This window comes from Polypterus senegalus, chromosome 12, assembly GCF_016835505.1.
Source record: "Polypterus senegalus isolate Bchr_013 chromosome 12, ASM1683550v1, whole genome shotgun sequence".
Taxonomy (NCBI): domain Eukaryota; kingdom Metazoa; phylum Chordata; class Cladistia; order Polypteriformes; family Polypteridae; genus Polypterus; species Polypterus senegalus.
Window position 1 is genome coordinate 69,501,853 of NC_053165.1, and position 216,546 is coordinate 69,718,398.

General features: G+C 38.7%; 8 protein-coding genes across 16 annotated transcripts; 7 read left to right on the forward strand and 1 right to left on the reverse strand.

Moving 5' to 3' along the window:
* Window positions 1-5,262: 5,262 nt before the first annotated feature.
* On the forward strand, window positions 5,263-15,732 carry LOC120540928 (derlin-2-like). The gene is made up of 7 exons (XM_039772113.1): window positions 5,263-5,572; window positions 7,865-7,930; window positions 9,082-9,155; window positions 10,272-10,365; window positions 10,870-11,065; window positions 13,061-13,151; window positions 15,379-15,732. The coding sequence occupies exons 1-7, from the start codon at window positions 5,300-5,302 to the stop codon at window positions 15,542-15,544; spliced, it is 960 nt and encodes a 319-aa protein (XP_039628047.1). The 5' UTR covers window positions 5,263-5,299; the 3' UTR covers window positions 15,545-15,732.
* A 2,006-nt stretch (window positions 15,733-17,738) lies between these two features.
* LOC120540927 (SWI/SNF-related matrix-associated actin-dependent regulator of chromatin subfamily B member 1) lies at window positions 17,739-30,899 on the reverse strand. Its single transcript, XM_039772112.1, has 9 exons — window positions 30,777-30,899; window positions 25,350-25,461; window positions 24,861-24,990; window positions 24,569-24,706; window positions 23,485-23,612; window positions 23,053-23,219; window positions 22,587-22,777; window positions 18,246-18,377; window positions 17,739-17,855 (listed from the first exon to the last, which is right to left on the reverse strand). Exons 1-9 carry the CDS (start codon window positions 30,858-30,860, stop codon window positions 17,816-17,818), a joined length of 1,122 nt encoding a protein of 373 aa, XP_039628046.1. The 5' UTR covers window positions 30,861-30,899; the 3' UTR covers window positions 17,739-17,815.
* Window positions 30,900-41,165: 10,266 nt separating this feature from the next.
* Window positions 41,166-60,536, forward strand: slc2a11a (solute carrier family 2 member 11a). 2 transcript variants are annotated; one of them, XM_039772115.1, is made up of 12 exons: window positions 41,166-41,235; window positions 44,856-44,954; window positions 46,280-46,440; window positions 47,261-47,385; window positions 48,225-48,354; window positions 49,068-49,216; window positions 50,313-50,500; window positions 51,848-51,958; window positions 54,651-54,752; window positions 56,460-56,535; window positions 56,646-56,773; window positions 58,465-60,536. In XM_039772115.1, exons 1-12 carry the CDS (start codon window positions 41,224-41,226, stop codon window positions 58,666-58,668), a joined length of 1,485 nt encoding a protein of 494 aa, XP_039628049.1. In that variant the 5' UTR covers window positions 41,166-41,223; the 3' UTR covers window positions 58,669-60,536. The 2 variants fall into 2 exon arrangements, with proteins under 2 accessions (XP_039628049.1, XP_039628048.1); XM_039772114.1 differs by lacking the exon at window positions 41,166-41,235 and adding an exon at window positions 41,829-42,223.
* Window positions 60,537-64,311: 3,775 nt separating this feature from the next.
* Window positions 64,312-90,962, forward strand: ddx51 (DEAD (Asp-Glu-Ala-Asp) box polypeptide 51). Its single transcript, XM_039772117.1, has 16 exons — window positions 64,312-64,661; window positions 65,635-66,023; window positions 66,423-66,688; window positions 69,375-69,525; window positions 69,874-70,019; window positions 71,363-71,434; window positions 75,258-75,364; window positions 77,184-77,292; window positions 79,833-79,978; window positions 80,603-80,813; window positions 84,835-84,950; window positions 86,795-86,911; window positions 88,702-88,803; window positions 89,952-90,015; window positions 90,472-90,606; window positions 90,764-90,962. The coding sequence occupies exons 1-16, from the start codon at window positions 64,639-64,641 to the stop codon at window positions 90,788-90,790; spliced, it is 2,181 nt and encodes a 726-aa protein (XP_039628051.1). The 5' UTR covers window positions 64,312-64,638; the 3' UTR covers window positions 90,791-90,962.
* Window positions 90,963-91,646: 684 nt separating this feature from the next.
* Window positions 91,647-107,355, forward strand: LOC120541258 (glutathione S-transferase theta-1-like). Its single transcript, XM_039772731.1, has 6 exons — window positions 91,647-91,708; window positions 93,919-94,115; window positions 98,759-98,846; window positions 101,183-101,333; window positions 105,053-105,229; window positions 106,520-107,355. The coding sequence occupies exons 2-6, from the start codon at window positions 94,004-94,006 to the stop codon at window positions 106,718-106,720; spliced, it is 729 nt and encodes a 242-aa protein (XP_039628665.1). The 5' UTR covers window positions 91,647-91,708; window positions 93,919-94,003; the 3' UTR covers window positions 106,721-107,355.
* Window positions 107,356-128,171: 20,816 nt separating this feature from the next.
* LOC120540932 (glutathione S-transferase theta-3-like) lies at window positions 128,172-147,473 on the forward strand. Its single transcript, XM_039772119.1, has 5 exons — window positions 128,172-128,661; window positions 136,870-136,957; window positions 142,690-142,840; window positions 143,014-143,190; window positions 146,694-147,473. Exons 1-5 carry the CDS (start codon window positions 128,550-128,552, stop codon window positions 146,892-146,894), a joined length of 729 nt encoding a protein of 242 aa, XP_039628053.1. The 5' UTR covers window positions 128,172-128,549; the 3' UTR covers window positions 146,895-147,473.
* A 10,268-nt stretch (window positions 147,474-157,741) lies between these two features.
* Window positions 157,742-184,148, forward strand: p2rx7 (purinergic receptor P2X, ligand-gated ion channel, 7). Its single transcript, XM_039772120.1, has 13 exons — window positions 157,742-158,417; window positions 164,406-164,553; window positions 167,388-167,459; window positions 169,272-169,347; window positions 170,628-170,724; window positions 172,866-172,946; window positions 174,514-174,655; window positions 174,934-175,070; window positions 175,721-175,811; window positions 175,961-176,026; window positions 179,173-179,289; window positions 181,809-181,916; window positions 183,233-184,148. Exons 1-13 carry the CDS (start codon window positions 158,293-158,295, stop codon window positions 183,695-183,697), a joined length of 1,725 nt encoding a protein of 574 aa, XP_039628054.1. The 5' UTR covers window positions 157,742-158,292; the 3' UTR covers window positions 183,698-184,148.
* Window positions 184,149-185,729: 1,581 nt separating this feature from the next.
* p2rx4b (purinergic receptor P2X, ligand-gated ion channel, 4b) lies at window positions 185,730-202,361 on the forward strand. Of its 8 annotated transcripts, none has more exons than XM_039772123.1 (13): window positions 185,731-186,081; window positions 188,654-188,798; window positions 191,824-191,895; window positions 193,364-193,436; window positions 196,277-196,373; window positions 197,542-197,622; window positions 199,266-199,407; window positions 199,502-199,638; window positions 199,752-199,845; window positions 200,127-200,192; window positions 200,824-200,897; window positions 201,725-201,797; window positions 202,024-202,361. In XM_039772123.1, exons 1-13 carry the CDS (start codon window positions 185,930-185,932, stop codon window positions 202,057-202,059), a joined length of 1,242 nt encoding a protein of 413 aa, XP_039628057.1. In that variant the 5' UTR covers window positions 185,731-185,929; the 3' UTR covers window positions 202,060-202,361. The 8 variants fall into 8 exon arrangements, with proteins under 8 accessions (XP_039628056.1, XP_039628057.1, XP_039628055.1 ...); XM_039772128.1 differs by having other exon boundaries at window positions 185,732-186,081; window positions 200,824-200,919; XM_039772122.1 differs by having other exon boundaries at window positions 185,730-186,081; window positions 200,136-200,192; window positions 201,725-202,361.
* The last annotated feature ends 14,185 nt before the right edge of the window (window positions 202,362-216,546 follow it).

Genomic DNA, 216,546 nt, shown 5'->3' on the forward strand with positions numbered 1-216,546 from the left:
AGAGAATGAGCTTAACACGGTTCTTACACAATTACCCAACGACACTAATGAGATGCCTTTGGCAATTGTGGTTTTATGATATTCTACTTGGTGAATTTCAAGCCTTTATTTTAAACAAAACTGATTTCACCCAGAAGCTGATGACAAGTGAAACAAAAGCAGGGACCTGATCACATGTAAAAATGGCCACTAATGTAGACACAATGAACTGTACAAGTACAAGTACAAGTCAGTTTTTTACTCTGAATCTCAAGACACCATGTCTTTTAATTTTCTTCTTTTGTTGCAGTTGAAGTCTACAATCTTTAAATCCATCAATCGCAGTAAAAATGTATTTGGAGTTTAACTTTGTTTGAACTTTACTCACTTGCAAAACATTCTGTTTTTAAAACCTGCACTAAATCATATGCAAATGTGTGAGAGAAGATTTGATTTCTTTTCATAAAATGCAAAGAACATGACACTGCTAAAGGATGATTAATCATGAAATTAATTCATTTAAATTTCATCTCTCATATTTAAACAAATTATATTTTAATTATTTTTTCTGTCACCTCCGTTTCTGCAGTAGTTCCATTTAGAACAAGCATGCAGCCCAGTCTACACCTCACTTTCTTTTAATGGGTTAGTGGTCAATCCTTTTGACACTGGCTGCTCAACACATAGACATATGAAGATATAGGCAGCTGTTGGAACAAAATACTCACATTTTCATCTTTGACAAATTCTCAGATGTAATGGAAACCATCAATCAGTATATAAGAAACAGATTCTGATAATATATTGCATATTAAGAAACAACATACTCTAGCCTGGGTGTCACAATGGTTGTACTCTACTACCTCACCTCTTAGGTACTCCCCATTTCTTCACTCTTCCTAAATTAAAAAAGGTAAGTTGATTGGCATTGCATGATGCCCCATAATGAGCCATCATCCTATATAAGGTTGGCAATTACTTTTTGCAAAATGCGGCCATTTCAGGCACTGTAATAAAATAAATTAGTAACAAAAAAAGTAGCAGCACCAATCTGACCACACAGCCAGGTGAGGGGGATTTAACACATTGAATGCTTGATCACTCCCATCTGCACTTAATGGACATGTTGATGAAGGGAACAGAGGAGACGAGGAGGTAATGGGTAGGTACGGTATCAAGGAGAGGAATGAAGAAGGTCAGATGATAGTGGATTTTGCAAAAAGGATGGACATGGCTGTGGTGAATACGTATTTTAAGAAGAGGGAGGAACATAGGGTGATGTACAAGTGTGGAGAAAGATGCCCACAAGTAGATTATATCCTATGCAGAAGAGTCAATCTGGAGAAGATTGAAGACTGCAAAGTGGTGGCAGGGGAAAGTGTAGTTAAGCAAGTACTGTAGTTATGGTGGTCTGTAGGATGACGTTGGAGATCAAGAAGAGGAAGAGAGTGAGGGGAGAGCCAAGGATCAAATGGTGAAAGTTGAAAAAGGAAGGCTACAATGTTGATTTTAGGGAGGAGGTGAGACAGGCACTGGGTGGTAGTGTAGAGTTACCAGGCAGCTGGGCAATTACGGCAGAAGTAGTAAGGGTGACAGCAAGAAAGGTGCTTGGCGTGACATCTGGACAGAGGAAGGAGGAAAAGGAAACGTGGTGGTGAAATGGCAAAGTACACAAGAGTATACAGAGGGAGATGTTGGTGAAGAAGAAGTAGGATAATCAGAGAGATGAAGAAAGTAGACAAGAGTACAAGGAGATAAGGTGCAAAGTGAAGAGAGAGGTGGCAATGGCTAAAGAAAAGGCAAATGGTGAGTTGTATGAGAGGTTGGACAATAAGGTGGGAGAAAAGAACCTGTACAGATTGGCTGAACAGAGGGACCGAGCTGGGAAAGATGTGCAGAAGGTTAGGATGGTAAAGGATAAAGATGGAAACGTACTCACAAGAGAGGAGGATGTGTTGAGCAAATGGAAAGAGTACTTTGAGAGGCACACTGAAAAAAAGTGTGATGATTCACACTTAATATTTTCAATCTGAACCAATGTCATTCTTTTTAGCTTATTGATCCCACAATTTTTAAGTTGAGGCAAATCATTTAGAGTGATTGGGTGCAATTCACTTGTTTTTTTTACTGAAGTAAATCTATTTTTTAAGTTGTTCTTCTTTTTTGGCAGTTGGAAAGCCATCAAACTGGAAAGTTCGACCGAAAGAATATAAAAACGGCCCCACAAACACAGCACATGAACAACCTAAAATATTAAGTTAAATGAAATAGGATTTTTACGTTTATTCCCTCCACCATAACTTAATTTGGTACAAACAAATTTGATTGAGATCTGAAACCAAATATTTCAAGCTGCAACACTAAATGACTAATCTTAAGTTGCTTGAAAGAGAAAATGTACGTTAAATGAACAACATCAATGTTATACTTTTTTCAGTGCATATGAATGAAGAGAATGAGAGAGAAGGTTGGATGATGTGGAGATAGTGAATCAGGAAGTGCAACGGATTAGCAAGGAGGAAGTAAGGACAGGTATAGAGCGGATGAAAAATGGAAAGGCCGTTGGTCCAGATGACATACCTGTGGAAGCATGGAGGTATTTAGGAGAGATGGCAGTGGAGTTTTTCACCAGATTGTTTAATGCAATCTTGAAAAGTGAAAGGATGTCTGAGAAGTGGAGAAGAAGTGTACTGGTGCCGATATTTAGGAATAAGGGGGATGTGCAGAGCTGTAGTAACTACAGGGGGATGAAATTGATGAGCCACAGCATGAGGTTATGGGAATGAGTAGTGGAAGCTATGTTAAAAAGTGAGGTGATGATTAGTGAGCAGCAATATGGTTTCATGCCAAGAATAAGCACCACAGAAGTGACATTTGCTCTGAGGGTGTTGATGGAGAAGTATAGAGAAGGCCAGAATGAGCTGCATTGTGTCTTTGTGAACCTGGAGAAAACGAAAAGAGCTCTGGTATTGTATAAGGAAGTCTGTAGTGGCAGAGAAGTATGTAAGAGTTCTACAGGATATGTACGAGGGAAGCGTGACAGTGGTGAGGTCTGCCGTAGGAGTGACGGATGCATTGAACGTGGAGCTTTATGATTATATTGTGATCTGTAGCAATAGTAAGGAGCTGGTTGAGGAGACCCTTGAGAGATGGACATATGCTCTAGAGAGGAGAGGAATAAAGGTCTGTAGGAACAAGACAGAATACATGTGTATAAATGAGAGGGAGGTGAGTGGAATAGTGAGGATGCAGGGAGTAGAGGAGTTGGCGAAGGTGGATGATTTTAAATACTTAAGATTAACAGTACAGAGTAATGGGGAGTGTGTAAGAGAGGTGAAAAAGAGAGGGCAGGCAGGGTGTAATGGGTAGAGAAGAGTGTCAGGAATAATTTGTGACAGACGGTTATCAGCAAGAGTGAAAGGGAAGATCTACAGGACGGTAGTGAGATCAGCTTTTATTATATGGGTTGGAGACGGTGGCACTGACCAGAAAGCAGGAGACAGAGCTGGAGGTGGCAGAATTAAAGACGGTAAGATTTGCATTGGGTATGTCGAAGTAGAAGGTCAGGTTCAGGTTAGACGTTTGGTTGACAATATCCGAGAGGCGAGATTGCTTTGGTTTGGACATGTGCAGAGGAGAGATGCTAGATATATTGGGAAAAAGATATTAAAGACAGAGCTGCCAGGCAAGAGGAATAGAGGAAGGCCTAAGAGAAGATTTATGCATGTGGTGAGAGAGGACATGCAAGTGATGGGTGTAAGTGAGCAAGATGCAGAGGACAGGAAGATATGGAACAAGATGATCTGCTGAGGCAATCCCTAACGGGGAGGAGCGGAAAGAAGAAGTAGACCAGGCTGACATTCTCTTGGATGACCGCTATATACAGTATAGAGTATATATAGTATATAATATATGCACACACAGTGTATATTATACCAAAGATGGATAAATAAACAGATATTTTATTAATGCTGAAGGAAACTGCAAGGTTACACCAACAGACGAAAAAATGCACAAACATATACAGGGTGACCCATATTTACGTATATGACGTTTCACAGGTTGTAGCATTTAAACTACTGTGCGAAAAGTATCGTAAATTGCATCACTATGTAGCCTGAGAATGGGACTAGCCATGACCGGACATTGATGATCTGTTGTGGCAGCAAGATGGGGCACCGTCACACTACGCCTTACCAGTACGGAAGTGGTTTAACGAAACATTCCCGCAACGCTGGATCGACCGATGAATGTCCGGCTCGGTCTCAGGATTTGACCCCACCAGACCTTTTCCTGTGGGGTTACCTAAAAGACAAGGTGTATCAACATCGCATCCAATCTGTGGCTGAGCTATTCCATAAGAATTTGAGAGGATACCAGTACAGATGTGCCAAGCCGCCTGTGACAACGTCGCTCTTCGTCTTCAGGCGTGTGTCGATCTGGATGCGCATTGGCGTACCACGCCACGGAGAACGAGATGAACAAATATTTAAGGGTCTTAATGTTTATGTTCCGTTATTTTACTTGATAATAAAATAGGTAGTTTCCTGACAATAATGCCTTTTCAAACATATACATAAATAAGGACCAGCCTGTATATGAATATATATTAAAGGTAACGTGATTAGAATTGCACGTGCTTAAAGTGGTGTTTAAAAATGCACCAAAAGTAAATTTAATATTTTAAGAAATAAACGACCTAAACCTCGAATGTGATTCTCGGCCTTTTCTTTTTTTACATCTATGCAATTTAAAAGAACCCCAACTTATTACAACACATATACAAAAACATGACTATAGCTTTACACATAATTTAGGTTATACTGTATACATAATCTTCGTTTTTATTATAGTTTAAACAGAACGCAAAGTAACATTTTGACGTTTGTTTAAAAAATGGCCCTAATAGTTAATGATTTGAACATATTCAGCTTCTCACTCACGACATCTCCAGCCAACTGGCAGACACTGACACAGTCTTCTGTCACCCATTTGGTTGCCGGCTTGCACTCAAATCCACGTGGAGGCCGAACATGTCTAAGTGCCTGTTGATTTGTTCTTTCACCGATTCATCATTATTTTCTATCTATGATTGGCTACAATTGTATATGCGGCCTGCCGCCTTATTTCATTTAGCCGCCCTTTTGGCGTTGGCTTTTGTCGGTTAAAGTGATTGGCTATCGCTAGAACTAAAGCGTTGCCGCCCTTTTCTTTTACATTTGTGGATAAACGTGATTGGTTATTATTAAGACGGTGGTGTTTCTGATTGGTTGATCTTTTGCTGTGTCACACCTCCTCGTTGAACTTCGACGTGGCTTCTATGTGTGATTGTTATTATTTTTTTTGGGTTTGTCGCTCTAGATACACTGTCATTGTTGTGCGTCTGCTTTTCTTTAAAGGCGACGCGACACTGCACGAAGTATATGGATGGAAAAGACAGAAGACACTCAACAACAGGAGAGAAAGAAAAACCCGTTCAGTTGTTGAGAAGAAGTATTTGATTATGGCACACAGCTTCACTCAGGAATATCTGCAGATTCCCCCGGTCACTAGGGCTTACACAACGGCCTGCGTGCTGACCACTGCAGCCGTGGTAAGTACGAGTACTGCATGGTTTTATGAACTGATTATGAAGTATAAACTTGTACGTTTCGTGGCAGTTGTTGAATGTATTGGTAGGAAATGTTGGGTTTATAACTGCAGACGTAAAGCTGCCTCCCTGCTGTGAGGAATAATTGAAGTCTATATTGTTGTCTCCAGTAAACAAAAGATGGCCCAGATGTGTTCCGTTAGGGGATCGGGAATAATGCATTATAGCGTAGCATCTATAGGAAGGGCATCCTTGAGTTTTGATTTCTGAAGGCTAGCACTAATGGCGAAATGTCATTCAGCAACGTGCTGCTTTAGGCACCTTAGCTGTCAATGTTAGTTCCGCTTTCTGTAACTGCTGCAATTTTTATATACTGTACGATGTTTAAATCTCTTCATTGAAAACGACCTGCATGATGTTTTTAGAACGTTTTTAAATATGTTCCAGAATATTCTAGCATTTTTAAAATAATATTCTGTGATGTAGTCTTTTACCGTTTTACAGACCATTAATGAAAACTGAGCATGAGTAAATATCAGGAGTTCTTTTAATTGTAGTGTGTCCTCTCCATTTATACAATGTCAGACCCATTTAAACTCCAGCCCCAACAACCCTAAGATGTAGTATTTTGGCAGCAGAGCTGCACGTGCAACCCCCTACACTTTAAATAGACTGCCAATCTGTTTTACAGTACCAGGTAAAAAAATCCACACAGATGGTGCTGTTGTATTTTTTTTTATTCCCAGAATTACACAGAAATTTAGCAGTTTGGTCTGATCCCATAAACATTTGGTTTAACCCCAGAACCTCCCACCAACTAGGAGGCCACACTGCCTTTGGGAAATTAAAGTAAATCAATCTAAACCAATTGTCTATTATAATGAGCTCTGCAGGATAAGTGTCTTTTTGGATCCACAAAGTAAAGAACTACTGGAGATAAAAAGACCAGTCTGGTGATGATTTTTGCTTCTGACAGATGACTACACAAGTTGCTTTATCACCTTGTACCACCTTTAATTTCAGGGATATTCTGTCTTAATAGTGATTTGTCAAACTGTTTAAAGAGCCATAGATATTTCAAAACAAAAACGTTTATAGTTTTTGCCTATAACTAATCAACCTTCTAATCATTCTGCACATATGAGTATAAGGAAGCCATGTGGCTGTTTGAAAAGCAGCTATACTTTCTGGTTACTGGCTAAAATGTAGTTTTGGCATTGAAGTTGTATATTTGTTTGTCTTTGAGCACATAAATAAAAATACAATATGCTTTTGCATTTGCTTAGTACGGTTTGTAGTAGGGTTATGACTGGACTTATCTAGTAAGTATTAGAACTGGTTCCTGCCTTGCATATTTCTCCCACTTTCCATAATTTTGATTATTAATATTTAGAGCTCTTTTGGTATGATACATTGAAATTAACAGCAGTAATTGCTGTCATAATAATGCTTTGAACAGAACCATTTTAACAGAAGGTACATTTACTGTCACAGCAGTTCAGTGAGACAGTCATTAATTGAGCTGTAAAAATGAAAAGTAATATAAATATTGTCATGTCTTCTTGTTTGTTTCTGTACAGAAATATTAATACATCATACATTTGTACAAATTGTCTTATTCCACTATACGGGTTGTGACAGAAAATGAGCGTATTTCAGATGCACATGGGCCAAGAAACCATCACTCTCAATTCCAGAATTGATAATCTGTTAAATATCAGCCAACTAGCATATTTTTGGAATGGGGAAGAAAACTAAAATTGTATGTGTTTGGAAAAACCTACATATGTACGCACACAAACACAGAAAATGTGTAACACGTGCAGGTCATGAGTAGGGATTTGAACCCTGGGCATTGAGCATATGAGCATCTGAGAAGTACAGTGTCTTCATTAAACATTAATAATCCTATTACACTGAATTTTTTATTAAACATTTTCAAATGTATTTAAAATACTTTCAATGGGTATTTTGTTTTTTAGATTTAAAAAAACAAATGTGCATATTTTGTAAATCACCTGGCCTTCAGTGATATTTGATTATGAATCTTAACACTGTCCCCTAATCCCATCTCGGTGATAAACAGAACTTATTCAGTGACTCAAGAATGTAAATTAAAACAAAATTATTTATAACTTCTGTATTCTTACATATATGAATATTTTTGCCGTTTAATTAGAATTTCCTCTTCTTTCCAAAAATGCCAAACTGTTGCCTTAGTCAGATGTTTAAAGTGATTAATTGTAATTACATAAGTGTCGCACTGTTTTTAATGTTTATTTTTCAATATTTCAGCAGTTGGAATTCATCACTCCATTTCAGCTGTACTTCAACCCTGACCTAATTGTAAAGCGATACCAGGTATGGTGGTAGTGGGGAATTAAGGTACCATTTTTAGAATTGTATTCGATTTTAAATGTTCATTGCTATAAATGTGTTTAGAATGTTTTTTTTTTTATTCTTAACCAAATGTAGCTAATTATTTAATAAGTTGATATATCTATTTGAGGTATTGTTCATCTCTCCAAGGCCACTGTTATCTGGGAATACTGTAATCCATTATGTAACAGAAAAAAATTAGTAACTGTATAACAAGATTTACATGTTTTAAAAATATGGAAATGGGTTAATATTTTTGTAAGTTTTGCATAGATACATCAACATAAATCTATGTTGAGAAAGTTTGGGGGAAGGTTGGTTATCTTGCGAAAAGATCTCAAATTATAAGGTGTTAAATGTTTTGTGAAGTCACTCAAATTTCTAAAACATCAAGACTATTTTTTGTTACTACACACTTAGAAGTGACACTAGTTCAAAATTGGGGTATGTGTAAACCATTTTTCATTAATAAGAATATTAGTGCTCACTTTACATTTGTCCAAGATGAATCTTGAAATTTCTGATGTAATGTTCATTGCAGAGATAAGCCAAGAGGAAGTGTTTTTGATAATTTAGTATACATTGGATCATAAGAAAATGTAATGTATTGTGTTGGCTTGGTTTTTATGGATTCCGCTCTGTAGTGTAGGGTTTTATAGCAGGATGTAATGAGGTCTGTCCAAGAATATTCTTTAAACATACTGTAGGTCTAAACACCACTGAGGACATACAGAGATCAGTGTATGCTTAAATCCCATTTATTCAGAGGAGATGATGTAGTTCTATACCAAGGAGTTACCCAAAATTCCTCAACAGTGTTGTGAGACACTTAATAAATAACTGTAAGACATGTCTGGTGGTGGTACTGCAGCAAAAAGTGGTGTTAACAGTTATTAAGCCTAATTAGACTAATTTGGCATTGCACAACTTTCTTTAGTGCTATGTTTTGAGTAAAATAATAAATGTGGGGAATGATAAATTGTGTTTTACGCTGGTGTCAGTGCAAGTGTGCTATTTTATTTTGAGGGATCTATAAAACCTTTAAAATATATAAAGCTCATTTCATTACCACATATGGACCAAACCCCTGCTGTTCACAGTATTATTAATCTTTTCCTTCCTTCTTTTAACAGTTATGGCGGCTCATTACGAATTTTCTCTTTTTTGGTCCTCTTGGGTTCAGCTTCCTCTTCAACATGATTTTTCTGTATCCTTTGTCTTATTAGTTCCATGATTAGGCCTATAGAATATCATGTACTTGTCAGGAGAACAGTAACAATCAGTCAATCAAGCAACATTTATTTATATAGCACATTTTCATACAAAAAAAATGTAGCTCAAAGTGCTTTACAAAATGAATAGAAAAATAGAAGACACAATAAAAAATAAACATAACAGTAAAGTTAGAGAATTTGTGTGTGGTTTTTTTTTTTTTTCCTCGTCGGTTCACTTTACTACCTAGAAATGAAAAGAGTAACTTCGGTTAGTTTCTACTTATTTTTCAGTCTTACTCTTTCCATTTTTGGTTAGTGCAGTGGAAGCAATAAATAAATGCAAAGTAATTGTAGGAGAGACAAAGTCCTTGCTTGAAAAATATACTTTCTGTATTATCACTTTACAGTATAGTGGCTTCTGTCAGTCACAGATTAGAGCCATAGTATCAAATAAAAGCGGTAGTTGTTGTAGGTGCAAAGCTTTTCATGTGACATACTTACTTTGCGTTGCATACTGTGCTGTGCTATATAATAGAGAATTAAGATGTGGAGTATTAGGGATACTGAATGCTCCATTTGACAATAGAGAGGGTGTTTGACAAGCAATGTAAAGAACAATGCCTCTGTCCCCTTGATAAATATTCATTATACTGTCTCTTCAGATTTTATTTGGTTTCAAAAAAATGAAAGCATTAATAAATGTTTGCAGGTTTGGATCCAAAGAAGGCGTCTTAAGCTGAAGGAGTTTAATGTGAAGGTTGTAGTGTGTGTTTTTAGTATTGTTTTAACATATTATGATGTAAAGCGAGGCCATTTGAATGTATTTTGCAAGTAATGTTTGAAATCTATTCTTTGTCTTTTTAAAATTTATTCATCTGGAACACATAACAGTTACAAGGTAGCAGTTTCTGTTTCACTTCTTGATTTCCAGCTGCATATGTAAAATGTGAACTTAAAGGCAGTGTCATGGCTTATTTTTAGATTTCTATTTAGCAAAAGGATCAATATGATTTGTATATTTTGACCTTTTTTGTCAAGATGTTTAAGTATCTGGACTCTCTTTGCTTTATTATTTTTTTTTTTTTTTTCCTTTATCTGGCATTGTCTAGATATCGTTATTGCCGCATGCTTGAAGAAGGCTCCTTCAGGGGCAGGACTGCTGACTTTGTGTTCATGTTCCTCTTTGGGGGAATCCTTATGACAGTATCCTTTTCTGTGTCCTTTGCTTTAGGGAGAAAAGAAATTCGATAATGTTTTCCTGTTTAAGTTGAAATTGCTTTTCTGTGGTTCTGCTAACAAATCGTCTTACATACTATAAATGAATGCAAGTAAAACCTGTATGATTTCTGTTGGTATGTAAGAATTTTGCTTAACTAGTGCAAATTAAAAACCCACTTCATTATTCCTTTGAATGCTTTAACAGCATGCTGAGAATCTACTGAATAATCAGCTTTTTTCCTTCTTGTCCTTTTTATATATACCTTACAAAAGTATTACTTTAAACAGTGCATTCTTTGCATTGAAACTTTATGAAACATGATGATTTGTGTCATCTTAAAACACAAGTCTACCGTCTGATACTCTATAAGTTGGCATTAACTAATGGGTTAGTGCATTTTGTTTTTATATATTTATTTTTTTTAATAACTCAAGAACTGTTGAGTTTTTTCTGCATAAATGTTTGACCTTGACTTATTTAATTTTCAGCTTTTTGGCCTCTTTGCCAGTCTGTTTTTCCTGGGTCAGGCCTTCACTATAATGCTGGTATACATCTGGAGTCGTAGGAACCCTTATGTTCGCATGAATTTTTTTGGGCTGCTTAACTTCCAGGCACCCTTTCTACCATGGGTTCTAATGGGATTTTCCTTGTTGCTGGGCAACTCCATTGTCATTGATCTCCTTGGTATATCCTCTAAATATTCATGCTACTTTGGATTGAATTTTCAAAATGACTCCTGTCAAAGTCTATATATAGGACGTTTATATTTTTATTTAATACATACATACATACATACAGGGGGTCCTCGGGTTATGTCACAGTTCCGTTCCTACAACAGTGATGTAAGTCGAAACACACCCTAGCCTAATTCACTTACCTCTCCTAACACATTTGCAAAATTATAATCTAGAACATAAAAACACAACTAAGCCACGGAAAAAGGAAAAGGAAATAAATATACTGTACTGTACACTATAATGTAGTAACAGAAAAAATAAGTGTAAAAAAAATCCTTAACTTTATTCATTCTCACAACTTAATTTTTTAAAGTTTTTATGGGAGTGAACGTTGTAAACTCGAAACGTCATATGTCGAGATGTTATAACCCGAGGACCCCCTGCGTGTATGTCTGTTTGTGTATATGTGTGTGTGTATATATGTGTATATACTTTTGAAAGCTGTAATATAGCAACTGAAGTGAGAGGAACACGGTGAAAACTTACATGACATGTATTTGAATGGTTTGGAAGCAAATCAGCTGATTTATCCAGTGTAGAATAATGTTTGCAGGTACAGTCTGTATAGTTGAATGTGTAATTCTGGATGTTGAAAACAGATCAAAGGCAGTTTCAGAAGATACTGAAATATTAAATTAATTTTCAGCTGTCAAGTTTAATTTCAGAGAAGCAGCCTTAATTTTGGGACAAATGTAAAAAAATAAAAAAATGGGGAGGGTGGTTGTGACATGAAATTTAAAGACATTGAACTTGTCAATTTAAAATATTACTCGTCAGGAAGTGTTATTAACCAGCTAAGCTGATTTGAAAGATGGATCTTTACAAATGCTGTTTTAAAGTGTAAATTAATGTGTTCAGGATGTCTTCAAATTCAGTTATTCATGTGGCACTGATATAATGTTTGCAATTTGATTATTTAGCTTTGATTTGGCCCATTAATTTTTCAGTTTGAGAACAAAAAATGTTGGCAGATTAATTTAGTATATGCAGAAGGTAAAAGAACCAAGGTAGCCCATATCAGTTTAATGCTAAAATCCCGAAAAGCCTATAAAATCACCCCCATATTTGTTGTTATTTTTTTGTTGGGCAGTATCCCCATCACTTATTGACTGCCTATAATTTTGTAGATTTAGTAATGGATGGGTCTTTTCTCTTGTATTTTGTCAATAAAATAGTCATAGAAGAATTTTGCCTTGGCAAAGGAGAAAAAATGGTGTCTGTTTGTTCAAAGCAGAAACAATGCTTTTTTCCACAAAAAAAATTTTGGCAGCATCCTGTGCTAATATCTAAATGACCTGGAGCACAGTGCCTCAGTTGATAGCAGCAACGTTTCAGGTTCACTGTTAATGGTTTACTGCAGCTGGGTCATCCGATTGCTCACTTTGTTGGTCAGCAGAGTCTCATGACTCAACCCCTATTCAATTGTCCCACTTAACGATCATTTCCTTTGCCTCTGGGCTTCATGTTTCTCATGTAGTGCTTTGTTCTGTACCACCTGGCATTTTGCTTTAAAAGACGGCAAGGCTGGGGAGTGATAGAAATTTTGAAAGGAAAGTTAAAATGTGTTTAATACTGCAAAGATAAAGCTGTAAGATCAAAAATTAAAAAAAAAAAAAAAAAAGTTTAAGAAAGAATATTTTTATTTCTGGTTTGAATATTTAGTGATTTGCATAATTATAACAAACCAACTTAATTCATGTTGCAATTTTATATTTATTTCAACCTCTTTTTTTAAATCTGGGATTGCCGTGTTTTCCACAATGTGCAAATTCCCTCCTCGGGGTTCAGTATTAATTTAATGTTATTGTAATAGGAAATATTTTTAGAATGTTTCTAGTTATGGAGTTGTATATATCGTGATGTTTGTGTGCTTTTCGTAACAGGCATGGATTTCTGTAATTTGTTTTCTGTTTATATATATATATATACATATCTTACTAAGGAATTGGAGTTGGCCACGTTTACTACTTTTTGGAAGATGTATTTCCCAACCAGCCTGGAGGGAGGAAATTACTGGTGACACCTAGCCTTATGTAAGGATGCTTTTACATTTAATTTTGCCCACAGTGGTGTTAGGCTCAAGGCTGATGTATTTGTCTTTTGCTTACATTTCAGTTCTGTTATTTCCAAGGTGGATAATCCATAGCAGTAGAGTGTTGTACCGAAGGGGCCTTAGCTGCCTCAAAAGCTTGCATTTGTAATCTATTTAGTTACCCAATAAAAATTGTCATTTCACCCTATTTTCTCCTGTATCAAGTTGGATAAAGGATTAAATCATTTTGTCCAGAAAAGCGAAAATTACATGGTGACTTAATAAACATGGTTCTAGAGAATTCTTTCAGTTAAATAGTGAACCACTTTTGTAAAAATTCAGAAAAAGCCGCCTAAATAGTTTCCTCACTTATTTTAATATATTTAAACAGATCTGTTATTGTCATTTATAACCTAAGCAGGTCCGTCTAGCCATTACCCCACCCGTTTCATTCAGTTTCTAGTGGTGGGGGACAAAAGAATATATACAGTAGCATTTGAAGGAAGGCAGGAACCTAACCCAAGATGCATATCTTTGGGATGTAAAACCAGAGTACGTAGATGGAGATCTACACCGACACTGGGAAAATTTGCAAACTGTACATTAAGAGTGCCTGGGCTGGGATTTAAATGCCATGCTTATGGACCTGGAGGGCTGCCACATGAACCACTTCTTGGTTGCAATTGTCCATTTTAAATTTCCATAGAAAAACTATTAAAAAAAAAAAATACAAGTCATAGTGTAGTGTACTACATTTACACATTTTTATAGGACACTCCATCAAGCCTTCAGTAACTTTAAAAGATTTTTATATTTCCATAACCTCCCTCGGGTGGCGCAGTGGGTAGCACTGCTGCCTCGCAGTTAGGAGACCTGGGTTTGCTTCCCGGGTCCTCCCTGCGTGCAGTTTGCATGTTCTCCCCGTGTCTGCGTGGGTTTCCTCCCACAGTCCAAAGACATGCCGGTTAGGTGGATTGGCGATTCTAAATTGGCCCTAGTGCTTGGTGTGTTTGTGTGTGTCCTGCGGTGGGTTGGTGCCCTGCCCAGGATTGGTTCCTGACTTGCGCCCTGTGTTGGCTGGGATTGACTCCAGCAGACCCCCGTGACCCTGTGTTCGGATTCAGCAGGTTGGAAAATGGATGAATGGGCATAACCTCCCTCTGTTGCCTGTCGTCTTATAGGTGTACAACAGATGCCACTACATGCTGCCATGTAGTAGGATGGTAAAAAATGGTAAATGGCCTGTATTTGATATAGCGCCTAACTAGAGTTCAAGAACCCCCCTAGGCGCCTTACAACACAACAGTCATTCACCCATTCACACACACATTCATACGCTGGTGATGATAAGCTACTATGTAGCCACAGCTGCCCTGGGGCACACTGACAGAAGTGAGGCTGCCGAACACTGGCGCCACCAATCCTTCCGACCACCACCAGGAGGCAAGGTAGGTTAAGTGTCTTGCCCAAGGACAACAGCTGAATTCTCATGCCAGGAGCCAGGATCGAACCTGCGACCCTCCGATTGCTGGACAACCCGTTCTACCGACTGAGCTACTGCTGGATGGAGGGTAATGACTAGCAGTCTTCCCATCCTTGCCCTACGAAGGGCAGTACTGTTGCAGCATTTAAGATCTTTGCCAACCTCATTTAAACTGTTCTGACATTTTGCCTAACCTGCCCAGCTTCTCATCTCTAATCACCAGTAAAAAAAATTGTAACAAAAACTATACATGCAGGGTCTGCTTCTCTTTTGTTAGAGCCTCTTTAACATACTAAAGATGCAACTCCCACGGAGTCCATGCATGACTGTGCTCTATCTTGTGTATCCTCAGATCTCAAAAGCCTCTCGGTAACCCCTAGCTATAGTAGGCACATTACAGGAAACCACCTCTTTAAAAGGCACATTTGTGCACATGTTCTCTTCCTTGTCCAATTTGTAGAGTTCAGGTAGATAGTTTTGTGTGTTTAGGGCATAGGAAGAAAATTAGAGTACCAGGAAACAAATGTAGTGGAGCCCTGTGGTCTCTGGTGAGGAGATGCACACTGTATACAGTGACTAATCAAGGTTTCTAATTTTATTGCTAACCGCAACAGAATGAATTGAAACACTTTGCTTAATTTATTTTTTAAATAAGGTGTTAGCAAATGTCTTTCAAAGCTGAAGTTTACTTTCTCCTGATTATCCAAATTTGGGATTAAATATATTTATTTTACTTATTTTTAAGGAAATTTATATTTGATGTCCCTGAAGAGGACCCGAATTATAACCCATTACCTGAGGACCAGCCCGGTGATGTCTCATGGAGAACAGAAGAAATGCAAAGGCCAGGCAATGCTGGGACAGAAGAACCACCTCAAGATGCACCAGATCATGATGCCCAAGAACGATAATAGGAACCACTGTCTGTAACTTATTTGTGCCAGAACAAGATGCAGCAGGCGTCTGTAGATAAGTTGGGTTGTCACTGCACTGTTAAAAGCAGTGAAAGCTAAAGATGTTTTGCTGAAGTAAGTCATCATGCTGTCTTTGAGGTAACGGAGTGAAAAGCAACCTGGCAAAAAAAAACAAAAAAAAAAAACTGCTGTATGATGGATGTGCTATGCTTGAAGTGGATTGTGTTTGTAATGGGAGGCCAGTTCAAAGTACTGTGGTGACATTCACCAAGGACATGACTGAAGAAAGAAAGAGGGGAAATAAAAAAACTATAGCAAAATGAATCAAGAACAGAACTCTTTCACGCGCTCAACATTGAGCATTCATTTTTTTAAATACACTTGAGAATCTGCAAGCTTTTTTTTTTTTTATAATTTATAAAACAAAACCAAATCAATGCTATTAAACTTGCTATTTATGGACATACAGTATTAAGACCAAAATGATGATTGTCTTTTTTTTGCATTTATTTTTATAATTGAGGAAATCCATTTTTCAAAAACTACTACACTGCTTGCACATTTGACATATGTAATTTTTTTTTTTTTTTTTAAACTAAACGTTATTCTCATTGTTTTACTTAGTGGTCAGTTTGAAGTTATATCAAGGTTTTATTTTGCTAGAAACCTGTTATTAAAGGCAGTAAACATGCTTTACAACATGAAATGTCTGCAGGAATATAATTTCATTACATTAATCTCAATCAACTAGTTCACTCAACGGTCAGATACTGCATATCTGAAAATAAGGTAATTGCATTTGAAACAACTTTAATAACTGTATGGTTGAAGACTTGAACTACAAGTTTCTCTGTTGGCAGAAAACTCTTACTTTACAATGCAGACACGATTTTATTTTGAGTGCAGCTGTGCTCATTACTCACAGCCTCTGTATTTTAATGGGAAACATTACACTTAAATCATCCACTGTGGAATTGTTTCAGGGAAGACTGCTCACAGCTTGTTCCTGCTATTCAGCCACCCTTCATCCTTTACTGAAAACGGCCTGTTGAGAAAACGAAGGAAGCAAAGCACCAGTCCACTGCAGGGCACAAACACCTACTCATGCTGGCCTAAGTCACCCCAATCAGTATATCTGGACAACAGAAGTATGGTCGGTGTGGAGGATGCAAATTTTTCCTGGCTCTGAACAGTGCCTGAAGCAGATAGTGTTTGTTATTTCCTTATGCTTAATCTGAGTGGCAAAAGGCCAGCATTTAAGTGGGCTTGAGAGTGACGTTGCATTATTCAGTATAATGCATATATTTTGGATTACACCGAGAGAGCCTATATGGTCGCTAGGAAACATAAAAAGCCACACATTCGGTATCTGAGTTAAGATGGCAGCATATGAGGAAGCACTGCAATTCCGCTTGATAAATCTATTTAGTGATTATCAACTACAGCCTCATGTTACAGTTTAACACTGTAGGTGATTAGACAAAACACCTTACCATAGTCAATTACCTGCACACTACATTTATTTTATATCCATCTGTATGTTTTGATATGTTAAGGGCAATTGCATTTTTTTTTCTGCTGCTTCTACCCAATAGGAGTTTCAAAAGAAGATGATCCAGAAAGATTGTGGAGAGATTCAGGGACTCGCTCCTTGTCACACAGTTACTCAGTGGTTAGGACTAGTAATAAAGTGATTCATACACCAGTAACTAGTAACAACCACTAGTCTCTTTTTGCAAAACAAACCTATGCACAGCAGTTGCAGATAAAAAATGAAAGTTAGAGAATAAATGGGAAATGTCAGAAGCAGATTATGAAGTCTTTTCCAGCATGTTACACTTGTTCTATCTTTAAAATGTGCTGATGCAAAAAAGCTATACAGTATATTTTTTCTGCAAAAGCCAAGACTTTTAACTAAGGTCAGAAAAAGGAAAGACATGATGTCTTAGTGAGCATTCCTTTTTATTAAAAAAAAAAAAAAGTTTACTAAAAGGGCCAAGCAACTTTACAAAACCATTTCAACATCACATTACTGAAACACGTCTCCACGTTGGCAAGTGTTGTTGTACCAACTGGTCCGGTCCATTGAAGACACTGAACAAGAGTATCAGTCTTTACACTTACAGCACTACGGGGGGAAAGGCTGGAACAAGTCATGACTGGTTCAGAACTGGAATGTCTCCGTATTTTAGACCAGTCGGCTCTTAATACTACTCTCCGTACAATTGCTTGTAAATATGATTCCAACAGTTTCCCTGATAAAGAATTTCACCAAGCTGGAGCAGTGTTGGCAAGTCTTCGCATCCGCCTAAAATTAACAAGAGCCAAGTGTTAGAGATTGTTTTTTTTTTTTAAACAGGGAAAAAAATGTGTGTGTAGTCAACAATCAGACTGATAATTCTGATGCAACATAAAAGTCTGGATTCTTCCAAAGCAGATAAAAGAATGCTATAAGGAGAAAGGACAAATTGTTTCTATTCATACCCTCACAAGAACTCCAGTCTAATTCCTTTTAGTAGTATGAAAAACAACCTGTTTTTACAGCAAAGAACTTTAATACTTAAAGCAAAGATCAATCTAATAGACATAGGAAAGTAAAAACAACATGCTGAATGATGAAATTCTTATTACACAAATACTCTCAAGTAAGCTAGTAAATAATAGAAGATTAATTTTGTTTTTCCAGCTGAACTTGTACCTTGTGTTTCTGTCTTGGTCTCTGATCTTTTTCTCCATCTCAGCATCTGTCAACGTCTCAAGAAGTGGACACCACTGGTCAGCATCTCCCGTATTTCGAATAGCAATCTCTACAGTTGGAAGTGGATTTTCACTGTACACATGAAAAGAAAATATGGTAATTACATGCCAAAATTGTTTTACTGACAAAAGTCAAGAGTAAAAATTGTAAATAGTACAGTACATAATATGTGCTTTGATAGCTGCACCATGGTCTACAAGTAAGAAAGATATGCATGTTTCTTTGTTGCTGTAGAATAAATATTTCACTATTGAGGCAGATATAACACAGAAAGACAAAAAATGTAAACATGATTCTGTTACAAAATCTACTAGAGTATACTGCTGGATATGGAATTTGAAGGAAGAAAGAAAAAACTAATTTAGGATAGCCATGTACATTTTAGTGGACTTGACGTCTGTCTCCCAGGTTAAAGTATTAGACTTTCTGGCACCGTACATTCTTGCTGCATGAAGAGCAATGTAAATGACGTTCACAAACAAGGAGACTCTACTGGCGCCAAAGGAAACAGACGTGGGGGGTTTGGTGGGCTTTAGTTACAAACTTTTTTTTTTTTCGTCTAATGGCAAATTCAGCTCTAAAATGTATAGAATATAGCTTGATCAAACTAAATTTAAAAATATGCCCACATTCATATTACCATCATTTATATATCTTAACAAAAACAAAAAGGGTAAACTGGCCCATCAGGCTTGCTCTATTGTAAAGACTAGCAGCACCACCACACTTCTTCAGTCTGATTTATTGTATTATTTTCTATATTTGAAAGATTATAAAAGCTTAATGTTCCAGCAAGCATACAAAGCATCAAGGATCAATGATAGCATACAAAAAGTATGTGTATCAGAATGTAATCAGAAGGACTGAACCAGAAACAGCAAGTGAACATAGCTGATAAAATAATTTTAAAAAACTTAAACCGACAGACAATGGCTCTTATACCATCCCGAGATAACCGCCTTTAAAAGAGAATACAATATCTCCCTAAAATGAATGGCTGCATTTTATTTCTCGGGTTACAATAACACAATTTTAGTGTTACACAAACCGAGAAAAAATATTAACATTAGTCGCTGCAGCTTCATTTGAATACTGCACACTGTAAACTGTTGTACTATTCAAGCCAATCAAGATGACCTGGTAAACTAAACAAAACAAAAAAGCATGGTCAAACATGCTTTTAATTCCTGCAGGTTTGAAGATGGATTGTTAGCAAAAGAAGGGATTAATTTCAAAAAGGTTAAAAAAAAAAAAAAAACAAGAAGTCTATTAAACTATATCACAAAGTTTTGCCTTTCCATGCATTCTTTCAGATGTTTTTGTTCTCTCCATTTCCAGTAACTTAGTGGGTTGATGGAATTCATTTAAGTGAAAAGCAGCTGGTCAAAATACTTAACAAAATAATATGAAGAAAAAAAATCTGACAATTGGTGGTATAAACAGGATACAGAGTAATTATGTGTGTGGTTTAAGTAAATCTTTATCTTTGTTCAAGAGACCCTCTATATGAGTCAGAGGACTTCAGAGTTGTTTTGTCTAAGCTGCAAATATCCACCCCCCTCCCCACTAAGGTTTCTTGCGTGTCATGTAAATTATTTTGCTCCTCGGCAAAAGCTAAGCTGTTTATATTTTTCTGTATGGGAAAGCAAGCAAACATACTTGTTCAGCTCAAACACACTTCTTACAAGTTTTCTTTTAATTCATGTCTACACAAAGAGATGCTCTTAAAAAACAAATGTCTCTATTATGGTGTTATTACTAAAATGTTAACATGGAAGTGCAAATGATGAAACCAGCCTAATTACACTCCTTACATAATTCACTGATGATAAACATCAAAGCATTTCATTAATTGTGTCTTGTATCTCTAAAACATTTACAATTCTTCATTATATATATATATATATATATATATATATATATATATATATATATATATATATATATATATATATATATAGAGCAAACCATTACCTTGTGAAGGAATAATATGCATCACCAAAGACACCACTGTAAAAAATGTCCCTTTAGCTTGGCAGGTTAATGCTGGTGCTGGTGTGTTGGGTAAGCCAAAAGTATAGTTACAGTATTTACAAAAGTGTTATTATTGTTTTTATATTGGGTTTTGCTTAGTCTATTTATTTGTTTTATAATATTAGGGGGCGTCGCGGCTGAGCCGCTTGAAGGGCGTCAGGGTGCCCCTCTGTTAGAGAAAGCGATTGTATTGAAAGAGTTGGTATATGGAAGAGTATGTGGGGTGCGTGAGGAAGAGAGTTTGGTCCTTAGTTATTATAGACAGAAAATCAGTTACTTGAGTATGTCACTACAATGGTCTGTTTTAAATACCAATGAATTATAAAACGTAGAAAAAAGTAAAAAAAAAAAAAATTACATTAACGATTTGTCAAAAATAATATTATGAATTACTTGATCCTCTAACTTACATTCTATAAAACGTGGCTTTTTTGCATTTCTGTTTGGGATATTTTTTCTCTCTCTCATTTAATGGACAATTCTCTTTGTTCTTGAGTTTTATTATATGCAGCTCTTTTTTGTTCATTTTTTTTCCATGTTCATTATCAACTCTTATCACCGTTTGTCTATACCAATCAAAAATTCGACATGCTGAAACAAATCATTTGTTTTTCTGCCTAGCTATTATAACCAACTGTGTAGAAGGGTGAGTTTGCAGCACAGAGAGTGTCGCAGGGTGGAATGGAGAGAGGATGTGCACAGCAAGAGTAATGATTGGAGTGAGCAGTGTGGAAGGGAGTGGTCAAGGCTAAATAACATGGACACAACGGAAAACTTTAATAGAGAGAAAAGTGGATTGGCCTATTGATAGGAACTTAACCCAGCTTAAACAGAGAAAATTACTTTCCTTAGATTTTATGTACAATATGTTCATGATTTTGATACAAGGGCTTTTATAAGATAAGTTTAAAGTTAACTAGCACCACTAAATTGGCTCCATAGGAGTCAGTGTGCCTTTTGACAAGCTGATGTCCCATCGTTGGTTAACTGCTGCTGGGACAGGCTCTAGTTCTTGTGACTAAGGACTGATTAAATGGATTCAGTACATTAAACAGATGGAATATGGATGGGTAAATGGACTCTGATCTGTTTGGAATATTAACTCAAAAGGTAAATGGTAGTATGGTTGGACTTATGAACCAAGCTCAAAAACATGTTTTGTGAAAATGTTTTTTGTCCCCCCACCCTCCCAGACTTGTATAAGTAATTTACTACTTACTATGATGACATGTAACTAATTTATACACAGAACATTGTCAATGATCATCTTACTTCTGACTGCTTTCAAGTACCCCTTTGTGATAATAATTGTTGACTAGAAGCAAAAAATAATTGAAAAAATAATAAATAAATACATTTTATTTTTTAAGTCTGAATTTTGAAGCAGGAAGAAACATAGCAGCTTCAAGAAACCAAAGACTTCTCCAACACTTAGTAAAGCTATGTACCCTGTATCAGTCCTTGGGCATAACAGTGAGCTGTTAAATATGTTAGTTTCAAAAGGCTCTGAACATAAATTGAGAGAGACCATCGCATAACTGGATGATGCACAATTTGTAATGAACACAAGCTATTTGAACGATTTTCTGTAAAATCCATCAAAGCAGGTAACATAACTGGTTATTAATAAGGTGATATAATTGGATTTCTGATTTAGAAAATGGCTCTTGGAAAATGTTTTATGTTTATACTAGCTGCATGTGGTCTTTGGGACAAAAAAAACAACCCAAAGACTCCCTAGCAGTTTTACTACATTCATGAACTTGTAGAGGCATCATCCAGCTTTTAAGAATTACTCAGTGTAGCAGACGTGGACCAACCTGTGCTTGTTGCCACACTGGCTTGGCGATACCATATCTTAGCCTTATCACTGGCATATGGGTCCTATTAATTTTTGTCTTCAAACCTTGCCCTCTGTTGTTGAGGTGTTTCACATGCACGTTGTTGAGTCACGGCATTTGATTTATTTTGATATGATGTCTCTTCAACTATGTCATTAACACAACATCGTTGTTGCATGGCAGCATTTGCTGCACAGAGGTCTTTTGTAGTGAGAAGTGAGGTGTATGCAAGCGCTGAAAAAAATGTAAAAGTGTGTGCATGCGCCATCTAGTGGCTGTGGTTGAGTGTGAGCAAAGTGAACTACTCCATACACACATGGGTCTTTCATTTATTTTTGTCTAATAGGGAATTTATATCAACAATGCTACCTTCACAGGAAAGCAGAAGTACAAAACTAAAGCATACCTAAAAGCGTAGGTTCTTTGATGCCAACTAAGTTGTCCGCGGATGCTATAGGCAATGGTGGTGACAAATTCCCCTCCTAAACCTAGTTCTGAGCATAGCTTTAGAGCAAATTTCTCTGGTGAATTCTCCTTTTCAGACATGTCCCACTCAAACTGGTCCACCAAAGATATGTTTCCAACGTGGATATTTAACTGCAAATGAAAAAGGAGACAACAAAAATCTGTTAAACATTTGGAATAAAATAACCTTTTAAAACATATGTACAAAATAACTGATAATTGTGTATTAATTAAAAACACACACATTTATGCAGTACACATTTAGCTACTTTATAGCTAAAATGGTAGACGTCTAAATGATAGCATGAAACCAGATACGGTGCTACTCACATTTAACTGTCTTACAGGAAAAACTATGATTCATGCGCTTTTTCTCAACAGAACATTGAGGCATTGTCTAGCTATACCTTGATAATGACCCTCTGATCCGTCTGCTCATCCAGGATACTGTCTGTGGGGTAGGATTCAATTTGTTGCCTAATTGCAGAAGCAATGGCAGGGACAAATGCCAAAGGATTCAAATCGAGGTCATCACATAAAATTTCAGCAAACATTTCTGGTGTCATTAGTTTTTCTGTGAAATGGAAAAGCATTCATTAAATTTCAAAATTAAGGAAATAAATTTAACTTTTCACAAATGCATACTCCTTTTAAAAGAATAAGTAACAGCAAATGAAAACACCCTAGATATTTATACATTATATATACATTCCCTTTGTACAGGTAATGCCCCCAAGTTATTAAAAGGGGAAACGAGTATTTATCCTCAATATTTTCTGATACAATTATTATATGGGAAAACATTCCTCAGAATTAAAACATGATTTAGCAGCAGTTACCATTCATGTTCCATGTGAAAGCATCCCTGAGTTTCTGTCCATCAATCTCCATATCCAATCTGATAGGGACCAGTATTTCAGTTTGGGAGGCATTCTCGTGTATCACTGCAGGGTCATGATCATCAAAACTAAGAAATGAATATTACATGAGTTCCAAAAAATTTCCCCTCCTTTAAAGTCTTTAAAAATTTGGCATAAAGCTAAAATTGTGGTATTAATTTAAATAACATATAGATTTTGAGCAAAGTTAACTGAAAAAATCCTGCCAAAATTTTTCCACATTTTGCCCAGTGAAATTAAGAGGAGCACTCCCTGCTACATTTTGTGTTAACCTTGCGAGTACAGGACAAGAACTCAACTTTAATTCTGGACTGTTTATTACATTGTTCTTTACTGCCACATTAATTTTGATAAATTGGTGGATACGTTGCCACTGAAGCCCTTTCTCCCTGACCATAGAGGAAGAACCTAGTGCGTCGTTCTTCTGTTGTAGTCTGCACACTTGGAAGACATTCAAAGATGCCATTTGCAATGATGTGCAGAATTGCTTTTACTTCAATATACGGTATGTGACTCTTTAGTATGCTTGAATGAGGCTGACCATTCTCCACTGACCTCTGTCATTAACGCGGTGTTTTCACTTGCAGAAATGTCACTCACTGGAGGTTTTTTGTTTATTTCGGCTTTTTAAGGCAATAGTTTCGGAAATGTTGGAAACAAAACTGCCACAAACAATCATATGATAGGTAAGGTTCCAAAGGTCATGTTTCATGGCCATTTTAATGTTTAATCAAATGACAACTGAATTTTTTTTAATTAAGTTTCAGCTATGTGATTAAAAGTAGGATATTTGGATAATGTAGAAAGTGTACCTAATAAACTGCCCACCACATTTGTGTATGTGTCTATATTATAATTTTCTGTATATAAATAATGTTTTATGCACTAGTTGGATTCTTAAACTGTCTAAATTTAGGTAAAGAAAAAAAAAGCCATTAACAGTTCGGTTTTGTACCCCCTAACTTTAGTCTTTAATGCTAAATAAATGTAAAAGAATTTAAATAGGAGTACAGTAGTAACTTACCAGAGTGGAAATGTCCTTTTCTTATCACGACCCATACGGTTGCGATTTATCGTGGTTGAGCATGGTACAGCATCCAGGTGATGGGAGCTGTTTGGCAGAGTGGGAACCCATTGGCTATTTCGCTTTGCCTTCTGTTCCCTATAAAAGTTCAAAAGGCAATTAAATCTGATGAGAAAATCCTTAATATTAGACCTTTTCTGTTCCCTTAAATGTGATCTACACAACTTTTCACAGAATTACAACCCTATGCCCCTGTAGTAACACAGTAAATAAGAATAAGGACTGCCTGTACCTGAGGTAGGCTGGTGGCTCAGTACTTATAGAAACAGCTTTGTACTTTTCATCATTTCCTTCTAAAATCTCCTCGACTTCTGCAGCTTTCAGAAGAGTAACACTAGTTGCCAAAGTTGTATAACCGTGATCTGTTGAAAGAAAACAGGTCATTGACATCAAAAACCACTTTAGCTGTTTTGTCTGCATTATGCTGAACTGCTGACCTTTTCCGAATCATCATCACCATTATATTAAGTTTGTACTTCTGATGTCAAACAACCTATAAGGTGTACACAGTAACTTGACGGACATGGATGAAGTGCTATAGCAAATTTGTATAGATTTAAGATCAAATGATCTAATATGCCCCAAATACAAATGTTCACCAGTGCTTGCTTTCAAGGTTTCAAGGGACCGGGCCTGTTCAAGCAGCTTTGGGTGCAAAGAATGAACCTGCATGTCCAACTCAAAAACAAAGATACTTCCTACTCAGAGGAGTGAAACCTACCATGTGAAGAAGCAACAATTTTCTTTCTTTCTTCAACTGATGCCAATCTCCTCCACAAAGATGGGTACCTTTTGTACAAGGAACCTCTAAACATACGCAAGTAGTTGCCTACCTGTAAAATAAGCACAAAATAGAACTATAATGTAAAAAATTCAGACGTGAGCTTCAGTAGGCGCCCTAGGAACCAAGTTATCCAAATAATTCTGTAACATTTCAGTAATTATTGCTCTGATGTTGACCTTTCTGATCATAAAATGGGTCACTACGATAGCAATTGATGAGAAGAATTCAAAATTAAATTGAAGAATTAGGGTTTCTTTAGAGTGCCTCTTTATCATGTACAGTTTGGCTCAACAACTACTCAGTAAATCATCTCATAACGGCCTTAAGTTTCAAGTTTGCTATTTTTCAGTCCAGCCATTTTAGCTCTAGACCGTCCTCAAGAAACTGTGACACACAGACACCCATCATCGTGATATCGCTGTTTTCGGTATCAGAGGACCCTAAAATGTCAAGATTTGTTGAAACAAGGAAATAAAACAATTTGACAATGCTAAAGCTTTTGCTCCTTCCCCATAAGTTTGGTGGTTATGGTGGTGGAGGGTGCCAAGCAAAAATTAAAGGACTTTCTTGGGAAAGGTTTAGGGTAATAACAGTCTAAAGGCCCATATGTTCATCAATAAAATTATCATTGCATAAGGCCAATTGACATTATCAACAAGTGCAGCGCAACACATCATTCACACAGTAAAGCACAAAAAAAAAAAAGATAAGACTATCAGCTTAAAAATACTTTGGTGAACTGAAATTAAATGATTTTAATATGGTTACATTGCAATTTATTTCATTCAGAAACGAGAAGATAAAGAGACTTGCTTTGGTTTAAAAACTTAAAAAAAAGGCCTTCCTCAAGAGACGTTGGCTGACCGTCTGATGCTGCACTGAGTGGGTCCTCATTTTTGATTTACTTTTCAGCTTCACTTCTGTTCATTCTATTACAATATTTAAAATAAGGTATCAAACCAGATTTTTTGTATAACTTTTTTTATATTTTGAAAGAGATTATTGAACTACACAATTCCAATTCTTTGGCAGAAGGGTACATCACCATTGCCAATCCATGCAACAAGGAAACTGTACATTTTTGCTGCCCGGCATTGTTATTTTACCAGACTGTGTGAAGATCAAGAAAAAATGTGATCAATTGGGTGACTGTTCACTAGAGAATGAGTCCTCCAGAAAAATGTGGCATTGCTTCTGTGAACCAAGCAGAAGCTTATTCTGTTTATGTTCAAAACTCTCATAACTAAGAACATTTAACAGCAAAGTGACTAACTACCCCCAATTACTAAATGAATAGAGTTGAGGAGGACTTCATACTAAAATAAACTTGTGCTGTAACTGCAGGTTTCCGTTTCATGTAGTTTCATAATTAGAAGCCGGACCCAGCAGATAATGAAGTCAAGTCAAGTCGGGGAGCATGCACTGGTACAGCGCGTTGCCGCACCCACTACACGATGAAACAACTCAGGATCCCTGTTTGCAACCCCCTAGGCAGACACGTGGTCCAGTCCCACCCTTCGGAAATGACCCTCTATCTGCCACAGCCAGGTATTACATGGACAACCCCTTGGCCTGGTCCAGCCACTCGGGTCCCCAGCAATGAGGATCCTGTAAGCCTGATCACCCTCTGCGAAATGCACCACATGGCCGTAGTGCTGTAACTGATGCTCCCTCACCATGCAGTAATGTGCCTCTTTCAGGACTCCATCAGCAACCGCTCATTCGACACAAAGTCAAACCAACGGTACCCAAGGATTTTCCGGAGAGACACAATACAAAAGGAGTCCACTCTTTGTCCATGTCTCGCAACCATCTAGCAAGACAGGAAGCAACAGGAGTCTAAAGACTTGGACCTTCGTCATTTGCATAGATATCGGGAGCGCCACACACCCCTTTCCAGTGACCTCCTGAACCCCCCATGCTCTCCCAATCCGTCTACTGACTTCATAGGAAGAGTCACCAGAGACATGAAAGTCACTGCCGAGGTCAGTAAACCTCTCAACAAGGTCGACACTCCCTCCACAAACAGACACACTGCTGATGGCCGTGGCTAAGAGGTCATTAAAGGCCTGGATGTTGGTTTTTATCAAGGACAGTCGCAAGCCCAGACACTCCTCGCTCAGTCTCTTGAGCGCCCCAATCAGAGCTTCCATTGACTCCATGAAGATCACAGCATCATTAGCAAAGTCAAGATCAGTAAATCTTTCTTCACCAACAGATGCCCGACAGCCACTGGACCCTACGACTTTGCCCAACACCCAGTCCATACAAGCATTGAACAGAGTAGAAGCAAGATAATGAAACTTGCCATTTAATTACATGGCACGTCAATGCTATCATTCTTCCAAAACAAATCCAAATCACAATCTAGATTTTTTGTTTTCCGTATGTCTTGTGATCTGGGACAAATTTGTACCTCTTGGTCCTCTACTTTATTTTAAAACATTGCATTAACACAGATACTTCACTTCCTGATGCATATACATACAGGTTTAAATGGAAGCAAGTTAGCTGGAGGTTCCTTTACCACCACACGATTAACTGATGGCTGGTTAAGAAAAAAGACAATTAAAATCTTAAAGCAACTATTTACAACAAAAATAGGCAGTTAAGGGTTCTGAATCGTAACAAATGAGGTAATGAATGCGAAGCCCCAAAAAACAGAATACTGCCTTAGTAGTAAATAAGTGGGTTCTAATTAAACATTTGGTTAAAGTAAAAACATGCAGCCACTGCAGACTTCATGGACCAGAGGCAAGTACCCCTGCTATGGACATCTTGGCTGAAACAGACTACAATAAATGATTTAAGATATTGTGAACAAACAAACTGTTGCAAATTAATATACAGGCCAAATCTGCAAACCATACTCCTAATATCACAAGGATGTATTTTATACTACATAACCCAATACATCCTTTAATTGCTTTTCAATGCCTTTTGCATGTGGTTGGAGAACACTCTTTCTTCTGTATGCATCTTTACAATCAACTCTTTTGAAGTGTCTTATTTTATAGAGTACTCTAAATGATGATCATCATTAGTTTCTATTAGATATTTCAGTACAAGGTACTTTATAAAGACATTCTATAAAAACAAAGTTGTGTCATGCACAGTCTATTAATCCCCCAGCTCATCTGGGTCTGCTGTTCTCTGTAGGGGTGAAACTGGAAATATCTAGGAGACCTGATTGCTGTTTCAATGTAAATTGCATCCAGTTTGAAATTTTAATAAAAGTAACCCTTTATTTCAGATATCTAAAAGACACAGTGATCAGTATCACAGGGTAAGCCATTCTAAAATGGTTGTAAAGATGAGAATCAAATAAAGCAAACTGGTAAAACAATGCAAAAATCTGTCAGGAAAAAAGAAAATCCCCATTATGAATATAATGGAAATTTGTTGGAGGGATAGCATATTGCAAGATAACAAGATACTTTGACCCAGAGCCAAATTCATTAAAGCATTCACTAAAGGAAAAAAAGGTTAAAACTGTTGCCCTGTCTGTCTGTTTGGAATGTACAGGCAGTGTCCTCCATTATGTTTGGGGGAAAAAGACATATTTTGCATTGATTTCCCAATGTGCTCCACAGTTTAAAGTTACAAATCAAACAATTAACACGGGATTTAAGTGCACATGTGCATTCATTTCAGTCACTGCATGCAGAAATTGCAAAACCTTTCCTACATAACAAACCCCCCATCCCCAATCACGGCACCATATTGTTAGGAATGATTTGCGTCACAGGTGTTCGTGATCACTCAAGTGTGTTTCACTGCTTCATGAGTGCAGCCATGAGGCATACCTTGGCTTGCTTTTACCTACAGATTACCTCTGGAGTTTGTAGTCACCATTGTTCAACATGAGGATGGGAGCTGTGCCAATGAAACTCCAAAGAAGCCATTACAGAACGTCCCTCCTCTTGCTAGACAAGTCAAGCCTGGACAATGTTTCTCCGTTCTTGTTCCAAAACTGAGGAAAGACTTCCCTTTGTCTCTTTGAATTTTTAGGCATCTTTTGAAAGCACACTTTTTTCATTTAACACTTTGGATCTTCTCTAACAGTTGCTGTTGTACTGACAAAGAGTCAGGGATACTGATATTCGTCTTAGTCAGGTTGCTGCAATTATTATGTTTTAAGCTCAACTCCCTTGGGTTCACTTTTTTTATCTTGCACTCTGATGCCTTCATGCTTGCACTATCATTTTTGTATGTATTATAACTTGCTTTGCAATTTTCCTTGGATAAAGGCAACTTCTAAATTAATAATACTAACAACTGGCTGACAGCATTACCACAATGCTGTTCTTGGAATTACATTTAAATAAAACCAAATCGATTGGCGAAGCTAAACAATCCCTAGTGTGTGATGAACTGGCACCTTGTCCAAGGAATGTTCCTGCTTTGAGCCCTATAGCTGTTGGGATGGTCTCCAGCTTGCCCACGACCCTGCTCACAAAAGGGTAAATTAATTAAAAACATCCTGATATGTAATAAAAGATGGACCTGAGAAATAAAGTTCTAATCAAATGTGAACCTAACTGGACGACTAATAATTTAAGTAAATCACCATGATAAAAAATACTGATCCGCCTGATCACACAGAGAATAACGTTAAACTTCTCTTGATTGACAAATTCCAAAATGTTTACGCTAACTAACACATCGTTTTAACCAAAATATTACTGATGAGCGCGGTTATATTTAACAACTTTAAGTTCAGTTAAAAGCTATCAGAATCCAGGCTGTGAACGCTAATCTATATAATAAAGTCCGATGTACAATGGGCTGGTGCTTCTTTCAATAACTTCCTTATCTTGCACCCGTGGATGCCCAAAGGACTCAGTCCTTCACAACCCAAACAACACTTTAGAGCAGAGACTGGTTTGTGAGAGCACAGCACTTAAGACATGACATAAACCCAGCAGTTGAGATAAGGTCAGACAAGTTTTAACACAAAAGTTATAAACACAACTATTCTGAATACCTTAACATGTGCCGTACAAGCAGTTTAGTGTACGAGTATCTCCGTTTACGTACGGTGTAATCAAATATTCATCCAGCGTCAAGGGCTGTCATCAATTCTCAGCCAAGCCAATCAATTTGTACAAAAGCAGTTTTCATAATAAACGTTCCCTTTATTGGACTCATGAGTCGAATAATAACCACAATATTATCCTTCAGTTCTAAGCAAACAAACCACGATTAACTGCAGAATTAAGTCTGGTGATAATTCATTCAGTTCACACAACAATGAAGGACTGTCCTGCTTGTTCAGCCGCTAGCTTACTCATAATGGATACACAGTAGCAGCCAGAAACGTGTACGGATTAATAAAAAGATTCTGTACTTTATGACACTCACCTCAGAACCAATCATGAAAAATTCTCCATCTTCTTCTAACTGAAATTTGACCGGTTTCTGACCAAATGTTTTACTTAACGCCATCTTGGCTGTAACAAAGCACCCAAGCAGGCATGCGCAAATTGTTGTGCCTTGCCATTCGACACGCCCCTAACCCGGAAATGACCTGCCACTTCCTGAGCGCGCCACGCTTTGGCCAGACCTCTACTCGTGCTCGCTGCTGGATTTGTAGTTCGCAGTCGTAGTTTGTTGGGGTCGTGTCTATTTGTACGTCATGGAAAGCAGGCTATTTACCAAAGTATTAATAGTATGCAGACTAACCAGAATGAAAGGTATATATCATGCGTAAGGATACCCCTGTGTATTTGTGTTAAAGTTGTTTTTGGAACAGAACCAGCTAGAAAAGTAAGCAACGTACACCACATAAGTCGTTCTCACGTTAAAGAAAAATATGTAAGGGGATTTAAAAGCGATAGATACTAACTATCCAAAACAAACTTTTAAAAGATGTTTTCACTTTCGTATTTTTTTTTTTTTGTAAATGGAAACCTTATTAGCAAAAAGTCCATTAACGCTTTTTTAAATGTTTTAGACAAACTTAGTAAGTCAGTTACTCATGCTCCGTAGTAAAATTATACAGAGCAACAATATCGAAGATATATTTTTTTAACAAATTTAATTCTAATTCTGCAATGAGAGGAGGCTGCCCTGGTGTGGTTGGGCTAAAGCAGAAACCAGCCTTGGATGAAATGCCAGTCCTTTGTAGGAGTTAAAAGTAACTACCATACAAACGTAACATTCAATACAAATGCTTAGGACCGCTATACTCATACTAGGTAGGGCCTTCAAAAACAGCCTGAATTGAATCTTCCAGGCATCGATTTCACATGATGTTAAAAACATGTTGTTGAGATTCTGACTCAGATCAACATATTATAGTATGCAGTTTTTGCAGATTTGTTCACTGAAAAGTCATGTTGTGAACCTCAGGTTCTACTACATTACCAAGGTGGTTTGTTGGCTTCAGATCCAATGACTGTGATTTGATTACATAAACTTTATTAACCCCAAAGGGGAATTTAGATGCATGCAGCTGCATAAACATCAAAAAGACGCACAGAACAAATAATACAATCAACAGCTTGATACCTAAAAGTATATTGTACAGAAATTGCAAAATGAACTTGAAGAGTAGAAGCATTTAGTTTGAGACTTTGGGAAGAAGCTTTGAATTACAGAAATCCCCAGAGGGCCATCTTGGCGGAATAAACTTGTAGCTAAAGTTGCCCTCCCAGAGGGCATTCTTCCTGATTGTGTCCAATTTTGCAAACATTCTCTTTTCCACCACATCTTCCAGTGTGTCCAAGGTTAAGCCAGTGATGGAGCAAGCTTTTCAGGCATTATGTGTCTTTTGAGCTAACATTGCTTTCCCAAGAGACCATAGCACAGAACAGTAAAGACCACTGAAGAACACTGGACTCATATCATGTTCATGAAACTAGTTTGAGACTTGATGCATTACCGTGCTGGAAGTAGCGCTTAGAAGGCGGGTAAACTGTGGCCATGATGGTATGCACGTGGTCAGCAACGATATCCAAATAGGCCATTGTATTTAATGACTGATTGACATATGCCAAAAAACATACCCCCACATTATTGCATCACCACCAGCCAAAAATCTCACCCTTTCGTCTGTGGGCCTCAGAAATCAAGAGTCTTCAGGCTAAGATGTCCAGTTTTGGTGAGTCTGTGCCCACTGCAGCCTTATCTTTCTTTTCTTAGTTGACAGGAGTGGAACCCTACAGGTCTTCTGCTGTTGTAGCCCATCTGCTGCACAGTTTGTATTGTGCATTCTGAAATGCTTTTTTTCTGACTCAAAATGTAGTGACATTTTTATATTAAGTAGGACAGCAGGGCGTAGCTATGCCCAGCTTCAGTCTTTGTAATAAAGTACTAGCATTTTCTGTGCTTGCTTTACTTACATAAGAATATGGTTGCCCTTTCTGCATGTTAGAAAAAAACTAGAAAGTTGAGAGACTGGTTGGATGTAATAATGGCTCTTCATGGCAAGAGTAAAACATTTTTTTTTATTAAAATATGCCAAACATCCTAGAACAGCTTTCTTTTTCCTAATCAATTGAAATTAGTAAAACATTATCAGTTTAAGATCGGAAGGTCACAAATATGTTAATCTTTGCTTACACTTCTTGGTAACTTGATCCATTTATTTACAGTTTTCTATCTAAAGAGAGTTATTTAGATTTGTGTTAAAAGTACCCTTTGCATGCATGTTCTTGTTCAAGATGCTTATTTAAGGTGGTGGCTTGCAGCCACCTTTTCCATTCAATATTTCAAACACTTGTTTTCATACAGACATAAGATAAGGCAGGAGTCAAAATGGTCCCCGGCCCATTACAGAGCATGCATACACAAACTCACATTACCTCTTAATTACTGTTTTCTTAAACTGAAAAGATTCAGTTTGATTGATCTTGCTTTATAGTTAATATAAAAAACTGGACTCTTTGTCCACAAAGAGATGCATAAAATCATTTACTTTATTACAAGGACTATATAGAACAAACCCAAACTAACAATTGCACTCAGTTAATTTCTTGTAATAAAGGTAACACCAAGTCTTTGTTTTCATTACTTAATGTTACACAACCTCCTGACTCTTTACCATCTTGCCTTTACTTGACTGCTTTCTGTAATTCTCTTATGTCCTTTTTTAATGAGAAAATCCAGAGGATACATCAGCACCTCGGTCCAGATTGTCCCTGTATTTCTTTTGAACTACACTCACCTATTCACTCTTTTTCTTCTTTCCAGCTTCCCACCCCCAGAAATCTCAGATCTCATCTGTAAATCGAAGTCATCTACTTGTTAGCTGGATCCCCTTCCCACAGTTCTAGTTAATGCCTGCCTCCCCTCTTTGGTCCCTCTCACTTCTGCCATAATTCACTCTTCTCTCACTACTGGTACTGTTCCTTCTTCTTTTAAAACTGCTGCAATAACTCCAATACTGAAAAAACCTGGTGCTGATCCTACTAACTTCAATAATTTTCGCCATATTTCTGATTTGCCCTTTATCTCCAAAATTCTTGAAAAAATAGTAGCTATCCAACTTCACTCCCACTTATCTCATAATAATCTATATGAAAAGTTCCAGTCTGGTTTTCTCCCCCTTCACAGTACAGAAACGGCAATTGTTAAAATTGCCAAAGACCTTGTTATGGCTGCTAACTCCGGTTTAATTTCTATTCTCATCCTCCTTGTTCTCAGTGCGGCCTTTGATACTATTTGTCATACCACTCTCCTTAATAGATTATCTTTGACTGGCATTACCCACACTCCACTTGATTGGTTCAGATCCTACCTCTCAGCCCGCACTCAGTTCATTCAGCTTAAAACTTTCACATCCCAACCCACCGCTGTTACCTCAGGTGTGCCCCAGGGCTCTATCCTGGGACCTCTTCTTTTTATTATTTACCTTCTTCCCCTTGGCAATATCTTTCATAAATATAAATTAATTTTCACTGTTATGGTGATGACACCCAGTTCTACCTTGCTAGTAAACTCACCTCTTCCTTTCCACCATCTTCTTTTATTGACTGCATTGCTGAAATTAAATCCTGGTTTTCTTCAAATTTTCTTAAACAGTGACAAAACTGAGGTTCTCCTCGATGGCTCAAAATCATCATTATCCCAAGCCAATAATCTTTCTCTTGTAATTGATAACTCTGTTGTTTCCCCATCACCTCAGGTCAAGAGTCTGGGTGTCATCCTTGACAGTAGTCTATCTTTCCAATCTCACATTAATACCATCATCTGGTCTGCTTACTTCCACCTACGTAATATTAATCACATCTGCCCCTCCCTCACTACCCATACCATTGCCATTCTTGTTCACAGTCTTGTTACTTCTTGTCTGGACTATTGCAATTCACTCCTCATTGGTCTCTCTAATAAATCTCTCCATAAGCTTCAGCTAGTCCAGAATTCTGCAGCTCGCATCATTACGCAAACCTCATCAATTCACCATATTACTCCGGTCTTGCAGCAGCTTCATTGGCTCCCGATTAAGTTTTAAACTGATATTAAAATTCTGCCATTAACATTTAAGGACATTCTTAACCTCGCCCCTCCATATCTGTCCAACCTTCTTCATGTTGCCATTCCCTCCCATAACCTTAGATCCTCTTCCTCCATCCACCTGACCGTCCCTCTTGCCTGTCTAACCTTCAGCTGTTCTGCTCCCAAGCTCTGGAATTCATTACCTGCTGAGCTTAGAAATATCAAATCATATTCATCCTTCAAATGTAAACTTAAAACGCATCTGTTTAAAATGTCTTTGATTACAGTAGCTTTGTTTGGTTTTAATTTTTATATATTCTGTATTTTCTGATGTTTTAATGTGTCTTTTTATTTATTTATTTATTGTTTGTTCGGTGTCCTTGGGTTCTCAGAAAGGTGCCTTGTATAAATAAAATTTATTATTATTATTATTATTATTATTATACATTATTAATATCGCAGACTCCTGGAATAAATTGTGGAGCTGTTAAATTGTTTACCACTTTTATGTTATTTCTATAGTCTAGAGACCAAACCTGTCTTTGGGAAGACTTGAACGTTTCATACAGATTAAAACCTAAAGCCTGGTTCAGCACTATAGGGACCTCTGCTGGCCATAGTCAATTAGTCTGTTTTACTGTAAAGTGTTATTTAAATAGTCTTATTATTTTACTAATTCATAATTATAGTGGTATTGTAATTAGTTTTATACTAAGTTGATTAGATATACTGAAAGCAAAGATGGCATGGTCTTGCATTAGTGAGTAATGCTCATTCAGCATGTTATGTTCAAATTCTGCACTTGTTTGTTCTTTATATGAATTTACATATTCTCCCTGTGGCTGGGTGAGATTTTTTTTTTCCTTTCTAAATGCTATCCGTTTCCTCCCACATTCCAAAGACATGCATGTTTAATTGTTATTTATAAATTGGCTTATATATGAATGTTCAGGGCTGGTCTGTACTTTTCACTCAGCGTTGCAGGGAAAGGCCAAATGAATAAAACAACATAAAATTTTAAAATGGTACTGAAAATACAAGAAACAACATAATTACTGAAATAGAAGGTTAAACATTTAGACATTTAATCCCAACATATATCATAGGAGATAGAATGTCAGGTTTCTTAAAATAAAGTCTCAAGCAGTGGAGCTTTAGTCCTCTTTGTTAGCTCTACATGGCAGTCAGAGGTTCTGAGAGAGGGAGGCTATTTCAGTTTACATTACCAAGACTTGCCGTATAGCTGGCTAAAGTAAATGCAAAAAACCCTATCATTTGTTTTTCTCATGTGAGAGCACCAGGGAAGACTCCTTTGTAAACTGTAAGAAAGAATGAATTTGAATGTTATTTACATGGTCTTATTCTTTTATTTTTCTTGATATTTTGTTAAAATAAACATGAGTTCAGGAATGTAATCAAAGGCCTTAAATGCCCCTTAAACTGTTATTCAACAAGTTCTTCAGTCTGGGTTTTGGCTTAATGTGTTACTCCATTTTTTAGCATTATTTCAGACTTTGACTGCATTTAATGAAAGAGTGCAGTTTTCAAAGAGATTTTTTTATATTAAAAGGTTAACCTGCAACCTTTCAAATACCAAAGTCTTCTGGAAAGGAAGTAACTGTTCTAATTTATCAAATTGTAAGTCTGCAGATATTTTTTTAACATAGCCCAACCTTGATGTCATAAATCTTCATAGTTGTATTCACTTTTGTATTTCCTGTCTAAATCCAAAACCTTTAACTGACTGTAATAAACACAGGAAATCAGCACTGGGGATATTATCATAGGGTGGCAATGACAGTATCCAGACAATGGGAATTAGAACATTCATTTGGTATTTTTCAGTTAAATGGTACCTTATATCCTGTTACAGTCTCCAGGCAAATCACTTCCACTCTGCAAATTATTTTTTTGTCCTGTGTTTAACCAATATAATGCAACTAACTCAAATGCATTAATGTGTAATGTTACTTGGCTTCTCTTTGTAATTTTATAATTCCCAATACTTACTGAGCTGTCAGGAAGGCAGTCTTATATTCCCATTTGCAAGACACTGTAAAACACCACTGTCAACACATATGGGGTAGTGTTCAGTGTATTAAGAATTAAGAAGTGTTAGAGGTTAGAGCTTCCTCTATTATTTCTATCATTTCTTTTCAGTAAAGTTGACATTTTATGAGGCCCACTTCCCAGGATGAGTGAACAAAGAAGCTGAAAAGACTATTTAGAGGTAAGATGAATGCACGGTAAATCATTAATATCTGTGTGATTTGTAATTTATTTACAGACAGACTCAAAGATATACCTTATATGAATCAGGTGATATGGGAAGGGAATGAGTTTCTTAGTCTAATAAATGGGGTACAAGGAAGCCATCACCAACTTGGGCTCAAGACATCACTGTGTTACAGGACATAGAGTCATCGGTCAACCTAATATATTTATAATGTCATTACATAGTCTAGCAAAATTCTGACAGGAACGTGTTAACCCATGTGAAACACGTCACCGTGATTAGTGAATACAATGATGTGTCTGTCTTCCTTACCTCACGAAACTGTCTTACCTTGAAACATCTGTTTTCCTTACATGAAAAACTTTAAGAGAGTCACGACTGAGTCTGTGTTTCTTTTGTCTGTGTTGCTTCGTCAACCTTCTTTGTCACTATATCATTTGCTGGGAGGGTTGTTTTACAATCTCACAGCTATTTCTGTCTCAGGAGAAGATGAGACAAATAGTGATATAATCTAGGTTAATCTAGAGGAAGGTTGAGTGTTATAGGAACAAGGCTCAGAGACAGCAACCACTGTTGCATAAATGACATCCTTACAAATTGAAGCACAATTAGCTGTTGAGCCAAATAACTTCTAGTTTAGCAGAACTAGTTTCTGACTCAGAGATCCAGAGTTCATGGCAAGCCTGTCCATGTGAGGATATACAATAAAAATTCATATCTTTCAGAGGTGTAAAATCATGACTATGTTTTTTTCTAATGCAGTACATCTGAAGACACATCTGTTTTTTTTGTAATATATTTTTCAATGATTACAAGTCTTTCTGGTCCATTGACATACCCACCCACCCCCAAAAACTGTTATACCTCATGTATGTTTATAGAATTGCAGGCAAAAATTACCTACCAGCCAAAGAAAACAGTCACTATTATTAACAGATACATATAATATACAGACATAATAAATCTATTTTGTCAGCCAATTTTTTGACATGTCTGTTCCGGCTTTGGTGGGTATGAGGTAAGAGCCGGTCTCAAATGGGACACCAGTCAGTTGCAGGGCAAGTTATCACCTCTGTCTTCCTGTGTAACCCCAAGAAAGAAACTGGCCTGCCTGTGCTCAAACTGGAAAAAGTTATCTGTAAATAGTTGTATTCTGATTGTGTAAAGTAGAATCAATAAATGAATGATTAATTAAGTGGAAACAAAATGAAACAATAAAACATATAAATGATGATATAGGTGAAATAATAAGTAATTTAATAATTAAAATAGGAAGTAATTTTATAATTAAGTGAATGTCCTGTGTTGTTGCCGTATGTACATGCATTGTCAATATATGTTTATGCACCAGTGAGAGAATTAACAAATACTTCTCATTGTACCTAAAGTACGATGAAAATAAATTGAATTGAACTGAAATATGTTCTATTATGTTGTTACAGAACAACACAGGGAAAACAAAGAATACACTACACTTACAAGTTAAAAAGATTAAAATGTATCTAATTAGCCTACTTAAGCATGCTTTGAATGATTCCAGTAGTTGAACTTGACAAACAGACTTGGGAAGAAAGGGAGCAGGACGCAAAAGTTAAAAATGAATATTCATCCTGAAATGGAAAAAAATTAGTCTTTGTAATGCTTAGAAGGCTGGTATTGTAGGATCTTGGTGGTCTTGCAAAGCTGTATGATTTAAGCAAGGATGCTGGATAATCTGGCTTGTTCAAATCAATCAATCACAAGAACAAAAATATCACCCTATGGATAAAATCATTGCTATTCTATTAGCCTCTGTTGTGTTGAAATAAGACATTTCAAAATAACTGAAGATTGAAAAGAGTAGAAAAGTAAATCAGAGAGTTTGGGTCTCCATCTGGAGAGGTACAGCCTTCAGAGGAATTCTCTGTCAGATTTAGGTATCTGAATAAAGAATGTAATAAAGTAATGGTGCACAGGGCAGCTAGCTCATCAAAATACCAGCGTTTGTGAGAGAAGCAAATAATGAAGCATGATAATCTCCAGACCCAAATGAAGTTTGCTAGAAAGTGAAATATGTACCAGTTGACTTGATAAAGGGTATTGTGGGGCAAACCAACACCACCATTGCCAAACTGAATCCCTTCAGTGAATTATGGTGGTGGCAGCATTATAATGTGGGTCAGAGCAACTGTTTAGAATGAAAGCAGAAATAGATGGAGCATGGTGCTGTAAAAATATTGAAAGGAGTTTGATTCAGTCAAATAAGAAGATAAGCTTAAGGAAGATTTTAACTGTTTGCAAGATCCCAAGACCAAAGCAGCAATGGTGAGAAAAAAGAATCTGTAGCACAAAATAAATTTGGAGCAAATCTGCCAAAGAGGGATGGCCAAACCCAACAAGCAGGTAGAACACTGATGGCAAAAGCCGGACAGCTGTTATGATGACAAAAGGCAACGTATCCAGATTTGTGTAGGGGACTGAAAACTTACATACTTATAACTTTACAAAAAATCTGCTGACTAAAAAATATCCCTTGCAGTTTATATTTTTTAGTATGTGGGTTTGAAAAAATAAAGAATGGAACAAGATGTGTAAATATTTGGAATCCAGCAATAATTAAAAACTGTTCAATACTCTGGACAAGAGCTGTGATAGATAGACACAAACTATTTAGTACTTTAAGCTGATTACAAAAAAATGTTCAGAAGTATTAAAGGGTTGTTTATATTTCATTAATAAATTACAGTATATAACTGGTTTCTTTTTTCCCGATATGTAGTCTTTTCAAACTTTAAAGCTTGCTTTTCATTTTGTCTTAATGACACCAGCCTTTGCAGTGAGTACATTGCTTTAAAATGTGAACCTAAAAATCCCTTAATGTTTAAGCCAAATGCAACTTAAGCAAGTAATGTATTAATTTTTTCTCACTACTCAAAGCGCTCTCCTCACAGGAAGCAAACCTACAGCCTCCTTACTGCAAAGCAGCAGCACTACCACTGCAACGCCTGTGTATTATGCTGATAAACATCTTATGACGCAAGCTGAATGTCCCTAAAGTACATCAGATACTGGTAATCATCAGACCGTAGTTAACTGATTTTTGCCAGCCCTGGGACAAGACCATGGCACATGACTTGAAACTCACATTGGTTATGTGGTGTCCCAGTTAATTCACCTACTTTATAATAAGATCTGTCTATATGGACTTTGCACATTATCCCATTTTTTCTGCATGGTTTTCTTCTGAACACTCTGTTTTCTTTAACATCACAACAACGTGTTAGGTTAAAATCTGTGTAAATTGGTGCCATGTTAGTGTGGTTATGTGAGTAAGTGGGCTATGTAATGGATGGGCACATCATTGGGGTTACATCAGGAGGTATTTTACATAGTACTTTGAACAGGCTTGAGTAAAACAGTGGATGGTTATTAGTGTAAGACCATATGAATATTTGAATACAAATTAACAGGCGGAGTTTAGGGTCTCGAGACTGAGGTACTTAGCTAAAACCATCAGGTTACAAAAAGTTGCTTTAAACATCTATCATTCTGCTGAAAATAAGGTCCAAAAAAATGTCCCAAGCTGGAAATCATTGAGAGACTAAATGCTGTAAGGGTCAGTTAGTCATCTTGCAACCCGCTATATCCTAACTACAGGGTCACGGGGGTCTGCTGGAGCCAATCCCAGCCAACACGGGGCGCAAGGCAGGAAACAAACCCCAAGCAGGATGCCAGCCCACTGCAGGGCACACACACACACACACTAGGGACAATTTAGGACAGCCAATGCACCTAACCTGTATGTGTTTGGACTGTGGGAGGAAACTGGAGCACCCGGAGGAAACCCACACAGACATGGGGAGAACACGCAGGGAGGACCCGGGAAGTGAATCCAGGTCTCACTGTAAGGGTTTTCATTTGATTTTTGTATACAGTATTTTTTAATGTAATGAAAAGAAAATTGTTAAATGATAACATACAAAAAAAAAAAACCCTCATGGCTATAGTGAAATAAATTGGGTTAATGAGTTTTTTTTTCTTTCCTGAACATTGTTGCTCTTGTGTAATTCCTAAGAACTGAATTACTGATTGACTTGCACATTTCCTAATACACTTGAGGCACAGAAGTGAAGAGAGTTTTGGTGGACTGCAAACATGAAGCATATGGTACGAGTCTCTTTTTAATTATTCTCAATTATCAGCTAACTGAATAATACATTTAATATGTGTTTACTCTCTCATATTTTTAAAGAACTGTGGTAAATGTATAGATTAAATAGTAATAGAAATAATTATTTGTACACTGTAGTTCAGTCAACATATAATGAGTCAATGCTCCTATGTAATCCTTCACTGCAACTTTAACTGCTAAGTCAGATGTTTTCTTTATTTTTATTCATTCTGGGGTAGATGATTTTTTGTTAGTCATAATACTATAATTTGTTTCTTGGGCTTCTGTAAAAAAAAACAAATATCCGCCAGGGACAAATGAAGTTCTGTCTATCAATTATATTTTAAGATTGTATTCTTTGGATTAAAATTATCATACATAAATTGATCGTATTTTCGCAATATAAATACAATAATTTCACGCTATAGTGTTCCAAGTTCTCCGTGTCTGCCGAATTTCTTAGTGAATATTTCTGCGGTTCAAAGATAGTGTATATTGTAGGGGGAATATGTGACAAAATATACTAGACGGTAGTGAGCGTAAGTGCACAGAGGAGTGTGATTTTTGGTGAGCTGTTGGAGTTTCTGTGGATCTTTATGAGCTGGTTTGAAATACCTTGATACATACTCGAGCACGCTTACACATCCACTTGCTCCGACTAGCGCGCAGAGGTGGCGCTGCTCTCTCGTGCATTACTGCTGCGGCGTCCAATTTCAGTGCCAAGGACATCGAAAGCAGGCATAGATACACTCAGTGGAGGCCGAATGGAAAATGGATATTCGCATTCCAGAAATATAAAGCCGCGACTATTTATGAATACAGTGCCGGTCCAAAGACGTGCGTCATATTCGTACCCCAAGTTCCAAAGATGCAATGAGGTCTCTTTTTATAAGTGGTGTACACAGATATGGAGAGCTTCGCACGTTCTAAAGCACGATGGAAGACATTGAAGATAACTGGACGGACAACGTACCGAATTCAGAGGTACAGGGGAAAAGACCGAGGATGTACCCTCCGTACTTTTAACATACATTTTAAAACATTGTTTTTTTTGTGTGTGTATGTTTCCTAGAATGTCCATATCTAGAAATATTTAAGTTAAAGTCTACAACAGTCGAAGGTAGAGACTTCGCTCGCATTATATACAGTACCAGTATTTATCAGTATCATCTCGCTCGATCTCCAATATACTTCACTGTCATGGCTAGGCAGTGCTATGACGTCACTGCTAAAGATGCGGATATTTTCTTTAACCCTTTTATTGCCACTACTCTAAGTCAAGATCTATGGGAGACTGGTCATTTTTATTAAGTAGTATCTGTTAAATTGAATTCTTAAACATCCGTATACATAATAAGGTAATATATCCTGTTAAATACTTTAAAAGGGGTGGTGAAGTGGGTAGCTACTTAGGAGCTCCGGGTTCGCTTCCCGGGCCAACCCAGCGTGGAGTTTGCATGTTCTCCCCGTGTTTGCTGGTGTTTCCTCCGGGTGCTCCGGTTTCCTCCCACAGTCCAAAGGCATGCAGGTTAGGTGCACGGTCGATTCTAAATTGTCCTTGGTGTGTGCTTTGTGTGTGTGTGTGCCCGCGCCCTGTGGTGGGCATTCCTGCCTTCCGCCCTATGTTGGCTGCGGTTGGCTCCAGCAGACACCCGTGACCCTGTAATTAGGATATGGCGGGTTGGATGATGGATGGATACAGTACTTTAAAATGTTTATGACTAAAGTAAGTATTCCTGCTTAAAATGCACTGTATGCTTCACGTTCCTTTCGAAAACAACATACACTGATTTATCTGTAAATCTTTAACAATAATTGCACCTGTGATTTGTTTATAAAGTTACAAGATTAACAAATTCTTCCGGCATATTGATGACATAAGACCATAAAACTCATGACAAATGAGAGGAGACCATTCACTTCATCAAGCTTGTTTGTTTAGCTAATAGCTAAGCAGCCCCAATTTTGTGAAAGGTTTCTGCTTCAGTTCTATGTCTCAGTTGTTTGTTCCAGAGTTCCACAACTCTTGTGTAAAGAAGTGTTTCTAGTTTCAGTCTTAATAGCACTTCCCTTTAATTTCCACTAGTGTCCTTCATGATTCATCCCTAAACTGAAAGAATTCTTTTGAATCTATTTTATGAATTCCTATGAGGATTTTGAAGTCCTGGATTAAGTCCCCTCGCCTTCTCCACGGCTTCATACTAAGCAGGTTTAACTCCCTGAGTCTTTTAGAGTACAACATGTACTTGAGTCCCATGATGCATCTGGCTGCTGTTCTCTGCTATGCCTTTCTCGAAGCACAGTGACCAGAACAGCAGACAGTCCTCCAGATGTGGTCTTACTAGTTTATTATGTAGTTTAACAATAATATAGCTCAATTTATTTTCTGCAGTTTTTGCCGTATAACCTAACATTTTGCCTTTTAATTGCTTCAGCACATTGGTTACATATTCAGAAGTTTTTATCCACATAAACCACTAAATCCTTTTCAGCATTTGCTTCCTGTAGTACATTGTCTCCCATCTTCTATTGATAACTATCATTCCTGTTGCCTGTACAGATCTTTTGATTTCTTTTGTCCGATTCCTGCTCAGTGTCTGCTATTCCTTCAATTTTCCTCCAATATTTGTGCCTTTTACTAACAGTAATGTGCACTGTTCCAAAAGTGGCCTATATCCAAAAATGAAACGAAAGTAAAGATTTTTACATACATCATAATGGTGTTATTCTCACTCTACGATTAGTAACCTCAGTATATTGGCCAACTGCTTTATATGTACAAATGGGGTCTCCCAGTATTTTAAAGAAGTCTGATTTTTTTAAACATACAATTATAAAAACTAACAAGTACATATATTTTTTTTGCAAAATTTAGTTTCTGCTTTGTAAGCCTTTCTTTACTTGGTTTTAAATTGTGTTTCTATACTTAATATTCCAGTAAAGGATAACATAAGTGTGATACCCACATTCTGTGTATATGTGTGTGTTAACACTCAATAAACCTGGAGACTGGGTCATTCAAATATCACCTCAGAGGTGCCTGGAAGTTTTATATTTACTCCTTTCATCTTCACAAATATAAAATTCTCCCTCTTTATATGTCTGTCCCTAATTAGTGCATTCTTTTATATGCAATAAATAGCCATGAGCAGCCTGTCTGGCAGAATTTGGTTACTTGTGGTCACTGTAGGCAAAATACCCCCATGTCTTTTCTATCCCATTTTATTTTGTCAAGACCCTAGAAAAGTCAGATTTCTGTCTCTCTCTGTAATTCTCAATGTTGAGCCTCCTCTGGTTGAAGTGCCCCCCTGGTTCGTTCAGAGACCTTCCTGAGACTGCCTAACCTAAATCCAACCTGTAAAAGGTGCTAAAATGTCCAAAGTGTAAGAACCGGTGACTTAAAAAAGGCACATTTCTGAAAAACTACATTTTAACCAACAAGAATGAATGTATGGAACAGCAGCTCACATAGCAAGCTATTTCTCATCTTCAGTGTTAGAAGCTTTTTTTACCATTCAAGTGAAATTCAAAAGGTAGCGATTAAGTCTGTTTTTTGCACATGTTTTTATTTGTTGCATTCATCTAACTCTAGATCAACTTCTTCTTTGTTTAACAGTTTCAAGGTAAAATCCTCATCTTTATCATCTTTGCTGCAGGAATTGGTGGGACATTCCAGTATGGCTACAGCCTTTCGACTATCAATGCACCAACCACTGTAAGACAAAAATAATGCTGTTCTCGTAATGTGTATCATGACTCTAATAGACAGTGAGATAACAAAAGATCAATGAAGTGCATTATTACTCTATATTTCCATCTTGCGATTTTACAGAAGAAAACCCTTTTATTCATGGCTCTGCATAAATTTAAATGAAATAAAGTTTATTTTTTTTTGTTTGAACATTTAGTTTAAGTTTTTAACAGATGGTTCGTCCATCCTTGTGGACTAGGACAGTATATTATGGCATCAGCATGTTTCTGTATCACCATAAATTTACCTTAAATCTTTACTGCCAGTAATACATTTTCTGACTTCTGTCTCATTTTTTTAAATAAATCCTCTATGTGTTTACACACAACTTGGTAAATATTTGTAATGTATGTCTCATGGCGGCATGGTGGCGCAGTGGGTAACCTAAATTGTCCCTAGTGTGTGCTTGGTGTGTGTGTGTGCTTGTGCCCTGCGGTGGGCTGGCGCCCTGCCTGGGGTTTGTTTCATGCCTTGCGCCCTGTGTTGACTGGGATTGGCTCCAGCAGACCCTTGTGACCATGTAGTTAGGATGTAGCTGGTTGGATAATGGATGGATGGATATCTCACATGCATTGGTCACCTTTACAGTCTTGTAAAGTATACATTATGTAAATAATACAAGGCTAGAATATAATACTGTAAGATAAGATATTTCAACACTTGCAAGCATTACACATTTTATATTTTTCATTTGGCTTTAATTATTGGTATAGCTTATTTCTTTAATAACAGGTTATATACATGTTTTACATTTTGTATAGTATACGGTCTACAACTATGCTGCAGCCTATTCTGCTATAAGGGATGTTTGGGTAATCCTGCCTGTTTGTTTTATTTTAATTTCTTTGGTCCATATATTCTATAAGTAAACAGATTTGTATCCCAATCATAAAAATAATTGATCTGCTAAAATGACCCATCTCCCATGGCTTCTTTCCATGTGCCCAGTGTTGCTGGGATATGCTTACACTATAAACAGGATTTATTTTTGGTTTCAGCTTGTGAGAGGGCTCCATTCTGTTGTAGGGCTGAAGTACAGTATGTTATTATTCAAAATTATTATCAAGTATGTTATAATATTAGTCAGGAGTGCTAAGACTGCTGTACCAATCCCATGGTATTGCAGTCCTTGAACTACTAAGCTTCCTGTAAGTTAGCACCATTGCAGTGAGTCCATTATTCCTATTTGTACACCTATTCCTATACCTGTGGTAGTAAGAGAGAAAATAAAAGATGAATTGAATTAAATTATTTTCCATGCTTAATTTTTCTTTCTCTTTCTGTGACAGTATATTCAGACATTTATTAATGAAACGTGGCTTGAGCGCTGGGGCACTCCACTGGAAAGCCCCTTGATTCTGATGATTTGGTCCTTCATTGTGTCAATATATTCCTTGGGAGGTCTCTTAGGCGCACTGATTGCTGGGCCAATGGCAGTTCAGTTTGGAAGGTAGGTATGCTTGTATCCATGATGATAATGAAGTGTAAACATAAGATCCAGACTTATAAGTTCAGCACACTCCAAAGAAACGCTTTTGCATTTGCCAACGCGAGTGTAATGTTCAAAATGATTCTGCACTAAAGTAAGAAGACTGTGCTTTAAGCCAGTGTGAGAATGTTGCGTCACGTAAAGCAGAACAAATGGAATGAAGCCAGATGGCCGAGTTAAATACTATTTATAAGTGAAGAAAACTTTGAGTGGCAAACCAAAAAAATGTTTTCTACTCTTCATTATTAAATTGTCCTCTGTAATGTTTTTGGACAGCATGGTGATGCAGTGGTTAGCAGTGCTGTCTCACACCTCTTGCATCATGGTTTCAGTCTTACATTAGTGACTGTTTCTGGGCAGTATGCACATTCACCCTGCTCTGTACAGGTTTTTCTCTGACTGCATGCTAGGCTAATAGCCAGATAAGCCATCCTGCTGAATTTCTTTGTGAATGTGCCTTATGATGGACAGGCGCCCCCACCCAGGGTTTGTTCAAGTGTTGTGAATAGTGTTGTTATGACCATCTGTGAATTGATTCAGTAAATTAGAAAATGAATTAGTGGGTGAATGGACGTTAATTTTGTTCAAAATATATTTACCTTTATCCAAGTTAAAGTGCTGTGCTGTTTTTACTAAATTAAGTATTATTTGAACCTGGAAATCCCTGTATTATTTTCATTAAGTAGTAGTATTCTTTATGTCATCATGTTAGTCCATAATGAAGAAATAACACTGATCCCTTCTTAAAATACATTTGACTTTTTTGTTTTGTATATTTCAGGAAAAAATCACTCCTAGTCAACAACGTGTTTATAATCATTTCAGCTTCACTGGTGATTATGAGCAAGGAAGCACAATCATTTGAAATGATCATGATTTCCAGACTCTTTGGTGGAATCAATGCAGGTACTGTAGGAGACACGCGTCTCATTTTTGTATCCCAAATTGTGTGTCTCATGACTAAACTTACCCATGATCCATTCTTGAATATTTGTGCATGATTTGAAAATAAAGATTTTAAAGTATAGATATTCTGTAGAGAAAATGTAATTGTCTTAATCTATGAGATCAGTACAGAGTAATGGGGATTGTGGAAGAGAGATGAAAAAGATAGTGCAGGCAGGATGGAATGTGTGGAGAAGAGTGTCAGGAGTGATTTGTGACAGACAGGTATCAGCAAGAGTGAAAGGGAAAGTCTACAGGATGGTAGTTATATGGGTTGGAGATGTTGGCACTGACCAGAAAGCAGGAGACAGAGCTGGAGGTGGCAGAGTTAAAGATGCTAAGATTTGCATTGGGTGTGATGAGGATGGACAGGATTAGAAATGAGGACATTAGAGGGTCAGCTGAAGTTGGATGGTTGGGAGACAAAGTCAGACAGGTGAGATTTCGTTGGTCTGGACATGTGCAGAGGAGAGATGCTGGGTATATTGGGAGGAGGATGCCATGGATAGAGCTGTCAGGCAAGAGGAGAAGAGGAAGGCCTAAGCGAAGGTTTATGGATGTGGTGAGAGAGGACATGCAGGTGATGGGTGTAACAGAACAAGATGCAGAGGACAGAAAGATATGGAAGAAGATGATCCGCTGTAGCAACCCCTAACGGGAACAGCCGAAAGAAGAAGAAGAAGAATCTATAAGGTTTAATCCCTTCATAACTAGAAAAATGTAGATTTTTTTTGTATTTTGTAAATGTTTCTTTTTTATTGATATGGAATCTTATTTTAAAACCCATTTTCCCCATTTAGGTGTTGGTATGAATATTCAGCCCATGTATCTGGGTGAAAGTGCACCAATGAAGCTGCGTGGTGCTGCAGCTTTGTCATCTGCTCCATTTGCTGCTTTAGGCATCTTGTTAGGACAGATCATTGGGCTTAGGTAAAAGATCGATATCTTCATGCATATCCTTCAGTGCCATTCCGCAAAAGAAATTAAAAAACATATTCTGTCTAGCATGTAAACATTTACTGGAGAATAGGACTTGAAATACTAGCTTAAGACGCAAGGATATTAGGATCGTCTTATTTCTGCTCTCTCAGCATTTACTATTTTAATTGACTTTATTCAGTATGGAATAAGGACCATTGTAAAGGTTAATTTATTGTTAACATATTTTCTGGATTTTTAGGAAGCTGTTAACATGATTTGATAAATGAAGAATCTTTTGTATGTGTGGAATATTATGCCAATATGTCATGGCTTTTACAGAGACTAATCAATATACTGTGCGTATAACAATGCATAAAAAGATCTTCTGTTTAATTTATTATATCAAGCGTTTATCTATAAGTTACAAATCATAAGTATATTTTACATGGAATCACTCTGTGAGTGATGGGTACCGAATTGGTGAACTTTTTACTTTGCAGTTCAACACGTTATCCATTACTCTGGATTTAATTTCCAGATGACATCAGTGCTTGCTCTTTAATAGAAAATAACGTGCTTGTCATTTGAAGATAATTTTACTCATTTTTTTCTGTTAAATTGAAATGAATGCTATGCATGTTAGTACTAAGGTAGAACACATCCTTAAGAGAATCACTGCAGATTTGTTACATTTGCACTCATTTATTTTTTCTCTCTTTCAGGGAGATCCTAGGAAGTGAAGCCTGTTGGCCTTTCCTGCTTTCTAGTAATGTAATTCCAGCCTTGCTTCAGCTTGCCACATTGCCTTGGCTACCTGAAAGTCCTCGTTACCTTCTCATTGACAAAGGTGACAAACATTCATGCAGAAAAGGTGAGATTAAGACAAACAAGGGTCTATTCGCATCCATTTTACAGTAACCACTTCCTGCATATTCAAATTCTATAATGCAAGCCCCTCTAGCTATCTTCATGTTGTAGAATACGGTAGAACAAGAAACCATCATATTCTTATGCCTACTTAATCCAATGCAGGGTCATGAAGGGCCAGAGCCTACACTGGGAGCTTTGGATGCATTGCAGGAAGCAAATATGGGTTGTCCATTCATAGCAGAGTCTATTCTCACAAAAGTGAAAATTTCAAGAAGTAATCTAATAACACACACATTTTTGGGAATATAGAAGATAAACCCACGTAGTCATGGAAGGAAAGGGCCTACTCTGAACAGACAGGTACAGGACTTAGACCAAGGATCATTGAAGTAGTAGTGCTAACAACTGCACAAAAAGAAGGACATACAGTGAGCAGAATATTTGACTTTGAGTTGAAAAATTGGGGTTAATTGCAGCTTTTAATTTCCTTAGCTAGTTTCTTGAGGTTAACTCATCAATAACTCTAACTTGCATGTCTGTGATGAGGAAGCATCAGGGCCTATAGTAATTGTAAACAGACTGTAGAATATGAAATGCATCTGCCCAATGCATTAGGTGGCAGGGTGCCAAATGAAATTTAATGATCCTTCTTACTGCCCACTAGTGTACTAGTAAAGAAGCAGAACTCTCACCACCCTCTAATGCCTTTCTTATGTTACTGCCTTGATTACTTGGTCATGGTTATAGCAGTTATTGTAAGTGGAGTCATTAAGTGGGTGATTTCTACCTGACTCCTACCCAAAACTCTTTGTCAATACCTGCATTTCCAAACGTGTTGGGTTGTCATCCACACCAGTTATAAGTGATGAATATTCAAGTATTTGTGGCATGAGTGGAAATTTGCTTTTCACAGATATAGTCCCACTGGCCAATTATGAGAAGAACAAGCAGATAATGGCATACAATATTTAAAGATAGCAAGGAATTACCCTAAAGGAATTCTGCCAGTGGTTGTGTGAAGTGAAAATTGCATGAGATGGTTAAATATTGCATTTCCATTGTTTTCTGATTTTGGCAAACTCAGATTCTTTCTGTAGCCCTACAGATGCTGAGAGGTACAAATGACATAGACAAGGAGATGGAAGAGATGCAACAAGAGCAGGCTGCTATTACAGTTGAGCGGGCTATGAGGCCATGGGAGCTGTTCAGAGACCGCACCGTTCGCTATCAGCTCATTACAGTGATTGTGATCAGCAGTGCCATGCAGCTCTGTGGCAATGATTCTGTGAGTTTCTCTAATAAAGTGATGGTGGGAGCACATTTTGATTTTCTGTTTCTCTTTTTTCTTATATTAGAGCCTTGTTTGGTGTCCCTCCACACCCATAACAATGACAAAGAACATCCAAACCAAAACATGCTAGTAGGGATGAATAAAGTATTAAACGAGAGCAAACAGTAATAAAGAAACAAGACAGAAGAGAATCAAAATCATGTTTTCTTTCTAGGCTTTCATTACACTGGCTATTGTCTTTTCTGGTGGGATGGCCTCTCCATTGTACCCCTTCCAAAAACTGTACTTTATTTCACCTCTGAATTCTCTGGCTTTCCTTCTGCTGCTGCTGAGCCTAAAGTAATCTTACCTCCCGGCTCTAAAGTCAATATTCCAATGGCTGAGGCAAATTTAAAACCTCATCCCATGATTCATTTTGGGCTAAATCCACTTGAGTCATTTAATGGATTAAGTGTGCTTTATATAATTTCTATATTTGGTTTCTTGTTTACAGCAATTCGTGGAAGGTGGTTGGAAACTTTCACCTTCCAGTTGTCTGTCTCTTTCCATTTGTTAACCTGAAGAAGTTGTACTTGCCTTCTGCTGTTCCTCTGTAACACGAGGACTATGCCAAGGGGTAAGAATGCTCCATGTGGATTAGTTTGTCTAGCCTCTTGTATCTTGGTGGCATATTACACATTTCCTTCCATAGTACCTTGACCCAACTCTCTTATGATTGCTTTTGCAAGATACCATCCTACATTCACAGGGTCTGCCATTTCTTGTTTGTTGACAATGACACAAAGAATAATAATATTTGCTAGTATATATTTTCATTTCTTTTGTATACTCGTTAGGCCATATCCAACTCCCAGCAGCGTCACACTCTCTAAACCTGCTATGCGAGTTTGCTTGTTCCTCACATTTTAAGTTAACAACAAGCTTTTAAATTTTCATTCTGATTTTTATTTTTGTATTTTTTTTTTTGTTTCTTTGTTTAATCTTTAATGATTACGTGTTCTTCCCCTTAAAAGTTGCTCACTCATAACTCTGCAGGCATTATTTGCTGCTGGAAAAGTTGCATGACTATATGGCCAGTTATATGGATGCATTCATGTATAATCCATCCTGATAACTTAATCTTTTTAAATTACCATTGTATGTGCAGGGACAACAGTAACTCTTAAGTATTTCATGAATAAACTCATAATTTTTCTTATTTTGCATGACATACAGTATTTTTGACAGTGTCTTTAAAAAGCTACACAAAGGACAATAAGGATGATGATTAAAACTCTTGCTTTGTCGATTGTTTTTTTAGTTTATAAAATTTGAGAAATAAGCTGAACATTTGTTTTTCAGATGTACTTCTATGCATCCTATGTATTCCAGAAAGCAGGAATACCCAGCGACAAGATTCAGTATTACATCTTGATTACTGGAGGCTGTGAGCTCTTCATGGCAGTCACCGCGGTAAGAGCTTTAAGCTGATCCCTTAACCTGTGCTCCTTTATATTCATGCTAGATATTATATATTGTTCTAAAAGTATATATTCAATCATAAAAAGCAAATATTTCATATATTTAAACTTCCTTAAACCAGTTTTTATTTGTAGAAATACCTTTACTGTTTCTTAGAAATGTATGCAAATACAAAAACATGAACTGTTTTGTGATTCAGGCTTGGCACTACCTGACACTATGTACCATTTGCCTCCAATAAAGTCCTTCAATGTCTGTGTATGAGAGCCTGAGAAACACAAATCATGGACAACTTACCTGCACTTCAGAAAATGTGAACAAAAAAAAGAGTGATTTATACTTGTAAAAGTAGCCATGGGGAAAAAAAAAAGTTGTAAGATTGAAATCCCGCTGAAAATGTGCTTAGAAGAAGGAAGAAGTTACCTGCAGTAGCAAATGGAAACCAAAAGCAAAAGTCAAAAATCTAAACTGTCTTCTATGCCCAAATCAACAGAACAAATGCAAGAGCCCTGACATAGAGGTTCTCCCTGCTTTAAATGTACATGCCCAGCAAGTCATGCAACTGCTTGATAAATGAAATACAAAGTAAGGCAGAAGACATGTGAAAAGTATGCATAGAAGCATGTAGCATTTGAGAGACAGATCCCAGAGACAATTCTGACAATAAAATTTAGGATGTTTGTTTTGTAACCCAACCAAATAGATGATTTTTTGCCTTAAAGCAAATTTACACATCTGCGGTGGGCTGGCGCCCTGCCCAGGGATTTGTTCCTGCCTTGCGCCCTGTGTTGGCTGGGATTGGCTCCAGCAGACCCCTGTGATCCCGTGTTAGGATATAGCAGGTTGGAGAATGACTGACTGGCTGATATACTCACAGAAAACAGCCCATGAGAGCTGTTTCAATCCCAGCATCATTTGCCATTTGCAGAGCCTTAGGTGCCGATTTTGCATTCTCTGTTACTCGTGTGGATTTCCTCTCAAAGTCCAAAGTGATGCTGTCATGTTAATTTGTAGATCTAAGTCATCTCACAGTGAGTGTGCCTTGCAGTAGATAGACGTTCTGTCCAGTGTTGGTTTCTGTTGTGGGGAAGAAGAAAAGATTGATTGATGATAATTAACAAATTATTATCTTTGTTTTTAGCAATGTCAGTAATTTAGTAAGGCATATTGACTAGGCTTCCACTTTTTATTCTCCCTTCCATTTATCTTTTTCTATACATGAAATTTTCTGGCTCTTGGACCTACTGCATATCAAGTTAAGTGACCCACACCATTGGAAATAATAGAGTAATAAGGTGTATTGATAAACGCAGACCATTGATTAATACAAGAAATACAGATATGGAATAATTGTATAGTGACATAAAACATGGGATGCAAGAAATATGAAACAGATGGGTAAAACACAAAAGAGGCTGCTATAAGTTTATTTAGAGATATTATGGAGTTTCTTGTTTTTATAAGATTTTTCTTTTTCTGTTGTCTCTCTAGCTATGTTAATATGATCTCACTGTGGGCTCTCCTTTGCACTAGTTTTTAGCCTTGAGGAAGAGGCAACTTATTTTGCTCTGAGACTCAGTGCTTTTTTATTTCCTTTTTAGTCAAAAGCCTGTAAAAGCTAGAAGTTTACTTGCCATAGTAACAATAAAACAAGAAAACGTAGGTCTTTGGCCAGATGTTGAATAGCCAAACATTATAATAATTTATAATACCAAGTCATTAAGATGTCCAATGCTGCGCAGACCTGCCTTGTTGTTGTACTGAGTTCAGGTGAAGAATTTAACTTGTACTGGAATTTAGCTTGCACTAGGCTTTTTTCTCTGTCCATGGAGTGGTTTAACGACTCTTTCTGGCACAAAAGCTTAGGCACTGAGATTTCCTTTTTTCTCTCCCAATTCAGCCAGTGACACAAAGCCTGCCTTAAAAGAATGAATTTTAGAGTTAGTGATTGTCTAGGGTGTTTAAGGGATTCCAGTGTATCCAGCTTCCAGTCCCAAAGAGCTTTTACAAACTAAATAGATATTAGGGAGCTATAGCCTCCACTGTTTGGATCAAAATCCACTTTCAGGTTTATGTTCATGCATGTTTTAGGTACATTAGTGTGTCCATCAGAGAAAGTAAAAGTTATAAGCTTAAAACATGTGTCCTTCCAGTTACCTCTTCGTCCGGCAAAAGTCTGTAGAGATTTTATCTCATCTTTGATCAGTATCTTTGGTTATAAGTTGGAATTCAGAAACATAGCTGACCTAATGTTGTCTACTAGTAGACATGAAGAACATAGCAGCTGGTCAAATAAGTGTCTTATTTTAGTGCAGATGGTGAAGGGGCTCCTGATTTTCTGTATCTCTTTTAGCAGAAAAAAAAAGCCTTGTGTGCCATTGTAACCCTGTGAAAATTGGTAATGCCCACCTTCTTCTACACTGTATTGGGGCAGCTGCCATTAGGATAGGATCTGGCTTGTGACTCTGTACTAAGGGGAGCAAATTCAAACAACAGGACAGTGGTTAAACAAAAAATGCCCATTAGTGTTCTGTAATAAGTGCTGAGGTTTTGACTCTTTTCTGATTGTCTTTTGCTTTCCATTTTGCAATTAAATCTTTTTTTTTATACAGTATATAAATGCTGTGTTTACCATTAAGAAATAAAGGCTTCACATTTAATTTTGTTGCTCTTCCTCTTTCAGAACTTGTTTATTGAGAGACTTGGACGTCGTCTGCTGATGCTTTTAGGATATATTATGATGACAGTATGGGCAGTTATTTTTACAGTTGCTCTCTCACTCCAGGTGTGTGTTTCAAAAGTTTTTGTCTGTAATCCTTGTTGTGTATGTGAGATCTCTGCTTCACCTTTCAGTCAGGTCACCAGGACTATGAAAAAATCTGTGCTATTTATGAAATTTCAACATAAAAAAAACTTCATTTTCTGTGTATGTGGTTTTGATATTATAATAGGCTATTTTTCAACAATTAACCCAAACTTAACTTGTATAGGAATAATAGAAGAGGGGTATAGGTAAGTATATACAATGTAGGGCAATAACAAACAACACAAAACATAAATCTAGGCCAGTTTAGTCTGATCTTTACTTTCTTATGGAAAATGGCACATAACTTATGAATTCTATTACCTAAATTCTTACCTAAAGAATTTCCCAGGGAACCTAATTTGTTTCCGTATGAGCTTCAAATTAAGACCTAATTATGGTCTTACAGTCATTTAAATTGATAAGTTCTTAGCTGCTTATAAAATTTCTAGTGCCTGCACAATGACGGTGGCATTGAGTTCTTCACAGCTAGTCTGCACTGGTTAACCCTCTACACACAGCTCTTCTGTGGTGTAAACTTGCCTAATGAATTTAAAAAGAGAAACTTGTATCCTTCACAGAGGTTATTACTTTTCAGTTACGGTAATACCAATAACCAGAATACATTAGCTAACTCTAAATACCAAGTTGCAATTAATTATTCTTTGAATCAAAGTAGGTATATGTATGGTTTGTCTCTTGTTGATTGCACGTATAGGCAGTGCTTTGTTTCAGTTCTTTCAGTTTTTGGCCTTCTGTGACACACATGGAAGGATTTTCGATGTGCTTTTTCTTCCTTGGTTCAGAAGCTATTCTCCTTTCCTTTTGTCACACCTTATGGATGCGGGCAGTACTGCAGTTTGTCTTCAAGGTTTCACACAAAGTGGGCCTTTTTTTGCTAGCATTGCTGCGCTGTCGATAATCAGTCAACTACTGTCTTCACCAAGATGAATATGTTGCTTTGCTTTACATATGGTCTCTATATTCCGTGTGCACCTTACTGTACTTTTTAGCAAGATCAGACTTTGCATGGCACCCAAATCCAACTATGTTACAGGTGGTCTTCCATTCTTACATTCCAACAATATGTTACCCTTTGAAGTAGAATGGGTTACTATAGGCTTTCTTACAGCCACACCCTAGGCAACAGGGGCCTTGTTATAGAGCAGAAGTTACGGTCAAGAGCAAAGACAGCTTGAATCTTGTGCTTGCAATAGATTGTACAGGTAACAAGGGATGTTTTGCCATTAGTTTCTTGGGTGCACATAAACCCAACATTTTGGTTGACATTTGGTGAACAGCCCATCAAAGTTACCAATGGTTTAGTTATGGTTTTCTGTTTACTGGTCAAGTGTTTAAAGGGTGCATCATGGAGAAATCTCTGGATATCATTTCCCTGTGAGTGATCAGTCTTACCAGATGAGACCCAGAAACTATATTCCAAGGAGAATCCCAGTGAGGAGAACTGACACTTGAGCTGAAGTTAAGAGGCTCTGGCAGCTTCCTCTCAAGCAAAAAACTTGAGTCCCAAAGCAATACAAAGTGGGTAATTCCAGTCAGTCCTACAACTTGAATAGTATATGTGTGTATATTTTCTGTGTGTAATTCATGTATATGTATGTATATTCTTATATATTTCAGTCTTTTGTCATTTAGTTACTAATATTGGTTTATTTTTGCATTTTAAAGGACAAAGTCAGTTGGATGCCATATATGAGTATGGTGTGTATTTTTGCCTACATTTTAAGTTTTGGGATTGGACCAGGTAGGAGGACTATTCTTTAAGGAGATCTTGGTAGTAAGGGGATAATGAAATGACTTCAAAATCTTCAAGAGACACCATTCTGCCATTTCTTTATTCATTTTTTTTTTTAGCTGGAGTAACAGGACTCTTACCTACAGAGATTTTTGATCAGGCAGCTCGACCTGCAGCATATATGATTAGTGGCTCCCTGATTTGGTCAATGCTTTTTGTAATTGGAATGGGTTTCCCTTTTATTGTGGTAAGTGTGTTCTGATATATCTGATTGTCTCCTCTGAATGTGGAATAGGGCTTTTAATATGTTGTTCATAAGGGTGGCAGATATTTTGAAGATTTCAAAAGGTGTACACAAGAAAAGCTAACTAAACTAAAAAGAAGCAAGTATAAATCAATAAAAAAATGTTACTTTAGCCTGAAAAAAATTGTCTGAGACTAGTAATGAGGTTAAGTGGCAAGGTGGCGCAGTGGGTAGCACTGCTAACTTGCAGTTAGGAGACCAAGGTTCACTTCCCGGGTCCTCCCTGTGTGGAATTTGCATGTTCTCCCCGTGTCTGCATGGGTTTCCTCTGGGTGCTCCGGTTTCCTCCCACAGTCCAAAGACATGCAGGTTAGGTGCATTGGCGATTCTCAATTGTCCCTAGTATGTGCTTGGTGTATGTGTGTGTGCACCCTGCGATGGACTGGTGTCCTACCCGGGGTTTGTTTTCTGCCTCGGGCCCTGTGTTGGCTGGGATTGGCTCCAGCAGACCCCCATGACCCTGTAGTAATGAGGTTAAAATCTAAATTACTGGTCCCCCACTGAGCAAAGTTTTTACTTTTATTGTGGCTGGCCATGATATTTTTGTTAATCCAGCCAAATGAAAATTCTTTTAAATTTAAGTAGCTAAGGCATGGACTTTGCAGTTCTTTTCAGAGATCTGTTTAACTAATTTTGTGCCTCAAATATCATTCTTTCTTCGATACTTTTAATTTACGTAAGCATACAGTAGTAATATACAGTATGTCCAATGCATTTACCTTTATAAATCTTAACTAACCAAAACAACCATTTTCTTCACCCTCATTTACTTTGAAGAAGCAGAACTGGATGCATGGTGGGTACAAAACCAGGACAGGATAACAGAACATTTCTAGGCATATTAAGAAAACAAACATATTGTGCAACATTCAAGTAGCCAGTGAAACAAACAAACATGGATGTAATTAGAATGGTATTGGAAGCCAGAAAATGTGAACATGGTGAGAACGTGATGCAAGCAATGACCGGGCCACAACTCTAACCCAGGTCCCTGGAGTTGTAATAAGGCAGCACTACTAGTGTGCTAACATGAAGCGACAAGCTTAACTTAAATTTCGTTTAAAATTCATTTTACATTATATTAGATTAAATATGCTTTATTAATCCCCTAGTAGAAGTTCAAAATTCAACTTGTTTTATTTATTAGTTTCATGAACCATGAGATGTATGTCCATTCAACAACCCACTTAAAGTTATTTCTTAATATTTATGCAGTGATCATTTGGGGCCCTAAGATCCTGTATTGAACTGCGCAAGGAAAGGAAATTGATTCATGAGATTATTTGGGGAGACGTGATTGTTGTCGGTGCTGTTGTAGTACTGGCAATCTGTTTGGTGGGGTCCCTTCAACCTCAGTTTGGACTGCGATGTAAAAACAGTCATCAGATATTCGCATGAGTGAAGATGTCAAAACATCATAAACACAAGAGGATGTTTCATCCTGTCAGAGGAACTTCAAAAACAAGCTATAGAGTCTATCAGTAGCTTTTTTAAACTGTGTCTCACCTACATGTCAGGAAAGGCTCTGCCTCAAGGCAACAGGATGATTGATTACGAGTGATGAATGTGTGAAACGTAACAAAATAATCTTCACTTTAAAACTGATGATTGCTTTCTCATATCTTGCATTGCAGGGTGGCCTGGGAGTATTCTGCTACATTCCGTTTGGCATTGTGTGCATTCTGGCTGCTGTTTTTGTTGCCTTTTTCCTACCTGAGACAAAGGGCAAGTCTCTATTGGAGATATCCCAAGAGTATAATGAACTCAATTTTAAAGGAAAGAAATCTCAAAACACTCACTATCAGCTGGGTGAGATGTCCATCTCTACCAAGTTATAGTTTGCTCCTCAGAATTTTATACTCCAGGTGTATCAGGAGTATATATGCACTATATATCATTAGCTACATTTTTGATCATAATCTCAAAAGATTTTTCAGGTTTTCCAATGGATCTTTTTTTCTTAAATATTAAAATCCAACATAGAGACAGAATGTATAACCAAATGGACATAGTAGTAGGTTTCTATATCCAAGTATAGATGCACATGTTGTATATAAAAACAAAAAATTATGGTACCGTTTAAGCAAGAATGACTGTATTTATTTAATCCTTACCTCCATGATACACACTTTGTACACTCTTTTGCATTGAAGGATTTCAGTTCCTAAACTGAACTGCTCCCTGCCCCTAGTAGTTAAGATTATGAACATTTGGTGTAAATCAACGTATAACAGAACTCTGTTTTTTAAGTTTTACTAATGCTCAATATATGCCCCATTTTGCCATGCAACACATATCCATTTTGATTCATCCCATATCCTTTGTATTATGTAGTTGATGGCTGACGTGGCAAACATTATGTTTCTTCAGTTCCTCAAGGGCCAAAATATAGAAGAAAAATGAAGGGTAACTCAAAAACATGGTGCATACTACATGTTCATATGATACTTGGTTACTAAATAATAACGCGTTTGAAAGTTTTCTTCTCTTTTTAAATACTCCTGTATTTTATAACTTTTATTATTTTACTGAGAAAAGTAAAATGGCCAGATGACCCTCATAGTCTGGTCAGGCTCAGTCTAAAGAAGGTAAATGGAACTGAAATGTGTGCTCTCAGCCCATAAAGCAAAAAGTGAAGGCAGCGTGACAGGCAAGAGAAGAGCAGATGAAATGGTTGCTGTGGAATAAAAGCAATAACAGGGAGAGTTAGTTGATGAGATAATTGATCTGCTGCATTTGTAGTGAAAATTTAGCCTGTCCACACGCTGAACATTTTTGTTAATTCTGCTGGTATTTGTTTGTTAACAATCTTTTGCTGGCTGGGAAATACAATCTAATGGAGAGAAGCAGGTGCATAAAATAAAAATCAGTGAACTGAAATGGAGACACAAATATGCTTTAACAAAACTGTAAACTGTTTATGAAACTAGGCCATTTCCCATGTATGAATTGTTAAAAAATATTTATCAGGATTAGTTAGAATGAATTTTATATCATACTTTTTCGGAATTACCACCAGCTCCAAAATTGCACTTTATGTGAAAGGTTACATGGAGGGCTTATTCAGGACCTCATTTGCTAACCTGGGTTGTACATGTACACATCTGAATGATGCTTTCATATTAAACACTTGACCAAACTGCGCCTAAGCACAGCACTTTGCACTTGATTGACTCTATACCTCCGTTCATGTGGTCTGAGCATGTTCTGGGTCTTTGTCATGGCATTGCATGCTGAGAAAATATTTACTGTGAAACTTAAAGTAAACAACCAGATGTCTCTTGGCGGCTAAAATAAAATATATAGGCATTTTTGCACTGCATGGACTACTGAGAAATTAAAATAGGTCATTAAAACATTATATTAAATGTGAATTGTGTTAAAGTAAAGCAGTCAGACATGTTTTAGAAACAGCTGTAATATTCAAAGGCTGAGTTGCAATCTACTGTATGTTAGTAGCCTTATACGGCTTTTTATAAGAAAAATACATTTGTAAGATCAATAGAATGTTTTGTTTAATATATTGTGTATTCAATATGATTTACTAGCAGAGAGCTCCTCAAACAATTCTTGTTTGGCATAAGGCACTTTGAATGCATTTACTTTTGTACATTATAAAGTTGCACTGTATACTGTAGTTTTATTGTTTAAATTATAATCTGCAAAATATGCAGTTCAAACAATAAATATGCTACATATTTTTGGATATTGTTTTATTACAGTTGTCTCATTTGTCTTTTTCTTGCCATTCTTACTATAGAATTTTTGCTTACTTTACTCTACATGCAAAAGAAAATCTGCTTTGGCAAAGCAAGAGAATTTACTTTAGCATACATTACAGCAAAGTATGCTGCAGTATGGTGACACAGTGTTTAGTGCTTCTTCCTCAGGCACCCTGTACCTTTGAGGCGAATCACAGGTTCAACTGTTGGATTTGTGTATTTTGCATATTTCCCTGTGTTTTTATGGATTCTGGGCATTTTGATTTTCTTTCATCCAAAGTTGAATGTGTAGTATTTGTTAAGTGTCATCTCTTAAGTTTGTCTGATATGGTATAGTGTGGCTATGTATGTAAGTACATCACCCTGAGATGGACTGGTGTCCTGTCCAATACTGGTTTCTGCCTTGTCATTGCCAAGACAGACTCCAGGCACTGCCAATTCTTTCATTCTGTCTGCTGCCTTTGACACCATTGACCATGAGATATTGCTGATGCGGCTCGAACATCTTGTTGAGCTTAAAGGTGCTGCTCTTAACTGGTTCAGGTCATATTTAACTGATAGACACTTTTCAGTGATTTTTAATTCCTCTTGTTCATCTACTGCTCCTCTCAAATATGGTGTTTCTCAGGGATCCATTTCGGGTCCTATTTTATTCTCTATATACCTTCACCCTATTGGAGCGATTTTTAGGAAATGTAACATTTTTTTAACTGCTATGCTGATGATGCTCAGGTTTATATTCCTGTCTGCAACTCTGCAACAAATCAACTCCACAACTGTTTTTTTGAACTAAGATCCTCGATGGCTAATAATTTTCTTGATCTAAATCAAAATAAAACGGAGGTGCTTATAGTTTGTCCATCAGCTAAAGTCCAAACTTGGGGCGGCAGTTAGCGCTGCTGCCTCGCAGTTAGGAGACCCGGGTTCGCTTCCCGGGTCCTCCCTGCGTGGAGTTTGCATGTTCTCCCCGTGTCTGCGTGGGTTTCCTCCGGCGCTCGGTTTCCTCCCACAATCCAAAGACATGCAGGTTAGGTGGATTGGTGATTCTAAATTGGCCCTAGTGTGTGCTTGGTGTGTGGGTGTGTTTGTGTGTGTCCTGCGGTGGGTTGGCACCCTGCCTGGGATTGGGTTCCTGCCTTGTGCCCTGTGTTGGCTGGGATTGGCTCCAGCAGACCCCCGTGACCCTGTATTCGGATTCAGCGGGTTGGAAGATGGATGGATGGATGGTCTTGGACTTCTCAGCTCTTTCCCTGTTTTTTCCAAACCTCAAGTCCGTAATCTTGGTGTTACCTTTGATAGTAACCTTTCTTTTGGGAATCAAGTAAATTCTGTAGTTAAGAGTTGCTATTTCCAACTTCGTCTATTTGGTAAGATCAAGCCTTTTTTATCTTCTAAAGATCTTGAGAAAGCTACTCCTGCTTTTATTTTTTCTCGCCTCGATTACTGCAACTCGTTGTATTCTGGGTTTAACAAATCTCTGATACACAGGTTACAGTTGGTCCAAAATGCTGCCGCTTGCTTTCTGGTTTGGGCAAGGAAGTATGGAACCTATTTTAGCTTCTTTACACTGGCTGCCTGTCAGTTTTCAAATTGATTTTAAAATCTTGCTGCTAGTTTTTAAATTTTTACATCAGCTCGCTCCTGCCTATTTATCTGAATTGTGTGTTTTACACCAGGCTTCCAGAGTATTTAGATCTTCTGTTCAGTTGTCTCTTGTTGTCCCTCGTATCAAGTGTCAAACCAAGGGGGACAGACAGGACTTTGTCAGCTGCTGCTCCTCACCTGTGGAACTCTCTACCTCATCACATAAAGGAGTCATCTACAATTGAACTGTTCAAAACGAGATTAAAAACTCATTTCTATTTACTTGCATTCCGTGACCTTCAGTAATACTGATGGTTTCCTCTTTGTTATTATATAACATTATTTCTATTTATTATGTGTCTTATTTTATGTTCATATATTTTATTTCTATTTATGTTTTTATGTTAATTGTTTTGTTTTTCTTTTATTCTATTATTGTTAAGCACTTTGGCCACAGGATTACTATGTTGTTTTAAATGTGCTATACAAATAAATTGACATTGACATTTCATTGAAAACAGTAGGCATAGTTAGCATGGAACTTGGCGGCTGGCAGGCCTGCCCTAAAGACCCAGCAGCCTTGGTTACAAAGCTGGTCTGAACATGTAACGGTGGTGATTTGCCCAACCTCCCTGTATCCAATTGTGTTTTCTTTGTAGATTCATGGTTCCTTCCACATTCAATAAATGTGAATGTATGTTTTGAATGGTGTCTCTGAATCATTCCAGTTACAGTGAGTGTTAGTGTTATTATAGACCTTGATGGCTGTAGTCTCATCCAGGGATGGTGCTGCTTCATGCTCATTACAACGGTGTAGTTACTCTAACTTGCTCCAACGATATGATGGGGGGGGGGTTTTTGCAGGGTTAAGAAATGGAAAGTTGATCTCCATTCATCTATCCATTATCCAACCCGCTATATCCTAACTACAGGGTTATGGGGGTCTGCTGGAGGCAATCCCAGCCAACACAGGGCGCAAGGCAGGAAACAAACCCCGGGCAGGGCGCCAGCCCACCACAGGGCACACACACACACCAGGGACAATTTAGAATCGCCAATGCACCTAACCTGCATGCCTTTGGACTGTGGGAGGAAAGCTGATCTCCTAATATGCAATTATACCTCCAATATAACACTTGAAATGTGAATTTTGAATGCAAAAATGAAAACGATGTTACAGAGCAGCCACACGTGAGTTTAGAGTTATCTGTTTGGTCTTTTAAAATGTATAGTATTATAAAAATTTGACATTTAAATGTAGACACAATAAAAAATATTTTTAACAATTTTAGTATGTTATGTTTTCAGTGATCCCAAATGTTCATCAGCATGGGGAAACAGTATGCTGGGGACCCCCCGCTTCTAAGAGGGGCAAACAGTGGCAGATGTTTTACAGTCCCGTCAGTTTCTTAATTTATAAGAAATGTATTATTGCTAATAAACCATGCATTTTTAGATTATTTTTTTTCACCCAGTTCCTCTTAAGATTCTAAGTTTTAATTTTCTAAAACACTAAATAATTTTCACAGTTTTTAATTGAATAACGTTGCACTGGTAACGTGCTGACCGTGCATTCTCTTGCCACCCTAAAATGGTGGTGTTATGTTTAGTTAGCAAGCTCTCAGTTTATCCAGTAATGCAATTTCTGAAAGAACCAAAACATCACCTGCTAACCTGATCCCATGTGTGTGTATTTTTAATTTGTTTCAATAAAACATTTGCGGGGAAAGTGGGTGTGAAAAGACAACTGAACTGCTTCAGTCTACAAGACATTTGAATTTGTCGTATAAGCTACATAGATAAGAATTGGCAGAGAAACAGAAATACACCTGTATACCCGTAACGCGTCCATTTCATTAACATTAAACTGAGGTTCCAATCTTGACTTCAGGTATAAGTAAAGGAACAGACAAATAACAGAAACTGGTACATTTTAATTTTCTTTTGGATCGTGGTAGACTGGGTTCACGAATTATAATAATCCATTGCTGCCATCTGCTGGACGGCTTATCTTTTCTGCTACTGAAGCATTTTGGAGGACGAAGCCTGTCATTCGAAGAGGAAGTGGCGTGGCAAACTGATAAGCATTCTGAATGCCCTATTGTCTGCTTTAGTGTAAGGCTGTGGGTGGGAATAAGTTGTTTCTAATTGTCATTGGCCACAGCCGTAGACGTCATATTTGTGCGCAGAAAAAAATGCATGTGTTTCTTTTGCTTCGATGAGTTCTTTTCGTATGGGTAGTATCGGAAGGCTTTCATAAATAATTTAGTGTTTATCTTTGCACATTTTTGAATTTCCGATTTATCATTGTACTTGTTTTATTACATTTAAGTATGCTGTCTGCGTTCCCATTCTACCGTTTAACAGTATTACCGTGCGATGAAGGACGTACATTTTTCTAGTTTTACTATAACGGTGCTAAGTAAACTGAAAACGCTTTACTCAGTTGAAAACTTCTTTAAGAGGATCGTCCGAAGCTGGGATTTAGTGTTTGAGTGACAGATGGCGCTGTTCGTTATTAACAGGTAACAAGAAGTTGCTGTTCTCAAAAGTAGACTAATTATTAAGTGGCATCGAGTTTATCGATTTTTCGTTAAGATTATCTAAAGTGGCCTGTTTGTAGAAATATACTTTGTGTTATGCTCACTCTTTTTTTTTTTCGAGTGTGTGTATTTTTTAGCTTCTAGTTATTTCACGTAGAATTTTTGCATTATCTGCCTATTCAGTAATAGAAGTTGTTTTTGCCTTTCAAAAAGGTTTTAAAAATCATTGTGTTGCGGCTTCTCAAGTAGACCCTATTGCTCTGCACTTAAATTCCTATACCTTGAGCACCTTTAAGGTAGGTCAGGGTTGTGGGGTTGATTCAGTGTAAATAAAGCAAAGGAATGAGGAGACTATATATATATATATATATATATATATATATATATATATATATATATATATATATATATATATAAAGTGGGACAGGTAACAACCTATTTGTTGTCCCCCAGGCCACAACAGCGCAGCGTTAGATTCGCGGATATTGGAAAGGACAATACAGTAAATCACACTCTGATCTGAGAAGGCTGGTGCAGAAACCCAGTGGTGCTAGGAGGAGCTCCTCTGAGGTATCTACAGATCTTTGAGCCCCTGCAAGACAAGCCATACATATTTGTCTTACCCAGAAGGGTTTCCTGGTCATGGTTTAAAAGGTGTATTCCTTAAGGAGGGAGCCACTGCAAAGTTGCTGGACAGGCCAAAGAGGCTAGAGGGTTTATGTTTGAGGGGTAAATAGGAATTTCAGAAGGCGTAGGTTGTTTTTTTTTTTTTTTTTTTCCCCCCACATCGGGCACTCCTTGACAATCCCATACGCATTCTTAAAAGATTGATTAGGAGATCCATTGTTGGGTAATCCTCAGACATATAAAAATGGAATCTGATGAGCTTCAAACCTACATAATGATTTTGCTAATGAAGTTTTTTTTTTTTTTTAAATTCTTCTTTTGTATAAAGATATTTAGGCGATGACGAAAATCTCCAGGAAGAGTCTGGAAAAGATCATGCAAATGCTTTGCTGGAGAGGCTACAAGAGAAAGCAAAAGCCAGAGAGAAGCAAATGAATAATGCCAGCACAAAAGCAGCACTTTGTGACGATGAGGAGCCTGGCATTAAGAAGAGGAAAAAGAAGCCGAAGCCCAAATTTGGGGAAGAGGAAAGCAACGAAGTCAAAGATCTGAAATATGTGACTATAAAAAAAAGAAAACAAATGTCCCAAGTTAATATTGTTGAGCTAGACTCCAAAAGAGAAGAAGAAGATGAGGATGAACATAAAGAAATTATTAAGAAGAAAGGAAAACGGAAAGAAAAAACAACCAGCAGATTTGAATTCCAGAAATCGGCAGGTGTGTTTACTTTTTAAAGTTCAGAAAAAAATGTCATTAAGTTTAAATTCTAAAAAGTGATTTAAACAGTATGTAGTGTAGTGATTGATGTTGCATCTTAAATCTCAATACTGTGATGCTGATCTTGGCCTTATTGTGTAGTTCTGAGCAAATCACTTAGTCTCCCAACCGTATACTTATAAAAGCTGAAATAATAAAATAAAGTCACAGCTGTAAAATGGGAAAAGTTGCACAGTTACTACAAAATATTGGTATGGCATTTTATTTTTTGCCTGTTTTGTGCATAAAAAAAAAACCTGAACATCTTTATACCATATTTCTTTTTATATTAAACTCATAATTCTGTAGTAACATATTTGAAATGAAAATAAACTTGTCGCATTCACTATTGATTTTTAGAAATTTCCAGCAGTGAACTTGATAATGGTGTACAAACAATAGCAGAAGAAAAACGTCTGTCAAAGAAAAAGAGACAAAGTCCGCTGAGGCCTTCGACTCGGCACAGTGATGATAGCAGTGTTACTGATTCAGAGATGGAAACGGACGTAGAGATGAACATCGGGGAGCCAGAGCAAAAGGGTTTGAATGAAGAGAGTGTGCAAACAGAGGTTCCAGCCTCTGTCACTATTCTGGGGGACTTCAAGAAGAATACGATTCAGCAGAAGGTAGGTATCAACAACATTAACATTTCAAACCCACTAGGATTCATTATTTTAGATCCTGACAGTGCGGGAGAGAACTCAACCCTGTCCTACTCCTACATACACACACACACACACTAACACTCAAACTCTCACAAAACCAATTTAATATTACTGTTTATCTAACACAAATGTCTTTGGAATGTGGCTGGTAAGCCAAAATAGACACAGCTGTCATTTCTTTTTATTTTCACCAGCAGCAAGTGTTACTTCATTATTTTTAGAAAAGTTTACACTGCTGTTTAGATTTTTTAGTAGATTAAACTAAATTGGCACAAAAAACATTTGTGACAATCTTTAGTTGTGGTTTGCACCCCTCTCTTTAAGGAGAACTTCATTGTTTTTTGTTGAAGTTCTCATTCAATGCTGTTGTCCGCACAGTGTGTAACCCAGTAGGACAAGCAGAACTCAAACTTGGCGACTTGATATCACGAAACACCTACTTACAGGAATGCATTGCCGTTTGTAAATTCCTTTGCATAGGCCAGGGGTGGCGAACTCCAGATCTTGAATGCCGCAGTGGCTGCAGGCTTTCATTCTTGCAATCTTCTTAATTAATGACCAGTTTTTGCTGCTGATTACTTCTCTTAATTCACTTGACTCAGGCCTCATAGTTGTTTCTTTTTCTTTAATTAGTAGTCAAACAATAATGAGACACAAAACAAGCCACCACATGACCAGCAGCTCCCCTGTGCCCATCACACAATATCTGAAATTAAAGAAAGGTGATGGTCTCAGTAATGTTGTTCTCTCAGGTCACCAAAACATTTTTACGGTGCTCTTAGAAAGAACAGAAAAACAGCAGTTTTCAAAATGCATACTGTGGCAGAATGAGAGCAGCAACAGGCCATGGAATTAAATAACGGGTTTAATTAACAGCAAGAATTGGCTTTTCATTAAGGAAGTGGTTGGAGTTGGAAGCCCCAGTTTAGCTGATCATCTGTTGGGTCCTTTCACATCTCATTTCTGCTTGGTTGTCATTTAATGAAGAAAGGAATCAATTGAGAGGACTGGACTCTTCCAACAGGGCTATTAAAGTGAAAACTGATCACTGATTAGGAAAAGGGAAAGAATGAAAACCTGTAGCCACTGCAGCACTCCAGGCCTGGAGTTCGCCGCCCTTGGCATAGACTAATGGGTGATGGAATTGGCACATAATATTACTGACACATATCTCCCTTCTGATCAAGACATATATAATACCAGTAATGGCGCACTGTACGATAACGTGCAGTGAATCCACTTGACTTGACCATTCCTAGTTTTCATCCTCTTTCTCTGTACGTTTAGCATTTGTTTGCTCAGAGGTTGATGCGCTTGCTTCTTCCTGAGCAGCTCTTCTTTGCTCCACCCTAGCGGCCCACTTCTTCTCTTATGTCGTCGGCATCTTTTTGCATTAAAACTGATTAAGTCAGGGTTTGTGTTTTAATTACTTAAGTACGTTTTCCTTAATTTTTCACTTAAGCTGGCACTTAAGTCTTCAATCTGCCTCAAGAATGATTTAAGATATGAAGAGGTAGGGGAAGGTGGTAGGGATGAGAACAGCACTCTTGCGCATGCGCTGCACTACCGAGAGTTGATTCTACAATAAAATAAAAATAAACCGAGGAATAACCTTGGAGGTCATTTATCACCCCAAAAGAGGATAGTAGACGTCACGTAGTATATGTGTACCAAATTTCAGGTCAATATGTGAAACGGTGATTTAAAATCCTGGACAGCCACGGTAGCGTATTTACATAAGGAGATCTACTGCCTAAGAACAGCCAGCCACATTATTATTATTATTAATATTGTTACTACTAGTTTTTGGCCATTCTGCACAAACATTTCTTCTTTTTCTTCACTGACAATTGGTACAGGATCAGTAGCACTTATACCACCATATATAACGACAATATTTATGCACAAGACTATCCTGTAGACACTGATATCTGCTTGAACTTACCTGCTAGTTTTTCTGTGTGATGCATACTCTTAGTATTGCACCGCTCTCTGTAGTCCTTGAGAAACATTGTACTGTGGAGACATGACACTGAACTTAACTGGTAATCCTAAATGTTTTATGGGCATAGGGGTTTAGTGAGTGCCGCTGTGACTTTTGTGTGGAGCAGCACAGTGAGTTTCAGGTGAGCTTTTAGACACAGCACTAAAACAAACTTTCAGTATGAAATTCAGGAAGATTGGTTTGACGTCCGTCAGTCAGTCATTTTCCTATATCCTAACGCATGGTCAGGGGGTCTGCTGGAGCCAGTCCCAGCCAACTCGGGGCACAAGGCAGGAACAGATCTTAGGCAGAGCGCCAGCCCACCACAGGGCACATATACATGCACACACAATGTAGGATCACCAGTACACCTAACCTGCATGTCTTTGGACTGTGGGAGGAAAACCACGCAGGCACGGATAGAACATGCAAACTCCACGCAGGGAGGACCTGGGGAGTGAACCGGGGTCTCCTTGATTTGACGTACATTTTAAAATAAAATACTGTAACAGGAAGAATTATTGAATCCCTTAGCCTTCCTAAAATAAGAAAATGGGTTGCATGCTAATATTATTTAGGCAAATGTTTCTCAAAGCGTTAAATAGGATATTTATCTCTTTGTTACTACTTTTAAAAAGCTATTTTGACTTTGATTATTAAAAGGTTCAACGAGTGCTACCTCATTGGCTAGCTCAGCCCAGCCTGGTTGAAAAGGACATCAAAAGCAACCTTATTCCCATTGAAGAGGTTCCTGGAATATGTCCAAAGCTGCTGAGGAAGCTGCAGCATCATGGCGTGAAGCACTTTTTTCCAGGTGACAATCTCCCTTTTTTTAAATAGCTCCTCTTTACAGTGTATAAATTCCAGTGGCATCCTACACTCCTGGATCACTTGAAATTTCACTGAATAAAATATGTTTGAAGATAATAAGGGGTATCTGTTTTTCACACTAGAGGTTAAATATTTTCCTTCTAAAAGTTAAATAATTGTTGGGTGGAATTTGCAGGAGCAAGTCCTCCAATCTCTAGAACCTAGCTTACACTACTCCTCTTTTATTGTTGTATTATATATGCAAATATTATATATTTGTTATATATTTGGATGTGTGAGATGAAGTGTATGTCACATGAATTTTTATTTCATTTCTTTATTTTGCTTGCAGTTCAGAAGGAGGTGATTCCAGCTATTTTGGATGGGGCAAGTAATGGTCTGTTGATTGGAAAAGGTGGCTACAGACCTAATGATATCTGTGTATCGGCTCCAACTGGAAGTGGCAAGACTCTGGCATTTGTTATCCCTGTTGTTCAGGTAGATTCTCACCCATGTTAATGTTAAGTAAAGTGTCTTAGAAAACTACACTTTTGATAGATAGATAGATAGATATTTTATTAATCCCAAGGGGAAATTCACATACTCCGGCAGCAGCATACTGATAATAAACAATATTAAATTAAAGAGTGATAACAATGCAGGTATAATGGACAATAACTTTGTATAATGTTAACATTTACCACGGGTGGAATTAAAGAGTCGCATAGTGTGGGGTCTCCTCAGTCTGTCAGTGGAGCAGGATGGTTACAGCAGTCTGTCACTGAAGCTGCTCCTCTGTCTGGAGATGATCCTGTTTAGTGGATGCAGTGGATTCTCCATGATTGACAGGAGTCTGCTCGGCGCCCGTCGCTCTGCCACGGATGTCAAACTGTCCAGCTCCATGCCTACAGTAGAGCCAGCCTTCCTCACCAGTTTGTCCAGGCGTGAGGCGTCCCTCTTCTTTATGCTGCCTCCCCAGCACACCACCGCGTAGAAGAGGGCACTCGCCACAACTGTCTGATAGAACATCTGCAGCATCTTATTACAGATGTTGAAGGATGCCAGCCTTCTAAGGAAGTATAGTCGGCTCTGTCCTCTCTTGCACAGATCATCAGTATTGGCAGTCCAGTCCAATTTGTCATCCAGCTGCACTCCCAGGTATTTATAGATCTGTACTCTCTGCACACAGTCACCTCTGATGATCACGGGGTCCATGAGGGGCCTGGGTCTCCTAAAATCCACCACCATCACCTTGGTTTAGCTGGTGTTATGGTGTAATTGGTTTGAGTCGCACCTTTTAACAAAGTCCTTGATTAGGTTCCTATACTCCTCCTGATGCAGCCCACAATAACAGTGTCGTCAGTGAACTTTTGCACATGGCAGGACTCCGAGTTGTATTGGAAGTCCGATGTATAGAGGCTGAACAGGACCGGAGAAAGTACAGTCCCCTGCGGCGCTCCTGTGTTGCTGACCATAATGTCTTTTGGTAACATTGTTGTTCTTGTATATTTGACAGTTTGAAGTTTATTCAGCCTATGAGTCATCAATGATTGCTAACACAAAATGAATTAAATTCTAGGGTGTTGTACCGTGTTAGCCATTATGGATGTGGTGAGAAGTTAAGCAAAATGACACCTTTTATTGGCTAACTAACAAGATTACAATATGCAAGCTGTCGAGGCAACTCGGGCCCCTTCTTCAGGCGAGATATGATGAATTAAGTAAATAGTGTTAAATCTGCATTGCAGCTTTTCATTTAAATATTACTAAGAGAAACATAAGGATACTGAGTGAGACCATAGGTACAAACTATTTTTTGTTATTTTGTTTTTTGTGTGCAGGTGCTGATGCAGCGGGTGGTTTGTAATATACGTTGTTTAGCAGTTTTACCCACCAAAGAGTTGGCACAGCAGGTAAACTTCAGACTTCATTTCAAAAAGTAAAGTGCAAAGTATAAATCTGTTTCTACAGTGTCCTAATCTTTGACAGAAAAGTATGAGAGTGTTTCAGAGTCCAACCAACACAAAAACTCTTAAAGGTGGTTAGTTAAAGAGAATCATGCCATAGAGAGCATGTCAAAAATTTACACTGGTCACTGCTTCAGGTTCTAAACGGCCATGTTGATCTGTTTGTGTTCTGAAGGTAGAAGAGTTTATTACTCGCTGATTTCATTCCAAGGCTCTGTCATGGTTCACATTGTACATTAGTTGTTATGAAACTAAGTAACACCACAATACCAAACACGTATAAGAAAATGAAAAGCTTAAATATGAATTCCTAAAGACTTCACATAATTTTTTATATTACGAGGTGTGGCAGAAAAGAAAAGGAGACTGGCAACACTGCAAGCGATCTGGCAACGCTGCGCTGTTGTCCTTGATAGAGCACGTGTATCAGTACCCTCCCATAGCTCAGTGCGAGTTTCAACTCCTTCCGTTAACCACGTGATTTTTGTGACTGCTATTAGCGAAGTTGTGTTTTTGGTTGTGCGTCACGAAAAATGGAACAGCGGAATTTGGAGCAACGTTGTGCCATTAAATGGCAAGTGTGACGTTTGAAAAGTTAAAACAGGCCTATGGGGAACATTCTTTATCCCGAGCTCAAGTTTTTCGCTGGCACAAATCATTTTTGGAAGGCAGAAAACACGTTGAAGATGAACCCCGTTCAGGGAGGACCAATGAAAACATCGAACATGTTAACACTCTTGTGAGATCAGACTGTCGTTTAACATTAAGAATGTTAAGTGAACAATTAAATTTGAACAGATTTACCGTTCATCAAATTTTGACTGAACATTTGCACATGCGAAAGGTCTGTGCCAAAATGGTGCCGAAAAACTGCCCTCTCCATAACAGAATTTTTGACCTCAAAAGGCATTCCTGTGGTTCCCCAGCCCCTTTATTCACCTGACCTCAGTCCGTGTGACTTTTTCCTAAACTGAAAAATGTCCTCAAAGGACATCATTTCGGGATTTTGAAAACATCCAAAAGAGTGTAACGGACATGCTGAAGACCATACCGGTTTAAGACTTCCAGCACTGCTACCAACAGTGGGATCAATGTCTCTATCGGTGTGTAGCTGCCCAAGGGAACTACTTTGAAGGGGATAACATTGATGTTTGAAAAAAAGAAAAACTTTGGTAAATAAATAATCAGTCTCATTACTTTTCTGCCACACCTCGTATATAATTGTCAAAATTTAAAGTTAAAGAAATTGTAAAAAATTCAGAGCATGCAGATTTAAGCTATACTCGAGAGATGAGGTTTTGAAAACTTTAGTCGCTTTATATTTAAGAAGCTTGTCCCATGAACAATTCTCTTTCAGGTCTCTACTGTTCCAATACACAGAAACAAATAGTGAAAAAACATTTTTTTTGTTTTATAAATATATTTTTTGAAAAACAAATCTCCATGGCGGAATGGTGGTGCAGTGGTAGCGCTGCTGCCTCACAGTAAGGAGACCTGGGTTTGCTTCGCGGGTCCTCCCTGCGTGGAGTTTGCATGTTCCCCCAGTATCTGCGTGGGTTTCCTCCCACAGTCCAAAGACATGCAGGTTATGTGCATTGGCGATCCTGAATTGTCCCTGGTGTGTGTGTGTGTGTGTGCGCCCTGCCTGGTATTTGTTCCTGCCTTGCGCTCTGTGCTGGCTGGGATTGGCTCCATCAGACCCAAGTGACCCTGTGTAAGGATATAGTGGGTGACATATGACTGACTGACAGACAAATCTCCATGGTAGTTAAGTCCAGTTTTTACCAACTGAGGCAAGTTTCTAAACTCAAATTCTTTCAATCACAGAAGGACTTGGAAACAGTCATTCATGCCTTGATTATTGTAATTCCTTATATGTGGGTCTGCCAAAATCCACTCTGTCGCGCCTTCAGCTGGTTCAGAATGCGGCAGCAAGATTTTTGATTGGGTCGAGAAAAAGGGATCACATTTCCCCCATTTTAGCCTTTCTCTCCACTGGCTACCAGTGAGGTGTCACATTGATTTTAAAATCTTGTTGTTTGTTAGTAAAGCCTTGCATGGTGTCGCTCCAAAATATATCTGTGAACTCCTTCACCCCTATGTGCCACCAAGAGCACTGAGATCATCTGGATGACTGCTCCTTGTAGTGCCGAGATCTCAGCTGAAGTCGAGGGAAGACGGAGCTTTTTCAGCTGTTGCTCCACGGCGTTGGAATGACTTGCCTGTGCACATCAGGTCTTCATCCTCGATCGAGGTTTTTAAAAGTCGGCTTAAGACCTCCTTGTTTTTTTCTGTCTTTCATTGTGTATGATGGGATTGTGGTGGATGTTACAATTGGTTGTTTTATTAATCTGCTTTTGCATGATTGTATTGTGTTTATTTTAATGCTTTTTTGTACAGCACTTTGTGCAACCTCTGTTGTTTTAAATTGGTGCTTTTATAAATAAATAATCAAATCTAATATCCAGGGCACCAGGTTGGCTGTTGACTGGCCTAAAATAAGTGCATTAATCTCAAAGTGTCATGTTCTAATGTCATCTAATGTTTATAATGCAGTATTATATCAAACCACTTCAGTTGAATAATAATAATAGTAATAATAACTTTCTTTATATAGCACCTTATCATTTACATGCAATTCATTTACATTCAATTTCCACAGATTAATCAACAAAACAAAGATATACCACAGTTACTTGGATTATTATCATTAAATAATACTATGATAATTCTAATAAATAAAAGTATATTAAATGCAAAATCACTACTAGGTATTGTTAAGCAAAATGTAACCACTAAAGTGCAAAAGAAACCTTCACTCTTATCAGGAAAAAGATTTTCTAATTAAAATATTTATACATTAAGGTTGACAATAGAACAACCAGATATAATTAACATAGATAAAAATAAATATATACAGTATGCCTAGGTTTTACCTAGGCATATGCACATGGCAACCCATTGAGTAGAAACAGTTTGATGATATTAAGGTTATTAAAAAGATACAAAGCAAATAGCGTTTTCAGTTGATTTAGGATGTAGATGAAGTGCTTGATTCCTGAGTGTGATTGTTTGACCAGCTGACACAGAGGAGAGGAAAACAAAAGTCTCCTGTGATGGGCCATAGGAGAAAAATGAAACCTCTGAAGGGCCACAGTCGGAAGATGGAAATGAGCAAATCAAATAGCATCGTGAAGTTCAGAATGACCTTGGCATCACTGGGCACAGTTGATACAGTTAGCACAGTCAATAATAAGGTTACCAAGTCCTCCTCATTTCCTTCAGTACCCCAGGTGACTGCAGAATAGAGCACTTTGAGAAGATGTGGGTGGCCACCGCACAGGATGGGAAGCAAAAAACATAAAGAATATCCATCCATCCATCCATTTTCCAACCCGCTGAATCGAACACTGGGTCACCGGGGGTCTGCTGGAGCCAATCCCAGGGCACGAACCAATCCTGGGCAGGGTGCCAACCCACCGCAGGACACACACAAACACCAAGCACACACTAGGGCCAATTTAGAATCGCCAATCCACCTAACCTGCATGTCTTTGGACTGTGGGAGGAAACCCACATAGACACGGGGAGAACATGCAAACTCCACGCAGGGAGGACCCGGGAAGCGAACCCGGGTCTCCTAACTGCGAGGCAGCAGCGCTACCACTGCGCCAAAAATTCTTTTTGATGATCTGTACAGTTGTATATGTTTTTTCCATTATGAGTGTCTTTGCTCAATCCTAAACATTACAAACTGCTGTTTTTGTAGGTATACAAAGTTTTCAATACTTACATCGAAGGCACTAACTTAAAAGCTGTCATGGTTGCCGGGCAGAAACCTTTTGAGATGGAGCAAGCTTCTCTAGTCCAAAACAAGTAAGGCATATTTATGAAAAAAAAAAGAATACTTATTGAAATATTTCAGTACTTATTTGAAAAGTAAACTTCTGTCTTCTCACCCTGGTGGAAATGGAGACTCATTGGAATACATGTGGCCTGGTAATATTTGTAATTTTATTACAGGCTTGACGTGTTCAAGGATTATGTGACCATATTAGACTTTAAAGACTAACAGTGGGTGGTATGAGTGGTTTTACTCTGTTGGTACTTGGGGATTTTTGACAACAAACATTTTTACAAATGAGCAGAAGCCATTCAGACCATCGAGCTAATTTGAAACTCAATTGATTACTAAAAGAGAATAAAACCCACCAACTACTGTTTGTGCGAAATACCTGAGGAAATCTTGAGCGGGGTTTGCAAAAGGCCCATAACACTGTCTTTTTTTTTTTGAGCATTTTGAGTCTCAGACTTAATATTTATACTTTTAATTCAATTATTTTCCTCTAAGGGCAAATAAAGTGTCTGGTTTTTATGATCTATTTTATTAATTCCTGCGTAATCAATCAATCAATCAGAATATCAGCAAGTACAGGGCAGATATGGTGCACTCCTGTGACTGCCAGTCATGTAGTTTCACATTCCCAGTGATTCAGTCAGACTGCCCTGCGACTCACCCCAGCTAAATCAAGAGTTTTTGCTTTTGTCTTAATTTGTAGTGACAGACTTAAGTGTGTCAGAGTTGAAGTCTTCTGTTTGTCATACTGCAGCAAAATAAAAAAAGGATAACAATATGACCCAGGTTACAGCTAAACTGGCTATACCTCAAGGGCCTTGAAAAAACACATATGCACCACATGAATTGTCCAGCAGCATGGGTATTCAGATTTTGACTTCAGTATCAATACCATTTTTTCGGACCTCAGTCATCATCTTCTTGTTTCGGCTGCTCCCATTAGGAGTTGCCACAGCAGATCATCTTCCATATCTTTCTGTCTTCTGCATCTTGCTCTGTTACACCCACCACTTGCATATCCTCCCTCACCACATCCATAAACCTCTTAGGTTTTCCTCTTGCCTGGCAGCTCTCACTACCAGTACCAACACAGTTCCAAAACAAGTAATGGATAATTGTACAAATCCCTGTCTTACTCTGTCGTGCATCGTGCTTTACTACTTGATAGTTGTGAAGCCGCGGTCATGTTGAAGAAATTGGAGATCCTCATGAAGCAATATGGGGGTTTCAATGTGAAGTCCAGATTATGTATCAGCGATAGTAGAGTCCCCCATGAAGTCCCGATCTCATTAAAGCTTATAGTTGCTTTCCTGAAGTCTACAAAACTGATGTTGTTCAACATCTGCAATAGAGAGTGTCGAGGGAAGTGGGGGGATTGAAAGGAAGGCAGACATTTACTTGTAGTACCGAAAATCCCTAAAAGCTGGTATTGTACCATTTTGCAATTTGGGGTTTTTGGTACTTTTCCAGTGCTGGTGTACCATGCATCAAGTGGTGAGCTTCTGATAGTTTTATTTTAATTTAAAACGGTGCTGCAAAATTGTCACGGATTACTGTCATTTATCAATCCCTAGTCATGTAACCGGACATCCTCAAGGTGTCACAATTTGCAGCTGAAGTTCTCAAGTCTGACACACCACCCATGACCAGTCATGTAAAGTGCAGTCATGCCTTAGTTTGCATAAGTTGTTTTCAAAGCCTAGGGAAACAGGTATACAGAACAGTGAAATCTCAATTCATTATAATATTTATATTAGTATTATTTTTAGTAGTGCTCTTATTACTAGTTTTAAGATATTTTCAAAGATCAAATTATAATTTTTGTGTTTGTTCATTTAGAATCTTTGGCTGTCAAAGTCTTGCTGATATTGTAGTAGCAACACCAGGAAGACTGGTTGATCATATTTGTAAAACAGCAGGATTCAACCTACAGCATCTTCGCTACCTGGTAAGAAAACAATAAGTGAAACAGTAAAATCCCAAAGTTCACAGCTTTGTATTTGTGACTTTGGTAAGATTCAATAATCAGAAACTGTCTGGTAATATGAAATGCCACCTTTTTAAGAAATCTCACTTCTTGGTCATGTGAACTTTGCAATGTAGATTCAAGCCGCATCTACTGCAAGAAACAGGAGGGGGTTGCCTTTGTGGCAAGTCTTATACCCAGAATGGTGCCAGGTATATAAGCATAGTGCATTGATTAAGTTAAACCAACTAGAAAAGACTTAACAAAATAAATAAATAAATGTATTGCCCTTCTTGGCCTACCTGCATAGTTGTACCTCTCAACTCTGGTCTCACTATCTCTTTCAGAAATAACATGTATGAGTGATTGAAAGGAGCAGTCCTCTCTGGAAACTCTATAGTCTTCTGCCCAGAGCTTGTCTTTTATACCCTGCACTTATGTTCTCCTTCATTCTTTAATAGGACCAGATACTCCTAGGAGCACATAAGTTGCCTGTCTTCTATAATATGTTGCAGTAGTCTAAATATGAGCCAAGTAATGCCACTTTTCAGGTAGCTGTGGGCAATGTATTCATGATTTATTTCATGAGTGTTTTTTTTTTGTTTGCCCACCAAATAATCACTGTTTTTTTGTTTACTCCACTCCTGCTTGCATTTCATCTGACAATTTGTGCCCACTCTTAATGCCTAATCGTTGCTGGTTCATATTCATACTCGATCACTATACAAAGACATGGCCACAGGCTTCCCCCTAGGTTATAGCCAATGGGGAGAACATGCCAGCTGCAAACTGACAATAACCAGAGATGAGGCACAAATCTTTGCTCTATCCTAGTGCACAATAATCCTTTAACACTAGAATTACCAACGCCTACGAAAAAACTCGTAAATCTGTCCCACCTTAAATCCCTTCGCACCTCTCCGTTAACGTCTTTTGTTTAGTAAATGTACCAATCAAGACAAACAGCAAGCAGCCTGCTATCACATCCCCACCACCACTGCACAGTTTTCTACGCTCAAGTCTGTTTACCTGCGGGTCAGTTGCTTAGTTGTATTAAGTGAGAAGTCAAGCAGAACGACTCCTTTTATAAATACTATATCGTTATTTGCTGTTTTCACATAAAGACGTCCTATAACAGAGGTGAACTCGGATAATGACGAGGGTTCTACATCGGAGAAAGAATGCATATTGCACTTTTGCTGTCGCTGTACTTTGTATATGTACACGGGAAGCTCTGCAGTGTACTTGTGACTTTATGCTGTAGGAAGTTATGTAAATAAATCAAGGTAAATAACATTCTATCTGGCTCTTATATACAAAGTACAGCGACTGCAGTTATATTCTTGAATAGAAGTGCACTTGTTCTGTTATCTGTACCTTTTGTGAAAGTGTTTTTTTGATATTTGGACTTCAGGCTTCACACAATATACACTTCATGTCTACATTTTGTCAAATATTACTAAAACATTACAAACATTTCTTTTTTAATAATGTTTTTATATAGATTGTTGTAGGCACGGAACACATATGAAATGCATGTGTTCCAAATAACGATATAGTATTTATAAAGGGTGTGATTTTTACTTGACTTCTCACTCTATAAAACTCTAAGGAACTGACACTCAGGTAAACAGACTTGAGCTGAGAAAACTGTGTGGCGGTGGGGGGTTCTGATAGCAGGCTGCTTGCTGCTTGTCTTGATCGACACATTTACAAGACAAAAGACGCTGACGGAGAGGTGCGAAGGGATTTAAGGTGGGGACGGATTTATGAGTTTTTTAGTAGGCTTTGGTAATTCTAGTGTTTAAATAAAATACAAAACAGTTTAGTGTATTTGGCCCAAGAGAGATGGTAACTTTAAGCGTCAGGGAGGTATATATGTATTATCAGACCCAGTGAAAAACCTGAGCCATATTCCATCAAAATCATGACAATGGCTTGCATCAGAATATGTTGTAGAATGCCACTAATTTGTGGTTAAAATTGGTCAGGGTCAGTCAGAGTGACTTTGTGTTTTCCTAATAAAAAAACAAGAGAGGTTTGTTATATCTGTACTCCATGTATAGTGGAATTTTGTTTCCCTTTTTTGTATTTACATTTACATGTTATTACTGTTGGGATACCTAAGAGATAGTTTTTATGTTGTTTCTTAATTATTTTTGAAATTTATGTACAGTATTTAAAATGTATGTGCAGTTTAATGCTTTTTATAGGGCAATGCTTTTAATAAAATAAAATAGTAATGAAAAAAGATTTTACATGTATAAACCTCAAGCTTATTTGTATTGACATTTTAAAAAGCACTAAAGAATATACAACAGCATGCTTTGTGATTATTTTTCAATGGCTGACTATAATTCAAGGTATAAATAAATAATTGGCAGGTTTGTGACAATTATAATTTCAGAATGATGTTGATCTTCCAAGAGTGTTAGTTTACCTTCAGCCTTTGTAAGAATTAGTGCTCTAAAAGACTGAAATGCATGGACTAAGCTGCAGATAAAATCACTGTGCCTCCTCAGATAATTGATGAAGCTGACCGTATGATCGACAGTATGCATCAAGACTGGTTGAGACAGGTAATGAAGGCTGTTTACCAAGAAGATTCAAATGTCCAGCCTGGCTCCTTGTTCAGAAGGATAGATCCTGGTCCAGTCACCGCAGCTAGGTGAGTCAGTACAATTTAGCATACATAACAATGTCTATTTTATTTTTTCTTGAACTTTCGTGACTGTATTGTTATTTCCAATCAATAAACAAACTTTGCCATTTAGATTTCTTTAAGTGCAGCCTGAAGATAAAGTACCACTATCACTCACATTTACTGCTAACTTTTAAAGCCTTTTACTCACAACTGACTTAGTTGAAGAACTCCGAGTAAGTAATCAAGTAAAATGGTGAATAATGCCCATCCTTCCAAAAGGAGAGAAAAAAAAATTCACATTTAATTCAGTATTTATTAATGTTTTGTGCAGTAAATGGGAACAAGTTTTACAACAGTTTGTCTTTGTTTTGTTATTTGACAGTTATTGAAATAAAATACATTTGTTTCTGTCACATGGTACACAGTTAATTTAGGGAAAAAAGCTGTTATGATAATGCAATACAGAATCATTCCACCTTTGTTACTGCTGGAGAAACCACAACATGACTCAGAACTGCGTGTTGCTGTTCATGCTGTCTCCTTAGGATTTTTTTCAATGATTCGGAGGGGCTGGAAAAAATTCATCTGGCGGTCTATGTCATGTTTTTTTGGTTGTGTTGAAAATTACTTAAATTTCTGCTTTCACAGTTTTTCCCAGCTGCAGATGCCTCTTCAGAAGCTTCTGTTTTCTGCTACTCTAAGCCATAATCCAGAGAAACTGCAGAAACTGGGGCTTTATCTGCCTCGTCTGTTTACCTCAAACTACAGCAGAAAGGAAAATTCAGAGCCGAACGCCAGCACCAAGGAAAGTGATGCTGTAAAGTCTGAAGAAAAAATTAACTTCCCCAAGGGTCTTACGGTAAGTGTGATATTTTTGTTTATTTATTTTTTATTTGTTTAAGGAAAAGGGGAACTGCTGGAATTGAATGTCAGCTTACAACTTGGATAATACCTACAATCCCAAGGGATCCTTTTAATTCTAGTGAAAGATGATAATTGGTTTATGTTTTTGAAACGTTTTTCATTTTGGTAAGTTCTAACAGTTTGCATCAAAGAAGATTCATCTTATTCCCTGCAGGTTTATATAGTTCTGTATTCTGAACAACTGCACAGCTATTTTTGTAATTTTAGACTTTATTATCAAGGTTATTCTGTAAGAAAATAATAGATATTTTTGTGGCAAGGGTGCTAAAATGGAAAATGTCTTGTCAGAAAATCAACCTGCCCCCATTCACACCACCAACGCCCAGCAAACCCACCCCAGAAAAGGGGTGACGTGAAGGTGTTTCCTGTCTGGTTCAGAGAATACAGGAAACAGTGTTTTAGAACTTTGAATTCAAATGAACACTGCAGCTGTACATCACAAGAGCTTTTCTTGCTTTCTTCATGTATAAGGGTTTGCCTTCTTGGAAAGGAATTATAGATTCATGACATTCCCACAGTGTAGTAGGAATTTAAGCATAAAAGTATGTAGTGAAGTCCAGTGCCTTAACCACTAAAAGCACACTGCCAACTTGATTTGAGTGAACATTTTGAGAAGCACTTCTGCCTCTTCATGGATCAGAAAATCCTAAGTGACTTTTATTAAGCGGGCTATGTGGCTTTAGGTAAGCTTTTCCTCCATGCCCCATACCCCCCATTTTAAAACATCAGTGTGGGAAAGATGATTTTTTTTAAACTTAATTCATCTTCATGTGGCAAATACATATATACTATACAGGGGTGTTGAACTCCAGGTCTGGAGTGCCGCAGTGGCTACAGGTTTTCATTCTAACCCTTTTCCTAATCAGTGACCAGTTTTCACCACTAATTAACTTTTTCCCGCCATCACTTTAATAGCCCTGTTGGAAGAGTCCAGCCCTCTGAATTGATTCCTTTCTTCATTAAATGACAGTCAAGCAGAAATGAGATGTGAAACGACCCAACAGATGACCAGCTAAACTGGGGCTTCCAACTCCAACCAATTTCACTCCAACCACTTTCTTAATGAAAAGCCAGTTCTTGCTGTTAATTAAACCCGTTATTTAATTTCATGGCCTGTTGCTGCTCTCATTCTGCCACAGTATGCATTTTGAAAACTGCTGTTTTTCTGTTCTTTATAAGAGCACCGTAAAAATGTTTTGGTGACCTGTGAGATCAACCTTACCGAGACCATCACCTTTCTTTAATTTTAGATATTGTGTGATGGGCACAGGGTAGCTGGTCATGTGGTGGCAAGTTTTGTGTCTCATTATTGTTTGACTACTAATTAAAGAAAAAGAAACAACTATGAGGCCTGAGTCAAGTTAATTAAAAGAAGTAATCAGCAGCAAAAACTGGTCACTAATTAAGAAGATGGCAAGAATGAAAAGCTGCAGCCACTGCGGCACTCAAGATCTTGAGTTCGCCACCCCTGTATATACCATGATGATGAAGAAATAACATCAACTTGGAAAATGTCAAACTCTTTCCTTTAACTTGTCTTTGTGAAAGTGTATCCAAAGAAAGACCAATGCAGACAAAGGAAGATTGTGGAAATTGAAAACAGTAGGGTAGGTCCATGTGTCTGTCTCATTTAACTGCTGCATCAACATGCCACCCTGAAATGTGTTTTATGCAGAACTTGATAATCTAATTGAGATTTTTATTTAAACAGCAACAATTTAGCTTTTTGTAGTGCAAATTGGATGGAGTCTGGATGTTAACAGCTGAAAGGAGAAGGATGAACAGAAAAAAAGTGAAAACTGAATTTGTGATGTAACAGTACTAACCACTATGCTTAAGACTTTATATTTGAAGTAGCTGTGTAAGCCCGTGCTGTAAAAAGCCCGGGGTCCTAGAAACTATTGAAATTATCAGAAAAAAAATACTGAAATGTAGAGATGTCAGGTAATTGAAAGAAACTACTCTGGGCGTCTCTCTCCTGGGAGGATTCATTTTGCCGACGTGCTCGCATCGCTTGTGTATTAGTGGCGGGAGGAAAAGTAAAAGGGATACCGTTTTGCCGATATTAGCGGCTAAGCGACTTTGTCTTTCTTCGGAGGTTTTGTTTTGCTGACGTGCTCATCTCGCTTGTGTTATTAGCGGATAAGCGAGTTTTCTGTTTCCTCGGAGGTGGAGCTCCTACCCTGAGTCCACCTCTCACTTCTGGGTCGGACAGACAGACAGACAGACTTCCACGCGTAGATGTTTATATATAAGATATTTTAATAAATATTTACTATTTATTGATATACAGATCATTCTTCTGCTTCTTTATAATTGGCTGTTGTATTGCCAGTTTTGTAGGGTCATTATCACCACATACTTCATACTTGAGCACCTACTGTTTGAATTTGGTGGGGTTAAGTGACTGAGAGGAGCTCTGTGGGACAGGCTGGTTGTCTGTACATTTCTTTACCCTTATAAGAAATTAGCAGCATGTGTTTTTAAAACCACTTATTACACTGCTGTGCTCTTTTTAAACAGAATATTTAAGTTGGCAGTTAATGAATTGGTGCTAAACTTAGCATGACTGCAGTTGTGAGCTGTGTGTATACACTACGTAAAATGAAGCAGTGATATTTATTACAAGATGATTTCTAGCTGTGAGGCATTTTTATTATGTGTAAAATTGTATGCTAAACATGAATCACTGCTGCATTTTAATAATAAGTTTCAAAAATCCAGCTTTCCAATTTCTAATAATAACAAAGCTTGTGACTGAATTGTTGTGCTGGTTTAATACTGCATGTGTGAATGGTTAATGTTTAATATTCGAAGATGCAGTTGTGCTTGTGCACGGTCTGCTTATTTTACTCCCTGCCATATCACAAATGGCAGCCGTGCAATCAATCAATCAATCAATCAATCAATCAATCAACATTTATTTATATAGCACATATTCATACAAAAAATGTAGCTCAAAGTGCTTTACAAAATGAAGAATAGAAAAATAGAAGACACAATAAAAAATAAACATAAGTCAACATTAATTAACATAGAATAAGAGTAAGGTCCGATGGCCAGGGTGGACAGAAAAAACAAAAAAAAACTCCAAAGGCTGGAGAAAAAAATAAAAAAATTTATGAGATGAGCTATGGAATGGATTTCACCCGGATGCCTAGTGATTAGGAAAATAGATGCCCTTTTGACAGCTTGTTACTTTAATCATAGCATTAACATAAATACTGATCCACATCTCCCATGCAATCTCTGCAGATCAGTAGGACACTTTGAAATCTGAAAGTGAATTCCAAACCAAGCAATTTTCTGATCTCTGAAATCTAGATCGGATATAAAAACCACAGCTGCCGCACCCCTTGTTTTTATCCAGTGCTATCCTAATCAAATGTTCAGCTGCATATTTGTATATTCTTGTAATGCTTGAGAGATTATATTGCTACTCTGAACTTTGGATTTCAAATATGTCAGCAGGTGTTGGATTTTTCAGTTGAGAAGACATATTTGTCTGTCGTGCAACAGCTGTGTGATTTGTAACGCTATTTAACCATGAAATGTAACATTTAATTATAATTAATCTCTTTTTTGATGCATACTTTCACTCTGGTTAAAAACACTTAATATTATACAAAAATTTTATGAAATTTTACACCTTTGTTTTTCCCCAATTACATAATCTCGGTTATAGTTATAGTCTTCTGGTTGAATGAGGTTTATGGTAACATTTATTCAATAAAATGGAGTTGTGTTTGTTTTTTTTTTTTTAATTTTGTCTGTTTAATATCTTATTATAATTTAAGAATTTCTATCTGCCCTCAGACTTGATGTATGTCCTGTAATTGTATTTTCTAAGGCATGATGTTTAAACTGTGACTATGTTTTGACAACTCCCAGTATGAGAGATTAATACTGAAATGTAAATTTACTTTTCTCCGTTTTCTTCTTCTTCTTCTTCTCAGGAATACTATGTACCGTGCACCTTAAACAATAAGCCTTTGATTATCCTAGATTTCATGCTGAGGTTAAAATTCAATCCTGTCCTTTGCTTCACAAACTCCAGAGAAGCTTCTCACAGGTAAGGTGACAAATAAAAGTAAATATGTGGTGCAGATTTTGAAGATAGTACTAATGAAACGTCCTCTATCCATTAGAAATACTTATTTCTAAATATTGTACAGTTAGGCAGTACAATCAAGGAGTTACTCCGTCAGGTTTTATCACAATCATATCAGAAAACAAATCTTCATTTGTTTTTTATCTCTATAAAAAACAATTTTTTTTTATTTTATTTAAAAGGGGGTTCTGCCCCCCGCTCATTTCACTCGCCCACCCCCAGGATTGGTATCCGGATATACAATTTAAAGAGAGTGTTATTTTAATGGGAATTGTTACATATGCACTATTTTTACTTTTATTGCAAAACTTTTGTTAAAACAATATCTGTCTTTTATTACATATAACGCTGCTCTTGTTGAGAAGTATGGTTGGGGTGGGGGGGCTGAACGCACGCTAAGGAGCTGCGGTTGGATCATCTGCTCTCTTGCTGTTGGCGAGCTGTTCTGTTTGTCGCACTTTGCATTGATTGAGCCTGTACAGCAGCTGTTATTTTGCCACTTCATGTCTCTGCTGCATGCGTTGTGAAGGGGAGGGCGGACTGGCTGAACGCACGCTAAGGAGATACGCTTGATCATCTGCTGACTTGCTGCAACTGCCGAGCTGCATGTTCTGCTTATTGCTTGTCGTTGTTTTAAGAGTTGGGAGCACATGGTGTGTGTGTCAGCCAAAAGAATTCCAACAACTGTGAGATCAGTTTTCCGTAAACTTGTTTTAAATTGTTTGTAAGTAGGGAGTGACGTGCAAAAGTCACCATCTCACGGGTTTTGCTTCCTAAGGTTGTAATGTCTAGTCTTGCGTATCATCAAAGTGTCTCTCTGAGATGGTCAGGTCTCGATTGCTTCGCTCAACAACCCTGGGGGTGCGCTAATGCTCTGGCCACTTTGCGTCTCTCCCACTCGCGTTGTGATGGGGAGTTGAACGCACGCCAAGGAGATGCAGACGGATCAGCTGCTGGCTCTGTGCTGCTGCTGCCAAGGTGCGTGTTCTGCTTATCGCTCTATGCGTCGATCATTTAAAAGCCAGCAGCTTTTAGCAGCAGCTGTCCTTCTGTCTCACTGCCTTGTCTCGCGGGACGTCGGATTGTCTTCCGAGAAGATTACGTCTCGTCTACCTGGTCTCCCTGCCAAGATTTTTTTTTTTTATTGTAGAGAGATATAAATAATGATATTGTTCTTCAAACCTGCCCAAGGTTGCACTGGGGCAATAGCCTATCTTGGCAGTATCATGGCCAGCACTAACCCAGGATGGAATGCTAGTTCTTTGCAGAATTAACATCCTAACACTTTAATACCAGGCCAGATGAGTTAGAACTGAACCTGCCCTGCACATCCTGGGGATGTAAGAAAACTCCCTATGGGAGTGTGTGCAGACTCCATGCAAATAATACATATGATTGAAACCCAGGTCTCCAGAGCAGTGAAATGGTACTATTAGCGTTTATGCCTTTCATAATTTAATTAATCTTCTCATTACCTGTGCAACTTACAGCCAAGAGGGAAAGAGCCTTTCTTATAGCAAGGTACACTCCACATGCCACACTATTTTCTCTTACAGGGCCAACATAATGTCACCAATTAAATTGTCAGCCATTTGTTTGGAGTAAGGGGTACTGTAGTACCTGGAGAAAACCTTCAACTCTACTCAGGCAGTGGCTGGACTTGTATAACACTGTAAAGCCACAGTTTAATAATTTTTTTTTAATTGTATTTTTATGTGTGTCACGGTACACTAGTTGGCCATAAGTGCATTTTCTGTATTCTTCTCAAAGCACTGAACCTTTGTAACTTGTTTCTACTTGCACAGATTGTATTTGCTGGTACGTGAATTTGGAGGTGTCAAAGTGGCAGAGTTCTCATCAAGATTAAGCCCTGGTGAGAGGAAAAAAACACTCAAAATGTTTGAAAAAGGAAAAATACAACTGTAAGTATGTGCATATTATTTTTCTAATCGGAAAGTTGTGGGTTTTCCAACATGATGAGCTTCAGTGATAGACTCTTCAAAAAAAAAATAATCATTCAACAGAAGCTTAAACCCCATCCATTTCATCAGAGTAGACATATTTACATTCTCTTGTTTACTCATACCAATTCACTTTATAACCACCAATTAAAATAATTAAAACCTTGAATATTTGAAGTAAAAGTGGAATGACTAGTGAAAAGCCATACAAACATAACTGTAGGAGGAAACACTGCAAAAACATGACATGAGTTCACTCCATGCACGCACCCAATCTCCTTGTCACTGAATCAGTTTAGAATTTTTTGTCAACCTGACACTCCAGTTTATTAGTATTGTCCGAGGAAAACACACATGAACATGGTAGGAATGTACAGACTTTGTACAGAAAATGACTAGGCATGAGATTCGAAACCAAGATGCTGAACCTTCAAGCACCCCTGTGCTTCCCTGTGCATGTAACAGAGAAACCCATTTAATCAGACCATGTAGAATCTACTGAGAAAGTTAGGTAATGAACCGAGTATTGGTTTACAGTGTTAGGTTAAGTGCCTTGAGCACAGGAAAGGCTATATATAAATAAAATGTAGTATTATTATTATTATTATTAGGTGAGTGAAGAAGCCATCAAGGGTCTGTTTCAGGGTTCAGGAGTTGTTTGTTATCCTTGTTAATTAATTCTGTTTGTGAAGTGGATGTGATTTAAAACTTTCCCCTCTCCCTACTTGATTGTTCTTGTTTTAGTTAAGCAGTTGGGGTCTGTAGTAATTCTGTAATCATGTATCTGATCCAGCAGTTGAAAATGAGTAGAAATTAGAGAGGGTTGTTAGAAAATGTCAATTTGCTCTAACTGAAGCAGATGAACATGTGTTGCGCTTTTTTAGCCACATAGACTATTATGAAAAAATATATGCAGTACAGTAAAACCTTGGATTGCGAGTGTTTTGTTAGACAAGCTAAAATTTGGTAGGGGATCGGGGTAGGGGGTGGAATCCCAGAAGAGTTTAGAAACCTTACAGTACGTAAAGCATTTTTCTATTTTTGTGTCCAAGTGTACTGACTCTTCAGGCAATAGCATCTGTCATTGGAGAGGTTCGCTTGTTAAAGTTGCAAAAAAAAAAAGAAGATTCCAGTGAGCCAACAGATAGCAGGGATTCCATTAGTTAGAGTGAAGATTTTGTATTGATCATTTTTTATATAAAAATTTGTGGGTTGTGAAACGAATTATCTGAGTTTCCATTATTTCTTATGGGGAAATTCGCTTTGATAAACGAGTGCTTTGGATTACAAGCACATTTATAGAACAGATTATGCTCGCAAACCGAGGTTCCACTGTACACTTAATTGTGTCTAATTAGCATCAGGAAGAATAATAACCATTTAAATTCATTAAGTTTTTTTTTTAGTTATTGTCAAAAATCTTAGAGTCAAATTAGCTTTTATTATTTTTTTTTTAAATTAAGATAGCATTGGCTTTACCTTTTTAATTATACAGAGCTCTCCTCCATTTTAACATTTAAACTACATAAACTGAATGGATTCTGAGATGATAATCTATGTGCAAATCAAAATTTTTACTTTCTACTTGAGGAGAGGAGTCTAGTATATGATTGATTTATGGTATGATCAAGAATTGCTTCTGAGCATTGAAGTGAAAATTGAATGAATTACATTAAATACCTTAAACTTTGGTTCTTCTGTCATCATGTCTTTTTTTTCTTTTCTTGTTTTAATCCAAATCTTTTAAACAGGTTAATCAGTACTGATGCTACGGCTAGAGGAATTGATATCGAAGGAGTAAAATGTGTTATTAACTATGATGCCCCACAGTTCATCAGAACCTATGTTCACAGGTATGAGTTCTGCTTTATATGTAAGTAAAAGTGGACAGTTTTTGTGGATAGCCTGGAATCTTTTCTTATCTTCCACTGGAATATGCTGTAAAATTCCATTTTTACTTGTATCCAAGTCAAAATGCATTGTCAGGTTACGATAAATGGTCATTTTTATTGTATTTATTACCAGCTTATGCTAAACCTCACATCATTTGTACTTGGTTGTGCTCAGACTGCTTGCTGGAGATAAACAACACAAGCCTTCATCTGCAGAACTTTCTGCAAATCCTTCTTTCCTTGTCCAACTTTCCTATATATTTTTTTCTAATTTAGTTATTTCTTTAAATTGGTACCAACAACTAGGAATGCAGTTTTGATTCCCCAGTTTTTCTGAATATCTTTGTGTGTGTGTGTGTGTGTGTGTCTGTATTTACCCTCTCCTACTTTTATAAATCCGGCATCCCCCTCCTTGTAATACAGGCATTTCCTACATAATAATTCATGCTTTTTGAGTGCTAACGACTGAAATGAGTTGCGCACATATCATTGTGGCATTGCCACGTGATTGGCCATGACTGAATAGAACAGTACAGTTAATCTTTCCTAAAAAGTGCTCCTCATGCAAGTCTTTTATCCCTGTCTTTACTTTGAAATGCCCATGCTGCAAAAAGCAAAAAGGCTTAAGCATTTTTTTTAGAGGTTTTGAAACTCATAATAGCCATGCAGCCAACCTTATCAGACAACTTCCTCATTCCATCAGTATCAGACCCATCTTAAAGCCTAATCCAATTTCAAACCTAAACTAGAGTAGTGTTTTTGCTAGGAATTGTCAGCTGGCTCATGTTTCAGATCTCCTGTTGGTGTCTTAAGAGCCAACAAGGACAACTAACTGATGGAGAGTTCATCTACGCTGTAGGAAATGTCTGTACAGGTAAGTTTAGCTGATGCCTGGCACATATTTTTTATGATGACATATTTTATTTAAAGGTAAAATGCTATCTAATGAATCTCAAGTGTCATGTTTCTGAGTTGTTCGTGCCACCATACTGGCATTAGGAGGTCATTTAAAGTTCAGAAAGGGATTTTCTCGTGTGAAAGTAACCAAACCGAAGTGATGCTGAATGGCAAACAGGTATGCTGATGGGTGCCTTTTGTCTTATTTTTAGAGTTGGAAGAACAGCACGTGCAGGCAAAGCTGGCCTTGCCTTTACTCTTCTGCTTAGAGTACAGGTGAGTGAAAGGAAAAAAAAAAACAGTGGAGTGCACCTGTTACCTGGCATTCAAGTTTGGTTGGTGCTTATTTTAAATAATCTTGATATGCCGCAGTTAGGGGACCTGGGTTCGCGTCCCGGGCCCACCCTGTGTTGAGTTTGCATGTTCTCCCCGTGTCTGCGTGGGTTTCTTTCAGTCCGAAGACATGCAGGTTAGGTGCATTAGCAATCCTAAAATTGTCCCTAGTGTGTGATTTGGGGGTGTGTGTGCATGTGTGCCCTGCGGTGGACTGGCACCCTGCCCGGGGATTTGTTCCTGCCTTGCCCCTGGTGTTGGCTGGGACTGGCTCCAGCAGACTCCCCGTGACCCTGTGTTAGGATTTAGCAGGTTGGAAAATGACTGACTGACTGACATTTACATCTCTGAAATTGCCTTTCTTACTGTATTCTCCTTTCTATATACTTTTTTTTTCAGGAGCAAAATTTTCTTCAAATGTTAAAAGATGCTGGAAGCCCTGGTATAGAGAAGCAGTTTGTTGATGCACGAAATTTGAAGCCACTCATCCCACAGTACCAAGTGGCTTTGGCTGAGCTGCAAAGTATTATTAAGGTATGTGGTTATGTAACACTGGCAGAGGAAATGCTTCTTTTTGTGTGTGCTAAAAGTGAACTTTGACAAATGAACTTTTATTTTTAAGACAGGATGTAAGCTTAAGTCAAAACTGCAGTTGCCCGTTTTGTGACTCGCCTGCTTGTTTCATTAACAGGAAGAAAAGGCTCAGAAGCGAGTGTGACTTGGTGAAGCTGAGCAGGATGTGTAAGAAGATCAAATGCAAAAGATTTGTACTCATCGATTTGTCAAAACGCACTGTGCTCCTGTACTTATTTTTAAGCTTTTTGACTTCTTTGTATATATGACTGATAAAAAAAAATAAAAGAGCACCTTATTTGTTTATCCTTTTTTACTTTGGCATTAACTTTGTCATTTAATGGATAGTATGTATAAATGTGGTTGGAGGCACCTGTAAGAAGTTCCTCTAAAATTATGCAAGTTGAGATGAAATAGGAATGTAGTGTATAGTATTGCAACTTTATTTGAACCTGATGTATTATTCATACATATAAGTCATTTACTGTGAATGGAATTATAAACTCAGTGTTTAGAATTTCATTGAGTTTCCCAATATTCATTTTTAATTTTTAGAATGGTGCCTTAGTTTACAGTTTTTGAGCCAAATCTATTAGGCTACGGCCCTTAGGTTGATATCATTTAAAATGTGAGGTGTCTAAATGCCCTCGTCCATTGTGTTTCATTCTTTAACACAGTCTATAAAAAATGATCTCTATCTCTGTTTATATTTCTCTTTTCATGTCCTGCACCTGGACTGCTTTAATCTTATCCTTAAAACGGTGCTGTTGCATCAGTCATGTTTCTTTTGTCCTGTTAAGTCACCACTACAGACCGGCACAAAAGGTAGACAACAAAATAATGGTTCCAGTGATGGGTGCTATAAATGTTTTAAAAAGGTGTTAAATATTTTATTAACTTTGTAATATAGTATTCCATGGCTTTTTTTCCCATTTGTCAGCTAAAATTGGTTTCTTTTTTTTGGCATTGCTGAGTCGGAGTAGGTTATGCCTGTTTCTCCTTTTTGCTCCCAGTTGTTGGTTAAGGTGGCTTTATAATTTATGTCCTTGGTGCACTCAAGCAGGTAACTGTACTTTTCATAATAATTGTACTTAATAATATTGCAAACAAATTAGAGGCAATTGTGCACATTTTGTCTGTCTTAGTATGTGTACTATGTACTATGCTAGTGTGTGTACTGTGAATCAGGGTTTGTGTAGGAGAAAAGGTAAATGCATAAAAAGAATTGGGGTAACAGCAGGTGACTATTTTTAATGGCCACTGGTGTTGGAATGTTGAAATAAAAGATAAAAAGGAATCTTCACAGAATCCGAAATCACCAGTGTGCCTTTGTCCGTGGCTGAGCATCAAATGAGCCATAATTCATTTGAAGAGGGAAATTGAAGTTGTGAAACCTGGAATAGGCCGGGAAAATGATACATGTCTTTGGCAAGGCCAGTGTTTTTTAGTCTGAGGGTGAAATAATAACAAAACAATTTGGACTTGAGCATCAGTAGGCTTTGTGCCCTAGGAAATGGGTTACCCAAACTACTCTGTAACACTTCAGTAATTATTTACCGCTCTGATGCTGATCTTTCCAATCATAAAATAGGCCTTTGTAATAGCAATTGACGAGCTGTTTGAGGGTTCCTCTAGAGTGCCTCTTTCTCTTGCACGATTTCGCTCAAACACTAACCATCACATCATCATCTCATAACAGGCTTAAGTTTCGAGTTTGGGATTTTTCCATCCAGCCGTTTTAGCTTTAGATCGTCCTTAAGAAACTGTGACACACAGACGGACACACACACATCATTGAGATAGCGAAGGTTTTAGTATCGGGGGACCCTAAAACGTTGTAAAACTGGAGATTAAAAATTTTGACAAATTTTAAAGCTTTTGTTTCTCCTCCATAGACAATAAGTTATGGTGGTGGTGGGGGGGCACAAAGCAAAAAGGCTGTGTCACACTCCAGTCCTTCCCCTATGCATGATGTTGGTCCTCACAGGTGGTGCAGTGGTAGTGCTGCTGCTTTGCAGATAGGAGATTGTGGGTTTGCTTGCCGGGTCCTCCCTGTGTCGAGAGCGCTTTGAGTAGTGAGAAAAGCACTATATAAATGTAATGAATTATTATTATCCCTCAATAAGACGCTCTACTCCAACACATTTGACAATTTATACTATATTTCGAGAAAGCTGTTGTAACAAGCTCACAACTGAATTACTTTGTTAATACATTCCTGAGCACCATTTGGCATCATGACAATTATGTTTGTTTATCAAGATGTGAATTTATGAACATGACATCTCAAAATGAACATCTTTGTTTGAACGAATCTTGACACAATAAGAAGCAGAGCAAAAATAGAAGCCTATTGACTCTCAGCAAAATTGCTCTAGTAGGGTTTCCCCTGTAGAGGTGATGATTATTGTCTTACAAAATCTGACTTCTAAAACCCCAGCTTTACAAAGAGAAAACATTTTGGACACAGGTTTTTAATTTAGATTTTTACTCTTGTGTATTAACATGTCTTTTATGTCCTGAATGGTTGACAGCAGAGTGACACAGCAGACAACAGTCCTGTCTTACAACTTTTTCTTTTGAGTCTTTGCTGATTTCTGTAAATGTTGACATAGGTTTATTGCAAAGACTCTGCTGTTCATATATGTTGTTTGGTTGTTGGACTAATCCAAGTTAGATGAGAATATAGACTGGGCCTTGTGATGGACTGGTATCCTTTCCAGTGTGGTTTTTGTGGTGCTGATTTTGAGCTCTCCACATCCCTTCTCTGGAAAAGGAGGAATTGACCGATAGAATAAAAGCAGACAACAAATAATTGATCAGGATTTAATTGATTGAATTTATTCTTAATGTGCTAAACTTTATGAAATGTTACTACAGATAAAGAAAATAGGAAAATGAGGTAAATTGGAAAATGTAACAATTTACAACTTTTTTTTTTTTTATATAAAGCTGGGTTCATGTTTTCTCTTTAAAAAAAGAAAGTTCAAGGTTAAGGTCACTGTTATCAACAGTACTGACGGGAGCAAGTTCTTATTCTGGTGTGTGTGTATTTTGTCTTAATATTACAGCTTAAAGGAACTTCCTTGGAAAATTTATTTGCAGCAAATATTCCCTCCAAAGCAGACACAACCTCTAAGAGGCCCGTTTTTCCTGTTTCTGGCAGAAATGTCATAATATTTGAAATCCCAGCTGGGACATAAAAGAGATTTTAGTAAGCATTTTTTTGTATTGTATATAATGATTTTAAGTAAATAACAATTTTGTTCACAGAAGTACATAGCATCTCTGCTGACCCTAAAGGAATTTGAGAGATTTCCTCTGTGCAGCTGTTGTGGTGATCACTGAGCTGAGAAACATGGCTTTGGAAGTCTACTGCGATCTTCTGTCTCAGCCCTGCAGAGCCATCGTACTCTTCCTCAGGGCCCTGGAGGTACCGTTCTCCACCATGGAGATCAGCCTGTTGAAAGGTAAAGCTGACAGTTCCTGAAGGCTTAGCTGGCTTGAGGGTGTCATTTTTCTCAAGCAGCTGATCCATTGGGGGGACTACATCATAAGCAGGATTTAAAGATAAATACCAATAAATGTAATTTGACAAGGTGCTGCTTGCTGACGCATTCTGTGCTTCAGTTTTTTGTATACAAGAAACGTTAATTTAAACGCATCAAAAACTAATTAAAAATGACTTCTCAAAATGCCAGTTATTGGCAGAAGTATTTTCTATTTTTATTGGTATTTAGTGCTTAATTTTGCAGCAACTGAGCAGTGTAGCCCAGTGGCTGGGGTGCTGGACTTTACATCGCATGGCTGCCAGTTCAGTTTCCTACCCGTGACTGGGACTTAGGTTCTTGTCAATAAGGAGTGTGGTGCTTGTAAAGCGCCGCCTTGTATTCTCATTAGGAATGTGATACCTACAATTGCTGGATGGAACTTGAAATTGTTAAAACAATCTCCCGATTGTGCTTTTTCCTCCCTCATGCCACATAACAGATGCTTCTTAATTTGATACAGATGTGATCATGCTTATCAAAGGATCGGAAAAATAAGGAGGAGTTGACGTGGAATTTTCTTGTATGTTTTTGGAAACCATTGGGCTTCAAGACCTGCGTTGCTTTTACACTCGCTTCATACTTTTTGGCTGTTGTGTTTTCTTCACTTATTGACATGTAAGAATTGCGGCATTGTTTTGTTATTTACATTTCACCTGAAAAAAGAGACAAAATAAATGTATGATGTACGTGGTAACCCTGCGTGGAGTTTGCATGTTCTTCCCGTGTATGCGTGGGTTTCCTCCCACAGCCCAAAGACATGCAGGTTAGGTGGATTGGTGATCTTAAATTGTCCCGTGTGTGTGCCCTGCGGTGGGCTGGTGCCCTGCCCGGGATTTGTTTCCTGCCTTGCACCCTGTGTTGGCTGGGATTGGCTCCAGAAGACCTGTGTGACCCTGTAGTTAGGATATAGCAGGTTGGTGGATGGATGGAATGGATGTACGTGGTAATTTGGGTTACAATTTTTGAGGTTTTAAGGAGACCATAATAAATTGGATGAAATCATTAGTTATACTTCAGAAGGTAATGGAGACTTCCTGGCCTTGCGATGCCCCTGATGCTGTACAAGTGTACACTTCATGCCACAGGTAAACTTCATTCCTTGAAGGTGTTAAGAGTTAACAGCTGTATAACAGCATATTCATACTTGTATTGTACATGTTGGAAATTGTGTGTTTGTAACAAAAGAACCTTAACCCCTTCTAGCATTCTTCAGGAGCCAAAGTCACTAAATGGAGTGTTTTCCACTAGTGACATGGCCATGATCTTTCAAGGTGCTTACTTACACATGAAGATTAGACGTCACAGATGCAGGCCAGTACAGATCACTGCATTGTGATCTCGCGCTGAGGTCTTGTCCAGATCCTGTTTTATTTGGACCCTAGCATGATCACAAAGGGTGAATCTTTTTTGGTAGATTTGTTCTCCAACTTAAATTGAAGTTTTTTTTTTTTTTTTTTAACTAATTTGAGGCCACAATAAAGGACAGTCAAGTGTATGAATTGGTATGAAGTATGGAAAGTAGCAAAAGAGAGATGAGAACAGGGGGCTGCAGTTAGCATGTGGAGGGAATTTCTATTGAAGAGATCAACAGGGAGCTCCAAAGAGTTAAAAATTAAGTGTTATCTGTCCATAACAAAAAGTGTTAAAAACCTCAGAGAGAAATATTAGAGCCCTACTGCTTGTTGACCATGTGAACATTCTAGAAGGAACTGTGGAGTGCCCTAGGAACCGATTTGTCACTAGACTTTTTTGCTTGACTTGTAGGTGTGCTTTTAAAGGCCTCTCTACATGACCTGAGAGTTGGGAGTAATGGGGCCACAGCCCTCAGGCAAGAAGTAATCAATAATAATAGGTTTTATTTATTTGTAGGTGCCTTTCTAAACACTCATGGACACCGAAGGATAGATAAAACAAACATTATAAACTAAAATACAAAATTTAAAATCCAACAGAGCAAATGTAGTCAAAGAGAAAAAGCAGTATTCAATAAATGAGTTTTAAGTTGTGACACTAGAGGGCGCTGTTGCTCCTCAAACCCCAAAGACAAAATGTCCAGACACCAGGTGAAAGCACTAGAAACATTTTTAATTTCTTCTTTCTTTGATATAATGTGCTTTTCAAGCACCTCCACCACCACAATACACAATAAATCAATAATTACAATACACTAAATCAATCCTCCTCTCCCACCAGCTCCGTCACTCTCCCTCCTAACTCCGGCTCAGCTTGCTGGGTTTCAATCATTCTTTTAAATAGTCCATGACCCAGAGGTGCTCCCGTCCTTCTGTCCATGTGATTCAATAGCATTTCCGGGTCGGATAAAGACCTTATATTTTCTTCAGCACGGAAGTACTTCTGTTCTTCCGTCCCCATGACTTGGGAGTACTTCCGGGCTACAGAGAAAATAAAAATCCCCGCGTCTCCCTGCAGCGTCACACGATGGCACCCACGGCACCCAACAGGGCTGTGAAGCCTAACTCCATCTACCTTGGTGCTAGGCACCTCCATGCTGCAGGGAAGACGCCATCTAGCTGCCTGGAGGTGTCAACCGGGATGAGCTGCTGGACGTCCATCACAAAGTTTAGATTCGAAAAGTGAATCAAATGGTAGTGAGTTTCAGAACTGGGGAGCAGACCAACTGAATGCCATGGTGGTAAGACATTCAAATGAATGGAGGAAGAGGATCTTAGGGTATGGAAGGGAATGGCAACATTGGAGGAGGTCAGACAGAGATGGAGGGGCGAGGTTGTGGAGAGCCTTAAAAGTTAGTAGGAGAATTTTGAATTGAATATGGAACTTAACTGGAAGCCAGTGAAGCTGCTGCAAGACGCGAGTGATATGGTGAATAGAGGGGGTTCTAGTAATGATGCGGGTGGGCAGCTGAATTCTGGACTAGTTGAAGCTTATAAAGAGATTTGCGAGAAAGATCAAAGAAAAGGGAATTGCAATAATCGAGACGAGAAGTGACCAGGCTATGAACAAGGATAGCAGTGGTGTGGGGAGTGACGGAGGGGCGAATACGATCAACGTTACACAGGTGGAAATATGCAGATAAAGTACTGTCAAGGATGACACCTGTGGGGAAGGGGAGACAGAGAAATTATCAATAACAAATGAAAAATTATCAGTTTTGGATAATGTTGATTTTGTACCAATGAGAAGAACCTCAGTTTTGTTGCTGTTTAATCTACGAAAATTTGATGGAAACCAGAGCTTGATTTTCGAAACAGTAGGTTTGCTAGTGAGATACGCTGATGACACCCAGGTCAAACAGTGAAAGCTAATGTTATATTTACAAAAGATATTGCTGAGGGTGAAGGAGGTAAATAATGAAAAGGAGGGACCCCAGGACAGATCCCACCTGAAGTAACAGCGGTGGGTTGGGATGTGAAAGTTTTAAGCTGAACAAACTGAGTGTGGCCTGAGAGGTAGGATCTGAACCAGTCTAGTGGAGTGTGGGTAATGCCAATTGAAGATAATCTATTGAGAAGAGTCGTGTGACAATTAGTGTGGAAGGCTGCAACTCAGATCAAGGAGGATGAGAATAGGAATTAAACCAGAATCGGCTGCCATAAGGAGGTCGTTAGTAATTTTTATAAGTGTCGTTTCTGCACTGTGGAGGGGACAAAAACCAGACTAGAACTGTTCATACAGATTATTTTGAGATAATGAAGTTGAATAGCCAGTATTTTTTCAAGCATTTTGGAAACGAAGGGTAGATTAGAAATAGGAAGAAAATTACTGAAATTAGTCGGATCAGTGCCAGGTGTTTTCAGAATTGGGGTTATTGCAGCAGTTCTAAAAGTTGAAGGAACAGTACCAGTGATGAGAGAAGCGTGGATTATAGCAGAGATAAGAGGGACCAGAGAGGGGAGGCAGGCTTTGACCAGAACTGTAAGGAGGGGGTCCAGTTGACAGGTGGATGGCTTAGACTTACAGACGAGATCTGAGATGACTGAGAAAATAGGAAGCTGAAAAGAAGAAAATGGGTGATTAGATGGGTGAAGTTCAAATTAAATACTGGAAGAATCCATACCGAGAGACTGGTGTATCCTCTGGATTTTTTCATTAAAAAAGGACATAAGGAATTGCAAAAATCAGTTGAGTAATGGTGAGAAGGTGAATAGTCCGGGGGTGGTGTGATATTGCTAAGTAGTGAAAACAATGACTTGGTGTTACCTTCATTGGAAGAAATAATGTGAGTATCACATCATAAAGCGGATCAAAAGAGTAAATCTGTATATAAATGTGCTTGCATGGTAAAACCACCTACATGTGTTGTATGCTATTTTCCTCCCATGTGTTTTCCTTCCTTATTGCTTGTTGGGCTGAAATAAACCCTTTCCCTCTGCCTGAGCCTATGTCTGGTGCATAGTGTGAGGCAAGGATGTGTAAGTACAATGTTTAAATATGTTAGCAGCAGGCATGCATACCCATAAAAGAGGTTTTAGGAGAAACTTCATCATAAAGCAGCATTTCCTGCATTGGATCCTCACTTCTTTTTTTAATCTTGTGTATCTCCTTAATGATGGGCAAGCATTAATTTTCTCTGCCACTGATAGGTGACAACAGGACGGAACAATTTTCCAGTCTAAATCCCAAGATGATGGTCCCAGTGATTGTCGATGATGGTTTTGTTCTCACTGAAAGGTAACTTTTTGTTTAAGTTGAAGCTCAACATTTACTTGGACACATTATAACACAGCAAGCAGTGTAACCCCTAGTGGCTAAGGCGCTGGCAGTTTGGTCTGTATCTGTATGAATCATTTGAGCAGCCAGGGCTTTCATTGTACTCTACAGTGTTTATACTGTCCGTTTTCATCACATTTAGTTCAACTGTTTACTGCCATGTTGTACAGTAATGGAGGATTGCAGGAATCGTCAGGTAGAGGGGTCCTTTCATCGGATTGGCTGGCCCAGCGCTGTCTCAGCTGTGGAATAGCCAATTGGGGGAGGCAGCTGGATGGCCGCTAAACAAATCCAAATTATATTATGGGATATCATCTGTTAAATTCTGCACCCTACTTGTACAATTTTTATTTGTATTGAGGATTACTTCTGTTCTGTGTATTGTATTGTATTGACCCCCCTTTTTTCTTTTTGACACCCACTGCACGCCCAACCTACCTGGAAAGGAGTCTTTCTTTGAACTGCCTTTCCTGAGGTTTCTTCCAGTTTTTCTCTGCAAGGTTATTTTTTGGGAGTTTTTTTCTTGTCGTCTTAGAGAGTCGAGGCTGGGGGGCTGTCAAGAGGCAGGCTCTGTTAAAGCCCATTGCAGCACTTCTTGTGTGATTTTGGGGCTATACAAAAATAAATTGTATTGTAATTGTAATGCTTTGAACCTTTAATCCAAATTGAAATTCACAATTGAAATGAGATATAATTGGAGGAGTTTCCTCTCACAGTCCAAAGACATACAGGTTAGGTGCATTGGGGAACCTAAAATTGTCCCTAGTTTGTACTTGGGGTGTGTGTGTGTGTGCCCTGCGGTGGGCTGGCACTCTGCCCGGGGTTTTTAAGCATTGGTGTGCGAAAGGCCTTGTAGTGGGATGGTGTCTTCTGCCCAAACATCTAAAGCCACACGAGTGGGTGGTCCTGCCTCTCTTAGGCTGTGTCCTCGATGAGGTGGGTTTACAAAATAAATCCTACACTAAACAATACCACCCAAAACCACCGTCTCAAATTAAACATTTCTGACCCTGTTTGTATTTGGTTTAGTCTCAGATACTCCGAAATATAGCCATTCCTTACTTCTCCTTAGTCTCATATCCGTTCCCAGGCCTGACAACTTGTATCCTGATTACACAAAGACATGCAGTCTATAAAGAATGATGACTTTTAAGTGTGTGTGTGTGTGTGTATGCCTTATGAAGAAATCTGGCATTTCACCCGGGGTTGGTCCCTGCCTTGCATTTGATACTGACAGCCCCCCACCATCCTTGATTGCAATAAGTCAATCTTGACGATGATCTCATCAGACCTTCTTCTGATGCAAAGAATCTTGGTGTCATTTTTGATTCCTCCCTTTCTTATTCCGCTCACATAAACCATATTAAGAAACTTTCTTTCTTTCACCTCCGTAACATATCCCATGTTCGCTCCTTCCTCTCCTTTTCTAACGCTGAGAAACTTGTCCCTGTTTTTATTACATCCCGCATCAATTACTGTAATTCCCTGCTTTCAGGTGCCCCTTCTAATCTTCTATCACAGCTCCAGTTGATTCAAAAATCAGCTGCAAGAGTCCTGACTCGAACCAGCAACAGCGAGCACATCACTCCCATCCTGCTTCACCTTCACTGGCTCCCTGTGTCTTACAGGATTGAATATAAAATTCTATTAATAACCTTAAATGGCCTCACACCAGACTACATCAGTGACCTTCTACATCACTATAATCCTGTTCACCTACTAAGGTCCTCTGATTCTGGTAGTCTTGTTGTGCCTCACACTAACCTGCACTCTATGGGTGACAGGGCCTTCAGCTCCATAGCACCCAGACTTTGGAGTGACATCTGAAATTAATCAGATCAACCGACTCCATTCATTCTGTTAAAAAACAACTTCAAACTCATCTGATCAGAAAAGCTTTTAACTTAACTTAACATTCTGCTCTTTCTTTCAGTTTACCTCTCTGTCCAGGTGCTCAGGATAAATGTGTGTGTCTATCACAAATTAGGTTATTTGTTAGGTTTTTCTTTTAGTATTGAATTTAGTATTTTACTCTGGTTTATTGTCCTTTATTCTATTTAATGCTTTGTTATCTGTTTCATTGTTGTATTCAGGAAAGCATTTGTATCCAAAGTTCCATATACCCTGCTGTTTTTTTCTAAGATTCTGTGAAGCGCCTTGAGCATGGGAAAGGCGCTATATAAATAAAATGTATTATTATTATTATTAAGTGGGTCCAGTAAATGGACAGAACAGAATGTTCCAAATGCGTCCTGACACTATGGGTATGCTAAGTAATCTGCATTTTTCTTTCAAAGTGTTGCCATCATGAAGTATTTAGCTGCCCGATGCAAAGCAGCAGACCACTGGTATCCAGCAGACATCCAACGACGTGCAAAGGTGGACGAGTACCTTGCATGGCAGCATGTTCACACACGGCCGCACGCAATGAAGGTCTTCCACCTTGAGGTATGTGGGGTGCATGTAACTTAATGTGGCTTAATACAGGCTGGGACAGCCTCAGAGTGACCATTACCGTCGTTCACTCAATGCTCATTGATGTTGGTAGTGCTGTCAACAAACACAAATTGGGTTTTGACTAAACTTTTAGTCTTTTTCATTGAAATAGGCTTTTTCCAATTTACCAAATAAGACTTAACTGCACATCCTCAGTGTTCTATTCATCATGCTGCGGCTAATCTATACTAATAAAAGGCAAAGCCCTCACTCACTCACTCACTCACTCACTCACTCACTCACTCACTCACTGACTCATCACTAATTCTCCAACTTCCCGTGTGGGTGGAAGGCTGAAATTTGGCAGGTTGATTCCTTACAGCTTCCTTACAAAAGTTGGGCAGGTTTTATATCGAAATTCTACGTGTAATGGTCATAACTGGAAGCAGTTTTTCTCCATTTACTGTAATGGAGATGAGCTTCAACGCCGTGGGGGCGGAGTTTCGTGTGACATCATCACGCCTCCCACGTAATCACGCAGTACATAGAAAACCAGGAAGACCTCAAAAAAGCGCTCAAGAAAACATGCATTATATAATTGAGAAGGCAGCGAAACAATAAGAAGCGAGCGAGTGACATATACAACCATATTCATGAGTTCTGCTACTTGAAACAAAGCACGATGTAAACCTACACTTTAAATTAAGTTCATAGACAGGCTGCCGCTGGCGTTTGTAATTTAGTGCCTGCCCATAGAAGGCCGTCCGTCAGCGGCAATCCAATAGCAAACTGCCACGGGTAAATATTCACGGGTGAAGGACTGTGCTTATGGAGAGGAAGATGAGATGGTCAGGGTGGTGTTTGACACAAACTCAGCGAAACTGCGAGAGAAAGTTTTAAGTGCCAGGACTAAGGTAACATTAAATAAAGCTATGGACATAGCACGAGATGGCACCAGCACAGCTGGGAACCTTCGATGCAAGTACACCGAGTGGCTCACGTGAACTGGCGCGTGCACAGATAAAAGCAACAGTTCCAAAGAGCTGAACAAAACCGAATTACACAATTGAAAAGGCAGCAAAAAATATGAAGCGTCTGATAAGCATATTCATAAATGCAGCTACTGTGGAAACAAAGCACACGGTGGAAAAAGTCAATGTCCGCTAAAGGAAGACAGTGTAAAAAACCCGTGCATGCAGTGTGTCAGGTCTCAGATAAAGAAGAAGACGAGCTGTTTATTGATGCAGTAAGAAACGAATCGATGAATGAAACCTGTCATCTTTACAACGATTGACAAACACGGAATGTAACTTGAACACAACACATCATACAAATCGACCCTGATTGAAACAAATAATGATAATCAAATCCTTGATGACAGCAACATTCAATAACACTCACAAAACAATTACTGTATATTGACAATCATGTTACGTTATTTTTAAAATGTTCCCTTTTCTTTTTCATAACTTCTACTTCTCCACTGCGATACGCGGGTATATATTTAAATGTATATATATACCCCTATCTACAGTATATACTCTCGCATAGACAAGCCACATGCTGTGGCTCAATTGTAGAGTCTTAGCCTCTAATGCCGACATTCGAGTTCGATTCACGAGAGGGATGCACTGAGTATGTACGCGCTACTGATTCATTTTACCTTCGCATCTCCTTGGTTTGGGACGTATGAAAAAATATTCGGTTAACGCAGAATCATGTTACGTTATTTTTAAAATGTTTCCCTTTATTAGCACAAGCACAGCTGAGAAGCTTCGATGCATGTACTCCATAACGCGTTAAAAAAATAACGCATTTAATCACACTTTCAATTCCAAGCAAACGGGAACTTTTGTCAATGCATCATTTCCTGGTACATCCATTACACTGATGCACACATCACAGCTACAAAAATGTTAGAGTCGAAATAAAGCGCGTTCTTACGACTGATCATTTCGACTTCCCGAAAGCCTTGATAAAAGCATGGTTTTGTGCACACTGAAAAGCAAGCAAAATTAGATGCATTACAGAAAGCAGACTTTGTGGCTCTTACTGGGGATCATTGGACTTCCGTGACCGTTAGTAATTCTAATTACATCTAATTACAAAATGTTCAATGATCACACTGTTTTAGCCTAATGTACAAAATAATTTTGGCTAAGGTTACTCAGAGTTTAAAGATTAAGTTGGTCAAATTACCTTTTATGTTTCTGACTTATTTTTTTAAGAAGAAAAACTGCACTTTATGTTGAAATTTTGGTTATTATTATTTAAAGACAATACTATTCTGAAAATCTACTTAAAGTACTTAAACTACCACTTTATTTTTAAGTCTGCCCAATTTTAACCAGGGATGATATTTTTGTTTCTGTTTTGAATTCAAATGCAGTTTAAAGGCTTTTTTTTTTCAGAAATTAAAACGGCTTCAGTTTACAATATTCATGTACATGTCTATTATTTGATTCTGTCGCCCACTAAAACACTTTTAAATTAAAAAAAAAAAACATTTGCGATTTGGGGCAAATTTACGTGTGCGATTACATACGATTAATCAAGATTAATTCTTACACAGCCTCTAATTAATTGGATTAATTTTTTAATCGAGTCCCACCTAATATATATATATATGTGGATATATATATGTAGATTTGTATATATAAATGTGTATATACAGTATATATGTAGATATGTATATGTGTATATACAGTATGTATATATACAGTATGTATATATATGTATGTGTGTATATATATATAGATTTATATATATATGCCAGCAACACTCATGACAATGACAAAACAATTACATTGTCAATCATGTTACGTTATTATTAAAATGTTTCCTTTTCTTTTTACTTCTCCGCTGCCAATCGCAGGTATTTTGCTATATATAGATATATATATATATATATATATATATAGATATATATATATAGATATATATAGATATATATATATATATATATATATACAGATATAGATATATACAGATATATATAAATATATATATATATATATAAATAGATAGATATGACAACAACACTCAATATCAATGACAAAACAATTACATTAACAATCATCTTACGTTATTTTTAAAATGTTTGCTTTTCATTTTCATAACTTCTTTAACACACTACTTCTCCGCTGCGAAGCGCGGGTATTCTGCTAGTCTTCTTATATAATACGCTACTGTGGCTGTCTGTTTGTCTGTCCAGGATTTTAAATCACCTGTAGCTCACAAACCAGTTGACCGATGGACCTGAAATTTGGTACACATATACTACGTGATGTCTACTGTCCGCATTCGCGGTGATGATTGACCTCCAAGGTTATTCCTCCTTTTATTTTATTTTATTTTATTGTAGAATCAACTCTTGACAGTGAGGCACATGCATACGGGCGCCGTTCTTATCCCTACCACCTTCGCCGTCACTTCCCCTACCTCTTCATATCTTAAATCATTCTTCAGGAAGATTGAAGACTTAAGTGCCAGCTTAAGTGACAAATTAAGCAAAACTGACTTAATCAGTTTTAAATAACGCAAAAAGATGCAGATGAAAGAAGAGAGAGGGCCACTAAGGTGGAGAATAGAAGAGCTGCTCAGGAAGTAGCAAGCACATCAACTTCTGAGCAAATGAATGATAAACGTAAAGAGAAAGAGGATGAAAACTAGGAATGCTCAAGTAGTGCGCAGTGCACCGTAATAACTTCTGAAACTTTCCTCACTTTTAGGGCCTCCTGCCAAAGCTGACTGGGCAGCCAGTGAAAGAAGTCCTTTTGTCACGTGCGCTTAGAGAGCTGGATGAGACCTTGGACCTGCTAGAAAACATGTTTCTGAAGGATAAGAAGTTTCTGTGTGCAGATGACATCTCCATCGCAGACATTATGGCCATCTGTGAGCTCATGCAGGTAAGGAGAGAAGGTTTGAGGTCCTGGTTTTTGTTTTAAAGTCTTGCTTTTTTGGTATTGCTTTATTAAAGATACAAGCACCAAACATGCCCTGTCGTACTGTGCCACCTACAAAATGAAGCCATAAAAAGTGATGTGCTGGACAAATTATGTTAAATGTGTGAATGAACTGTCAGAATCAGGTGGCTCATTTAAGGTCTGTTACAGGGTAGGGTATAGCAGGACACCATTTGATACCAAAGAGCACAAGAAGACTATGCAGGAGGGAATCTTAACCCCTCAATGTGGCAGTGCCTTCGCCGGGGTGGTATGACAAGTTGTCACTGCTCAGGAATTTATTTTGGGGCAGTCCACCCCTATCATCAGCTCATCCTCTTTGGATGTGAAGCAGAAGGCCTTTAGATTAGAGAACAGCATTTCCGCACATTTGTGTTCAAGAAGAATTCTGTTGGCTAATTGGCCAGTTGGGTTTCTAAATGCCAAAATGCCTGACACTCTCCATCCGGTACATTTGCTCAAGGTGCCATGCCCTCTTTCAGCCACTGGGCCTTTAGATTACAGGGCAGGTTTCTCTGCCACTGTGCCAAGGGAGTTCTCCTTTAGTGCCGCTGGGTAAGCTGTCTTTTGACTTAGAGCCCCGGCTTTGTGGCCATCCTCCCCTCGTGAGGATGTAGACTTCAGAGGGTCAGGGCCTTGAGCTAGTAATAGCCGTCAATGTAAGGGAAATTCTGAGGGGACACAAGCAAGAAAAAACGGTGTTGGGAGTCTGGCAGAGGAGGCCTTAACAGCTCCTCCAGGCCACTAGGTGGAAGTAGTGCAGTCATTGCAAGTGTGTAAAGGAAAAATCAGATTCTGATAATACAGGGTGGTCCAGATCTAATTATACAGATCCAAATTGTCTGGATGACTTTGATTTATGCGAGGACAATTCCAGTTCGATGCGAAGACGATTCTTCATGTCGCCAGTTCGCACACTTCTCGATGGTCCAGGATTTTTCAGGTGATTTTCTATGTAATAAACTTAAGTTATAGCGTAATGAAAATTGCATAATTAGACCTGGACCACCCTATAGAGGGCTAATTTGTTAAATGCAGAAAATAAATTAAATATAATGTAAACAGTCAATAACACTGCATATGAATGCATATCGAGTCTCAACAGGTAACTTTCAGATCTCGGGTGGAGCACAACTAACTTCGCAGGTTGTAACCAACTCTTTAAATGTGATAAATGGTTTCTGTCCGGCCCTCACTTTGAATCAATTTTTATTATGTCTGTTAATGTGGTAGCCTCTAGGAGCTGGTCGAGATGTCCTAGTGAAGCGCCCTCGATTAAATGAGTGGAAAAGAAGAGTTGTGGACCATTTGGGAAGGCAGCTGTTTGAAGACATTCACAGAGTAATCTTCTCCTTCAAGGACCTGCAGCCCCCTATTCAACGTCCGAGTCACCTGATAGCATTTTGTGAAAAACTCTGTGGAGTTTCAAGCTAAGTGGTCTTACTTTGGGCACTGGATTTCTGTTAAGTGTATAATGGAGCTGCCCTTAGACATGTTATGTAGTCCTCCAAGCTTGCATTTTAATGTACTGCAAGATGATGCATAAATATGGACGCCAAATTGAAATGTATGTAGCAAATCGAGACCTTAAATCTAGCATTTCATATAAGAAAATGTGACTGCTAATCAAGGCATGTATGTGTAACATTTCAAAGCACATTGCTTTTGTGTGTAATAATAATAATACATTTTATTCATATAGCACCTTTCCCAGCTTTGTGAGCACTGTCATGTTCCCAGCCCTTATCTGACCTTTTGTTATGTAACTGATTTACATTTCAGTACCATTAGATGTTTATTAAATGGAAATACAGTTCACCTTACAGTTTCCGTTTTTCTATTTGCTAGTTGTGGTCACAAGGTGCGGAGGTCATAGTTCAGAAGCCAGCTTCATATAGTTTGCTTATGCTTGTAGGAAGTTCAAACTGTTTCCTGCTAATGTCCTTGAGGAACCTTTGCATAAGAGGAAGGGAAAGCACAAGATAACTCAAAGTATCTAGACCAGGGGTGTCCAGCCCTGATCTTGGTGGGCCGCAGTGGCTGCAGGTTTTCATTCTACCCATCTTCTTCATTAGTGAGCCGTTTCTGCTGCTGATTCACTTGTTTGGCCTTCGTTTTAATTGACGTGACTCAGATCCCTTAGTTATTTCTTTTTCCTTAATGAGCAGCCAAACAATAATGAGACACGAAACATGAGCAGCTCACCTGAAAATAAAGCAAGGTGAAGGTCTCAGTCATGTTGGTCTGCTCAGGTCACTAACACACCTTGACGGAGGTCTTAGAAGAAACAGAAAATCAACAGTCTGCTGTGGCACAATGAGAGCAGCAACAAGTCCTGATATTCAATAACGTCTTTAATGAACAGCAAGAATTGGCTTCTCTTTAAGAAACTGGTTGGAGTGAAACTGGCTGGAGTTTGACATTCCAGTTTAGCTGGTTGTCTGTTGGCTCATTTCACATCTCATTTCTATTTGGCTGCCGTTTAATGAAGAAACAAATCAATTCAGAGGACTGAATCCTTAAAAACACGGCTATGAAAATGAAGAGAAAAGGAGTTAATTAGCAGTGAAAACTGATTAGGAAAAGGGTTCGAATGAAAACCTGCTGCCATTGGGCCCCCAGGACAGGAGTTGGCAACCCCTGATCTAGTGTTTCCCCAACATAATGAGACAACCTTCACAGTGAAAGCCTTAGGACTGTCGTTCTTGGCTACCAATGGACCACCAGGGCCTGTGTACCCCAGGACATTGTCCCACTAGATTATGACTGCCTGCTATCAACTGTAGGACGGCACTAGCTAGACACCTGAGAATTCATGGGTCTTCAGATCTGCCTTACTATAGTGACTAATACCTCAGTGTGCCTTATAGATACTTTGTAGTGCAAATATTGTCTTATTTGCAGTGTGCCAGCTCTGGTGGATGTAGCTGAAGGTCACAACTGAGGGGTAGTGATGTGGTTTGCATGGCACTTTGATTCAGTATTAGTAGTTGTAGAAATAGTAAGGAATTGTGACCAGTGAAGTGCTTACTTGCCTGACTGACCAACATATAATATGTTGACATGATAAACAAGAAAGGAAGAAAATACAGTACTTCATTATATCTCATAATAATTCCAGTTTTCCAGGACTGGATGGTATTGGGAGTGAAATAAACTGGCAGCCCTTTGCCTTAAAACTGCACACATAAACCACAAGAGGCTACTTTAAGGTAAAAAAAACTTGCTTACAAGTACACCTTCCTGTTGTGATTATTGTTTTGTTTTTTAAATGAGCACAACATTTCAAGGGTTGGCCATGAGTGACACGGCCTATGAAAGAACAAGGTCAACCTTTAACATTAAGAAAAGCAGAGTCCGCCAGTTTTTAAAAAGAAATGAAGACGGACCTTTTCAGGTGTTGACTAAATCCCAGTAGCTTTGCTCTTCCATTATGTAATGCTCAGTTTCTGTATTTTTGCGTTGCTGCCTTCTACATTGAGCTGGACAACCAACTTAATCGCTGCCTGTACTTGAGTTAACCTAAAGAGATGTGCTGCTTCTACGTAACTTAACCAAGAATGAATGTGTGTGGTGGCCTCCATCCTGCTACATCCTGGATGCTGTGAGCTTCGGCTCCAACTCTGCATGGCCCTTTAATAGACTACCAGTGGTCAGAAGAGGATGTGTGCGAGTGTAAAGTGGCTGTTTGATGTGCAGTGCTGTTTTTATATTTATTTATTTTTGCACTGTTTATATCAGTTGTCAATTCAAATTGTATTTTCCTTACCTAGAACATGTACGATTGTCCAGGTAGATATCTCCATACATCTATTAAATACATGTATTTTACTTCCACTTTTGCTCAATTTGTCTTTAATTCTAATAAAATTTGCACTACATATGAAATGCAATAGTAAATGGTCTATGAGGGACACTCAACCTGCTATACTTTAAAAATTGACTTTAAAATCCTGCTTATGGTTTACAAAGCCTTAAATAATCTGCTCCATCTTATATATCGGAATGTCTTACATCTTACACTCTAAATCGTAACCTTAGATCTTCAAATAAGTGTCTGCTTAGAATTCCAAGAACAAAACTTAAAGGAAATGGTGAGACGGCCTTCTGCTGTTATGCACCTCAAATCTGGAATAGCCTGCCAGTAGGAATTCATCAGGCTGATACGGTGGTGCACTTTAAAACACTGCTGAAAACACATTACTTTAACATGGCTTTCTCATAACTTCATTTTAATTTAATCCTGATGCTCTGCATATTCAATTAATCATCACTATTATTCATGGTGCCTCCAAAATCTGTACTAATCCCTACTGTCTCTTCTGTTCTTTTTCCATGATGTCCCTACATTGATCATTAATGGATTAAAGACCAGAAATCCACATGACCGTCATCTTTCCATGAGAACCCTGAATACAATGAGGACTGATCATTGATGTTAGGTAGAATGCCTACAGGGGGCTGGGTGGTCTTGTGTCCTATGAACCCCTGCAGATTTTTTTTTTTCTCCAGCTGTCTGGAGGTTTTTTTTTTTGTTTTTTCTGTCCTCCCTGGCCATCGGACTTTACTTTTATTCTATGTTAATTAGTGTTCTCTGATTTCATTCTTACTTTGTCTTTTTTTTCTCATTCTTCATCATGTAAAGCACTTTGAGCTACATTATTTGTATGAAAATCCATCCATCCATTCATTTTCCAACCCATTGATTCTGCACAGGATCACGGGGGTCTACTGGAGCAAATCCCAGCCAACACAGAACCAATCCCGGGCAGGGCACCAACCCACCGCAGTTGCATGAAAATGTGCTATATAAATAAATGTTGTTGTTGTTCCCTTCCCAGCCCTGATTCACCTGGACAAGGCAGGGCAGCCCCTTTTATTGAGTACTTCTGGTGCCCAGGGTTTGCCCGTTGGAAGCGCTTCTGGTCCTACACAAGTCCCAAATATTAGGGTGTGTAACTTCCTGCAGCGTCCTCTTGCAGCACCTGCGGACCCCAGCCAGGCTGTGCTTGCAGACTACAATTCCCAGCATTCCCTGCTGGTGTCCAAACAGGCATTGACATCGAGGGCTGCTGCCATTGAGCTTCCTGGGGAAATAAAGAGCCCTTTGTGACAGTTCTTTCCTGTCCTTCCCTTGTATGCCAGCCAGGGGGTGTATCTTAATTATACCCGGTCGGGACGCCTATCCATCCACCTGGGGCCTCCTGTCTGGGTAAGGAACCACCTTCTCTCTCACAGTCGGGATGCCAGTCTGTCCGCCTGGGGCTTCCATTCTGGGCAAGAAACCTTCCCAGAGTTTTCTCCAGCTGTCTGGAGTGTTTTTTTTTGTTTTTTTTGTTTTTTCTGTCCTCCCTGGCCATCGGACCTTACTTTTATTCTATGTTAATTAGTGTTCTCTGATTTTAATTCTTATTTATTTTGTCTTTTATTTTTATTTTCTTCATCATGAAAAGCACTTTGAGCTACATTATTTGTATGAAAATGTGCTATAGAAATAAATGTTGTTGTTGTTATACTAAATTGTTCATTTACTCCTCAAAGTGAAGTCCATCATTCCTTTACCAGAGGGAGGTTCATTTTTCACATGCACTTAACTGATGACTCAAATAACAAATAATCCGTATCATCCTGAAGCCACTGAAGCAAGCATAGAAAAACAATCGTGGAGTTAAGCGGAAGCGCCTTGGCAGATTTCTATCCAGATTCCTTGGATGACAGATTTAATTTCTTATGCTAAACAGTGATTTATTATCACAACGATCTTAATGGGGCCTTAAACAGCCAAATTTGCAGCTGGATGTGTCACAGAGCTTAGCGTTGCCACCTCACCTTTGGTGCAACACCAAGTCTATGGCCTTGTGACTAAAACAGCAGACCAGAAACGGAGAGTGATTTTTATCAGATAATATGCTGTTAACGAACTGTGTCACCAAAGTGAGTCCAACCTCTGATAAATAATTACCTTTTAAGAAAGCCAGCAGCCACATGAGCCCAGCGGAGCAGGGCCAGGAACTCTAGACTGAACTCGGTGGGGTATGTAGGGTGGCAATACTATGTGCCATCCATTTATTATTAAACTGGTGTAATTCATTTCAGGGCCTTGGGGAGCTGAAGTTTACTCTGGGAAGCAATGTCCACCGGTAGGACCCATCCCTGAAAATTTATACTCTTGAGGACCTGGGAGGAAAAGTATCATAGAAATTGGGAAATTGTGCAAATTCCTCACCAACAATCAATGACAATTGTTCTTCGTTTCCAAAGCATCTGACTTTGCAGGCTTAGATTCAGTTGCACTAGCATCAACACCATGTATGTGTTTCATTTGTTTTTAAACTCTTCATAAGATTGTCATTTAATAATAAAAGTTGCAGCGAAGGAGGAGCTGCAGGCCATGGGAAAGACGTCTTTATTTAAACAAAGATCTGAGATTCTTTTCCAAGGACAACCACAACAAGACAAGTGACTAAATCTAGAAGACAAACAAGAGCCCTTTACAGAAATATTTGGGTTCATGCTTGAATGGCCATGGGACATGTAAGGATTACAAAGCCGCTGGGGCTGAGATATACGATAACGTAGTCTGAGCAGGGTTACAGGGGAGCAGGAGCCAAACCCAGCAACACAGGATGCAAGAAAGGAACAATTCCTGGACACCTGTGGTCATAACGCGTTTAAGAAAATATTGATGGTACCCTGCAGTTACGAGCAGAAGAATTTATCTTACAGCCGCGATAATAAAATTGGAGAAACTAACAAAACATTATAGTAGAAAGTGTAATCTTTATGCATTTTAATGGAAAGTATCCTGTACAATACTTCATTAAATTTAATGTGTGGCTGCTTAACATGTGGGTCATTAAATTCTTGCGAGATAGTGAGAGGCGCAAATTCATGTTGGCGCGGCTCAGACTTGACGCTTAAAAAAGTGGAAGTGTCTCTTTATGTACGAAAACAGATATGCCTGTCATTAGAAAGAAAGCGCAGCACAGCGACTATTGAAGTGTGGATCTACTCCAGATAAGGCTTTAAAAAGCTTGATGAAGTGTTCACTGTGTAACAATGTCATAAAGTGGAAATCTTAAAAAGGTAGGTACAGCCTACAGACAAATCAGGATAGCTGTGTAGCATCATTTGCATGAAGTTCTTTACCATACGCCAGAAACCAGCCGTTTGACTATTGATAAAACAAGAGCAGATAATTGGCGTGCCAGGGACATAAGGCAAGGTGCAGTGTGTGTTTTTTAAATGAAAGTACACCAGTTAAATGAGAGAAGTGTAGATTTCAAATGAAAGTCTGCTGTTTAATCATTTACTGTTTCCTTTTTAGGTGCGTTGGCATGCATATAATGTATATTGCATAAAGCACCTATTGTGGTAGCCCAAGTCTGCCGGCATGCAACAATTCGACCCCCAGTGAACTAATCTTGTTGAAAAGTGGCACACTTATTCTTCAAGAAAATCTGTCAAGACAATTCAATTTCTGTCTTAGATACCTTGAACAGATTGCGCTATACACAGTTTTAAAATTTCAAAGTATTCAATTGAAAAGCATTGGCGAACTCATCTATTGTAAAAGTATTTTGTTCGATTTCACCTTGAAAGCGGTCCCCCCCCCACTTGTAGATTTTGTACAGTTTCCATTTTCTTCACCCCCGATTGCTTCAGACTGCTTGTGTTGAAAGGGGCTATGTGTGATCAATTTTATATTTAGTTCTTTTTTCTTCATATCCACCCATTTCTTCTATTACAGGCATACAGAGGGCAAGAGGCGCCATGCAAGAAGCAAGTCTAGACGGGGCACCGGTCTGCAGGGCACATTCACCCCAACATGTACATCTCTAGGTTGCGGGATTAAATTCATGTGAAAGGTATTTCTAAATCCAGTGAGTCACTGGGCCAGAATGTCAACACATGACTCTCATATTGTTGCAAATAAAATCCTTGTGGAAAAATCATCTATCCTTTCCTGAGGACTAGGAATTTATTAAATATTAAGTAAAAAGAAACTTGCACAGCATGAGGAAATGTAAACTGGGTGTAGTTATAGTTAACGTACAAGTACAAGCTGCCACGGGTACAGATGGGTTTGGGTTGAACTGATGTCTTTAGGTTTGACTTTCAGTAAATCTCTTGACTAACGTGTGTGTGTATGGGTATGCACTCAGATGTACGTGTGTCTGTATATCAGACTGGCATTAAGCCTCATGCTAAGGAATCGCTCAATGTAAAGACACTTAAGTCCCAATTAGTTGTTTAAATTGTGAGTTTCACAGAATCGGTGGCCTTTAAAGAACACTCGCCGCCCGTTTCTTCTACACACATTTGCACAACATGACATCATTATTACCAATGCCCCCTCACAATTTCACATTATTGCTTTACCTCATTGTCTGCTAAACCTTGTTTACTTACTCCAGCAATGCCTTTGTTTTTTTTTTCCACTGCCCAAATTCTTTCATTATGATGAACCACGGCTCTTTGGTCAGCAGTAAAATGTTTTTTTTTTAAAAACACCCTTCCATGCAAAGTTTACCCACCTCGGGGTCACACGTTTGGAAACCAGCAGGCTACAGTAACTCGCATGGGCTGAGATTCAGAGATATTGGCTGCTATTTGTGTGAAAAAGAAATACTTCATAAATGATCAATACATGTGAAGAATTAAATCTATCGATTTAAGAAGAATTATTGGAGTCATAGGAAAATGGGTGGGGAGCTATGACACTGAAGAAAGATATTTAGCAACATGGCAACACTGTCAAACCTGCTTAATTAGAGTTTGGAGGGGCCATGTCAACCCCAGTAGCATGGGCATAAGCAAGAGACAGTCCTGAGCAGGGTGCCAGTACATTGCAGGGCAAACACACTCACAACTTGGTGCCAAAAGGAGGCACGCAGATATGAGTAAAATGTGCAAACTCCAAACAGGTGAGGCTGGATGTGTGAAGCAATGGCAGAGCCACTATGCTGCTGTTCCACCCATGACACTTTAGAATTACTGAACATCTCGGAATAAAGGATTAACAGTAAAGTTTAAAATGTGACCCATGTCTCCTTGTACAGTGGCTGCACCATTTGTGTTGTGCTGAAGGATGACCGCCCAGTTCTTGATTTTTTTTATGGCAGCTCGTTCCTCCCTTTTTCAAGTACGGTATGTGCGTGACTGCGCTTATCACTGACTTTTGGTTCTGCCTTTGCAAACTTAAATTATTGATGTGGGTAAAGGATTTCCTGTTAATGGACCTTTGTTTTATTTTCATCACAATTGTGCCTAGTGCTTCACCTCTACCACTCAAAAATAATATCAATGGTCCATCAGGCACATACATAACACATATATACAATATATGTTATATATATATATATATATATATATAAACATCCAGCCTAGGTTGCATTGTAAGTTATATGGGAGAAAGAATCAAGTCCGCTGCCATCTTAGTCATTCTGCTTTTGTTTCTCACTCACCTTTAATATTTGCTTTGGTGGTTTACAGCTTAGGCCTCCAGAAATTTAAAGGCAAGGCACCCATAACTGCTGAAAAGGCAAAAATAATGGCACGCATAACACTGGAGGAAAAACAGTCAGTCAGTCATCGTCCAAGCCGCTATATCCTAACACAGGGTCATGGGGGTCTGCTGGAGCCAGGGTGCAAGGCAGGAACAAACCCCAGGCATGGTGCCAACCCACCACAGGGCACACACACTAGGGAAAATTTAGGATCGCCAAGGCACCTAACCTGCATGTCTTTGGAAAAACGTACATGTTATATGACTTCCATTCTTGTAGTCTTAGCATATCACTGTTAAGTAGAAGTTGCAAGCAAACCTTTACATTTCCAGACTAGCTAACTACAGTATATTAGTTTTGTTTTTTTTTTGGTTTTATTTTCTCCTCTGGAACTGGAGACACAACTATAGACAGAGAGGAAGGAATATATCAGGTAAGCTGATTTGTTTTATATTAGATACTCGGGCTTATCAAGGGTCTGGAGAAGTGGTGACATGTGGCATGTTGGTCTGTCATTCAACTAAGAATTTCACTCTGAACACATCCATCCATCCATTATCCAACCCACTATATCCTAACTACAGGGTCACTGCTGGTCTCTGCTGGAGCCAATCCCAGCTCCTGCAGGGCAGGAAACAAACCCTGAGCAGGGCGCCAGGCCACTACAGGACACACACACACCAAGCACACACTAGGGCCAATTTAGAATCGCCAATCCACCTAACCTGCATGTCTTTGGACTGTGGGAGGAAACCCACGCAGACACGGGGAGAACATGCAAACTCCACACAGGGATGACCCGGGAAGCGAACCCTTAAGCGTCTCCTAACTGCGAGGCAGCAGCGCTACCCACTGCGCCACCATGCTGCCCCACTCTGAACACTTGGTACTATTAACATTACTACATAATAATAATGAGACAAAGCAAGATAGAAATAAAAAACGAATAAGCTACTAAAACAAAAGGAATTTTTTTTTTAATCACTAACCCATTCCTGACACTCTCCTAGATTGGTGTCTCTTCCAAAGTTGGTTTCTGCTTTGCACTTCTTGCTGCCATTGGAAAAGTGAATGCACCCGTCTCAGCTCAGGAATTTGTTCATTGCATTGCCCCACAGTTATCTGCTCGTCTTCCTTGAGACAGAGGCAGCAGGACTCACATTTGAGGCTTTTGGATTACAGAACACCCTCCTCTGCTGCCATGGCACTAAGTGAGACCACCTCAAATGACACCGGTGAGAAATCACTCAGGGCTGCAGCCCTCGCTGTTTCACGTTTTCATGTGCTAATGTCGGCCTTGAACCTGAAATAGATGTGAGTGGGATTTTGCAAAATATACAGATCTGAAAGATTTTATCCATTATGATGATGACAGTATTTGTGGTTGTGTTTCCAAAAAAAAAAATACCAAAGTTCTGGAGCTTTAGTTTGCTTCATGGGATTCTGGTAATAGTGTGGCACAGATAAAATGATTCCACAGACTTGAATAAAAATGTGAAGTAAAACAGTTCACACAAAAAGTAAAGTCCTTGCTTAAAGAAAAATTCAGTTTATGGCTTTAATCTTATTTCATTTCTCTAAGTTTGGTCATAAAGTCGAACTATTTCGAAACGGTCAGAAAATTGTATACCTACCTTTTTATAAACTGCAAATGAGTCTATCAGTCCATGCTAGCAATGAGCCGAATTCCAAAACTGACTTAACTAACACTTTGTATTACAGGTATAGCCAAGAAGGTTTTATTTCATGTTAACTACAGGGGCTAAAGACTATACCATAATCTCTAGCTATGAAAGAAAATTACAGTGGTACCTTGGTATACGTCCTTAATCCATTCCAGATCCTTTGACTTATACCAAACAGGACGTAAACCAAATAAATTTTTCCCATAAGAAATATTGGCATATTATACATTGATGGGGTTGTATAAAATAATTTAAACACTGCTTAATACTAAAATACATAAATGCAAACGCAATTAGATACTTTATTAATCCCCAAGGGGAAATGAAATAAATGAAAATTTAACCTCACTTTACTTTTTAATAACGTCTTTGTTTTTCACAATCGTAGATACCGTCGTTCTCGGCATATGGTATGCAGCAGCCAAGTCCTGAATACGCATGCCACCTTCATACTTTTCAACAATCAATTCAAATTTACGAGAAAAAATACAAAATCACGTAAAAATACACCGAGAGTTATAGTGCGGGTTGTTCACTGAATGCTAGCAACTGGCATACTGACGCTGGTGGGCAGTCGTGGCTTTGTCTCGAGAGGGGTAGCACGCGGTGTTCTAGCACGCGAGTCGTACACCAAGTTGGACTTATTCCAAAGCGGAACGTATACCTAGGTACCACTGTATATTCTATTCAAATTAAGCAAACACTAATATGAGTTTAACTTAAAGCAAGAACTTTCTAAGATTGGATCTTACAGTATAATAATTCTTTAAACAAGGATTTGTGTTTTCTATTAAGTAAAATCCTTGTTTGTGATGATGCTGCAGAGTGGAAGGACATTTTTAGTTTACTCTGTATACATGACATTTGCATGAATACCACAACTTTGGGTTCCTGTGTCTGTCAGACAGCAGATATAGGCGTTGCACTTCTCCTTAAGGACATCAACTTGAGACTATTTGGACGGCACTGAACTTATGTGAGAATAATGGAATCTGAAGCTAAGTGCCGAATCCTGTACGACTAGACTTTTAGGGCTCTTGGAAACATCTGCATGAGATATTTGGACCACCTGGTTCATATCTACATTTACATTTATTTGCTTAGCAGACACTTTTATTCGGAGCAACTTTCAAAATAGGTGAACATAATTGAGTTAACATCAGTCTGGGGGGGACTGTGTAGGAACAAGTGTTCCAGGAGAAGGTTACAAAATTGATCATCACAAGTGAAGCACGAGTGAGTTAGAATTCCTAGCTTACAAAATGAAACGCCTAATATTGATTAGACTGAAATTCTCCAAACAAGCTAGTCTTCAAACACTTTGAGAGAGTCAACCTTAAGAAAGGAGGTGTGTGGATTGTTCCACTAGCTAGGTGCTACACATGAATAGAGTCTGGACTGAGATTTGATAAAACGCAGAGGTGTTGCTTTAGCGGAAGTGAGATGTTGAGAAGAAGCATTGAACCTCACAGGTCTGGTCCATTGACTGCTGATTTGATCTTAATATGTGCCACTGAAGCTAATGCAGTGATCTGAAAAGAGGAGTGATATGTGCACACATACTTGCAGCTGCATTTTGAATCAACTGCAGTGGCTTGTTGACGTATGCAGCAAAGTGTTGCAGTGGTACAGACGTGACAGGACCAAAGCCTGGACCAGGATCTGCGCTGCATACTCTAAGATGTATGGTCTGGTTTGGCAAATATAGTATAGAGTGAATCCGCGTGACCAAGAGAGTCACCACCTCGAGACGGCAAGTGTTGGCAATAATGAGCCAACAGCAATGGGGTGTTAAATAGTTGGATGAGCTGAGATAACAAAAAGTCCATCTTTGTCAGGCTGAGCTGAAGATAGTGTTCTTTACTATAAAAAGCTTTATGGACTATATTTTTCTATATAGGTTTTTATTGAGTCACTGCTGTAAATGTGATGGATGTAGCAACCCCCATTTGTTTCCCCTCCCCATGGAATGGCACCTTCTCAGCATTTAAGGGAAACTGGATGGGCCAAAGCGCAGAAAGGGAATCTCCGCAGGAAACCTGAAATAAGGAAGGATCAGTATGGCCTTAACCCGAAGTACACAGCAGCTGTTTAGTGATCCGGTCAGCTCTGACCTCGCTGAAAATCTGCACAATGACTTGGCAAATGTGGGCTTCCTCATAACCCGACTGGTCACAGACAATTTTGGGCTTGTAATGACAAATCTAGTTTAAGTACTATTTTAACAGAATTATATCTGGAATTCGATCAAGACGTGCTTCCACCAAGTGTTGTTATTATTCTCTTCTTTCTACTCTTTATTGTATAGACTAGGGGTCTCCAACCATTTTTCTCCCCTGAGAGCTACTTTTACAAAATGAAAATGTCCGAGAGCCCCCCATGTGTTTTAACTTTTATTCTCATAGCTTATTTCAACCCAAACAAACGGAATACGCTTGTTTTGCCTGAACATTTACAAAATGTTGGTGTCCACAATTCACATTTTGCATTAAAACATCAAAAAATATATTTAGTTCACGTGCAAGTGTATTTTGTCTGTCTGGTGTATCTCACACTATTGAAGTAAAACATCCATCCATCCATTTCCCAACCCGCTGAATCCAAACACAGGGTCACGGGGGTCTGCTGGAGCCAATCCCAGCCAACACAGGGCACAAGGCAGGAACCAATCCTGGGCAGGGTGCCAACCCACCACAGTGAAGTAAAACAAAACAATGCAATTCCAAATCCACAGATATGACGTATTCATTTGTCATTTTGTCACATGTCACTGTGTCACTTTATCCACAGGTCCAGATGTCTGTGTGATGTGTTTTTTTAGTTAGTCTGATGACTGGCACTGAGGTGGATGGTGGAGTGGAGCACCTTAGGTTCACTCATTTAAATGTTCGTCTGTCAGTCATATTCTGAACTTTGACTTCATGACATTCATGTCAGACTCACAGAGGTATGGAGACCCAAACAAAGCAGACACGTTCAGATTCTTCTAGTTATCTGGCTCCACTAAGCTCCAGAAATGCTGAGAATGCTGATGAGACTTTAACTGCACATTATTTTGAAGGTTTACTAATATATAATATATAAAATCCAATGTCTGTCTGTATGTCCAATTTTCACGAGACAACTACTTAACAGATTTAAATTGGGTTTTTTTTCCCTATAATTTGTTGGAATATTCCGGCTGATTTTGCGACTTCTCTCATTTCGCTCTGTATCAGAGTTTGCTTGCAGTACTGATGTATTTGCATGAATCTGAGTAATATGCACTGGGCCGCGGGGCGATGCCTTTGTCACTCACTCACCAGCTTCGAGGCATAGTCCTTAACTCCGCTTAGCTAGCGAACGAGAGAACAATTGAATTCAAGTTTGTTTGATATTTAAAATAAAGTGTTATATAGGTCTTGATGAGTTGGAGTCCGGATATTCTCTTAAGTGTGTGCCACGTTGAAAAGATAGATTGCAATTCAGATTGTTGATCGTGATTTTGTGTTAAAAGGATCGTGATATGATTTTTTGGAAAGACCGCCCACCCCTAATTTGACTAATCGAGTTTTCAAATTTATGTAGGATTCATTAACCCTTTGGCAAGCTACTTGGAAAGGGGTTTGTGAGTTACTAGTAGCTCGTGAATGACGTGTCGGAGACCCCGGGTATAGGCTTTACCAAAGTATCTTAAATCTCATAGCCTGCCTTACCACTCTGTGGTTGGGTAGACTGAATCAGTTCAGAATTTCCTTCTCTTTTCCTTCTTCATCTAAACTTCAGGCAATTCGATAGAGTGAAAGAACAAACAGAAGAGAGTTATACTTAAAATTCATTAATGTATTATGGGTAATATAAGCAAAAATGAATGTGATAAATATACCATTACAGCATAAGTAGCAGTGCATCTTGCATCCATAAGCAACTCTCTGCTTATAGATGTGTGATTTTTTTAACAAGAGGCTGTATGCCTGTCTCAGTATGGCTGCCGAGATAGTATTGTCTTCATCATGAGAGATAGTTGTCTCTTCAAGGTCAGACAGTGAGAGAGAGAAAAAAAAGAGAGAAAAGAGATGGAAGGGCAGGGTGACTCTTGCTTTAAACTGGTCTAGCTTCTTTTGATATACCTCTAGACCAATTGGTGCAGGCAAATCCCTGGTTCATCCAAGCCTGTTTCAGCTATAGTCCAATTCCACATGGTCAATCGAATAAGTCTACTTGTCCCTTCCTGGGCCTCTCGCCAATTAAAACACTCCGGTACAGTCCGTCCCCTAGTCGACCGTCTCTGCAGGCTTCCTGAGGGTGTGAGCTTCTAGAATGTCTTGCACGGTTCAAGGCCTGCCCAGAATTCCTGCAATAAGCTACACTTCAAAGCAGCACTTAGGGTTTTGGCATTCTTAATGCTGGGAGTCGGGGAGGAAGCTGCCCTTTTCTTTAACTCGCTATTAATTCTTAAAAGACAATTATCAAAATATTAGTCGGCATATCAAGGTGTTTTAACTGTTTTTTTTTACAATTGGTTTATAAAAAAAAAAATTTTTTCATCACCTTAGTCTGCTAGTACTGATGAAGGTAAATAAATAATTTAGTGTAACTTAATGCTGGCTATTAAGGCTCAAAATACTACAGTTTTAAAATACAATTTACATATGTCCTGTACTTCGGTTTATTTAAAATACACTCAACATGGTTGCATAGCCGCCTCTGAACTCCTGACTTCCTGAAAGCTTCTCTATGGCTTCCGCATATTCTCTCCATCCATGAGCAGTCTTTCTTTGAGCAGCAGCATTTTTTCACATTCTAGAGACTTGTCACATTAGTCTACGGTCATTTTGTGTGTTGGTGGTCCCAGTGTTGGACTGGCAATCTGTTAGCAATTAGGGGAACATTCAATATGTGAAAAATCAGCTCCCTTCCCTTTGCTCTGAAAAAAAAAAAAAAACCAAAAGACTCAATCTCGATTCAGCAAATGCTGGCAGTGTCACTTCACTGTTTTCAAAATTCCATTGAAGGTCTTATTTCCCATGGTATCTATCCACAGCTCCGCAGCTGGCAGCAGGTTTTTGGGAGCTGACACAATAAATGAAAATGGCAAATGAAAACAAGCTGATAAGTAAAAGATGGCCTGATCTGTTCTCACAGTGAGCAAGTGACGGACATTTTGAATGATAAGAAATACTGTTACAGTAAGTACTTAAGAGATCTTTTCATTAGACGTCCAACCTGAAATATAATTTTAATACATTCTGTTTTGTTGGCTTTCCTAATTTGACGTACGTGAGTGACAAAGTGTGACAGTGGACTGAGGCCTCACTCAGGGTTAGTTTCTCCCTCGCATCTTATACTCCGCTTTTTCTCTGCAATGAAATAAGGGGGGTTCAGAAAATGGGGGGATGAATAGCAAAGTGGGACATTTGTTAGCAATGACGTCTGAGGGTTCCAAGTTACTCGATTCAACTCCTGCTTAATACATGGAGCTTGAATGTTTTCTCTGTGTCATTACTTTGTGTTTTCTGGCCTTCCTCCCATAGCCTAAAGACTTTTGTGTCAAGTTAATCCATGCTTTCTTCTATTTTCTGAAACCCCATTCATGCATCAATTTTCCAGCATGCAATTTTGGGAGAACCACAGCTCGTTCTTGCAGTACTGGGTGGAAGGCAGACCCCAAAGCATGATGAGGAGGCTTTAGCTTAAGTGGTGAGTAAATATGGAATATTTTTTTCAGTGAGTGTCCCTTGCACCCAAACTAAAAGTTTTGTCACAAGCTGAAACAGAGAAAACAGATTTGGAAAATGGATCGCTGAAGCAGTGGAATTCACTTTTGTTAAAATGGAATTACTTTGGGTCATTTTTCTTTAAATGGAATATGTATTTTAATGCACCAATTTACATAGCTTCTTTAAAGTAAGTTTTAGTGTCACAGAAGGTCACAAACTTTTTGATAGCATTGCGTGTAAAGCAGAATCCAAACCTGCATATGGACGCACTCATGCAGTTTTAAATAATACTAGATAGCCGACGCCCACCGTAGCATACGGCAGTGTAAGAATAGGAACGGAAAACGGTGCATTGCCTTCGTGAACTGTTTGTGTCAAGAAATAACCCACTGATAGGAACAGGCAGCTGCCGGATCCCGAAATAGAGATGACGTTGTACAAAAACCTGTCGACAGAGAAGATACTGTCGTTCATTTTATAACAAAGTCTTAGGAAACAACCATCGCAGTATAACAAAAATAGCAAGGTGTATGGGAGGCCGCAGGCAGCGTAAGGAAGGGTTTGGAAGAGGACGAATAGGAAACGAGAAATGCCATGTGGGCTGTGTGTGGGTGGGACTGGTTTTGAAGTGGAAGCAGGACGAACCAGAAGAGAAATATATATAAGAGATTCTCCAATTAACTAAATGTGAGGTACTTCTTTTGGATGTGCGAGGAGAACCTACACACATCCCAAAATGTTGCAATTCTGTGCAGTGGTGCCCCAGACCGGTATTGTCAAAGTTAAACCTTGGTAATAATTATGAGATGTCTACAGAACTGTGTGAGATCCAGGAACTGTCAATGTGGGCTTATGAATGTTCTTCTTGTCTCCTTCTGTGTTTTCTTGAGCTACTGGTGTTTCTTTAGATTTCACCGTTAGATGTGTGTGCCATTTCAGGTGGTGGCTCTCAACTGGCTTGATATGTGAGTGGGCTCTGTCAAGTGAAGGACAAGTTGGTTGGTTCCCTCCTCGCTCCCATATGCCCCTTTAATGCTGAATACCATCTTTCATAACAGGTTGACTTTAGGCCAGTAAAGTGTAAAGAATGTTATGTATGTATGTATGTATGTATTTATTTATATAAAGAGCTTCTGTAACAAGCCAAATTCCCCCCTGGGGACAAATAAAGTTCTGTCTGTCTATCTATCTATTATATAGTGCCTTTCATATCTATCTATCTATTTATCTTTCTATCTATCATATAGTGCCTTTCATATCTATCTATCTATCTATCATATAGTGCCTTTCTATCTATCTTCCTATTATATAGTGCATTTCATATCTATCTATTGTAACAAAGGCGCTATATAGGCGCCTGCCCCGACACAGATGGAAACTGAGGCACATATAAAAATAAACAAACTTTTATTTTTCTTTACCCAATGGCCCACGTCTTCCCCATGACCCACAGGCAATACACAGTCCCAAAACACACCTGCAACACCAAAACAATCGTTTTCTCTCCTCTACCACCACTCCTCCTGAAGCTTAGTCCTCCTCCTCCTGACTCTGGCCCTTGAGTGGTGGTGGCTGGCCCTTTTTAAAGCCCATCCGGTAGCGTTCCAGGTGCTTGACCAACTGGTCCTAATTGCACTTCTGGGTGGGGCTGTTCCATGCAGCTCCCCCTAGCGGCCATTCAAGCCCCCAACCAGGCTGTGGAGGACTCCATCTCCCGTGGAGCCATGCGACTGGCTTGGGGATCACCGTCCGTCAGGGAGGCTGCCACCAAGTGTAACGTGGGAGGTATTGAACTGCCCAGGGTTGCTCCCCCAGAACAGATGCAGCAGGGTCGTCCCTGCCGGGCATGGGATCTGGCTGTCCGCCCATCCATCCATCTATCTGTCTGTCTGTCTGTCCTCGAGTGATGGACTGGTGTCCTGACCCTTATTGGTTCTACACTCCCTATTCTATTAGCTTTTGCTTGGAACCCCAACCCCCACCCCACCCCCATAATGGATAAAGCGGGACCATTTCTAGGCCACATTGTCACAAATTGTGTCTTTAATATTTGATTTTGCAATTTTATGTACTGGAATTCTCAGGTCCTAATCCATTTTATCCAATACAAGTTCATTAGTTGTTGAAAGCTGCCCTATGAGCGCTGGCCATCACAGAGTTATATAGAGCATGTGAAGGATGTTAGCGACCCAATGTAGTTAACTTGGCCCTGAAGCCATTTGTTAATCTTAAAAGTAGAAGGTTTAGTGGTGTAACTGCCACAGAGTGCCGGCTCCAAGATGCTCAAATTATACTTTAAGATAAAGCCATTTCAGCTAATTAGTCTTTTTTGTTAAAGAGCCCCCTTTATCTGGCCACATCCTTGTGAACCAAAAATTGGTCAAGCAGACAACACGTGACGTGTATCCAGTCCTGCACCACATGAGTCCTTACATATTCTTAACACCTTAAATGAATCTTTCGTAGATTTTTTTTTTCTTTCTTTCTATCAAAAGTGCAAAGCATTTTATTCCTGTCACTTTCAAAAATACAAAACATTGACAATTGCTTAAGTGCCTTTATAGGGACGATATGTTTATTAAAACTATTTACTTTTGGTTCAAGCTGCCATGAGCAGCTGTTTGACATCAATTGCTGCTTTGCGTGTTTTCAGCTTAAGTGAAACCATTCATTTCCCTTTCCTGATGGCAGACATTTGCCTGAGGAATACAAGAATACGTGTTTTATTTTGTTGGTCATAAAAAGGAGAACATTCCTGCTCTGAAATATGTTATTTCACAGGCAAAATGTTACTTTTCCATATAGCAGAAAAGTAGATTCAAAGCACCAAATAAAAAACTGAAAACATTCGGTGTAGTTTGATTTTGCTCCCCCAATGCCCAAAGTGTTCTTTAGAGTTGCTGGGTTGATTGACGATTCTGTACTGGCGTTGTGTGACTGTGGGGGTGTGCATAAAAAGGTCCTGCGGTGGACTGTCACTTTGTCCATGGCAAGTTCCTGCTGGGATAGGGTAGGGTCAGGTCCACTGTGACTCTGAATTGGATCAGACAGATCTGAGAATGTTGTATACACGATGAAGAATCTTCACACAGCATATTCTTAATGTATGAGTTAGACGCCAATGCATAACTCACAAATATGTGTCTAACTTAAATGTTCCTTGGATGCAAAATGCACTCGCACAGACACAAGGCCAACATGCAAACTGACGAATAACTTAACACCATCTGAAAATTTAAATTGATAGACATTAGGAGTGTCACCCAAGCTCTATGACACCTTACTAGTTCAGGACAAAAAAAACATATGGAATCTGTAAACAAAATAACAAAACAGGATTACTGTACACAATTAGTAACATTGCAAAGACTAAGATCAAGTAGAAGGCACTGAGGTTAAAGTTTATCTTGCAGTTGCATCCTGGAAGGCGGAATTCCTAGGGCTATACTCCATCCATTCATTATCCAACCCACTATATCCTAACTAAAGGGTCATGGGGGTCTGCTGGAGCCAATCCCAGCCAACACAGGGCCCAAGGCAGGAAACAAACCCCGGACAGGGCACAAGCCCACCGCAGGGCACACACACCAAGCACACATTTGGGACAATTTAGGATCGCAAATGCACCTTACCTGCATGTCTTTGGACTGTGGGAGGAAATCCACGCAGACACGGGGAGAACAAGCAAACTCCACACAGAGAGAACCCGGGAAGCAAACCTGGGTCTCCTAACTGCGAGGGAGCAGCTCTACCCACTGCGCCACCGTGCCGCCAGGGCTATACTCGCATCTAGGAATTCTACATTTGATGGAAGCTGGTATTCCTTGATTGTACAGTTCTGGAATATGCTGACTTCATGACTGCCACTAATCTGTGTCGGCGGTTTATCTGAACAGATGAGACATGTGGGAGTCCCGCTTGGGGGATTATTTAATAATTTGCTTTACATTCATCATTTTAAGAGGCACAGGAAAAAAAAATAAGAGTAGTAGGAGATGCCAACGTTACCAATTATTAACAAATGATACTGCACTTAGTGCTGAAAATGAAGAAACACTGGAAATGTTAAATGTGGGAGTAAAAGACAGTAAACAGAAGAGACTATCATGGAATGTTACGAAAACAGTGTGGTGCTTACAAAAGAGAAGTAGTGCCAGAATGCCAATTAAAAGTAAAATTGAAAATGTCACGCAAGTGGCTCACTTTTGCTACCTAGGTGGCACAAAAGTGATCTGAAAAACCAAGAGAAAGAACTGCTATGGCAAAAAAAACAGCTTTTATACAGCAAAATCACTTAGTTAGAAACCAACACATGACAAAGAAAACAAGGGTGGACATTCTAGATGTTTGGTAGACTAGACAGCTGACAGATGTACAGTCATGGCCAAAATTATCGGCACCCCTGGAATTTTCCCATAAAATGCCCCATTTCTCCCAGAAAATTGTTGCAATTACAAATGTTTTGGTATCCACATGTTTATTTCCTTTATGTGCATTGGAACAACTAAGAAAAACGGAGAAAAAAAAAAAACAAATCTGACATCATGTCACACAGAACACATTTTCAAAATTGTGGGAAATCGTTTTTATATCAAGCATATGATGCTCGTTTGAACTCACCTGTGGTAAGAAACGGGTGCTGGCAACATAGCAATCACACCTGAAGCCAGTTAAAGTGGAGACGAGTTTACTCATCCTTTGTGTCGTGTGTCTGAGTGTGCCACACTAGGCATGGAGAACAGAAAGAAGAGCAGAGAATTGTCTGAGGACTTGAGAACAAAAATTGTGGAAAACTCTCAACAATTTCAAGGCTACATGTCCATCTCCAGAGATCTTCATGTTCATATGTTTGAAATAAAATGATTTACCACACAATTTGGAAAAGGTGCCAATGATTTTGTTTGGCCCATTTTTGGAGTTCTTTGTGACATGGTGTCAGATTTGGCTTTTTTTCTCGGTTTTTCTATGTTGTTCCAATGCACATAAAGGAAATAAACACGTGTATACCAAAACATTTGTAATTGCAAAAATTTTCTGGGAAAATTCTAGGGGCGGTGATCATTTCGGACATGACTGTATGTTTTTGAAGAAAGCTATAAAGTTTTGCTGACAGATAAGGTAACAAATAAAAAAAAGTATTAAAGAGAGGTCAAAAGACATTTACTAAGTGAGGTAAAGAATAGACAATATAAAAATATTATCTACAGATCGTCAGAGCTGAAGGCACTGAAACTTTTGAGGAAAATCAATGGGACAAAAGCAAAGGAGAGGCAGAGAAACACCATCAATAGAAATGGTGTGAGATGTTGGTTTGGGAACAACATTAGTTGCAGTGACATTTTTAGTAAGGCAAGGGAAAGAGAAAGGTGGAACGCCAGTGTCTGCATCGGACGTGGCAGTAGGTGAGAGGCATTCAGGCGACAACTTCTTGGACATGTTGGGTTCAATCTTTGGTTTAGATTTAAATGTCTCACAGTGTCCAGCTTTGAATGGTGTGGCTTCGACCAGAAGTTGGGACGGAGGCCTGCAAATAGAGGAACAATGCAAGAAAGCAGAAGTAGTTATCCTGTGATGGATTTATGTTGTCAGGATATGGATGGAAGAATACCAATATAAACGTTAAGTGATTTCTTTGTGTACTGTAATTAGTTTTAATAACGAGTTATTTACAGCCCATATTGCAATAGAAGAATATTTGGGGTTATTTCATGTGTTGATACATTGCACAGTAGTCATTTTTTTTAAATTGCCATGGTGGGTTACTGGTATCTACTAGAAGGTGGATGCTGCTGGAGCCGCAGCTCTGTCCTCTCATCCAATTTAATTTTCAATTACTGTAACTCTGCAGCCCGGAGCCCCAAGTAGGCGGAGTTGATTGCAATGGGCAGTCAAGTAGGCGGAGTTGATTGCAATGGGCAGTGAAGTAGGCGGGGTTGAATGTAATGGGCACCAATAGAGTCAAACTGTTGAACTCCTGAGCTCCGCGCTTTAACACTGTGGTTAAGATTAGTGTTTGAGAGGGCTTATATGAATCAAATAATGTCAAATATTGTTTTTTGAGTAAACTCCACATACCTACAGCTCCAGCCTGGAGGCTATGGGCTGTAAAGAATAACAAACTTATAATTTTCCGTCCTCAAAACACCGCCCTCTTCAACCCAGGGCACGCCCTCCTTTTTTGTCTCAGTTAAGCCAATGTGTCCTCAGCTACTGTTTTCTCATTGAAAAATAGCACCACAAAGTATACCGGTCGGATACAGAGACGTACCAGGAACGCTTCATCCCTCTCTGTGAGTTGAAGGAGAAGAAGACGAACAGTACATTCAAAAGGCGCACGTGAAGACGTGAGCGAGCGAGTCTGGTTAACGAAATGGGGCTCGAGTTGTACCTTGATCTACTCTCCCAACCCTGCAGATCTGTTTACATCTTCGCAAAGGCTAATTCGATACAATTCGACTTCAAGAAGGTGTCCTTAGCAGAGGGTAAGTCCGCGTCCTACGAGAGGGTAGGGTACCCCCCAACCCCTTGACCTGTCCGTGCTTTTTCCGCATGATCTTCTCATCTGCGTTCACAACCTTTTAAGTGTGCCGAGTGCGGCGCAGCTACAACTTTGGGTGTCTTGATAAGGGCAAGTCGAAGTAATTTGTATTTATCGATTGAAAATAACAAAAGCGAGCGGTATTACACGGAACTAAGATTAGCGTATACTGGGGCGTTATGATTAATCAAGGTGGGTCGGCAGACCGTGTAAGTGGTCCTTGCGCCAGTCTGAAAACTCTCGGTACACCGTTACATGTCGTCGTCTTTCGGCTGCTCCCGTTCGGGGTCGCCACAGCGGATCATCCAAAATTGTTGTCCGCATATTGATTTGGCAAAATTTTACACCGGATTTAATACCTGACGCAACCCTGCCCATTTATCCGGGCGTGGGATCGACACGAACCACCACTTGAATGCGAGAAACTGTTGGCCCAGTTTAATAAGACGGGAGGTGAACTCTCACTGGCTGCTTTGTAGTGGGCCGGTGGACGTCATGACTGACTCGTTACATTCAGATTTGTGGGTGCGCCTCACCGCGTTGATTCAACTAAGTAAATACCAAATTGTGTTTACCTGCATTTCTTTATGAAGTATAAGCATTATTTGATAAAAGTTAATCAGTTTATCACTCCCTAGTAGTGTTTTTAGCACCTCCACGCAGGTCCTGTTTATTAAACGCATATCCTCTTTGCCTTACAGTTTGTGCTTGTTGCACCTTTGACGGGGAGGTTAATAATGAGAAGCATTAACAGTGTTTGAATGAATTGAAATCATACTTGAACACTCAGTCTTTATTTTTTTTTACATTACAGTACTTAAATGTCTACAGGTACTGTAGGCTGTGTCCAATATAAGGGCAGAAAAATGCTTAAACGTTTTCTCTTTCATAGGGCTGGAGTATAGAAGGTAATTAACAAGTTGGAATTCTTGTTTGGTCTGTAAAAATATGAAAGGAGGTGCCTAGGAACTTCATTTCCTTCCAACCATGTATGCCTTTGGTGATGTGGCTTAGGGGGCCCTGAGCTCACACTTCTTCTCACCGAAGAGCAGAGTACAAGAGTAAACTGTCAGGAGTTGACAAGGCTCTGGTCTGTCCCCAATGCTGGCTTGCCTTGTAGCCTTTATTTCAAGTGCACAAAAATAACAAGGAAACAGTTGTAGTTTATCAATAAAGTGGCTTGAGATGATATTCACTAGAGAAAAGCACTTTATTAACTGAGTGTTATTTGTTTAAGCCACCAATGACCTTTAAACTGGGTTTATGTTCAGAGTTTTTATTTGCCATGTCTTCTCATTGACAGATAAGAAAGGCATAGCAGCTATAACATATCACTCGTGCATGTGGCAAAAATGACCCTATAAACCTATAAAATTGCGTAAAGCAAATGCAGAGTAAAAAATGTGTGGTTATTTTGTGCAACATACAATATGCAATTAAAAAATATTCAGCAGTCTGTAACGGACAGAAAAAGATACCACATATACTTAATTAAGAATATATATTTCCATGCATACATATTGTACTGTACTCTGTTTGGGAGAGGCTTAATATTTTTTTAAATGATTTAATATTTTCAGAACAGAGAGGCTCTGAATGAATTTAAACAGGTTTCAAGAACAGCATTACAGCTAACAGACAGAAAATGAAAACAAACCATTTCCTTCCTGAAAGATGATGGAGCAGCAGAGAGTTTTAGACTCGCGGAATGCTTCAGCGTCGGTGCCCCTGTCCACCCAAAAATTAAATACTTGGGGTCAAGCAGAGCACCCCTCTCAGTCCATGCAGGGTGGCAGTTGTCTGTTTCCATTTTCACCAGGAGGACGGTGCCTTCTGTTGAAGCCATTATGCGAGATGAGAACTTGTCGTGTACAAGTGACTCAGCCCGGACTGAGTATTTCAAAAGACCTTCCTGGTTATTATTACTTGACTGACGCTTTTATCCAAGGCGACTTACAACATCTGAGAAGTACAATTGATTACATTTCTTTTTCTTTTTTTCTCCAGTTAGAACACAGGCAGGTGAAAGGACTTTCTTATGGCCACATAGTGCTACTAGTAAGGAACCCATAGCCTCAGAATTTGAAGTCCAAACTACACCACACATTTTTTTTAATTGCCATAGTGGTCTAGTGCAGGGGTCCTCAATCACGGTCCTGGAGAGCCGCAGTGGCTTCAGGTTTTTGCTCCAACCCAGTTGCTTAATAAAAAGCACTTATTGCTAAAGTAACACTTCTGCTTCACTTTAGTGATTTTGAGCCCTTATTGCTTAATTTTGTCTTAAACAGCTATTTTAATTGCTCCTTATTATCAATAACATGCAAATGACAAGAGAGAGCAGCATTTCTCCATTTAGCTTATTTACATTTACACCTGTGTGTATTTATCTGCACTATTGGGTTTAATTAAATACTTGGAAGAAAAAAGGGAAGGACTGAGAATTACTTGTCCATTTTAGCCTTCAAATCATTTGCATGATAGAAAGGGAAAGAAAATCTAGGATATGAGAATGACCTGACATAACAGAGTTAATTTAATTTCATAGCTTGTTAGTGCTTTATTGGCAAGAATTGCTTTCTAATTAAGCAACCAGCTCAGAACAAAAACCTGCAGCCACTGCGGCTCTCCAGGACTGGGATTGAGGACCCCTGGTCTAGTGGTATCTACCTGAAGGTGGATGCTGATGGAGTCGCAGCTCTGCCCTCTCATCCTCAATAATTTTCAATTAGTCTAAGTAACTCCGCAGCTCGGAGCTCCAAGTAGGTGGAGTTGACTGCAATGGGGAGTCAGGTGGGTGGAGTTGACTGCAATGGGCACCAATAGAGTCAAACCGTAGACCTCCAGAGGTCCGCCATCTTACACTATGGTTAAGATTAGTGTTTTAGGGGGCTTATATGAATCGGCTCTGAGCCCTTTCTTATTTGCAATGGTGAGGGACAGGTTGACAGATGAGATTAGACAGAAGTCCCCGTAGACTGTGATGTTTGCTGATGACATTGTGATCTGTAACGATAATAGGGAACAGGTTGAGGAGACCCTGGAGAGGTGGAGATATGCTCTACAGAGGAGAAGAATTAACATCAGTAGGAACAAGACAGAATACATGTGTGTAAATGAGAGGGAGGTCAGTGGAATGGTGAGGATGCAGGGAGTAGAGTTGGCGAAGATGGATGAGTTTAAATACTTGAGATCAACAGTACAGAGTAGTGGGGATTGTGGAAGAGAGGTGAAGAAGAGAGTGCAGGCAGTGTCAGGGTGGAGAAGAGTGTCAGAAAACGGATATTAGCAAGAGTGAAAGGGAAGGTCTACAGGACGGTAGTGAGACCAGCTGTGTTATATGGGCTGGAGATGGTGGCACAGGAGGCAGAGCTGGAGGTGGCAGAGTTAAAGATGCTAAGATTTGCACTGGGTGTGATGAGGATGGACAGGATTAGAAATGAGGACATTAGAGGGTCAGCTCAGGTTGGACGGTTGGGGGACAAAGTCAGAGAGGCGAGATTGTGTTGGTTTGGACATGTGCTGAGGAGAGATGCTGGGTATATTGGGAGAAGGATGTTAAGGATATAGCTGCCAGGGAAGAGGAAAAGAGGAAGGCCTAAGAGAAGGTTTATGGATGTGATGAGAGAGGACATGCAGGTGATGGGTATAACAGAACAAGATGATGAGGACAGAAAGATATGGAAGAAGATGATCTTCTGTGGCGACCTCTAACGGGAGCAGCCGAAAGAAGAAGAAGATATGAATCAAATGCCAAATATTGTGAAGTAAGTTAGCTCGCCATACTTGCAGCTCCGGGCTGGAGGTTGTGGGCTGCAACAAATACCAAACTCCTCATTTTTCCGTCCTCAAAACCCCGCCCTCTTCAACCCAGGACACGCCCTCCTTGTTTTTGGTCGTAGTTAAGCGAATGTGTCATCAGCTACTGTTTTCTCATTGAGAAATAGCTCTACAAAGTATACCGGTCTGAGATCGAGACAGCCCAGCATCGTTTCATCTTTCTCTGTGTTTTGAAAGAGAAGGAGAAGATGAATAGTACATTTAAAAGGTGCACTTGATTTTAGATTCAGAATTTGAAGTGCAGACTACACCACACTGCCTAGGAATTGGCTCATTCTACCTTAATGCTCTGTAACTCACTGCTTGGGCTTTTAGGCAGTCAGACTATAAAATGTCACCTTCCATTGTGCTGAATATCACACTAAACTTTTATAATAGACACTGTGGCACATTTATATCATTGGGACTGTTGCATTGTGTGCGTAATTCTAGGTGATGATCTTTTAGTTAATGTTATGCGCTGTTATGTTGTGTCTTGCTGCTGGAGCGAGTGAGTTTTCTGTCGGTATTCAGTAAACCGCTGCCTGTGTTTCTGCCACTTTGTGAAACAGTTTGTGCAATTTCAGTATGTGAAAATGAGTGCGACTGATGAGGTGTCAGCATCTTGTCTTATCCATGCTGGTTTATAGTGCACGCCACTAGAAATTTGGCCATAAAAAATGCATCAGTATATATTACACATGACCGCTACTATGGGAGTACAGGCTGGCTTGCTTGCGTACTCCGCCTTGACAAGTTTCATATCCACAAGTTAAGTCGGAATTTACAGCCACTGTACATGAACTAGAAAATGAGAAGTTACACTACACAAGAAACTCCATCAGCCTGTCAGCAGCCGCTTGCAGGGTTTTATAATGAGAGGCGTCCTCCATAGTGGACTTCAGTAGCGTGAACTGAGAAGCTGCGACTCTGGTGAGAGGCGTCTGCTCACTTCTCTTTCTTTCATTCCTGCAGGTAATTCACTTGTGGTTGCTTTGATTCCCCTCAAGTAGCTAAGCAATCCAGTTTGCCCTGTAGGTTTTTTTAGATCAATAATTTAAAAATTTTATGCTTGATTAATAGGAAGTCAGAATGATATTTATTACTTAATTACAAACCTTTGTTTAATCCTGAGCCAACGTAATTACAGCACAATTTCTGTGTTGGATAAGGAAAGTAAATAAGTAGGGTACAGTTCATGGTAAAGTTTGCGTGTGTTTTTTTATTATTGTTGCCGCCAATTCAAAATGATTGTCAAACAGGAACTCTTCTGACCAACCTTCATAATTAAATATAATTTTATCATTATATCCGGACTTGAGCATGTCACAGTATGACAACATAACAGCTGCTAGGCCTCTAAAGCATTTTACACACTATGATGTAACTCTGCCTCACAAACAATTTGGAGAGCTAATTATTTTATCAAATATCTTTTGGATGTTTGGCACACCGGAGGTTTAACACTCAAGGAGACTTTTGTAGGACAGGATGGCAGGCTTTCCAGCTGAAACTCGTCTCGGCAGGTGCTTTTTTTCTTCTGTTCTGTTCATCCATTTCTCCATTCCATTTTTCCAAAGGCAGAAACAGTCCCTGGAGAGCAGTGCCAGTCCATCGCAGAGTGAACCTACTGACGTATGCAAGGAAGCGGTGTATCCAAAAAGGATTACCCATGTGTTCCTGGGCTTGCATGGACGCACTCACACACACATACTGTACATACGTGTATATAAAAATAACTTTACTTGAATTGAAGGAAATATGAGCATGTACAGAACAATTATTATGCAAATCTTATAATCTGCTGAAGTAAGGAGGTTGGAGGACGTAGTAAATTGTGGCTAAAGTTCAAGACGGAAGAATGCAAGTAAAGTCCAGGAAAGTAAATTGTATAACAGATGACGCAATTTTATTGTTAAATTCAGGAAGGCCCCAGTCTGAGTATAGGGGACGCCGCATGGGTTAGAGAGAGAGAGAGTTGCATTTTAGGATCTTGACACGCAAGGTGAAGTTAATGGTTGCCTGCATCCAGCTTGGGGAAATGTCAATTTGGCTCTTTTGTTAGTCCAACAGATTTATAATGCAATTGGCATATGTTGTTTGTTGGGCTTTGAGATATAAGAAGAGTTATATAATATGAGCGGTCCCATCAAATGTGACATATCCATCCATTATCCAGTCCGCTTTATCCTAACTACAGGGTCACGGGGGGTCTGCTGGAACAAATCCTAGCCAACACAGGGCGCAAGGCAGGAAACAAATCCCAGGCAGGGTGCCAGCCCACCACAGGGCACACACACACACACACCAGGGACAATTTAGAATCGCCAATGCACCTAACCTGCATGTTTTTGGACTGTGGGAGGAAACTGGAGTACCATGTACAAACCTCGGGCAGGGCGACAGCCCACCGCAGGGCACACACACCCACTAGGGAAAATTTAGGATCGCCAACGCACCTAACCTGCATATCTTTGGACTGTGGGAGGAAATCCATGCAGACACGGGGAGAACATGCAAACTCCACGCAGGGAAGCGAACCAAGGTTTCTTTACTGTGAGACAGTAGCTGTACCACCGCACCACCGTGCCGCCCTAATGTGACATATTTGTGATTTATTATGAATGACGACTAACATGGTGAATGCTTTCCAGGTGCCTTAACACCATAAGGGGCTCTGAAAGAAAAACATAACCAGTCTTGGTCCCAGTATATTTAATTTATGTTCTGTATATTTTGCATTTTGACTTCCTCGTATAGGGAAAGCATTAACAATCGGCCAAAGATTTGATGTTGAGATTTTAATGAATCTCAACGTTTTAGACCTTCCTGACTTTCTCGTACACAAAGTATAGGGCAAGTATTGGAATCCTCCAAAAAATCCCATTTATAGATTTTGGTGAATCTCAACGTACAGAGTCCAAAAATACCATTTTTTGAAGTCTGTCTGTCTGTGTGTGTGTGTGTGTGTGTGTAAACATGATAAATTGAGTTCGCTTTCACTTCGGTTAACCAAAATTTGCATACAAGTGTTAGGTACAAAACGTAGGTTTCTGTCAACTTTTGTTCTATTTCTGCTAACTGGAAGTGGTACTTTACCTTTTATTCATTCGGCTGCAGAGTCTGCTATATTCAACTTTACTTTTATAATAATTGTTCAGTATATTAATAATTTGATTTGTTGTTGGTGGTTCTTCAATGCTGTGGTGGGCTGGCGCCCTGCCCGGGGTTTGTTTCCTGCCTTGCTCCTGTGTTGGTTGTGATTGGCTCCAGCAGACCCCCGTGGCCCTGTAGGTAGGATATAGCGGGTTGGATAGTGGATGGATGAATGGTTGTTCAATGTGCATAATGTAAAAATGTAATCATTGCCTTGCAGTTTACTCCTCAAATATCCAGCCCCATATCTGAGTATACGAGAAAGTCGAGGGGAGACGGCTCCTGATTTTTTATTTTTTTTTATTTTTATTTACTTGTTTTTTACACTTCCCGAAAACAAAAAATAAATTGTAAAGCAATACATTATGGTCTCAGTAAACACCAATTGCAACAATCTATGATATTGGCACTGAGTGACTCCCTCCTTCGCTGCTGTAATACGTGTATTGTGTCAGGCAAATGGTGAGGAGTCATGGCTCCATTCTTACATTTTCTGAACTGACCACTGTCCAGAGACATGCAGGTTAGGTGCATTGGTGATCCTGAATTGTCCCGCATGTGTGCTTGTTGTGTGTGTGTGTGTGTGTGTGTGTGCGCTGTGCGCTGTGGAGGGCTGGCGCCTTGCCCGGCGGGGTTTGTTCCTGCCTTGTGCCCTGTGTTGGCTGGGATTGGCTCCAGCAGACCCCCATGACCTTATGTTAGGATATAGCAGGTTGGATAATAGATGGATGGATGGATTTAGTCCAATTCAAGATTGTAGGAAGTCAAAGCTCCTTCTGTTGAGCGTTTAACAAAAACAAGCTCTGGGAGAAATCTAAGCCATCGTAGTGCACTTTCACTTCTTCAATATTCTCACTTTTTGTTCACATAAAGAAGTTTTTTTTAATTCTGCTGTGCTCTCAGTTACCTGATGTTGATATGCAGGTTCCCAGGAGTGGGATTTGTGTACATTTACAATATAAGTATTCTAACATTAATACCTGCCTTACCTTTTTCTTTGTTATTTACTCGTTAATATTATTGGCTAATCTCATTTGTTTCTCACTTCATATAACTTGTCATCTTGTAAAGCACTTTGAGCTATTGTGTATATGAAAATGTGCTATATAAATAAATATTGTTGTTGTAATACAACTCATTTTTCTGTGTTTTTTTTTTTTTTTTTATATATATGATCTAGGTCAGCAATATGGAGAAGAATTCAGCAAGATTAATCTATTGAGAAAAGTACCTGCCATGAAAGATGGGGATTTCACCCTTGCAGAAAGGTTTTTTTATTTATTTATTTTTGTAATAATAGCGGTGTTCTGCCAGTTATTCATATCCTTTAGAGCTACTGGAGTGATATGGGACACCATATGGTGCACAAAATCGGGCAATCAATAAAATGTGTGCGATAAAGAAGACCACGAAACTAACTGAACTGCTCACACGCGGGCCATTAGGCGTTTAACTTTAGTTACATTACCCTTGTATTTCAACAGGGTAAATCGTTGAGATTATTTCAAGTTTTTTCTGTAGTTTATTCATCTTAATGTGTCAGTCAGTCAGTCAGTCATTGTCCAACCTGCTATATCCTAACACAGGGTGCAAGGCAGGAACAAACCCCAGGCAGGGTTGCCAGCCTACCACTGGGCACACACACTAGGGACAATTTAGGATCGCCAATGCATCTAACCTGCATGTCTTTGGACCGTGAGAAGAAAACCACTCGAACACGGGGGAGAACATGCAAACTCTACACAGGGAGGACCCGGGAAAAAAAACCAGGTCTCCTTACTGCGAGGCAGCAGTGCTACCCACTGCACCACCGTGCCACCCAGGCTCAATGTGTTCAACAGCTAATGGTAAAGTTAGACAGAATAGGACAAATGTAATTTTTAATGAATTATTTTTTTCTTCTCTAGAACAGACAATTTCAGAGTGTATCTTTCTTGTTTTGGAAAACAAATTTTTTTTGTATTCATCATAAAAGAAAAAGGAAGAACAAGCAACTGGGAAAAGATAGAAACATTAATACTCTTGACCTAGTGTAAAAATTGCAGTTATTTTACTGAATTATGGATGTACTTATTTCTAACCTACTTTTCTTTGAATATTCTGAATGGACGTTTAGAGTTGCCTTCTGTTGTTAGATTAGCTAAATACGTGTAGTTTACATGTCGGTTGTCCTGGTAAAACACCCTTGTTTTTCACAATAGCTGAGTGCTGAGTCACACTTGGAACTCCCTACTGCTGTACTAGGGGTTGCTTATAATTGAAAGACTCTTTAGTGTTGGTGGAGTTTCCACATCCAGCACTAGCCCAGCCCTGAAGCGGTGCCACTAGGAGCAGAAGAATGATCCTGTATGGTGAGTGCTGTGCAAAGGAGTGGGCAGGCTGTTATGCTGAATTTATATCCTCTAATGCAGGTTTGAAGTAAGACTAACCTTATCCCCTAAAAACATGCTTGTAGTTTCACCTCTCCAATTCCAATTTGTCCACTTGAATGCTTTGCAGACAGAGTGACATTTGCATTGTTTTTTTATTCTGGCATAAAAATTAAAGTCTGCATATACTCATTTACAATCTTGATACATCACTAGGAATGGTCTACACACATTTGACCCACTAAGTGACATTTGTAGGTAACATGGCTGACTTGCTGTACTGTACTTAAAACAGAAGAATGATACTAAAACATGTCTCTCTATTATAATCTTGGGAGGGAGACTAGGGAGACAAGACGTGATCTTCTCGGAAGACAATTTGATGCCCCGCGAGACAAGGCCGTGAGACAACATTTAAAACAAGTTCACGGACATCTAACCTAGCAGTTGTTGGAATTCTTTTGGCAGACACACTTCTTGTGCTCCCAGCTCTTAAAACAAAGACAAGCAGAAGATGCAGCTCGCCAGGAGCAGCAGCAACAAGCCAGCAGATGATCCAACCGCTTCTCCTTAGCGTGCGTTCAGCCGCCCTATCACAACGCGAGTGGCAGGGACACAAAGTGGCAAAAGGACAACTGCTGTACAGGCTTTTAAATGACTGACGCGCAGCACAACAAACAGAACACGCAGATCGGCAGCAGCAGAAAGCCAGCAGATGATCTGACCGCTTCTCCTTAGCGTGCGTTCAGTCCCCGCCCACCTTCAGCCGCCCCCCTTTCACAATGCGAGCAGCGTTTTATGTCCTGCGAGAAAGAGATATAACCACACCCGGGGCTGGAAATAAAGGACAAATATTGTTTTGACAAAAGTTTTAAAGTAAATGTGAAAATAAGATAATGCATATGTAACAATTCACATGAAAGTAACAATCTCTTTAAATTGTATATCCGGCAAAACAAACCCGGGGGTGGGTGAGCGAAGCCTCCTAGTATAAAGAAAATTTCTAAATTGGTTAATGGTTGAGTACTCAAAGCTGATGGAGCCCTGTTCACATCATTTCATATTTTTGCAAGGATCTGTTTTAAGCAAATCCTTGACTGCCTTGGATTTATGTGCTGATGGTTTGCTGTTTTCCTCGTTCTTCCTGTGTTTCAGGTAACCTTGAATTTGTTCTGTACACAAGCTGTTTTTCTGACTGAGAAACTGTGTGTGCCAAATAGGAAACTTTTAGAAAAGTGGCATTTTGAAATGCGTCCATGTTACAGTGGCCTTGGTCTTACTCTCATACAGTTTTTCTCCTGCCACGTATCCCTTCTCATCCTATGCCTGCACTTTGGCATTACTGTGTAGAGGTTGGCTTCACTTGTGGTGCACACTGGCTTTATTTTACATGTACTTTTAAAAAGGATAATTCCAAACCTTTTGTGTCCTTCCAAGTCCTTTTTGGCCAATCAAACTTCTACAACCAATCTGTTGTTCCCCAAATACATCCGATTTTCTTTAGGAACATCGTCCCTGCCACCCATTTGGTACCAATGCTTCCCTTTCTTCCTTTGAAATCCTAAGCCATTGATAGCGGGTTATGAAATGCTGTTTATATTCCAGTGCCTGCTGTCTTTGGTCATCATTCTTGTCTGTTACTAGGGCTGATCTGATTACTTTGGCCACAGCTACTGCACTGGTGCCTGTTGTTCTGTGTTTTTGAGATTCATTGAGTAATTCAATGTGTATTAATCATTCAAAAATTATTCAAATTGATTTCAGATACTTGATTGGTCACTCGTATCTATTTCACTTTCCCAGATTGGCTTCTGCTAAAAACACTGCATGTGTATTGTTAGTTTACATTCCCATCTAAAACTTCGGCAAGGTATGTTCTAGAAAAAAACAAGGAACCCAAATTGATAATATGGAAAGTTATTAGACCTAGCAGACACCCAATTCAGATCCATTACTATTGTGCACAGGGACTCCAGCTTCTCAATTAATGGTATCTCTGCTCCGACTCCTCTGTTTGTAATCAGACTAACGTATTTACTGTGCTGATTGGAAGCACACAACATACAACATACAAAGCAGTTCATCACTGCCATTGTGAAACATCGGGCTACTTTTTAGCACCCTAACTAGTTAAAGTTTAGCTTTAAAGCCCGTAGCTAAGCCACTGTGGCTTTTTTAAATATTATTTATTAAATAATAATTTTAAAAAAATACAAAAAAAGACTATATTTTTAGAAAAGGTTAGAAGAAAAAATAGTTGAATTAATATAAGTGAAATTGGACATTTTAAAACATTATATTTATGGGAAGGAGTAGTGGAAACTCAGTTAAGAAGTGAGGTGAGCAGCAGTGTGGGGTCATGCCAAGAAAGAGCACCACAGATGTGATGTTTGCTCCTAGGATGTTGATGGAGAAGTTTAGAGAAGGCTAGAAGGAGTTGCATTGCGTCTTTGTGGACCTGGAGAAAGCAGATGACAGGGTGACTGAGAGGAGCTGTGGCATTGTATGAGGATGTTGGGAGTGGCAAAGAAGAATGTAGGAGTGGTAGAGGGTATGTAGGAGGGAAGTGTGACCGTGGAGAGGTCTGCGGTAGGAGTGACGGAGGTGGGATTACATCAGAGATCGGCTCTGAGTCCTTTCTTATTTGCAATGCTGAAGGACAGGTTGACAGACGAGATTAGACAGGAGTCTCCATGGACTGTGATGTTTGCTGATGACATTGTAATCTGTAGCGATAGTAGGGAGCAGGTTGAGGAGACCCTGGAGAGGTGGAGATTTGCTCTGGAGAGGAGAGGAATGAAGATCAGTAGGTACAAGACCGAATACATGTGTGTGAATGAAAGGGAGGTCAGTGTAATAGTGAGGGTGCAGGGAGTAGAGCTGGCGAAGGTGGAGGAGTTTAAATACTTGGGATCAACAGTACAGAGTAATGGGGATTGTGGAAGAGAGGTGAAGAAGAGAGTGCAGGCAGGGTGGAGTGGCTGGAGAAGAGTGTCAGGAGTGATTTGTGACAGACGGGTATCAGCAACAGTGAAAGGGAAGGTCTACAGGAGGCAGTGAGACCAGCTATGTTATATAGGTTGGAGACGGTGGCACAGGAGACAGAGCTGGAGGTGGCAGAGTTAAAGATGCTAAGATTTGCATTTGGTGTGACGAGGATGGACAGGATTAGAAATGAGGACATTAGAGGGTCAGGTCAGGATGGATGGTTGGGAGACAAAGTCAGAGAGGCGAGATTGTGTTGGTTTGGACATGTGCAGAGGAGAGATGCGGAGTATATTGGGAGAATGATGCTAAGGATAGAGCTGCCAGGGAAGAGGAAAAGAGGAAGGCCTTGGAGAAGGTTTATGGATGTGCTGAGATGAAACATGAATGTGATGGGTGTAACAGAGCAAGATGCAGAGGACAGAAAGATATGGAAGAAGGTGATCCGCTGTGGCGACCCCTAATGGGAGCAGCTAAAAGAAGAAGAAGATATCATTACTGTATTTACATTTAGTAAGTCAGCACGTTTACTGACTCCAACTCCTATAACCCAAAATATGCTTCCTACTTCTCGGCCCTGTTTGTGCAGGTGCTACACAAATCTCACAACGTCTGCTTTGTAAGAGCAGAATCAAAAAACCCATGAACAAGGAGCCCATTGGCGCTAAGTAGACCAAGACAGGTTAACATGAAATTTCCAGTAGGTATGCGTATTCACTTTTGTATTTTCCAGCTATAAACCCTTGCTAGCTATTACTACTACTACTAATACATTTTATTTATGTAGTGGCATTCCCATGCTTATTGTGCTTCACCAAGTCTCAGAAAGAACAGCAGGTATATGTAACATTGGATTCAAATGTTTTCTGTATAGAACACTGAAACAGATAAATACAGGATATACAAAGGATTAAACTGAATAAAATACAATAAACATGAGTAAACTACTAAATCCAATACTAAAAGAAAAGCCTCATCAAATAACATCATTTGTGATATAACACACACACAAATTATCCTGAGCATCTGGATGGAGTGGTAAACTGATAGAAGGGGCAGAATGTCACATTAAGTTAAAGGCCTTCCAGAACACAGGAGTTTTAAAAGAATAAATGGAGTCCGCTGATCTATAATTAATTTACGGAGGTCACTCAAAAGTCTGGAAGCTATACAGCTGAACTCGGAGTGCAGGTTAGTGTGGAGCACAACAAGACTGCCAGAATCAGAGGACTAACAGAAGCAGAGTGATGGAGAAGGTCATGGATGTTGTCTGGTGCAAGGCACCAGAGGAAGAGGAACCTGGCAGTATGGGGTGACAATAATCAACATGTCTCTCAGCATTAGAAAAGGAGAGGAATGAGCGAATATGGGATATGTTACAGAGGTGAAAGTAAGAACTTTTTTTAATGTGGTTTATGCAGGCAGAATAGGAAAAGTTGGAATGTAAAAGAGTTGTGGCCATAATACAGAGCAGTCGTGGTATTGCACATCTTTAGTTATAAAGGGATTGGTTTAACACAAAAACACCCAATTAAGATCTGTAGATTTTGGCATTTCAGGGCTGGACTTGTTAGTATGGACAAGAAGTAGGAACAGCACTTCTCTCACTCTAACTAAGATTGTTTGTTTTGCCCCCCTCGCTGCAGCATTGCAATTCTCTTGTATTTGTGTCGAAAATACCAGACTCCAGATCACTGGTACCCTGAAGATCCCTTAAAACGAGCAAGAGTGGATGAATATCTGTCCTGGCAGCATTCAGCAATGCGGGCACATGCAGCCAAGATATTCTGGTTCAGGGTATGTAAATGGAGTCACTCGAGTCAAGTGCTCTTAGTGGCTGTTTTTGTTTTTTAATACACAATATGTTGTACAAAAGTTCACCTTTTTAAAATAATGACATATTTTTGATACTTTGAAAACTGAACAAATCATTATTGAATTTCTTTTCAAAACCTTTTCTCCTGACACAGCTGATGATTCCTTTTATAACTGGTGAAGATGTCCCCACAGCCAAGATGGATTCAGCAATGGAAGACTTGAACAACACCCTGCAGTTGTTTGAAGACAAATTCCTTCAGGACAATCCTTTCATTGTGGGTGACGAAATCTCCCTGGCAGATGTTGTGGCAATTGTGGAAATAATGCAGGTATGTGAACACTTGTGAGAATGAAGTCATGATTGATTATTTAAGCAACTACAAAAATGTTGTGTTTTATCATTGAAATTGGTGGCATATATTGAAACTCTAAAACTCAATCTATTAACCACAGTTATGTATTTTTAAAAGAACAAAGTCAGTCAGTCACTTCCCAACCCGCTATATCCAATTTCAGAGCTTTACATTTAATACAAAGGGAAAAAGAAGACAGGCAAAACTCTGAACACGTTCATCAATCAAAGTGACGTTCTGTTTCCAAAGTCGGGACTTTTTCGTACCCTGTCAGTTTCCAGAATGGCAACACCTTCCTGCTGTCCTGTAGCCTCTCTGGCAGAGCTCCCTATGGTGGCCACGGGTTTTCTTTCACCTCTGAGGCTCCATATAGAATCTCGGGAGCAAAGCAGGACTGTAATGGTCAGACTGTTACCCTGCATGACTCTCATCTAGGGCGTTGAGATGAATTACTCTGGACTGTTTAGCTCTTGCATAGGAAGCTTGTGTGGCCATCAGCAGCCTCTAAGCCACATTACCATTCCAGAGGGTTATCAGAATCAAAATAGACAGTATTGGTACCACCAACCACTTCTTATTTGTATCTTATTTCTCTTCTGTCTGCCAAGACCTGGCCAGGCCAACATTTTTTCGCAGTGCCTCCATAACACTAGCAGTTTGGCTGTCTTATTAATAACTGGCTTTAAACTTACGTTATATTTAGCTTGAATTCTTGTCTTGCAGATAGTTTAAAGTTACCAAAGTGTCCAAAGCTCTATAATATCAAGGTCTGTTTTAAAACATGTTGTTCACGAGGGCACTCTCATTTGATAGCTTTTTTCAAAACCTCAGTGATATTCTGACAGAATTCACTTATTTCAGTTAGAAGTGAAGCCTACTAAGGAGCTGTCTCACGTGATTTGTAAGTTTAGATAAAAGCAAGAGTAAAATCCGTGTCACTTTATAATAAGTGTGGTTGAAGGGCACGTTAGGCTCTTTTTGAATGTTTTATTGGCTTCAATCAGGCTCTGGATCGTAAGGACAAAAATACTTTCCACTATAACCAGACCTTTGTAATGAGATGATTGCTTTGGGTCTGTCGTGTAGTACGACCACCAGTATGATTTTCCTAAGAGTTTTGAAAAAGGTGCCATAATATACTGCACAGCACAACAAGCTAGGTTTGTGGTGTTATTTTTGTACTGGTTTCACATTGTGACAGTTTATCCCATAATTCTTTGCGTATTAAAGTGTTCCAGAATTTGATCAGATAACCAATAAAGCAGACAGAAAAATGTTTTGTATGCTGCAAAAGGCAATATGAGAAAGCAAAGCAAAGACGTAGGCTGTTAATACAGAGGACACTAATTCACTGAATATGACGTTTTGGATCTTCTGTGCAAAACTGTGCCTATTAATGAAAACTATTTGCAGATGTAGATCAGGGGGGCTACAGTAGACCACACCAAAGGCAATCTTAACAATTGAGATTAGGTGGGTCTGTTTGTTATATGAAGAAAATAAACACAGGATTAAAGTAATCCTCCATCTACTTGCCAGCGGTCTTTGTCTTGCATTGTATGGAACAAAAGATTAGTTTGTGAATGGTGTGCATCCTCTCTTAACATCCATTGTGTGGTACAGTTTTAGTCTAAACGACAGCCAATGCAGTCACTACTGGCTATTTGCCATAGTAAAGGCCAGATCCTTAAAAGAACAAATCTCTCTATTATAACAAAAAAAAAACTTGAGACGAGACTAGACTTTTTCCTGGGGATAACATGTGATCTTTTGAAGAGAGATCTTTCAGAGACAGAGAGACACTTTCACTTCCCGTGAGACGGACAAGTCACATCATACTAACAACCCTCGGACGCAAGTCCCTGTGATACACAGGCAGAGCAGGTTAGAGATAATGGAAGCAGGAAAATTTGAAAGTCTCCAAAAAATGAGAGTAAAGATCACATTAACGTAAACAAACTGAAACTATTACTGGGGGAAATAACAGAACAGTGAAAGGAGATTGAATATTCTGCTGCTGTACATGTTTTTAATTGTTCGAAACTCCGCACGAAATGCAGATCACGTGGCACGGCAGCAGCAGCAAGCCAGCAGCTTATCGATCAAAGTGGAGGTGAACAAAACACGTTACTTGTTTCCCAGTGTATCACCGTTTAAGAGGGGTTTTGGAGGAGCAGCTGCGTCTCTTTGGGGTGCGCTCAGCTCCCCTCTTTGCAACGGTGCCTACCGCTGGCGGGTTGGAGAGGTAGGCAAGCGAATTGTAGAACACACGTGAGGGTATAGCAGCAGCACTCCAGCAGCTGCTCGAGCAAAGAGGAGTTAAAAATAAAATGTATTTGTTTCCCATTGTATCACCATTTAAGAGGGGTTTCGGAGAAGCGGCCGCTGGCAGGGAGAAAAAGGGGTTAGCAAGCGAAGCGAGCAGGGGGTAAAGCCCCCTAGTGTGTTTTTAAAAACTGGAACCGACATTCACTTGCTGAGTGAAGCTTGAATATCCAAAATAACAGTTGGTGGCCCCTCACAACATTACCTGTGCAGACGCATCAACAATTTCTTGAAAGTGATAGCAAATTAACAATTTTTTATGGATTGATGGTACTGTATATAGCATCTCTAAGCGCCCATTAACAGATACATATATATGGCCCTGGACATAATAATCGTGGGGCAGTACAGAGTGTACTGTATATTTAACATACTTGGCATTCAATTTGCACATTAAATAAACATTGAAAACATACCCAAGAGCCCTTATATAGACATTAGGCATTTGTTTATGGAGATTACAATGGTACTTTGTGTTTAGCGAATAGTTTAGTGGATTGCTTCACTAACATGATTTTAAAAGCCCACAAAGAGTACAAATGAACTGGTGAGTTTGACTTAGAAACATTAAAAAAACATTAAAAAGGCCTAGAGGCGGCTGGGTGGTTATGTGGAAAATAAACGTCATGCCCATAACAGTGCCCTAAGATATTTTTATAGCACCTTATTAAAGGGTTTGAATAAGTACCAATCGGCTAGAAATTGTTAAATAATAGTTAATTTATCACAATAACACAGGAGAAAATAACTGCAGTTAAACATGAAATAATACCATTCTGATTTTTATACTGTACTGTTTATTACTGATTGTGTATTTTTTTATTTTTTAAAAATGGTAAATTGTACTGTGCAAATCTCGGATTAGAAATAAAATTACAGTTTCTGATCTGTATATTCCTTCAAGTAATAGGCTTGATGGAAAGTTCACTGGTGTACGTTGTGACTTTTTATCTTTTCAGAGGATATTAGAAAAACAAAAGGTTATACATGAATCGACTCTGAGGAGTTGGTTGGAATTACTTTTCTATGTATCTAGTTTTCTAGCAGGTACTGTAGGTTTTTGAATTCTTAAACATTTCATTTCATTGTTGCCACTTTTGATATACTGTCTTGTTTGTTAATTTTGTATTTATTTATTTTTTTAATCTATCTAGCCACTTGGCTCTTGTCTGGATGTCTTTGAAGGCAGGCCAAAGCTAGCTGCGTGGCGGGACAGAGTCAAAGACAAGATTGGCCCCAAACTGTTTGACGAGGCCCACAAAGACATCCTGAATGCCAAAAATCTTCCACAGACTTTTGAAAAGAATCACATGCTGGATTTTCTGAAGCCCAAGATTTACAAGCTTTTCAGTTGAGATCTTGGTTGTGCTTTTTTTTGATTTTTGAGAAGTAAAATGTTCATTATCCTTTGTGATAGAGAGAGTTCTCAACTAAGTGTGTATTTTGACTGTTAATTCAGAAATAAGTGCCTTTTGGGAAAAATAAATGCTACATTGAATAGCATACATACCTCTAAGTATAAACATTTTTTATATTTTACTTGTGTAAATGAAAATTATATTTACGTACAACTACTTGTTATATTGTTATAGAGATTATAAGTTAAATGCATAAATCTAAAATAACATGCATGTACAGTAATTAAAGATGTTCTAAGATACTGTATGCAGGTTTTATAACTACAGCGTGCCATTAAGCCTGGGATTTGAGACTTTTTGGTGAAGAAATTAAGACTTGGGTTATATGGGTGTCAACAGCAGTGGCATAGTACTGCCTGTTGAGGTTTAAGCAGTTTATTTGTAATGGCATGAGTGATGATTAGAGCTTCAATTTTTCATTCTAACTATTCAATCCTTCCCTTTGCTGTTTACAACTTTATTTCAGATATAAAACAATATGAGTAATAAACACCCTGTAGTTCACAAATATTAAAATGTTGTACTTTTGCCGTCTTGTAACTGAACTTCTAAAACTTACCTCTGATTGTTTATAAGGCATTCTAATTTACCTCTGGACATCCAAATATTCAGTAAAGTAAGGAGAATATTTTTGTAAGTCTTTGTTACTGAATTCAAAATCTCAATTTATGATAGGTGGTCACAATGGAGATACAGTGTCGTTGCAGGGCCCAGTACATGCGACTGTTTGTTTTTTTTTCACCTATTTGCAGACTCCTATAATTGTGCCAGGACTAGACAGGTTGGCAGGTGCAGCGGAATGGGACACGGTCCAGCTGGGTTGTTTGGTACGGACGTCAGCATTCTGCTTGGAAATGCTGCCATCTAGTGTGCTCCAACAGTATTGCTAAAAAAAAAATGGAACCTACTTAATAATAATAATACATTTTATTTATTTGTAGGCGCATTTCTAAATACTCAAGGACACTGAACAATAGATCAAACACGCATTATAAACAAAACTAAAATACAAAATTTAAAATCCGACAAAGCAATTGTAGTCAAAGAGAAAAAGCAGTCTTAAACAAATGCGTTTTAAGTTTAGATTTGAAAAGTGAGTCAAATGGTAGTGAGTTCCAGAGCTGGGGAGCAGAGCAACTGATATGGTGGTAAGATGGGCGAAGAGGACAGCCAAGTGGATGGAGGAAGAGAATTTAAGGGTGTGGGAGGGAATGGCAACATGGAGGAGGTCAGACAGAGATGGAGGGGTGAGGTTGTGGAGAGCTTTAAAAGTTAACAGAAGAATTTTGAATTGAATGTGGAACTTAAATGGAAGCCAGTGAAGCTGCTGCAAGACACGAGTGATATGGTGAATAGAGGGGGCTCTAGTAATGATGTGGGTGGGCAGCTGAATTCTGGACCAGTTGAAGCTTATAAAGAGATTTGCGAGAAAGACCAAAGAAAAGGGAATTGCAATAATCAAGATGAGAAGTGACCAGGCTATGAACAAGGATAGCAGTGGTGTGGGGAGTGACGGAGGGGCGAATACGATCAACGTTACGCAAGTGGAAATATGCAGACCGGGAGATGTGGGACTGAAAAGACAAAGTACTGTCAAGGATGACACCTGTGGGGAAGGGGAGACAGAGAAATTATCAATAACAAAGGAAAAGTGATCAGTTTTGGATAATGTCGATTTTGTACCAATGAGGAGAACCTCAGTTTTGTCACTTGTTATTTCATTTATAAAAACTTGAAGAAAACCAGGATTTGATCTCTGCAAAGCAATCAATAAGCGAGGAGGGTGGAAAGGAAACAGTAGGTTTGCTAGTGAGGTAGAGCTGGGTGTCATCAGTGTAATGGTGGAAGCTAATGTTATATTTACAAAAAGATATTACCGAGCGGAAGGAGGTAAATAATGAAAAGGAGGGATCCCAGGACAGAGCCAACATGAAGTAACAGCGGTGGGTTGGGATGTGAAAGTTTTAAGCTGAACAAACTGAGTGTGGCCTGAGAGGTAGGATCTGAACCAGTCTAGTGGTGTGTGGGTAATGCCAATTGAAGATAATCTACTGAGAACAGTCGTGTGACAAATAGTGTCAAAGGCTGCACTCAGGTCAAGGAGGATGAGAATAGGAATTAAACCAGAATCAGCTGCCATAAAGAGGCCATTAGTCATTTTTATAAGTGCTGTTTCTGTACTTCTGAGTACATAAAAAAGAAAATGCAATATTCTGCCCTTCAAGGTGTGTTTGTTTGTACCATAACACTCTTTAGATGCTCCACACTCTTTAGTGAATGACTGTGGATAGCACTTACACTGTATGGGCTCCACATTTTAAGGGGGGATTCTTATTTGAAAGCTAGAATTTATAGTTTGAAAATATTATTTTTCTGTTAATTGTATATTTCTGCGTGTTAAAGGAAAAAGAAATACTGTCTTGTTATCAAATGTAGTCAGAATGTTATCTATTACTATTAATCTTTGGATATTCAGTAGACAATGGTGTTTTTTGTGTTTTACTGCCACCTAGTAAGTAAAAAGAAGAATGCAGTTAAGTTCACTTGAGTCACAGAGCCGAGGTACACATCTCTTTAAAAAAAAAAAAAAAAATAGGAACAAAGAGTTCTATAAAGGCTGACCACAGTGTAAGACAGGGATGGGCAGAGTAAGTCCTGGAGGGCTGCAGTGATTGCAGGTTTTTCTTTCAACCCAGTTGCTTAATTAGAAAACAATATTGTTGCCAATAATTTAATTTCATGGCTTTTTAAGTAGTACTAGGGTGTTGTACTGTGTTAGCCATTATGAATGTAGTGAAAAGCCAAGCAAAATGACACCTTTTATTGGCTAACTAAAAAGATTACAATATGCAAGCTTTCGAGGCAACTCAGGGCCCTTCTTTAGGCGAGATGTAATCCAGAAACTGAAGTTCCCTGTGTTTATATCCACACTGGGACAAGAAACAACACTGGTAAATCTTTACATGAAAAATCTTAAATGTAAAAAATTAATAGGTTCATTCAGGCTAAGATTAATTAAACAGGAGAGAGAGGAACAATGTATGGTCAAGATCTTTAGATAAGATAACTGTCCAACAAAGTCTGCGTCAGTCTGAGAGATACAAACAGTCCTCAAACCTGGCTATAAAACTCTTGTCTCTGTTTAAGCTATGCTGTATTGTATTACATTTTAACATGAGTTTAACTTCCCATTCTTTTCTCTCTTGCTGTGTTTTGAAGTTGCCCATAAGCCCTGTGACTTTAAAGTCCCTCTCACAGTGTCCATGGCTGTTGAAGTGGGCCGCTACAGGAACATCTGTGTTGCCACGTTTAATGTGGAATCTGTGTAAATTCATTCTCTGGCGGAGTGTTTGTCCAGTTTCTCCCACATAGAGTGCAGTGTCAGGACATTTCATGCAGAGAATTGGGTAGATCACATTAGATGATCTGCGGGAAAGTGATCCCTTTATGTGATGTTGAAGTCGGCAGTGTAGTATAACTATACGGTCCAGAATTGCTGAAATACACCTTGTAGCCATTCTTTTAAATAGGAGTTTCAAAGTCATCTATCCAAGGTTTTCAATCCAAAAAACGTATTTAATGGTAGTCAGTTATTTTTTTTTTCTACTAACAAAACTAACATTACTTGGCTTAATTTAGATCACTGGCGTGTTTACATTCACACCCCTTTATTCTGTCTTTTGCTGTCAAACAGCTACAATTTAATTGCTTTTATTTTAACCATCTGCCATTTAGCAGTGACAATGGTTCCTAAATTCAGCCCTCTGGCTGCATTTCTCATTCCAATCAGCCTCACAGTTAGTGAATCATTTTTACTTTTAAACAAATGATCCCTTTATGTGATGTTCAAGTCGACCGTGTGGTATAACTATATGGTCTGTATTATAAATGCAGGCACACGTTTTACATCTTTTCTGTAGGCAGGGAGATGTGCCATTTTCTGTCCGTTCATTTAGGGAGCTTTGGACAATTAGTTTCTGCAGGTTTGGCGGCTGTCTGTATGCCAGGAGGGGAGGTTCAGGAAATGCATTTTTCAGTGTTTGGTCGTTGTTTAGCATTGGCTGAAGTTCTTTTATAATTTTTCGAAATGTTTCAAGACGTGGATTGTAGGTGACAACGAGGGGGATGCGGTTCTTGTTCTCTTTGTTTTTATATTCCAGAAGGTTGTCTCTGGGTATGGACTGCCGACTTCAACATCACATAAAGGGATCACTTTCCTGCAGATCATCTAATGTGATCTACCTAATTCTCTGCATGAAATGTCCTGACACTGCACTCTATGTGGGAGAAACTGGACAAACACTCCGCCAGAGAATGAATTTACACAGATTCCACATTAAACGTGGCAACACAGATGTTCCTGTAGCGGCCCACTTCAACAGCCATGGACACTGTGAGAGGGACTTCAAAACACAGCAAGAGAGAAAAGAATGGGAAGTTAAACTCATGTTAAAATGTAATACATTACAACATGGGTTGAACAGAGACAAGAGTTTTATAGCCAGATATGAAGACTGTTTGTATCTCTCAGACTGACGCAGACAACATGTCTACAGACCCACATTGTTCAGAAAAACTCATTACAGACTTCAAAGGACTTTGTTGGACAGTCATTTAAAGATCTTGACCGTACATTGTTCCTCTCCTGTTTAATTAATCTTAGCCTGAATGAATCTATTAATTTTTTACATGTAAGATTTTTCATTTAAAGATTTACTAGTGTTGTTTCTTGTCTTAGTGTGGATATAAACACAGGAAACTTCAGTTTCTGGATTCCATCTTGCCTGAAGAAGGGGCCTGAGTTGCCTGGAAGGCTTGCATATTGTAATCTTTTTAGTTAGCCAATAAAAGGGGTCATTTTGCTTGGCTTTTCTCTTCATGGGTTTGTAACTGCTCTAACTTTGTTATGTCAAGTCATTTTCCTTTGTAAGCATATCATTCAAATGATCTGAAGGCTGAAATGGATGAGTAAATCTCAGTCCTTCACTTTTTTCATCTCACTTTCCTTCCACATGTTTAATTAAACCAAAAACTGCACGATAAATCCACACAGAGGTGTAAATGGAAACAAGCTAAACGAAGAACTGCTGGTTTCTTTTGTCGTTTACATTTTATTGCTAATAATGAGCAATTAAAAAAGGAAAATACGTTTTTAATACTAAAATAAGCAATAAAGGTTCAAAATCTTAACGAGCGAGACAACGAAAATGAAGAAGTGTCACTTAAGCAATAATTGCTTCTTATTAAGTAATTGGGTTGGAATAAAACCCCGCAGCCACTGCAGCCTTCCAGGACTTACTTTATCCACCCCTGGTAAGAAATCGTCATAATGAAAGATTCAGGTAAGTGAAAGTCAGGCCTGATTATGCTGGAGAGACAGGAAAACACAAAAGGACGTGCTTAATTAATGTCCTCAACGACCTCCAAGTCCATCCCTGAGCACAACCACATTTAGTCGAAAAGAGAAAATTTGGAGCAGGAGCCAATCTGACAAAACCTCCTGTTGGCCGAAACTGCAGCTGTCCCAATACACTTTTGGTTTAAACGAAGTATTAAACTACACAGGATCAGCAAACCATCACAGAAGTAGGAGGAGAAAGTCACGTGGTGCAGAAGGTCATCACCACTACAGTCGGAGAAGACACAAAATGGGCAAGGAAGAAGAGCTGGAAGCAAAACAAAGTACACTGCTGTGTGATTGGAGGTGGAGGTACGGATAGATTTAGGTTCAGCAGAGAGGTTCTGGAGAAGTTGGTAAAGTTTGAAGTACTGTAAGGCAAGTTGAAGATGTAGATCTTAAAACTAGGTCCACAAGCGTTAGAAGCTATAATGACAATTTTTAGGTTGTTTGTAAGGTTTGTAGGGTAACTGTGGGCAGCAGAGGGTGGCTTATCCTTGGGAATGCATTCTCTTTAGAAATGTAGCTCATACTTTGAGCCTATATCCTGTATATACCACTTCAGGCACCATGAAAATGTTAAGGCAGGAGGGATACTGTACAAAATGCTTTAAAATTCAGATGTTGCTGCCAACATACATACATCATACGTAAAACTACAACAGAAGAGAAGTTATTGGAATAAGTACAACTGTCTTGCAATTCTTCAGTTGGGGACTCTGATGATTGCAAATCCATCTTTCAGGAGGGGAAAATAGCAAGGAAGGCCAAAAACTGATGAAGTGAAACTACAGTTACCTCAAAAGGTGGTCAATGGGCAGCATCACATACACAAGAAAAGAGCAGAAAGCAAAGCAATATGCAGTTAAACAGAGTTAAAAGTATGTCTGCTGCAGGGAAAGATGTTAATAGAAAAAGGGGTTAAATTTGGCTTAGTGGGCACAATGAGAGGGTAATAGGTCACTGTGCTCTTTTTATTATTAGTGGCAAGCCACCCCAAAATGTTAATCCCCATGGGAATGAATATGTCAACTAGTCCAGGTGCTCTTTCAAATAATAAAATATTATAAAGCAACATGAATACAAACACAGTAAAAAGCAAAAGCAGGAAATATATTTGGAAATAGTCTTAAAAGGTGAGGAAATATTTCAAAAAGAGTCATATTAAAAATACTTGGGTAGAAAATACAGGTGAGGGAAGGTGTGGGTGCAGAGCTGCTCCAGATTGTTGTTCTTTCATATGTTGTTCCCTTCTCTGCACTCCTTGCTCTTCCTCTTTCCTGTTCTGCTCTTCTTTTTCTCTATGCAACATGCATCCCAAATTTAAAGGATTAATTTCATGTTAAATTGGGTGCCTCGAGAGGAGATGTGGTATTGTAGTAGTGACGGAGGTGGGATTACATCAGGGATCAGCTCTGAGCCCTTTCTTATTTGCAGTGGTGATGGACAGGTTGACAGACGAGATTAGACAGGAGTCCCCGTGGACTATGATGTTTGCTGATGACAGATGATGAGAGTAGGGAGCAGGTGGAGGAGACCCTGGAGAGCTGGAGATATGCTCTAGAGCAGTGATTCCTAACTGGTGGTTTGCGCTTTATAACAGGGGTTCGCGAAAAAAATATTATAATGGTAGAATTTTAAATCCCAAACGTAACAAATATAACGAAATATTTAATGTAGGCAAATATATTCACAGCACTATTAAAAATACAATAATAAAAATGGGTCAATAAATAAATTAAATGTCAAATTCATGAATATTACCTCAGTCACTTGTGCATTTTGACGGAAGATTCCGTAAAGTTGAGCAGTCGCAACAGGTAACAATCCGTAACACAATGATAAGCTAAACCGCTGGCGATGCGTGTACATTCTAGGATGATCCAGAAACTTCCAATTCAGCGAACCGAGACCCCCGGATGCGCTCGAAGGAACGAGAATAGTGTCTACCGATATAAAAACGCCGCGATCAGACAAGGGAGAGAAAGGAGAGTCAAATTGAATTGCACGACGCGCCTAAGCACCATGAGTGATTTTATTAAGATAAATTGGTAGTGCAGAGTGTTTGCAAATAGCCTAAATTACGATAAATACTTTTTACTTGAAAGTGAATAATCATTACTCTGTAATTTTATTATGGATCGATGGTTAAAAACAGGTAGTTTTATCAAGTCTGACAAAAAGCTGGACGAGCAATCAATTGCTTCTTCTTCTGCTTCAGTCCCTGATTTGGTACCAACACAGGTGACAATACTGAAAGTTGTACTGAGCTACCGTCTCTCCAGACTGAAAGCAAGGAAAAAATAGGCGAATATAGTAAGACAAAAGAGAAGAAACAAATTTACGAATGGGTTTTTATTTTACCGGGGATGAGTAAGAACCTAAACCGCTTTGTGTAATTTGTAATGAAGTCCTGGCCAACAGCCGTTTAAAACCATCACTTCTTCGTAGACACATTGAAACAAAACATCCAATGTACAAGGATAAACCTATCATAATGACTACACAGAGGGTTCGCCAATTTATTCCGGTTTTTTGAAGGGGTTCACAAGGAGAAAAAGGTTGAGAATCGCTGCTCTATATGTCAGTGCCAATTTATACCACATTTAAAACAACATAGTAATGCTGTGGCCAAAGTGCTTTACAATAATAGAATAAACAATAAAACATAAATAGTAATAAAATATATGAACATAAAATAAGATAAATAATACATAGAAATAATGTTATATGATCACAAAGAGGAAACCATCAGTATTACTGAAGGTCACTGAATGCAAGTGAAAAGAAGTGAGTTTTTAATCTCGTTTTAAACTGTTCAATTGTAGACGACTCCTTTATGAAGTAAAGAGTTTCACAGGCGAGGGGCAGCAGCTGACAAAGTCCTGTCTGTCCCCCTTGGTCTGACACTTGATACGAGGGACAACAAGAGACAACTGAACAGAAGATCTAAGCACTCTGGATGGCTGGTGTAAAACACACAATTCAGATAAATAGGCAGGAGCGAGCCCATGTAAAGATTTAAAAACTAGTAGCAAGATTTTAAAATCAATTCGAAAACTGACAGGCACCCATTGTAAAGAAGCTAAAATAGGAGAAACAGAGTCAGAAAGCGAGCGGCAGCATTTTGGACCAACTGTAACCTGTGTATCAGAGATTTGCTAATCCCAGAATACAGCGAGTTGCAGCAATCAAGGCGAGAAAAGATAAAAGCATGAGTAGCTTTCTCAAGATCTTTAGAAGATAAAAAAGGCTTGATCTTATCTAAGAGACGAAGCTGGAAAAAGCAACTCTTGACTACAGAATGTATTTGTTTCTCAAAAGAGAGGTTACTGTCAAAGATAACACCAAGATTGGGGACTTGAGGTTTGGAAAAGACTGAGAAAGAGCCGAGAAATTCAAGACCAATTTGGACTTTAGCTGATGGACCCACTATAAGCACCACCGTTTAATTTTGATTCAGATCAAGAAAATTGTTAGCCATCCAGGATCTTAGTTCAGAAAGACAGTTGTGGAGTTGATTTGTTGCAGAGTTGCAGACAGGAATATAAACCTGAGTCAGCATAGAAGTGAAAAGAAATGTTACATTTCCTAAAAATCGCTCCAATAGGGTGATGGTATATAGAGAATAAAATATGACCCAAAATGGATCCCTGAGAAACACCATATTTGAGAGGAGCAGTAGATGAACAAGAGGAATTAAAAATCACTGAAAGTGTCTATCAGTTAATATGACCTGAACCAGTTAAGAGCAGCCAGCCTCTTTGCGCCCAACAAGATGTTCGAGCCGCATCAGCAATATCTCATGGTCAATGGTGTCAAAGGCAGGACAAGTCAAGGAGGACAAGGACTGCCGCATCACCCGAGTCAGTAATAAGAGAGATGTCGTTGAACACTTTCAGGAGTGCCGTTTCAACACCATGATAACGCCTAAAACCAGATTGGTAGATCTCAAATAAATTATTGGAGTTAAGGTGATTGACCAATTGATTATAAATAATTTTTTCTAGAATTTTAGCCAGAAATGGAAGCTGAGAAAATGGACGAAAGTTGGTGAAAACTCCAGGATCTAATCCTGCCTTTTTTAGATGGGGACGGACTGCAGCATGTTTAAAAGATGAGGGCACAACCCCCGAACTAACAGAATCATTTATAATGGCTAGTAAAGATGGGCCCAACACATCAAAGGCTGCCACTAAGAGACGTGGTGGTACAATATCGAGGGGGCTGGAAGCTGGTTTAAGAGTGTCAATGGTTCTTTTTAGCATTGAAAATGAGACTTGATCAAAGGAATGTCATGAGTAACAGTAGGAAGTTCATAGCCAGTTTGAACAATGCCACGGCGGATAGTATCAATTTTGCTGACAAAGAATGATAGAAACTGCTCACATGAATGAACAGTGCTATTTAATCCCATCATAGAATTAGGGTGAATGGCCGCATTAATGGAATTAAATAAAACCCTAGGATTGTTTGAATGACGGGATACTAAATCGGCAAAGAAGTCATGTTTCGATTTCTTAACTTCAGCCTGGAAATTGAAAAGAGAAGTCTAGGAGAGGAAAGAAGGTCAGTAGGACCACCAAGACAGAACACATGTGTGTGAATGAGAGGGAGGTCAGTGGAATGGTGAGGATGAGGGACTAGAGTTGGCGAAGGAGTTCAAATACTTTGGATCAACAGTACAGAGTAATGGGGAGTGTGGAAGAGAAGTGAAAAAGTGAGTGTAGGCAGGAAGGAATGGGTGGAGAAGAGTGTCTGGAGTGATTTGTGACAGACGGGTATCAGCAAGAGTGAAAGGGAAGGACAACAGGACGGTAGTGAGACCAGCTATGTTATATGGGTTGGAGATGGTGGCACAAGAGACAGAGCTGGAGGTGGCAGAGTTAAAGATGCTAAGATTTGCACAGGGTCGTGATTAAGATGGATAGGAATGAGTATATTAGAGGGTTAACTCAAGTTAGACGATTGGGAGACAAAGTCAGAGAGGCGAGATTGCGTTGGTTTGAACATGTGCAGAGGAGAGATGCTGGGTATGTTGGGAGAAGGATGCTAAGGATAGAGCTGCCAGGGAAGAGTTAAAGAGGAATGTCTAAGAGAAGGTTTATGGATGTGGTGAGAGAAGACATGAATGTGGTGGGTGTAACAGAGAAAGTTGCAGAGGACAGGAAGACATGGAAAAAGATGATCCGCCGTGGCGACCCCTAACGGGAGCAGCCGACAGAAGAAGTGCATAGTTACCGAGGAGAAACCTAACCTGTAAATCCCGCCGGTTTTGAAAAGTTCCCCGCCCATTTATTTTTTAACCAATCACCTGAACGTAACGCCCGCTTTGCCGGGCTATACTGCTTGTTCAAACAAGCGGCCTTACAATTCGCGCTCACTGCTGATGTCAGTTTTATTGTATAGGCAGTTTGTATTTTAAACGTCTGGCATAATTTATGCGTTAAGTTTGCCGGCGGTATAGCCTATTATTAAGCTTCCATTCATGAAGAACAAAAAGTACTTTATGACGTTTCAGTTTTTAACGTCATACGCTGTGAATGAGGGTTTTGTAAAGGGCTTTAGTGGGCGCCTTCTGCTCAAGTATTTATCCGGCACTTAGTGGCCGCTGGACTGAACGTCACTCTTTCTCATTTTGTGTGTTTCTCCGGATATGCAAAGTGGTCACCACCCACACGAGTCATCGGCTGCAGATACACAGCGTTCAGAGACATTTAATCAGACTAACGAGAAACCGCTTCCTTTTATACGTTTTTCTACCTTGTTAATGTTATTGTCATTTTTCTACGCTACCGTCACTGCATTTTGCAAGATTCCACAAAACAAGAGCATTGTTCGGGATCGCATGAAATCCAAGTGCTCGCTCCGTGACGTGCCCGACACGTGAGTGTAGTGAGGGAGCGACAAGCGGACGAATTCTCGTGGCCTTCCAGTATGGGCTGCACCTGCAGCTCACTCGGTTTTTGCGAGTACGAGACCAACAAACTGGTGCTCATCCGTAGTCGACCACTGGGATCGCTGAAGTGGTTTTTCACTGGCTTCATCCTGATTGGCATCTGGTGAGTTTTGTGGGCGACGTGGGCACAGAGGAGTTGGAATCTGTGGGATGGTCATTTGATTGTTCTGCTTTTTACTTCTTGCTTTCGGAGCCAAAAAGAAAAAGATCTGTCATGTGTTCATGGTGTAGAGGTCTGTTATTATTCTTCCTTGGATATTTTAGATAACAATTACGTAATCCTGTGATCTGTCTAAAAACTGAATGCTGACATTGTCTCTTTATTTGCAACGCATTCTTTTTAGCTTGCATAAGAGAGTTTCAAGCAGAAGTTAGTTTTTAGGAGTTTTCCATCCATCCATTATCCAACCCGCTATATCGTAACTACAGGGTCACGGGGGTCTGCTGGAGCCAATCCCATCCAACACAGGGCGCAAGGCAGGAAACAAACCCCGGGCAGGACACACACACACACACACACACAGCACACATTTGGGACGATTTAGAATCGCCAATGCACGTAACATGCATGTCTTAGGACTGTGGGAGGAAACCCACGCAGACACCGGGAGAACATGCAAACTCCACACAGGGAGGATCCGGGAAGCGCCACCTTGGCGCCTTTAGGAGTTTTGTTGGGAGTTAACATAAACGTGAATGCAAAGGCAAACTGTCAGTACTATAAACTGAATCTGTAAACTGTGTGTCTTTTTTGAAGATGGGGACACTAGTTAAAGACAAAATGTATTTAAGTTCATCAGCTTTTGTAAAATTAAGACATGATTTAGGTGCCACATTAAGGTGTAATTTTTCATAAGCTGTCACTTCAGATCATTTAAACACATATTCTTAAATATAAGTATTTAATATACTGACAGGAATCCCAAGTAACCAAAGTTTACGCCCTTGATGTAATCTGGCTGTTATGTATGACTTTCACCTCTTTATGGTTTGCATGGAAATATAAATGTATTTCAAAGTTTAAGATGAGATGCTATAATCTTACAACCAGGCTTGTATTACTAATATGTATTGTAAATTGTAAGAATAGTTTTGTTAAAGTCACCAAAGAGCTATAAACTTTCAGCTCTGATATCCTTTAATAGAGCTGCACGTAAAATATATACCTCACCATAAAAGATGAAGGCGACTGTTTTGTCCTCTCTTGTAATTTAATATCTGTTCATCTCTTTCATGAAAATACTTTTCTAGTGCAGGATTGTACTTTATATTTGATACGTTTTTTTTAGCCTTTAAGTAAAAGTAGTAAGACTGTTGTATAGAATTTCACAAATGCTGCGAAGTTCAACTAAAAAGTAACCAGGCCTAGAAATGAGTGAATACGTATTCATGCTAAAGCAGGATACATTTAACACAATTCATTAATTTCGCTTTATCTGTATTTTTTGTATTTATGCTTCCTGTAGCTTCATTGCAGTTGTGAATTAAGAGTATACGCGTCATCAAGTTTGATTGAATGCAATGTGAATCGTATTTTCCAGGATGTAAAGCTCGTCAGTTACACATGTGTAGAAAGATAAGGGGACCACCCTCCCCTGCAGAGTTCAACGGTATGTCGTACAGTCCCAGATAAACTAACTTGCTAAGGGCAAGATGCCTCTCAGTAATTAAAGACGGTCAAACATTCAAAGAAGAAGTTTTACAGCATTGCTGAGAGACTCCGTTAGCAATTTGCATGAGAAGCAGCAGATCGGAGGAGTGCTTAAAAGCTAAATATGCATGTCACATATTTAATTGTTGACGTGAATTCGTTTCACATTTAATCTTTATTGTGAGTACCATATGGGAATTGGTTTCCCGACCCAGATGGATGATGGTTCCTTCCCTGGGAGGGAGGCTGTAATGGATGGACATCGATGTACTGATGTTCTGACTGGGATGTGTGTTGGTTCCTTACCAGGACGGAATGCCTGTTCGGAAGAACAGGACGTGTCTGTGGATTGGGATTATGTGTTCCCCTGGTACAAATGGTGGCAGCATCCCAATGGGGGAACTACCATACAAATACCCGCATGGCAGGGTGTGAATTGTAGTCCTGTGGGGCAGCCAGAGGGACTTACCATGAAACCTTGCCTCTTCTTTGAAGGAATCTGCATGACCCAGAATTCCTCCAAAGTGCTATGTTGTGGGCCCAAAACATCTTCCAGGTCTAGCATGAAAGAGTGAGTCTTCTCCTATAGAACAGTCAGTCAGAGTCAGGAGGAGAAGTGAATGAGACCACTTGGGAGGTATGGAACGAGGCAACAGAACATATTATTGTATTATACTGTTGTGGAAGAGGATTTGGAGTCTTGTTTGAAGCCAGCATTGTGCTGTGTAGTTGTGTCTCTGGGTTTAGCGCCCCCCAGCTATTTACAATGTACTGTGTTTTGTTGGATTTTAGATAATTTGCACTTAGACCAAAAGAGAAGTTCTGCTCCTTTGGTGGTTTCAGTTTTGTATAATCTCACTAGCCACTTGGTTCCTAAAGTTCCTGATCAGCCATCAAGAGATCTCTCTTTCCTAACACAATGAATTCATAGAGTGGTTGCAGGGAGCAGCTTTACAAAGCCGGTCACAGAAAATGAACGTACGTCATCATTATAAATGGCTGTTTTGTTGCCGTGGCCGCCAGTAACGGGAGCAGCCAATAGAAGAACAAGTTAACAAAGTTAGCATTCATTTTCTATAGGAGACCTAGGCAGGGGCATGTTACACCCCCCAGCGCCGTCCACAGACACTTAAAAACTGAAGGTGGGAAAAATGGTATTGTATAAAAATCTTCGAATACAGCGTGTTGTGGCATGAATTCTGCATGAAACTTTAGGAAAACAAAGGCTAGAAGGCGATGTCTCTTTTCATTAGCCCCATTTATTATCTAGCAGCACACTGTGAATAACAGTAAATATTTTTACCCCTCGTTGACCATCTTCCCACCAAGATAAGAGGGAAGAATTAAAGTAAAGTCTACCCTTAATATGTAATAGCATTTTCATATACAGTACGGCACATGGGTAATGCCCATACTGTAGTTGCTGCACATTAGCAACTGCATGGGCACACCTCATCCGTCTCATCTCACAGATACTCAAATGGTATCCACTAAATTAAGCCGGGTTTCTTGAGCCACTTCATATCTTTTCTATCCAGGTGAGGAGAAGTGTTAACTTTACAGAGAAGAGTCCATTTCCAGACGACTTACATGGCTGCTATGTGTAACAAAAGCCTGTTCACAGAATGGTGCCAAACTGCTGTAAGGGGATGCAATGCACTGAAAACAAAATCCAGATCTACGGTGTCATTTAACCTTTGTGTAATTCTTTATAATTCTTTTCAAATAAGGTTTCCACTTTTTTCGAGGAAAAAAAAAACACTAGCAAGAGAAAGTCTGCATTGTCAGCACTTGACTGGTTGTGTAGATTTCGTAAATTGTTCCTAGTCAAACCGTGGGTTAGAAGCAGGAACTGCACCTATAGTGTTGTTCAAAGTTGAATGCTCAAGGGATTATGTCAGACTATCTTTGTGGAATTCATTGCGGCCTAATGTCTGGTGTGATGGGCGGCTGGCATCTCAACCCGGATGGAAGGATGGTGGGGAGGCAGCTACTTTTGGACACTGGCTCCTCCCCAAAATGCTAGATGGCAGCTGCCCTGGAACATAGCGGTGCCCCGGAATCCCACAGGGCATCCTGGGACTTTGAGTTCGTTTTCTCAGCCCTGTTGGGTACCATGGGTGCCATGCCTCATCCATAGCCCAGAAGTACTGTTGAGTCATGAGGATGGAAGCCCTGAAGTTCTTCTGGGGTGAAGAAGAAACCTAAGTTTCCCACCTGACCCGGAAGTGTGAATGAGTCACCTGATTGGAAGGACAGAAGCACTTTTGGGTCAAAGAGTATTTAAAGGACTGTTGGGAACCCAGCAGGTCAGGAGGAGTAGGACCGAGCTTGCTGGGAGGTTTAGAGGAAAGAGAATTGTGTTGCTTCATTGTTTATGGTGGCCGTGGTGCTTGAAAGGCACTGTGAAGAAGGAATAAGAATTGAAAGAACTTCTTTGTGCTTTTACCCTGTGTCTGCGTATCTGTCTGTTGGGTTTAAAGGGGCAACAGCGACCTCTAGTGTTCACACAGAAAAGCAATTAGGTGGGTGTGATACCTAGTGGGTTAACTGACCCTCCTGGACATTAACTGTGCAAATTTGAAAGAATTGGTTGTAAAATTAACCCTCAAGGATGGCTCAAATAGTTAGGGAATTTAGTTTATGTAATAAAGCTGGTTTGTGGGCTGCGCTTTTTGGCCAGAGTAATGGCCACTCAGACTCCGCAACCCCAAACGGTAAAGTTAGTTAGCTCAGATATAACAGAAATATAACTGTCAAATCCTAGTTTTCACTTTTACTGAGGCTGCTTTATTTTCTCCGTAAAAGTTAAAAATGCTGCAATATATTGTTTGGCAGTGCAACAAGTGTAGACGAGTGTTGCAGTTTCACTGCCAAGATCTCATGAAAGACCATGACATTCTGAATAATGTATTAATTAATTTGGTGCGGAGGAAGTATAAAGTAAGTCAGTCCGTCTATATCCTAACACAGGGTCACGGGGGGTCTGCTGGAGCCAATCCCAGCCAACACAGGGTGCCAGCCCACCACAGGGCACACACAAGTCCACACACATGGGACAATTTAGGATCGCCAATGTACCTAACCTGCATGTCTTTGGACTGTGGGAGGAAACCCACGCAGACACGGGGAGAACATGCAAACTCCATGCACAGAGGACCTGGGAAGCGAACCCGCAGGTCTCCTTACTGCGAGGCAGCAGCATTACCACTGTGCCACCATGGAAGTATAAAGTGTTAGGGATGCCAGGGGCAACGACCCGACCGGGACACCCTGAAGGACTGGAAGAGGGTCTACGCCCACCCTGGATCACGTGGGGGCCGCCACCCTGGTTGCTTTGGGGGGTCACCGCCAGGGGGCACCTCAATGCCTTTCGAGCCCTGGACCACAGCACTTCTGCCACACCAGGAAGTGCTGGGGGGAAGAGAAGAAGGGACACCCGGAGAGCTTCCGGGAGTACAGCCGGCACTTCCACCACAAAAGTAATAGTTGAAACACAAATATCCAGCATAAGTTATGGAGGCCAGCTATTTTGGTTGCGGACTACAGTTTTTGTTGGAAATGAGGCCCAAGTGTGACTTTGGTCTTGAAAAAGCTTGAGTTTACTTTTTACGTAGACGTGGGATCAGTGATATACAGTAAATGATTCACTATGCTTTCAAATAGAGTGTACTGTACATTCACGTGCTGGAGGTGATCGCATCTTTTGTTGAGGTTTTAAAATTTATATGAACACAAACAAGTAAACCACTGCTGTGCATACAAATACAAAACGTTCAGTGGAGAAGGAATACCAGGGGAAATTACTAAACAAAAGCTGAAAATAAAAACCTTCATAATATGCTACATTATGTAATGGGCTAATCTGTAAGTTACTGGCCCAGTAGCCAACTCAGGCAGAATCAAGTGCAACTCTGATAGGCCATTTATCACAAAGCCTCCCACCTGTGGTGTCAAATTTGAAGAAAAAAAATGTACCTGGCTGGGCAAAGAAAAGGGAGCTACTTGATGATACAATGAATATTTGTACCTGATTATAGTAAGGCAATTGTCTCTATGGTTGACAACTGTATTTTGACATTAGAGGGAGCGTAATGGGGCTGTTGTTAACACCGATGCCTCAATTCCATCATGTTGGTTGAATCACTTGCCCAGATGTTGTTTGTCCCAAATGAATTGGGGGTGGGGTGGGGTTTTGTGTGAATGAGCCTCACAATGAACTGGTGTCCTGACCAGGGCTGTCGCCCAGCAAAGCTTCCAGTTTTCCAAGGATAGGCTCAGACCCCCCACGACCCTGAACTGGACTAAGTGGGCTTGAGAATGTTATGTTGTGATATTTTCACAATGGGGCCTTTGGAGCTTTCTTTTTTGAAACAGTTCTTTAAGGAACAATGTTTGTCATTGTTGATGATTATTTATTTATTTATTTCACTTTTTCAGTTTCATGCTATTCTGGAATAAGGAATACCAGGAACACGATGAGGTCATCAGCTCAGTGGTCACAAAAGTGAAGGGTGTAGCTCTGGCCAATAACTCCGAACTTGGGGAAATTGTATGGGACGTAGCTGATCACAGTGGGCAGTCACATGTAAGTTGATGAAGGTGCTAAATGTTAAAAATCATGTTAAAGACTGTCTTTGTAGCTTCTTGGATATTATTCCTAAAGCTTTCTTGGTTATTTTATACTTGTCTAAATTGTAAATGTGCTCCTTGTAGTTACAAGCATGAGTGCCTTACTTTTCCTGGGATCTGGGTTCAAATTCCAAAACTGTGACTGTGAAGATTGCACACCATCCCTACACCTAAACTGGTTTTCTTCCACTCCCTTAGACTGTGCATTTTACGCTGAATGGTGACTCAGTCTTGGGCTGTGGGTACACAAGTGTGATAATGTGGCACTCCATTCTAGCACCAGTCCTAATATTTCCCTCAGTGTTGACAGGAAAGACTTGTGTGTCCAGCGTCGGCATGCATTCTGTGGAAATGTGTTCTGTTTAGAAATACAGTTTACAATTCATACCTTTATATATACCCTTTTAGTAACCATTGTGGAAATACTAAGATAAGAGAAATGTAGTATAAAGGGAAGAATATATGTAACTTGCTTTAAATTACAGCTTTTTGCGTCTAATATACATTGTAGAATAATCATTTAGATTTACAAATACAGCCATTAGAACAGTGCCATTGTTATGTGGTTCTTCAGCAGTGGTCATGAAGACTGCAGTTCCTTCTTTCGATAGGACCGTAGAGGAATGGTCCTTGGCACAGAGTCAACGTTATATTGGTGTCAACAGGTTTTCCACTTGAGGCATCCTGATACCCATTCCACACTTTCAGCATTTGAGCTGTTTGTGATCAATACCAGGTATAGATAATATCAAGTGAGCTATTTGCATATGAGGATAGATTAGATTGTCGTGGCAAAAATTTCATCATCAGAAGGCTTTTTAACTAAAAATAAAGGCTATTAGGACTCTGGATAGATCGACATAGTTTTAAAGCTTTATTGCAATAAATCAACCACACGGACTCAACCCAATACAGCCAAATTGAGCTGAAACCCTGAACATTGCCATAATAAGTCAAATCTTAACCCAAAATAAGTTTTTATAACAATTTCTTATCATTTAAACCTTGTTCAATGAGCTCATTCTGCACCTGGCTATACTGACTATTGTTTATTGCAGTTTCTGTTTTTCTTATTCCTGATTGGTTCTTCAACTGAGCAGATGTCCTCTATTCCATATTTGGTCTTTCATGGTGTCACTTCCTCCTCTAGCCTTTCAAGCTATACTATAATAGTGGCCTAAAGCTAAACTTTAATTAAAAAGAAATATTGTATATGCTTTCATTTAATCATTGCTTGGCATGCTTAATTTGTCTTAATTGCTACACTAAAGCTAATTTCCAATATATTCTAACACTTTTGCTAAAGCCTGAATTTACTAAGATTTTCTCTTTCTGATTACAATGTGACCTTGCTTACAGCAAAAGCCTTTTGTTCCTTTCCTGCTGATTCACCAATCCAGCTGGTTTCGTTACGCGCCTTCCAGAGCCATCTTCTCTGTGTTATCGCTTCCTAGCTTCCTAGCCTTGAATCACAGGTGTTCTCAAACTCTTATCTTGTCCAAAGCTGGTTTCGATGTGTCAATTTCTGATCTTTCCCAGACTAGATATTTTGCTGTAAGCTTAAAAAATAATGCAATGTAACTGATTTTTAGTTAACTATTTGCTTGACCTATCTTATTTGCTTAACATTCTAATTTATGCTTAATCTTAATATTTTAGAAGCTTTTAATTACTTTTTATGGCTCTTTATGTTAATTTGCTATTCTCTATGGTAATATAAAAAAAAATTCCTTCTACAAGATCAGGGTAGGCAATGTCAGTCCTGGATGGCCGCAGTGGCCGCAGGTTTTTGTTCCAGTCCAGTTTCTTAATGAGAAGTCAATTACTGCTGATGAAGCCCTTATTACTTAAGTGACATTTTGATGCTTTATTTTAGTGGTCTCACTTGCTAACCTTCCCCACCTTTGATTGCTTATTTCAATCTTAGCTGCATTCTCTGTTTTAATGGCTCCTTATTAACAATAAGATGTAAATGACAAAGCAGTCAGAAGTTTACCATCTAGCTTGTTTCGATGTACATCTCTGTGTGTTCATCATACAGTGTTGGATTTCATAAAACAATTAATAGAAAATTGTTTTCTATTAATTTCTATTAATTAATTCTATTGAAAATGATCCATTTTAGGTTTATAAATCATTTTGAGGATATCCTTGGGAAAAAAAAAATCTACGATATAAGAACCTTACATTGCAGACTAACAAGCCATAAAATGAAATAAGATGTGAGATTGGAAAAGATCGGTTTATAATTAAGCAATTGGGTTGAGATGAAAACCTGTAGCCACTGTGGCTCTCCAGGACTGACATTGACCACCCCGGATTAGATTATATATAATAGATCATTGATTAGGCCCTCTAATACCCCAATATAGGACAGTCTTTCTTTATCTGTGAACAGGGCATCCTCTCTAATCATATAACCTAATTACGTTTAACAAATCACAATATCATATAGCTATTTTTCAACTCTGGTTACAGCTTGAAAAAGAAAAAAGGCAAAAAAATTCTGACAGTTTAAACTACTTTGTGATGGAGAGCCCTGATGTTTGTTGCAGAAGACCTACTATGCTGTTTCTGTTTTTACCTCATTTGTCCATCTGCACCAGAACTTCAGGATCTACTATTAATGTTAAAGTCTCATGTTTAAAGCAAGCATTTAATAGGACTTTGTAATATTGAATCAGAAGTGCAGCCCTGAAAAATAAAGCAAGGCACCACACCAGGGTTTATTGTTTTGACCTAGTACTTTGCCAAGTTCACTTTTCAATGCATGCGTATTTTTTTCTGCAGGGCAAAGAGTCCTTTCTAGTTGTGACAAATGCTATAATAACAAAGAATCAAAGACAAGGCTACTGCATTGAGGTAAGTGTTTTGTAACATATTTTTAGACTCGGAAGGCAGTCTGATACTCTTTGATACTGTGGCAAACAAGGGAATTCTGGTAATAGGTGGATAGTGGTTTTACGTAATAAAAAAAGATATGGCAATTTGTACAGTTAAATCTAATGTGGAAATAGGCTTTTTCTTAGCACTATCATGACAAGACACAATAAAACACAGGTAGCTGTATTGGAGGCAGTGTGATTCAAGCTTAGATTGTTCCATTACTGTACACCGTAACTTTTATAATGTGAATTATCCCTTTTCTGATAAGTCTGTTGCCTTCCTATTTCTTTTTTTTTTTTTGCACATATCCCAAAGCACCACAAAATATTTTATCTTCCACTCTCTTAAATTCCTGGCTTGTCTTTCTCCCTTCATCTAACTCCAGGCCTAGTAAACATTAGCCAAGAACTTTCTTTTATTTAATAGGTAACTTCCAGGTCTAGCACTATGATCACTTCTTAGGTTTGGACAGGTGTTCAGATTCTTGGAACTATCAGACCACAGTGCCCTCTAGAAGACTTCACGATCACTTTATGCCTTGGCTCTGACCTTACCTCTCAGGTATAAGTAACATTTTGGGTGCTTGCCCATTGTTTAAGACACCAGGGACCCACCTGTCACAATCCTGATATCTCTGTTGCCACCCTGCTGACTCTGGGGTGTTGCACTCTTCTTTTACCAGTCTCCCCACCTCTTTACATTCCTGTTGTGCCCATTGTAACCCTGCATCTAGTGTACTCCTTGTATGTCCCCTGGTGATCCTTGCCTTTCCACCGTGGTATGCTAAGATGATGGGTTTTTCTGTCTGCAATACAGCATTTGCATTTCATTTCCTAACCTGCTAATAGATTAGTCTTTGAGTCAAAGCGAATAACTGTGGGCCACGGGTCATAAGACAGAATGGCCGTATAGTTCAGGAATCCTAAATGACGGTCCTGATGGGCCACAGTGACTGCAGGTTTTTGCTCCTTCCCAATTGTTTAATAAGATGCCCTTATTGCTCAAGTAACACTTTTGTTTCACTTTAGTTGTCTCGCTTATTGCTTATTTTAGTCTTAATTGCTCCTAATCAGCAATAACATGCAAATGACAAAAGAGACTGGCATTTCTCCATTTAGCGTGTTACCATTTACACCTGTGTGTATTTATCATGCACTATTTGGTAAAATTAAATACTTGTAAGGAAAGTGAAGAGAAAAAAGTAAAGGACTGAGAATTACTCCTCCACTGTAGCCTTCAAATCATTTGGATGATATCCTTAAAAAAGGGAAGAAAATCGAGGATATGAGAATGAGCTGACATAGCAGAGTTAAAGCAACTAACAAGACATGAAATGAAATTATTGGCAAGAATTGCTTTCTAATTAAGCAACCAGGTTAGAACAAAAACCTGGAGCCACTGCGGCCCTCCAGGACTGGGACTGAGGACCCCTGGGATAGTTGGAAATTCACAGACATCTGTACTTGATTGGTGACTCTGAATTGCTCTGGAATGAATGTGGGCATTCGGAGTGTGGCATTTCATGTTAGACTGCCACATTGTAGGTTGAATTATGACCCTTTGTGACCCTGTGATGGAAAACCATCATAAGAAAATAGATTAATGAGACTAATTGATAGTTTATAATTACTGAACAACACAAGCCTAGAGGAAAACAAAAAAATGCTATAAATGAGAAATAATGAAGTCATGGCAAAGAATTTATACATTTGTCTTAATTTGTATATGTGTATGTATATGTGCATATATGTATATGTATGTACATATAGATTTGTGTTTTTTTTTTAGGATATAACAAAAAATGGAAAAAGATGTGAATCAAACAAAGACTGCATAAAAGGAGAGAGTGATCAGCACAGTTATGGTATGAAAACGCTATTCCTAAATCTATTAGATCTGTGTATACAGTGCCATAGAGAACACTCCAGGATTTGCAGTAGAGTGCGCTGCTACCTTTCTATTATTTTGGTTAAGCTTGCAGTGAAACAGAGAATTCTATAAACCTACCACGCCAATTCAAGCTATAACAGAGGCAAAGAAATAATCAGGACATGGAGGGAAAATTTACTGTACATATTTACACCATGAATTATTTCACCTGTAGGTTGACTGCCATTTACTGTTACATAGCATAATAAATAAAGTTTTGTTAAGCTATAAAAATAATGCTATTTTCTAAATTAATTTTATTCAGTACAAGGCAGGCAGGCAATTGGAGAGTATCCTGGTACCGTCTGACTCTGAGCAGAAGCGATATCTGGATGGGACGCCGGTCTATTATACAGCACACTCCGTTACACACCCACTCACATTTGCTATGCAGCAAACGTCCTGTCATTGCATGTGGCAAGAAAACCACAAGAATCTGTAGAGAATGTGCACATTTCTCACAGGCACTAAACCAGGTATTAGGTATTGTGGCTTCTTTTATATTTCTTGCTATTATAAATTAAAAAAAAACATACAGCCTAAAGATATCTAATACAGTAGTAGTAGATGCCTGCCCAAATATCCCGAAAGACCCAGTTGTGTTTTAATTTAAAAAAAAAAAAAAAGAAATACAGTATATATCAACATTTTTTTATTGTAATTCTTCTTAGGAAGACTGAGTGTTTCATGAGAAACCAGGAATGAAGACGATCAGATAATTATTCCTGTATTACTCTGTGCTTGTAACAGAAACAAAAGTTATAAAAACATGATGGTCCATGCTGACCAACAGGATGCAACTTATAAAAAAGGATTCTGGGGTTTACTTTAATGCGACTTTCTTTTCTTCCTCTTGGTAATGCAGAAAAAATAACAGGCAAAGAATGCATTAAGCTATATTGTAAAGCTGTTGTATAGTAATTGAAATAGGATTGAAGCTATAATGTACTATGGGCTTCAAAGGATGCTCAGATGAGACTTTTGAACAACATAAAACTCTTTGCTAAACAAATGAGCCTGACGGTCTGAAAGATGTTTGCTTGTTTTTTTTAAAAGTTTGTTCTATGAATTCGATTACCCAGTAGTTTACACTTCTCAACATTTCCCTTTATAATTCCTTTTTATCATGTCAACGTTCTAAAATAATATTTAATGATCAAAATTCCATTGTTTTTTTCACATTTATGTACGAGCTGATTTCTTTCCATATTCTAGGGATTCAAACAGGCGATTGTGTGGAAAATACTCCAAAGATTAAAATATGCAGGGTGCTTGCTTGGTGTCCGACAGAGGGACACAAATTGCCACCAAAGTAAGTAAAGAAACACCCATACTTTTTAAGGGGCTGCCTTTCTGATATTTGAAGTAATGTGTCAGTATGCTACTTGTATAGACACAGCAAACTAAATCCAGTCTAGATCGATAGATAGATACTTTATTAATCCCAAGGAGAAATTCACATACTCCAACAGCAGCATATTGATAAAAAACAATATTATTAAAGAGTGATAACAATGCAGGTTAAACGGACAATAACTTTGTATAATGTTAATGTTTACCCACCCGGGTGGAACTGAAGAATTGTCTATTTACATACTGTATATTTCAACTGCTCCCACTCTACAAGGATAGCATTTTTCCAGGTAATTCTCATCTCAAATAAAGCACTTAGAAGATTTGGGGTGTGGGGTCATTTTTCAAAACGTATGATCTAAAGGGGTAGTTTTAGTTCAGCTGTTTTTGGAATACACGCTTTCTTCATTGAAAACTTATGAAAGATGCAAAAATAAAACAGACTGTTAAGTTGATTCACAGATAAACATTACAGAGTCCAATTACGTCTTTGTGGTAATTCAATACAGAAGCAACTCTAAAATGAGGTTTCTAGTCACTCTGTTTATTCATTTTGTTGCATTTCCTTTTTTATACATTACTAATCATTTCCTCTTTTTGTAGTGATATGGATCATGTGTTTGTTGCCTAATCTGAAAATCAACTGTGTTTGCATAACATTTGGGGAGGAAAAAATAATCGTTATGCTCACTTATAGCTTTGCCATACGGCACAGTGTGTAACAATATTCATATACGTAAGACCAAAGAATCATGTAGGATGGTGACAGCAGTCAGGTTAACTGTGGAGGGGGGCCAGGCCTGACAGTTGTTTAGTTTTCAAAAGTAAGTGGAGCTGGCAGCCATGGCATGCATGAAGTTGAGCCACCATCTTTGCCTCGAGACTATTGCTATTTGGCATCCTGTTAAAAGATTACATTTTATAATGGCAGCCAGTGTGGCATGGCATTTTCTTTTCTCTTTTTATTGTTGTGTCAGTTTCCATTCTAACAATATTTTAGTAGCCTCCCCTCCCCTATATTTTGGGCCTGCAGACATGGGGAGAGGTATTTTAATAGCAGATGTAAATTACATTTGAAACACAGGTTAAAGGGGCTCTTTGAGAAAACTCAAGGTCTTCATGTGCCATATATAACATGACTTGAATATTGCTGAAGAAGGTTGCATTATAAAGGTCCCAGGGCTCGATCCTTGAGTTTGACACCCCTGCTTTAGAATTAGCAATTAACATTCACATCTTTGGACAATGACAGTACCTCATGAAAAAAATGAATTTAGGTTTCAAAGTAATTATCTATTTGATTTTTCACTTAAATAGTTTTATTAAAATAATTCTAGGTAAAAAAGGTCTGATATGATTTACATTAACATCTGAAATTTCTTGATATCCACTGCGCAGTGCCACTTTTAATCTTTAGCCTGATTATAGTGTCTGTTTAGAGTCCTCTTATTCCAGTCCAGGATTGGTAAAGGCTGCAGACTATTCATGCAATATGAGGAACACACTGGACTCCAGTCTACAGCAGAGCACACTTATGAGAGCACACCTACACTGACTTACACAGGACCATGCATAACATGGAGAAGACTCACGCAGACATGTAGACAATGTGTCAGTTCTACATTGGCTGTTAATGATGGGAGATTTAAACATCCGTTGATAGACATTTAGTGTAGCACGACCATACCATCCCATATAATAAGATAATTATCAATTCTGCAGCTACTGAAATTTCTTCAGTGCATTGGACAAAGTATAGGGTGATCCAGATCTAATTATGCAATTTTCATTACGCTATAACTTATTAAGTTTATTACATAGAAAATCACCTGAAAAATCCCAGACCATCGAGAAGTGTACGAACTGACAACATGAAGAATCGTCTTTGCGCCGAACTGGAATTGTCCCCGCATAAATCAAAGTCATCCAGACAATCTGGATCTGCACAATTAGATCTGGACCACCCTATATATATGTACTATAATTAAATCATAAAGTACTTTTCTTGGCTATATTGATTATGAAGTCTTTACAAATTGTATTTTTGCTTATGGCATTGTAATTTAAACATTACTGTATTTTCCTTTCATTTCATTTCAGGCCTGCACTTTTTGCCTCAGCAGAAAATTTCACTGTCTTAATAAAAAATAGTATTGCATTCCCAAATTTCAATTATACAAGGTAAGATTTTTAATCATATAATCAGTTGTTGCTTGTTATTTTGTGTTTAGTTGTTCAAAGTAAAACTGACATCCATGGAAGACACAGAAAATGGAATGATAATAGGAATGATTCAGTATAACTGACATTTGTTATGTGATAGCACATTTAGTAAAAAGTACTGTGAATTAATAAATCTTAAAGAGAAAGATCATTTTAAATAGATGCATCATTAACTGTTGATTAAAAAAAATGGAGTGTCTCTGCTATTGCCACGTGTGATATTTTAGAATATGGAGTCCCAAAAACTCTGCATCAGAATGTACTTTTATTTATCCATGTTAAATTAACCGTACATCTTGTGATGAAGTGTATTTTCTGGAGTATACTTTAGGTTTTAATAGATTCAATAAGGCACAGTGAGGCTGATCTAGTCAATGCTTTATACACCAAAAGGGAAACCTAACAGAAAAGCTTCTGTATGTAGCAATTGAAGAAATGGGGTTGTAATTTGTAGTTCTACCTTTGAGTCATGCTGTCTTGTTTTTAATTCTCTACAGTGAATCATTCAATCCGGACAAGCTAAGAGTTCACTAGTATAGTGTTTTTATTCAGAAGCAGTTGTAAATTTGATAATTATTTTAAAATTTGTTTGCAGATTTCATTAAAAGGAAGCATGTTTTACATCGTCTTTTATTATTTACGTTTACTTTTTATTTGCTTGGCTGACACTTTAATCCAAAGTGACAGAAACATCAGTCTGGGGGGGACTTTGAGGGGAGAGTGTTATAGGACAAGGTAACAAATTTTGATTATCACAATTGAAGCACTCATAACAACATATAAAGTAGTTACAATTCGTGGGATACAAAAGCTAACCGCTAATATCAGTTATACAGAATACCAGACATTATATTGCTAATTGGCTTCTGTCTCAATTTCCAGTAAATTGTTTTCCTTTAGTTTGATTTTTTTTTTAATTATTTATTTTTTTCCTCCAACTTTTCAAAATGATGTAAAATAAATAATAGTTTTGCAATAAATAATGTGTTTTGATTGATTACAATTCCATTAATTATTTTTTTAAATCACATCCTTCATTGTATCCATCTATTAATTTTTCTAACCCACGTATCAGATTCAGGATTGGAGTAATTAGGAAAAAAGACAGTTGTCCTGTCCAGATAACACCCCCAAATTTAAAAATCATAAACTGATCATTTCTAAACTTAAGAATGTATACAGACAATATGGTCGTAACTGATAATGAAAAACCTGTACTCAGGTTTGCAGACTCTTAACAGTCGTGTGAAAAAGCCGGGTGAGTTGGTGTGGTATGTTTAATTTGTTTTGAAGTAGAAAGAGGATCCAATTTGCAATGGTTTTGGGAATTGTTAATAAAGTACATTATGAATAAATATTTAGTTCTGCAATATTTAGTATTACACTTGCAGGAGAGGGTGAATCAAGCGCATGGGAATCTTCAAGGGAAAAATTTTATTCTGATACAATGAAAAGAAGAGTGAAGCTCTTTTATGATAAACAATGTCAGTTGTGAATGTGTTGGCTTTGTGTGCTTTGGTGTTAGGAGAAACATTTTGCCAGAGATGAAAGCCAGCTCCCTGAAGAACTGTAGATACAACAAGAAGACTGACCCACTGTGCCCTGTGTTTCGTTTGGGAGATATTGTCAAAGAAGCTGGAGAAAATTTCACTCAGATAGCCATTGAGGTTTGTTCAGTTTACTTCCTTTCCCTTTTAATATTGATGAGACAACTGGGCTTTGGATCCCTGAAACCTCAAAATGCAAATAGTGGGTTCAAAACAGATGTTTGTTGTTTTATATCATTACTCAATACATTTGACTTTTCTCAAGCTACAGACTGCTAGAATCGCAGAGTGAGAGTCAGGACAATACCTCATTTTTAGCACAGTACAGCAAAAAAATCTTTTGAAACTTTAGATGAAGTGCTCTATGTGAATTACAGTATGCTATTGTTCACTTTTAGGGTGGTATTATCGGGATACAAATTGAATGGGACTGCAACTTGGACATGCTGTCATACAAATGTATTCCTCAATATCAATTCCGAAGGCTTGATGAAAGGGTCGATAATAAAACTGTAATGCCTGGCTTGAATTTTCGGTAGGATTTTTAAGATAAATTCGCCATACTAATCCATATCAATAGATGCTAGTATTGAGCATATTTTATATGCATTATAGTGCATCAGTGAACATTGCATACTAATGATGATGGTCTTTTTTTTTTCCCATTGTATTTTTATCCAGACTTGAAATTTATTTCCACAGGCCAAAAGGACTGCTCCTGAGCTTAAGTAATAATTTCTCTGTATAATGTGATGTTTTTGTGTACAGTTCATTTCAGCATGACATGTTCATACAGTACTTGGCTTCGAAACCTTACAAATCCAGTTTGTGATTCCTGCACCCTGTCATGTGGAGTTAGCATGTTTTCTCAGTCTGTATGCTGTTCCCTCCTGCCTGTCTGACCTGACTTTCACATCCCCTTAAAGACGTGAGGGTTAGATTAATTGGTGATTCCAAACTGGTCACTATATGGGTGTGTGCACATGTTGGACCGTTGATCTGCGTGGCCAGTGCTGATGGAATAGGCTTTCATTACCCTTGGCCCATAATTGGAATAAACATGCTTTAGTATTATGCAATATTACTTTATATTTTGTCCTTTTTTAATACATTGTGATATTTCAGTTAGGCAGCAGACCTCTGAATAACTGATTTTCTGTTTAACCTTCCTTAATATTTTTTTAGGTTTGCAAGATATTATAAAGTGAATGGTGTAGAGGAACGTACACTGATCAAGGCATATGCCATCAGATTTGATGTCATGGTGTATGGAAAAGTGAGCACTTTTTTCTGTATTAATCATCATCTTTATATTCTAAAATGCTTACACACTTTGTTTGATATATATCAATAAGAAGAAAGAGCTTGAAGTTTTTATTTGATTGGTAATTTTTCTCTCTCTCTCTTCCTCTTTCCTTTTCTAAGGCAGGAAAATTCAATTTTATTAATCTTATTTTATACATTGGGTCCACCTTATCTTATTTTGGAATGGTGAGTATTTTGTTATGAAAATACAATTGATTGCTAAAACTGTGGCAAAAAATGAATGTGATGCCTTGTTGCATACAGTAGCAAGTTAAAATGTCAAACTCCATCTTGCATGTACCATCCAGGGTAGACCTAATCCAAAAAGTGAGCCTTCAGTTTCTTTATTTGAATTTTGTCATTATGTTATGGTCTACGCATACTTCAGGCAAAGAGGAGCTCTCATATGTTTAAACAAACCTGAACACCCCCGTGCTGACAAAGCTTTCATATTTCACTTTGAATTCACAAATGATCAGTTCACCGAAGAAACAGGTAGTAGAAAAAGTGGACCTTTACAGCACAGAAATTGCTTGCTTTTTTTTTTTTCTTCAATCTTCTTGCAATCAGCACCTTTTTACACTAAACATGAGTGTAATTTTGTAAAAGTGTGAAGAAATGTGTGAGTATTAGTTACCATTATTTTGTAGAGTCAATAAATATCAACAAACAATGGTCTCGGACAGCGATAACATGATCAGGTTTCTTGTCTGATTTCTATCTCTTCGGCTTGGTTTACGAAAAAATTCCATAGGCTGGACTGTTTGATGTTTTTAAACTAGGCAGCACTCCAGTGTTAAACCATGGTTTAATAAAAAAAACAGTAGCAACAAGGAGTGGTAGCTTTCATATACAGGGTGAGCGAAAATTATGTTAATATTTGAATGGCGGAAACAATTTATTCACAAAACATACTTCATATGTGCAACATGATTTACAGGAATGTCTCAACCTGTTCGCCACCTCATTTTCAACACATGTACCATATGTGGCACATAAATTGTATATAAGTATATACTTGTACATAGCAGTACCGTTAGTGTTAACATAATTTTAACTCACCCCTTATTGACAGTCTTTCTACTCTTTACATTTGTAACCTCAGATTCTGGTTGGTTTGAATTTTAGTTTCAGGTTTTCTCTGAATATTTACAAGGTAAATACAAACTACATCTATGTGTAATATATGGAAGTACTAGGGGGCTTTGCCCCCGGCCTGCACTATGCTCCAGCCACTTTGTGTCTCTGCCGTTCTCATATGTGGTTTTCACTTTCATCAAGCAACAAATCTTTTAACTCTCGTGGATACGCCTCTTCATTGGGAAGAAACACTACTCTTCCCTGATGGCAACATGAATTAGACGATCTACAAGTCTCTGACTTAAAGTTTAAATCTGAACAATATATTCAATCTCTTTTCGCTGTGCCGTTATTTCATCGATTAATAATTTCTGTTTTACATTTTTTTTATTATAATAGAGAGACAGGCATAAAAACTGCATAAATGTCTGCATAATCATTTAAAACTTAAATCACAGTGGTGGACTAATTATTGATTGCATTTACTGATAAAAACACCATCTTAATACATTGTTAAATATAGTAAATATTTAAAAAAAGAAAACTCAAAATGTCATTTATATAGTACCTATTCCTGTGAACCTTTTTTTCATATACCAATAAACAATATTTAGTTGAATTTTTTTATTACTCTCATCTTCCACATTGATGTTGCTGTCTGAATGGACAGCTTCATCCATAAAATCATTTGACTAGTCACCAATGCAGCTTGCAATCACCAGTACGTAATTTCCACTGTCTCTGACTGTAGATAATTTTTTTTTTTTTGGCCCAGGCTATAAAAATATCCTGCCTTGAGGCTTTACTCTTTTAAATACTGTACAATTTGCTATTTTTTAACACAAGTTGCCAGTGAGAACACACAATCATTCACAGCAGTGGTAACTTAACTAGCAGAACCCAAAACATGTATATTTGGCCTTTGCAGCTAATATTGCTGTTTCTGGAATGTGTGTGCTTGGTGTGTGTGTGTGCCCTGCGGTGGGCTGGCGCCCTCCCCGGAATTTGTTCCTGCCTTACGTCCTGTGTTGGCTAGAATTGGCTCCAGCAGACCCCCGTGACCCTGTATTAGGATATAGCGGGTTGGATAATGGATGGATGGAATAAAGCCAACTGTTTAAAAAAAACAAAGAAAAGGTCTGGACATGAAACACTGTTGTAATGCTGGTAAAATTGGCATCAAAGCTGAACAGGAATGGGATGAAATGAAATTGCAGTCTTAACTGCACAGTAAAAACATACAGCGTCCAATCCAATGACATAATATAAATAAGCCAAAGGCATAAACTTTCCCATTCCTTGTTCCTACATCATATCTTAGGCAATAGTTCAGGGGCATAATTTTATCTTTATAAAACAGATATGAGCAACTAGTGCACCCACTAGATGTAGAGTTGTATTCTTTTTACTTTGTTGACTCTTTGAATGTGAATAAATAGCCTATTTACAATATTTAATTTATTGTATAAATGATTTGTGTGATAAATCTATACATATAAAGGAGAGTTGGTATCCGAGAGACTGTGTTTGTGGAGGGATGGAGAGTTAGGCGGGTGGGGGGAGTCACGTGATCATCTCCCCTCCCATTCACGTCATTTCATTCACTTCATTTCGCTCCGAGCTGAGCTCCGCAGCTGACGCGGTCTTGCCGTTCTTTTTCCTTAGTGTTTAGTCCTCTCTCCTTTACTGATTTACTGTTTACTAGACGCAGTACTTACTGAATAGTATTTTTTCCTTTAGTGTTTCTTAGTGTTTAGGACAACCAAAAATGTATATAAAGAAGCTCTATAAGTCGCATGTAGATACATAATTATTCCAACTATAGCGACTGCAGCGAGGCGCACGAGGTCTGCTAGTATGACTTAAATGAAAATAAATGAGTTTAACACATCTCAAAAACTGATGCGATTTTAGCTTTAAGTTTTACTCTGCTGGCTTAGCTCTCTTTCTCTGGGGTGGGGGTTGATTTGTTTTCGATCTTATTTTAGTAAAAATGGATTTATTTGTATGGGATGTTGTGTGATTTCAATAAAATCAAAAAAAACAAAAAACTGATGGGATTTAAAATGTTTTTGTTGTAATAGTAATAGGATTACTAAATCAAACTTTTCTGCCAATAGAAGAATTGTAAGTGTAACCGCATAAAATAGCACACTGTTATTTGTGAATCAGTTCTAATTGAGCTTCAAAATAAAAGAACCAGAAAAACCTACACAAGCAAATATAATGATTATTACATGATTTGTTTTCAGGCTACAGTACTGATTGATTTACTTATCACAACTGAGTTTTCCAGCAAGTGCTGCATGAAAAATCAAAAAAAGATCTACAAACAGAAGAAATATGAATATTTAGATGGTTTGGTACAGGTATGTATAATGCACCAGTACATCAAGCACATGATCATTGCCAAATGTTGGTTTAGAAGAAAACCAGTAAGTCTGATGATAAAGTGGCTCCACTGTCCTCTGAAAGGACAATGGTTTAGTTCAACTTTTGCTGATGGTTTCCCTATTTTCACTCAACATTCATTTAGGAAATAAATGTTCATAGCAGATCCCAAAGTGAATTGGCAGCTCTAAATTGTGCTAATTTGACAGAATATGAGTATGGGTCCCATTATGGACTGCTCTCCTGTCCAGAGTTTGTTCTGTGCTTGATATATGTAGGATAGTTTCCAGCTTTTTTCAGTCTATTAATGTAAATGAATGCATTGTTTTACTTAAAGGAAGTAAAAGCATTAAGATACTAGCTGTGTAAGCCCATGCTATAAAAGGCCTAGAAACTATTGAAATCGTCAGAAAAAAATATATATATATATATATATATATATATATATATATATATATATATATATATATATATATATATATATACACATACAGTGGGATGCAAAAGTTTGGACAACCTTGTTAATAGTCATTATTTTCCTGTATAAATCGTTGGTTTTTACGATAAAAAATGTCAGTTAAATATATCATATAGGAGACACACACAGTGATATTTGAGAAGTGGCTTGGTAAGCTCAGTGACCCCTGACTTACATACACAGGCGAATCCGAGTATTTAAGGGGGGCAATTGTAAGTTTCCCTCCTCCTTTCATTTTCTCTGAAGAGTAGCAACATGGGGGTCACAAAACAACACTCAAATGACCTGAAGACAAAGATTGTTCACCATCATGGTTTAAGGGAAGGATACAGAAAGCTGTCCCAGAGATTTAAGCTGTCTGTTTCCACAGTTAGGAACATATTGAGGAAATGGAAGACCACAGGCTAAGTTCAAGTTAAGGCTCGAAGTGGCAGACCAAGAAAGATTTCGGTTAGTCAGAAGCGACGAATGGTGAGAACAGTCAGAGTCAACCCACAGACCAGCACCAAAGACCTACAACATCATCTTGCAGCAGATGGAGTCACTGTGCATCGTTCAACCATTCGGTGCACTTTACACAAGGAGATGCTGTATGCGAGAGTGATGCAGATGAAGCACAAACAGAGCCGCTTGAGGTCTGCTCAAGCACATTTGGACAAGCCAGCTTCATTTTGGAATAAGGTGCTGTGGACTGATGAAACTAAAATGGAGTTATTTGGGCATAACAAGGGGCGTTATGCATGGAGGAAAAAGAACACAGCATTCCAAGAAAAACACCTGCTACCTCCAGTCAAATATGGTGGTGGTTCCATCATGCTGTGGGGCTTTGTGGCCAGTGCAGGGACTGGGAATCTTGTCAAATTTGTGGGACGCATTGATTCCACTCAGTATCAGCAGATTCTGGAGACCAATGTCCAGGAATCAGTGACAAAGCTGAAGCTGCGCCGGGGCTGGATCTTTCAACAAGACAACGACCCGAAACACTGCTCAAAATCCACTAAGGCATTCATGCAGAGGAACAAGTACAACGTTCTGGAATGGCCATCTCAGTCCCCAGACCTGAATATAATTGAAAATCTGTGGTGTGAGTTAAAGAGAGCTGTCCATGCTCGGAAGCCATCAAACCTGAATGAACTGGAGATGTTTTGTAAGGAGAAATGGTCCTAAATACCTTTAACCACAATCCAGACTCTCATTGGAACCTACAGGAAGTGTTTAGAGGCTGGAATTTCTGCAAAAGGCGGATCTACTAAATATTGATTTCTTTTTTGTGGTGCCCAAATTTATTCATCTGCCTGATTTTGTTTGAACAATTATTGCACACTTTCTGTAAATCCAATAAACTTCATTTCACTTCTCAAATATCACTGTGTGTGTCTCCTATATATGATATAGGAAATTTTACATTACACTTTATGGGGAAAAAACAACTTAGGAGTTGCAATAGACTTGTCACTGTCTAAGAAGGCCAGTACGTTCTTGAGTAACTAGTAGAGCAAGTTGAATACAGTTTTATAGAAATTATGCATACACTACAAAGTATTTGAGAGGCCTCATCTGAAACACTGTATACATTCAGTCTTCAAATTACAAAGAATGCATAGTAGTGCTACCAAATGCTCAGAGATAAACAACTTTGCTTATTTTGAATCTTCAGGATAATGAATGAAAGCCTGAATGAGTTCAAAGCTTATAGTGTAAGTAATCAACAGTTCAGAGTTGACATGAAATATGTGTGCAGATTATGAAAGGAATGCCAGATGTTACATAAGAATTGGATATTCAACAAAACAACATACACAGAGATTGAAGTTGTTAAAGAGTAAATATTTTTTTCATAAAGAGAACAATAGAAAAATAGACAAAAGAATTTTGATGACCTTCAATTCTAGACTTTCTTTAGTGATTTAGGTGTATATTAATGATCTAGATTGGGGGGAATGGTTTGTTCTAGATAATAAATGTCTTGTGTTCCTATGTACAGATTTTACATAATATTTCCTTTGATCTTTTCCTTAGGATGCACTCTATATCTCTTTTGTAGATGAGAGTCATATTGCAATGATAAAAGGATCAGTGGAAAACAGCTTGCAGGAAGTGAAAGCTGCATCTGTACAGGCGAGACAGGTGTGTTTACTGCTCCTGACTTTCAGAGAATGGGACATCATCCTCAGTCATTAAAATGAAAATAAATCATTTCCATATAGCTTTGTTAAACATTATGGAAGATCCTACTATACAACATTTCATACAGGAGTAAGGGGAAATTATACTAGATAAGGTAATAAACTGCATATACAGTACATAGAGATAAGGGACAAATTAAAGGTAACAGGTAAACAAATTGGCTTAACAGGTAGTTGGATCACCAGGAGAATGACTTTAATTGTGCATTGCCATTGTTTCTAAAAGTACCCAGAAAATAAAGTGGCGTGCCGTTCTTCTATAAGAAACGCCGTCAATTAATATTTTGATAGTGACTTGAAAAGGGCAGTTTCTGGTGCTGCACTTGAGTGCCTACTAAGTGCTCAAAGTAACCAAGACATGACTGAAGCAGCCATTGTGCCATTTTTGTTTTCATTGTTTCCATGCCCCTAAACTATTCCTTGGTAATTTACACTCTCTGAGTAGGTTTATGTGCATACACCATCAGGATAGAAATGCTTCACCATATAATAGTCACAAAAAATCTGCTGTGTACTTACTTCCTTATTGTTAAAGAAACCTAGTGAATTTATTCTATGCCAGAATGTACACCCCACACCATTATAAGCCATCTGAACCGTTATAACAGACAATTGCTTGTGTACTTTGTCTGATTTTACCTTCATAAGTGCCTTTTAGGTATAACATGTCTACTGTATGTCTATATACCATCACCTTCCCAATGTATGTCTGTTTTTGAAGTATTTTTTCTAGCTTTAGATGAACACTCACACAAATGATCCAGAGTTGATTTGGATTGACTTTACCTAATGTTTTAAAAACAATGCACAAATATCATTTGAGACTGGTTTGTTCTTTTCATGGCAGTTCCCCCTAGCTGATGGTGCCTCTTCTAATTTTAAACAGTCTTCATCTTGATTACTGAGTAGTCTTCACCAATTAAGTACTTTCCAAAGTTAACAATCACCCCCCCGTCTTAAAGCTACTGAAGTCTCTTTTTTACTAATGAGCAACTTGACTCAGAGAAGACCTGCTATGAATGAGGGCTGTGGTATAAGAATGTAATATTTGTAATGCTGGCACAGATTCTGTGACCTTAAATCCTTCCTGCTGTTACATTAGTATACCCACACCTTTGAGTATATTATTCCTATTAAAAAAGAAGATGATGATGATGACGACCTTTACCATTGTTCCTAAAGTTATTTAAAATGTTGTAAGTTAAGACAAAGTGTAGAACTATGTGTTTGCTTTTTTTTTTTTTTTAACCTATACAGCACCGTGAAAGCAGCAGAAAGCAGCTGTCAATGTCATTGAAAGACCAAGATGTGGAAATGCAAGAAGTGTCACATTTAATAGAGAAGAAAGACATTCCATCATGGTGCCACTGTGGACACTGCAGCTCTGCACCAACTAACCACGAGCAGCTCTGCTGTCGCCGAAGTAATGGGCAATGCATAACTACATCAGAATTGTTCAGTAGGCTTGTTCTGGACAGGCGGACCTTGGAGCTGACCCTGCTGTATGAGAACCCTCTTTTGGATTTATCCAATGAAAATATTATCTGTAAACTGCGACACTGTGCCTATAGGCAGTATGTAGAGTGGCGCTTTGGAAGCATTTCTCCTGGAGGTATAGCTGTAGTGCCTCGGTGCTGTGTGAATAAAGTCAGACACAAATTTCCCAATGCTAGTGGTCACTATAAGGGCCTGTGCCTTGAAAACAAAGGTGAACAAAATTAAACAAATCTGAAATGTACATTGCCATACAGTAATGTTTAGGTATGCTGGATACATCCACATTATGCTTAGAAGAACTGACATTTAAAACCTTTTGTGTATCTATTGCAAGATGTTAAAGTCTGCCAGCCATACTTAAGTGATCATGGTTACGTAGGCTTAAAAACGCTTTCATCCTACAAAAAACCTGCAAACAAAATAGAAATGCACTAAGAACGACTTTTATTGTTTGTTTTTTTTTTCCAAATACTGGACATTGAGATGGGGCAAGAATTTTAAATGTAATTATAATATTATATTTTGAGAGGTTATTGAAAATCTGATTTTGACAATTAGGATTTGAACATGGAGAAATAAGTGATTGTTTCTGCTAATTTTCTTACAGTTTTATTTTTTATATAGATTTATACAGTAAATAAATGCATACACCTGAAAAATGACTGTTCATTTGTACAAAGTCACAGTATTTTTTATAAACTACTTTTAATGATTTCAAAGGCGTGTTGCTTTATTTATTTACCGATCCCAAGCTGGCTCATTGTAGGGCATCTGCATGACTTTGCCCAGCGACGGACTGGCACCCCATCTAGCCAGCTCCTGTCTTGAGCCCAATGTGCTGGGATGTGCTTCATTCACAATCACCCTGGCTGGACAAAGCCGGGAAAGATACAGAATCAATGAGTTCAAGATCACCGTTGTAGACTGCATAATACAAGACTTAAAAAATAAATTTGACAATTTATACATAATTAAGGAGTTTCTGCACACCCCGGTAGAAAAATTAATGGACAGAAGTAACAACTCTGTTAGTTTTTTATCTATGTTATGTAGGTGTTTATTGATTTGATTTTTTTAAATTAATTTTATGATGATTCTGCACTTACGGGTTGTATTGATATTGGGAATGAGAAAGAGGAGATGAGTCCGGTTCAGAGCTTTGTTTCTTGGTGTAGAAAGGACTGTCGGCTACTTAGTATCAGCAAAACCAAGGAGCTGATTAGACTGTGGCCACGCCAAAGAGCTTCTACACCCTTAAGGTTACATTTATGAATAAAAAATACTAAAAGTAACTAAAAAGGTTCTAACATGAAAACAAAATTAATATAATCTCTAAAACTATAACGGTAAAAAATGTTGGCACCGCCTTTAATGCAAGTCATACCAGAACTTGTTGGACTAAGTCCAAAAAAAAAATTAAATGAATGGTTGTTTCAATATCATGACAAAGAATCACAGCTATTTCAATCAAAATTGAAAAGAGCCTTGGATGGGTATATGTTGTTAAAAAAATAATTTCTTTAGAGTCTGAAAGAAATAGGAAACTTAAAAGAATTTAGTCTGTAAATGATCCATAGTGTTCACTGGGCAAATACTTTGACTTGGAATTCTTATTTGCATACGTGGGATATAAGAAGTCGTTAAAAGAACTCCGTATGTGTTTATTGGAAACAAAAGTTATTTTAAAATCAAGTTCTTGCATTAATAATGATGGAAAACGGGGAATTATCGCAACAGGTCTGGAAAACTATCCATAGAAGTTAACGCTGTCATGTACTACACATCTGAGGCCACATGGGATAAACATCAGCCAATCGGCACTCTTACAAAAATCACGTGCCACAAATGTGCTGGACTGCTGTCCCGCCTTGCCGACACAGGAAACCTTTCACAGAGTGCTTTGCCGGTTGCTGGGAATTGAAACTTTGCATTTTATTTCAGGCTGTTTGAAATTTTATATTCAGTTGAAGAAATCATATTTTGTAATGGCAGTGTCCCAAACGTGTTGTTAATGTTGAAGCACTTCGTTCAAACGGAATGATAATTTCAATAAACACTATAGTCGCGTAGCGTTTATAAATGCAACTCGTAAAACGCACTTTGGCTAGTATGTGATATACTGTATTAATAATTAACAGCTATGTTTATTATATTTGCCGTGTTCCCGTAGAAGTTAGTAAAAACACAGTAACAGCATTTTAAATAAGTGGCAGCTGCCCTGTAAACCAATGGAAAGTGAAACTTTCACCCCAATGCGTGATTGTGCCGGCTGTGTGGGGAGTCTTAACGACGAATCCGTCCACGCCTCGGTTCACCTGACCATCGCGATGAAGCAACCAATCGTGGGATTGTAGTGCGCTTTTTCATTTCATAGATAAACTTTGTTCCAACTGGTCTCGTGATTTTTATGCCGGACTCGCTCTCGGTGTATTTTGCTGCATCCATTGGAAGCTGAACATGTCAAACTCCGGCGGCTACTGTTGTGGCTGCAGTTCTCTGTGTCAACTGCTCTTTGAATACGACACTCCCAGAATAGTGCACATCAAGAGCAGGAAGGTGGGCTTGATTAACCGCTTGTTCCAAATGGGGATCCTAGCCTACGTGATCGGGTGAGTGAGAGAAAGCGGAGGTAGAACGCGAGAACAGGGTCTTTTATTTTTGCACTGGTGCAGCCAGATTTCCACCACTGCTGGGTATGCTAACTATCAAGGACCTGTTCAGGACTGGCCAAGTATGTATTGCCAGGATTCATACTTGACCGTGCTTTTTAAATAAACTTTTGTTTTTTATAGAAAAAGAATTGTAAAGGCTATTCAATAATACACGATAGGAGTGATGTTTTCTATAAATATGTTTCATATATCTTGATGGTAGGTATTCTGTCTTTATTTTTTTTCGTTCTTTGGCCGGAAATCCTGTGCATCTGAGTTTTTAACTTGTGACTGCTAAGGAAGGAGTCCGAATTAAAGTCAGGGCCATCTACCAAATGCAACGTACGACAGCTTGTACAAAGTGGTAGGCCTTTATTTAATATTTTTGCGAAACTCCAGTCAGCATTCAAATTTTACTGAACTTTTATTTCGTATTGTTAATTGTTTCTGTTAAAAACTCCCCCCATTTTATATCTGTCAGTTTCCTGAAGTCCACTAAGGCATTGTAAGGTGTAGGATTCTGCAAGTTTGGGAGCATGCGCTGATAGCACGTTGCCGTACTCGGAACACTACGAACCACCTGGATTGGGACCACAGTGTTAGGTTTTCATGGGGGCTGGAGTAGTAACCTACTGGTAGGGCTGGATGCAGAATAACGGGCCCAAAGTCACTTCTGCCATTTGTGGGATCTGAACCGGGAACCTCCTGATTGCCGGCAGAGATCCCAAACTTCAGAGCCACTACTCTACCCACAGGATTCTGAAACAGTTGCCCAAATCTGGATGGCAGTCATCCTTTCCTGATACTTTGTCATTGTAGATGTGTTTGCTGTCTGTCGTGGCAGCTAACAAAACGTTGCCACACAAAGTTGATTTTGGATGCTTTTCAGTCCGTAACCACTTGAAGGTGCTGTGGATGGGCCCTGAAGCAAATCAAAACGTCCCCTTTGTGCTTGACTAGTAATAATATAATAGCTTTTAAATGTAATTTTTTTTTGCATGTAAAAATGCATCCCACAGTTCTTAATCTAGATATTAATACTAAATATTTGCTGTTATAAAAATTATTAAAAATGTCAGTCAACATATAAAATAATAAATCGGATGCACAATAGCAACACCATAAAAACAGGAGGGGGGGGGGTGAATTTAAAACTTCATTTTGTACTACTGCTGAATAGTGTGGTTGAAGGACCAAAGAAAAGTGAAAAGAAAAAACTTTAGCTGGAGAAAATACATTTTAGACGTTCCAAGGGCAGAAGACCACCCAGCCCTGCCATACATTCTACTGTACATAAATGTGTCCATGGTACTCTGGTTTGCTCCCACAGTCCAAAAACATGCAGGTTAGGTGCATTGGCGATTCTAAATTGTCCCTGCTGTGTGTGTGCCCTGTGGTGGGCTGGCATCCTGCCCGGGATTTGTTTCCTGCCTTGCGCCCTGTGTTGGCTGGGATTGGCTTCAGCAGACCCCTGTGACCCTGTAGTTAGGATAAAGTGGACTGGATAATGGATGGATGGATGTTTATCCTAAATGAGGGTAATCTTGTGTAGCTTTTTTTTTTTTTTCTAGTGTTGCAGGTAACTGTCAAGTACTGTGGCCAGTTGTAGTGGAACAGTGTGCCACCACAGAAAACTGGGAACCAGTGGTTCATCCTTCATGAACATCTTTTGAAGTATGTGACACATACTACTACTTGATCTGTAACCCTAAACATTCTTTAAGCCCAAGATTTCCCAAAATGTTATACCACCTGGTCTGGAGACAAAGTAAAATATGCTAATTTAAATAAGACCAGATTGAGATAAAGAGACTCACAAACTGTAAAACTGTTAGGAATACAAACCTGCAGCCCCAACAAAGCAAATGCTAAAGTGCAGCAGACTGCTAACACAGACGTCATCAAGTATCGTGTCATATTCTTTGGTTAAACTATAAAAAACATTTTTTTTTTTTTTTTTTGCAACAGTTTTACATTCTGAGTTTGTTTTAGCTAAAAACTGTTTAAAGACTTATTTTTTTTTTAAAAGAAATGTTGGCTTCACTAGTATTGTTCTAACCTACCTGGCCCACAGTTTGAAAGCTACTGATGTATTACAACTCACACAGAAAGGACAAAATTTAAAAAGTGAGTGTTAAATCTGTTTGTTTTTTTTCTCTTTAATTAGCCTCATCGTTAGCCTGCCATATCTCTATCAATAAATCAAATGCTACCCCAAACGTTTCTTTTAAGTTTGGCTCTTTGAAAATTAATAAGCAAAGCAGTGTTGGCATATCGGGAATTGCAACTGGTGAAGAAATAAAAGAAGTGATACATAAGTGCTGCATGTTACTACTTTTGCTTTTATTTTTGGCTTTGTCTGTTTATAGTGAATCTGTAACTGACTGAAATTTCGTTCTGTTTCTGTAAGCTTGGAGCCATCTTCTCTCTTTCACTTAAAACCTTAAGATTTATGCACTTGATGATGAAACTACCTATTTTTAACATTGTTCAGAATAATTTTAGTAAATCTTGCCTTTTTGCTCCACAGTTGGGTGTTTGTGTGGAAGAAGGGATATCAGGAATTTGACACCGTCATCAGTTCTGTCACCACCAAAGTTAAGGGCATTACGGTGACAAACGACAGCATGGGAGTGAGGATCTGGGATGTGGCTGATTATATTATACCTCCCCAGGTACTGCACCTTTTCCACAAATCCTGTCGCATTATTGTTATTTTGTAAATGGAAAGTCTTGCACTCTCATGATTTTTTTTTTCATTGAAAATCCTCAAAGTTGTGTGGTGATACTGAGAACAGGCACCATCAGTGTCCAAGTGTTTTCATACAGTCACGTTGATGTGACCTCTGCCAGTGGCAGTAAGCAGTGAGCAACCAACCCCGGAGTCTGTTAAGTGTAGATATCACTTTATTGACATAGCAGGGGATTTTTAGTCCTACAGCAGCCCACACTTATTAACACCTCTCAGATAATAATAAACACTACACATACTCAAATCTAAACATTAAAAGATAAAATATCCATTATTTATATTAACATTTTAACATCCTTCTATATAAAAGCGGTCGGGATTGTCCTTCCGTCCCGTTAGTGCTACGCAGGCGCGGAGTTTCACACACACCCCGTCCATTTTGCAATTCACGATGGGATGTGTAGTTTCGTTTTTCCAGGTAAAAGATGATTTTCTACTCCAGACTGTGCGATATCATCTTCTTCTTTCTTACTATATAAAAGCGGTCGGGATTGTCCTTCCGTCCCGTGAGTGGAAAGCGTAGCGGTATGTGAATTTCCCCTTGGGATTAATAAAGTATCTATCTATTCCGCTTATCACAGACTTACTACTTGCAGCTTGCGGTATGAAGCGACATAATGTGAGCAGAGTTCTGGTGCTCCCATTGTTCCCTTGCCTTTGTGCGCGATGTGCTGGAAAAATAGACAAAATTATGTCTCTGGAAATAATTAATGTTGATGGAGTACAAATGCCTCACTGCGTAGTAAATATCAGGGGGGTTCAAAAGGGCGACCTCAATATAGAAAAAAAGTTTACATTTCATCACAAAAATAACAGAAACTACGAGTATTAAAGTAATAACGCTCAAATGCAATATAACCAAATGAATGAGTTTGTATAAAATATCAAATTGATGTACATATTGAATTGCCTTAAGAAGTGGTCAACATAAAAGTTGGTCGCCTTAAAAGGTGGGTCAGCCTAGTAGAATATACATTTTGTCTCATGGGAGAAAATATTGTGCACTGTTCTGGACTATCTCTGAGCACCATGGTAGAATGTGATTTCCAACATTGTTGTGTCTGTCTCTGCTCCAGAAGATCTAGGCTAATGGCCAGAGCAGAACCAGCTATCTTGATTAACACCAAAGGAGATGATCTGCGTCAGGAAAGCAGTCGTCCTCGGCTCTTTTTGCATTTTGCACTAGTGTTTGCAGCCTTATCACGTTTTCTGTTCAGTTACTTCTCTAGATAGATTCTTAGGCCTGGATCACCTGAACCTTCAATGTTGGGATCGAAACTGGAGTCAGGATATCCTTGCACGTCCTGAACTCCACTATACCACACTCTTGGCTAATACTCGGCTGCAGTTAGTTCACTGTGCTAGTTCACCACTTGGCCAAGTCATGTACCAGACCTGCATATTCCTCCTCCTATTAACTCTTTTAAGGCGGATGTTGACTTTTATCAAAATTCTGGGGTAGAGGATGATAATTCGCTGTAAACTACAATAAAAGTCGCCATTACTTTTTAGTTTGACTAACTGTGCTAGAAGGAAGATTAGCTTCATTGATTTGATCTCGATTTCCCAAATCACATTCTGACTTGTCGGACTCTGATTATGATGCAAGTGATGTGGATATGGAGATTGAAAATGAATGTCAGGTACCGGCATCAGCTGGTCAGTTCCCAGCTGATCGTGGTGCTAAACACATTTGTGTAGCTGATGTGCCTACAGCAACATTCGTCTGGGACGACCACCACTTAACGATGACAAGATGTACAAATCACCACCACCTACCTGCCCCTACCTGCCCAGTGACGACAGCCAGGCAGCCGGCCCGCCATTCATTCCTGTTGGCCATCCGTCCACCCCTGTGCAATCGCTGCTGTCAGAGACACCGAGCAAACACCGACAGCAGCCACGGCATGCAGTAACAAACATTTTATGCTGATTTATGTTTGAAACCATTGCTTTCTGTGCTTTTCAGAAAACTGAATTTTTTGGAAATAATATTCAGCCCTCAAAGAGTTAATGTTGTGGAGTTTTTATGCATCATCAGTGCAAGCGTTCAGCTCGTCTAGAGCTTGTCAGATTTTGATGTCGGTTATTACAGGCCACAATTTTCAGTCAGGTGAAGGAGAAATGTACATTATACACAAAAAAAAAAAAATTAAAGATGCATGAGAGCCATTCAAAGCAGGAGAAATGATCATGAACAAGGCAGGAACAAATCCTCGGGCAGGCCGCCAGCCCACCGCAGGGCCTTAGTCGTGTTAATCACTATAAAATCAATATTATAGATTCAGATATTAACTTGCCTCTCAAGTACAGGTGTTTGGGAATGGGCCCTTAATCTCTGGAGCTCTGAGAGCAGAATTACACATAACTACAGCTTGACGTGTTTGTTTGAAATTGTCTTCAATTTTTTTTTTTTTGTTGCCTCAACACGTACCAGGTGCCAGTAAATCGGAGGGCACGTCGCCAGTCATTCATTCCAGGTTAATTTTAGAGTGCCTAATTATTGAAATAGTCCCTGGCATCTGGTGATCCTGAAGTAGATGGAGTTGGCTGCACTTTGGCCTGTAATATTATGTATTGTGGTCTTGTCCTGAATAGGAAGTCTGCCTTAAGATGTTCTGTCAAGGATGGCAAAAAACTGTCTTGACTAGCGCACCAGCAGCAATATCTTTATGGACAGTTCGGTACTTTATTTGTATTAAGGCAGACTCTGAGAGAGGTTCTAGATTTGAGCCATCCACCCTGTATTTGTCCACTGTGTGTTATTCATCCCCTCCTTTATTAGGCCTCAATAACATTTATTTTCTGAGCATTCTTTTTAGATCACAACAGCATGGAAACTTGAGGTGGCGTAGTGCATGTTGTCATGTTATGCATGAATTACACTACATTTAAAGAAATTGGCCACTATGATAATGGAGTAATGTCTTTACTGCTTTGTGCACCAGGAAGAAACCTCTTTTTTTGTGATGACTAACATGATTGTCACACCTGATCAAGAGCAAGGTCATTGTGCCGAGGTAAGAGCGTTTGATAAGGTTTCCCTGTCTATTCCTTTCGGTTGTGTAATATTGTTAAAGTTTCAGTTGATTCTGTCTTGTAAAAAGAAAAAAAAAGTATGTTCTCTCTTCTCAATCTATATTCCATCCACCGGAGATCTCTAATGTAGTGCACTGGTGTGACAGCAGACTTTTCTTGGTCCATTCCTACCCCTGTGGTCCACTTCATGGAAAACCTCACCACTTGACAGTCTGGTCTTTCAGGTCTTACATGTGTATGTAGTGTGGGGTACAGCCTGGTCACAGACAGGTAGACATGATGGTTTCACAATATTTACACAAATAAGTGTGTTGAAGCACCAATCACCCCTCAAGTCCAGGCCTTCACACAATGCCTTTCCTGTCTCTGGTCCACCTCCACTCCTCTCCTCCGAGCTCTGTCCTCTTCCACCCGACTCCAGCCATCGAATGGAGGGAGGCGGCCCCTTTTATGCAAGCCCAGATGGGCTCCATGTGCTTCCCAACCCTCCAGCGTGGACACTCCCCTGTGTGGCGGAAGTGCTGGCTGTGCACCTGGAAGCATTGCAGGTGTCCCCAGTCTTCTTTCCTCCAGCACTTCCGTGTGTGGCGGAAGTGTTGTGGTCCAGAGCTCCAAAGGCATAGGGGCGCCCCCTGGCGGTGACCACGTGCTCCTACAGGGTGGAGCTTCAAAGTTCTGTACCCGTGGCCCCCAAAGGTACCAAGGTGGTCACCCCCACATGGTCTGGGGAAGGAGCAAGCCCTCCTCCGGTCCTCCTGGGCGTCTCTGACAGTAGTAAATGTGCTTCTACATGCAAGTCCATGGTGGTGGCTCAGTCCTTGTAGTTCCTTACTGCTGCATACAGAAGCACTTCCTATTATAGAACAAGGAGATGAGTATGAGTCAATACACTGAACAATTCTGGGTGGGTTTTAACATCTGCTCTACCATTTATAGAATAATAGCACTTGCATCGCCTCTATTCATCGAGATGAACTAAGCTTAAAGTACACTTGGGATTTATTTCATTTCCAGGGTGCCCCAAATTGCTAACTTTTACAAGACTCCATGTGTGTTGGCCTTGATGATGTGTTTTGCTTCTAGTCCGTTCAGTAGATTTCATGTTGGATCAGGCATTCTGATTCCAGAGGGAAGAGCAAAGGCTACAACACTGCACATGCCCAACTCTCATGTGCACACTTCCAGTGCAATACTGATAAATTAATACTTGGAAGTGAGTTGTTGCAGTACCTATGGGAATGGGAATATTAACGTATGTTCCAATACCCCAAAATAAACACTTGCCTCATATTCATCTTTTAATCCAAATTGGGAAAAAAAAAAAAGAGTAATTCAGAGTCTACTGTAATAGAGGTGGGCAGTGTGTATATGTTTTTAGAAGTCTAGTTACTCAAGTCACTGGTTTGGTACATTAATCTATAATATATGTATTCTCTTGTTTGTCTTTAGATGCCTGGTCCATCTACAACTTGCACCTCAGATAAGAACTGCACTAAAGGACTTGTTAATATCAAGAGCAATGGTATGACACTTGATTGACTTAGTGTGTTCATTTTAATTTCTTTAAAATATCTTTTTAGATGTCATAAATGTACCATTCAATGTTAGCAGAGCTCCTTATAGGTCATTAAGCCTGGCAGGTCTTCATTTTATCAGCTTGCCATTCAGCAAGTAATGCTCCAGCTAGTTAAGGTATAAATACAGAGAGCGAGCTCCTGTACTCTTTGGTTGATCATATTTTTAAAAGGATCTCATGTTAGGCAAATATAATGGCTTTAAGGAATAGGGAGCAAACTTCAGCTTAATTTCAGTCAAAGCTTTTAATATACATTTGGCTTCAGGCCAGTACTTGCACATCTCTTTCCCAAGTAAAATGTCTTGTGGCAGGGTCTGGCAGATTTGTACTTTATACACCTGCTTGAGTTTTGCACACCTTCTGTGTGAACTATGAAAGCCGTAGTTAAGTGTCATAGTACTAAAGCTGTTCATATTTTTGGATACAATGGAATGAAATGTTAGATTTTAAGAAACACAGTGGTGTTAATCTGCCTGATTTAACTTGTATAAAGTAAGTACAGAGTATTTCTTTACCTATTTTAAGTACAGGCGATGTGCACATGAGAGTTGCTTTGGGCAGGATAGATACAGTATTTGTTGATCCATCAACCCTCTAAACCCATTTATCCAGGGCAGCTGGCAGTTGGAGCCTCTCCCAGCAAACAATAGGTGCAGGCAGGAGAAACACTTGGACTGGGTGCTAGCTCATCACAGGGTGAACCTAGATGGGCCAAATTAGAAATCTCCAGTTTACTCAACTTGCATGTCTTTGGACTGTGGAAGGAAACCAGAGCAAACCAACTTGGCATGATGTGGAAACTCCATCTGGGGAGCAGCCCCCAAACTCGTCACTATGAGACAGCAGTTCTACCAGTGTGGCACTGTGAGCCTAATTCACTTATTAACAGCTTATTCATATTAACCATGGCTGGCCTTAAGAAGATTGTTTAAAAAATGACCTTTGGGACTTATTTTAGTAATACAGTATGTTCGTTATTGGCCACTTCGCCAAATGACAGTAATACCTCAAGTTCACACTCACTAAAGTTTTAATTTCTGTGTTCGCCTTTGGTTTGAAAGTAACACCGTCACTCTTTTTAACATTATGCAAAGAGTGCAAAAGATGGTGTTATTTTTTTGCTGCATTTTCCACAATAAATAACATAGAGACATGCAGAAATAGTCTGGCTAAGACACTTCTTGAGTGACCTTTAATAAATACCGCCATGGAATATGAGAACACTGTTGTTGCTGTCCAGCAGATGCATTAATACATACACTAATGTCACCATTGAGGTGGGCCTGTTTCAGTTTTAACTGGACTTACTACTGCATGGGGTACTGCACTCTTATTAGATTTAGTACATAATGTTGTGTTGAGAAACTAAGGGGTCAAGTCAAGTTGGGGGTGCATGCACTGGTACAGTGTGTTGCCGCACCCACTACACGACGAAACAACTTGGGATCCCGGTTTGCAACCCCCCAGGCAGACGCACGGTCCAGTCCCACACTCTGGAAATAACCCTCTATCTGCTGCAGCCAGGTGTTATGTGGGCAACCCCTTGGCCTGGTCCAGCCACTTGGGTCCCCAGCAATGAGGGTCCTACAAGCCGGGGAAAATGCACCACATGGCCGTAGTGCTCTAACTGACGCTCCCTCATTCGGTATTCCATGAGCAACCGGTCATTAGACACAAAGTCAAACCAACGGTACCCAAGGATTCTCCGAAGAGATAAGTACCAAAGGAGTCCAGTCTTTGTCTCAGGTCACTGGATAGCGTCCATGTCTCGCAACCATATAGCAAGACAGGAAGCACCAGGACTCTAAAGACTTGGACCTTCATCCTTTTGCATAAATATTAGGAGCGTCACACACCCCTCTCCAGCGACCTCATGACCCCCCCCCATGCTCTCCCAATTCGTCTACTGACTTCATAGGAAGAGCCACCAGAGACATGAATGTCACTGCTGAGGTAAGTAAACCTCTCGACAAGGTCAACACTCTCTCCACAGATACACACTGCTGATGGCCGTGCCTAAGAGGTCATTAAAGGCCTGGATGTTGGTTTTTATCAGGACACTCACAAGGCCAGACACTCGGACTCCTCACTCAGTCTCTCAAGTGCCCCGATCACAGCCTCCATTAACTCTGTGAAGATCACAGCATCATCAGCAACGTCAAGATCCGTGAATCTTTCTTCACCAACAGATGCCCCACAGCCGCTGCACCCCACGACCTTGCCCAACACCCAGTCCATACAAGCATTGAACAGAGCAAGAGCAGAACACACCGCTGACGAACCCCAGAATCAACTGGGGAAAAATGCAGAGGTTTTTAATAAGTAATAAATAATATATAATTTATTAATAATAATAAATAATAACAAAGGGACCTTTTTATTAAATACCATTTATTTTGATTTGTGCAGTGCAGTGTATCACTCCCATTCATTGCCCATGCTCTTGATATAAAAGGTAGTAGCACTGGTGGAGACCATTCACTCTTTATGATGAATCTGATCTTGGTATATTTACTGTGAGTGCCAGCTAACTTCTAGTAATGCAAGTGGCACTTTTTGCTACAAATGCCAAAGAGCATTTTGATCAGATGATCTTTGTAAAACAACTTGGACTTAAGTAACAAAACAAGTCCCTTCTACTATATGCTAGTGCTTATTTTAATTATTGTGACAAAGTTTGTGCTTAAAAATGTATGTCTAACTTGGACCTGTGTTGAAAAGTGCATTCTCCATGCACCTGTCTTGCAACTTAATGTTGTAACTTCTGGTATAATCTGCTACTTTAGGTGTCCAAACAGGAAGGTGTGTGGCTTTCAATGGAACTCTCCAAACCTGTGAAGTGCTTGCCTGGTGTCCTGTGGAAAATGACCAAACCCTGCCCAAGTAAGATGCTGTGATGTGGGGAAAGAGGATGGCATTCCTTCATACAGGATTTTCAGTAATGTATATGACATATTTGTGCAGCATATCTGTTCTTAATGTTCAGACACTTTCCAAATAGTCATTAAAGAAATAGAGTAGAAGTTGTAATGTGGTAAATTATGATGCAAAAGAAAAATATTTAGGTATCAAAATTTAGAATCTGAATGTGTTCACTTTAAGTACTCATACCTTCACACAGTTCTTAGGGATAATCCTCACTGTGAAAAGCATCTATCTATCAGTGTGCGAGGTCCCCGTCCCATCTCAGCTGGCCTCTCTAAGGTCAGTGGGTTAATGGCATGGGGGAGCCGTTACGCACCACTCAAGGTTACTTCTCTGAGTATTTTCCTCTTCTGTTTCTGGCACTGGAATGCCCAACAATAGCTATGTATTAAAAGATTGAGAACTCTTGTTACTGCTGCTTTCAGTTCCATTCATTAGCTGTTGTGTTATGTCATGTAAAGGTCAACATTTAAATTACTATAAAAATGGAGCAAAAATGTTGCAGTTCTTGGATGAGAATGTTACTTAATGAATAATGTAGACATTCAGTTTATTCAGTTTGCAGTTAAACAAAGAAGCCAATTGAGTCAAAACTCTTTTTTTTTTATTGGTTCAGGGGGCAAGTGCCATAGATATGGAAATGTGACAGAGAGACTAAAATTAGGCTTTGGCAGCCAAATGAAATAAGACACTTTATATTAAACAGGAATACCGTATTTGAATTCTTACCTACCACAAGAGGGAGACATTAAACAGGAATACCATATTTTAATTCTTACCACAAGAGGGAGACATTTCCTGAAGAAAGTTAAACCTCTCCATAGTTCTTTTAAGCATTATAATTAGAGGTATGCAAAGAATTGGCATCCCTTAGTGAACAGTGACGCTTGAATATTTTTTTTAAGTACTCAACAATAAGTATGGATTTGAATTCATGCTTATTGAAATCAACATCCAATGCATGATTCCATTGCTTTGCCAAGAATTTCTCCTTGATGTTCGTTTTCAGCTGTTTCTGTGCAAGTACTTCCTATGGAAATTACTACCGTATATTGTGCAGGTCCTGAAAAGGAATGAAACGAAATGTCTTCTGTTTGTGTTTCTGTGTGTGTTTTATTTTTTATAGGCCAGCACTTCTGAAGGATGCTGAAAACTTTACAGTCCTCGTGAAGAACAATATTCAATATCCTAGGTTCAATTTTACAAAGTGAGTCTTTTGCTTTTTCTTTTAATTTTAACACTTTTGGAACAATGACGGTTTTTAAACTGTATTTGTCACATTTCTGTTTAATTTAGGGCATTTTGACTGCTTTTAAAAATTCTCCAAGCTTGGTTTATGGATTGAGTTTAAAGTGGAATTCACTTCTCATATCTTTAGGGTACAGTCAGACTGATTTAAACTAATAATTTTATGATGGCAATAATCATCACTATATATATATATATATATATATATATATATATTTTTTTTTTCCTCAGGCAAGTTCACTTTCAATAGGTTTTTCAAACTGAGGTTTGCAGTGCCAGCATCGGGAGCAAACCTCAGAGATATAAACATTTAGGTTCCCAAACTGAATAATCTCAAATCCAAGGCAGCAGTTTGGCGTTTCTTTTGGCCACTTGGGTTTTGTCCAGCAAAATAGTAAAAGGTTTCAAAGCTGGATTTTATTTGGTGCAGGTTTCTACCCCTAACTGCGGTACTTCGATCATTTATTTTAAAGAAATAAAATGAAGACTGCAGATAAACCAGACTTGGATTTGAATCCATATTGCCCCATCATACATCTAGAAAAAAAGTCCTTATAAAATAGAGAAAGTGGAGAATAAAGTAACATTGAAGGGGAAACAAAGAAACCTACTTTCCTACCCCATAGCACTACCTTTTACAGGTTTGAACCAGGGTTACTATAAGGCCAGAATTTTATTTGGGGTCACAAATGGCTGCCCTGCTAGCTTCAGGGCCTTTTGTTGAAAACTCCTCTTCACTGAGGTTGGTGCAGATGTCAAATAACCAGAGTTTACAAGACAACTTCAAGTCAACCTTGTCCCACTGATCTTTGAAGTAATGTCTGCTACCGCCTACCAGCCCAAACCATTTTAAGCTGGGTTCTTGCCAGTGTCCCATGGTCTGTTTCTTTCAGAGGCACAAGCAGTCCTGGTATATGGCGGATTGCCAGTCCTGTACTGTCTTGTGTTGGAGATTTTTATGGCATCTTTTTTCACTTTGTGATACGGACAAGACTTTAATATCCTCTGTAGCAACTGTCTTTCCACATGGGCTTAAATAGGTGCTCTCTGATGGCCCGTGTGTTTCTATCACAAATCCCACTGCCTACTCCTGGTTCCATATGAGACTTTTTATTTTTCAGCCTCCTACCCTTTACCTCCTTTATAGCACATATCCCATACAGCCTTTTATATAAAAGGAATCTTATTAATCTGCTAGCAGCAGCCCCCATAGGCTTTAATGATCAGCTATGTACAGACGGTTCATTAGAACTGAATAGGCCAGGCCCTCACAGTAGCACTTCAAGGTTTATACTGCCATCCTATAGATGAAGCATCACATAATGTACAGTAGTGCTTCATATTTCCACCAGGGACTTATTTCTTTTGATAACAAATTCTCTCCAACTCTTTAATCAGGGGGGAAAAATATACAGTTTCTGTATCTGATAACAATTCTCTTTTGTAGTAGGCTTGTATCTTGCATTGTATGTACATCATTATTTGGACTTTGTACATTGGACCTTAGATTGAATTAAATGCCTTCTGTAACTCTATTCACAAACACTTGGTTAGAAAATTGATGTTCATTTGCTTTAAAAGACTGTATTATTTTATTCTCAGGAGGAACATTTTGCCCCATATTAACTCCACGTATCTGCAGCAGTGTATATTTCATCGTCTGACAGATCCTGAATGTCCAATTTTTCGACTTGGGGATATTGTTCAAGAGGCTGGGGAAAACTTCCAGGATATGGCAATTGAAGTAAGAGGATATTTTATAGAGCGACTTCTAATTCAGGAAATTAACAACAAGAATGCACAAATATTTGCTTATTGTAATTGATGATTTCCTTTAGGGTGGTGTGATGGGAATCCAAATCAAATGGGAATGTGATTTAGATCAGTTATGGTCCAAGTGTGTTCCTCGCTATATTTTTCGCCGACTGGATAACAAAGACCCAGACAATAATGTTGCACCAGGCTACAACTTCAGGTGAGGGTCTCTAGAACACTTGGGAAGATCTGACTTTGTAAATTATGTCTGAGAGTGTTTTTGTGTCATTATCTTTTTTTTTTTTTTTTTTTAAAATTCTTCAATCCTAAAAGATTTTCCAAATACTACAAGTCTGCAAATGGCACTGAAAGCCGAACTCTGATCAAAGCTTATGGGATACGGTTTGATGTCATGGTTTTTGGAAAGGTCAGTACATGCACCTCTTCTAATGTGATCACAATTTCCATGTTTTACACCCAGCTATTTCTCATCTGGTTTTAATGTCATGCTTGATTTGTCATCAACTTTTTCTTCAACTGTGGAGATGTTCATGTTTAACCTTTAGTCTTTTTGGTACAATGATCATAAATCAGAAAGGTGACCTTGATTGGATGGACTTGCTTATTAAAGCCTCACCTAATTTGGTAACTAAACCAATCTTACTTGTTGCTATATTTTTTTTTCTAACTTGGTTTTCATGTTGACAGGCTGGAAAGTTTAACATCATCCCTACAATGATCAACATCGGCTCTGGTCTTGCTCTCTTTGGCGTTGTGAGTAATGCATTTATCTTACGTTCCTCCTGACATTTATTAGAGTTAAAGAAGTCTGGAAAAAATAGTTACAATATACTTTTGTCTTCAGAACTGTAGTACTAGGGTTTTGTACCAATGTAGCCATTGTGAATGTAGTGACCAGTCAAGTAAAATGACACCTTTTACTGGCGGACTAAAATAGATTACAATATGCAGGCTTTCAAGACAACTCGGGCCCCTTCTTCAAGCAAGATGTACTCAACTTTACATCTTAATTACATCTTGCCTGAAGAAGGGGCCTGAGTTGCCTCGAAAGCCTGCATATTGTAATCTATTTTAGTCCGCCAGTAAAAGGTGTCATTTTACTTGACTTGTCACTGTCTTCAGAACTGAAAGGCTTTTGCATAAATGGTTAAACACTTTTGAGTTTGCATCTTCTAATCAGTTCTTCTATATTTGAATTTTGTTCAGCAGTTTACTTGGTTTCATCCTGTTGTTGTCACTTGATCGCATTCTACTTTTTGCTTGAAGTTTAGAAACTAAATAGACACTTGATGAATTTGGTGACCATACATTCGTAATATGTAGAATGAGTTAGTTCTTCTCTTCTCTTTCTAGTTGTAATTGTGTTTTGGCTCTTTCCTTGTAGGCGACAGTGCTCTGTGACATCATTGTTCTGTACCTACTGAAGAAAAGATTTTACTACAGAGAAAAGAAATACAAGTATGTGGAGGACTATGAATTTGTAAGTGAGACATTGCAAAGTCCTTGTGCCTACTAGCATGTAGAGTATTTCTTCTTTGCATTTAAGTAGCTAACACTAAACTTAAACTGAAATGAAACATATGTTCACCAATCAGGCAATCTTTATTTTTTTTTATGTGGTTTGTGACAAAGCTACTAGCTATCCAATAGCAGTTTTCCTACTTTTGTGCGACATTCAGTGTGCTGAACATGTAATGCAGCAGTACCAAATAATTCCAGAACTAGAGCAAAATAAACTATTTATTGGCTCAGAATGAGTCTACTTAAGGGGTCTTTTTTAGTACTGGGTAAAATAATTTTCATTGGAAGTAAAAGCCTCTACGCTTTTGAAATAAAGCAGCTTTAGTGTATATGTGGGTGTTGCTTAGTATTTACCTTGATTCCATTCTTTGAATGTTTTAGGAGTTAAAACAAATTCCTGTTGGTGTTCCCTAAGGTAGTCATATAATACATTTCTATGAAGTATTTAATCCATTGCCTTAATTTGCACATTATAAGTGCACTTTTTAAAAAAAAAAAAAATTGCCTCCTGAAAGTTGCTCTTGTATGTGCTACCATAAAATGGCGTTCCCAGCAGAATTCACATGATCTGGGATTGTCATACACTCCTCACATGTACATAACATAAAACACTCTGCAGTAAGTGTATAAAAGGTGGGTTTCCAGTGATAACTGGGTAACTGATCTTGTATTCTGCCAAAACAAAAGCTTGTTGATTGCCTTGATTTTTTTTTTTTTATTATTATTGGGTATTAATTGAAGTAAAACACCCTTTTCCCATCTAGGATGAGGCCCTCTGTCCTGGAAAGTGAAGCCCTTTTGATAGAAGAGTGCCTTGGCAACAACAGACCTACTGATGTAATTGAGATCAGAACTCCTGTTTTAACTTTACACCAAGTTCTTTCTCAGATTTAAGTGTGCATATTCATATAACTGAATAAACAGCTCCAACGTTCAAAGCTGCTGTGTAAAATGTCCATTTTGCCAGGCAACGCTCATCATGTGGCTCTGTTATTCTAGCGTTTAAGGAGGGGGTACTAGTAACACACTATTTTTAACATATGTACTTATTTTTAATTTAAAGGCACCGAATGCAACATTAGAATGTGACACTCCATAAATTTTCTGCACCATATGAAGAGATGCATTGCTGGACGCTGTATGGTGTGGGCTGAGCCTACAGTGGAAGGCAGCAAGGCCTTTGGGATGAAAAGGTGAATGCACGTGCTCGCCTGGATTATAGCCCGCACATTGCACCTAATAATGAAATGCGTTGGTATACCAAGTTGTTATCGTTCATCTGGTATCATGAAAATGGATGTGTGAGGTGATCTGTTTCATAATAACAAGCAGCAAAATGGATTATACAGTGTGATCTGTGTAAACCTGTTAATAAAGCAATGTTCTTGAAGAGTTTCATTACGTCACCATCTCCCTGTGTCTTGTCTTTTGTGGTGTGTTTTTTTTTTTATAAATATTGTGAAGTGTTCATATTCCAATTTGAGGCAACAGGTTAAACGGAGACAAAACTTTATTATCATTGTTGAAGGAGGGTATAGTTAACTTATAATGATACCACTAATGGAGTGTGTTTATATTCCAATGCACATATTGTAATTTAAAATGGCCTATATAGAGTGTAATGAATAAGCAAGGCAAGCTGCATTGCCACTAACAAACATTAGCATAAATTAAACGACTGCCCTCCCGTTTTTGAACATTTATTTTGGTATGGATCATTTTGTTAAAGGAAAATTGAAAAATGCTCCAACAATAGTGATCAATATGTATAATGAGACAAAATGATTAAATAAATCCGAGTAATAAAGATGAACTAAAGACCTCAAAACAAGCAAGAGACAGTAAAAACAATGTAACAATTTTTTGTCCCTCATTTATTTTCCTGGAGTATATGGGATAATGAATGAATTGATGGATTTTGAAGTGTGACATTGATAAACTGACTTTATCTGAATCCAGCATCCTTCTTTAAAAGTTTTTTTTTTTTGGTCATTTGCAAGTTCCATCTGGAAATCATTATCCAAAATATTGTGTGTCATTTAAAAACAGGTCAATTATTTTCTGTATAAGCCATAAAAATATCTGCTTAATGGTGGTTCCTGTGGGTCGTGTGGCACAGCCGCCAAGTGCCTCTTTACATAGTAGGAACTTGCGCCCTTGTTCAAGTCCTCCGTCACGCATGGCAATGGAATATTTCTGCAGAAGAATGTAATCTTTAAAAAGTGTTTTAAGAATGTTGAAATCTGTTTATGGTGGTCTTCGGCTGGACCCGCTCCATAATCTATTCGGGCCCAAGTTACTGAACTCTGTTAACTTAATTGTTAAACAATAATTCAATTGCTTCCTATACAGTGGACATCAAGCTATATTTAAAGTGCGCTGTTTCATGCTACACATTACAATATTTTGTTATCAGTGGCGATACAAATCAAGCAATAAACTGCAACCCCACTGATGAATACAGACTTTTATTTTTAGCCAATATGCATGACTATCTTCAGGCTCGTAGCAGCACACCGTGTGGATCTCCACCTGTGCTATGATGGTGTTAGTCTAGCACATGTAACACCATCGCAAGACGCGTTACAAAGCAAGCACAACGAAAACCGAATGCTTGTCGAAAAGCCATCAATAGTCTGCTTACCGTATCTGATATGTGGAGTCGCAAAACTGCATTCTTTAAAGGCGGTCGAGTCAGTTGTTACAAACAAAAAAATATATATTTATATGGTCCACTTTGACTATTTTATCCATCTCTGTTTTCTGCTCCAGCTCTGGATGATTTTCAGCGTGGCTGAATTTTTAGTGTTTTTAAAAAGTCCGTTGTTTATTAAAAAAAAAGGGTTGCGCGTCAGCTTCCCAACACTGTAACAGATTAAACTATGATTTGAGAGAACCGCTCCCCTCGTTTCATTCTTTCATTTTACGTTACAAACCCAACTACTTACAGGTCATCTTCATATAATAAAGTGCCAAGCACCGCGAAGTGCAAATACTGAACGAACGGTAAATGGAAGCAGATATATCAGTGCTTGGCTCAGCTCTTAGCGATGTCTGTTCGTTCTCACCATTAAGGTGCACACCTCAAAGGCACCAACCCTAAGCTAAATAACAAGTCTGAATGGGCCAGCATGCCTCATGTTACGCGAGAGAGTGAACCGAGTGTCGGTGAGACGGACTGGTGACACATCCGGCTTCGAGTCCCATCTTTCTCCCTGTGCCGCCGAGTCATAGACCAACTCTCGCCGAGCCTGAACTAAATCGGTGATTGAGAACGATGAACGTAATTCCTACCAGTCGTCATCTTTTACCTGAATCGCTTGATTATACCCGACGCAGTTTGGTTACTTAGCAACAGGAAGAGCGCGCGCTCCATCTCTCACGCCGTGCACGCGGCAGAGACGCCCGCCCTTTTCAACACTTCATTAAGGACGCCCTGCGGTCAGTATGGCCATTTCTCTATCTCTTCGCTTCAGATGAGTGGCGTGAGGGAACCCTCAAACTTACCATCTTCAGCGTTTTGAATGTAAACTGTGGCTGACCCTGTGATAAACGTGTTGAGGTGGTGGTTTTGTGCCGTTTCCTAGCTTCCGTTCATCTTACATCTGTCAGGGTAGTGATTTCGACTCGCAGTCGAGATTAGGTGTGTTTAAATACTGTTTTATTAAATGTTATTTAAAGGTGTACTTGAATGTTCTGTTAAAAGTTACGTTACAAAAAAAAAAGAATAAAAGATTATTGTCATTTGTTAATATTGCTACGGGATGCAGGCACTCCTGGTCTAACTTTAAAATCAAAAAAGCTGCCTGGAATGTGTCCATGCTGAAGCACGACAACTCTTTCATTGACCTGCGATGGCCATTCTCAGGGCCCGAGTGTTTGCAGAAAAGCTCCTGGACTATAGTTTTAATTTGCGTTTTATCGTTAGCGAAAATATAATAACGAATGCAAGCTTCACAAGTATCTGTGTGTGTCTCTCTCTCTCTCTCTTTCTCCGTGTAGTAAAGCGTAGTGCCGTTGATGGGTGATTCAGCTTCTTGTCAGACTGGTGGTCCTCAATTGAGGGATGTGGCATTACTTTGAAGTGGCAATGAGAAAAAGAACGGAGTTTAACAACGGGTCCATCTAAGGCGTTTTTGTCAGGGATGAAGTAAGGTAAGAAGCCCCCATGTTTTAAGTGATGCACTTTCAATCTTTATTAAAGAAATTCTTTCAACCTTCAGAAACTTCATCCTTCTATTTAGTGATGGGAAAATAAAGCCTCATGAAGCTCTGAGGCTTGCTTTCTATTGGTGCCGAAAAAGATTCGAAGCGTCGAAGCCTCAGTCCCAGTATAAACAGCGACATCTGGTGCTTCACTGGGGTCAAGACAAGCTCTCAAGAGCGCAAGTGAAGCAGCGCTCACTGTTTCAGTCAGTCTCATGTCACAAGTAAAAGGCCAGAAAAGTCTGCGATCATTTTATTCTGCAAAGGCCCTTGTCCATTTATACCGTTTAACTTTTGAACGCCGTTTTTCCGCTGATATAGGCTACCTGTTAATTTAGCGCCAAAGCTGTGAAACCAATAAATCGCGCCAGGGAGCGCTGATGACATTCGAAGCTTCAAACGTCACGGGTCATGTGACAGGGCACAGGGCACCACAAGTGTGCATCAGAAATGTTCTTTTACTGTTCAGGTGTTCATACAGAACAGTGTGTGGTTTTCAGTGTGACTCAGTACACCTGAAAGATGCTTGTCTGTTCAGGATGACCACAGTCTGCCCAAGTAGTGACAAAGCAGCTATATCTTACATTTATTTGGCTGCTGACTTTATCTAAAGTTGTCTTGTAACATTTATGAGACAATTGGTTGCATTTCTTTTTGGTTTTCCAATTGGAGCACTGGCAGGTCAAGTGACTTGCTCAGGGTCACACAGTGTCGGTAGCGAGATTTGCAGTCCAAAGCCTTAATTACCACACCACATTGCCTGCACTAAAACATGGAATTGAAACCTCTACACTGGAAGTGCCCTGGATGGGATGTGAAATCAGCAATCTGAAGCTGGGAGGCAGCAGCGTTAATCATTGCATCACCGTCCCTGTACCTTTATAATGGAATTCTTGGGGACGGAGAAGTGAATAGTGTTCCATTGTAATCAGTAAGATGTACAGATCACATTGTTAGCTTTTTGTTTGGCATCTGTAGATGATTAAAAACCCTTGTAAAAAGTGATTGCTTTTGCTAATATCTGTTCACATTTTCTGTAGGACAGTAAATTTATATTACCGGTAAATGGGTCATCTCCGAAGATAAATAGACCTAAAGTTGCTTAAGAGTCTAAAAACAAGGAATGGTCTCTCTTATCTTCTAGTCTAATGCATTACATTTTCCTTTGTGAAGTTTTCTGGTTTGTTTGGTAAAGTATCTAAAGATGCTGAGCTGTCATTCATTTCTCTTCATCACAGCTTTGCTGCTAAGTTCCATTGAAGGTTCGTTTTTTACATAAGGACTATCATTTAACTAGCACAAGGCTGACGTCATAAAAGTAGTTCCTTTCACTTCTTGTTATATTAGATAGTCTTTTAGTTAGTTCTGTCTTTAATTTGAATGAGTTAGATTTAATATAATCAGCTTGTGGAATTCACTTAATATTTTAACAGTTTGTTCATTTGGCAAGGACCTGCTAGGAGCAGAAATTCTAGAAGGCATGAAAAGTCTAAATAAGTCTTGTGTAAAAGGAGAAGACATTTAGCATTCAAGTGGATTAAAACCATCAAAAGTAGAGAGCGTCACAAAATGAGAACCAACATGATCCTCCAGGTAGCCATGAGATAGATGATCTTCAGTCGAGTAACTGAGGGAGTTGACTTAAGAAGATACCAGGAATTCCTAGGATTGTTCCTGACACAGAAGGTGAGGTGGCAGTTACCCCTGCAATAACCCTTGGCAGGAAGTTCAAGGCAGTTTCCTTCCATTAGCTCAGTAAGTTTATAATCAACATTTGATTTGGGGTGACGACTTAACTGCCATCTTGATAACATTTAGCTTTTGAGTGTGAGTCGAGATAGGAAAGTTGCACTGGCTGTATTTTGAGGAAAGAATTTTGGTGGGTCATCTATACTTTTTTACTTTTCCTTCTTTTGTGCTTCTTGGCTTTTAATTCGTATTTCCTAAATTTGAGAAATAAGAGGAAACTATTCAGTCCATTTACTTTTTGTCTTGTCCCAATATCTAATCCAGATATTTCCTTTAAAGTTGACAAGATTCCTCTTTCAGCTGCATAACTTGGACTTCTTTTTAGTTTGTTCTAGGTTGCCGTGAGCACTTTATTTTGAAAAAGTGACTTCAGACTTGAGTGTACTTCTCCGTTGCCTTAAAGCAATGTCCTTGAGCACATTGTTTAGTGGAGAGAATTCTGCTGGATCAACTTTGTCAATTAAAGTTTGAAGGCTTGGATGAGGTCTGCATAGTGCCTTGCCTGCTCAAGTCATAGGTTGCTTAGTAGAGAGTGCTGTTTAGTCCTAGAATTTCATTTTGTTGCTCTTCTTTGCATATCCCCTTAAGCTACTGAGCTGCTCTGGCCTTTTTTGTAGCATGGTAACCAGAACTGCACTCTGGACTCTAGATGTGCTCTCACAAGTACGTTATACAGTCTAAGGATAGATAACACCCCTCAGTTTATACTCAGCAGTTTTTACAATGTCTTTACTGTCTTTTGATGGTATTAAAATGATTATTATTTAATGTTGTATATATTTGTTCTTTGGAAACATGTGATTAACCATAGGGTTATAATCAAAGGTACCTCCTGTCACATGAACACACACCTAATGCTATTGGCTTCACTGAAGTAATTGTGCTGCACCACATGTAGGCCACCGCTGCTGCCAATATATTTTGGGAAAATGGATGGGCACAGTTTGTGTGCTTTAGTGAAATGCAGAAAGGGACCCTGCCCCCCCATCTTGGTATTTTATAATCAATCAAAGGCAGTTCTGAAACCTTCCTCAGTAGCAGCTGGATGTGAACTTGCAACTGATTAACTGAGACTGGATCAATTATGATACCGGATCTCTTGCTTCGTTTCCCTTTTGCTGACTGGACAATGGACAGCATGGCGGCTGGTGTGTGTCTAAGGCAATTAAGCCATGGAGTCAAAAGATCACTTGTGTGTCAAATCTTCACATTTTTAGAGTATGTATGATTTATACTGTGCCCTATTATCTGTCAGCATTGTCTAATTTTTTTTAATGATCAGATAGATATATTTTGACCAATTCTGCGCCCTCGGTAAATTTGTTAAATCTTGCAGTGTTGGTATTTGGCACTAAAGTGAAAACACTGACCAAAGGTTATGATGTACATACAGATGTCATGGTTTTTGTAAAGGCAGGCACGTGCTACTGTTTTAATGTGAATGATTCACCTGATCTTGATGCCCATTTTGTCTCTTTTTGTCAGGAGATAAGTATTGTTTTTTGTTTTAAATATTTGCCATGTAATGGTTTCAGTCATCTTAACTTCTAGTGGAAGCTGTGAATGGGAATAAAAACAAACCTTACATTTTGTTGTAATTTTTCTTGTGCTATGATCTGAAATTGTCAACTTAATTTCGAATGGTCACTTTGACTTCTGTATTTGTTTATTAGTACCTAAGTCCATTTGTTTGTGAAACAAACCTTTTTATTGTCATCATCACCATTTTAATTTTTTTGTTTTTCCATTGACAGGCTGAGAAGTTTAATGCAGCTCCTATAGTGATCAGCATCCAGTGTGGTCTGGCCCTCTTTGATTTGTGAGTAAATGCATTTATCTTGTGTTCTCTTTGGCAAAATGTTTAAATATTTTGGATTTATTTTTTTATTATTCAAAACATTTTTTCTTCACAATACGGACCTATGCTGAAAATGTAAAATTTATGTTCATTTTGTACTTTCCCCTTAGCATGTCAGGATCAGGAATGTATTCAGTTGCTGTCCTGGAATATAAAATCTTCAATTTTTAAAGCTGCAGACAGCTCATAATAAGCTTAATTTTGCTCAGATGAACCAGGATGAACAATAGGTCAAGTTAACTGCAAAGGAATTTACAGAATCCTTTAGGCAACTTAACTACAGAGGCAATTTACATGAAAAACATCCTTTCCTATAAATTCTTATTGTATTGTACCAGTAATTTACACCTTTAATGCATCTGTTTCAGTCAGTTTATATCTCAAAGGTAGAGAAAACAGGAAACTGCACAGTGGGGCATACAAGATGAAAAGCTGTTTTATTCAGATGATAAGCAGCGTGGAAGCAGGTACAGGATCTTTGAGCAGAGATATCATCACAAGGACAACTGGCCAATTAAATGTATGTAATGTCACATGGCAGAGCCCCCACGCTGAATTTCAAGGTAAATAATGGTCCAACTGATGGACTGAGGAGCAGAATGCCGTAGGAAGCTATGTCAGCAACCAAGACACATCAGAATGAGAGAGAGGGAGAGAGTTAGTGACCAATTCGTCTAAACATCAGACACACATCACACTAATTACTAAATTAACCAGGATAATATCCACCCTTGACACTGCTGCATTTCAGTAAGGTTTTTTTTTCTATCTACTAGGGGGCTTTGCTCCCCTCAAACCCACCAGTGCTACGCGACATTGTGAAGAGAGGGAGCTGAACACACCCCAAGGAGTTGCGCCTCCGAAACCCCTCTTAAACGGTGATACAATAGGAAACAAATACGATATTTACAGTTATTACTTTCCTTATTTTCAGAATTTGCACATAGATTATTTTTGTTCATTTTTGGTTTCTTTTTTGCATTTTTTTCTCTCCAAAGCTTTTGGGTCTCTTTTCGACACACTGCTCTTTCTTCTTCACTTAGTCGTTGACGTGTCATCTAGAATGTAAAAAAAATTTAAGAGCTGAGAGCATAGGAAGTGTGTCTGCCAAAAGCATTCCAACAAATGAGAAGTTAGAAGACCGTGGTCTTGTTTGGAAATGCTTGTAAGTAGGGCGTGACTTGCAAAATTCACCATCTCACGGGACTTGCTTCCAAATGTTGTAAGTATGACTAGATTTGTCCGTCTCGCGGGATGTGAAAGTGTCTCTCTGTCTTTCTTCAAAAGATCATGTCTTGTCTCATCCCAAGATTTTTTTTTATAATAGAGAGATATCTAGACTTTGCTATCAAAATAATTTCCTGTCAATTTTATTTTTTATTATGCTTTCTTCTTTTTTGGTAGAATGCAGTAGTTCATAGTTAGGAGACCAGGGTTTGTATCCTACAGTTGTGCTTGAAAGTTTGTGAACCCTTTAGAATTTTTTATATTTCTGCATAAATATGACCTAAAACATCATCAGATTTTCACTCAAGTCCTAAAAGTAGAAAAAAAGAAACCAGTGAAACAAATGAGACAAAAATATCATACTTGGTCATTTATTTATTAAGGAAAATGATTGAATATTACATATTTGTGAGTGGAAAATGTATGTGAACCTTTGCTTTCAGTATGTGGTGTGACCCACCCTTTGCAGCAATAACTGCAACTAAACGTTTCCGATAACTTTTGATCATTCCTGCACACCGGCTTGGAGGAATTTTAGCCCGTTCTTCCATACAGAACAGCTTCAACTCTGGGATATTGGTGGGTTTCCTCACATTAACTGCTTGCTTCAGGTCCTTCCAAAACATTTCGATTGGATTAAGGTCAGGAATTTGACTTGGTTATTCCAAAACATTCAGTTTATTCTTCTTTAACTATTCTTTGGTAGAATGACTTGTGTGCTTAGGGTCGTTGTCTTGCTGCATGACCAACCTTCTCTTGAGATTCAGTTCATGGACAGATGTCCCGACATTTTCCTTTACAATTCTCTGATATAATTCAGAATTCATTGTTCCATCACCGAAGGCAAGCCGTCCTGACCCAGATGCAGCAAAACAGGCTCAAACCATGATACTACCAGCACCATGTTTCACAGATGGGATAAGGTTCTTATGCTGGAATGCAGGGTTTTCCTTTCTCCAAACATAACACTTTTTATTTCAACCAAAAAGTTCTATTTTGGTCTCATCCATCCACAAAACATTCTTCCAATAGCCTTCTGGTTTGTCCATGTGATCTTTAGCAAACTGCAGACGAGCAGCAATGTTTTTTTGGAGAGCAGTGGCTTTCACCTTGCAACCCTGCCATGCACACCATTGTTGTTCAGTGTTCCCCTGATGGTGGACTCATGAACATGAACATTAGCCAATGTGAGAGAGGTCTTCAGTTGCTTAGAAGTTCCCCTGGGGTCCTTTGTGACCTCACAGACTATTATACTTGTGCCTTGCTCTTGGAGTGATCTTTGTTGGTCCACCACTCCTGGGGAGGGTAACAATGGTCTTGAATTTCCTCCATTTGTACACAATCTGTCTGACTGTGGATTGGTGGAGTCCAAACTGGTTTTGTAACCTTTTCCAGCCTGATGAGCATCAACAACTCTTTTTGTGAGGTCCTCAGAAATCTCCTTTGTTTGTGCCATGATACACTTCCTCAAACATGTGTTGTGAAGAGCAGACTTTGATAGATCCTGTTCTTTAAATAACACAGGGTGCCCACTCACACCTGACTGGCATCCCATTGATTGAAAACACCGGACTCGAATTTCATCTTCAAACTAACTGCTAATCCGTGAGGTTCACATACTTTTGCCACTCACAAATATGTAATATTTGATCATTTTCCTTAATAAATAAATGGCCAAGTATAATATTTTTGTCTCATTTGTTTAACTGGTTTCTCTTTATCTACTTTTAGGACTTAAGTGAAAATCTGATGATGTTTTAGGTCATATTTATGCAGAAATATAGAAAATTCTAAAGGGTTCACAAACTTTCAAACACAACTGTAGGTCCTTCTTACGTGGAGTTTGCATGTTCTCCTTGTATCTGTCTGGGTGCTGTGGTTTCCTCCCACTGTCCTAAGACATGCAAGTTCGGTGAATTAGCAAAGTTAAATTGCCCCTAATATGTGTTTAGTGTGTGTTTGCCCTATCATGGACTGGTGCTCTCTTTAGTCTTTGTTCCTACCTTGTGCCCTTTGCTAGGCTCCTGTAACCTGTAAATATCTTGTTGCTTTCACATTGCTATATTTTGTCTTTACATCTAGAGTGTTTGCAGTAATAAAGTAAATATTAGGGCACCTGAAGTGGGACGATTGCAGCTTTCTTGCCCACAGGTTTTATCAAGGCTGGGAGGTCACAGGTTAATAGAAGAATAAGTGTGGTAGAATTAAGACCCTGTTGGTTGGTTGGTTGGCTGGCACCCTGTCCGGGGTTTGTTTCTTGCCTTGCACCCTGTGTTGGCTGGGATTGGCTCCAGCAGACCCCCGTGACCCTGTAGTTAGGATATAGTGGGTTGGATAATGGATGGATGGATGGTTGGTAAACAGCATATAACCAAAAGGGCATTGAGCCTACGTGTGTCTCGGGGACACCTGATTGTCTGTTAGTGCTGGTAACAGCGAGCCACTATGTGAAATACTTCAGAGTGTCTGGCAGCTGGGCATCACTTATACGTACTGTAGTTGTGTAAATAGGATCTCAGAGTGACTGGCAGCTGGGCATCACTTGTACGTACTGTAGTTGTGTAAATAGGATCTCTGAATGTATGTGTGTTACACCTAAGTAGTAATGAAAGTTCTACCCAACCCATGATTATACATTTGCTAACTACAATCACTTTCTTAGAAGTACAATATCATTTGTCGATTGTTGATGCTATGTAGAAATTTTTTTACTTTTTCATCGGAGGCTAAAAACCACTTAAAGTTAAGACAGAACTGTTGTGATTATTGGAACCCACACCACTAAAAGAGAGTGAGAAGTTTATGCACTGTCTTTAATTTCCAGTAGTAAAGGTTTTTGTTTGGTCTCTTCTATGTCTTGGTGCTTTATGAGGTTACTTTTATGCACTGGCTAAAGAGAATATTGTCAGAAATGGCTCCACAAGGTGAAGGGACTACCAGATGGGGAATTATATAAATAAATAATCATGAAGATATTAAATTAGGTTTTAGTTCATAACAAAAATAAATCATTTTATCTGTACTTTATGGCAAACACTGGGTAAAGCTTTGGTGACTGGCAGTACAAGTGCCTTTTGAAGCATGAGGTCATTATGGGTGCCAGCTGATGCACTGTGCCATTGTTCCCACCTCACCATTTTGGGTCCAGGGAGAATAAGGAACACATTAATGGTAGGTTCTTAGAAACCTATGAGATGAAGCCAGAAATAGCTTACTTATATTATATCAAAAACTTCTAGAGATGGCCACACCATGAGATTGCTCCACCACATATTATCATGCATTCAAAGTATCCCTGACAAGTAGCGGAGACAAATAGACTAGTATGCCATAATTTCATATTTAGAAAATAATTCACCTGCAGCTTTGAGAATAAGAAGATGATTCCAACTAATAGTCAAAGCTCACAGTAATACAATCTGGAGAAATTCTAAAACGACACTCCACTGGCTGTTGTGATGGGGTGGACCACTATGTGTAATAGACTTGTGAGAGGCATAATGCACATTGGCTCATCAAGGAGATCCTTTTTTTAGTTTGTCATTTCTGCCCACTGAGATTTTAAAAGTAGATAATGTCTCTACACTCATGGTTTCTGTCTCATGGTGTTCAATTCTTCAATGCCAGCTGGTTCAGATTGTTCACACAATCCTAATTGATTACAGCTTACATCACTAGTCAGGGAAGTTTTCCCTAATATTAACAATAAAGTGTACTTTAATATTAACACCTCATTTTGAGTTCTATTCATTAACAATAAAGTGTACTTTTGCTATGGTCTAGGAACTATTTGTTTCCTTGTATTATTTATGTTTACGTGAAAATTTACCACATAGCATTTGCCTGCAACCTTATTAGACACACAATTTAAAAAGTAAATGTTGGGTGCAGAGAAATTTTAAAGCAATCAAGAGCAGAGCATACTCCATAATAGCTTTATGTATCTGTTAGTTCAACTTGTACATAAACTATGTCATTAACTACAGATGTTACTGCACCTGCCCTTTAATTCAAATTGTGGCCTACAATATCATCTCCACCATCTATCAATTTGCTGTTCACTATCTCTGTAGATGATTTTTTAAAATTTTATTTTAAGGAAACACACCCCATAGAACAAAGGCAAGATCATTTTATTAAAATCTTAATTCAGTTGCAGTAAACAAGAACTTTAAAACTGAAAGCAAACCCAGTTTGTTAAGTTTCTCCGTGTATTCTCAAGCTATGTTGATGGAGCTAGATAAACTTTAAAATACTGTTGTGTTTCTTGAAGGCAGAGTGACCGATCCTGTTGTCTTCCCTTATGCTTGAAGAATCTGTTCAGGTAAATTATTGTCCATTGGTGACAACTGAAGGCTGTCACATATATACAGCACTGGTTTAATCCTTCATGAGTTTAGATAAATGAAGCACACTTCTTTACTTTGAATATTGTTCACGGTTCACCACTGCATCACCCAAAGGCATCCTCCAGTGTCACCTGAACTCCCACAACCCCCCATTTTAATTTCGGAAAGATCAACTTATAGGTTTTATAAAATGTTTAACTCAAACCATGCAAAAGGCTTAAGAAGCATACTGCACTGCTAAAAATAAATTAATAAAGTAGGAAACAGGCATCTTACAGGGAATATCAAGTACAATTCGAGCAGCAATGCCATACCAGAGGTTCTGTATATAAAAAACACTTTGAACAACAAATACATTTTCGTTCAGCACCACTGCATAAGGTTGACTTGTGTGTCCAAGGACTCCAGATTCAATCAAGATAGTGTCCCTTTTTGATGGTTCCCCATTAGCAATCTCACCAAAGGAAGAACGGACATTCTTTTAAGCACTCCTTGTAGTTGCAACATTCAGCAAGATATTATGTAGCAATGAAAATCAAAATGAATATATTACATTCAGTATCTGGCACAGAGTCCAGGCAGGTATGAACAAAACTGTTTTTTGGAATGGCAATAGGACTTCTCAGTAGTTTTACAGTGTGCCTTTCTATAGTGACCAACATTTCAAAGCACCTTACAAGTAAGACACAATTTGTTATACTTGTTTACCCTTTTAGTATGCCGAATCATTTGAGACAATAGAAAAATAGGTATACTTGTTCTGCTGCACTTTGAATCTCGACATTATGAAAGGCAAACTGTGTAAACATTATGTCAATTAAAATTTTATTTTTTACAACATGAGCACTGTCTGGATAAATGAGCTTCACAGGGGATCAGTTATTGGTTATCATCCTGTATCTGTGTTATTTTTATATAGCACCTTTCTATAGTGAATACCATCCAAAGGCACTTTGGAGCTACAGTACAACTGTTTCCATATGCTCGTAATGTCAATACTGGCAAAACGAAGTGACCCTTTCAAGAGGCAGAAATAGAATTTGCAGATCGATGGTCTTACTCAGTGCCAAGTTGCACTAAAAATGAACAATGAATGTCCCAGCACTCTAGAGGGTCTGTAATTTCACTTACATCCACGGTTTTACAGTGAGAGTACTGGGCATGTACAACTGCTTACATAGTTAGGGACGTTATGACAATGTGATTTTATAATATATGTTTCCATAATAAGCACCGCACAGAGATGTTTTAAAGGCATGTTACACTTGCGTTCATGTTTTCACAATATGAAAACAAGGAGAGCACTGCCATTACCACAGTTTCTCCACAGTTCATGGGACCCAGGGGGTAATCACCAGCCTGGTCAACTTCTGTGTAAAGTTTGCGAGTTCAGCCAGTGTTTGTATGGGTTTTTTCTATATACTCTGATCTCCTTTCACTTTTTAAAGCCTTGCGCAAAGTTTAATTAGGGACTTTAAATTTGTCATTTTCAGCCAAATGACCAATGTATTAGAATGGCCTGGTTCAGAAATTCATGGAAGGCATGCAGGCAGGTAAAACGACTAAAGGAGTTCCACAGACAATTCCTAAATTTAAAACTGGACATCTTCAGCTTAAAAGTCCAGCTTCTCAACTGCTCATGATCCATTTTTGATGCCAGCCAGGGTGTCATTTCATATTAACCATATTTGTGAGTTGAAACTCCATAGGCAAAATGACCAAGCTTTAGTTCTTCGTTAGGCAGTAATAGACTGTAATGTTTGTGCTTTATGTATAAATTATATTTCTGACCACATAATCAGTTTTTGGGTGTGCCTAGATTTTAAGTAAATCTAAACCTGTTTACTTTTCGAAAGTTAACTTAAGTTAAGTTAAGGAAAAAACTAATACTGTATAAATGATCTACTAATATCTTCCACACTAAGGTCTGACTATAGCTTATGTAAAATACATGGCTATTCAAAACGAAAGAGCAGAGTTCAAAAATATATTTCAAACAAACTGTACAAGACAGAAACACCTTCTGCACATCACTGGATAGAGGTAAGTTCAAAGTTTAAAAATTCAACTTCAAGAAGATTCGAATGACTTCATTTTCATGCAAGATGGTGCCCCGCCTCATTTCCACTTGGAGGTCCAGCATTACCTGAACGACACCATTCCAGGACGATGGATTGGAAGAGTTGGGACAACAAGA

Bases quoted from the DNA above. Each gene is read 5' to 3' on its own strand.
- LOC120540928 (XM_039772113.1), top strand. From the start codon at position 5,300: ATGTGTGATTGTTATTATTTTTTTTGGGTTTGTCGCTCTAGATACACT. The intron at 5,573-7,864 runs GTAAGTACGAGT...TCAATATTTCAG, and splicing joins TGCTGACCACTGCAGCCGTG to CAGTTGGAATTCATCACTCC. The intron at 9,156-10,271 runs GTATCCTTTGTC...GGCATTGTCTAG, and splicing joins CTCTTCAACATGATTTTTCT to ATATCGTTATTGCCGCATGC.
- LOC120540927 (XM_039772112.1), bottom strand. From the start codon at position 30,860: ATGGCGTTAAGTAAAACATTTGGTCAGAAACCGGTCAAATTTCAGTTA. The intron at 24,707-24,860 runs GTACAGGCAGTC...GAACTTTTATAG, and splicing joins GAGCCACCAGCCTACCTCAG to GGAACAGAAGGCAAAGCGAA. The intron at 23,220-23,484 runs GTAACTGCTGCT...TCCATTTCACAG, and splicing joins TTTCACATGGAACATGAATG to AAAAACTAATGACACCAGAA.
- slc2a11a (XM_039772114.1), top strand. From the start codon at position 42,176: ATGGAAGACATTGAAGATAACTGGACGGACAACGTACCGAATTCAGAG. The intron at 51,959-54,650 runs GTAAGAGCTTTA...TTCCTCTTTCAG, and splicing joins TCTTCATGGCAGTCACCGCG to AACTTGTTTATTGAGAGACT. The intron at 54,753-56,459 runs GTGTGTGTTTCA...TGCATTTTAAAG, and splicing joins CAGTTGCTCTCTCACTCCAG to GACAAAGTCAGTTGGATGCC.
- ddx51 (XM_039772117.1), top strand. From the start codon at position 64,639: ATGGCGCTGTTCGTTATTAACAG. The intron at 71,435-75,257 runs GTAAACTTCAGA...CTGTTTTTGTAG, and splicing joins CCAAAGAGTTGGCACAGCAG to GTATACAAAGTTTTCAATAC. The intron at 90,607-90,763 runs GTATGTGGTTAT...TTTCATTAACAG, and splicing joins AGCTGCAAAGTATTATTAAG to GAAGAAAAGGCTCAGAAGCG.
- LOC120541258 (XM_039772731.1), top strand. From the start codon at position 94,004: ATGGCTTTGGAAGTCTACTGCGATCTTCTGTCTCAGCCCTGCAGAGCC. The intron at 94,116-98,758 runs GTAAAGCTGACA...TGCCACTGATAG, and splicing joins GGAGATCAGCCTGTTGAAAG to GTGACAACAGGACGGAACAA. The intron at 101,334-105,052 runs GTATGTGGGGTG...CCTCACTTTTAG, and splicing joins TGAAGGTCTTCCACCTTGAG to GGCCTCCTGCCAAAGCTGAC.
- LOC120540932 (XM_039772119.1), top strand. From the start codon at position 128,550: ATGGGGCTCGAGTTGTACCTTGATCTACTCTCCCAACCCTGCAGATCT. The intron at 136,958-142,689 runs GTTTTTTTATTT...CCCTCGCTGCAG, and splicing joins GATTTCACCCTTGCAGAAAG to CATTGCAATTCTCTTGTATT. The intron at 142,841-143,013 runs GTATGTAAATGG...CTCCTGACACAG, and splicing joins CCAAGATATTCTGGTTCAGG to CTGATGATTCCTTTTATAAC.
- p2rx7 (XM_039772120.1), top strand. From the start codon at position 158,293: ATGGGCTGCACCTGCAGCTCACTCGGTTTTTGCGAGTACGAGACCAAC. The intron at 158,418-164,405 runs GTGAGTTTTGTG...TCACTTTTTCAG, and splicing joins TTCATCCTGATTGGCATCTG to TTTCATGCTATTCTGGAATA. The intron at 174,656-174,933 runs GTTTGTTCAGTT...GTTCACTTTTAG, and splicing joins TCACTCAGATAGCCATTGAG to GGTGGTATTATCGGGATACA.
- p2rx4b (XM_039772121.1), top strand. From the start codon at position 185,930: ATGTCAAACTCCGGCGGCTACTGTTGTGGCTGCAGTTCTCTGTGTCAA. The intron at 196,374-197,541 runs GTAAGATGCTGT...TATTTTTTATAG, and splicing joins AATGACCAAACCCTGCCCAA to GCCAGCACTTCTGAAGGATG. The intron at 200,193-200,823 runs GTGAGTAATGCA...CTTTCCTTGTAG, and splicing joins GTCTTGCTCTCTTTGGCGTT to GCGACAGTGCTCTGTGACAT.